Source organism: Macaca thibetana, chromosome 8, assembly GCF_024542745.1.
Source record: "Macaca thibetana thibetana isolate TM-01 chromosome 8, ASM2454274v1, whole genome shotgun sequence".
NCBI classification, from domain to species: domain Eukaryota; kingdom Metazoa; phylum Chordata; class Mammalia; order Primates; family Cercopithecidae; genus Macaca; species Macaca thibetana.
The window spans coordinates 16,935,569-17,223,926 of record NC_065585.1 but is presented as its reverse complement, the minus strand read 5'-3'; the positions used below and the strand labels follow the sequence as shown (position 1 = coordinate 17,223,926).

At 46.8% G+C, this 288,358-nt stretch overlaps 2 long non-coding RNA genes, 1 other non-coding gene and 1 pseudogene across 15 annotated transcripts; 3 read left to right on the top strand and 1 right to left on the bottom strand.

The window, feature by feature from the left end:
• The first annotated feature begins 54,543 nt into the window (after positions 1-54,543).
• On the top strand, positions 54,544-260,469 carry LOC126961609 (uncharacterized). 13 transcript variants are annotated; one of them, XR_007728355.1, is made up of 11 exons: positions 54,767-54,865; positions 101,748-101,917; positions 148,515-148,643; positions 190,564-192,538; positions 229,767-229,957; positions 233,390-233,826; positions 239,852-239,979; positions 255,682-255,817; positions 256,720-256,828; positions 258,545-258,746; positions 260,191-260,469. It is a non-coding gene; the product is annotated as an uncharacterized LOC126961609 (long non-coding RNA). The 13 variants fall into 13 exon arrangements; XR_007728349.1 differs by lacking the exon at positions 260,191-260,469 and having other exon boundaries at positions 190,564-190,693; positions 191,836-192,538; positions 258,545-259,019; XR_007728352.1 differs by lacking the exon at positions 260,191-260,469 and having other exon boundaries at positions 190,564-192,337; positions 192,440-192,538; positions 258,545-259,019.
• Positions 70,909-95,254, top strand: LOC126961610 (uncharacterized). Its single transcript, XR_007728361.1, has 2 exons — positions 70,909-83,127; positions 83,458-95,254. It is a non-coding gene; the product is annotated as an uncharacterized LOC126961610 (long non-coding RNA).
• LOC126961960 (U1 spliceosomal RNA) lies at positions 157,249-157,409 on the top strand. The gene has a single exon (XR_007728535.1). It is a non-coding gene; the product is annotated as a U1 spliceosomal RNA (small nuclear RNA).
• LOC126961978 (uncharacterized) lies at positions 169,297-169,369 on the bottom strand (annotated as a pseudogene).
• Positions 260,470-288,358: the final 27,889 nt, after the last annotated feature.

Below are 288,358 nucleotides of genomic sequence, written 5' to 3'. Positions count from 1 at the left end.
GTCCTTGTTGGAGCTGGCCAGAACTGGGCAGATCGGGGCCTTTGGCTTTCTTTGGAAGGAGCAGGAAGCCAGTGGAGGGTTTGAGCAGGGGCTGGGGGTAATGGCAATAACGCTGACTGCTAATAATAAAATAAGAACGTAAAAGAGTGCTTATAGTGTGTTGTAGGTGCTGCTTTATGTGCATTACATCATTTAGTTTCCACAGTTGTCTCCGTGTTACAGAGGAGAGGGCTGAGGCACAGAGTATTACAATAAGAAATTTGGCCCGCAGTCAGCAAGCAAGAAAACCTAGATTCATACCTGGGCATATGGCTTCAGAGTCCACACACTTGGCGTCTGCATTGCTCTGAGAGGGGGTGCCGGGCAGGGAGTCCCCCACCTGCTCTCCGTTTTCAAACTCCCCGTTTCACACCCATGCCAGGTGTGATGAAATCCTCTAGGTGATGGGCAGTGGAATGAGTGGTTCTGGTTACACCTGGCCTTCACTGGCCTGTCCCACACCTGAGTATATGGATTCTAGCCCATGGGACCATAAGCCAGGCCCCTTGAGGGTCTGTTATTTGTCTGGGAAATGCCAGTGCTCTTTAGAATCTTGTTAATGACTGACAAACACCCCCATGCGCCTTCAGCCGTAATTATCACCTAGTCCCCAGAGAAGGGCTATGGTGGGCTGACTGTGGAGATAGATGCTTGGGTCTCCTGCTGGGAACACCACGTGCAAGAGAAGAGGCCATGAGCTTGCCTTCCATCCTGCCCAGGTCTTTCTGGCCAAGGACTGCAGGCTTCATGCAACACCTTTCCACCTTTAAAAGGAAAAAAGTCCGGGGGTGGGCCTCAGCTGCTGCCACTGACATTGTATTGTTGAAGCTTTTTTTTGTTTGTTTTTTGTTTTTTGTTTTTGAATACTGGAAATTAGGGGGAAGTTTAGAAGCCTCATAATGGCTTCATGAACCATTGCACTTGGAAAACGTACTTTTGAAAAATTCCCTTGATTGATTGTTTTTCGGAGGCTGTAGATAACATTAGAGTATATTATTCCCATATAATGTCCTGAGTTTTCTATGTCAATTACTTTGTTTTATTAAAGAGAAAAAGGAACTAATATTGGTTGAGGCCCTCCTGTGTGCCAGGCTAAATGGTCATCCCTTTCAGTTGTTAGTTACAAAGGGACCCTGTAAAGCAGAGAAGATGAGTGTTGTTTAGAGATGGGAAACGGAGCCAGGGGAGGAACTTGCCCCAGCTCATGGCCAGGATTGGAATTCTGTCCCAGTGTTCATAACCTTTTATGTTGCCAGAGATGATCAGCCTATGTACTGCTTCCTTGACTTAGATTTTTGTGGGGTAGAGAGTATCAGTTGTAGCTCTAAAGAGGTGTGATTATGTATGATTTTTTTTTTTTTTTTTTTTTTGAGACGGAGTTTCACTCTTGTTGCCCAGGTTGGAGTGCAATGGTGCGATCTCGGCTCACCACAATCTCCACTTCCCAGGTTCAAGCGATTCTCCTGCCTCAGCCTCCTGAATAGCTGGGATTACAGGCATGCACCACCACACCCGGCTAATTTTGTAATTTTAGTAGAGATGGGGTTTCTCTATGTTGGTCAGCTGGTCTCGAACTCCCACCCTCAGGTGATCCACCCGCCTCGGCCTCCAAAAGTGTGGAATTACAGGTGTGAGCCACTGCACCTGGCCTTATTTATGAATTTTTAAAATATATATGTATTCATAATATCTGATTATATATCACATCGCAATTTGCTGTAGAGTGAGGTGGTCCTTCCTAAAGTACTTGTCTTGCAAGACTGTGGACAGATCCTGGTAATGGAACCTGTGCTCAGGATTGTTGAGAATCTATAGTTTAAAGGTTTGTCATTTGGAGGAATAGCAAGTGACTCAGCTTAAACCCTATGGGGTCAAAAACAAGGTCTAGCCGGGCACGATGGTTCATGCCTGTCATTCCAACACTTTGGGGGGTGAGGCGGGTGGATTACCTGAGGTTAGGAGTTCAAGACCAGCCTGGCCAACATGGTGAAACCCCGTCTCTTACTGAAAATACAAAACTTAGCTGGGTGTGGTGGCAGGCACCTGTAATCCTAGCTAGTCGGGAGGCTGAAGCAGGAGAATCTCTTGAACTCAGGAGGTGGAAGTTTCAGTGAGTCGAGATGGTGCCACTGGACTCCAACCTGGTCAACAGAGTGAGCCTGACTCTGACGATAGTAACAAATAATAAGGGTAGCTTCTATTTATTGTTTACTATGTGCCAGATACTATTCTAGGTGCTTTTCATCAATTAGCTCATTTCATCTTTGTTATAACCCTGTGTTCTAAGTCATGTACCACATAACAATGTGTGGATCACCAATGGACTGTATATACAACGGTGGTCCTATGAGATTATAATACAGTATTTTTACTGTACTTTTTCTATGTTGAGATATGATTAGATACACAAATGCTCACCATTGTATACAGTTGACTCCGATATTCAGTATGGTAACATGCTGCTGAGGACCGCAGCCTAGGAGCAACAGGCTGTAACATACAGTCCAGATGTGTAGTGAATAGGCTGTCATCTAGTTTTGTGCAAGCTCACTCTGTAGTGTTCGCACAACGAAATTGCCTAACGACACATTTCTCAGAATGTATCCCTACCCTTAAGCAACGTGTGACTGTCCTATTATCATCACCCCATTTTACAGATGAAGGAGCTGTGGCAAGAAATTGACTAGCTCAAGGTCACCCATATAATAAAAGGTGGGCTGGGTGTAGTGGCTCATGCCTGTAATTCCGACACTTTGGGAGGCCAAGGGGAAGAGGATCACTTGGGGAGAGGAGTTTGAGACCAGCCGGGGCAACAGAGGGAGACCCCACCTCTAATAATGTGGCTTATTAGCTCCATTTAAAAATATAAAAAATTAGCCAGGCATGGTGGCATAGACCTGTGGTCCCAGCTGCCCAGAAGGCTGAGGTGGAAGGATGGCTTGAGCTCAGGAGGTCAAGGCTGCAGTGAGCCGTGATCATGCCACTGCACTCCAGCCTGGGTGAGAGAGTGAGACCTATTTCAAAAAATAAAATAAAATAAAATAAAATAAAATTTAAAAAAGACAGAACTGGGACTTGAAGCCAGATAATAAGGCAGGCAGGGGGCACAGGAAACACCCAGATGGGTCATGAGCCTGTGCATCAGGCAGGGTCTGATGGCTTAGCTGAGAAAGGGAGGTTTAAGGAGGAGACTGTGGATAGATGTGTTAGGGAAGGTGTCAGGGAAGATTAAGGAGCCAACATGGATCATGGGGGTGGTACAGTATTGCCAGGGCTGTGGAGGATTGGCTGCAGTGTGGGGGACCCAGCCGCTGCCATGTGGAAAGGGGCCTGTCATTCCTACTGTGAACTCTCCCTTCTTCTGCCCTCTGACCTCCTGCTGGTGCCTCCCATTGGCTGAACACAACTGATGGCCAGAGCACTGGGAAGCTGTTGTTGGAGCCCATAGGCATCTGCTTCTTGGCACAGAGAAGACAATGGATTGAGTTGGGAGGGAGGGGAACTAGAGAATATCCCAGGGAATGAAGGGGTCCCGATGGCTGGAGAGGAGTGAGCAGGTAAAGGGAGTAGAAGGTGAGGTCAGAGAGGCCAGGGGTCCACACTGCACGGGGCCTTTGGCTTTCTTTGGAAGGAGCAGGAAGCCAGTGGAGGGTTTGAGCTGATGAGTGCATCACGGCCACTGCCATCAGGAGAAGCTCTTTCTCTATGCTAGGTGTGAATAGTCACCCCTTCCTCTCCCTTTCTCAGGATGAGTGCCGAGGAGGAAAAGGCCCCTTCTTCCAACGTCTTCAGAGGAGACGTCTGACCAGTCCAGACTACGTGCCTCATGCCAGCCAGCCTGTAAACGACAGGAAAGAGAAAGGAGCAGTGTGTCTCAAAAGAGGATATTCTGGAACGTTTGATAATCAGAGCCCATTGTAAAGTCATGTTTTGAGTTACAGCATTTAAATCTTTGTTCCAGTGGAAAACTTTTACAGGCCGTCCCGGGCAAGCCTTGAATCCTGTTTGGATCTCCAAAGGCCTTAAAATAGTGTGGGATGCCGGGAGACTGGCTCCAAAAGGGAGGAGACCTGTGCTGGCAGCCCTGGCCACACCTTGGTGGGACCAGCCCCTGGCCTTGGGGACCCTGCCGCTCTCCTGGCTGTGCTTCCGCAGAGCTGGACACACAAAAGCTTTCTTGTCTGGATTTGTTCCCCTAAGAGTGTGGCACCGAACTGGCCCTGCCCATGCAGGAAGCTGGTCCTGTCCAGGCCAGGGAATGAAAAGTTGCCAGTATCTTCTCAGGCCACACTACAGCCAAGTCTCTTTTAACGAGCTGGTTCTCTTAGGATGCCCAGGGGAGGGAGAACACACTAGAGTGGGATGGCAAGTGAAGAAGGAGGTGGCCGCTCAGACAGCTTCCAGTTCTGTCAGACTCTGCTGCCATGACCAAGGCACCAAGTCATCTGGAAACCGATTGCAGGCAGCAACCTCTTTTTCACCTTTGTGTGCCCCAAAACTTGCTCTGGGAATGGGTGCTTTGGGGAACAATGCTTGCTGTCTTTGAGTCCTCAGTCTTGTGAAATGGGGAAAGTATACATCAGAGGGCATTTGAGAGTAAGGGGAGAAGTGCTTGGCATGTGCCTGGCACATAGTACCTGTTCAACAGATTCCCTTTCAGCTCAGGGTTATTCCCTTTCTTTTTTCTTTTCTTTTTTTTTTTTTTTTTTGAGAGCTCTGTAGGGTTAGTGCATCTCTCATCCACTCTCTTTTTTCTCCTGGCCTCCCGAAGGAAGGGCCCGCCACCGCGCCCGGCTAGGTACTATTTTTTTAGCCCACATTTATTTTTCCTGATTTTTCCGTCCGTCTCGGCCTCCCAAAGTCTTTTTTGAGCCACCGCGCCCGGCCATCTTTTTTCTTGAGACAGAGTCTTGCTCTGTCACCCAGGCTAGAGTGCAGTAATGCTATCTTGGCTCACTGCAACCTTCACCTCCCAGGTTCAAGTGATCTTGCTGCCTCAGCCTCCCAAGTAGCTGGGATTACAGGCGTGCATCACCACGCTTGGCTAATTTTTGTATTTTTGGTGGAGAGGGGGTTTTGCCATGTTGGCCAGTCTGATCTTGAACTCCTGACCTCAGGTGATCCGCCCACCTCAGCCTCCCAAAGTGCTGGGATTGTAGGCCTGAGCCACCACATGTGGCTTATTAGCTCCGTTTTATAGGAGGTGAAATTAGACAGCAAGAGGCTAAATGCCATGGCTGAGGTAAGAACTGTGATAGCATCCAAGTCTTGACCCCAGACTTGGTGTACTTCTCATCACAGATGCAATTTTATGCCTTATCATCTGACCCAGGAGCTACACACCTGCTTTTTTTTTTTTTCTTTCCGAGACAGTATCACTCTGTCACCCAGGCTGGAGTGCAGTGGCACGATCTTGGCTCACTGCAACCTCTGCCTCCCAGGTTCAAGCGATTCTCGTGCCTCAGCCTCCTGAGTAGCTGGGACCACAGGCGTGCCCCACTACCCCCAGCTAATTTTTGTCTTTTTACTAGAGACGGGGTTTCACCATGTTGGCCAGGCTAGTCTCGAACTCCTAACCTTGTGATCCACCCTTCTCAGCCTCCCAAAGTGCTTGGATTACAGGCGTGAGCCACTGCTCCTGGCTAAAGTTGTTATTTTAAGATTATTATTTATTTATATTTGTTATTATATTTTTAATCTGTATATATATTGTTATTTTATTTTTAAAAGTTGTATGGCCCGTTTAAACTTTTGTGGAAGTAGTTTTTTAAATCCCTGGAATTTACGCTTTCCTCATCAAATTTTGTTTTAACCAATTTGGAGTTTTTAAGACAAAAACTGGAAAGCGGCTTTGCTCTTTTATGGAATTGCTCTGAATTCTTTTTTTTTAAGAGAGAATTTTGCTCCATCGCCCAGGCTGGAGTGCAGGAGTACAATCATATCTCACTGTAGGTTTCAATTCCTTTGCTCCAGTGATCCTCCTGCCTCAGCTTCCTGAATAGCCGGGGATACAAGTGTGCACTACCGTGCCAGGGTATTTTTTTTTTAATTTAAAATTTTTTTTGTAGAGATAGGGTCTCTCTTTGTTGCTCAGGCTTGTCTTGAACTCCTGGCTTCAAGAAATCCTACCACCTCAGCCTCCCAGCGAGCTGGGATTAAAGGTGTGAGCCACTGTGCATGGCCTGTGTTGAATTTTTTGTCTCCTCGTTCCCAAGCAGCAACTCTGGACTTCACAGAGAGGCGGAGTCTCTCCAAGACCGCGCCCTCTTGGAGAGTCATCTGTCCCCTCTTCCAAAGAGGGTGGGACAGGGCCAGTAATGAAGTGATCAGTGTGCACCAGCCCCTCCCTCTCGCTTCCGAAGAGACCTTTTCACCCCTGAGCCAATTAATCAATTTCAGGAGCTAGCATCTGAGTGAGATGGGTCACCAACAAGTCACAGACGCCCCCAGCTCCTGGACAGGGTCTCAAAGGGAGTTGAATGAGGTGGCCTTAAGGGATTGCCTAGTGCTCAACTTCCTAGAGTTCATATAGTAAAGAGCAGGTAGCATAGGGCTAGAAGGCCAGGTCACAACACCCCTCTGGAGTCTTCTGAACGTATGGCCAATAGGCAAGAGCCCCAGTTTCCTGGTCTACAGAAGTGACAGGTAGGACCCTACCCACCACACAGGTTGTGAGGATAAAAATAGGTGATATGGGCCAGGCACGGTGGCTCATGCCTGTAATCCCAGCACTTTGGGAGGCTGAGGTGGGTGGATCACTGGAGGTCAGTAGTTTGAGACCAGCCTGGCCAACGTGGTGAAAATCCGTCTCTACCAAAAATACAAAAATGAACCGAGTGTGATGGCGCATGCCTATAATCCCAGCTACTCAGAAGGCTGAGGCAGGGGAATGGCTTGAACTCGGGAGGTGGAGGTTGCGGTGAGTTGGGGTCATGCCACTGCACTCCAACTTAGGCAACAGAGTGAGACTCTGTCTCAAAAAACAAACAAACAAACAACAAAACAAAACAACAAAACAAAATGGTTGGAAGACATTGCCTGTTTTTAAATCAACAGCTCTTGAATGCCTGTGGGCATCCCTTGGTCTTTCTGGGCAGACTAGATGTGATGTGTTCACAGGGAGCTTTGTACAAATTGCTTGAGAGAAGCGCCTTTCTTTCCAGAGTGGCTGTTTGGACTGTGCCTTGCCTTCCAAAGCTGCTAAGTCCTGTGGCAGGGGATTGTTGACATTCTTCATGGTTTCTTTGGGGAGCCTCTTAGCCTCTGAATTATGGATGCATGTCTACATTATTAAAAGGATCTATTTGCATGAGTTAGCAGAATGTGGTGCCCTCTCGTGAATGGGAAAAGCTGCCCAGTCCTGATTGCAGGCTCATAATGGGTCTGAAATGACAAATGTGAAGCAGTGGGCAAAGCCAAGACCACCTTTATTTGTGCATCTGTGCTCTTGGGTGGGCATGTTGCACACACAGTTTGTTGTCCTTCTGTCCCTTGCCCATGAGACCTTAGAAACTCAGCTCGTCTCCACCCATTCCTCTACAACTAACACAACCTCTTGTAACCTTTTAATCTTCTTTGCTTGCTAAAGATGCAACTCATGCCACCTCCCCCAGGAAGTTCTCCCTGACTTCCAGGCTTTAGAATAGGCTGCCAGAGATCCCTGTGTTAACTGTGAACAGAGCCCTTTTCATCCTCTTGCATCAGAATGCATCCACTTGGATCCACTTGACTGAACTTCTTGGGTAGGAATGGCGGTGTGTTTTACATGCATCTCACTGCCTGGGACAGTGCCTGGAACCTAGCAGATGTTCTATGTGTGTGGGGTGTTGGTTGTAGTAGTGGGGAAAGGTTTCTTAAAGGAGATGTGTTTAGAATTTAGCCCTTTACATAGTATAAAAACTGAGAAATAAGGTGTGTGTGGTGACGGGGGATGGCACTGGGGGCCTAAAGCACTGGCTTCATTGTGGGGGCTTCATTCCTTGGAGCTAATGGTCAGAGTGAGGAGCTGGGGACTGAGCTTGGATCTAGATTATTGTTGCATGAATGGCCTAAATGAAGAGTGCTGTCTTGAGTCTTTATAGAAAAGGGAGACCCTCATGGCTTTCGAGGAGTTATGCCCAAGATACAGGAGTGCCTCTTTGGTGGACTGGCTGGGACAGAAGGGAGAGGGTGAAAGTGGGGAGGAGGAGGAGGTTTAACAGCATTTGAAGCGTTTGAAAGCCTAGACCCATCGTATGCTGAAACGGAGAGGAATGGCTGGCCAAAAATACTGTGTGAGTCTAGGAACTTAAGATTGCTAGTCCTTGACCCCAAGCATACTTATATAGCAGACTCAACATGATCATCTTCCACCTACCGGATGGGGTTATGCAAGTGATATGACCCAGAGCATTCTGGAAGCTGGCAGGGGCATAAATAATACATTAGATATGCAGATGAACTGCCCAGGGTGTCTCTGGTCTTGGGGAGAATTCTTAGTAGACCTGAGATAATTGCAGAACGGAGTGTTCTGTTGTCCCATCCACAGCCTCCAGGCCTGGCGAGGATTTCGTGTTCAAAAGAGATTTCCAAGGTGGACATCTCTCTGGCACTGGCGATTTTCTCTCTCACTTGAACAAAACTCGGCAGAAAGGTCACTCCTGTTTGTCTTGGCTTCTCTGTCACATCCCACCCACACTTTGAAAGGCCTGTTCTTAGCAGGGTCTCAGGGAGGCTGTGCTGGCCCCGTCAGCCCTGAGCTGGGTGGTAGTCCTTTATCAGAGATGCCGGCGAGAATCACTCACCCTGGAGCCTTTCCCAAGCACACATCCTGGACCCCTCCAGGGCTGCACATGTGCTTTGTAAGGGCTGTCTTCAGGTGATTGGAGCTTTAAGAGCTACTAAGTGATCATAAAAGTGAACAAAATAACCGATCTGGAAATGTCAGTAGAATGGAAAGAAAGGACAGGCAAGAGAGTTCTCCATGTTTGCACGGTAAGACCCAGTTTCTTGGCTTGTGTCGAGGCCCCGGTGGGTGTCCATGGTGTCTTTGGCCTTATCTTCCTACTAAACAAGATTACCTCTGTGGGGCGCCTTTCCTGTTCTCCTATCTCTCCAAGGAGCAGGTAGTACTTGGAGGCTGTGGTTAATCCCACTTCCTAAGTGAGCTTTTCCTTTCTAGAATGATCCTTGCTCTTACCTCGCATTCCTACTGCATGGTCCCTCAGGCTGCAGCCTTCTTTTACATGTGAGCATTCTCCTGGATCAACTCCCTGATGACTGGAGCCTGTGCTGTGTTTTCAAGTTGCACCCACCACCCACGGAGTCTAGCTCATGGCCGAGTGGCAGCTGGTGTAGCTGATAGCTGTGTGGGAAATGGGTCTGCACAATATAAAGACAGCTCACAGGAAAGGGGTCCCAAATGGTACTCTTTTTTTTGAGGTGTTGCCCAGGCTGGAGTGCAGTGGTGCAATCTCGGCTCACTGCAACCTCTGCCTTTCGGATTGAAGCGATTCTCCTGCCTCAGCCTCCCAAGTAGCTGGGATTACAGGTGCCTGCCACCACACCCAGCAAATTTTTTTTTTTTTTTTTGTATTTTTAGTAGAGACGGGGTTTTGCCATGTGGGCCAGGCTGGTCTTGAACTCCTGTCCTCAGGTGATCCACCTACCTTGGCCTCCCAAAGTGCTGGGATTACAAGTGTGAGCCATTGCACGCGGGCTTTTTTTTTTTTTTCCTTCTTGAGATGGAGTGTTGCTCTGTCTCCCAGGCTGGAGTGCAGTGGTGAGATCTCGGCTCACTGCAACCTCCACCTCCCAGGTTCAAGCAATTCTCCTGCTTCAGCCTCTGGAGTGGCTAGGATTATAGATGCCCACCACCACACCTGGCTAATTTTTGTATTTTTAGTAGAGATAGGGTTTCACCATGTTGGCCAGGCTGGTTGAACTCTTGGCCACCACACCTGGCCCCAAATGGCACTTTGATAAGTTGTTCTACCCAATAATAAAAAAAGAAATACAGATAAAAAATACCAAGGTTGTATAATACACGTTAGTGATGCATTCTGTTCATGACAAAAGCTGTGTTGCTGGATGGAATATAAGTTGGTGTGGCCTTTTGGGAGGAATTATGGCCTTTTGGCATTCTCTATCCAAACTACAAAAACATGTACCCTTTGACCTGGCCATCTCATGTTGGAACACTGGGATATTTCCCCTACAGAGATAACCTACAGATATTTGTAGGAAAAGAACAGTGCCTGAGGTTATTCATGGAGCTTTTTTTTTTTTTTGGAGACGGAGTTTCGCTCTTTTTGCCCGGGCTGGAGTGCAATGGCGCGATCTCAGCTCACCGCAACCTCCGCCTCCCGGGTTCAAGCGATTCTCCTGCCTTAGCTTCTCGAGTAGCTGGGATTACAGGCATGCGCCACCATGCCTGGCTAATTTTTGTATTTTTAGTAGAGACGGGGTTTCCGCATGTTGGTCAGGCTGGTCTTGAACTCCCGACCTCAGGTGATCCACCCGCCTCGGCCTCCCAAAGTGCTAGGATTACAGGCGTGAGCCACTGCGCCCGGCCGGAGCATTTTTATAACAGCAAAAGACTGGGAGTAACTCAACATCTGTGAATTGAAGACTGGTTCGGCAAATGATGACACATTGTACTCAGCAAGATGCGGAAAAGATGAGGATGTGCTGTGTGCACAAACATGGGCAGATCTCAGGATGTATTGTGGACACAACAAGCACAGTGTGGAGCGGGGAGTATGGCGTGCCATCCTTTCTGTAAAAAAAAAGCGTGGGTGTAGAGGGGATATAAAAGTGTGTCTTTGCACAAACTCTGTTAGGATACACAAGAAACTAACACAAGTGGTGGTGGCCCGTGTGTGGTAGGAGGAGGGAGATGTGGGGAGGGGAAACTGGGTTAGGGAGGAAGATGCGTGAAGATTTTCTTTTTTTTCTTTTCAGAGACAGGGTCTCGCTCTGTGGCCCAGGCTGGCAGGCAGTGGTGTGATCATAGCTCGCTGCAACCTCAGACTATGAAGGAGACTTTTGATTGTGTATCTTTGGGTATCAATTAAATTTTGAAGCATGAATATATTGAACAAAATCGGGAGCAGCTCAAACGTTGAGTATATTATCCATCGTACATTTAATTAAAAAAATTTATAACCTTGTCATGATTCAACTGGGGTTATGCGTTTTTGGGAGGGACACCCCAGAGGTAAAATGTCAGTACTTATCACATGTCAAGGTTATGTTCTATCCACACGACTGATATAAATCCCAGTTGCATATCCCTATAATACACCCGACCAAAGACTGAAGCCAGGTGTGGTGGCATGTGTCTGTGGTCCCAGCTGCTGGGGAGGCTGAGGCAGGGGGATTACTTGAGCCCAGGAGTTCGAGGCCAGGTTGGGCAACGTAACATAGCAAGATCTCATCTCTCTCAAAAACCACAAAATTGGCTGGGCGCGGTGACTCATGCCTGTAATCCCAGCACTTTGGGAGGCTGAGGCAGGCGGATCACCTGAGGTCAGGAGTTCAAGACCAGCCTGACCAACATGGAGAAACCCCATCCCTACTAAAAATACAAAATTAGCCGGGCGTGGAGGCACATACCTGTAATCCCAGCTACTTGGGAGGCTGAGGCAGGAGAATTGCTTGAACCTGGGAGGCGGAGGTTGCGGTGAGCCAAGATCATGCCATTGCACTCCAGCCTGGGCAACAAGAGTGAAACTCTGTCTCAGAAAACAAACAAACAAAAAGAAATTTGACCAATACCCCTCAAAACTGGAAAAACTGGTGACCACCACCCCTAGTGCTCCAATAAAGGGCTGTGGGAACAGCTGTGCTCAGGGTGGTACTGGTACAGCCTGGCAGAGGACATGATGCCTGCACAGTGTGGAAAGGCCCTCTGGGATGTTGCTGGGCCTTAGGGGAGCACCATAGGGGAGGAGGTCCAGGCCTAGAGAGGACTGAAGCCCTCCCCAGGGCATGGTGTGGACCACGCTGAAGGGAGATGGGGTTGGAGACACAGCTGGGAGTCAGATCCCAGGGGCTCTCCTGTGTAACACTGAATTGCTGGGAAGGGGATGCAAGCAGGAGCACAGCCTCTTTCCCTGTGCACCCATGTACAGGCTGTGCACCCGTGCATATGCACACAGGAGCACACATACACATACGTACAGGCTGTTCACCCATGCACATGCACACAGGAGCGCACACACATATGTACAGGCTGTGCACCCATGCACATGCACACAGGAGCACACATACACATACGTACAGGCTGTTCACCCATGCACATGCACACAGGAGCGCACACACATATGTACAGGCTGTGCACACATGCATATGCACACAGGAGCACACATACACATACGTACAGGCTGTTCACCCATGCACATGCACACAGGAGCGCACACACATACGTACAGGCTGTTCACCCATGCACATGCACACAGGAGCGCACACACATATGTACAGGCTGTACACCCATGCACATGCACACAGGAGCACAGTCTCTTTCCCTGTGCCAACTCTGATTGGTTGGGTGGCTGCTGAGAGTCTTACAGTGCCCTGGCTCAGTAGGAAGAGCGTGTGTTCATTTAGTGAGTTTGCCAAAGACGAGGGAAGGGGGTTAGAGAGTAGGCGGCAGATAATGCCGGTCTGGGGAGCCTGGAGGTTTTAGGCCGGCAGACCCTGGCCGAGGCTACAGCCAGGCTGTTTTCTGTTCTTTTCCTTAGGTTTTGGGAGACCTTTACCTTTTCAGTGCCTCTAAGACAGGGTCAGAGTAGTTTGGTGACAAAGTGGAAGTAAACCACGGGTGAAAAACAGCTCTGGGGATCCTCCTAGGCTTGCACTTATTGAGGATTAGGCAGAACTTGCAGCTTGGCCCAGCTTTCAAAACAAGGTGTTCTGAGGAGGTGGAAAGACTGGTTTTCAATCAGATAAAGGTAGGATCCTATGAAAAACTTCTAGGGCCTTGCCGTTCCTATGAAGTGGTAGCTATCATCACACTCCTGGTTATGCCATCAAGGTAAAAGGAGGTGGAATAAGAATCAGGGACACTTGAAAATAAGAAAAGAGAAAGACTGTGTGCGTGTGCATGTGTGCACAGCCTGTACATATGTGTGTGCGCTCCTGTGTGCATGTGCATGGGTGCACAGCCTGTACATATGTGTGTGCGCTCCTGTGTGCATGTGCATGGGTGAACAGCCTGTACGTATGTGTATTTGTGCTCCTGCGTTCATATGCATGGGTGAACAGCCTGTATGTATGTGTATGTGTGCTCCTGCGTGCATATGCATGGGTGCACAGCCTGTTGCTGCATGTGTATGTGCGCTCCTGCGTGCATATGCATGGGTGCACAGCCTGTACATATGTGTGTGTGCGCTCCTGCGTGCGCATGCATGGGTGAACAGCCTGTACATATGTGTGTGTGTGCTCCTGCGTGCGCATGCATGGGTGCACAGCCTGTACATATGTGTGTGTGCGCTCCTGCGTGCGCATGCATGGGTGCACAGCCTGTACATATGTGTGTGTGCGCTCCTGCGTGCGCATGCATGGGTGCACAGCCTGTACATATGTGTGTGTGTGCTCCTGCGTGCGCATGCATGGGTGCACAGCCTGTACATATGTGTGTGTGTGCCATCCTGCGTGCGCATGCATGGGTGCACAGCCTGTACATATGTGTGTGTGTGCTCCTGCGTGCGCATGCATGGGTGCACAGCCTGTACATATGTGTGTGTGTGCTCCTGCGTGCGCATGCGTGGGTGCACAGCCTGTACATATGTGTGTGTGTGCTCCTGCGTGCGCATGCGTGGGTGCACAGCCTGTACATATGTGTGTGTGTGCTCCTGCGTGCGCGTGCGTGGGTGCACAGCCTGTACATATGTGTGTGTGTGCTCCTGCGTGCGCGTGCGTGGGTGCACAGCCTGTACATATGTGTGTTGTGCTCCTGCGTGCGCGTGCGTGGGTGCACAGCCTGTATGTATGTGTGTGTGTGCTCCTGCGTGCGCGTGCGTGGGTGCACAGCCTGTACATATGTGTGTGTGTGCTCCTGCGTGCGCGTGCGTGGGTGCACAGCCTGTACATATGTGTGTGTGTGCTCCTGCGTGCGCGTGCGTGGGTGCACAGCCTGTACATATGTGTGTGTGTGCTCCTGCGTGCGCATGCATGGGTGCACAGCCTGTACATATGTGTGTGTGTGCTCCTGCGTGCGCATGCGTGGGTGCACAGCCTGTACATATGTGTGTGTGTGCTCCTGCGTGCGCGTGCGTGGGTGCACAGCCTGTACATATGTGTGTGTGTGTGCTCCTGCGTGCGCATGCGTGGGTGCACAGCCTGTACATATGTGTGTGTGTGCTCCTGCGTGCGCATGCGTGGGTGCACAGCCTGTACATATGTGTGTGTGTGCTCCTGTGTGCGCATGCATGGGTGAATAGCCTGTACATATGTGTATGTGTGCTCCTGTGTGCATATGCATGGGTGCACAGCCTGTCACTACATGTGTATGAGCCTGTGGGTATGTGAGGGGCGTGAGGGGCCCTGAGGGACTGGAAACTTCCTTAAAGGCCATTTGGGAGAGTGCTGCTCTCTGTACCACCCACTCTAGGGCAGTTAGGCAAAGGTGTGCCTCCCTTTAAGAGAACCTAGCGGTCAGTCTGTTTTACAACATAGGTTATCAGGGAGTAGTACTTTGGCCTGGAAAAGGAACCTTTATTTTGGAAAAGATTTGTAATCTCTGCGGCTTCTTTGATACACATTGGAAACCTGACTGGAAACTCAGGCCACCAGCATCTGTTGGGGGCACATGTTTGCACTTTTGGTTATGATGCCACAGCTCTGGTTCAGGTATCCTAAAAAAGATAACTAATGGTGAAAATGATTGGTGTAGATTTCATACCACAGAGCACTGCGGTTTGTATAGTATGACACAGTGATGGTGTGGACCCATGGAGAGCCAGCTTCGCAGATGTTAAGAATAGTGACTTTGCCTGACATAATTGGTGTCTGCACATGAGATTATACAAGTAAGATTGATGTGAATTTTGTTCTTTCATTTTTTATGTAGACTCATTGGTTGGGTAACTGTGGAAATAATGTCGCAGTGCCTTTTTAAGTTAAGAAAATGTAGTTATGATCAGGAGCGGTGGCTCATGCCTGTAATCCCAGCACTTAGGGAGGCTGAGGTGGGTGGATCACCTGAGGTCAGGAGTTCAAGACCAGCCTGGCCAACAAGGCAAAACCCCGCCTCTACTAAAAATACAAAAATTAGCCAGTCGCCTGTAATCCCAGCTACTCGGAAGGCTGAGGCAGGAGAATCACTTGAACCCAGGAGTTGGAGGTTGCAGTGAGTCAAGATCACGCCATAGCACTCTAACGTGGGTGATAGAGGGAGACTCCATCTGGAAAAAAAAAAAAAAAATAAAATGTAGTTATGAAAAGGCTTCTAAGCATTTTTAAGCATTTGATATTAAAACAGGAATTCAGAACAAATCAAAACAAAACAAAACAAAAAAAACCGGGGATGGAAGAAACTCAATTTTAAATATAAACTTTGACAGGTGGGTGGTGAATCCGGGTGTTATGAGTCATTTGCTGGCTTGTTTGCCACGTGGCCTCCTCTGTAAGTGTCACCCTAATTGATGTATTCGTTTGGGGTGGGTGCTTTTCTGAGGTTTTTGTTTCTCCCTTTCTTTGGGGTGCACTGGGTGTGTGTGGTAGGAACTAGGGCCATGGAATTAGAGAATCTTGAGTTTCTAATGCAAATTCAGTCCCAAGCAGTGTGACCCGGTTGCTTAACTCCTTTGGGCCACCCCCGCCCATGGCCCTCATCTGTACCCTGGGGATAATATAATAGTATGGACTTTGCAGGCTTTTGGCAAGCAAATGAGACGGTGTAGCAAAACACCCAGCCGAGAGCCTAGCACCAATTGGCCTGTAATCCGTGGTGCACCGACACAGCCATTCTCTGGATGTGGCCTCTTCTGCCTCCACTGTGAGGTCAGAGACTTAGTCACTGCAGGGGTAACCTCTCCTTGGCAAGCAGCGGGAGTCATTTCATCCCAGCCTTTCAGGAGGGTGAATCTGCACCTGGGGTCCAGAGTCTCAGAGATGAGACTTGAGCCAGGTGCTCATTCATCATGGCTCAGGCTGTCGAGGCTCTAACCATGGTTTCTCCATGCAGGAGTGAGGTTGGGACAAGGGGTCTTTCTGGGGGCTCTGTGCTCTGTGGCCCCTGCTGCTCTGGACTGGTTCATTGGAGAAACCTGTCACATTCTCTAGACCGGTTGCCACGCCATGCTCACAGTCTCTGTTCTTGCCATCCTAGGTGGGAAGTGAGTGATGACCCTGAAGTGAGGGCTCCTCTCGATCTCCAAGGGCTGCAGCTCAGCCAGCACTTTTCAAAGGTGATCTGGAGCTAGCCTGGCCTGTTGGCTGACCATAGGTGACTCTAAGTAGCCCATTCCCAGGCTCAGTGGCAGTCAGTGAGCTGCCTGGATTTCTGGTGACAGAATTCCTGGGACTGAGTCACTGCAGTAAGTGCTGTGATGAATTGTGTTTACTTTGTGTGGGATTCCGAACTGTAGCAGCAGTGACTGCAGCTGGAAGACAGCGTGATCAGCAGCTTCCAAGGCAGAGTCTGGCGTCAGAAAGCTGCATGGCGCTAATGCTGAAGCCCGTGGGAGCCCATTGGAGAGACACTTGGATGTTTAGCGGGCTGGTGACTCTCCTTGTCATGAGTAATCTTAGGACCTTGGGCAAGTCATCCAGACTCCTCTGGGCATGTCATTCTCCTGCTTGGAGGCCTTGAGGCAGAGAGGCAGTGAGGTGAAGTGGTCAGTGCATGGACTCTGCCTCTAGCCTGCTGGGGTTTGAATCCACCTGTGTGATCTTGTATGATATTAACCTCTCTGGCTCTCAGCTCTCTCATGTGTGAAATAGGAGATTTTAACAGTATCTATTTCATAGGGTTGGTGTTTGAACGAGTTAACATATGTCAAGTGAGTGGTACAGTGCCTGGTGTCCTGGCAAGTTTGCTATCAGGATTAAGGCGGGAGCCCTTGGCACGCACTAAGAGCTCAATAAATATGAGCTGATGTTGTTGGTCCTTTATTACTATTCAAGAAGCCTGCCCAGCCCTCCTCCCTCCCCATCCGCATAGCAGCCTGGTACCCGCTGTTCTCTAGGTTCTGGCCATATGTCATGACATGTTCTGATGATCTGGCTTCTCCCCTTAGACAGTGGGGCCCTCGAGGCAGGCCCACAGGACTTGGTCCTCACTGCCTCTGTGGCGCCTGGCACCGGGTCCAGCTGACGTGGAGAGGGACTCAGGAAACAGTGGCTGAGTGTGACTTTGGCTGACATAGTGGTTGCTGGGAGAACAGACAAGGTTCTTTCTCATGATGTGCAGATTTCAGATCAGGGAAAGTCCCGGCTGGCATAAGTTTATCGAGCATCTCCCATGGGCAAGATAGGCTGTGGCTGGAGCCTTGAAGTACACGGTAGAAGGAGAACGAGTCTTCCCAGGCCAGGGCTTCAAGTGAGGAGACAAGACGTAGCCTCCCAGAGAATTCCCAGAATGCAATCGTGAAAGAACCATGCCCAGCAGGAGGCAGGGGAAAGTGACTCCTGCAAGTCTAGGAAGGCTTCCTGGAAGAGGTGGAATGTGAGCAGCATAGGATTTTGAGAGAAGAAATGGAATGGGCTGAAGGAGATTCTGCTGGTGGAGGCTCAGGTTGACCTAAGGGCTCGCAGCAGTGGAGGCCCCCCACGAGTGAGTTTGAGGGGGCTCTTTAGCTCAGTCTAGTTGAGGTAGAGGCTTTCCGCAGGGGTGTGGTGTGACCTGAATGTTGGGCACATGGTCATAACTGAGCTTTAACGTGATAACTCGAGCCTGTAATCCCAGCACTTTGGGAGATCAAAGCTGGGGGATCACCTGAGGTCAGGAGTTCGAGACCAACCTGGGCAACATGGTGAAATCCTGTCTGTACTAAAAATACAAAAATCAGTTGGGCATGGTGGTGGGCACCTGTAATCCTAGCTACTCAGGAGGCTGAGGCAGGAGAATCACTCCAACCTGGGAAGCGGAGACTGCAATGAGCCAATATCGTGCTGCTGCACTGTAGCCTGTCTCAAAACAAAAAACAAAAAACAAAACAAAACAAAACACTGTCTCAAAAAAAAAGTCAATAAAGAGAGAGGGAAGAAAGGCCAGGCAAGATGCTATTTAAGTCTCTGAGCATCTTATAGCATTGTTTACATCCCAGCTTTCCACTGACCCTTTCTTTACCCCGTTCCCCACCCTGTGGCCCTTGCTCTGTCCTGCCCTTTTCTGTCCTGCGTTTTCTCTTCCTGGCTCCTCTGTCCCCAGCCTCACGTGCCAGCTTGTTTCAGCCTGGCAAGGAGGCCTGCTGGTATCCCAGCCATTTCCTGCCCCAAGGTGCCCACCCTCCTCCGATCAGCACGGCCTTGCCCTACGTAGGCATGACCTCGCCCCTGTGGCAGCCGGGAAGCAGAGCTCCTGTTTCTTGCCTGTTTACCCTGGCGCAGGGACAGGTAGATCATGTGGCACTGCTGGGATGCCAGCTGCATGAGTCTCCGGCAGTGGGCACAGGCGGAGGGCAGGGGGCATTCCTCCGGACTGACTCGAGCCCGGCCTGCCTGGCACGAGACCCCCCTGCTCCTGGAGGCAGCTCAGGGGCTTGCTCATGGCTGCCCTGGCTCTGCACTGGGCCGCTGAGTCATCGCTCAGTAGTGAGGCCTCTGAGTCACGGTGCAGCGGACTGGACAGTGAGTGCTTTGTGAGACCCTCCTGGGCTTTCCTGTCCCTCAGAGCATTTAAAGGGGTCCCAAATTATCATGTGACCCTCTCTGATGCTAAAGAGACACTCTAGGTCTTTCGTGCCCTGGTCATTTTACAGAGCTGTGGCCGGATGCCAGGCATTCAGGGACATATTCCTCAATGTCGGTCCGCCTCACAGGATCCAGCATCGGAGAGTTCAATTCAAGTCAGCAGCTGAGTGCCAGGAAAGCAGCCAGGGTGATGATTCAGCAAGTCCAGACAGGAGTGAACCAGGCAAGGTTTCGGGAGGAGAGGGCTGGGTCGCGTGTCCCGGCAGGGCCACCGGAAGAGCATACACATCTCCTGTGTCTTGCGTACTTTGTGAGTGTCTTGAAATGACCTTGAGAATCTCCCCGATACCATGAAGAAGCAGGTGCAGGAATGCCACTTATCCATTGGCACAGGCCAGCATGCTCAGTGTGCACTGAGGTTGTGAATTCTTGTCCTGACCCAAAGATGCTGATGCTGTGCTTGTACCCATTTCACGGCTGAAGAAACCGAAGGTGTAGTAGGAGAAGACACTGACTCAGAATCACAGAGCTAGAAAGCAGCATGTCTGGGATTTGACCCAGACCTGTCTAACTCAGTTTACTATTCTAAACTACCTGATTCGTTAGGTTTCTCTCCTCACTCTCTGTCTCTCTTTCTCCCGTGTGACTGCTGGAATCTTCCCTAAGGACCAAAGCTGTCTGCAGTGCAGGAAGCCAACTATTAAGGGGAAACAAAAGTGTTCTTAGGAGTCCTGCTGTCATTGTGAATTGAGCCGGTAAAGCCCCGAGGGGTTTCATCGTGGAGGTGGATGGAGAAGCAGCTGGGGGCCTTGACTTTAGTAAGGACCCCTAAGGGTTAGTGTCTGGAGCTTGGGGGATGGGAATGGGTCGTTGTGTGCGGAACTTGGCTAGCTCGTTGACTCCAAGGGGAAACGCTTGTTGAGGCTGTAAGGTGTCTCTGGCCTTCGAGAAACCCTCTAGGGTTCAGGTTCCAGCTTCGCCCTCCTTTAGTCAGCTGGCTTTGTGGGGGCTCTTTCTGCTGGACCTGGCAGACGCCGGACTACAGCGGTGTTTCTAAAGTGTAGCCCTTCCCTCTCCCAGGAAGGGGGCATCTGCAAGCGGGTGAGGGATTGGAATCTGCCTTCATAACACACTCCCCAGGAGAGGCCGGAGAGCACCTTTCTCGGTGAACTCCCGTCATCTCAGGCCTGGGCGGACTGAGCGGGAACCCCCAGCAGCCAGGTTGCTCAGCACAGCATTTTTCTTGGGCCTGTGTCTGAAACAATTGTCCTTTAAACTAATCATTCACCTGTAGAAATGGATAGACCTCATGTGAAATGAAAATTTCTGGCTTCCCTTGTGGGGAGCGGAGGCATGAAAGGTATGGCCGGTGGTGGGGGGCCCACACCTGTGTAGCCGCCCTGGCTGGAGCCCACAAGCAGCGTCCCCTGGTCATGCCCCACTCCTTTCTCCATAATCTCGCCCCTCCCTGACCAGGCCATCTGACGTTGCCATTTATATTCAAGTTCATTCCGTTGTTATTCTTTTAGAAATGAGAGATGAGAAGTATTTCTTGTGCCTACATCTTTATCAAAAGTAGAGCGAGAAACTTGAGGACCCTATGTTTCTAGAAAAACGAGAGTGGGCACCCCTCTTCCCTGAAAGGAAGAATTTCCATATCTGCCCTCCACCCAAGGTGTAGGATGAGTGTCCTTTTGGTGTGTGGAGGGCTTTGATGGGTCATGTGATGTGTAGGGCTTAGCGGGTATGCTGGGGTGGCTGGGAAAGGTGGCTGGGTGTCCTGGGAAGGCTTTTATAGACACTACGTGGCAGGCCTAGGACCCTAAGTGCTTCCAGCCAACTGTACACACACACACACACATATATATTTTTGAGACGGAGTCTCGCTCTGGAGTGCAATGGCATGATCTTGGCTCACTGCAACCTCCACCTCCCAGGTTCAAGTGATTCTCCTGCCTCACCTGCCTCAGCCTCCCGAGTAGCTGGGATTACAGGCGCCTGCCACCATGCCCAGCTACTTTTGTATTTTTGATAGAGACGAAGTTGCTCCATATTGGTCAGGCTGGTCTCGAACTCCTGACCTCAAGTGATCCGCCTGCCTCAGCCTCCCAAAGTGCTGGGATTACTGGCATGAGCCACTGCGCCTGGCCCCAGTGGAGTTTTTGTTGAGTACTAAAATGGAGTTTTTGTTGAAGACTAAATAAGTCAATGACAGTGGAGTATTGTCATTATCCCCATTCAATAGTTAAGGAAATTAAGGTTTAGAGAGTCACAGTAACTGGTCCTGGCTACACAGCCAGTCAGGAGCAAGGCTAACATTTAGGCCTAGAGTGTTCTCCTAACCGCTATGCCTGGGGTGGGAGGGAAACCTTCCATCCTTGTGTCATCCCATTTGATAGATTAGCTACTGAAGCTGAGGCTAAAATAATCTGAGGGCTGGGCATGGTGGCTCATGCCTGTAATTCCAGCACTTTGGGAGGCCGAGGCAGGTGGATTGCTTGAGGTCAGGAGTTTGAGACCAGCCTGGCCAACATGGCGAAACCCTGTCTGCCAAAAATTAGCTGAGCATGGTGGCAGGCACCTGTAATCCCAGCTACTCGAGAGACTGAGGCAGGAGACTTGCTTGAATACAGGAGGAAGAAGTTGCAGTGAGCCAATATTATGCCACTGCACTTCACCCCGGGAGACGGAGCAGGACCCTGCCTAAAAAATAGTAATAATAGTTATATAATAATAATCCGAGAGTCCTTCCCATGTGCCTACATTGTACTGGGATACCGAGATGAATAAGACTTCTTTTGGGCTCTTGATGACGTTGGTTACAAGAAGAGGCAGCTTGGTTCCCCCAGGGACTCTCAACAGTTAGGGACAGGCTGGGGCATGGTGGCTCATGCCTGTAATCCCAACACTTTTAGAGGCTGAGGCAGGAGGATGGAGTATGTCTAGGAGTTTGAGACCAACCTGGACAACATAGTGAGGCCCCATCTCTACAAAAAATAAAAAATTAGCTGGGCATGGTGGTGTGTGCCTATAGTCCCAGCTACTCAGTAGGTGAAAGAGGAGGGGATGGGAGAATCAGTTGAGCTCGGGATTTGGAAGCTGCAGTGTGCAGTGATCATGCCACTGCACTCAATCTAGGTGACAGAGTGAGACTCCCTCCAAAAAAAAAAAAAGGCAATTAGGGACAAATAGGGAGGAACATCCTATTTGTTTTTTTACCCTCATGTTCTTCCCTCTCCTGGCATTGCCTGGCACATAGAAGAAGTTTCATAAATATTGGTCGAATGAGTAAATTAAACACAAAGGATATTAAATCATTTGTGTTTTCTTTTGTGAGTTGAAACCATCTTCAAATGAATCTTCAAAGTGCTCTGATTCGTATGGTGGACTGGGATGAAGTTAAACTCTGGATTGAGAAGAGAGGAAATGAGAATTAAGGAAATAAAGAGAATGGAGTTGAATGTTCAGAATCTTTGGAGTGCTGTCAGGGATCCATGATTCTGAATTCAGTTATCATCTTCGGTGTGAGAAATCTCCAAAGATTCAAAGTTGTCACCAGAAAGGTGGTCTTAGGCTAGGTGCGGTGGCTCACACCTACAATCACAACACTTTGGGAGGCTGAGGCGGCTGGATCATTTGAGGTCAGGAGTTTAAGACCAGCCAGTCCAACATGGTGAAATACAGCATGGTGTATTTCATGTCTCTACTAGAAATACAAAAATTAGCCGGGCGTGGTGGCGGGCGCCTGTAATCCCAGCTACTAGGAAGGCTGAGGCAGGAGAATCAACTTGAACCTGGGAGGCGGAGGTTGCGGTGAGCGGATATTGTGCCACTGCACTCCAGCCTGGGTGACAGAGTGAGACTCTGTCTCAAATAAATAAATAAAAATAAAAGTTGGTCTTGAGGTTTCAGTTTGGGCGTAGGTTACCTTCTGCAGAATGCGTGTGAGTGATATGGAGACAAGTTTTAACACGGGTACTTTTTGAAAACAGGCATCTTAAACATTGGCCAAAAGGCTGGATGTCAAAGTGGACTTTCTATTTTTGATGGAAAATTTCAAGCCTGTATTCTCTAAAGGAACGATTATTGTACAAGGATTTCCGGAACTGCAACTGCCCAATAGATGGTGGTCATTATGGTAGTTTTCTATGAAATCTACTAATGTACAGTAAGCAGTACTGTGACTTTGAGTCACAACTTGGTTTCTTTTTTATTGTTTTTCTCTTGTGACTACACTTGAAGGTTTTTTATTTTTTTATTTTTGAGACAGGGTCTTGCTTAGGCTGGAGAATAGTGGTGCTATCATAGCTCCTTGTAACCTTGAGCTCCTGGGCTCAAATGATTCTCCTCTCTCAGCCTCCTGAATAGCTGGGACTTTAAGTGTGTGCTACCACGCTTGACTAATTTGTTTACTTTTTGTAGAGACAGGGTCTTTTTTTTTTCTCTTTTTTCTTTTTTGAGATGGAGTCTCCCACTGTCTACTGGGCTGGAGTGCAGTGGCACGATCATGGTTCACTGCAACCTCTGCCTCCCGGCTTCAAGCGATTCTCCTGCCCCAGCCTCCCAAGTAGCTGGGTTTACAGGCACCCACCACCACGCCCAGCTAACTTTTTGTATTTTTAGTAGAGACAGGGTTCCACTATGTTGGCCAGGCTGGTCTCAAACTCCTGACCTCGTGATCTGCCTGACTCGGCCTCCCAAAGTGCTGGGATTACAGGCATGAACCACCATGCCCAGCTGAGACAGGGTCTTGCTATGTTGCCCATGCTGGTCTTCAACTCCAGAGCTCGAGTGATTCTCCCACCTTCGCTTCCTCAAGTACTGGGATGACCAGCATAAGCCACCACACCCGGCCTGAAGGCTCGTTTGTAATGGCACTCTCAAGTGAGATAAATTGAGTATTTTCTTCCTCACAACCTTCTTATGCTTGTCTGTAGTTGGCTTTCTGATTTTGGACAATTTTGATTGTTGGCTTGGCTATTCAACTGCCTGCGTTCTTGTATTCTTGTATACAGAACAACCAGTTGTGGGCTTCTTATATTGTGAGGCAGGTGAAGAAAGACTAGGAACAGTGTATTTGGGTGCCCACCTCATGCCGGGCATGACCTTTTATTGAGGAACAACTGGTAGATGAAGCAACTTGCTCATGCCATGCTGTGGCCAAGTCCAAACTTGAACTCTGGTCTCTGTTTTTAGAGCTCGCTTCGTTCCTACCACCCTAGATTGCTCCTCCTAAATCATTAAGTGGCAAACATGGCACAGACAGTAACCTCACATAAGAAGCTGTGAGGTTGGGACAGAAATATCCACTGCTGGCCTGCGAACTATTCACACAGGCCTGACTCCCCGCCAGGGTCCTGGCTGCCCTGGTCCTGTGGAGTGCTATCATGGCTTCTGTCTAAACTGAGCAGGGCCGGGGCCGTGCTGAATTTGGAGAAATCTGTGCAGGAGTCAGATTTGGGCTTTAGAGTCACCTGGGGTTGAACCTCGGGCCTGCTATTTATTGAATCTGTCCTGGCCTCAATCGTCTTGTCTGTGAAATAGGGATGATACCATCTAGGTCAAAGGTAGCTGCACCAGATTCTCATGCAGGGAGGCCCTTGGCCTCGTTTGTTTCTTTGTCTCTACAAGCAGAGAGGCTGAGTCACACAGATCCTGAGGGGAGATCACTTTCTCTTCCCTCCTTTCGTGTGTCATCTCCGCCTCCTCAAGCTTGTATTATCTGGGTGTGGTGAGCCTCAGGAATAACGCTGTGACATCAAGCCTCTTGAACACCTCCTTTCACACGGGCCCCGTGACTGGCTGCGGCTGCCAGTGGTGACGAGAACTGATGACGCTCCAGGGCTACCGGGAACGGTGTGTGTGCTTCTGGGCAGGGCCACTTCCTAGAACCACCAGGCTGCTCTGTGAAGAGAACCGGCTCCCAGTGAGCTCCAGGAGGCAAGGAGCAGGTTCTGGAGGTGGAGGTGCTGGCACAGGAGGCTGGGCTCCTGGCAGAATAGGCTTCTCGCTCTGGGCGCTGGGGTGCGGTGTGGGACCAGCCACAGGCTGCTCCTCTGCCAGGAACCACCAGAACCAAAGTCTTCTTGAAGACTTCAAGACTTGAAGACTTCAGAAGGCAAGGTCAGAGCTGAGAATTCCAGAGAGGAGCATTTGGAGGAGAAGAATTTCTCGGAGCTTCGGAACTCAGGGAGTACCATGGGAGAGATTCACCAGGTTGATGCTTGCTGACAGACAGTCCTATAGAGAAGACAAGGCAGCCAGGCACACGCCTGTAATCCCGACACTTTGGGAGGCTGAGGTGGGCGGATCATGAGGTCAGGAGTTCAAGACCAGCCAGGTCAACATGGTGGAATCCCGTCTCTACTAAAAATACAAAAAAATTAGCTGGGCGTGGTGGTGTGTGCCAGTAATCCCAGCTACTCGGGAGACTGAGGTAGAAGAATCGCTTGAACCCAGGAGGTGGAGATTGTAGTAAACCGAGATCACCCCACTGCACTCCAGCCTGGGTGACAGAGCAAGACTCAATCTCAAAAAAAGAAGACAAGGCAACAACTGTGAGCTTTCTGTCTCCTGGCCAGGTGGCCATTTCTCTCCCTCCTACCTGGTGACCTTCTCAAGGGCAAGGGGCTCCTTGAAGAGTGTCTTTCACATTGAAACATGCCCAGAATGGTGGTTTATGATCCACGGTAGAGGTGTGACCTTGGGATGCCACTGCGGACGTGTCCCCAGCCTCCCTCCTCCTTGGTGTACTGATACTGTGTTGCCTGGGACCCTATTACCTCACCTCTTCCTGATGATTTCACCTCAATATCCCCTTTCTCCTGTGCTTCTGTTTTTCCTTCTACCCTTCCATGTTTTTTTCTTCCAACCATTCTTCTATATTTTATTCTACCCAGCCACCCTTTCATCTAATTAGCCTTCTACCTAGTCAGGCTTCCAACTAACTATCCTTTTTTTTTTCCTTTGAGACAGAGTTTCAAGTGGCACCATTGGGCCACTTGTTTCTGATGGGAGCCACTTCCCAAACAGGTCAATGACTAGGACTTTGGACAAAAGCATGGGTGCAGGCCAGGTGCGGTGGCTTACACCTGTAATCCCAGCACTTTAGGAGGCCGAGGCAGGTGGATCACCTGAGGTCACGAGTTCGAGACCAGCCTGGCCAACATGGCATAACTCTGCCTCTACTAAAAATTGAGCAAATATAGATTACCCATAATTATCACCAATCATTCTGACACTTAGCAGTAGTCACCCTTAGCATCCTGTTGTCTTGCTTCTAGATGGTTTTGTTCTCGATTTTTTTTTTTAACTTAACATTATATTATGAGCATCTCTCTTATGTCTTTTAAAGTTTTAAAAACTTGTTTTGAGTATCTTTTCCATATTTCATTATGTACCTGTACAGGAAAGGTACTCCATAACTAGGTTTTTCTTCTCTGTAAAATGGGGAAAATAAGAACCCCTTCTACATGGGGTTGTTGTGAGGATGAGGTGAGTTGTCAAAGTCCCTCACCTAGTACCAGGCACAGAGCAGGTACTGGGCACATGCTGCCTGCTACTGGTATTATTATCACTGTCATTGATAATCATCAGCCAAGTCAGTCCTGAGGGGCTTTCAGATTTCCTCTGCTTTTACCTGTTGCAAGGTATAAACCTTTTCATGTGTCTCTGATTGTTTTCTTGGCAGAGCCACCCACACCCCAGGAATTTAATAGGGTCTTGATGCATTCCCAGCTTGCTGTTGAGGAATGTTTAACCAGTCACCACTCCACAGGCAATGTTAGGGGTTGCTGAGGCAGCCTCCAATAGTGTGAGCTTTCTAATTACCGCAGCAAAGTCTTTTAAAAAATTATTAACTTTTCTGGCTGGGCCCGGTGGCTCACACCTGTAATCCCAGCACTTTGGGAGGCTGAGATGGGTGGATCACTTCAGGTCAGGAGTTCAAGACCAGCCTGACCAACATGGGGAAACTCCATCTTTATTAAAAATACAAAGATTAGCCAGGCATGGTGGCAGGCGCCTGTAATCCCAGCTACTCAGGAGGCTGAGGCAGGAGAATTGCTTGAACCCAGGAGACAGAGGTTGCAGTGAGCAAAGATCACACCACTGCACTCCAGCCTGAAAGACACAGCCAGACTCCATCTCAAAAAAAAAAAAAAAAAAAAAAAAAAAAATTAACTTTAAATTTTTATTTTTTAGAGACAGGGTCTCGCTTTTTCAGCCAGGCTGGATTGCAGTGGTATGTTCATAGTTCATAGCTTAGACCTCCTGGTCTAAGCTCAAGAGATTCTCCCACCTCAGCCTCCCACAGGTGCACACCACTGTGCCCAGCTAATTTTAAAATATTTTTTGTACACACGAAGTCTCACTATGTTACCAGACTGGTCTCAAACTCCTGGCCTCAGGCAGTCCCTGCTGTCCCAGACTCCCTAAATGCTGGAATTATGGATTGAGCCACTGTGCCCGGCCTGCAGCAAACTCTTAAAACATGAGGGGAACTATCTTGTTATAAAGTTGCTTTTCTTTTGACTACTGGTGTGGTTGGCCAGCTTTTCATGTTTATGTCTTATTTGTGTTTGTTAACTGGTCATTTCCTTTGGGGTGTTAGCAATTTTTTTCTCATTGATTTGTAAGATCTGTCTTGATTAACTTGTGAATTTTGCAGATGGTGGAACTGGGGTGCCCCACAGTAAGTCCCCTTTGTTAGGCATCCGGTCCTTGGAATCGAGGCCTCCATTTCTATGGGGGACATTTCTTTACAAATCTGCATCTGATTGTGATACCAAACCATGCTTTGCAAGAGAATACAAGGGTCTGCCCCATTAATCTGGGCAGTTGCCAGTTTTATTTATTTATTTATTTATTTATTTATTTTTTTGAGACAGTGTCTCGCTCTGTCACCCAGGCTGGAGTGCAGTGGCAGGGTCTTGGCTCACTGCAACCTCCACCTCTTGGCTTAAAGCAATTATCCTGCTTCAGCCTCCCGAGTTGCGGGGATTATAGGTGTCCGCCACTGTGCCGGCTAATTTTTTGCATTTTTAGTAGAGATGAGGTTTCACTATGTTGGCCAGGCTGGTCTCGAACGCCTAACCTCATGATCTTTCTGCCTTGGCCTCCCAAAGTGCTGGGATTACAGGCATGAGCCACCGTGCCCGGCCAGTTGCCTGTTTTAAACGTTCTCAGATGAGTGGCATTTGCCAAGGAACTTCTGTCTTCCCCTCTGTCTTCATAAACAAAAATTCCTACAAACATCAGGTGTCAGTGTAAAAGTCATCTCTTCTGGGAGCCCCACCTTAAACCCCTAAATTAGCTGTTGGGGTTGGGGGTGGACTTCTCCTTTGTCGCACCAATTGCAATTTCTTACTTAGGTGTGTGCTTGTGTGAATATTTGTGTAATGTCAGCTTCTCTACTAAGGACAGTGATCATGTCTCTTTTATCATTTGGTATGTGTTGTCGCAGCCCTTAGCACAGTGCTGGCTTGGAAGCCAAAGCCCAGAGGAGTAGAATGACTTGCCTGAGGCCCCCCAGCTTGGACCTGGTAGATCTGGGACCTGGTATCTGGTCCCACCTTCAAGCTGGATCCCCCAGGACCCTGTGTACCTGTGGCCAGGGCTTTGCTTTGGTGCCTGAGTGAGAGCTGTAAGAGTTGCTGAGGTGCCAGGCCTTTGCCCCTGTGCCCGCTGGCGTCACTGATTCCAGGTTATTTTGGCTCAGCGCGGATGGAGTGAGATGTAGGGGAAAGGTTGGGACTGGCTTCCAGGTGATTGGCACATTCTTGCCCTAAACTCTGAATAGCTTTCCTGGGCCTGCCATCCTAGGGGAAAGAAGCCTCTTTCCTCACAGGCTGAAGCTTGAAACCAACCAAGCTCCAGGTTGGAGAAGCTGCAGGTGGGGTGTGGTTTGCAGTGGGGGTGGGGCAGGAAAGAAAGGTTACATTAGGGGAGGGGGTCAGGTCAATTCAGTGTGGGTTGGAATGCTGGGTTCCTGGGTGGGCAGGGATGAAGGAGACCTGGGGGAGGGGAGAGAGCCTGCTAGCTGGAAGTGGGGCCCCGCCAGTCCCCCACTGCATGAGTTTAGGCATGCTTCCAATCTCTGGGAGCCTCAGCCTCCTGTCTGTAAAATGGAGCTAATGAGGCCTGCTGTCAGGGTTTGTGGGCAAGATTCAGTAACTGGATGCCTGCCCTTGGCAAGCATTCAATAAATTTTGATTTCTCTCCTCCCCCCACCCCCACTCCTTCTTTTATTCTTTTCCTGTTGCTTTTCACACGGACATGTGTTGAATGTGGCAGGATATTTCTTTTTCTTTTCTTTTCTTTTTTTTTTTTTGAGACAGAGCCTCGCCACCCAGGCTGGAGTGCGGTGGTGCGATCTCGGCTCACTGCAAGCTCCGCCTCCCAGGTTCACACCATTCTCCTGCCTCAGCCTCCGGAGTAGCTGGGACTCAGGCACCTGCCACCATGCCAGGACAATTTTTTTGTATTTTTAGTAGGGACGGAGTTTCACCGTGTTAGCTGGCATGGTCTCGATCTCCTGACTTCGTGATCCGCCTACCTTGGCTTCCCAAAGTGCTGGGATTACAGGTGTGAGCCACCGCACCCAGCCAGGGTATTTCTAACCTAGAGAAATTCTCATTGGAGGCAGTGGGAACTAGAGATAGAGGTCCTCTTGCCCACCAAAGCACCAGATGGAGGTGGCAGAGGCCATCTTGTCTTGTCCCAGAGGGACCTGGCTAAGAGGATCTAAGCCCAGAAATAGTCTGAGTGCTTGAGATTCATATGGGGCTGTAGACGGCAGGCCTGCTTGAACACCAGTGTTCCAATCCCTTATCTCATTCTTAGAGCTGTGTGGCCCTGGGTGAGTCTCTTGTCACTATTTCTTCATCCTGAAGTGGGCACCAGATTACGGCACCTCAATTTGGAAGAGGATTCTCAGGATGGTGAGGTGGTTGAAGTCATCCAGGGGTCACTGGAATCAGGATGGTCCTGCCTTTTTCATAAGCACAAGGTGGTAGGCGCCAATCTAGGGGCTTTGCAGATATTGAACAGCAGACTGAGGATGAGGTAAACCTGGGTGTGGCAGACAGAATTAAGCTTCCCCCAAAGAGGTTCATACCCTGATCTCTGGAACATGTGGATGTCATATGCCATACAGAGAAGGGAAATTAAAGTCACAGGTGGAATTAAAGCTGACCTCAAAAGAGGGAGATTCTTTTAGATTATCCAGAGGGCCCAGTGTCTCACAGGGGGTCTTACAAGTGGGTGAGAGAGGCAGTAGAAGGGGTTAGAAAGATGCAAGGTAACAAGTAACATTGCTGGCTTTGAGGATAGGGGAAGGAGCCATGAGACAAGGGATAAAAACAGTCGGCCAGGCGCAGTGGCTCACGCCTGTAATCCCAGCACTTTGGGAAGCCGAGACGGGCGGATCACGAGGTCAGGAGATCGAGACCATCCTGGCTAACACGGTGAAACCCCGTCTCTACTAAAAATACAAAAATTAGCTGGGTGCGGTGGCGGGCGCCTGTAGTCCCAGCTACATGGGACACTGAGGCAGGAGAATGGCGTGAACCCGGGAGGCAGAGCTTGCAGTGAGTGGAGATCACGCCACTGCACTCCAGCCTGGGCGACAGAGCGAGACTCCGTCTCAAAAAAAAAAAACAAAAACAAAAACAAAAAAACAATCCCTAGAAGTTGGAAAAGGCAAGGAAATAGGAACTCCCCCAGAGCCTCCGGGAAGGAACACAGTCCTGCTAACACTCGGTGAGATCCATTTTGAACTTTGTATGTTCAGAACTGTATCATAATAAATGTGGGTGGATTTCAGCCGCTGAGTTTGTAGTAGTTTGTTCTGGCAGCCCTAGGAAGTGAATGGGATGGACGCGGCATCTGATGGCCAGCCTGGCGTCCGGCCTGTGGGGAGTGGGAGCTGAGGGCAGTCCAAGGGAAATGTCCTCTTGAGTGTGGCACTGGCAGGCAAACCCTTATTTGGGTGTGATCATCAGTGATTTGGGCCACTGAAGCTGCCTGGTGACCTGGCAGGAATGGTTTAAGTAGGCAGAGTTTGCAGATCAGCGAGATAAAGGGGCTTGCATAAATGTCACACGCCCATGGCCTCTCCCTCTGAGAGCCCAGCCCTGCCTCAGGCTGCCTGGCCAGGATGGCGTGATGGTGCGTTAGGGATCCCTTCCCCCTCCTGCCCTGCTGTTGGAATTGTTGGTCTCTTGGCGTTCTCAGGAGCCCTTTACAAGTACCCGTAGGCCCCAGACAACCTACTCTTCCAGCTCATCATACCTGCGGGCTATGCCCCTGCTCTGGGCCCAGCACCTTTGTGGCTTTTCGTGACACGTATCCCAACTCCTGCTGATGGGACCCTCGTGAGCTGTCTGTGTAGGGAGCATGGCTCCCCCTGGGTCTTCTTTCCTGCCCCTGACCCACAGGAATAGGATGTGGCAGAGGGGAGCTGGATGACAGAGATGCTGGTACTCTCTGAGCTGAGGCCTACTGCTGACCTGCTGGGGGCTTGTGCCGCTCTTGGATCATAGGCACTGGGACGTCCTGCCTTCTCTCAGCGTCCCCTCCCACTCCCTCTCCTTCAGCATCAGAGGAATGAAGGAGGCCTGGAGGAGTAGCTCCTATCTAATAGAGACAGGAGTGGGCTGGGTGAGCATGGGGTGGTCGCAGGGGGAAGGGGATAGGGGATGGAGAGAGGAACCTGCTCTCTGGTGGGTTCCAGGATGGTGGCAGAGCAGTGGCAGAAGCAGTGCAGAGACCTTAGTTTGTGTTGGAGGCTCAGTTAATCACTGGTGAAGGCAGGCATCACTGCAGGAGACCAGACTGTTATGTATTGTCTGTGCATTCATATTAGTACACAGGGAAGATCTTGGGCTCCAAGACCTAGGCAGATCTGCCTCCCGTCCACCGACCCTCTGCAGATGCTACATATTATGCCGGGTAAACACGCCATCAGGGAGCCTTGGGCCGTGTTAGAGGAAGGCTCCTTGTGCCTGTGAGGAGTTTGCACTAATGCTATGTGTGTTTGTGTGTAAGGCTTGCATTCACTGATTCACTGTAGAGGATGACTTGAAACCCAAGTCATCAGCTGAGCAGTGCATGGGCTGCTCGCCTGAATGGTGAAGCTCTATGAAGTGGTTTCCAGCTAGGGCCTGGCTTAGCTGGCCTCAGATGCCCTTCTCAGTTCTGCTCAAGACCTGCCTGCGGCCTTCCTCGGGCTTGCTTGCCCAGAATGCTAGGAATGGCCGGGGATGCTGCCCGGGCATGTGCTTGGCCTCAGTCAAGGTCAGTTTATCAGGGAGGAAGAAGGGGGAGGGGCACACTTGCCTGGGAGGATGGAGGAGGAGGGGTCCAAGCCACCGCAGCCTGGCAGTCCTTTTTTGTGCAAACGAGACCCATCAGCTCCTCTGCCTGGAACACCCCCATTTACTCCTCCGCAGTTAGAGGGGTGGGAGGTGAGGAATTTTGTCGGGGGAATTATCCCTGATCTTGATGTGCACATTCCTTGGCAGTATCCCGGGCTTGGCCAGTTTGCTGACACCTGGCTGGAATAACAATGAGGGATGCTTCTGGAGGATGCTCTGCTGAACCAGCACTTACTCCCTGCTTTTCCATCCTCACTCTGCCTTCCTCTCTGACAAAGGCCAGGCTATTGGGATGGTAATGCCCTCTGGGCTGGCCTTGGTTGAAGGTGAAAAATGAACTTCAAGGACAGCCCCTGTGGCTGTGCAGTCTCATTTTTTATGCAGATATGTTGGGGGATGCAGAGACATGGTGGCGGGTGGGGTGGGGAGAAGGGGACTGGGAAATCTGAGACCTGAAGCTAAGATCCGAGATGTCATCCTTTATGGAGCATCTCCGGATGAAAATGTCCCAGAGGCCCTAGGTCACTCACCCTCTGCCCCCTAATGAAATCACTGTTGTTGCTTCCTGCTGAATCTGAAGTATGCCTTCACGGAAGGCAGGACGTCCATCTCAACTATTATCAAAGGAAAACATAACAAGAGGCAACAGCACAGCCCCCGGGGCGTGAGGTTCCTTCCTCCGTGATCCCTCTGTCCTTGTCTGCCAGTGTTTTTTTCCTTGACTTTTAAAATAATCTTTTTCTTATTATGAAATAGATATTTATTTTGCTTAACAAAGAATTGTAGAGCTCTTCTAGAAACTAGTTAACCCTTCTAAGTCCTTTGCAAATATTAACCCATTTAATACAATCCTAGAGCAGTTCTGCGAGGTGGTGGGAAGACAGAGAGGTTAGGGTCCACCTTAGCGTTAGCTCTCTGAGCTATAAGGCCTCAGGGTCTGTGGCATTCCCTACTCCCTGAAAAGAAGGGAATGTATGTATGTATGTATGTATGTATGTATGTAGAGACAGAGTCACCCAGGCTGGAGTGCAATGGTGTAATCTCGGCTCACTGCAGCCTCCGCCTCCCAGGTTCAAGCGATTCTCCTGCCTCAGCCTCCTGAGTAGCTGGGATTACAGGCATGCAACACCATGCCCGGCTAATTTTTGTATTTTTAGTAGAGACGGAGTTTCATCATGTTGCCCAGGCTGGTCTTGAACTCCTGACCTCAGGTGATCCACCCACCTCCTACTCCCAAAGTGCTGGGATTACAGGTGTGAGCCACCACACTCGGCCTATCCTTTATTACTATTATTATTATTATTGTTATTTTTTTTGAGACAGAGTCTTGCTCTGTCACCCAGGCTGGAGTCCAGTGGCTGGATCTCAGCTCACTGCAAGCTCCGCCTGCCGGGTTCATGCCATTCTCCTGCCTCAGCCTCCCGAGTAGCTGGGACTACAGGCACCCGCCACCTCGCCCGGCTAGTTTTTTTGTATTTTTTTTTTAGTAGAGATGAGGTTTCACCATATTAGCCAGGATGGTCTCGATCTCCTGACCTCGTGATCCGCCCGTCTCGGCCTCCCAAAGTGCTGGGATTACAGGCTTGAGCCACCGCGCCCGGCCAATTATTAAAAAACAAAATGATGCTAATGCTTTCAAGTATGCATTGCAGTCTTATTACTTAGTATGAAGCTTTGCAGTGCTGGACTAATATCACAAGTCGAAGGGACAAAGAAGATGGTAGACAATACCACCATTTCCCATTAGGCTCTTCCCCTCCTCTTGTTTTTCTGAGACCTTAAGGGCCTGGTTGTTTCTTCTGTTCCCTGCTACTTCATGACCTCCAAGCTTGAGAATGTTTGTCATTTACAAATTTTACCTTATAGTAGAAGAACATAGTAAACAATTGTACTGGATTGAGTAGTATCTCCCCAAAATTCATGCCTGTATGAACCTCAGAACATGGCATTATTTGGACGTAGGGTTTTTGTTTTTGTTTTGAGATGGAGTCTCACTCTGTCACTCAGGAAGGAGTGCAGTGGCGTGATCTCGGCTCACTGCAACCTCTGCCTCCTGGGTTCAAGCTTTTCTGCTGCGTCAGCCGTCTGAGTAGTTGAGATTACCGGCACCCACCACCACATTTCGCTAATTTTTGTACGTTTAGTAGAGACGGGGATTTCACCATGTTGGCCAGGCTGACCTCGAACTCCTGACCTTCAGTGATCCTCCTGTCTCAGCCTCCCAAAGTGTTGGGGTTACAGGCACGAGCCACCGCGCTTGGCAGACATAGGGTTTTTTTTTAGATGTCATTACTTAAGATGATATCGTATTGGATTAGGGTGGGGGCTAAAGCCAGTGACCAGTGTCCATAGAGGAGAAGAGAGGAACATAGGGAAGAAGGATTTGTAGAGATACAGGGAAAAGGCCATGTGACCACAGAGGCAGAGATTAGAGTGACGCAGCTACAAGCCAAGGAGCTCCAGGGATTGCGGGAAGCCACCAGATGCCAGAAAGAGGCAAGGACAGATTCTTTCACGGAGCCTTCAGAGGGAGCACAGTCCCGCTGACACCTTGATCTTGGACATCTAGTCCCCAGAACTGTGAGGGAATGCATTTCTGCTGATGTAAGCTACCCAGTTTCTAGCAATTTGTTATGGCTGCCCTTGGAAACTAAGACAGTGGCCAACACAGAACCAAATGCCCTTTGGGGATTGAGGGAAGTGGAGCGGGAGAATGAGTGGCACTCCCTCCCTTTACATAGGACTACTTGGTAAATATTTACTGAATGAGGGAAAGATGAAGTATCTGTAGAACTGGCCATTTCATTCTGCATTCAGAGCTCTGGGAGCTCTTGAAATGTCTAGACAAACATCCTCTTCAGCTAGAGGAAGCTCCTTCTCCCACTTACTAGCTATGAGATCTTGGGCAGATGGCTTAACATTTCTGGGCCTCAGTGACCTTACTTGCAAAGTTGTCTGGGTCAAGGCAATGATTAAATGCGATGATGCATGTAAAACCCCAGCATGCATCCTGAAAATGTGAGCCCTTATTCATATTGTTTGCCTAAGTGATGAGTAGTGTTGCTGAATATGCCCTGTGTCCTGTTAACTCTGTGATGGCCACAGCAATGGCTCCCTTCTGCCTCCTCCTCCTCCTCTCTGTCCAGTGACGAGGGAGGGCAGGAAGTTCAGAGGGTGAAATGCTGAATTAATTCCTGTCCTCCTGGACTATATTCTGGATCACCTTGTGGGTGGGTTGAAAACCATGCCCCGTCTGCCTCCTCTGCAAGGAAAAAATAAGGACAGAGAGCAAATCTAAAACACGCAATGCGGAAGAATGGTTACTGCCGGCTGTGTACCTCTCCAGGGAGCACCAGGAGGGGCTGCGTGGGACAGGGGCACTGCGTATAAGTGACGCTCCTCCATGTTTTGGCCTGGAGTTAGCACATGTAACTGCCTTTTTGCTGACGCGATACCCAGGAGCCCTCTCAGGGGATGGCAAATCTCAGAATATGTGTGTTTTATTCGTGGGAATGCAGGGGAGTGGATATGAAAACTTTCATATCAAATAGACATTAGCAAGGAGAGGGATGCTTCACATTTGAGATTTGTGTGATGTCGGCACAGCTGACTAGGTCTTTGCAAGTTCTGCTGCTAGGGAAGGGATGCGCTGGACTCCTGGCGTCCAGGGGCCCTCTGCTTGTCTGTCCTTAGGCAGTGTCCACCAGAATCGGGTAAAGTGTGTGACTGCCTGTCAATGTAGGGCATGACATCAACTGTGAGGAGAAGAAATCAAGATACAGCTCTTTGGTGGTATTTTTTGACCCATATCCAGGAACTGTTCCCACACCCAGAGAGGAATATCTACAAGTTCTAGTGCCAGATGCTGATTCAAAAACAAAACCCAGCAAAGCATCTGTACTTTCTTTTCTGATTGTATTAGAAGTACAGCCAACAATAATATATTGTACATTTAAAAATAACTGGTTGAGTGCAGTGGCTCACGCCTGTAATCTCAGCACTTTGGGAAGCCAAGGCAGGCAGATCACCTGAGGTCAGGAGTTGGAGACCAACCTGGCCAACATGGTGAAACCCCGTCTCTACTAAAAATACAAAAGAAATTAGCCAGACGTGGTGGTGGGTGCCTGTAATCCCATCTATTCTGGAGGCTGAGGCAGGAGAATCGCTTGAAGCCGGGAGGTGGAGGTTGCAGTGAGCCGAGATCGCGCCATTGCACTCCAGCCTGGGCGACAAGAGTGAGACTCCGTCTCACAAAAAACAAACAAACCCCCCCCTCCAAAAAAAAAACTAAAAAAGGCTGGGTGCAGTGGCTCATGCCTGTAATCCCAGCACTTTGAGAGCCCGAGGCAGGAAGATCACTGAGGTCAGGAGTTCGAGACCAGCCTCGCCAACATGGTGAAACCTTATCTCTACTAAAAATACAAAAATAGCTGGGCTTGGTGGTGGGTGCCTGTGACCCAAGCTACTCCGGAGATTGAGTCGGGAGAATCACTTGAACCCAGGAGTTGGAGGTTGCAGTGAGCTGAGATTGTGCCACTGCACTCCAGCCTGGGTGATAGAGAGAGTATCTGTCTCAAATAAATAAATAAGTAAATAAGAGTTTAATCGGATTGTTCGTAACACAAAGAAAGGGTAAATGTTTGAGGTGATGGATGCCCCATTTACCCTGAAGGAATTATTATGCATTGCGTACCTGTATCAAAATATCTCATGTACCCTATAAATATATATGCCTGTGTACCCACAAAAATTAAAAATTATATACAAAGTTCATTAAAAATAACTTCAAACACTACAGAAATGTTAAAAGTAGAAGTGACCTTTCCGTAGAATGTCATGCCTGTACTTTGGCAGAGAATTTCAATGGAAGCAGCCGGAAAACCCTGGCTTGGAATCTGAGCTTGATTATTTGAGTATTTCAGGTCTCACACGGGGGATAGTCCTGCCACTGTCAAAGGCCATCATGAGAGTTAACAGCAGACTTTTGATGAAATTATGTCCACAGTGGCCCCTGGTCCTTTGTGGGTTCGAGATATAGTCTTTGTCCCCGCACCTGCCCCTTGCTTCAGATCTTGTAGGAATCCGGACACATTAAAGCAAAGCGACGGGACTGCCCTGTCCATTTCCTGATCTGTCGCTGACTGCACCACTGAGCTGCTCTCTCCTCCCCAGTCCCGCGTGGTTCTTCCTGTTTTCCTGCCCTGTCACTTGCTGGTGTTGGCCTGTTCTGGCTGTTCTGCTTGGGGTTAGGTGAGGACATGGGGCAGAAGGCTTCCAGCCTGGAGCGCCTATGGTGTCCCAAGACAAGGGCCTGCCTCTGGCCTCTGGGTGTGTCCTCCTGAGGGTTTTAGAGAAATCCGGGCAGGCTCAGACTGAATGCCTGCTTCTCCCTGAAGCCTTCTGAAGATTCCCATGACATACACCTGATTTACCTTCAGCTCTTTTACCTGCTGGGTAAGCACAGCCCTAGATTACTTGGCATCTAGAATTAACTGAAGGGTAACACTTTCTTAACCTTATTTGGAAAACGAATAGGAAGGAGACCCTTTCTAACTTCTGGAAGCACAAAAGTATGTTTATCCTTCAGGGGAATTCTTGGCTGCTGAAAAATCATCGTGGCTAGCTTTCACTTTCATGTATTGAGCTACTAGGTAGTAGCAATAGTAGCTAATATCTATCGCATTTGTGTGTGTGTGCATGGGAGGGACCTGGCGTGCACTTTACGTGGATTGTCTCATTTTATCCTTCCAGCAGCCCTATGAAGTAAAGGGAGTTGTTAATTTCTGAGGAGGAAGGTGAAACTTAGAAATGTTAAATACCCCTCTTGGTGTACACAGTACGCAATGGAGACAGGGTGCAAATGTGCTATGGAGATTTCAGAGCCTGGGCTTCCCAGAGGAGGCCTTTGCCCCACATAATCTTTGCTCCATTTCTCCACTTTGCTGCCTCGATGAATCAGTGATTCTGTGTTGTCCATTTTTCCTTTGAAATCTTTTGCCATCTCTTCATTAGAAACCATCTCCATCATTCTGGCCAAGCACAGTGACTAACATACAATAGGTGTGCAGCAAATGTCTAGTGGATGCATACCCAGCATGAACATTAATTGAGCACCACTAGCTGCCAAGCAGCCAAACACCCTATATCTGGGAGACATAGAATTTAAGGCTGTGTATTTACTGTCCTCAAGCTGCTCACAGCTTTGTGTAAGACAGTCAAGGGAACGTGCAAAGCTTAGGGCAGCTCAATTTGGGGCTAGGGTTATGGAGAAAATACAGCGTGCATGCTTTTAGGACATGCATTTCTGCATCTGGGTTGCAGTGCTAGAGTGAATGACACAGTAGAGGTGACAGGCTTAGGATTTAAATTTGAAAATGTCATGATGCCATGGGAGCACGGGGGAAGGAGCAGCAGTGGATTTAGCTGGGAGTCGCAAGGGGGTCATGAGAAGATTGGGAAAGGCTGCACAAGAGGAGGAGAAGGGCTTTGTAGGATGAGTAGAAGTTCACTAAGGCGGGTAACAGTTAGAGGAACAGCAGGTACAGAAGCCCAGAGGAGAATCAGTGAATGACACATCAGTCATGTCCAGAGATCAGGGATGGTTGCAGCTGAAGCTAAAACTTTAAGAGCTTGGGCTGTGGATCCTCAATCTCAGTTCATCTTATTCCCACCCATACGACTGGTGCTATGGTTTTGTCACCTGTAACACAAGTATGGGACTGATAACTTCCTAGTAGGGGTGTTGAGAGTCTGAGCCACACTAAAATTCTTGGTGTGCAGTGTCTCTGATCTGAAATGTGCACCGTGAAAGTTAGCGGTGGGTATTACATTTGGCCTGATTGTGAAGCAGGTTTGAGACAGAAGTGAGGCAGTTCAATTCGTTGTGGGATCCTCTTCTTCCCCCAAAGGAGGTTTTCATCGTCTTTATGGCTTTTGCCCATCCTTCCCTTCCTTCACATCCCTTCCCACCTGCAAGAAGCCTACTGATCTTTTACCTTTGACCTGCCACCTGGCCCTTCCCTCGCCCTGCAGTCTTGGTTGGCCTCCAGGTGTGTGTGTGTGTGAGACCCTGGGCTGCACTGTGCCTGCTGGAGCAGGTGCTGTTGCTCTGTCACCATGCATACTTCTTTGGATGTGACCCCTTGGGTGCCTGTATATTTATAGTAGAGGAATGTCCTCCACTATCATGGTGAGAAGCGTCGTTGCTAGTTGCACTCAGTTTTCTACGGTGTTTGGGGGAGAAATTGGGGTGCTGGATTTTGGTCTTAACTCTTTCCCACCTTAGCCAGTGACTGTGGAAAGTTGCACATCATCCCTTCCCTCACAGCTGAGGTCTGTTCTTCCTCTCAGTGTTACGGTGTGTGAGAGCCAGGAGGGTGCTCAGAGGTGGCCTGCTTTCTGGAGCCATAGCAAGAGGGGATGTGTGTCCTCTGTCTCTGTGTCTCTCTCTCTGTCTCTCTCTCTCTCTTCTTTCTCCCTCTCCCTTTTTCACATGTTGTTTTCTAATTATAAGAGGAATACTTCATCACTAGACATATTTTGAGCCTCCGTTCCTCGTCTATGAAATAGCATAGTAAAGGACTGAAGGATTTAAAGGGATGTGGCCAAGTGTGCAAAGTCATATGTGCTCAATAATTTATTTTCCTTGTTTTCTTTTCCATTTCCTTCTTCTCCTCTAAGCTGTTCCACATCTCCACGATATAGAGTATGCTCCTTTTCTTATTTTCTTTTCTCTGAGACAAAGGGAAGTTCCTAGTTCTGCTATTTCCTAGTTCAGTGACCTTGGACAAGGCACCCTGAGGAGACTTAGCTGCTCATATGCACAGGCTTCTAGCAACTGCTTCCAAGGGGAGGATGGGGAGGAAGGGAGACCCTGGGTGTTTGGATCCGGCCTGTGCTCAGCACAGAATGGAGCTCAGTAAGGGCAGGTCGTGGGCTCCTGCTACTCCCTTTTAGCAACCATCACTCATATTCTCATTTTTATCTCCAAGGCCTCATGCTGGAAAGAGAGATTGATTTGCTCTCTGAGCAGTAAGTCCTCTGAAACAGGGTTTCTCTGGGGAGTTCTGGGGCATCCCTGCCTCACCTGGGGGACCTGGCAAATAGGCGGCCTCCCCGCTGCCCCCAGCCAGGTTTACTGAGCAAAGTTACAGGGGTGGATCTGCACTGTAGCAAGCCCGCAGGTGGTGCTTAGGCACACTCAGGTTTGAGAGCCACTGGCCTAGAGGGGAGGACTGGGGCCAGTACTGTGACTTGCACCATGGAGACACTTGGAAAACATACAGTGATTCCCACACATGCCCCAAACGGCAGTGTCTGTGTATGTGTGTGTGGTTTCACACTTGGCTTGCTATGAATGCTGTAATGCCACCCAGTTACCACAGAGCTCTGGGGACTCAGGTTCCCCAAGTCGGGGTTCTTTTCTGGAGTGCTCTTCTGACAGGTTTTCAATACAGTGAATTTGAATGTCTCCTGCGTATTTATTGTAGCTGCTCCCTTCTTTCCCCTTCTCTCCCTTTCCTTTCTTCTCCTCCTGTCTTGGCCCTTTCCCCTTCCCTGGATGATAGTAGCATTGCCCGTGCATTCTTCCCATCTCCTGGCCCCTCCACTTCTGATGGGAGGGGGCCTAAGTGGAATCTGTCCTCTAAGCAGGTGTAGGAGGGAACCATGGCAGCTCCGAGGCGCCCCCAGAGCACCTGCTGCTGGTTTTCCACAATTCTTGTCCTCCGTGGCGCTTGCTTGGGTGACAGCAGAGCAGAGCCGATGTGCCTGCTCCCCGTCGCAAGCTATTCATGTTGTCATCCCTTTCCTCTGCCCCATCCCCCCAATTTGGACTTACCCAGAGTCCTTGGGCAAGCTAGATGGCTGCCAAAGTTTACTTAGCAAGATGTGCCTGCGTGACTTGAGTAGAGACCTGCTTCTGAGAAAGTCAGAAGTGCATTCCAAAGTCAGGAGCGTGACCTCCCCGGAAGCCCAGCTAATCCAGGTTTTAAAGAGGAGTCAGAACAAAGGTGGTGATTATGGGATGTATGGAGCTGTGGGATGTGGGAGAGGACAGGTTAGCAGAGTGGCATGGTGGAACTTTCCTCTCTCCGAGGAGGCCAACTCCCCAGCCCCCGAGAGAGCGGGGAGCTCAGAGCACCTAGAACGTGCCCAGATCCTAAAGTGAGACAGGCTGTGGTGTGATGATGACCCCCGAGGGGACGTGCAGTCGGATGGACCTGGGTTCAAGTCCACCCTCTTCAGCCACACAAACTGGGCAAGGTGCCTGCCCTCTTCACGCTGCTGTTTCTGTGACTTTCGGATATGAGACCTGTCTGTGGGGTTGTGAGGATACGTGGGGATTAAGTGGGAAATTAAAAGGGTTTTCTTTGTGACTGGTGACGGATAAATGCCATTTCCTTTCATCCTCCTTATTTTGACATTAGCCCCAACCCCTACCCCAAGGGTCTCTCTCCCTCTTTCCAACTTAGATACCTCTCAGGGGACACATGGACCTCCCAGAAAAGCAGCTCTGATCTCTTGTGGAGCTTCCCTGAACTCCATATGGCACATCTACTACTGTTTAGGATAATATTTTGACTTAGTCCTTAAATGGACTATTTCTCATAGTCCTGCTTTGTAAATGAGATTTTAAGCTCTTTGCAGACAGGGACCAGTATAAACCCTTGAGTCTCTGTCAGACTTAGTGAACTTGCTTTCCAGCCTGGGCAACATGATGAAACCCTCTCTCTACAAAAAATCCAAAAATTAGCAGGGCACGGTGGCTTGCACCTGTACTCCCAGCTACTCTGGAGGCTGAGGTGGAAGAATCGCTTGAGCCCGGGAGTTTGAGGCTGCATTGAACCATGATCACGCCACTGCACTCCAGCCTGAGTAACAAAACCAGACCCTGTCTCAAAACAACAACTCCCTTCCCCCACAAAAAAAAAAAACCTTACTGAACTTTCTCGGAGAACATGCTCACTGTAAAACTTCTGTATTTGGAATCTTCAAGAGCAGGTCCTGCTGTTCTGTAAAGAACTGTCACCTTGAGTCATTGTTTGACTGCTCAAGTCCTTGGCACTTTGCCCCTTTGTTCATGATTGATTGACATTTGGACCTTTGCTGACCTTTCCCTGAGGGATTCTGTGGGCACAGTCAAACAAAAGGAACTTGGAGGGGAAAAATACACACAAAAAACAAATTTTGAAGGTATGTCACTTGGAGAAGAACAGTGTTCACGACTCTTCTTTGTCATTTCAGCATCTCAATCATCTTTGAGCCTAAAGAGGAAGGAGAGTGGAGGTGAGCCTGATTAAATGGGAGCTTTTCCTATATTGAGGATCTGCTAGGTGCAAGGACCTCACATGGGTTATCTCTAGCCTTCCCCCAACTCTGCAAGGCATTTCACAGACAGGGATGCAGGTTCAAAGAACCGAAGCTTAAAGCTTCGCAGATTTGGAAGACTCAGAGCTAGAATTCTCCTGCTACCCTGTTTGTCTCTGAAGCATTTGTCATTGCTTGACATCACATCCCTCCCTCGTGTTTCCCTCTCTTCCTCTTTCCCTTCCCCTGCCACTGTCTGCCTGTCTTCCTGCCTGCCTCTCTTTCTGTCTTAAAATTACTATTGCTATTCCTTACTGGTCTGGTCTGGTCTAGTTAATTAAAAAGGAGACTATCTTGAAGTAACCCTGGGATCCTTATTAGCACAGTCATATTCCCATAACCTTTAGGTGCCTGAGTCCTAATGGATCTGTAAGACAATGCCATCAGCGATAAACGTCCACAGCCTTCCTGGATGCTGCCCACAGGCATCTTGCAGATGAGGGCGTTTGCCTTCTCACCTGCAAATGAGTGGGGAGAAGTGGCCAGGGGTGGGCTGTTCTAGGGAGGCCTGCCTCCCCACTCCCTGAGCCTAGCGGGAATGATATTATGGCTTCAGGCCACAACTAGACACACCGTCCACTCTGACAGGCAGCCAGTCTGGAGAAGGATGTCATGGAGACCTGACGAAATTACTGAGGGAAAAAGAGCAAGACTTGAGCCCTGCTAGGGCTGTTTTGGTCAACTCCTGGCAGTAGATGTTATTGATGCCTTGGACATCTCTATTTCCTTGCGTTTTTCAGCAACCTGCCATTTCCACCTCTTTCTTTTAGAAGCTTCTCATCCTATGGCTCTGCTTCCAGTCTTTCTCATCACATCATTCTTCAAAGGCAAGGCAGACTAGTGGTTAAAAACAAAGGCCCAGGGCTGGGTGTGGTGGCTCATGCCTGTAATCCCAGCACTTTGAGAGGCCAAGGCCGGGGTATCAGTTGAGGTCAGGAGTTGGAGACCAGCTTTACCAACATGCTGAAACCCTGTCTCTACTAAAAATACAAAAATTAGCCGGGCGTGGTGGCAGTTGCCCGTAATCCTAGCTACTTGGGAGACTGAGGCAGGAGAATCACTTGAACCTAGGAGGTGGAGGTTGTAGTGAACCGAGATCACGCCACTGCACTCCAGCCTGGGTGACAGAGCAAGACTCTATCTCAATTAAAACAAAACAAAACAAAACAAAACAAACAAACAAACAAACATAAAAGAACAAAGGCTCCGGAGGCAGTGCCTGGGCTCCTATCCCAGCTCTGTCTCTTGCTGACTCCTGCATGGCTTGGGCGTACTTGGGCTTTGCTGTGTACTTGTTTCTAGGTGAGTTCGTATCTCACAGCGTTGTTGGAGATTACAGGAACACAACCAATTCTCTCAGAACCAGCACTCAGGAGGTGTGGTAATTACATGCTCTTCTGGGCTTCCAGTCATGCCACCTTCGACGGACAATGCTCCAGCACCTACCAGTTTAAGAATCAGTTCCTCCTCTAGGCATTATGCCCAGCGCACCCTTCTCATGGAGATTTGCTTCTCACTCTGCATCTGCAGGTCTTGGCTGAGTGATCTTGGGCAAGTCACTTTACTTCTCTAGGCCTTACTTCTCAGCTCTTCAGTGAAGACATTGACCGAGATTATTTCCAGGGTTTCTTGTGTGCTGTCGTGCTGGGACCTCTCACATCCCATGTGGTCCAACCTTTCCTATTGTTCCTCAGATTCTGCCAGCCCGCCAAGGCAACCGGGACATCACCAAATGTCCTCGCTTATGGACATGTCCTATGTGTGTGCTTGCTTCTCTGGAAATCTTGGTATAGCCTGAAAGCTCCATGAAGGCAGGGATTGTGTCTTTCATATTTGATATGATTTCTGGCTTCTAGCACTGTGCTAGGAGCTAGCACGTGAGCACTGTCTATGTAGCTAGAATTAATCGCATCAACATTTCCTTTTTTTTTTTTCTTTTTTTTTGAGACGGAGTCTTGCTCTGTCCCCCAGGCTGGAGTGCAGTGGCGCTATCTTGGCTCACTGCAACCTCTGCTCCTGGGTCACGGCATTCTCCTGCCTCAGCCTCCCAAGTAGCTGGTACTACAGGCGCCCGCCACCATGCCCAGCTAAGTTTTTTTGTATGTTTAGTAGAGACGGGGTTTCACTGTGTTAGCTAGGGTGGTCTCCATCTCCTGACCTCGTGATATGCCCGCCTCAGCCTCCCAAAGTGCTGGGATTACAGGCGTGAGCCACCGTGCCCGGCCTTTTTTTTTGAGACGGAGTCTTGCTCTGTCTCCCAGGCTGGAGTGCAGTGGCATGATCTCTGCTCATTGCAACTTCTGCCTGCTGGGTTCAAGCAATTATCCTGCCTCAGCCTCCCGAGGAGCTGTGACTATAGGCGTGCACCACCATGCCTGGCTAATTTTTTGTACTTGTAGTAGAGAAGGAATTTTGCTATGCTGGCCAGGCTGGTCTTGAACTCCTGACCTGGTGATCCGCCCGCCTCAGCCTCCCAAAGAGCTGGGATTACAGGTGTGAGTCACTACACCCAACTTTCCAGTCAACATTTCCTAAGCACCTGTTGAGTTCCCAAGCACTGTGCAGGACATGCATGGGTTTCTGGAGGCTGGCAGAACCCAAATGTCAGTATTCCTGAAGAATGGCTCTAAGCAATGTACCTTGCAGAGCTCAAGCAGGGCTCTGCTGCATCATGCAGATGAAGGTGCCTGCTGGTAGAAGGCTGGTTCTATACTGGCTGCTTGCCTCCTCCTTGTGGAGACCCACATTGTGTCTGGCAAAGTGCAGAGGAAATCAAGCCCTTAATCACATTAGGGAACAAGACTGGCTTCGGTTTGCATCTCTCGAGCCTGACTCGTAGGAGTAGCCACAGTAATAGCAGCACTGTGCTGTTGAGGCTGACTTTGACTATCTGCTTGTGTTGTGAGCACACTGTGCACTGAGCAGTCTCTATACATTCAGTGTCTTGTCCACAGATGAACTCCAGTGGACCCATGTTTCATTTTCCTTATTTTTATTATTATGTTTATTTTTTGCTTTTTTGAGATGGAGTTTCACTCTTGTTGCCCAGGCTGGAGTGTAGTGGTGCAATCACAATCTCAGCTCACTGCAACCTCCGCCTCCTGGGTTCAAGTGATTCTCCTGCCTCAGCCTCCTGAGTAGCTGAGATTATAGGTGCCCGCCACCACACTCAGCTAATTTTTGTATTTTTGGTAGAGATGGAGTTTCATCATGTTGGTTAGGCTGGTCTCGAACTTCTGACCTCAGGTGATCCACCTGCGTTGGCCTCCCAAAGTGCTGGGATTACAGGTGTGAGCCACCACATCCAGTCTATTGTTATTATTTTTTGAGACAGGGTCTTACTTTGTCACCTAGGCTGTGGCATGATCTCGGCTCACTGCAACCTCCACTGACATCCTGGACTCAAGCAATCCTCTCACCTCAGTCTCCTGAGTAGCTGGGACTACAGGTGCACCACCACTCCCAGCTAATTTTTGTATTTTTTGTAGAGATGTGGTTTCACCATGTTGCCCAGGCTGGTCTCAAACTCCTAGGTTCAAGTGATCTGCCTGCCTCCACCTTCCAAAGTGCTAGGATTACAGGCATGAGCCACTGTGCCCGGCTTATTCCTTGTTTTTATTGAACAGATTAGGAAACACTTTCAAGGAGCTTAAGGGATGTGCCCAAGGCCACAGGGTTGTGGCCACAGCATGAAGATTCACACCTTGGTTCATGTGGCTCCCATCCCCCTCTCCTGTATGAGGAATCCGGTGAGTGCGAGGGGAGCAAGTGGGTACTCGAAGGCTTGGGAATTCCAAAGCAGCTGATCCTTGTCATCCCAGCACACGTTAGGCAGGAAGTGAAATGAAGCAAAAACAGAGCCTGTCAGCAGGGGGACAGCTGCCGCTTTCTCTGGGAACAGATCTCCCTGATTTATCTTCCAGGTTAGGGAAGCCCCAGCTCCTGGGGCACCACAGAGAAATAATGTGAGCACAGCCAGAGAAATTGCCACCTCTCCCTTCCTCGGAAGAAGATAAAGGAGACATCGTCTTTGTGGTATCAGTTTTGAAGAAATCTTACTTCACAATCCTGCGAGAAAGAGAGATTGAGGCACACTCAGACTGAGACTGATTTCTCACTTCTGCCGCTACCACTGCTGCCCCATTGACTGGATCTCAGAGTTGTTTTAATCAACATCCACTGACTCTTGCTGGTACTAAAATTAACAACATGACTGGTCCCTTCTGCAAAAGAGGGAAAGAGAAACACACACATGCGCACACACACACGTGTGCACACATGCACTTGCACATACACGTGCATGCACACATGCATGCACAGACATCTGCGCGCGCGCGCGCGCGCACACACACACACACACACACACACACACACACACACACACACACACACAGAGTCCAGGAGGCTCAGAGGCAGAGAGAGAGAGGGGAAGGCACAGCCACACATGCCCTGGGAGACACTTACTGTGGCTCCCTCTGCAAATGGTGCTCCCCTCAAAGCTTTGGTACCAGGGACGCCTTCCCTTGGTTTCTGTGTGCTGTACGTCATACCCCATTTACCAGCCTGTGCCAACCCTGGATACTTCAGTCACCAAAGCATCCGTCTGTCCGTCCCGTACTTAGGGGGAGTGGATATGCAGAGGTGGTCTCTTGGTGTTGGGTAGGGAATAGACTCAGCCCGTTTTTCGTTTTTCTTCCAAATGTCCACTGCAGTGCCTCAGCTGGTGGAAATACTCAGTGGGGAGGGTCAAGAAGGAAATGACGGAGTTGGTCCTGACAGCCTGGGAGGCAGAGAGGAGAGAGACGGAGCCAAGAGAATGGGGCTGGGGCCACGTTTTTTTGTGGGGCAATTCTGTGTCACTGGGCCAGGGCATGCTTATTGTGAAGACTTCCCCTCAGTGTCCTCTAGGGAAGGGTCAGCTGTGAGGCAGTGGGGCGTGAGAATACGATGAAACAGGGAAACCTGGAAGCTGCTGATTCCCAAGCCTTGAGGGGGTGTTCTGGTATCTTTGACATTCCAGCAAACATATTTTCACAGCAAAACTAAAAAAATATGAACTCCCTTTTTATAGAAATAATGCGCATGGAGAAAAGTGCACGTGTCATATGTGTATCGATAGCTTGACGAATGTTCTCAAACTGAACCTGAGTGTGGAGCCAGCACCAGGATCAATAGAACATTTCCAGCATTTTGGAAGCCCCCTCCCAGTCAGTCACTTAGGAGCCACATAGATTAGTTTAACCTATTTATGTACTTAATGTAAATAACATCATCACACACTCCCCTGTGTCTGGCTTCTTCCACCCAAAATTATGTTTGTGGGATGTATTTATGTGGTATGTGCATTTTCAGATCATTCTCATTGGTCACTAGGTTGTGTGCATATTTTTAAAAAATCCTTTCTACTGTTGATGGGCATTTGAGTAGTTTCCAGTGTTTGGCTTTATGAATAGTGCTGCTGTGATATCGTTAGACGTGTCTTTTGGTGAACATATGCACACATATCTGTGTATTGATACCACGGAGTGGAGCTGCAGGGTCATAGGGTTTGGGTATATTCAGCATTAGTGAATAGTGCAAAACAGTTTCCCAAAGTGGTGGTTTGTCCTTTTTCAGAGTGTCTGTTCACCAGCACGTATGAATTCCAGTTCCACATCAGAGCCAATTATTGGCATTGTGTGGTTTTTAAATTTTAGCCAACCCATTACAGAAAGAGCAAATGAAAGGAATCTAACAGTAAGTAAGCAGGAGAGAAAAAGAAAATGCTCCCTGAGAAAGCATTATGGGCCGGGCGCGGTGGCTCAAGCCTGTAATCCCAGCACTTTGGGAGGCCGAGACGGGCGGATCACGAGTTCAGGAGATCGAGACCATCCTGGCTAACACGGTGAAACCCCGTCTCTACTAAAATACAAAAAAAAAAATAGCCGGGCGAGGTGGCGGGGCGCCTGTATCCCAGCTACTCGGGAGGCTGAGGGGAGAATGGCGTGAACCCGGGAGGCGGGGCTTGCAGTGAGCTGAGATCCGGCCATTGCACTCCAGCCTGGGCAACACAGCTAGACTCAAAAAAAAAAAAAAAAAAAAAAAAAAAAAAAAAAAGAAAAGCATTGACTTGATGATAGGGGAAGTCCTGGTGTACAATGCCACACATTGTGTATTTCTGCAGGCGGAGGGTGAGGTGCAGCCACCTTCTTGTGAGCATCAGGTCAGCCCTTGCCATTGGTCAGGGACCACCACTTGACTGCAGTAATACCCAACAGACCATGTCATAATTCTTCCTCAGGTGACAGAGCTTTAATGGACCCGACCCCAACAAAACAAACTTGGCTTCAGACTTGCCTATGGGCCTCAGTAAATATTTAACAGACTGTGTCCCCTGTTCACTCCTCTTTCATTAACTGAGGCTGGTACCATAAATCACAGCTCTCCTTCCTGTTGTAAGTGGCCCCTCTCAGCTGACGGTATTCCAGTCCTGACATTCAGGAGCAGTGCCTCTTCTGGGCTGCTTCCCAGGGCTGGCAGGTCTTGGTGGTCACTTGTAGGAGCTGAGGAGTGAGTGTGTGCAGTCTAGTCACTGCTCTGGGATGACTTGCAGGAGCCTCTTCCATTTGATGCGAGAATGACAGATCCATCAAGCTCTTAATGTGTGACCAGCAACATGCTAAGTCCTTTATGTTGTTTATGTCAGCCTGTCGCAGTCCATTCAGGCTGGTATAACAAACCACCTTAGACTGGTAGCTTGTAAACAACAGAACTTTATTTCTCGTGGTTCTGGAGGTTGGGAAGTCCAAGATCAAGGCTCAGACATATTTGGTGTCTGGTGAGGGCCCATTTCCTGGTTCAGCAATGATGCCTTCTTGTTGGGTCTTTATATGGTGAAAGGATTAAATAAGGTGCTTTATACCTCTTTTATAAGGGCACTAGGCCCTCTAGCCTCATGACCCAATCACTTTTCAAAGGCCTTTCTTTTTGAGATCATCACCTTGGCAGTTAAGATTTCGACGTATGAATTTAGGGGTTAGGAGTGTGGGTAACAAACAGTCAAAACATAATACAACTTCACAGTAGTTCTATGAAATGAGTAGATGTTGTTTACCACCATTTTCAGATGAGGAAATTAAGGATTAAAAACATTTCCCCAGAGTAAGAAAAGTAGTAAATTTGAGAGTCTAACTTCAAACTGTAATTTTTAACTACTGTCCTGTACTTCCTATTTTCTCTTAGGGGCTATTTAGATACTTGAGCTTCCTTTCGCAGCCATCTTCCTCTTGGGTCTAAAGCTGTCAGGTAGATTTAAATGGGACAAGAGGGCCAGGTGCAGTGGCTCACACCTCTAATCTCAGCTATTTGGGAGGCTGAGGCAGGAGAATCACTTGAACCCAGGAGGTGGAGGTTGCAGTAAGCTGAGATGGCAGCGTTGCACTCCAGCCTGGGCAACAGAGCAAGACTCTGTCTCAAGGAAAAAATAAATAAAATAAATAAATAAATAAATGGGACAAGAGGAAGTCATCTGAAGAGCACTTACTGAATTCAGATGTAATTATCTGCTTTTTCAATGATTTTAAGAAATTAGAACCACTGTTTTTATCTGTCTCTTTTCATGACTTTTTTCAAACATTGGTTTTCAGCAGTTCAACTATTATATACTTAAGTGTGATTAAAAAAAAAAAATATATATATCTATATATATCTCCTGCATGGATTTGCTGATATCCTCATATCTATAAGTTAATGTCTTTCACTGAATTTAGAACACTTTCATCCTTTTTTCCCCCCCAGATATTGATCTTGCTCCATTCTCTTCTCTCCTTTTGGGACTAAAATTACTTGTCTGTTAGGCTTTTTGATATTGTCCAACAGGTCTCTGAGGCCGTCTTCAATTTTTCAAACATTTTTTCTGTTATTCAGATTAAATAATCTCTATTGGTCTCTCCTCAAATTGTACTGACTCTTCGTTCCTCTTCAGTCTGCTGTTAAATGGATCCAATAGATTGTTTCAGATTTTTTTTTTTTTAATTCTAGAATTTCCATTTGACTCTTTGTTTGCTAAGCTTTCTTATTTTTATTTACTAAGAATACATTTTCCTTTGAGTCTTTGAGCATAGTTATAATAGCTGCTTAAAAATCCCTTGTCTGCTAATTCCAGAAACTGGGTCACCTCAGGGTCATGGGGACGGTCCCCATAACTATCTTTTTTCTTAAGAATGGATTACGTTTCCTGCTTTCTTTTTCTTTTAGTTGTTTATTATATTGAGCTATTTTAAATTATATCACAGACATTGTGAGGGACTGATTCTGTTTTGTTCCTCCAAAGAGTAGTGCTTTTTTGTGTCAGTAGGTAGTTAACTCAGTAAACTAAGACCTCAAACTCTGACTCCCCAGTATTGGGAAGCAATCTAAATTGCTGTTTAGTTCTTTTAGCTTTAACTGGGCTATTGCGTGCAAACTTGACTCAGGAGTCACTTAGTGACTTAGGGAACATTTGTACACAGAATTTGAACTCTCCTTTTTGGAACCTCTCTTTTTACCAGATTTCTTCTTTTACTTTCACCTATTGTGTTGCCTTGATCTCTGTCCTGATGTTTCAGTGCAGAAACATCATCTGAGTGTTAGCCACTCGTGTTACGGAACCGGGCCTACTCTCAGGCTAAAATTGACCAAAAGCAAGAACTCACTGGATTGCTGGGTTTCCAATTCTTGATCACACTCCAGAATGTCCTACTTTTGATCATCTGGTGACTAGATTTTTGATTTTTTAAAAATATTTGTTCAGAATTTATAGTTGCTATCTACCAGGGAACTGCTTCAATAGGAACTACTCAACCAATGCCAGAACCTTCTTGAACTTTCTAGAAACAGTGTCTTATTTATTTTATTTTATTTTTTTAGACAAAGTCTCACTCTGTGCTCTTCCACTCAGACTGGGGTGCAATGGTGCAACCTCGGTTTACTGCAACGTCCACCTCCTGAGTTTGAGTGCTTCTCGTTCCTCAGCCTCCCAGGTAGTTGGGATTACAGGCACGTGCCACCACACCTGGCTAATTGTTTGTATTTTTAGTGGAGACGGGGTTTCACCATGTTGGCCAGGCTGGTCTCAAACTCCTGACCTCAGGAGACCCACCCGTCTTAGCCTCCCAAAGTGCTGGGATTTACAGGCACGAGCCACCACGCTTGGCCTAGAAACACTGTCTTATTTAAATAAGAAAGAGTGTGTTTCAGAATGGAAAGAAAACAGCTTTGGAATCAAACCCAACTTGGATGCAGAATCTCACTCTATCTCTCTCTCTTTTTTTTTTTTTTGACTGAATCTCACTCTATCACCCAGGCTGGAGGGCAGTAGCACGATCTTGGCTCACTGCAACCTCTGCTTCCTGTGTTCAAGCCATTCTTCTGCCTCAGCCTCCTAAGTAGCTGTGATAACAGGTGCGCGCCACCATACTGGGCTAATTTTTTGTATTTTTAGCAGAGTTGGGGTTTCACTATGTTAGCCAGGATGGTCTCCATCTCCTGACCTTGTGATCCCCCCGCCTCAGCCTCCCAAAGTGCTGGGATTACAGGCGTGAGCCATGGCACCCGGCCGGATATGTTTTTAAGAAGAAAACATACCTTACTGTTTTCTTCGTGATTTCTTCATTGGCCGCTGCAAGTGTGTGTGGCTGTGTGCATTGTGGGCAGGGTGAGGTAGCTAGCTTGATTTCCATTTTGAGAATGGGTGGTGCCTCCTCACGGAAGAATGCTTAAAACAGGAGATGGGTGCCCTCTGTTATTGTTGTATGGCAGGCAGAATAACATCCTCCTAAATGTCCACATCCGAATCCCTAGAACCTGTGAATATGTTGCATGTCAACAGGGACTTTGCAGATGCTAGTGAGGCTAAGGACCTTGAGATGGATTATTTTGGATCATCTGGGTGAGCCCAATATAATCACATGCATCCTTAGGAGTGGAAGAGGGAGACAGAGAGTTATTCAGAGACAGAGATATGGCCACAGAAGCAGAGTCAAAGAGTTGCTTTGGTGTTGTATTTGAAGATGGAGGAAGAAGCCACAGCCAAGGCCTATGAGGCAGCCTTTAGAAGGTCGGAAAAGCAAGGAAACGCATTCCCTCTCAGCCACCAGAAAGAAACGCAGCCCTCTCAACAGCCTGATTTTAGCCCAGTGAGACCCGTGTCAGACTTCCAGAAATGTAAGATCATAAATGTGTGCTGTTTTATTTTTTATTTCTTTTTCTGTTTGAAACCACTACATTTGTAAACATTTCTTTGGCAGTTATCATTGCTTTTGATGGAAGTTGGAGTAGTGGTCAAGCTCATGGGCTTTGGAGTCAGTCTGCCAGTCCGCCTTGTTTCAAACCCCTTTTCCTTTCTTTCTTTCTTTCTTTCTTTTTTTTTTTTTGAGATAGAGTCTCATTCTGTGACCCAGGCTGGAGTGCAGTGGTGTGATCTTGGCTCACTGCAACCTCTGTCTCCTTGGTTTAAGCGATTCTCATTCCTTGGCCTCCCAAATAGCTGGAATTACAGGCATGCGCCACCACAGCCAGCTTATTTTTGTATTATTAGTAGAGACAGGGTTTCACTATGTTGGCCAGGCTGGTCTTGAACTCCTGGCCTCAGGGGATCCACCAGCCTCGGCATCACAAAGTGCTAGCATTATAGGCGTGAGCCATTGCGCCCAGCCTCAAACCCTTTTCCTGTGAATTTTTTTTTTTTTTTAAGCAGTGTGACCTTGTAGAAGTTGCTTCACTTCTCTGGGCCTCACATTTCTCATCTCTAAAGTTGGTTAACAATAATCTACAACTCATAGTTTTTTTGTGAGGGTGAAATGAGGGTCTCATACACGCAGAAAGCCGGGAAGTAACTTTTAGCTGCAGCCATTATGGGCAAGAATCCCTCACTAGGTAACTTAAAGCGATGGATCAGGGAACAGAGTTGGGAGACAGACTGTCTAGCCTTAGATTTAGGCTCCTCTCTTACTAGTCTGAAACAGAATGGTTGTCTGTTCCTCCATTTCTTCATCTGGAAAACAGGGGCAGGAGTCCCAGGGTGTTGGAGAGATCATACCAGATGGAGAAGCCAGAGGTTTTAGCAGGTACCTCATAGACATTCCCCAAAGGGCAGTTATTGTTATCATTGGATGGGCTGGGGAATATTAAGCCTCCAGCTCTACGCATTATGGATCAATTTGTTCTTCAGTTATCTTTGGAGTAATTTAAATACACTGGATTGGGAAGACAAAGCTATTGCCCTGCTGAGGGAAGAGTGCTGTGCACTTGGCAGGTACTCGGTAATTACTGAAGGAATGAGTAGGAACAGAACAGGTCCCAGACCCTGCCCTGAAGAGGCTCACAGTGCCGGACAACGCCTGGAGCCAGGCCAGGGTTTTGTGGTTGTCTTTAAAAAGAAACAAAACAAAGAACTACTTCCTACCAGCTGACCCTAAACCTCTCGGCTCCCTGCAGGGACCTCTCAGCCCTGCAGGGGAGCCCAGGCTGTGTGCCTGGCCTGGCCTTGCTGTCAGCTTTCTAAGCCAGTCACAAATATTCTCCCCTCAACTTCATAATGGATGCCCCACAGCCTCCTCTCCCCTCCCAGGGTGGTCCCGAGGCTCTGAGCAGCTGGCAGTTCCCTGTCTGAGAGGTCCTTGGTGCCGCAGGGGAGGCAGCTCTCACCTGAAGTCCTCCCTGGACGCTGGTCTCAATTTTGTGTGTTACTAGTTATGGAGAATTATTTTTAGTGAATTACATTCTGTTAGGGTCAAACACAAGGAGGAAAGAGTGACTGAATACTGCTCTGGGTCAGTGACTATGACAAGACTGTTTTTTTCTTCTTCCCTGTTGCAGGCCTGATCTTTTGGCCAGAAGGAGATTAAAAAGATGCCCCTTAAGATGGCTGTGCCTGTCAGCTGCATGGAGCTTCGTTCGAGTATTTTCTGAGCCTGATGGATTTACAGTGATCTTCGGTCGTCTGAGGAATAACTCTGGTGGAACAATGCACTGGAATGACACACGCCCTGCACATTTCAGGATACTAAAAGTGGTTTTGAAGGAGGCCCTGGCTGAATGCCTCATGGATTCTTACAGCTTGGATGTCCATGTGGGATGAAGGACCGCAGCTGGCTGCGAGGACTGAGATCTCTGTTTACTTGGGTCTCTGCCAACTTCCTTTGGGTCTCCCTATGGAATGTAAGACCCCGACTCCTCCTGGTGAAGCGTCTGATGCATGTTCCGTCCGGCGCTCAGCTGGGCTTGAGGTGAGGCTGTCCTGGCTGGTGGCGGAGGGTTCACTGGGATGTGGCTGGTTGTCTCAATGAGCTGGCATTTAATGAGCACCCTCTGTGTGGCTGGTGTGATGCTGGGTGCCTAGGGGAGACAGATGGAACCAAAGAGGTCCTTCCTGGAAGCCGTTACTGTTCCCTGCGCTGACGTGTGTTATTGTACCTGTCACCATTTTCTGATTTTCTCAGTTTACCTATCTGTCACCATCTACCTCCCTATAAAGTGCCTCTGCTGTTGGTTCTGTGCCCTTAAGACATTGTGTGTCACTTGGCACAGTCTCTCACACTGCAGAAAGGGAAAATTAAGACAGGGTTGTTAATGAATTAAGACATGGGAGATTCAATGGAAAGATATGCATGGGGGGATAATTTCTTGGCTCTGTGCTCAAAGCCAGGAACAACATAAGGCCATATGGCTGGTACTGTGAGGGTTGTATGTGGGCAGATGCATGTGGAGGCAGGCAGGCCCGGGTGTGATTCTTTAACACATACACACTGCGTGCCTCCATGCAGACTGATGGATTCCTCTCCCTGCAGTGAAGGGTTAAGTAAGTATTATCACACGCCACAGGACTGGAGTTGAAGATCGCCAAGAAGTCATTGAAATGCTGATCACATGACAGACACTCAGCACGTGGTGGGTGATGTTGGCTGGGGGTAGCTTCTGGGGATGGTGGACGTTTCTTGGCCCTGATGATCTTTCCGAGCAGAGCCAGGGAGGCAGTGCTGGACTGTGACCTGGGCACAGCTGGTTGGCGTGGACAGTTGATTAAAGGTCAGTTTCCCTGCAGCCCACGGGAAGGCAGAGTGACAAGTCAGTGGCAGATGAGGAAATGGAGTCTCGTGCCAACTGGAGGGAGGGAGCAGCCGGCTTGGCCACAAAGGCCTGTTGCAGTTCTGCAGCTGACAAGTGGAAGGACTGGCCTCTCAGATCCGGGCCTGGTGGCCTGGGAGGCTGCTAGCTGTGAGCGATGAGTGGTGCCAAGCTGCCTGAAGGAGAGTTGCAGCTCAAACAGCAAGTGGTCCAGCTCTCAGGCCACTTGAGGCCACCTGGCATGTGGTGGCCGACACCACGGTTGGGGTGGGGCCTTGAGTCTGATTTTGATTGGATTCCTAGTTCTGCTCACGCCTGACAGCACTTTCTCAGACAGGCTTTCCTGACCTCCTAAAGTAAATAATGTCCCCCTGGGTGTTCCATGCTGTTCTCACCCATAGCTCCTGGATGTGTTATCATCGTATATTCATTTGTGCGAGTTACTGGGTTTCATGTCTTTCTCTCACACTAGAAAGTAATCTTTCTGAGTGCAGGAAATGCATTTGCCATGCTCACAGGCTAGACACGTAGTAGGCATTTTCTTTGTGGCATCACAGTTGCCTTGATCAAATATGGTGGCTCTCAGTGGTTTTCTCTTGGTGTCTTTGAAAAGGTCAGACAGAAGGGAAACGCTCTTTTTTTCGAGTATATCTGTGACTTAACCCGGCAATCCCACTAGGAGAGCAATGGTGTATTCATTGCACAGTTGAGCGCCTTGAGGCTCTGAGGGGCCATGTACCTTGCCCAAGGTTATTTATCCAGGAGAAGGCAGAGCCAGAAGCTGAGAACTGCCTCGTGTTTTACACGGAACCAGGCCGCTTCAGCTGAAGACTTTTCCTTGCGGTGTTGGGAAGGGTGTGTGTGACGGTGAGCTGCAGCACGTGCTGGGCTGTGCTTGCTATACTGTGGTCACGTAGGGGCAGGCAGAGGAGTCATTTCAAGGGGGCTGCTGAGGGTCTGGAGAGAGGCCCACAGTGGTGAGCAGAGAGGTTCCGGGATGGGAGGGGGTCAGCTGGGAACGACAGAGGCAGCACACTCCCTGCTCCCTTGTGCCTTCCCGGCCCTCCCTCACCCCTTCCTGCCCTCTCCCCACACCCTATCGTGGTGGCAGCTGTGCTTCACTTATCACATGGTCCATAGCTCTGTTTTTTCCCCTTTTATCAGTTACTGCCTAGAACAACCCAATTGTGGTGGTCTGGGTTATCTCCCGCTCTTCACAGTAGGACCAGAGTGGGCTCAGGCACCAAAGGACACAGAATGGTTGTGACAATGAATAAGATTCCTTCTCTGTGTCAGCAAGGACACTGATGTAGTAATAATGTCCATTTATTAAGCCATGATCTCTACAGGGCACATGGCACCTGTTTTTCCATTCAAACCTCAAAACAGACCTATGAGATGCGCACCATCATGGTGATGATCAGTTTTACTGTTTTTTTGTTTTGTTTTGTTTTGTTTTTGTTGTTGTTGTCGTTTTTGAGACTGAGTCTTGTTCTGTCACGTAGGCTGGAGTGCAGTGGCACAATCTCGGCTCACTGCAACCTCCACTTCCCTGGTTCAAGTGATTCTCGTGCCTCAGCCTCCCGAGCAGCTGGGATTACAGGCATGCGCCACCATGCCTGGCTAATTTTTGTTGGCCAGGCTGGTGTTGAACTCCTGACTTCAAATGATCTGCCTGCCTCAGCCTCCTAAAGTGCTGGGATTACAAGCGTGACCCACTTTGCCCAGCCTGTTTTATCATTGAAGTAACTGGAGCACCCAGAGGGAAATCAAGTGTCCCCAGGGAATACAGGCAGCATTTGGACAGCCCTGTCTAACTCCAAAGCCACCGCACAACATTTCCTGGAGCTGAGAGACGCACATTCTCCCTTCTTGGCCACCGGTGACTGTGACCTTGGGCAAACTACCTCTCCTTTTTGGGCCTTAGTACATTCATTCATAGGGAAACTGGCTAACTTCTCTTCTCAGCTGGGAGACTTGAGAGTGAAAGGGGCGCTATATTACTTACTCTGGGACGACAGGTGTACACGAGGACGTGGTTGGGCAAACCAGGCCTAGAAGCTCCCAGACTCATCAATTAGTTGGTGGGTGCTGGTGCTGCTGGTGCATTATGCGTCCAAGGCAGCTCTCCCAGTTTTCCCTGGACTTTTGCCTGAACAGTTTGCATTTCTGCTCATGGTGCAGGAGCTTGCTGTCCTGATGTCATGTCATAAGCCTGCGTTCAGCCACTTAGAAGAGCCCTGTTACCCCTGACTACTGCTAGAGCAGTCCCAACCTGTGTCGTTTTCACTTGATGGGCTCCTGGAATGATTGACAGCACACTCTCCACACTCTGTAGTCGTAGAGGCTGCCCTGCCACCCACACTGACATCCTGGCCAGGTTCCTGGAGATGGCCTGGCGTCTTGGACCTATTCCCCATAGGGTGCCTAGAGCCCCTGACAGTCTGCCTAGGGTGTCCATGAGAGAAGGGCTATGACTTAGTCATCTCCAGGGGTTCTCAGTGAACAGCCCAAGGTTGCTTAAGAGCTGGTGTGTATGAATACCTGGAATGTGCCCAGTTGACCTTCTAATCTGGTGAGGGGGATGTGTCTCCCTCTTATACATATGGACAAACTGAGGTTCAGTGAGATCCAGAAAGCTGCCACGGTTATTGATGGAGAGAGCAGAGAAGCTGGTGTTTGCACTCCCATCTGTCAGCCTCGACACCCCTACTCCTGTCCAACCAGTGTTTCTCAAAGCGTGCTGATAAGCAATGCAAGATGATTTCAGGTTATAGATAAGAATAAAAATTTTTTTGTGTTTAACTCAAATTAGAAAAAACAACAATTGGTACGTGAGACCTGTGATTTTGCAGATAATACTGCTTAGGATGTTGGTATTTAAGTTAAGAAAAGGTCAGCTTTTCAAAAGTACTGTTAGCGACATGTGGACCTAGTCCTCCTGAAGAGGACTGCATTGGGGCACCGGTAATTCTTTCTATTTGTGGTGCTCTGGCTGTGTGGCTCTGGCTACGTCACTGGAGGCAGTGTCTGAGCCTGTGACTTGAGCAGTAGCTCTGTGTCATGTCTGCTGATTCTCCCCAAATCCTGAAGATTCATGATGAAGTGACTGCACAGCTTAGTCTGAAGCTAGATTGAAAATAATAAGGATCCTAGAATGACAGCACTTTACAATCCTATAATTTGGCTCACATTGCCTGCAGTTACTATCTCAGCCCTGCCTGTTATATTCGTTCAGCACCCAAAGTTTTTCAGTCAATTCCTGAGTTAATTATTCTCTGGGATTAAATTATGAAATAGTAAATATATTTCCACTATGCAATCAATTGGTGACTTTATTCATTTATTCTTTTCATTCATTTATTCTCAACAAATTGAAGATAAGGGCTGGGCACGGTGGCTCACGCCTGTAATCCCAGCACTTTGGGAGGCCGAGGTGGGCAGATCACCTGAGGTCAGGAGTTCAAGACCAGCCTGGCCAACATAGCGAAACCCCATCACTACTAAAAATAGAAAAATTAGATGGGTGTGGCGGCATGTGCCTGTAATCCCAGCTACTCAGGAGGCTGAGGCAGGGGGATCGCTTGAACCTGGGAGGCAGAGGTTGCAGTGAGCCAAGATTGCACCACTGCACTCCAGCCTGGGTGAGAGAGTGAGACTCCATCTCCCAAATAAATAAATAAAAAGATAATATTACCTACCCCATGAGTCTATTGTGAGAATTAAATAAGAGAACATATTAAAAGGTTTCATTCAGTGCCAGGCATATAATATATACTCAGGGAATACTAGTTTTTTTAAATAAAATTTTAAAATGGGATTAGAAGACCAAAGCATATAGACATAAAGGTTTAAAAAATATTGAAGATGAGTGAGTTACTAAAATTTTACATTACGTTTAGCTCTGAGCTTCCTAGTTAGTACAACATGCTAAGTAGGTTATACTTGTGTCTAAAGTAAGGCTTGGCAAACTTTTATATCAAGGACTAGGTGGTAAATGTTTTCAGCTTTGCAGGCCACGCAGCTCTGTACTGCTTGTCAGTTCTGCCTTTGTATCTTGAAAGTAGCCATAGATAATATGTAAATGAGTGGGTGTGGCTGTGTGCCAATAAAACTTTATTTACAAGAACTGACAACGGGCTTATAGGCTGTAGTTCGTCCTTGGCCTAAATAAAGGAAACATGTTTGTCTTTGAAAGGCAGAAACTTCTCCAGGTTCATAAACACTGAAAAACAATTGTTCCAAGATGTAATATTTCTGTGAGACTTGTTAAGCAGCATATGCACAATGCTTTCATTAGGCTTTTACAGAAAACTTAGAAGACGGCCTTCACATGGCTAGTTCTCTTACTGTTCTTTTAGCAGACATTTATTGAGGGTTTACTATGTCCTAGGCTCCGATACCGATACATAGTAAAATGTAAAGTCGTGTGCATTTTGGCAGGGGATGCTGCATTGACTAGGAGGGGTCTTGGTGACAGTTTTGGGAGGTCAGTTTACAGAGTTTTGGGAGGTCAGTTTAGAACAGTATTGGACACACTTCTTCCGTCCCTGAATTACACACAGGCCTCAATGGTAACTTGAGTGGGGTTTTGGTCCGGCACGCCTGGGCTGTAGGGACAGTCACTTAGCGTCCTGCCTCAAGAGTGGTTGTGTCATGAGATCTTGGCCCGCTTTGACTGATAGCTACAATTATTTGAAGAGTGTGGTTTTTAGAACAAAATTAAATCAGGTTTTGAAGCTTTGCTATTTTATACCTGCTGTGTGATCTTGCTCAAGTTTTTAATTTTTTTCTGTCTACAGGATTTTATTTTATTTTTATTTATTATGTATGTATTTTATTTTAAGTTCTGGGGTACATGTGCAGGATGTGCAGGTTTGTTACATGGTAGACGTGTGCCATGTGATTTGCTGCACCTATCAACCCATCACCTAGGTATTAAACCCAGCAGGCATTAGCTATTTTTCCTGATGCCTTTCCTCCCCCGTCGCCCTCCCCACAGGCCCCAATGTGCTCAAGTGTTTTAATCTTTCTTCATCTGCAAACGGTAACAGCCCTGAATCTCTATTTCTTACTCTAATGCTGGCTATTTGCTCTCTATGTTAGTTCCTCCGCCTGGGGGCTGGGCGGGAGGCGACTGACCTCACCCCTTGAAGCTGTCTCCTGGCTTTCCCAGCTACAGCCTGTGGGTGTGAAGATTGCAGCGCCCTTCTCCTGGGTGAGTAGTCTGTGTAACAAACCTTGAGAAAACACTGGCCTGTGGAATTTCAAAGTTAATGAAGGGAACAGATTCCAAGAGGGTCTCTGTTTGACCTTCCACCCCTTCCCCAACCCCCTGTTATCCCCGAGCGACTTTGGGGGCAAGCATAGGTTTGTAGGCACTGGAAAGAAGAACTCTCATGCTGTAATGCAGGACTGTGACCTTGGCCTCTGGATGTCTGGGCCAGGTGGGTGCATTTGTGCCTCTTCCTACAGCACCTGATTAGCCTGCGAGAGACCATAGGGAGCAGCCAGGGCAGGCTATCTTAAGAGAAGGGAGCATATTTGATAAGGTTGGAAAATGATTCTCAGCTGCCCATAGGAAGAGCAGAGTAAGGGGCTATGTGAGAAGTTTGGAAGAAGGCCCAGTTCCAAAAATGAAGATAGAAAGAAAGAGGAAATAAAGAGGAAAGAAGGAAAGAGAGAGAGAGAAGACGGAAGAAAGGAAGGAAGGGAGGGAGGGAGGAAAGGAAAGAAAGAAAGAAAGAAAGAAGAAAGAAAGAAAGAAAGAAGAAAGAAGAAAGAAAGGGAGGGAAGGGGGGAGGAAAGAAAAGAAAGAAAGGAAGGAAGGAAGACAGGAAGGAAGGAGGGAGAAAGGAAGGAAAGGAAGGAAGGAGGGAGAAAGGAAGGAAAGGAAGGAAGGAAGGAAGGTTGATTCATTATTCTGTCCTTTGTACCTGAGTGAAGAAAGAAAGGAAAGAAAGAGAGCGAGAAAGAAAGAAAAAGAAAAGAAAAGAAAAAGAGAAAAGAAAGAAAGAGAAAGAAAGGAAAAAGAAAGGAAGGAAAGAAAGATTCATTATTCTGTCCTTTGGACCAGAGTGCTGTTTTCAGTTAAAATGAGTGGAGTAGGGTCCAGAGATCAGGCTTTTGAGGACAGGTAAAGCCTCAGGATACATTCTGTTTCTGGCTCAGGGAACCTTCAGGGAAAAGGCTTTGGAGACCAGGCTAGGCAGGGAAGTCACCATAATTGATGGGCCACACTAGACTGGAGCCAAGCATGGCCCATTCCTGAGACTCTGGGCCTCAGGGTGGCCTTGGCTGGAACCTGTGTTCCAGTGGCTCTGGTGGCTCTCTTCCCTCTCACCTTCCCAGGAGGCAGCTTGTTTCCTGGTGGTGGGGTGAGGCGGTGGTGTGGGGGGCTGCTTCCTCTCTGTCTTGCAGCCTTGTTAAAATGTGGGCCACATGCTCATAGCTGGGTCTCCAGTGCCATTGCTGGGGATGGGGGTCTTTCCCTCTCATCTATCTGTCACCATTTATCACTCCACAAAGGGTGGGGGTACTGCGAAGAAAGAGTGTGTCCCACCTGATTACTGGGAAGTGCAATGGACGCCCCCACCCCCTGTTGGCTTATCTTGTGACAACCAAAGAACAGCTGTTGGTGGTCAGGCCTCTGAGTCACTCAGAAGCTTGGGACCGGGTTCAGTGGGAGATGATGGCATAAACAAATAAACACTGGCCGGCCCCCAGCTCTCAGCTTTCTGCTCACTGGGGGGCCTCGGAAGCTTCTTGTTGCCTTTGCAGGGAAAATAAAGATACCTATAATAAAAAGAGTTTTCCTGATGGAGAAATGCTCTGGGGAGGTTGTTGAGGCATGTTAGAACATCCCTGAGGCTTTCTGGCTCTGTGAGCTTAGGGAGGACACTTGGCTTCTCTGGGCCTTCGCTTGCTCCCTTGGGAAGCCTATGATTGTGAACCTGAGATGATCTGGGAGGTAAAACTGGCCAGTTGTCCATCTCCCCTCTCTGAACATGACGCATAGTAAGCCCTGAATCTCATTCAAATTTGGAAGTCAGATTGGTTTTGTGACTGTCCTAGTTTCCGGCTGTTGAGTCAGCTCAGGCAGTTCTTGGGACTTCTCTGAGGCTCTGGCTCCACATCTCTCAATGGGGTGACAGTCCTCATCTTGTGGCCCTCACGCGCTTGTTGAGAGGACGATGAGTCACCTCTGGGAAATTGCCTGAGAGCTGGATGACACCACTCTGTGGGATTGCATTTCATCCACAGAGACATTTGGAAGAGAAGGAAGAGAAGGAAGCAGAGCAGAGCCTGACTCTTGATTCTTTGGGGAGGGAGCCTGGAGCTGGTGGACGTGAGGGCACAGAGGACATTGGTTTCAGGCCAGGCAGTGCGTGGCTGCTGAGGCACTGGTGGAGACCTCATGATCCGGTGGTCCACCTCCCTCTTGTGCTGTGAGTGCCTGGAGCTCTCTGGCTTCCTCGGCTTTCCACTGTCTTTCCCAAAGTCTCCATGGGTTCTAGAAACTGCTGTGGAGTTTCAGGGTGATCTCTGCATAATGTGAATGTCTAGCTCTGAAACACAAAACAGAGAGCCACAAAGGGTTATTTAACCAAAGCTGTATTCCCACCCATGGATTAGCACGTGCTCATGAGGTGGTATGCTTTGCTTTGGATCTTCGTCTTTATTTTATTTATTTATTTATTTATTTATTAATTTATTTATTTATTATTATTTTTTTTGAGACAGAGTTTCGCTGTGTTGCCCAGGCTGGACTGCAGTGGTACAATCTTGGCTCAATGTAGCCTCTGCCTCCTAGGTTCAAGCGATTCTCCTGTCTCAGCCTCTTGAGTAGCTGGGACTGCAGGCGCGTGCCACCACACCTGGCTAATTTTTTGTATATTTAATAGAGACGGGGTTTCACTGTGTTAGCCAGCATGGTCTCAATCTCCTGACCTCGTGATCCGCCCACTTCGGCCTCCCAAAGTGCTGGGATTACAGGCATGAGCCACCATACCCAGCCTGGATCATTGTCTTTACAGAAATTTAAAAAAAAAAAGAAAAAAAGAGATAAACGGGAAGTCTATGAGCCTTGTCTCTCATTCCCTATCCTTCTCTTCATATAAGTACCTCTCCTGAACTTGGGGTATAACAGGTCATGTTCTTACAATTTCATTACAAATCTATTTGAAGATCACTGGTAGCACCATTTTGTGTTTTTAAATTCTTAGGCAGGTGACATAATGTATAAGATGTCTGAACTTTCCTCTTTTCTCCCGGCATTATGCTGGGCAGATGATGCTACTATGCTTGTTCATTCATTCCCTGCGCCACAGAGGCTTGGGTTGTTTCCTGGATTTTGCTGTTGTAAACAATGCTGTCATGAGCATCCTGGCACACGGCTGCAGGTGTATGTCTGAGTGTGTCCCAGGAATACAGGGCACAGAGCATGCACACTTGCAGCCTGACCGGAGGTTGCCACATCACTCTCCAGTTGGCACTGTTTCCTGGGTTCCTTCCCTGAAAGCCTGGGAACTTCTGGAGGGCAGGGGTGGGTGGTGCTCACCACTATATCCCTCTGCCAGTCAGCATGCCCGACACCAGGTACCCGCTCATGACACGCCTGAATGGAGTGAATTCTGGAAGGGGACAAGGCAAGTGCCAGGGCAGGTCCAGAGTCTGGGTGTAGAAGGAGCAACATAAAGGAGGCCCCCTGCAGAAGCAGCAGAAAGAAAAAAGAAATAGGGGCCTGGAGTGGGGGTGTGAGTGAAGACCTTGCTGTTGAGAAGACACTTGTGAAGAGGCCAACAGCGGTGTCTTGGCCTGGCTGGATATCATTTAAGACTGGGCATAGAGGTCCCAGGCACCATTGCTGTGGGCTTTTGGGGAGTTGGATGCGTGGTGGAGAGCTGAGGAGGAAGTTGGGCTTGCTGCAGAGGGCTGCTGGAGGGGCTGGCTGGAGTCTGGTTCTTTCCTTCACTCACTGAGGGTTACCCGAGTGACCCATCGCAGGAAGACGGGTGGGGGACCCAGAGTTACTATAACCAACCACTTTATGAGCCTGTCTCAGTCAGAATCTCGGGCTTCTAGCAAGGCCCACAGCACAGACATGTTTTAGGAAAGATGAGATTGAGATGCCCGCAGTGCCCATTTTATGTCAGCAGGGCTGTAAAGTTCAGGAGGGGGAAACTGCTGGGAGGAAGTTGAACGCTGTGGGAAAAAGCTGACAGAAATGAACAAGGGAAGATTTTTTTTTCTTTTCTTTTCTTTTTTTTTTGAGAGAGACAGTCTTGAAATGTTGCCTAGGCTGGTCTCAAACTTTTGAACTCAAGTGATCCTCCCACCTTGGCCTCCCAAAGTGTTGGAATTATAGGCATGAAGCACCATGTCCAACCACAAGGGAAGATTAAACATAGAAAGTTTGAAAAGAGTTTTTTTTTTTCTTTTACTTTCTAATTTTATATTTAATAGAGATGGAGTCTCACTATGTTGCTCAGGCTAGTCTTAAACTCCTGGGCTCAAGAGATCCTCCTGCCTTGTTCTCCCAAAGTGCTGGGATTACAGGCTTGAGCCACTGCACCTCACCAAGGGTACCTTTTTTTTTTTTTTTTTAAGAAAAATATGATTAGAAATAGAAAATTTGGATTTGGTAATGGATAGTGCATACTATGAAATAACCTTTTTACTTCTTAAACACTTCCCATAATGATAAAACTAATACAAAGTCTTTGGCGAAAACTTAGAATGTGTAGAAATGTGTTGATGGTTGAAGAAGAGCCCCATAACCCTCCACTGAGGAGCAACCTCTGTTCATATTTGGCCTTAGAAATAATACCTGTGAGCAGAATGGCCAACTTGTCCTGGTTGCCAAAGACTTTCCTGGTTTTAGCACTGAAAGTCCCGCATTCTGGGAACCTCCTCAGTCCTGTGCAAACTGGGATGGTCGTTCACCCTATCTATGAATTGAATGATACCACTGAGCGTCAAGCACTTTGACAGTTCACAAGTCATTTCTAGTGCCGTCATTGTGTATGCTTGGTTCCGGCTGTGTGCAAGGCATTGTGCGAGGTTGCATGTTCTGGAGCTACACCAGAGCTCCAGAGCTGAAGCTCTATTTTCTTGTTTTCACTTTTTATTTTAGAATCAAGAGGTGCATGTGCAGGTTTGTTACAAAGGTATATGGGATGCTGTTGAGGTTTGGAGTATGATTGAACTCATCACCCAGGTACTGAGCATAGTACCCAATAGTTAGTTTTTCAGTCCTTGTCTCCCTCTTTTCCTCTCCTCTCTAGTAGTCTTCAGCATCTATTGTTCCCATCTTTATGCCCATGTGTACCCAATGTTTAACTCCCACTTATAAGTGAGAGCACGCAGTATTTTGTTTTCTGTTTCAGCATTAGTTTGCTTATGATAATGGCCTCCAGCTGCATCCATGTTACTGCAGAGAGCATGATTCCGTTCTTTTATATGGTTTCATAGTATTTCTTGGTGTATATGTGCCACATTTTCTTTTTCCAGTCCACCACTGACGGGCATTTAGGTTGATTCCATGTCTTTGCTATTGTGAATAGTGCTGCCATGAACACATGGGTGCATGTGTACTTTTGGTAGAACAATTTATTTTCCTTTGAGTATACACCCAGGTATGAGATTGATGGGTCAAATGGTAGCTAAACTTGTAGTTCTCTGAGAAATCTCTAAACTGCTCCTCACAGTGGCTGGACTAATTTACATTCCCACCAACAGTGTGTCAGTGTCTCCTTTTCTACACAGGCCCACCAACATCTGTTATTTTTTGGCTTTTTAATGAAAACCATTCTGATTGGTATGAAATGTATCTCATTGTGGTTTTGATTTGAATTTTTCCAATGACTAGTGATATTGTGCATTTTTTCATGTTTGGTGGCTGCATGAATGTCTTCTTTTGAGCAGTGTCCGTCCATGTGCTTTGCTCACTTTTTAATGGGATTATTTGCTGCTTTGCTTGTTGATTTAAGTTCCTTATCGATTCTGGATATTGGAACTTTGTCAAATGCATAGTTTGTGAATATTTTCTCCCATTCTGTAGCTTGTCTGTTTATTGCCTTGATAGTTTCTTTTGCTCTGCAGAAGTTCTTTAGTTTAATTAGGCCTCACTTGTCAATTTTTGTTTTTGTTGCAATTGTTTTTGAGGACTTAGCCATAAATTCCTTGTCAAGGCCTATATTGAGAAGGGTATTTCCTCGGTTTTCTTCTAGGATTTTTATAGTTTAAAGTCTTAATTTAAGCCTTTAATCCATGATGAGTTATTTTTTTGTGTGGTGATAAGTAGGGGTTCTGTTTCATTTTCTTCTGCCCCATTGCCTCTTTTTGTCAAGTTTGTTGAAGATCAGATGGTTGTAGATAAGTGGCTTTATTTCTGGGTTCTCTATTCTGTTCCATTGGTCTGTGTATTTCTTTTTGCACCAGTACCATGCTGTTTTGGTTACTGTAGCCTTGTAGTATAATTTGAAGTCAGGTAATGTGAGGTCTCTAGCTTTGTTCTTATTTCTTAGAATTGCTTGGTTATTCAGGCTCTTGGGTTCCATGTGAATTTTAGAATAGTTTTTTCTACTTCTGTGAAAAATGATGTTGGTAGTTTGAAAGAAATAGCATTGAATCTATAAATTGCTTTGGGCAGTATGGCCATTTTAATGATTTTGATTCTTCCAATCAATGAGCATGAAATGTTTTTCCATTTATTTGTGTCATCTCCAATTTCTTTCAGCAATGTTTTGTAGTTTTCCTTGTAGAGATCTTTCACCTCCTTGGTTAGAAGCATTGCTAGATATTTCATTTATGTGTGTGTGTGAAGCCCTGTTTTCTATCCTTAAGGAGCTTACAACTTGTTTTTGGTATGCAGTAGGGGCATTTCACTTGTGAGAGGGGGGTCTTACTGGAGCCTGGGCAATACCTTCTTTTATTATTGGGTACTAGGGATTTAAGGATATTTTTGTTCTGGCGGGTTATCCAGTTTTGCAGGTTGCTACCAGGAGAGAGGATGCATGTTGGTACCAGTGAATTTGACTGCCCCCGGCCCTGCTGTGCAGCACTCTCAGACCCCTAAATGATGTGACCCATTCTGGGGCTAGCTCAGTGTTTTACAGTAATGAAGATGATGATGATGACGACGACGATGATGATGATGATGTCAACACCCATCATTCTGAGGTGTGTGTCTATCTCTGGCCTCATTATACCTGCAAAACATCCATGTTGTAGCCAGTACCTTGGAAAATTATCCCATTTGCCAGGCAGCAAACCATGGCGCTCAGTTAGGGGGATGGCAGCTCACACTCATGAAGTGTTCAGTGCATGGATCCCTGGCCAGCTTTGGCAACTGTGAGGCAGGCACTATGCTTCCATTTTACCACTGACAGACTGAGGCCAGTGATGGGGAGCAACTGGGCCTATTGGCTTGTCTGTGGTAGGCCAGGCTGGCTACATAATATGTGGGGCTCAGTGCAAAATGAAATATGGGCTCTCTTGTGGAAAATTTGTGAAGAATTTCTAGATGCTGACAGCAGAGCATTAAACCAAGCTTGGGCCGCTCTGAGCCAGGAGCCCTGTGTGCCTGCACAGACGGTATGTCCAAGGAGCTGGTCCTAGGGCAGGACTAAGGTTCAGGCCTCGTATTGACTTCCATGGGCAAGCATCCTGGGTCCAGGCTGTGTTGTGTGTGTCTGCAGAGCTCTGGTCTATCTGCTGATAAGTCCTTGTGGTGCTCGAAGGTGCCTGGCTTCCTTGGGGAAAAGTTTCTCTCTCGCCTACCCTTCCCTAGCCTCAAAACACACAAACACTCAGATGAATATTTAGGAATCCAACTGAACCAGCTTCTGTCTGTGACTTGATGACTTCATGTGATTTTGGGGGATGGAACATTGGGGGTGATGCTTTAGCATGCCTTCTCTCTGTCACTGAGGAACATGGGCAAATGCCATGGGCTGGGAGCCCATGCTTTTTTGTGCTGAGCTTAACTGTCTCTTCTGGGCCCTGATCGGTTACAGGGATATAGACCACCTGCACAGTGCCCTGGGGGTTACGTACAGGGGAGCCTCACATGGAGAAGAGAATTTCCTTTGGGGTGTGTATTTCTTGTGGTCTTAGCATGCTGGCAATTCTTATTTTCGGCATCATTTAATCCTTACAACAACTCTGTAAGGTTTTCACATCAATTGGTCATTTCTGAGTTGAGCGCCTACTATGAATGTTTGTTGAGCACCTACTATGTGCAGGGCAGTGTGCTGAAAAATTGAGGACCTGTGGGTTTTGTTGAGTATGTATAACATGTGATCTTTTTACATGACATTTTACATGACTTTCACCTCATTTCATTGCTGTAGCAACAATGTGAGGTTGTTGCTGTTACCCCCATTTCTCAGGTGAGGAAATCAAGGTTGAGTCAATCTCCTATCTCGGATTTGCCTGACATCACAGTCTGAGTCTTTTGTGTCAAGTGCAAGAGTGCAGTGGCTTCAGGGGGCCTATGCTGGCTGGCCTGGATTGAATCCTGACTTTGCCATTTGCAGATGTGGTCTGAGGGAAGTTATTTAACTTCTCTTAACCTTGGTTTCCCCATCTGTGAAATGGGGATATACTAGCTGCTCTGTGTGGGAAGGGTCTGAGGTTTCAATAAGATACATTCTGCACAGCACCCCACACATACCAAGTATCCATGAAGCCTGATCATCCTTATAACTTCAGAGCGGTTGGAGAGGGTTAGGAACTTGAAGATGGGCACATAATCGGTATATGGCAGATTTCAGGCAGAGCTGGACTGGTCTTCTTCCAAATGAGAGCTCCTTTCCCCACTCTGCTTTCATGGACAGACCCTAATGACCACCTGGGTTATGTTCTTGTCCCTGTCAATTCCTTTGTCCTTGTTAATAACCTAAGGGAACCTTGACAGCCAGAACAAGACAGGAAGAAAATGCCTGGCTGCTGCTTGCGGGGTTAATTAAGCCATTCCTGGGGTTTCATTTGCTCTCTAGTTAGCACCAAAATAAATCCTCCAAATGGCTTTGAGGTTTCCAGTTGACATTGCATTTTGAATTCAGACAGCACCAGCATTTTATATCTTCCTGAGGATGATAAATGTTTAGATAGCACCGAAGATAGTGGTAAAAGGAGAAATTGGGGGAAGTTCAGGCTGTGGCTGAGCAGATTGTAACTCTTTGGTGTGACGAATGGGTGAGAAATGGCTTAAAGGACACATCTGATGTCCCCTGCTCCTAGGAGTTGAGAGGGGGATAGGGTGTGGACTCTGTTTTGCCACCTGGAGAATCCAGTGCCTTCCCGACGCTTCTGGGGTCACGTGCTTGAGTCTTGTTTGCATGCATTCTGTCAGATGTTAAGGTCTTGTGCATAATGGTTGAGGTGTCAATGTTCAGGCATTGATGTCACCATTCTTATGTAATTGTTACCCTTTATTGAGTGCCTACTATGTGCCAGGATTTAAGTATTTCTCCCAGCGACCCCAAGATGCAAATGTCATATCACTTTCATTTTACAGATGTGAAAACAGGCTCAGAGAGGCTGAGACGCCCAGCCATTAAGGACTCAGCTGAGATTCCCAGCCTTCCCTGGCACTCTTGAGCATGTTTCCAGACTGTCTGCTTCCTACCCCAGACATGCCAAAATGCAGTACTGTCAATGACAGGGCTCTGGTCCCAGATGGACAGCCCGGGCCCTTTGAAGGCACTCTAGCCTGCAGGAGACTGGATCTTTATGCCTGATGGAAGTGACACGGGCCTGCTATGTTTACAGTGCCTGTTCTCCTGCAGGGTCTCCGGAAGTCATCAGCCGTGGCGGCCAGCACTCCGGAGGATGACAGGAAATTCTGCTGCAGCTCTGTGGGCTGGCTAGGGTGCATGCTGGACAGGGGGCGGGCGGACAGGGCTGGTAGGGAGGAAAACACCACTGGAACAGTTCAGACCGTATTGTCAGTGAATTCCCGGATTGGTACGCAGTGCCGCCAATGAGCAGATTTGGGTCAGGAAGCCCAGACGGCAGAAGGATTGTGTGAAATCTTTATATTTTTCCATGAAATCCTCACCATTTCGGACCCTGTTTTCTAAGCTATCACCCTAATAATTGTGGATTTTGGATTTCCAAGGCAAGACTTGATAGTGGTTGTAAGGAGGGGATGGTTGGGGTGGGGATTGGGAGGGGCGGGGGGGAGCTGAAGGAATGAAACAGCACTGCAGAAAGGAGCACATTCCACACCCAGCTTCTTCCTGATTGCTTTTCCCTCGGAGCAGCGAACAAGAGGCTGATTCAAGTGGCTCAGTGGCCTCCCTGCCTGGAGTTGGGTTCCTATGCCTTCCAGTGACTAAGGAGGAAATTCCATTTCAGTTAATCTGTGGCCATGCATCACCCATGGCATTCTCTATCTTAATTTTATGGCTGCCTCATCTTTTTGGAATTCGCCTTCTTTTTGTGTGTTGGGTGATAAGTCAAGGAGACGTATGGCACAACTCCACAAAATACAACCACGTTTTAGTATTCTGTACACAGTCCTTTCCGGGCATCCCAGCTTTGTATTTTCACGTTGGTTGGCCGTGAGGAGGGTCGATCTTCATTATCTGTGCATGCTTGTGCATCCCTTCATCCCTTCCTCTTCAGTTTCTTTTCTTTTCTTTTCTTTCTTTTTGAGCCAGAATCTTGCTTTGTCACCCAGGCTGGAGTGCAGTGGCGTGATATTGGCTTACTGCAACCTCCGCCTCCTGGGTTCAAGCGATTCTCCTGCCTCAGCCTCCTGAGTAGCTGGGATTACAGGGGTGCGCCACCACACCTGGCTAATTTTTGTATTTTTAGTAAAGACGGGGTTTCACCATATTGGCCAGGCTGGTCTCAAACTCCTGACCTTGTGATCTGCCCACCTCGGCCTCCCAAAGTGCTGGGATTACAGGCATGCGCCACCGCGTCCAGCCTCCTGTTCAGTTTCTTAACCCTTGGTGGGACTCCTGGCTAAACACCCCCATTGTCTGGGACCTTGAGATTAGATGCAATAGCACTGCTAGTTTCCTAGTGGACTTTGAGTCGGATGGAGAAACTCCTTGGCGTGTAGGTGGAAGGGCTGCGGGAGGTGTCTGAACCATCGTAGCAGTAGGGTCCCTGCCACAGGGAGGTGAGGCAGCCACCATCACCAGTGCTAAGAGGGGCTGTCACCCTCTGCCTCTGTCTCCCTTTCCAGTCCCCATCCAGTTTTAGCTTTGAACCCAGCGGCTGGGTCTTCAAAACCCGTTCTGACTTACCCAGCAGAGTTGGTTGCTCTGTCCTCTTAGCTCATAGATGCTGCCCTTTTCTTCCCCACGTGGCCCCTGGCATTGTAGGTCCATGTCTCTCGTGATCCTGTGCGTATTTCTGGTGGAAGGACAAGGTTTGGCCCACTGTATATTTGAAAGCCCTCAATATGGTGTTAGTTCGTATTTGCTGATGGATGAAGACCTCTGAAGAGACCTGGTTGAAAGAGACTTTTAAAAATTAAAGGGAAATGGGTCATGCAGGCTGCATTTTTGTCCTTGCCTATTGGCTACTTTGACTATTCAGATCATTCAAGAATGTAAGTGGCTGTCTGCTGTGTTCTCAGGGTGGTTCCTGGAAAAACAGGGCTCTCTCTCCCCACATCAGGTGAAACTGCAGGAAAACAGTATGAAAGAGTCTTCAAAGTGATGCATCTCAAGAGAGTGAGGGCCTGGGTCTGAGTCATGGCTTACCAGCATGTGATTCTAGTCACTTCACCTTCTGAACCTTGGTTTTCCCAGCTGCAAAATGAGTGTGATCATAGTGCTCGCTTCAGGGCATTGTTTCAAGGATCAGTTGAAATAGTGCACACCGAATGTTTGGCATATGTGTGGAGCTCTTTGGAGGTGACTCACGGGCAACTGTTTTTCATTTAAGAACCGAGTGGATTGAACCTTTAAGAACTGCTTTGGTCCCACCGGTCATGGGAGGTTAGTGCTGTCCGGAGCAGGCACGGGGATGTGGTGGCACAGCGTACGGTGTAGGGGACCCCAGAATTGGGGGCCTCCATGTTGGGAAGGGACAGTGGGCAGAGTCCATGCAGGGGCTCTGGGACTGAGAGAGACCCGGGACTTCTTTCTGACAGGCAATGAGCAGCCAACTGGAGTGGAGGGGTGTGGGGAAAACGTTTGGCCAAAGGATTTAGGAACCAGAGAGAAGCAGGGCACTTGATGATCTTTTTCTTGTCGGGGTGTTTATCAGGCCTGTAGGTGCCACAGTCGTCACTGCGGCTGAGATTCACACCTGCAGCACCAGAGTGGGAGGAAGTTTTTCCCATGTGGGGCAGAGGCTGGGTGTGATTGGCCGCAAGGTGCTGGGTGCGGGGAAGGGTCTCTGCACACCATGTCTGTCCTCACCCTGCTGTGAGGTCAGCTCTGTACATGGGCTGGAAGAGCAATTAGTGGGGTGCCTAAGCAGTGTCCACCATGGACTCGGGTCTCTGCTGGCCACGCAAAGGGGAGATGGGACCAGTGGGAGGATTGGGGAGATGGAGGCGTGGGAAGTTGTGTGTGAAAGGTATGGGGTCATGGAAACATGCACAAGAAGATGACATTTTAGAAGCTGGTTTTTGTTCCATAGTAAATTTATTAGCTTTGGAATCTAACTGTATTGCCTTGGCTTCTCCAAACTTTGGTGTCCTCATCTGTAAACTGGGGATCACAACCTCAGTTTTGTAGGGCAATGTGAAATCCTGAACTGAAATGATCACATGTATAGGAAGCTGACAAAGAATGCTAATTTTCTGCCTTCTTTTCTTTATGGCCTTTCCTTGGTAAATCTCTGTGTGATTGACAACTCATGAAGAACCTACCAGTCAAATCAGTTAAATTAAATGACTTCCTAGTGATAATAATTAGATTAGTAACTAATAATCATAGCTGACATTTATCTAGTGCTTATTAACTTCTGGGCAGTGCGAATTAGGTCTTATCTGTTAAATAATTTAATTCCTGTAAAAATCCTAGGAGGATGGTGCTATAATTAGCCCCATTTTACAAATGAGAAAACTGGAGGATCAGAGAGGCAAAGTATAATGTCTAATGTCACACTGCTGAAAGTGGCTTGCTGGTGTTCCAGCCCCAGCAGTCTGGCTCCAGAGTTTGTGCTATTAACCATTGTATCAGTCTGCTGTGTGTGTGTGTGTGTGTGTGTGTGTGTGAGAGAGAGAGAGAGAGAGAGAGAGAGAGAGAGGCAGAGAGAGAGATTGTGCATTGTACGGTGAAGAGCAATAGAAATTATTGTAAGGCATTCCTGTGCTACAGTCTTGATGGGTCAGGCTTACTTATAGAAGCTTTAACTCAGTTCTGACATGTCAATCCCAGAACCTGGGGCAGGCTGGACCTGTAGACTTCCATCTCCTCTTCCTCCTGCCCCGAACCATCCAGGGGCCCAGAGGAGGTCAGACAGGCGGGACTCCCAGAATAGTGACCTCCTCTGCCGTTTGCAGCCTGTGTCTGGCTCCTCTTAGTAGAGCCACCCCCTTGCTTGTGCTATATGTGTTCGTTTGTTCTGGCCATTGTTTTCCTGGGCCTGTGTCAGTTGAATGCGTCCAGACGCAGCTGGGTTGAGACTCAAAGCCCTGAAGATACTGCAAGGGGAGCGATCCTGTGTGCAGTTGCTCTGACCTGCACAGCAGAGCTGAGTGGCCGCTGGTCCCCAGCTCCCAGCTGTTCACCTGGCCGGCCTTACGAATGCTCTGCAGGGCCAGTCCCGGGCCTGTGAATCTCTGAAACGGATCCCTGCGGCCACTGTGCAGTGCAGGGCTGGAGGTCTCCGGAGGAGAGGACAGCTCTGATAAAAACAGGCTGCCAAACCGCAGGCACTGAATAAGCCTCTGTTTCTCATCCTCGCTACCACCCCTGCATAGTCCCTGTTTTACAGATGAGGAAACTGGCCCAGGGCAGGTCAGGAACTTGTCCAAAGGCACAGTCATAGAACTAGGGCTTACACCAGCTGTGTCTAATAGCATGCGTGCCCCATCTGCTGTGCTATTCTTTGCTGCTTGGAGTGCTGTTTAGAGAAATTGATGGTTCTTTTTTTTTTTTTTTTTTTTTTTTTTTTGAGACGGAGTCTCCCTCTGTCGCCCAGGCTGGAGTGCAGTGGTGCGATCTCGGCTCACTGCAAGCTCCGCCTCCCGGGTTCACACCATTCTCCTGCCTCAGCCTCCCGAGTAGCTGGGACTACAGGCGCCCGGCACATCGCCAGGCTAGTTTTTTGTATTTTTTAGTAGAGACGGGGTTTCACCGTGTTAGCCAGGATGGTCTCGATCTCTTGACCTCGTGATCTGCCCGCCTCGGCCTCCCAAAGTGCTGGGATTACAGGCTTGAGCCACCGTGCCCGGCGAAATTGATGGTTCTTTTGTTGTGACTCGGGGTCCGCACTATAGGTGACCTCCCTGCTCCCTTTGGCCTCAGGCCCTTATCTTAGGCGATGGCAAAAAGAACAGCTTTACATTCAGTAAACTGTTTTAACTGAACCTCACCACAGGTTTATGGGTGGCGCTTGTTTCATAATGGATAAAAAATGGGTGCGGCTCAGTGTGGGGAATTTGGTGGATGGGGAGAGGGCAGCGGAGTAAGCAGCTTTTAGTGGAGACCTGGATTTGAGTGCCCTGAGTTAGGTGAGCCTTCGTACTTGTCTCTTCACTTCTTGGAGCAGAACATTAGTTTCTCCAGATCCCACATGTTTTAAAGTTCTGTGATCCTGCAGTTTGAACATCCTGGCATTCAGCTCAGCCCACTGTGCAGAAATCTATACTAAACGTGTAGAGAGTTTAGGAAGAAGGATTGTTTATTTTATTGAAAGTTATGGAATAATAGCTACTTAAAGTTTTGAGCACTTCCCATTCATCTTCCAAGTGATTTCTACATGTTAACTCATGTAACACACACAACCACCCTATAATAAGTACTATTATTACACACCCACTCTACAGATGAGGAAACGGAGGCTCAGAAGAATTAAGTAATCTGCCAAAGATCCCTTGGCAAGTAAGTGGCCAAGGAGGGATTGGAACCCAGGGAGAGGCTGCAGAGCACATTCAGGAGAGCATCTGCTGAGGTACAGCCCTCCACGAGGGGAGGTCAGCAGCCTCCTGTGAGCTGACTCACTCGTGTTATTCCACTCCATCCCAGGGAGAATTGGATTATCCCTATTGTGATAGAGGAGGAAAGGTGAAGGAATTTGCCAGAAATTATAAATGGTGACATTAGCATTGAACACATGTCCACTGACCCCAAATACTGGGTCATTTTATATCTTTCCCTCGCTTCTTCCCTTTTTTTTAAACAGAATCTCACTCTGTTGCCCAGGCTGGAGTGCAATGGCACGATCTCAGCTCACTGCAGCCTACACCTCCCGGGTTCAAGCAATTCTCCTGCCTCAGCCTCCCAAGTAGCTGGGATTACAGACACCTGCCACCCCGCCAGACTAATTTTTTGTGTTTTTAGCAGAGATGGGGTTTCACCATGTTGGCCAGGCTGGTCTTGAACTCCTGACCTCAGGTAATCCACCTGCCTTCACCTCCCAAAGTGTTTGGCTTACAGGCGTGAGCCACCAAGCCCGCCCACCCACCTCACACCCCACCTTGTTTTTTTCTTTTTAGTAGAGATGGGGGTTTCACCATGTTGGCCAGGCTGGTCCTGAACTCCTGACCTCAAGTGATCCACTTGCCTCGGCCTCCCAAAGTGCTGGGATTACTGGTGTGAGCCACCAGCTTGGCCTCTTCCCTTTCTTCTTGCTAACTTTGAAGTTCAGCTTCTTGTCCAAGAGCCTTTCTTTCCAGGTGTTTTCATGGTGCCTGTGGCTTCTGCTGGTTTGGAGTGAGCGGTTTCCCCATCCTCCCATCAGCCATGCATTCCTCAGAGTCAGGCACAACATGCTCTTCATGTCTGCTCCCTGGCACTTAGCCTTCAAACCAAGATTTCACTGGACCTAGCCTGATCCATTGACCTGAGCCCAGTATGGGCCCTCCCATGTTGGGAGGCCATGTGGTGTTCAGGTTAATGCTGGACCACACATAACTGTGATGAGTCCCTCTCTCTCTGCTGAAGAAGGTGTTTCCATTGGGGACAGGGGCAGTTAAGCCTGGTTTCTGTTGGGCGCTGCTGCTTGGGTGGGTCTGGTCTTCCCCGTGGGTGGTCTGCATTCTATGCCAAGTGTTGGCAGATTCTGCCAGGTAGAACTCTTCAGTATGGAAGCACTTTCTTGTGCTCAGCCTAACCCTTTCCCTGACAGGGCACATTTCCTTCTATTCTGCTGGGGAAATGGAAAACAGCTGGCCACTGATTCCTTGAAATCACCTACTCAGACACTCAGACACTCCAGGGTCTATGTGGGATTAAGTCGTCCACAGTCTTTCCCTCCCTTAATCTCTTCTAACCTTCCTCGAAGGTCCCACTTCCCACCCATTTTAATCATGTCCTTTGCCCTCACCTGGACATCTCCAGGGGCTCCAGCAGCCTCTCTAAGTGAAGGGTTTGGGGCCACACGCATGGCTCTCTGTTCTCTCCAGACCCGCATGCAGAATCCAGCAGCTCCCTGGCCTCACACCAACCCTGCTTTTCAGTAGTGTCTGGGACTGCCAGATGAATAGGCTTGAGGCAGCATATGAGTTGGCTACACACTTGCTCAAAACATTAGTGGCCTCAAAAACAAAAAGACAACCCAGTTTCAGAATGGGCAGAAGACTTGAATACACATTTCTCCAGAGAAGTTATATAAATGGCTAATAAACACATGAAAAGATATCTGCTCAATAGCATTGGTTGTTAGGGAGATGCAAATTAAAACCATGAGATACCCCTTCATACCTACTAGGATAGCTATAATTAAAAAAAAGACACACACACACACACAACAGAAAATAGCAAGTGTTGGCAAGGATGTGGAGAAATTGGAACCCTTGTACATTGCTGGTAGGAATGTAAGGTGATACAGTCTCTGTGGAAGACAGTTTGGTGGTTCCTCAAAGAGTCAAATATAGAATTACATATGACCCAGCAATTCCACTCCTGGGTGTATATCCAAGAGAGTTGAAAGCGTATGTCCGCAAAAAGCTTGTACACGCATGTGCACTATTCACAATAGCCAGAAGGTGGGAACAACCTAGATGTCCAATGTCTTTTGAATAGCAAAAGTTGAATAGTTGTACAGTTGAATAGCAAACAGTATTCAACTGTAAAATGGAATGAGACATTGACACATGTTACAACATGGATGAACCTCAAAAATGCTGTTCTAGGTGATGGAAGCTAGGCACAAAAAGTCACAGATTGTCTGATTCCATTTTTATGAATTTTCAAGAATAAGAAAAATTATAGAGACAGAAAACAGATTGGGACAATGGGGAGTAGCTGCTTAATGGGTACAAAGTGTTGTTGGTTTTTTCTTTTTTTTTTGAGACCAAGTTTCACTCTTGTTTCCCAGGCTGGAGTGCTGGAGTGCAGTGGCACAATCTCAGCTCGCTGCAACCTCCACCTCCTGTGTTCACGTGATTCTCTTGCCTCAGCCTCCTGAGTAGCTAGGATTACAGTCACGCGCCACCACACCCAGCTAATTTTGTATTTTTGGTAGAGATGGGGTTTTACCATGTTGGCCAGGCTGGTCTCGAACTCCCAACCTCAGGTGATCCACCCACCTCAGCCTCCCAAAGTGTTGGGATTACAAGTGTGAGCCACCACGCCTGGCCAATGAGTACAAAGTTTTATTTGGGGTGATGAAAATGTTTTGGAACTAGATAGACATGGTGATTATACCACGTTGTGAATGTACTAAACAAATGTCACCGATTTTATACACTTTAAAATGGTTAATATTATGTTATGTAGATTTTACCTCAATTAAAATAGTTGTGACAGCATAGATCCCATCAGGTTAAAAGAGGATATGTGGGCCAAACTCAGTGGCTTATGTCTGTAATCCCAGCACTTTGGGAGGCTGAGGCTGGCAGCGGATCACCTGAAGTTGAGAGTTTGAGACCAACCTGACCAATATGGAGAAATCACGTCTCTACTAAAAATACAAAATTAGCCGGGTGTGGTGGTGCACGCCTGTAATCCCAGCTACTTGGGAGGCTGAGGCAGGAGAATCACTTGAATCTGGGAGGTGGAGGCTGCAGTGAGCCAAGATTGCATCATTGTACTCCAGTCTGGGCAACAAGAGTGAAACTCCCTCTCAAAAAAAAAAAAAAAAAAAAAAAAAAAGAGGATATGTGGACACTGTGCCTGGCACTTAAACCTGGTGGATTCTATAGAGATGGGATGGGTTCACTAGCCCCATTCTACAGATGAGAAAGTAGAGGCTTTGTTAGAGCACACAGTGTAGAAGTGGAACCGGGATTGGTCTGACTCTAGAATGCTGCTTTTGATCACTTTTCTATGTTCATCCTCCTCCGCAGCGGACAACTTTTGTTTTGTTTGCTTTGCTTCAGATTCTTGGCTCCTGCCAAGTGCTGTGTGCCATGGGCACATCACCTGACCCTGGAGAGCCTAGCTCTATGTCTTTTCATGCAACCTTGCCCTGTGCTTTCCACATATTCACGTCCTTCACAGTCCAGCCCACCCTGGCCGCTAGGCCAACACGGACTCCCCACATCCCACTTATAGGGGTGCAAAGATCTATAGACAAAAGAAAACAGAAGATGTGGGTTTGAGCCACAGTTCCACTATGTGGTCATGGATGAATACCTCAGTTTCCCTAAATGTGCAGTGGGAGAGCATGAGAACACTTATATGATGTCTTCCCTGGGGTTTTGTAAGGATTAAACACACCATGTAGGGGCAAGTGCTTTGAGAATGGAAAAGCACTGTGCAGACATGAGTGATGTGCAAGATGGTTATTGTTACATGTTCTCTCCTGGAATCAAGTTCAAGCTTCTTGCATACTCAGCAGAGAACAGACCCAAACTCCCCAATCTAGTGCTGTGGCATGTGGTTGGTGCTCAATAATGATTTGTTGTGTGAACAAGTGCATGAATGAGTGAGTAGTAGGTCAATGACCTCAATGTGGGCCTGGTCAGGATTTAGACTTCTTGTCCTTTGTGTGTGCTCAGCCCAGGACTGAATGCACAGCTGGCTGTCAGGAAGTAGTCATGGATTGATGTGCCTGTGTTCGCCATAACTAAGCAGGAGATGGATGATTTCATTCTGGTCTCTGGATTTTGGCTGCATTTTCTCTCATAGTAGGAATTATTCCCGCAAGATCCAAATGCTCAGCTTTGTCCTCCTCTCATCCTGGTGAGGTGTGTGATCCAGGTGAGAAGCAGAGAGGACTGGCCTTCCTGGTGGGAAGTTGTGGGCCATCACCTTAAGCTTGGCTTGTAGTGGTGGAGACCTGTGTTCCTTCCTTCCTGAGCCCCACTTCCTCTTGATTTTATTGTATTTTTAGCAGCACTGAGGTGAAGCTTTCTGGGTTGCAGGTTAGAGGCAGCACTTCTCCTTGCACAAGCTAGAGGAGTGTGAGTATCGTTTTGGTTCTGATAGCAGGATGGATTGCTGTTTATCCTTTCTGATGGAGGCTGCCAAAAGCTTGAGGTGCTAGGATGGATTATCTCACCTTGCACAAGACAGTGAGTGCTAGAGTTTAAGTTTTCTCCTCTGCACAATAAGGAGTGGCAGTGAGACTTAGAGCATCTGTCAAGCCCACTTTGGCCCAAAAGTTCCGTGATTGTGGCAGTCTAGAGTAGATGTGGTTGATGCCCCTAGTTACAACTCTCTTCTCTCTCTTCCCTTTTCTGCTTCCACTACCATCTACTAATCCATCCATGCACCCACTCATCCACCCACCCACATTTACTAAGCAGCTCTCTGGACCAGGCCTTGTGTTAAGTCCTGAAGACACAGAGAAGACTAAAATGGCCCCTGGTCTTAAGGGCTCACAGATCATGAGTAGGCGATAGATATTGGACTAAAAGGCAAAAGTCAAATGTCATGAGTGCTGGGATTCAGAAAGGTGCAGGCTGCTCTGGTAGCAATAAAGGAAACCAGCGCTCTCTTGAGATCCTTTCATGAGGATTATAGCCTGGCTCCTGTGATGACCCAGGACAGACTGCTCTTGATCCAGGGCAACCGTATCAGTGACCTCAAGAGGCCCCTTTTAGCCACAGTAATCTATGATGTGGAGTTCTCAATTGCTGGCTTTGCTGGAGAAAGAGAGAAGGAAGAAATAGAGGGGCCGGTCAGCCCTCCCGTACATTTAGTTTGTGGTCTCAAACCTCTGTTTCCTGGAGCTGCAGGCTGTATGTGTGGGAGGTGCACAGCAGTGGTTTGGCCGGTCCGACGCTCCTGCAGCCCGCTCTGGGGACAGCCGTCTTTTGGCAGAGTCCGCCTCTGCAGTGGTGGCAGCTGGCCCAGGCAGACCTCCTCTCTGTCCGGTTAGTCAGCGTCTGGTGACCAAGGGCAGAGTGGAGCCTGTGTTTCCGACAGGCCAGCCGCCCCTCAGAGTGAGGCAGCGCCGTGATTCTGAGGGTGACGCTGGCGTTTGCCCCTCAACCCTGTCCCCCACAAGGAGATTACGGACAAGGCAGCATTTCTAATAAGCAGCCTCTGCTTGCCCTGTAGCAGATGAAAGACTGCGTGTAAGAGTGGGTAATTTTGGGTTTTCCTGATGAAAGCAGTTGACATTTGTACTGAGACCTCATGTGCTCTGCAGCGCTGCCTTTCATCTCTGCTCTCAAAACCCTGCTCGTCTCTGCCATGCCTCGGGGGAGGCCTGCGCCACCGGAATTGAATTGAGCCAATGGTGAAATATAGAGGAAACGGTGGAATGACCCCTGAAGGCAGTGGATGGGAGAGTGGAGACAAGTCCTGACTTTCCTGGTGGAGGGGGCATTCCTGGGGGTGTGGGACTGTGTATCGCCCCATCCAGCACAGCCAGGGAAAGAGTGTGGATCTTAGAGCTGGGTATGGCTGGCTACATTGGAAAGCCAGCTCCTCCACAGACTTGCTCAGTGAACGGAGGGCGTCCTTTCTCTTCCCTGATCTGTGTCCTCATGTGTCAGGGGGAATAATAGAATAACAGTACCACCAACGACGGTGGCTTTCACAACTGGAGCCACTAGGCCCTCAGGAATGTTTATTGGCTTCTAGTTTCATTGATAAACTGGAGCCATTGTGCCATATCGCTAGAGAACTGGCACTAGGGGCTTGCACGATTCGTCTGAGTTCCCCAGACAGTGCCGGCACATAGTAGGCCCTCCATAAAGGAAGAAAGGACACTTGGCTCCTGACATCCACACAGCTCCTCTAGCTTTGCAGAGAAAGCCCTAGAGAGAAAGAATGTGAAGGAACAAAGGGCCGGGTTAGATTGTGCAACCTTTCTGATATGCATTTGTCATGCAGTGAGCAAATGCACAAGCTTTGAATCTCTGCATTCTCTTCTAACCACCCAAGAGATAAGGTGAACCCCTGCTCACAGCAACCTGGCTACTTGTCTGTTTAGTCAGCCCTGGAATACCTCCACTGACGGGGCACTCACTACCACTGAAAGATGGTGTGCAGAGTTCGAATGTTCTTCCTCTCGTTGGGTCGTGGGTGCTTTCTCCCAGCTCTCTGGGTTCTGATCTTTGGGGCTGTCCTGACGCCCTTCCTCAGGTGACAGCTGTCAGGTTGGTGAAGGCAGTGTGTGTTGGGCCTTCCCTCCCTTGAGATGTGATTGCACGTCGGGTACCAGGAGCTTGGCCGGCCCTCAGCTTCTGCTAGCCAGGGAGCAGTGAAGCCTAGTTCACTTTTGTTGGCTTGTTTAGTTTCTAATGCCACCTGCCTCTGCACTTTAAGTAGTATTTGGGCTGCTATGGAGTGTGCACGTTCTAACACAACACCTTGTTAGCTGGCTGAGGAGCTGAAAATTCCCTGCATTCCTCCTTGATGTCAATTACTTCAAGGAGCAGGAAGGTGACTTCTTTTAACAAGTGAAAAGGATTCAGGTAACAAAGCCATTTCCTCTTCTTAACCCTCTACCCTGGGAAGTTATTGACTTAGCGACACAGTCTGTTTGTCTGGGCTTCAGGAGGGGGGCTTTGGAGACTGAGGGCTTCTCTCCACTTTTGTGCAATGGTATATATTTTTTCTCACTCTTCATCCAGTCTGAGTGGGGTTTGCCCCCTCCCCTGAGCAGTCACCTTCCTGCTACCCACTCTGGCTCTGTTGGCGACTGTGGCATAGGGCGGTGGAAAGGACGCTGGACCGAGAGCTCAGAGATCAGATGTCTGACCTTCCCTCTGCCTGGAAGAGCTGCCTGGCCTCTGGTCAGGGTCCCTACCTTCGTTTCTTGGCCTCACTCACTGTGGCCCACCATCCAGCAGTGCAGGTGTTCCGGGGACTCAGGGAAGGTCAGAAGTGGAAGGAAAGGCTCCAAGCCCTCGCATGCAGGCCCGCCATTCCACTTTCAGGTTTTCGTTTTTTTTTTTTTTTTTTTTTTTTTTTTTTTTGAGACGGAGTCTCGCTGTGTCTCCCAGGCTGGAGTGCAGTGGCATGATCTCGGCTCACTGCAAGCTCCGCCTCCTGGGTTCACGCCATTCTCCTGCCTCAGCCTCCCAAGTAGCTGAGACTACAGGCGCCCGCCACCACGCCCGGCTAGTTTTTTGTATTTTTAGTAGAGACGGGGTTTCACCATGTTAGCCAGGATAGTCTCGATCTCCTGACCTCGTGATCCACCCGCCTCGGCCTCCCAAAGTGCTGGGATTACAGGCTTGAGCCACCACGCCCGGCCGCACTTTCAGGTTTTCTTCTCTTTCTTTCTGCTCTACCTTTTGTGCCAGCAGTTTGGGGGTCTCCTGAATCTTATCCCTTTGCAGCAGTAGGCAGGTGCAATTTCTGGCCAGTCACTGAACATGAAGAAGTATCTATAGGCAAAGTTAAATCTAAAACCCTTGGCCTGACACATCTGGCCTTGAAGTCTCCCCTGGCCTCTCCTCTTGTCCTGTCCCCAGCAGTGGTTCATGTTCTAGCCACACAGAATTTGAGGGAGTCCTGTGTTATCTGTGTTCCTGCAGACAGAGCTTGCCTAGGACGGCAAAAGTCATCTTAGCATAAAAATATGCATGAATAAACTCACTGCCAATATTCAGCCCACCCACATCCAATGATAATCAGTCATTTACTGATGGCCAGACGTTGTAAACATCTGTCAGTCCGCTGCAAGAACAGCAGAAACTCTTAGCTGACCTCCATTTGGCCTACTCACTGAATTAAGTGATGTTACTCATTCCCTTTGTAAAAGCAAACTCAGTGAGGCCCCAGGCTCATTAAAGGCTCTGCGGGGCTACCCAGAAGCCCAACTTTCCAGATTCAAAATTTTTTCTATTTCTTAGCTGTGTGACCTTGGGCAAGTTAATTAACCTCTCTTTGCCTATATGCTGCATCTGTAAAATGAGACTAATACTAGTACCCACCTTCTAAAGTGATTATGAGCATTAAATGAATTAGTAGGTTTAAAGGCTTAGAACAGTGTTTTATGATACGGTACACACTCAATAAATGTTAGCTATTGATATTGGTGTGCCCAGAAGGCTTGTTACTACTAGTTGATGTATGTGCTTGCCAAAAGTTGTTGTGTTGGTAATTAAATACTACATAAACTAATGAAAATTGAGTTTATAAAGAGTTGTTTTATGAAAAGTTTAGTACGTTGGATAGAATGGATAATATTGCTTTGCTAAAACAAAATTGTCACCAAATAACTTAAAGGCAAAACAGCTGTAAAAAGTTGTAAAACCATAAAGAGTTTGTATTCCATATGCTTTACAGGTGATTAATTTTGGCACTGCTTTAAAGAAATTGAAACCAGGAATTGTAGATGTTGACTTGTGAGTGTGTATTTTGCATGAAAGACAATTTGCATCTCTAGTCAGCGCACCAAAGAAAGGTCCTACCCTTTGATTGGTTAACAAATATGCAACTGCAATAAAATATTTAAGTGTTGGTCATTATGATTGCCTACATTTTCAATGAAATGACAGTGGCGGAATTGGGGAACAGGGGTTTTTCTCTCTAAGGCAAATCAGCTGCCAGAAATTACACGTTTTGCACCAGCTGCAGGGTTTCCCGGAATCAGCAAAGGCCTGTGAGAGGCTTCATGAACCACACATGCTTACTAACACCGCCTGTGTGCTGAGCGCTGAGTAATGCTGAGGGTACAGCAAATGGGGAGCACTGGGACCACTAGCAGGATCAGAGCAGTTAACCGTGGAGAAGAGAAAGGAGAGATGATGGCTCTCTATGCAAATCAAGGGAAAGTGATTTAAAAATGTTAAAAAAAAAAATTAAGAGAGGTCTTTGAAAGGTCTTTTGCAAAATGATTCCTTGGACCAATGATGAAGGAGTGGCGTGAAGGAAGTTTATATTTTGTGAGAAAATGTGTGCTAAGGAAGGCCTCGACATTAGATTCATTCTGTACACAACTCAGCAAATTAGATCATAGTTTAAAATGATAATTTCAGGGGTCGGGCACAGTGACTCATGCTTGTAATCCCAGCACTTTGGGAGGCCAAGGCGGGAGGATCACTTGAGGTCAGGAGTTTGAGACCAGCCTGGCTGACATATGAAAACCCCATGTCTATTAAAAAATACAGAAAATTAGCTGGGCATTGTGGTGCATGCCTGTAATCCTGTCCACTTGGGAGGCTGTGCATGAGAATCACTTGAACTCAGGAGGCGGAGGTTGCAGTGAGCCAAGATTGCGTCACCGCACTGCAGTCTGGGTGAGAGAGCGAGACTCTGTCTCGAAAAATAAATAAACAAATAAATAGAATTATAATGTAGAATTATAATTTCTGGTTCAAGTTTTTTTTTTTTTTTTTTTTTTTAATGAGACAGAGTCTTGCTCTCTCGCCCAGACTGGAGTGCAGTGGCACGATCTCGGCTCACTGCAACCTCTGCCTCTCGAGTTGCTAGGACTACAAGCATGTGCCACCATGCCCGGCTAATTTTTGTATTTTTAGTAGAGACGGTGTTTTACCATATTGGTCAGACTGGTCTTGAACTCCTGACCTCGTGATCTGCCCGCCTTGGCCTCCCAAAGTGCTGGGATTACAGGCTTGAGCCACCGCACCTGGCCAGTTTCAAAGTATAAGATAAATCTTATTTTATGTATAGTTTATGTGTAATTATAAATTGTATACTAATAAATATAAAGTCATTTTTATAATTCTTTATTTTTCCAAGATAATCCCTCCTCCCCCCACTAAGGAGGGCTAGGACAAGTGACAAAAGTCACCCAGGATCACAGCCAAATGGTTAGAGCTAGGAATCAGAAGCAGGTGATGAAGCTTGATTTTTCAAAATATCTGGACCTATTTTAAGTGGGTTCTTTCCTGGGGTAATGAGGTTCTCTTCTGCCTCAGTTTCCCATGTCTGCAGAGCTCTTGCTGTTCCTTCTGCCTAGTTCACTCTTCTTTGCCTTGACTGCACCTCTCTGAACTACCTTCCTACCATATCGTTGCATTCATTAGGGGTTTCGTTATGTGTCCAGCTAACTGTGGGACCCAGGACTCCTTGAGGAGGGAGATCTTGCTTATCCATCTGTGTCCCCCACTCTACTGCCAACACAGTGGTAGGGAGGGAAGGCGGCAGGCTTAGGAGAGGTCCTGCAGGCTGGACAGGGTCTCTCACCATTACTTAGCCCAGGCCCATCTCTTTACTTCCGGACCAACTGGTGGCACCATAATGGGGAAGGCAATTTGGAGATTCTGGGAACCTCTTACCGGATGCAGCTGGCAGTATAATCCCTGAGCATTAGCCACTTTCAGAGGAATCTGGGCCCCCAAAAGAGAAAGGACTCTCCCAAAAGAGTCCCAGGAGTCCCAGACATGAAGGAGCATTAGCGGCCATCTCCCCACCTTGCACTCTATCAGCAACACCAGTAAGCCCTGACCCATATTTTGGGCAGCGCTCACCCTATCTCATTTTATCTTACTGTATATCGCATTTTAATAATTTTATTAGGTATCTCATTTTATTTCATTATATAGTAATTTCATTTGCTGGGTAGGCCAGTGAGGAGGACTGGGACAAGTGACTGGAATTGCCCAAAGTCACAGACAAGTGAGGTTTAGAGTTAGGACTCTGAAGCAGGTGGCAGGGTCACCGTTGAGTTTGTCATAGCACTGCTGGCTGCCTCAAAGTACTGTTTTAGTTAATGCTCACAAGCAACTCTGCAAAGCAGACGGGCCATTCATTTGTGTGGGAAACTGAGTCAGAGCAGGTTAATGTCATGCAGCTGATAAATGACAAAGCCAGATGTGAAGCCTGTGAGTTGGATTCCAACATTCATCTTCGATGAAGCATTCAGGTTGGGGCCTGGTGCGGGACATGCTCAGAGGAGGACGAGGAGGATGATTTGGGGGGAGGCCTCAGAAGGCGTTCCTGGTCTGAGTGTGCGGCTCTCACTGCCTTGGTTTGGGTCCCCACTTCTGAGCAGTATCTTCTATTGGCAGAGGGTTCAATGCGGTGGGTTCCATGAAGGAAGATTCTCCCCGATAGCATCCCAGTCATGGGGACTGTTCACGTCACATTAAAAGCAAGGAGACTGTGGCTTTTGGTGAAAAGGGCTATTTTGTCTTGTTTCACGGGAGCTAGGAAGAGGAGACTAAACACAGGAGCCTCCCACTAACCCAGGGGCACATGGAGAAGGAGGAAGGCAGCCCATGCTGGGGAGCAAAAGGGAGAGAAGGTGAGGGCCAGAGCCCTGGGAAGTGTCAGATCCTGGTGCACCACGCTTCTCCCGGGTTGTATAATCAGCTGTCACTTCAGCGTTTCCCTGCATCAGCCTTCCCAAGTACAGATTGAACATTAAACAAACAGTGACGGCTTTATAAATATTTAACTCCCACTGTTTAGGAATTGCTCGGGGCACGAGACAAAATAAGAGTTCCTGGCTGTCTGCTCCGTGCCCCCTCTGGTATGGTGTTGGAGGCCGGGGGTCAGAGATTTGGGGAGTGGTGGGCAACAACTATTCTCTTCCTCCTTTCCAGGGGGATGTGTCTGGGGACACATGTATGTGTGTTCATGGAGCTGTTCAGACCTCTTCTAGAAGCCACCAGTTTGTGTTTCTATACAGTTTCTATACAGGGATCCATCATTGCTGGTGTTATTCCTTCACATCACAGCAAACTTCTTCCTTTCTTTTTTATATATAGCAGCTTTATTGAGATATAATTCACATATAATTCACCTGCAACTCACCCATTTAAGGTACACAATACAATTTTTTTTGTTTTGTTTCTTTGAGACAGAGTCTCGCTCTGTCACCCAGGCTGGAGTGCAGTGGTGCCATCTTGGCTCACTGCAACCTCTGCCTCCCAGGTTCAGGCTGTTCTCCTGCTTCAGCTTCCCAAGTCGCTGAGACCACAGGCACACACCACCATGTCTGACTAACTTTTGGATTTTTAATAGAGACAGGATTTTGTCATGTTTTCCAGGCTGGTCTTGAACTCCTGGCCTTAACTGATCCAGCCACCTCGGCCTCCCGTAGTGCTGGGATTATAGGCATGAGCCACTGTGCTCGGCCAACATAATTGTTTGTAATATATTCATGGAGTTGTGCAACCATCACCACAATCAATTTGAGAGCATTTTCATCACCCCAAAAAGAAATCTTGTTTTTATCAGCAGTCACCTCTTTCTTCCCACAATTCTCTGAGTGCTAAGAAATTGCTGAGCTACTCGTACTACAAATACACTTATCCTGGAGTGGTCTTTTGTGCCTGGCTTCTTTCACTAGGTGTAATGTTTTCAAGGTTTATCTGCGTTGTAGCGTAGATCAGCACGTCATTTCTCTTTAGGGCTGAATAATGTTCCCTAGCACAGGTGTATTGCATTTAAAAAAAAATCTATTCATCTATTGATGAACATTTGGGGACAGCAAAGCTCTAGTTGAAAAATCAAGATGAAGAATTAAAAAAAAATAATAATTGAAAAATCAGAAGAATCTAGTTAAAAAGCCAGCATCATGTGATTAAGGCCAAACTCAGCTTCGCAAAGGAGAGCCTCTACTATTTTGGGAAAGACCTAGGAGGTTGCCTGTAAGCATGTGGTGGATGTTACAGTGTGTTCAGTGGTCACGCCATTCAGCTTTTATTCAGCAGTAACCATATGGTGGGCACTGTGATAGGATCCATCAATTAATTTATTGAAAGTAATTATTGAGATTATACAATCTTATGAAAAGATTTATCAGAGGCTATTCTGTGAGTTTTAGAGGTTTTTTGTTTTTGTGTGTTTTGAAATGGAGTTTTACTCTTGTTGCCCAGGCTGGAGTGCAGTGGTGCCATCTCGGCTCACCGCAACCTTTGACTCCTGGGTTCAACTGATTCTCCTGCCTCAGCCTCCCGAGTAGCTGGGACTACAGGCACACACCACCATGCCTGGCTAATTTTGTATTTTTAGTGGAGATGGGGTTTCACCATGTTGGCCAGGCTAGTCTCGAACTCCTGACCTCAGGCGATCCACCCACCTTGGTCTCCCAAAGTGCTGGGATTACAGGCATGAGCCACCACTTCCAGTTGAGTTTTAGACTTTTTTGGGGTGTAAGAATGGGAGCATAAGTTTGTATTCTCAGCTCGTTGCATTTGATTCCAGATGTCAGCTCTTTTCAGGAGAAAGGTGTGGAGAAAAGCTGGGACTCTCTGCAGTGCTGGTCTTGTTCTGCCCGCTTCCCTCCAGTCATGGTCTCTTCCCGGCTCTTTTCTCCCCAGAGTGGTTCTTTTCCTGCCCCTGGTGTCCCCTCAGACCCAGATGTTTCCAGCACCCATTTGAGAGGCTGATTCAGCCCAGGCAGTATCTGGCCTAGGGAAGCTGACTGCAGGAAATGTTAAAAAATGGGGGCTGTTATCATTCCTGAGCATCGCACAGTCACTCAGTTGTGACTAATCGTAGTGGATGTTGTTGAAGGGCTGCCCCAGGTCCCGCTCCCTGGACCGGCACACTCACCCCAGCTGCCGAGACGGCGCCTGCTAATGTCCACAGCACCCCTTCTCTGGAGATTAGCCTTCCTCCAACTGAAGCTGCTTCATCCGGGAAGTTGCTCACCCTGAACCAGCCATGGCTGACTCAGGGGTGCAAAGGGCTGCTCCTCCTTGCTTCCATGTGGGGCAAACCCCCTGGTGCGCTTCATGTTCCAGAGCATCCTGTGGATGGCCTGAGTTGGTCCCCAGCCGAGACCACCTCCTTTCCTTGCCTGGCTCTGCTGCCTTCCCTTCCTTTCTCCTGAGGCTGCTCCCTGCTAAATCACACAGACAGACATTCTCTCCCCAGGATCTGTCCCCGGGTGCCCACCCTCAGACACTATCCGGCAACACGTTCCCTTTCCTGAGTCCCTCTGATGATGTATCTGACTTGGAGATCCTTGGCCTGCTCACTCTCTTTTCAGTTCTGTTCCGGAGAATAGAAGCTTCCTGGGCTGGCCTGTTGAGTGTTTTGTTTGGTTGGTTTTGATTTCCAAGTCTTTTCAGGCTAATCGGACACGAGGAAAGGTCTGCATTGAATCACAGCCTTGGCACTGTTCCCCCCTTCCTTCCCTCCTCCGTTCATTCCCCCTGAACATCCTTTTCTGTGCCGACAATGACCTCAGCAGAAAGGGGAAAAGGACGTGGGAAGGCTGCATGGGAAACTCACGGACCTTGGTACCAAACAGCCCTGGGTTCAAGTCCGGGCCTGTTGCTCAGGAACCAGGTACTCAGTAGTGGTGGCTTCTCTAACCAGGGACTTCTCTTTTGAAAATGGGACTAGTTGTCTCTACTCCTTGCTCTGTTGTGGGGATTGGAAATAATCTGGGTCAATGATATGGTGCAGTGACGAGCATCGAGGGGACACCCACTCCACACAGGCTGGAAAGACATCCAGAAGGAGTCCTGGGCTCCCTCGCCATGCAGGGGCTCAGCCTCACCAGCCAGTTGTCATCACCCATCCAGGCCCATTTCTCATCTTATTGCTTTTGTTCATGTACTTTCCTCTTGGGTTGCTCTTCCTTTTCTCTCTGACCTGTCAAAAAGTCCCATTGTGGGCAACTTTTAAATGCCTCCTCTTCCATGAAACCCTTTTGGATGCCTCTCGGGGGGATGAGTTCTTTCCGTCCTAGCACTGCTGGCTGCATGGTCCAGGATCTGTGGGGCCTGTCTTCTTTACAATATTGCCGACTTCATGAATATGGGGGTGTATGAAGAGTGCGATGAAATTAGAGGGTATGTTCCGGAGTCAGACCGATCAGCATTGGGATGCTGGCCATGCTGCCTCCTTAGCTGGGTGACTTTAGGCAACTGACTGTACCATCCTGGAAGTCATCTGTAAGCTGCGCTGACCCCCCAACCACAGAATCCTTGTGTCCGCTGCAGGTGCTCTGTCAGCAGTGACATCTCACTACCTGGCATCCTCTGAAATCACGAGCAGTTTGAAGAGTGAGCAAATACTGAGCAAAGCTCATAGAATTAAATACACACAGACCTGTGTAAGTTAACACCAAGCTAAGGGTTAAATACTTTCCCAAGATTCTCAGAGTGGTTGGTGGGTGAGGCGGGCTGTCGTGCCCTCTGGCTGCCTTGTCAAACTGGTACAGGGGCCATCTCCCACTACCTACTGACAAAGATTCTTTGCTTGACCCAATTACCCAATTTAATCGGACACCTAGGTCTTTTCCTAGGCCCATCTGTGCACTTTCTTGTAAAATCTAGTTTTAGCAAAAAACTCTGCTGAGTCAGTTTGGTAAGGACCACCCGCCCTCAATATCTTCCATATCTGATAGATAGGGTTCCTCATCTTCTACCACCTTCCGGAAGATGTCTGGTCACCCTGGCCTGCCTTTAACAAGAATCTTGATAGGTTGGTTTAACCAGAATCCCCCTTACTCCTAATGTTGCCTGTCAGTAATTTTCTATCCTCCTACCCCCACCCTGCTCCTTCGCTGTGAATTTCCACTTGCTCAGGCTCTATCGAGTTGAGCCCTATCTTTCTCCTACACTGCAAAATCCCACTGCCGCGGTCCCTACACCTATCACCATGGTCCTGAATTGTCTTCTTTACCATCTGCTCTGCTCTGCCAGAGCTTAGACCCAGGCAGCTGAGTTAAAAGTGTCATCAAATGGACCATCTTGTCCCTGAAAATTGGGACCTAAGCTGGGTTCCGAGATTTAATCATGGCGGAGGAGTTTACTCTGGTAGCCGCCATCACTCCACTCTATCCCCCAGAGGGGTGCGGTGGGGAAGGGGGCGGCAACTGGTTGTTTCCAGTCTCCCATCTCTCTCTGGCCCTCCTCTGTCTGTGGCCTCCCTTCTCCCTTTGAAAGGGACACAGTGCTGCTCACAGCCTGGCCTGCTGCGGTGGCTGCAGAGAGGGGCCGAGAATAAGCCTGTGTCCGAGGCAGCCCTCCAAATACAGCAGGGCTGGGTTGACCTTTAAATAGACGGGCTCTGGGCCACTCAGTTCCTGGAAGTTTGAAGAAAGTCAGCCTTTCAAGTGATGCGACTTCCAACCTCAGGAAAGATCCCTGTGTTTGTAAAGGGTATAATTTACTGTTGCTTTTGCACTTCATGATATGTGGCTGCACAGCCAGTGGGAGCCAGCATGCCAGAATTAGGAGGGGAAAATCCTCAAGTATTTTAATATACCCCTACTTAGAAGCAAGATAAACATATGTATTGTACTTTGGGACAGAAACAAGGGGGGTTTGGGGGTGGGAAAGGGAGAGTCCTGGCATTGCATGAAAGGTCTTTTTAAGCTGAGCTCTGAGGGTTTTCAGTTTTTTATTTTTCATTTTTCTTTTTTTTTTTTTTTTTATTTGTAAGCAAAGCTGGCATGAGCAAATGATGCCAGGATCTACTCGGCTGTGTAAAAGCTGTAGTCCTTCCCCAGACAGGCAGACTGCTGGAACCCTCCCTAAGCCATAAACTACTACACCGTTTTGCCTCGCCCAATTAAAAATGATTGGGTGCGGGTTGTCATCACAGTTGACTTAGATGATTTACTTTCTTCCAGGAAATCTTCCTCCCAACTCTTGCTGTGCAATTAGGCAAAAGAAAAATAAATGTTAATACGTTCTATGCTCCCAGGGAAAATTTTTTAAAAGAAAAAAATATTAATAAAGATACATAATGTGAATGTGATCATGAGAAAGTATCAGACCAACTCAAATTAAAGGATGTGCTTCAGAGTAACTGCCTTATAATCTTCAGAAGTGTGGAGGTCTGCCGGGCGCAGTGGCTCACGCCTGTAATCCCAGCACTTTGAGAGGTCGAGGTGGGCAGATCACGAGGTCAGGAGATCAAGACCATCCTGGCTAACATGGTGAAACCCCGTCTCTACTAAAAATACAAAAAAAATTTAGCAGGGCGTGGTGGCAGGCGCCTGTAGTCCCAGCTACTTGGGAGGCTGAGGCAGGTGAATGGTGTGAACCCCGGTGGTGGAGGTTGCAGTGAGCCGAGATCACACCACTGCGCTCCAGCCTGGGGGACAGAGCAAGACTCCGTCTCAAAAACAAAACAAAACAAAACAAAAAAAGTGTCCAGGTCATGAGTGTCAGGGAAAGACTGAGGAATGGTTCCAACTGAAAGAGACTAAAGAGATATGACAATTAAATGCAAAACTTGATTCTGGACAATTGTTAAACCTTGGATGGCTGGGAGCATTAGATGTTAGTTACATATCTGTGTCAGCTTCCTGATGTTCCTATAGAATGTGGTCCTAAGGGAGAATGTCCTTGCTTCAGAAAAATACACATGGAAGTACTCTGTAGTGACAGGACATCAGGAGGTCCACCACTCCCTCTCACATGCTGTAGGGGAAAAGGATTTGCTCTGTGTTCCCAACACGTTTGTGATTGTTTCACAAATAATAATAATTAAAAAAAAACAACCTACGGTGAGGGGGGAATTATTATTATTATTTTTTGAGACAGAGTCTCACTCTGTTGCTCAGGCTGGAGTGCAGTGGCATGGTCTCAGCTCATTACAACCTTTGCCTCCTGGGTTCAAGCGATTCTTGAGCCTCAGCCTCCCAGTTAGCTGGGATTACAGGCGTGCGCCACTACGTCCAGCTAATTTTTTGTATTTTTAGTAGAGACGAAGTTTCACCATGTTGGCCAGGCTGGTCTCGAACCCCTGACCTCAAGTGATCCACCTCGGCCTCCCAAAGTGCTGGGATTACAGGCGTGAGTCATCATACCTGGCAGAAACCTTTTCAGTGGAGAATGCAGGCCCCACCCCTGTATTTTACTTATTTTGTTTCCTGTCTTCAAGGTGGGGGCACTATGTTTATCTCCAGGACCCTGACTGCCTCATCATTGAAAGCTTATTTTTGTGCAAACTATTGTTCTGAGCACTGTATGTGTATGATTCTGCTTCATCCTCTGTAACCCTAGGAGTCAGGTCAAATAGTATCATTTTAAAGACAAGGCAACTGAGGCACAGAGCAGCTGAACAGCCTGCTCAGTTCCCACAGCTGGAAAGTGGTGGAGCTGGAATCTGGATGGGTGCTGGCAGCCTGGCCTCAGAGTCGGGGCTAACCACTGAGCAGCACTGCCGCCCAACGGATGGGAGCCTGCAGGATGAGGCCATGGGAATTGATTTCACTCAGCGCGAGCCCAGCAGAACTCCCGTCCAGACCTCTCTCCACCACCCTAATAAAGCCAGTGTTTACACAGGCTGGAGGTGCTCATCAGATGTTTTTGCCAATCCCCAAATACGGCCAGGGCCAGAAAGTGAGAGGGGTGCCTATTATGTAAGGTCCCGCGGCTGGTCCCCAGACAATGCCACTTCCTCGCTTGGCGCTGTGTGACTGCATAACAACGGGTTACTCATTTCCTCTGGAAAACTTGGCAGGGCCTCTTTGCCCCATTTCCTCCTCCCACCCCATCCTCAGGCTTCCTCTATTGAATTTTCTCCAGATTCCTGGGAACACCACAACGGAGGGCCTGGCCTTTGGCGGTGGACAGTCTGTGGCTGGGAGGGAATGTCAGGAGTGGGGCCTGCCTCTTTGCACTTGCCTGGTGCCAGCACTCAAGGCAGGTGAGGCCCAGCCATGGGTATAAGGTGCTCCCGGGGCGGGGTTGGCCTTAAGGAGACAGGGGGTCCATGTTTCTGCTCCTCTTCCATTACTAACAGGTGTCTGCTTTAGGTATGATCTCCTTCCCTTCTGCCCTTCTCCTGGTAAAGGGATGAATAATGACGGCTTTCCCTGGGAAGTCTGAGATGGATTATCCCAAGGAGGCTTGAACATTGGAGGGCATGCGAGAACTATTGTCGCATGAGTTTTCTTTCTATCCTGTCTGCAGGACTTCGCAGGTGAGTAGTAAGGGAAATCAGCCTCGTTTACTCCTCCCAGCACCTGCTTTATCCAACTCCCCGCTCTGTGGCTGAGTCCCAGCCTGCTATGGGTGCGTCACTGGACTCCCAGTGAACTCGGTGTGGATTCGCTGTTCGTAGACATGGTACCTGATGGACACTAAGCTACATAAAACTTCACCTTCCACATCCAAGGCCCCTTCTTTCTTTGCTAATTAAAAATAAAAAATAAAAACATAATACACATTATGTTTCTATCTTATAATACACATTTTTTATTTTTATCTCAATAAGTTGATAGATATATTGCTAGATATACACATCTGTGACTATACATACACACACACACACCCCTACACTCATGTATATGCGTATCTATCTCCAATGCATGTGGAGTGTTGTGCCAGGTTATCTTCACATTCAATTTTTCTGTTCTATGTATCAGTCTTAAGGATTGTCAGGGATTAGGGATTTATCTACAGCAATTTGGATCTTAGCAGTTCTTTTCATGGGTTATCTTATTTTTTCCTTCCAACAAACTTGGAGGCTATAAAAGGGCATATTATTGCTCTTTTATAGATGGGAATTAATTTATTAGCTAACTCAGTTTCATGAATTTTTTGTTGTTGTTTTGAGATGGAGTTTTGCTCTTGTTGCCCAGGCTGGAGTGCAATGGCATGATCTCGGCTCCCCGCAACCTCTGCCTCCGGGGTTGCAGTGATTCTCCTGCCTCAGCCTCCCGAGTAGCTGGGATTACAGGCGTGAGCCACCATGTCTGGCTAATTTTGTATTTTTAGTAGAGACGGGGTTTCTCCATGTTGGTCAGGGTGGTCTCGAACTCCTAATCTCAGGTGACTCACCCGCCTCAGCCTCCCAAAGTGCTGGGATTACAGGCGTGAGCCACTGCGCCTGGCCAGTTTCATGAATATTTTTAAAGTGCCTGTTGTGTGTTGGGTACTACTATGTCCTGCATTTAGGAAGAGAACTCTTTCCTGTTCTCTGCTTTCCTGTGGAGAGAAGCACAAATCTGTAGGTATAGTTTCTTGCTGGGCACACCATTGTAAAGCGGAGACCCTGGGCATGAGATGTGTGCTGTGTACAGGGTGGGCGGGAGAGAGACTGGTGAGGGGATGATGCCCTTATGCTGGAAGGGGCAAGATGAAGCCTCTGTGGGTTTGGTGGGACCCTGGAGACAGCTGCCAGAGGCCAAGGATGTGCTGTTTCTACCTACTTGCTATTTTCTCTGGGGCTGGCCATTGCTTCCACGACAGTGTAAGAGCCTGGGCATAGGAGCCAGGCAGAACTGGGTGGGGACGTTGCCTCCATAGCTTTCTAGATGAGCAACCTTAGGAAAGTTTGAACAGCTTCTCTACGTCCTGGGTTCTTCATCCATGAAATGGGAATTATTGTTTGAGCCTCTAAAGCGAGACAGTCAAATGAGATGGGCATGTGAAGCCTTCAGCAGGGTTCCAGCCTCACAGCTAACTCTCAGCTAGCTGTGACAGTTACAGAGCTGCAGGTTGCTCACAAGTCAACATTGTAGGTGCTGGAGCCATCAGCTCAGCTACAGGATACAACACTGAGCCCTTTTCACTGCCCTTTGATGGGTCTCCTTTTCCCTAGTATGGGCCATCGGCTAAGGTGACTGAAAAAGGGCCTTTCATATTTTCACAGGGGCAAAGAAACTTCAGTCGCTGGTTGGGCATTTTATTGAGCAGAGGTGACTCCATGCAGTTCTTTTTGGGGGAAGGATGCTGCACGTTCCATCGTGTAACAAAAATTTATTGAACACTTACTTTGTCTCGGGTACCTGTCTTAGTAAAGGCGATAAATAAGACAGCCTCATCCTCATCTTCATCAAGGCACCAGTGTGGTGGTGGGGACTGGGGTGGGGACTGCTGAGGCACTGGGCCCTGGAAGCCTTCCCTCTGGGTGTCTTCCTCCCGAGGATGGTCTGGGCTCTCTCTGAATGGAAAGAAATTGGTCTGAAAGTGCCTCAGTGATCGTTGAAATAGGTTTGCCACAGATAGAGGCAAAAGAGATGACCAGCCTTTGTTTAGGGTCTCCTGGAATGGTCTTAGGTCAGGAAGGAGTGAATAGAAACATTTCTCCCAATTTCTGGGCTGGAGATTCCAAACTGACTCCTTCATGGCAGGCTTCCTTATCTCTGCAACCTTTGTTTACATGTTCCTTTCAGAGATTTCTAACAGGATGAAGACTTTGTTCCCTGGGATAAGGGTCTACCTCCAGGTGTGTGGGGAAGAGTTGAGAAGCTGCTAAATTCTTGGCTTTGACTTGTCAATGGTTTTTTGGAGAGCCTGGAGCTGGGGTGGAACTGATAAAATTTGGTAATTGCTTAGGCACTCTCCACTTTGGTTGCTCCTGGGGCCAGATGCGGTTGGGCTAGAAACAAGTTCCGAGAGTTCTGTTCGGTTTTCACTGCTGTTCCTGGGTGCTGTGTTATCCAACCAGGCCCTTTCCTAAGTTTTCTTCTTTTAAGCCTCTTCCTTCAGAGGGAAGAAAACAAAATGTATATGCTGGCTGGCTGTACACAGCAACAGGTATCACAAGAGGTTTTTGTCTGCTTTTGTTTCTGAAGGTTAACCCACTACCTATTTAGAGAGGCCAGGTCGGGGTGTGTGCGTGTGTGTGTGTGTGTGTGTGTGTGTGTATCTTTTTCCCTGGGGTGGGCATTTTCATTCAGGCAGGTGTTGTTATGATCCCCTGTTGGAGAGGAAGCAGTGAAGTTTTAGAGAGATGAAGTGCTTTGTCTGATGTCACACAACTGATAGATGACAGAGTCACATATGTATTCAGGGATCTGGTCCAAAGCCCAGAAGAAGGTGAGCCATGCATGGCCCGATGGCACAGAGCAGGAGCTCTGGTTGCACAATCGTGGGAGGTTACTTAATCTTGAGAAACCTCAGTTTTCTTATCTGTAAAATGGGACAGTATGTATCCCAGAGGGTCATCGTGACCATTTATCAAAGTCAGGTCCTCCTCCGTATGGAGCGGAGAACGGTGTCCAGCATGCAGTACATGTTCTGATGATCTTGGCTGTAATGATCATCCTGGTAGGGGTGGATTTGACCAGAAGCTGGAGTAACTGGTAGCTTCATGGTCTGAGAGGTGTCAGTGGGAGGTGTGGGCCAAGATTGAGAATCTTGTCAGGGATGGCCAGGTGAGGGTGGAAGGGGTTTGAGTGAGGAACGGTCTTGAGGGAAGAGTTGGACAGACAGTGTCTTCTGTCTCTCTCTCTCTTTTTTTTTTTTTTCCGTTTTTTTGAGATAGAGTTTTGCTCTTTTTGCCCAGGCCGGAGAGCAATGGTGCGGTCTCGGCTCACCGCAACCTCCACCTCCCAGATTCAAGTGATTCTCCTGCCTCAGCCTCCCGAGTAGCTGGGATTACAGGCGCGCACCACCCACACCTGGCTAATTTTGCACTTTTAGTAGAGACGGGGTTTCTCTTAATTGGTCAGGCTGATCTCAAACTCCCAACCTCAGGTGATCTGCCCGCCTCGGCCTCCCAAAGTGCTGGAATTACAGGCGTGAGCCACCCCGCCCGGCCGGCAGTGTTTTCTCTAAGCAGAACTGTAGCCCTGAAGTACCCAGGCTAGAACTCTCCTGTATCGAATGAGGATCGCGCCCTCGTGCCAGCTGCTCTCATATTGCTTTGATGGTCTTTCTCAGAAAGGAGGAAGGTGGTGCCGGGTGTGGTTTTGGCTTCCTGCGGCCGCCCCAGTGCCGGCCTGACACTCTCTGAATCTGGTTCGTGGTTGGATCCGTGCGTCCTACAGCTCCATGTCTTGGCCTCAGAGAAATCATTTCCCTCCCGCCATAACTGTCCACCTTCAAAGGTCAGCAAAGGCAGTAGGCACTGCTGAGCTCTTGCAGCCTTCAGGGCTGAGCTGCTTCCTCTCCTGCTTCCAGTGAGCAGTTGCTTGAGGGTGCCTTCGAGAAGGAACCTCACCCCTAGTGTAACTTGAGCAGGTCTAAACTCTAAACTCCTCGCTGGGAACGTACCCTCCCATGGGACCTGGCATGGCACCCACCTCTGCAGAGCCACCCGTGCCACAGAATAACCTCTTTTCCCTAAACAGCCTGTGTGCCGTTGGTTGGAGTCTCTGAATGGGAGGGACCAGCTGAAGCATAACTGTGTATGTTCACATATGTGCCTTGGAAGAGTTTTATGCAGGAAAGGATTTGTAAATCAGAAAAAGGAATGCTGGTATCTAATTCCCTGTCCCCATTTTAAGTCCAGACCAAGTCACCTAACCCCTCGGGCTTGCAGCCCGCATCATCCACTGGGTGATTACCTTGAGTTATCTGGTTCAGTCCCTTTGCTCTGGGCACCCTCTTTACCTCTACGAGTAAACTGCAATTAATTTGACAGCAGGGGCAAGGGAACTGATGAGTCTTGGGTGCAAATCTTGAGATGCTTTGGCTCATTATCTAATTCATGCTTTTCTTTTTTTCTTTTTTCTTTTTTTTTTTAGACAGGCTGGAGTGCAGTGGCACAATCTTGGCTCACTGCAACCTCTGCCTCCTGGGTTCAAGTGATTTTCGTGCCTCCAGCCTCCTGAGTAGCTGGGATTCCAGGTGTGTGCTATCACGCCCAGCATATTTTTGTGTTTTTAGTAGAGACAGGGTTTCGCCATGTAGGTCAGGCTAGTCTCGAAGTCTGGCCTTAAGTGATTCATGCTCCTTGGGCAGGGTGCCACCTGCCTGAATGAAAATGCCCACCCCTGGGAAAAAGACACACACACACACACACACACACACACACACACACACACACACACACAGAGACAGAGACAGAGAGAGAGAGAGAGAGACCGACCTGTCCTCTCTCAATAGGTAGTGGGATAACCTTCAGAAGCAAAGGCAGACAAAAACCCCCTGTGATGCCTGCTGCTGCGTAGAGCCAGCCAGCATATAGATTATGCTTTCTTCCTTCTGAAGGAAGATGCTGGGATTACAGGAGTGAGCCTGGCCCCAATTCAATTCAATCTTTATGGGCATCGAACAAGGGCATTATTTATCACCCGTGGTTTACAGATGTCAAACCCAAGGCTCAGAGACATTTTTTAGTCTCACTGCGAAAGCGACAGAGCTAGAATTTAGTCCCTGTCACGCTAAATCATGCTACATGCTCCGTCTAGTTCAGAGCCTGTTGGAAGTCGACACTGGAGTCCCTCGGTTTTCCTCATCAGGCTCCTGGTCTGATTCTTCCAAGATCAGTCTCTTTGCCTCAGCAGAAGCCAGCTGGGAATCACTGGCCTTGTAACCTCTTCAAGTGACCTCCTTGGGGTGTTGCAGAAGGAGCATAGGCATCTGGAGAACGATATTGTTTCTTCCTAGGGCTGGGATGGGGGCAGTATTCCTCACATCAATTCCAGAAACAGCGCCAGCCCTGCTTTCATCAGCGGGGACCATGAAGAGGCAACAAGCCCTGATCAAATGTGAGCGAGATTGACAATCTCAGCGCTTTCCAGGGAAAGGATGCCGTCCCGCGTGGCTTCAGGCCTCCGAGGAAGCCCCATCCTGAGACAGAAAGACCCCAAATCACAGTGTGTTTCATTTTGGCCAGAGATGAGGCTTACTCATCTCAGACAGCTGTGTCCACGGCATGTTCCTCAAGGACAGCTGCTCCAGATGAAAAGAAGAGATGCTCCCAGAGCCTTGAGGGGCTGCTGATAGGAACCCAAGGCCTCACCCTGGGGCTGTATCCTGTGGCTTCAAAAATATATATATTTGAAAGCTTCTAGCAAAACAGATTACACAAGAACGCAAATGTAAGATCCCTTTGGGATTCTAACATTTTTTCTTAAGGTGTTTAAAGAAAAATGACACCTTAAAAAGAAATGCCATTTGTTTTCAAAGCTGCAGCACCGGGGCACACGGAAGAGAAAGACTGAAGTGTCCCTGAAAATGAATGAAGATTTCAGTCTGTTTTTACTAATGTCCAAAATCTTAGGTTTATTGCCCTTGCGTTCTTCTGTCCCAGAGTCTGTGTGTGGCAAGTGAGTGGGTCTTGTTCGATGGTGCGGTCATCCTGTGGCAGAATGTATGCTCACACAGGGAGGTTTGTTGAGCGTCTCCTTGGAGCAGTCCTTCCTCTGGTGAGGTGCACAGGAGGGCAGCATGCCCATTTCATAGATAGGGAAACTGAGGCTGAGAGGGATGCAGCAATTTAAGACTCCTGGGTGATATCACAGAAGCCCCTTCCCTTTTGTGGTGTGTACTTTCTCTATCTGGGAAGTTCAATTGGACTATGAGGGTTGGACCAAGGGGTCTTCTTGCTTCTGCTTTCTCTTCTTGCTTCTGCTTTCTCTAGGCCAAGGCTTTGCGGTTATGGAGGAAGAAAGAGCTGGGGTCTGTCTTGGCAACCCAGTGGCTCTTCTCCCCTATCCTCACCTGCCTTCTCATTTGACCAACATTTTTTAAGGGTTCCATGTACAAAGGTGGGGCTGCGGCCCTTTCCCAACCAGCACCGTAGCCCTGCACCCTGATATGGGATGGTTAAAGCACACAGACTTCATGGATGGGGGCCTAGGACCTCAGGTGGAGCAGAGGTGGACAGGGTATGGTCCGGCAGGTGGAGGTGCTGGAGAAAAGCCATGTCAGACAGCACGGGAACCGGGTGCGGGTCTCTGGAAGCCTCGAGTCCCTGGCAGTGCTGTGCTCTGTGAGGCCTGCCTTTCACTCCAGGGCACTGACACTCATACCTTTTGCTTCTGCAGCTGACCACGCTCCCTGGAGCCTTCTCCCGAGGTGGCGCAGGTGTCCTTGGCACATACAGCCGTGGTGATGGTACTTTAAGTGGAGGCTGAATCATTTCCCCTTTGAGCTGCATGGCACATGGCTCCCTTGGTGTTCCCATTTTACAGCCAGGACACTGAGATTTGGAGAGGTAAGTGGCTTACCAGAGGCCATGTGCTAACAGAGAAGATGAAGAGATGATTGAAGCAGGCCTGAGGGTCTATACATTTTCCACATACTTTCCATATCTTTAGAGGCCTGACCAAAGCAGAGCTTTTCCTTTCTTCTAGGTAAGTCCAAAGGCACCTGCCTGCTGGGCCCACTGTTTTCTAACTTTCTGATCCCTTGGGGGTGATGGTCAAATATTCGAGTCTGAGGCATTGGGATACATGATGCCGGGTTCTGAGGCTCTGTGTCAGGCCTAAACCCTGCATTTTGTGGAGGTGTGTGAGAGAATATTCCCCCAGGGAACATGCCTAGACACAGGGGGGTAACAGTTGCCCTCATGGGGAGGCATCCGTTTACTCGCTGCTATGGGACCATTTCAGCCTTTTACAAAACCACTGCAGGTGAGTGAGTTCCTGCTGAATACCAGGCCTGGTCTCTTTAGACTTATTATTCCCCAACCCCCCCCTCCCCGCCCCACAACCCCTATGCTAGTTCATCTTTAGCCACATTTTTATTGCCATCATCCAGGCCTGGGCAGGCCAAGATCTTTTAACAATTTTAATCACTGAAAATAATAACTGCATTTTTTTAAAGCCTAACTTTTGGTAGAGTCAGCCCAAAATACAGTCTTTGTGTTGCTATGTGGGAACTGGATTTGGAATTGTTCTTCCATGAGACTGTAGAGCAGAACAGCAGGGCCAGAGGTCCCAGGAGCTGGTCAGACCTGGCTCTGCTCCTTCATGGCTGAGCGACCTTGGGCATTGTGATTCATATTCTCATCTGCCTCCAAGTGTGGCTACGAATGCTTTTTATCCCACTTATTAATTTCTATGATTGCCATAAAATATTAACACAAATTTAGCATTTATACACCATAATATATTAATGCATAGTTTTTTTTTGGGAGCGGGGACGGCGTTGAGACAGAGTCTTGCTCTGTCACCCAGGCTGGAGTGCAATGGTTTGATCCTGGCCCACTGCAGCCTTGACCTCCAGGGCTCAAGGGATCCTCCCACCTCAGTCTCCAGAGTAGCTGGGACTACAGGCGTGAGCTACCACGCCTGGCTAATTTTTTGTATTTTTTGTAGAGACGAGGTCTCACTATCTTGCCCAGGCTAGCCTGAAACTCCTGGACTCAAGCGATCCTCCCACCTCGGCTTCCTAAAGTGCTGGGATTACAGGTGTGAACCACTGTGCCTGGCTCATGTCCAGTTATCTAGGGCAGAGGTCAGACAGATCTCTCCAGGCTCACATCAAGGAGCCTGTAGGCTGCCTTCCTTTCTGGAGACTGCGGGGGAGAGTCTGTTTCCTTGCTCATCCTGGGTGTTGGCAGAATTCGTTGCCTTGAGGTTGTAGGACTGAGATCCTGTTTTGTTGCTGGCTGTCCAGTTGCACTGAGCTTCTGGGAGCCTCCCCTCTAGGCTTATGGCCTCCTCTCTCCATTTTCAAGTCCAGCAATGGTGGGTCCAGTTCCTTTTAGGATTTAAATCTCTTCTCCCTCTTTCTTTTCACTTCTGTGATCTCAGCTAGAAAAGATTGTCTAATTTTAAGGATTCATGTGATTGAACTGGGGCCACGCTGATAATCCAGAATAATCCCTACTTCAAGGTCCTTAGCTTTAATCACATCTAGGAAGTTCCATTGCCATGGGAGGCAACATATTCACAGGTTCCAGGAAATTCCGACATGGACATCTCTTTGATTGGCATGGAGTGTGGCAGGTATTCTGACACGGTACCTCAGAACGGTTGCTGTGATGATTAAGTGAATGGATACATGTAAAGCCCTTAAAATATTATGTTGAGCCATATGAATTTGGCAGCATTGAATTGTTGACCTATAAAAGGTCAACTTAATAGTATCTGGTCTATAGTAAATCCTCAGTAAATGTTTGCTGTCATTACTCTAGTGGTAGAAATGTCATGATTTATTTAGCCAGCTTGCTATTTTTGGGCATTACTTTTTATAGATTTATTATTATTTTGGTGTTTTGGTATATATGTGAATACTGTGATCATCATGCCTTTTTCAAATTTTATTCTGATTTAGGGCAATGCATGTCTTTCCAGGCCACACTCAGTCTCCTGCTCTGGTACCAGTGTCTCTCTGGCCTGAGGGGCCCCTCTTTCTTCCACAGCCCCTCGTCCAGCACCAGCTCAGCTCTGGGCCATGGATGTGGGGTAGGAATTTTCTCTTTTGGGAAGTGGGCCATGCCTCTCCTTCCGGAGACCATCCCCTTTGACTTCCTTAGGGCCCTTGGCTCTTTGAACCAGCCTGCAGGGCACCAGCCCTGTGGGCCCATTTTTGTCAGGGGACGACTCCCTTCCCAAGGGCACCCTGAGTCCCAGGTCCCCAGGCCCACAGATGTTGGGCCCTCAGAGTGTGATCCCATGTCCCCAGCTCTGTAACTCCCTGCATGTGGCTCTTAAGACTCACAAGGCCATGTTTGCCTTGGCCGGACACTTTCGCCTGTCAGTTCTGCCCGTTGGGAAGTGTCATCCTCGTTGTGTGAATGTGGAAGGGATCATGGAGAATTTCCATGCCTTGCCTAAGGTTATAGAGCTGGCATCTCAACCTAGGTTCATCTGCCTGTGATGCCAGGAAAGAAATCAGGTGTCGTTCTGTTCTTGTTGACCCACAACCACCTCTCATTAACGCTTCTCCTGCAGGCAACTACACAGCCAGTGGTGGGAAAGCACCTAATTTACATCTTCATACATTGAAACTGATGTCACTCACCTCTCCCCCTTGACCTGGAAGAGCCCCCAAGGTTGCCACAGGGGACATGATTAACCATTCTACAGCTGCTGAAACTGAGGCCCAGGGAGTGTCCAGAGCTTTCTGAGGTCCACCATGTACTGTTGACCAGGATGAGTGATAGCCACCTGGTGTCAGTGTTGAAGGTTCTCATTCAGTAGAGCTGGGTTGAAATTCTGACTTGCCTGACCAGCTGGTGCCTCATTTTGCTTTAAGTATTGGAGCCCCCAGCTTTATTGTCTTTCAGTGGGAAAGACTGTGAGATTCAGTCCCTCCTTGAAGCTGGGCATCGGCTCTCCTGTCCTGAGTGCTGTTTAGGTAGTGGCTGTTCTGAAGTGGCTTTGGAAAACCTGTAATGAAACTCATCTCCAATGCTGAGATTTGTATAAACTGTCATTTTAACTGTGGTTATTATTCCTTAGGATTTGAGAAATAAAATCTGAGGAGGGAGCAGGGCCTGCCTCAGGGCCTCCTCTCTGAGTTGAGTGACCCATCTTCCCAGGTCTCCTTTTGTTCTGTCTTGAGCCTCTCTCTTGAGGTCCTGAAAGAAGAGAATGTGCTGTTGTGGGGGGCCTGGAAATGTCCCATGGACCACCTGGTGACTCAGTAAGATGATGTGTGTCCTCTGGGGACAGAAGGAGGTCCTGCACAGAGCTTTCCTGCCCACTGACGCCATCCCCAGATCCTAGTGCGGGGTCTGGCACATAGCAGCCTCCTGGTAATCTTAAGTGGAAGAACACATTTCTCAAGTGATCTTAGCACCATTTCAGGCAATGAATTCCAGCCCAGTCCTTTATTCTGGCCAGCCCTGGTGGGTCCGTTAGCTGCAAAAATTAGTCGTGCTCAGTTTTAATGCAAATGAGTAAGTATTACTTTATTGTATTGATTGATAAAGAAACACTCTTTGTATGATATCAAGACCATGAAGAAATTGCAAAGACATAGGTGGGGTCTACAGCAGGGTTTCTCAGCCTTGGCGCTGCTCATATTTTGGGTCAGATGATTTGTTGTGGGGGCTGTCCTGCGTATTGTATTGTAGGATATAGCTCAGCATCTCTGGCCTCTACCCACGGGATGCTAGTAGCACGGTCCATCGCAATCCCAGCTTCCAGTTGGGACAGCCCAAAGTGTTTGCAGACATTGCCACATGTTCTTTTGTGGTGGTGGTGGTGGTGGTGGTGGTGTGTGCATATGTGTGTGCAAAAGGCTCCCTTTGTTGGGAACCACTAATCTAGAGACCACCTAATAGGGTTGGCGTGGGCTCTTCCACAGACCCTTCTGCTTGAAGACAGACAGGTTGATGGACAGTTGGGTTTAGGGAAAAGAATACTGAGTTGAGGGTTCACAGTGAATTTCATCCCCGATGTGGAAGATGAGTGTTCTGTTCCTGGCTGTAGGACGTGGAGCATATTACTCCACATGTGCGAGAAAAAATCATCCTATCTACTTCAGGACTTTTGTGTGATTAAAGAGGCAAGATAGTCTGGCGGTTTTCATTCCATGGGCACCCTCTAAAAAGTAGGGGTTATATTTATGATTAGTAACGAAGAGCCTCTTAAGGAAAATTATTTTTGGCTCTTGTTCAAGGTTCGGTTGACCATTTATTTTTAAAGAGATGGGGGTGGCCCACGCTGGAGTACCGTGGTGCCATCCTAGTTTACTGCATCCTCGAACTCCTGGGCTCAATCGATCCTCCTGCTTCAACATCCCAAAGTGCTAGTATGATAGGCATGAGCCATTACACCTGGCCCATTTGACTATTTTTTATGCTTGATTGTAGAGAAGGGAATGTCAGTCATGAAGATCTAAACTATAAAACCTGCGTGGCTTAGAGGCTGAGCATGGATTGTGGTTTAAGGAAGCCGCAGGTTCAGTTTCTGGTTATGCCACTTGCTAGCCATGGTGAGACCTTGCCCAGCTTTCATCCTCTCAGTTTCTTTGTCTGTAAAATGGGGGCAATAAGAGTACTGACCTCACCGGGCTGTTGTGTTAGTGACTGCGCTGCCTGTATGGGCCCTCCTTTATTTGAATCCCTCTGCCACAGTTGTCTCATTTTTTTTTTTTTTTAATGGTGACCCAAGTTCCATTATGGACGATCAGGCATTCAGGGGAAGGAGGGATCCAAAGCAGAGACAAAGGCAGCCAGCCAGCTCATCTCCTCTGCAGCTGATGCCGAGGAGGAGCATGCCAGTGGGAAGAAGCGCGGCCATATGGCCGGCAGGGTGCCTCACTGGTAACAGTCAGCCTGGCCCCTTTGAAGTGGTTTTAAGACCAATTTGGTAACTTGATTTGGAAAGTGGTATCGATGACTCCGAGGGCGCAGGCTGCTCATTAGCTGCTGTCTGGGCCCAGCAAATTGGTTTAAGTGGAATGAAATTGGTTCCTTCCCTCCCCGTGCTCATGGCTGAGGTCCAGGCCCGATTGTAATGGGAACCTCTCCTGGGCAAAGGACATAGAAAAGCTTTGCAGGGAGTCTGACCCTCCTTTTTCACATGTGAATTCTACTTTCTCCTGGGGGTCAGGGCAATAGGCTGATAAAACATAAAAATGAACCTGAAGTGGGTGGGGTGAGTGTGTGTGTGGGAAGTCGGATCAGAGGAGAATGAACAATGAACAGTTGCCGAGTATTTTTCAAGGGCCAGTTAACCATTCCCCTGTTGAGACACCGTGCTTGAAGCATTTTTTTTCTTTTCTTTCTTTTCTTTTTTATTCTCCCATATTACAAACACTGCTGGGAGGAACATCCGCACGTGCTTTCTCGGTCACTTATGTGACAGCTCTTCCAGGATTTATACCCCGAGGCGACTTCGCTGCCTTGGAGGCTAAGGAACATTTTCTAAGATGCGATCACATTGCCCTCCAGAACAATCATGCCGATTTACACTCCCACTGGCTGTACACAAGAGCCCTGTTTTCCCCCATCTGGTCACCCACATTTGATAGGTCAGAATTTGGCTTTTTGCCAGTCTCATGGGGGAGATGCCATTTCTGGTAGTTCCCTTGATTGCCCGGGGGGATGAGCAGTCTGCCCTCACCTGCCCTATGCTGAAGGCCCTCCAAAGCCAGCATGAATCCTCACATTCCCTGGTCTGTGCCCTGACAACCTAGGAGGACACGCTGGTCTCGTCCATTGCTTATCTGCAACGATTTCCTTTCCCTGTTCCTTTTGTTGCCTTGAGTATCAGTTTTGGACCTCCCACTGAGCAGTTTTTTCTGTTACGTAGCCATGGACAGGACTGAGTCCTCTGGAAAATGATCACATCGCACTGTTGTTCCCATCTGTTCATTTTTTCCTTCAACTAACCAACATTATTTAGCACTTTACTCAGCACAGGATGTGGAACCAAAGGCCTGGCTTTTGGGACACTCACTGTCCCCGATCAACTCTGTGTCCTAGGGAGAGACCCATGGGCTCTCTGGGCCTCCTTTTGTTTCTCTGTAGGAAGAGACTAAAGCTACCAGCCTCCCTGCAGGTCGGAAAAGAGAAAGAGTTAGTAACACAGGCGAATGTGTGCGAAGGGGTTTAGAGACAGGCAAAACATTGCACCAAGGCAGGGCTCGCTGGAGTGCAGACCCAGGAAAAACCCTGCAGGCCACATTGCTTCTGGTCTGTCAGGGTACCAGCCACACATCCAACGCAGGGAACTTAGGGTGACTGGCCTTTCTGCTCTTGCTGACTCACCCGAGCTTGTTGAGTTATTATTATGCATGAGTCATTCAATCGATGGTATTGGGTGCCTAATGTATCAGACACTCCTAGGTGCTAGGGATATAAGAGCAAGCAAAACAGACATGGTTCTGCCCTTGTGGGCCGTATAGTCTAGTGGAGGAAGGGGGAAGAGGTTAAGTATTTGTAGGAAGGTGAACCCCATGTCAAGAAAGCATCTTCCATCTTTCCAATGTTTCCAGGTAGCCTGTTACTCATGATAGAGAGGAAGCGGTGGTCATCTTCATTGTTTGGTAACTAGTTTGTGTATGAGAAAATGCTGGTTCCCAAGAAAAAGAAAGAGACTACGGACGAATGATAGCAAGACTATTAAATAGGAATACAATTGAGCACCTACTATATGTGCTAGACCCTCTTGTAAGAGCTTTGTACAAATTAGGCAGACAGGCAATATTATTATCCCCATTTTATCTACAAGGAATCTGAGTACAAAGTGATAGCTTTTCTGCAGACCTTGTGCACAGGGGTCAGAGTTTGGGAACAATGCCTTTTTTAATTTGAAAGTATCTGTTGTTGGTCTCACTTGTTGGAATTCCTAGAGTCCCAGAAAAGTAAGTTTTAGTTTTCTTCTGCCAGCATCGGTCAGCCTGCCTTTGACCCAAGGTCACGACTCCCTCCCTCCTCCCTTCCCTTCCCTGCTCTGACATTCTTACCTTGTTTTTGAGTTCCTTATTCCCCAGTTTCCTCCAAGCAGCAGGCTCTGGGAACAGTCCTGTTCATTTATATAACAAATATTTATTGAAATGCAGACATCGTTTTCATAATACCTGTGTACAAGTTAAACCCATGGTCACTTGTTCAGAATATGCCTCTTGTTTATGACAAGAGATGGTCCCTTGTTGAAGGCCTGTCACATGGCATGTACTCAATCTTTTCTTTCCTTTTAATAAATAGGTGAGTATTTTCCTCAATTTGCACATGAGGAAATGGAGGCTCAGAGAGCTTAGGTAGCTTACTTAGAGCCACACAGCTGGGTTAAATGGGTTCAGCACCATGAAAAGCTGACCTTTGATGTCTGCACTCTTATTCTCTGGCTTATTGGGAAAGAATTGGACAGGGATGGTATATGAAGTTGATGGATGCAAAGAGATAATTACTGTTGCTCAAAGGTAGATCGAGAGAGTTTGGGCAAAAACAGAAACATGAACAAGCCCTTGAAAGTCCCCTCATCCTGGGCCTGTGGTCTGTCCTTTGTAACTGCTCTTTCTTTGGCATTCCCTCTGTCTCCCCTGCCCAGCCCAATGCCAGGCACACTGAGCCTATGGGGATTTACAAGGCAGGCCTCAGGTTTCTCCCCTCCCAGGTAGGCATAGGAATCACTGCTTAGCTTAGATTTGGGAGAATGGAAGAGTCAGGCAGAGTCTCACCCGGCCCTGCCTCTGAGCTGCTTTGACACCTGGGGCGGGTTTCTGGACCTCTCTGGACATGACCAGGTGTGTTGTGACTGCCCACCAGAGGCTGGGTCTGTGGATGGAAGACTGAAGAAAAGGCGATGATCACAATCCAGGGACAAGGTTTCTGAATCTTGTGAAATACTTACAAACACTTTGAAACAGGAATACAAAGAAGAGCTCACATTTATTGAGCACTTACTATGTGCTATACCCTCTTGTAAGAGCCTTGCACAAATTAGGCAGACAGACAATATTATTATCCCCATTTTACCCACAAGGAAACTGAGTGCCAAGTGACAGCGTTTCTGCAGAGCCTGTGCACAGGGGTCAGAGTTTGGGAACGCACTGCCTTTCTTTAATCTGAAAGTATCTGTTGTTAGTCTCACTTGTTGAAATTCCTAGAATCCCAGAGAAGTGAGTTTTAGCTTTCTTCTGCCAGCCCCGGTCAGCCTGCCTTTGACCCAAGGCCATAGTAAGTCCCAGAGTGACTTCCCCTCTGTTTTATTTTCCCTGACAAAGGGATACGGTATTGTGCGGTGGCTGTGGATGGCGTGTAGCAGCGTTTTCCTTCTCTTGAAAGGCAGCAGCCGAGTGGTGGAGCACAGAGGTATTCCCTGAGCCCCAGCTTGTGCCCCCGGTAGGTCCAGGGCGTTGTGGGAAGGAGACCTGCTCTAGGTGGTCCCGTCTGGTTTCTCAGGGGAGAAAATTCACAGGTCCATCTCCTAGCTGTCATCCAATTCTGTGTAGAAGGGGAAAGCCAAGGTTGCCCTCAGATTTTGATCTTGGTTCACTGAGATTTCTCCATTCCAGACCAGGGGAGCTTCAGGGAAGCTTGGTGACTATGACTGGATGAATTCTGTCCCCCTTAAACCATAGGTTGAAGTCCTACTCACCCATACCCCAGAATGCGACTGTGTTCGGAAATAGGGTCTCTAGAGAGGTACAGTTAACTGAGCTCACGTGGTGGGGCTGTAATACGGTCAGACTGGCGTCCTTATTGGGAGAAGAGATTAAGACGACACAGGAGGAGGGAAGACCACATGTAGACACAGGGGGGAGGTGACCATCTACAAGCCCAGGAGAGGCCTCAGAAGAAACAACTCTCCACATCTGGATCCTGGACTTCTGGCTTTCAGGATTGTGAGGAAATAAACCTCTGTTGTTTGAGCAACCCAGCCTGTGAAAATGTGTTATAGTAGCCCTGGCAGATCAATACAGCGACCACGAGCACATCGCTCACCCTCTCGGAACCCCCTTGGTCTCAGCTCTAAAAGGAAGCTTGAGAATGTCTACCTCACAGGCTGTGGTAAGAGGTGTCAGGAAGAGCCGCCTTTCGTCGGGGGATACTGCGAGCCAGGCCCTGTTTAAGCCTTTTCCATGCCTGAACACACTTAATCCTCATGTGTAGCCTTTGGCTGGGGAGGGGGGATACTACTGTTCCCATTTTACAGATGAGGAGAGTGGAGCACAGAGCTGTTAATTAACTTGTCCAATGTTAGTCAGCAAGGAAGGGGCCGGTCAACATGTGGAACTTCGTAGTTGGTCTCTGGCGCCCACACACCAGATCACTATGCCGTCCCAGCTGTTGTTACAATAAGACTATGTAGGTGAAGGGCTCACCTAGTAGTACCTGGCTTATGGGACACATTGAAGGCCAGCCGCCTGTGACATGAACCTCCCATTTGCTGCATTGAGTTTGGAACGTTTGAACTCTAGGAGCTGTGTGTGTGTGTGTGTGTGTGTGTGTGTGTGTGTGTATGTGTGTCTCTCTCTGTCTCCCTCTCTCTCTCCCCTCTCTCTCCCCGACCTTTCTTTTCTTCCCTCCTGTTTTCGGGAGGGAGCTCAGCCTCCCTTCACTGCCGCTGCCCATCAGCATCCACTCCCTATTCAGCCACCCCCGCCCCCCATCCCTGGTATTAATTGACTTTGGCTCCTGTCCCGGAGCTCAGCCTGGCATCCAGACCTGCTGTGCTATACTAGCACCTCTAACATGGTTAAACCAACAGGCGTGGCATTTAGCAGATGACGCTGAAACCCGTGAATCTGTCCTTTCTTACTGGGCCATCACTGCTCCAGAGTCCCCGCCTCTTTTATGAAGTGGCTGTCATGGTTGATGGGTGAGTGTCAGGCCCCACCCAGGGACAGGGAGGTCCAGTGCTGGCTGTAGAGTTACCCAGACCTTACGGTAAAAACGCATCACCCTGAACAGGGGCCAGGCCAGGCATCAGCCCAAGCCAGCCCTGCCCAGCAGCTGGATTCTGACTCGCTGAGCCTTAGTCACAGGCCAGAGACTCTTCTGCTTCCAGCTGAGGCTGTCCCCCACCTTCCCTGGCGGCCCCAGTTCCTGGAAAAGCTGCATGCCAGAGGACGGGAGTTTCCCTCCAACTGAAGCCATTAGAACGCTCATTTATTGAGCACTTACTAGTGTCAGAGACTGTGCTAAGCCCTTTACATGAATCTTCTCATTTAAACCTTTTAATAAACTTCCGGGGCACATACTCTTCTAATCTCCCTTTTACTGATGATGCGGGCTTGACAGTGGGCATGCTAACCGGAGAAAGCGGCTCACCTCACTTGGGTGCCACTTTGTGCCAAGTCCTGGGGTTAACACCCAATAGTCCCGTGGCGACGTGCTGTTATTGGTCTCCCTGCATAGGAGTGGGAGTCTGAGACCTGGGCGTTTCTGGGTGTCCCAGCTCCTGTGTGCCATCTGCCTGTCCAGCCCTTAGCCACAAAGCTGTTGTGCCATGTGGGGAGATGTGGCCAGAGTTTCCCAGGTGAGGCTGATCCTGCTTCAAGCGTGGGAGCTCCAACCACTGCTCCACGCTGCCTCCACTCCTGAACCTGAAGGTGGAGGAGTTTCCCACTGTCTCAAATAAGCACCGGGGGCCAGGGGTCACTGGGCTCAGATGGAATTTGCTTAAAGGACTCTTGGGAGAAGAGCTGATTGGGGGATGGGAAGTCACTTAGGAGACAGATGTGTCACCAGAACTAAAGACTGACCTGGAAGGACTGACTTTCACCCTAAAGTGCCTAGGCTGGGAATTCTCCTTTATGTCTCCTTCCCTCACAGTCGAGATTCAGGTGCCCACGAGGAGCACCCTCTAGTGAGGAGGTGTAGGAGGGAGGATGGCTGACAGCTCAGTCTGCTCAGTACTTTTACAGTTTATAAGCCATTTCACAGACATTATGTCACTCCACTGGGCCATCACATGGGAATGCAAGCCCCTGTCTTTTCTTTTCTTTTTTTTCCAAATGGAGTCCTGCTGTATCGCCCAGGTTGGAGTGCAGTGGTGTGATCTCGGCTCACTGCAACCTCTGCCTCCCGGATTCAAGCAATTCTCCTGCCTCAGCCTCCTGAGTAGCTGAGATTACAGGCACATGCCACCATGCCTGAGTAATTTTTGTATTCTTAGTAGAGATGGGGTTTCACCATGTTGGCCAGACCAGTGTCGAACTCTTGACCTCATGATCCACCTGCCTTGGCCTCCCAAAGTGCTGGGATTACAGGCGTGAGCCACCACACCCGGCGCCTCTGTCTTAATGAAGAAGGAACCGAGGCTTCCTTAGAGAGAGAGAGGACCCTCCTGGGAAACTTCCATCCCACCTGTTCCTACTACCCCAGTGCACTGCTGGAGCTCAATATTCCTGAGGCAAAGCTCCTTGCACAGCAGTGTCCACTGCTGTGTCGTTGTCATACCCGTGCCCCGGCAGAGAGCTCAGGGGTAGGGCCCTGGGTAGGAAGCCCAGGGCAAGGCTAGTGGGTAGAGTTGATGCAGGCCTCAGGCTGATCAAAAGGAAGAGAGCGTCACAGCATGGATCTGACATCCGAGGGACGTCAGATCACAGAAAGGTCTTGAGATTAGAGCTGAATGAATACCCCAAGGAGAAATTAAAAGCATGCAACAAAGGAAGACAATAATATCAATAGCAAGCCTCCCCCGGTCATCACATGCCTAGACTGTGGCTGAACCTCACATTTGTCATTGCACTGGTCCTTGGCACTGCCCTTCAAGGGGAGAACTGTTTGCCCTATTTTGCAGACTAGGAAACATAGCCAGAAAGCAGCTGAGCTGGGAATTAAGCCCAGGGTTGATCCCAAAACTTTCCTTCTTTCCACGCTGCTGCTCCTTAGAAAAACAAAAACAGAATTCTTTTTTTTTTTTTTTTTTTTTTTTGGTGGGGGATGGAGTCTCACTCGGTTGCCCAGGCTGGAGTGGCATGATCTCAGCTCACTGTAACCTCCGCCTCCTGGGTTCAAGTGATTCTCCTGCCTCAGCCTCCCAAGTAGCTGGGACTACAGGTGTATGCCACCACGCTCGGCTAATGTTTGTGTTTTTGATAGAGATGAGGTTTTACCACATTGGCCAGGCTGCTCTCGAACTCCTGACCTCATGATCTGCCTGCCTTGGCCTCCCAAAGTGCTGAGATTACAGATGTGAGCCACCGTGCCTGGCCAAAAAACAGAATTCTTTCAATGTTGCTCTAGGAAATTAATTTTTTTAAAATGAATTTCCTTCTGCAATGCCTGGCTCACGACAGACTGTAGATCAAGAAACAGATCTTGGGCCTTTGCCACCCAAGCAGGTTCAGAAAGACTGCCCCGGCCTCCATGTGCCCAGGGAGGCCAGAGGAGCCCACAGTTTCGTTGTCTCAGCAGAGATGGAGGAACCTGTTAACCTGTCTTAGAAGCTAATAAAAAAATCCCAGTGAGATCATGTCTGTTAAAGCCCTTTGAGCTCCCTGAACTCTGAGACTGTCTTAACACTCACTGTCTCATTGCTTACTCAGCACAAATTTCCCCAGGGCTGCAAAGCCCCTTCCCTGTTTCCAGTCTCCTGGTTTCCTTACTCATTTCATTTGATGCTTCCTTTACATCTTGAAGATCTGCCATTTTTTTTGTTGTTGTTTAAACACCCTATTCTAGAAAGAACTTGTATGTTTTGGGTACCTATTTTGTGCTAAGTCTTTTTTCTCTATTGACTTTATAGTCATACTTTGAAATAAAATGTAATATGTGCCCTCATTTTCAGATGAGGCAACAGAAGCACTGTCTGGGGAGCTCAGCAAGGTCTCATGGTTTAGAATGGCAAGCTGTGTCTGCACCTAGGTTGTGCCTGCATTTTTCAGGTCATTCTCTCCAGTAGGCAAAAGCTTCTCTATCCTTCTTCAATGGGAGAACAAGGGCCTGCCTGGAATTTGGCCCTGAACTGACGGTTATGGCATATTACTTATTCTTGCTTTGAAGGTCGGGCCGGACAATCTCTGTCCTTTTGAGTTGTTCTGGAGTATCTCGGCCCCGATCTGCTGGGAGATCACCCCACTGCAACCTCCCTGTGCAGGAATGCTTTTACTGGACTCTGTGTAAAATGAATGAACAGACAGACCTTGATATTGGAGATAGCCTGTAGATTGCCTGAGAACCTGACTCAAACCCACTCTTGTCTCCATCTGCAAAAATCAAGCTCTTTGGAATGCCTTTATCAGGGGGTGGCTGTAAAGATAGTTAGAAGAATAAATTAGAATAGCTAACATTTATTTAGTATTTAGTGTTATAGTAACATTTATTTAGTATGTAGTATCAGAAACCATTCTAATGTTTGCTCTGGTAGCAACAGCACTATCCACACCTCTCCCAAATTAACCATGAGATAAATCGAACAGGTAATTTGCTTCCATTTGACAGATAAGAAAGCTGAGGCGGAAGCTCTAACTTGCAGAGTTGGAGCTGAAACCCAGATCTCCTGAGATCAGAGAAGACGTTTCCTTCTCCCTACTCCAAGAAATCTGTTGTGAGCTCATTTCTATGTGGACTTCCTAGATGACTGGAACATTGTTTTCTTCTTTTCTTTCCTTTCCTCTTCTTTTCATTTGTTTCCTTTGCTTCTCTTTTGCTACAGTTCACGTAGGTGCCTGGTTCATAATTTCTCCTTCGCAGTAGAATCCCAACTACAGAAGATACATACATACATGCAAAGCATGGCCTAGGCAGGTTGGCTGCAGGACTTTGGAGAAAACGCTCACGAAACTTGAAATACTGATCATCTTGAATATCTCTTAATTACTAGCAGTAAGGCACAACCGTATGGAAAAAGAAACCAAAACTGTGGACATGGCTCCAAGAAAAGACTTGCCTTTCAGGGTGAAGCTGACCTCCGTTACTCTTAAGTTTCCTTGTGGGTCACAGAATGTTATTTGAGAATCATTCTCAGGGATGACAGAGGCCTACAATGCCTATATCTTAACTAGAACAGATGCCTTTTGATGAAATTGTCTTGTTGTGGTTGTGTGACTGCTGTAACTGAGAGTCAACAAGTACCTACTTCTTTTTTTTTTGAGACAGAGTCTTTGTCACCAGGCTAGAGTGCAGTGGTGCCATCTCGGCTCACTGCAACCTCCACCTCCCAGGTTCAAGCGATTCTCCTGCCTCAGCCTCCCCAGTAGCTGGGATTACAAGCACACGCCACCACGCTCAGCCAATTTTTGTATTTTTAGTACAGATAGGGTTTCACCATGTTGGCCAGGATGGCCTTGATCTCTTGACCTCATGATCCACCAGCCTCAGCCTCCCAAAGTGCTGGGATTACAGGTGTGAGACACCACGCCCAGCCAACAAGTACCCACTTCTACCTGTGGGTGTCCTTTAGCCCCCAAGTGCCTCTTCCAGGTGGGAGTTGCCTGCCTTGCACAGGTGAACAAACTGAGGCCCGGGGAGTGGCTTCCCCAAGGTCATACAGTGTAGAAGAAGAATTCGGGCCTCTGTTTGAGTTCGTGGATTCCTCCATGAAGCAATGGCTGAGCTACTGCTTTTCAACTGGCGCTTGGCTTGGTCCTGGGAGGCTGTGAGCTCTGTACCACAGGCCAGGGCTTTCCGTGTGCTGCCACGTTTATCCTTTGCACCATCCTACAAGCCTGTCCTCCAGCTCCTCCATCCTTTATTCAAAACATTTAGGATGAATTACGTTTGGGAGTTTATCCTGTTTTGAGATTTCAGAAAGGCAACGGAGTACGCATATCATACCATGTGTAATGGGCTGAACTGTGTCTCTCCAAATTCGTATGTTGAAGTCCTAGTACCAAGGACCTCAGAATGTGGCCGGATTTGAAGGTAGGGCCTTTAAGGAGGTGATTAAGTTAGAATTAGGCTGTTAGGGTGGGCCCTAAGCCAACTGAGCTAGAGTCCCTGTAAGAAGAGGACATTTGGACAGAGACACCAGGATGCGCACACACAGAGGGAAGGCCGTGTGTGGACACAGTGAGAAGACAGCCATCTGCAAGCCAAAGAGAGGCCTCAGGAGACACCAAACTGCCAACACCTTCAACTTGGTCTTTTGGCCTCCAGAATTATGTGAAAATAAATTTTTGTTGTTAAAGCCACCAGTCTGTAGTCCTATGTTATGGCAGCCATAGACCAATACACCATGTGTCTGGGGCGGTGCCTCTAGCCAAGCCCAGAATTTCTACAGGGAAATATGTTAATTTTCATACTAAATCGGATAAATAAAATCCATAAACAACCTCACGGTAGTTGAGATCAAGACACTAAGTTACCAACACACAGTGGGCCTGAGAGTTACGCCCAGAAGTCTGTAATTCCCTCCCCTCCCCTCCCCTCCCTTCCCTTCCCGAGACAGAGTTTCTCTCTGTCTCCCAGGTTGGAGTGCAGCGGCGCAATCAGCCCACTACAACTTCTACCTCCCGAGTTCAAGTGATTCTCATGTCTCAGCCTCCTGAGTAGCTGGGATTACAGGCACGTTCCACCATACCCAGCTAATTTTTTTTTGTATTTTCAGTAGGAACGGGGTTTTTCCATGTTGCCCAGGCTGGTCTCAAACTCCTGGCCTCAAGTGATCTGCCTGCCTCAGCCTCCCAAAGTGCCGGGATTACAGGCGCGAGTCACCATGCCCGGCTGTAGTATCATTTCTATTCTGCAGATAAAAAGCCAAGCTCCAAGAGGCTTATAATTTGCCCAAGATGCCCAATTAGTTTCTGCAAGGGCTAAATGTGAAGCTAGGTAGCTGGCCTCCAGGCCTTTGAATTTGCCTGTCATACTGTACCACCTCTTGACAGAGATAGCCCGGGTTAGTGCCCTCGCAGAGCTTGGGGAGGTTAAAAGGCACATCTACAACTATAGTATGTCACAGTGGAGTGTGAGAAGGGCATCTGGGACCCATGCTCAAGGGGAAGAGCCTTGGATTTGGCCCCAGCACTCAGCTGTTTCAGGTTGAGCCCTAGTGCTTGTTCCACAGAAAGGATGGCGCAGAGCCAGGCTGGCAGGGCTGGGACTGGAGCTTAGGCTGAGTGGGGCCTGCCCCTCATCCATCCAGCACCATCAAAGGCCTTTCCTTGGCTGGCAAGAAGGGAGCTCTCAACAAAGTCTGCTCTGCCTTTCCACACGGTGTAGGGAGAGATAGGGAGCTGTGGCAGGAGAAAGGACTGCCACCTCTACTCCAGGTTCCGTGGTGAAGGGAAGACACAGCTCTGCAGTTTAATTTTCTGTTGTTGTTGTTGTTTTTGTTTTTTGAGATGGAGTCTCGCTCTGTCGCCAGGCTTTAGTGTAGTGGCGCGATCTTGGCTCACTGCAACCTCTGCCTCCTGAGTTCAAGCAGTTCTCCTGCCTCAGCCTCCCGAGTAGCTGAAACTACAGGCACACACCACCACACCCAGCTAATTTTTGTATTTTTAGTAGAGATGGAATTTCGCCATGTTGGTCAGGATGCTCTGGATCTCTTGACCTCATGATCCGCCTGCCTCGGCCTCCCAAAGCGCCGGGATTACAGGCATGAGCCACTGTGCCCGGCCAGTTTAATTTTTTTATAAGTCTCATGTTTCTCTGCGAAACATGAAAACAGGGTCTGCTTCACACTTGAGCTAGAGCCCTCCTTTTAGCAGAAACTTGTTCTTATTTATTCATTTTTATTTTATTTCAAGAATGGCCTTTCATAGGCCTCACTATCTTGGTTGGCACTATTATTACTATTATTATCACCACTTATCATGATCACTTTTTATTCTTCTCTCTAGTAATTAACCAGTTATCTCTGGCCTAGCTTGCATGGTGGTTTAATGCTTTTCAAAGACTTTTACAACCACTGTTTACCTCTACTTTAGCTGCTAGTACCATCCCTATTTCGCACATGTGGAAGTGCAGGTTCAGAGATGTCAAGTCACTTGCCCCAGGTTGCACAGCTTGGGGATGGCAGAATCCACACTCTGCTCCCAAGCACTAGGAAGAGCACCATGAGAGCCTGTCATATGAAGCCCTCTTCAGACTCGTTTCAGGGATGACTTTAAACATGTCTTCTGGCCGGATGCGGTGGCTCACGCCTGTAATCCCAGCACTATGCAAGGCCAGGGCCAAGGCAGGCAGATCACGAGGTCAAGAGATCAAGACCAGCCTGGCCAACATGGTGAAACCCCGTCTCTATTAAAAATACAAAAATTAGCTGGGCGTGGTGGTGCACACCTGTACTCCCAGCTACTCAGGAGGCTGAGGCAGGAGAATCACTTGATTCCGGGAGGTGGAGGTTGCAGTGAGCCGAGATTGCGCCACCGCACTCCAGCCTGGCGACAGAGCGAGACTATGTCTCAGGAAAAAAAAAAAAAAAAAAAAAAAAAAAAAAAAAAAAAGTCTTCTGCAGGCCATGGGGGACATGGTCTTCATTTTATAGGTGAACAGACTGAGGTACAGGAGGAGTCACTTGCCTAGGGCCAAACAGCTCGTACCTCTTCAGGCCTTCCCGGTCCTGGGAGCAAGTGTTTCTCTGCCTTGGGAGGCTTTGCAGTGTGTGCTGTGCAGCTGATAGCGCTGCAGCCCTTGAACATACACATACATGAGGTGCACACAGGCAGGCGCGTGGCAGGCAGGGAGGCGTGGGGGCACTTTCCAGCTTCACTGCCATGCCTCGTTCCGCAGGGCAAGGCTGAGGAACAGCGGGCAACCTGTGTGATATGGGGATAGACGTGTTCTCAGATCTTGGCCATGGTTTCTAATTCCCTGGCACCAAAAACCCTGCTGGGTGATCAAAGCCGAGTGCCCCTAACAGAAAGCAGAGAGGCACATGGGAATGACAGGTGGTGAGGTGAAGGGAAGATGGGCGTGGCATCAAACAGAATGGACAGAGTGGTTAATTGGCTGATCTAGTGTGGAGGAGGTTGTAATCTATTCATTTAAATGAATATAATTATTTAGAACCTACCATACCAACCTTAGAAAGCTTCATGCTTTGTGTTTTTGGGGGTTTTTTGGTTTTTTTTTTTCTCCTTTTTGAGACAGAGTCTCGCTCTGTCACCCAGGCTGGAGTGCAGTGGCCTGATCTCAGCTCACTGCAGCCTCCATCTCCCGGGTTCAAATGATTCTCCTGCCTCAGCCTCCCAAGTAGGTGAGATTACAGGTACATGCCACCACGCCCAGCTAATTTTTTGTATTTTAGTGGAGCCGGGGTTTCACCATGTTGCCCAGGCTGGTCTCGAACTCCTGAGCTCAGGCATTCCGCCCGCTTCAGCCTCCCAAAGTGCTGGGATTACAGGCATAAGCCACCATGCCCGACCTATGCTTTCTGTTTTATTTGATTCCCTTTTTGGGGAAGACAGGGCAGGTTGAAAAGTCTGCTTTCCAGGGGAGGAAACTGAGGCTCAGAGAGAAGAAAGTCAGGTGCCAGAGATAGGTGACAGCCAGGATTTGACCCAGTGATTTAGGATTCCAAGTGCAAGACTCAAAGTGTGTCTTGACAGCTGCAGTCTAAGATCTGGATGTGTGCCTTCTGTGGCTCAGTGACTCCAGAATTTTTCCAACGTCTGGTTGTACTGAATAACAATAGTAGCACCAATGATCCCATAGCCAACAGCCACAGGAGCCATGTGTCAGGCCTCGTTCTAAGCACATGTCATATTTGAACTCAGAGTCCTCCTAGCTCACTGTGAAGTGAGTGCTCTCGAAGGGGGACCTTAAGGGCCTCAGTCAGTTGTCACGGTCACAGCACCAAGATGGGAACCCAGCAGGCGGTCTGGGTCCTCATGGTTTGCTGCTGTTCTGTGCTGCCCCATAGCGGGGTGGGGTGGGGTGGGGTGGGGTGGGGTGGGGTGGGGTTTAGACCTGCAGAGCATCCGTGTGGCTCTAAGGGAGAAAGAGCAGGAGGGAGATTTGGGACGTCTCCTGAGTGCTAGCCATGTGAGTGCATTTTACCAAGCGAATTGATGACTGTTTATCAGTCCCCTGATTGCTTCGTGTCTTATGTTTTCATCTTATCCATGCATTTAGTGAGCATTTATAAAGGAATTCTGGTATTCGAAATATTCTACACTCTGGGGATATAAAAGTTAAAAGTCCCAGGCCGGGCGCGGTGGCTCACGCCTACAATCCCAGCACTTTGGTAGGCCGAGGCGGGCGGATTACAAGGTCAAGAGATCGAGACCATCCTGGCCAACATGGTGAAACCCCATCTCTACTAAAAATACAAAAATTAGCTGCACATGGTGGCGCGTGCCTACAGTCCCAGCTACTCGGGAGACTGAGGCAGGAGAATCACTTCAACCCGGGAGGCGGAGGTTGCAGTGAGCCTAGATGGCGCCACTGCACTCCAGCCTGGCAACAGCGCGAGACTGTCTCAAAAAAAAAAGACCCAGTGCCTACCCTTAAAGGAGCTCTTCTCATTGCAAACTCTTTAAGGAAAGGAGGCAGGAAACAGACATCTTTAAAGGACCAGAGGTTGATTTAGGCTGTTCAGATATTGTTAAGTTGCTCAGCATCTGAAGTTCAAGGAGGCTGAGAACAAACCCGTTAGGAAATGGCAAAAGGGTCTTGGGACCCAGGTCAGCAGCCCCTCAGGAGCCCCTGGGTATTTGAGCTCCTAGCCCCAAGTGCAATATACAGGTGAGGCCCCTGCAGAAGTTTCATTAGGCTGAGTTCATTTCTGGAAGCAGGGAATTGGCGTCCACTTAACCGTCCCTAATGCCTGCCTTTTCATGTATGTCTACACTTACTTCTGGCCTTCCCTACATGCAGTATGTTATCCCTGGAAGGGGTCCCCTGTACATGGTAGTTTTGCCATCTGCAGACAACCCAGGATGACATGACTTCTGGAAATTTCCCTGATTTCTTTCTGCTTCACACTCTGCCTCTTTTGCTAGAACGAATTGGCTTAGGCATACATTGTGGTGTTCATTCAACATGTCCAGTGCAGCCTGTCACTGCAGTTCCCGGGTTAGAGGATCCGTGAGCCCACTCTGAACAGAGGGGCACATGGGGAAGCTGAGTCTCTGATGAATGGGTTGATTTGTCCCAGGTCACACAGCTTGAGGGTGGCAGAAGCCAGATCTCAGGCCTCGGAGGTGCTCTCCTCCATTTGCCTCCCTGGTCTTGCCTCCTGGAGGCTTGTAGATAGGAGACACCCTTCCTGGAAAGACAACAGCTTGGGGACATTACAGATAAGGCTGGGCGGGTGTGCCTGGCCAGCCCAGAATAAAAGGATCACCAAGAGAAGTTAGGAATCGACCTTCCTTGAGGTGGGTTCTGCAGATAAAGATGCTTTTGAAGTTCAGTTGGTGGGAGATAGGATCTTTGTGGCCTTCTGGATGGATGCACCATGATAGGGAAATCAGCAAGCTGAAGATAGGGAAAGTGAACACTTATCACTGAAGGCCTCTGCGGGTTTGCTTTGAGGTACTTCCTTCCTGTCAACCCTGTTCTGGAGTCTTTCTCCATTTTTCAGACACAAAAACTGAGGCATAGATAACTGTTTTCTGTTTTTTGTGGGGAGAGGGTATTATTGTTTCGATTTCCTGGTACGCTTCAAAACATAGGGTGTTTCTCGTTATGCAGTAGTTTAATTGAGCACATACTGCAGGCCAGGCACGGTGCTGCATACATTCTGGAAGTACAGGATGAGTTGGAAGTGCTCTTTTTCCTTATTTAGAGATTTTTTGTTCTCCTGTGTGTGTGGGGGGGTGGGGAGGGGCGAATAGGGGAGGAATTTAGATGAGAAATCAGATAATCACAGTCATGGTGCCTGCCTGGGGACACAGGGTACCATAGGCACACAGAAGGGCCCAGGGTGTAGGGTTGGGGTGCTCAGGGAAAGGAAGGAGTTTGCCCAGAGAAGAGGCAGGAGGGAGACAGGAAAGGGAAGCAGAAGCCAGATCCTAGAAAGACCATTTTGACTTTGTGCTGAAGGCAGTGGTCTCATGATGCAGATTTTACGCAGAGGTGGGAGAGGGAGAGATTAGCGCTTCAGAAAGCATGGCCTCTGCCATAGGAAGACAAGATCGGAGGGAGATTCAAGCTGGTGACCAGTGGTGACGGGGCCTGAGCTGGAGGAGACAGGGATGCACCGGAGACCCAATAGAGAAGTCCCTGAACGCGGTGCATGAAGAGCCTCAGGGGTTACAGGAAGGAAGGAGTAAAATGTTCTGCTCGGTGTCCAGCTTAGGCCACTGCATAGATTCGGTGCTGTGTGTTGTACTAGGAAATGCAGAGGTGATGGGGATTGTTTGGGCTGGAGTCTGGAGGGGCTATTCCCCACCCCAAGCTGGGTGAACAGCTAAGGTAAATGAGGGCTGTGCCCAGGGCTGCATGAGCAAGCCCAGATTCTCCTACCAGCAAGCTGCCTTGAAGACTCTGAGGCTGGAAATGTAGAACCTCGTCTGTACCGCTGAGCACCTGTTCCCCATACACATTACTATTCTCCAAACCGTGGAACAACAGGAAGGATTGTTTTGCCAAACTAAAAAGTAAAGAAAGCACTGGTTTCCTTCCATGGTGTTCCTCTTTAGACCGTGCCTTCTCAGCCTTGTTTAGGGAGTGGGGATGGCCTGCAGGAGCTCCAGAGGCCCCTCTGCCCAGCTCTGACTCCTGGTTCCTGGCTTCAACACCGACTAACCTGTAACTTCACATTTTGGTCTGTGAAAGGGTAGAAATGTAGCACCTCTGCATTTTCCAGGTTTGTGAGGACGAAGGAGGTAATGAATGTAGAATTTTTTTTTTTTTTTTTTTTTTTTTTTTTTTTTTTTTTTTTTTGAGAGGGAGTCTCGCTTCGTCGCCCAGGCTGGAGTGTAGTGGCACGATCTCTCCTCACTGCAACCTCCACCTCCCAGATTCGAGCGATTCTCCTGCCTCAGCCTCCCAAATAGCTGGGACTACAGGGGCACACCCAGCTAATTTTTGTATTTTTAATAGAGACAGGGTTTCACCATGTTGGCCAGGATGGTCTCGATCTCTTGACCTCGTGATCCACCTGCCTTGGGCTCCCAAAGTGCTGGGATTACAGGCGTCAGCCACCGCGCCTGGCCATGAATGTAGAATTCTGAGCCCAGGGCTGGCTCACTGAGAGTGGGCCAGACATTAGGGGGTTGTTGTTGTACACATGATCATCAGTGGCACTGCTTTGCAGCCTAATAGTTTTTGACACATGTGTTCCTTTTTAATCCTTAAGCCAGCACCGTGAGTTGGGTGTGATCCACTCACTGAATTTTTTAACTTCAGCTGTGACATTATAGATCATCTAGCTCTGCTGTGACCTTATTTTGTAGATGACAGGGCTAGGGGTTACCATCCCTCTTAGGGCCTAGGGTCTGGGTGTTCTCACGCCCAGGTTGGGCTTTTTGTCCTTGTCTTCTGGGGGTTCTTCTGCATTTTAATTGTTTTGAGAGAGAGTCTCGATTCGTTGCCCAGGCTGGAGTGCAGTGGTGCTATCTCAGCTTGCTGCAGCCTCTGCCTCCTGGGTGCAAGCAATTCTCCTTTCTTAGCCTCCCCAGTAGCTGGGATTACAGGGGCACACCACTGCGCCTGGCTAATTTTTGTATTTTTAGTAGAGATGGGGTTTCACCATGTTGGCCAGGATGGTCTCAAACTCCTGACCTCGGGTGATCTGCCCACCTCAGCCTCCCGAAGTGCTGGGATTACAGGCATGAGCCTCCATGCCTGGCCTCATCTGCATTTTAGTGTCCCTATTTTACAAAGGAGCAGACTGAGACTTGCAGATGGGCAGTACTGTCAGATCCCCACTGGGGTGGTCAGGGAAGAAGAGGTGATTGAAAGAGGGCCCCAGTGGACCTCTGGCCTGCGGGATTGAGGTCGGGCTGGCCAGCTCTTCTCTCTTTCCTCAACAGAGTCTGGGTCTCACCCTGCCCAACAGCTTTCTTTTCCTTCTAGAGGTGCCCAAGACAGGATCTTTCAATTTCTGGGATCTTCCATCCCTCGCACGGCAGCCTTCCTGCCCCTGCCCAAGCTGACTTCACACCATGCTCTGTTATCCCAGGTCCTAGGTTTGCATCGGCCACTTGCCACTATGTTAGTGATTGCCTGCCCTCTACCTCGGACTGTACGGTCCAAGGGGCAGGGCTGGGCTTTGCCATTTCTCTGTCCCTGGTGCTTCTCTCAGTGTCTGACACCTGGTGAGACTTGCCATCTGTTTGGTGCATGGGTGAGTGTGGTTGTCTGCACTAGCGTTGTTATTGGAAATCACTCAATTCTTGCTCTTCTCACCCACTCCTGCCTCCTCTGAGAAAAAGTGTGGCAGAAAAGTTCCCTGAACTACTAACACAGGGGGATTTAGTGCCCTTAGATATTTTTAATTTTTCCATAGAAGGCAGCGCCCCCCTCCACCTTGTTTTGAAGCAGCAGCATTTACAAATATTGAAACTAACTTTGTACATCCCCACTCTGACTTCTGGGCCTATTTAATAAACATCCACTCAAACATGTACTATGTGTTAGGCATCATTTTTGGCATTTGGGTAACATCAGGGAATGATGTTTGGGGAGGAAGCTGTTCTAGCTGGGGTCCAGGTGGAGTTAGAATGGAGGAATGGAGTCCTCCCCTAAATGCAGCGTGGCCTTTGTCCTGTGTGCCTTGGGACCCAGCCCTGGTGGTTCCCTCCACTTCTCTGATTCTTGGTTTGCATGTATATTGACTGAGGAGTTGGAATAGAAATATCTTCATATTCTGTTTTCAGTACTAGGATCGTTTATTCGTCCAGTAATGTTTGTCAAGGGAATGTCCAGTGGAGAATGGCTGAATTTGCACTCTCAGGGAACTCACAGCTGGAGGGGGAACCCCACAGAGGCTGCGAAGGCTTACTGCAGATGGAGGAGTACCATGATGACGCTGAGCCCCAGGAGCGTCCTTCCAGGACAGGCAGATGGGTTCAGGGAAGGCTGGGCAAAGAGGGGCATGTCAGCCATGTCCAGAGAGCAGCAGCATCTTCCAGGGGTCCTGTTTTGTCAGTTGTTATTCCCAGGTGTTCGGTGGAGTGTTCCCCGCAGCAGGCCTGCACCTGGATGTCAGAGTGGGAGGCCGTTAGCTCACTGGTTCACATAGTTCCTGGTTATGCCTGTCATATGGTGGCCGGTCCTCAGCTTGGCGGATACAGCAGCGACCAACCCAAGCCGCCGCTGGGAGCAGAACTGGATGATGGAGGTCATCGGAAGGGTTCCAGCCACACGGGGCTTCAGCCCCTCCTGAGTCAATGCCTGGCTTCCTTCTCAGGCTGGAGGCAAAGGCCCTTACCGTTTTTTGTGGCTGCAGTAACAAATTTCTACAGATTTGGTAGCTTCAAACAACAGAAATTTATCGTCTTACAGTTCTGGAGGCCAGAAGTCTGAAATCAAGGCGTCAGCGAGGTTGACTCCCTCTGCAGTGCTAAGGGACAGCCTTTCCTTGCCTCTTCCAGCTGCTTGTGGCACTGGATGTTGCTTGGCTTGTGACGGAATCATTCCATTTCTGCCGTTGTCCCCACATACCTTCTCTATGTCCATCTCCCCTCATCTTTTAGGACCTCCAATGATCTCATCTCAAGATTGTTATTTTTAAAAAAATTTATTTAATTTTATTATTATCTTATTGATTTATTTTAGGAATGAGGTTTTACCATGTTCCCCTTGCGGCTCTCATGCTCTTGAGTGCAAGCCATTGTCGTGCCTCAGCCTCCTAAAGCATGGGATTACAGGCGTGAGCCCCCACGCCCATCCGAGATTCTTGACTTCATTACATCAGCAAAAGCCCTTTTCCCAAATAAAGTCACAGGCACCAGATTCTAAGGGCAGTATCTTTTTTCTGGGGGGGAAGACAGCATTCAACCCACGCTAGACCCCGGCACTTCTGGGGAAAGCCAAGGCTCAGACCTCGTATCCAGAATGCTCTTTTCTGTGGCTTTGTCACTTTTTTCTTATCTTATATGAGAAATATATACATATTTTAAAAACGTAATTAAAATTTTGTTGATATAATTTCACTTTCACACTGAGTAAAAGCTGCAAGAAGAGTACAAAGAACTCCCTCATATACTTTACCCAAGTTCAGCAGTGAAAAAATGTTGCCCCCTCAGTGGGTATAATGTACACATTTTCTTACAGCCAGATTCATCAGAGCCTCGTGCTCCCCCTACCCATCACAGCGCCAGACAGAGAGTTTACTGCAGGGCTGGACAGTAGTGATTGGCCTCGGGCAGCTGCTCACTCCAGAGCTTGTGGTAGGCTCTAGCGTTACATCTGTCACCGGGAAGGTGGCATCGTCCTGACACAGTCACAGAGAGGCCAAAGACACCGTTCTGTTCACCCCCCATTTAAAGCCAAGTGGCCATCCTGGGTTCTGGGGGACCCTTCCTCATTCTCTCCGCTCTGCCCGTGGATGCATCAGTTGCAGGCACTTCAGATGCAGGTGGGGTTATTTAGAGAAGGCGGCTCCCCACACGCCTGCTGCCTTTTGGTCCATTTTGAGCTGGGTGTCCAAGCCTCTGCCCTACATCTCGGAACTGACAGAGTCAGGTGCTGGGTGTAGAACAGAGACTGGTAGGAGATGAGCAGTCTGTTTAGAGTCCGCCAGGAACTCTGTGCTTGAAGCTCTGAAGAGCTTCCATCCTACTTTCCTGATTACGCAGACTTTAGGTAATCAGGAGGAGAGGCAAGGAGGTTACAGGATTTACCTTTTGGAAAGACTACTTTGATATGAATGCAGAATCAGGGCTGGAAAACCAGTGAAAGAGAATGTCACCATAAATAGTATAATTGCAAGTCCAGTTTTAGAGGTTTTGCCAGAGGCTCATGGAGGGGGTAGCTTGCTTGGTTTGTATCAAATTAAATTGCTTTACTTAGAGTCCCTATAAATGCTGGCGGATCAATGTAGCTGATGGTTTCATAACAAAACAAGAATGATCCTAATAGCATCTAAGAGAATGCAAACCTTAGTAGTACAGTGTTGCTTTTGATCCTGCCACTGTATGGTACTGAATTTACCTGGGTTATGGAGTCTCATAATTGTCCCAAAAGCTGTGGGAAGAGGCAGGGAGAGTATTTTTGCCTCCATTCTGGGGATGAGGCAGCTGAGACACTCAGAGGTGACCTGAATTGCTGAGTGTCATGCACCTAGTAAGTAGCACACACAGCTGCACGTGGACCCTGAGTCTTAGAACTAAGACTCCACACTAGTTCTTTTGCTGACTTCTGAGCTATGCCCATTTCTCTCACTATGGATTTGTTTTCCACTATGCCTTTAGGAAGCTAAACTGGGGCATAACTGGGGCACAAGATGGGGGATGGGGTTTGCCCCTCTTCTCAGCAGCCAGAGAAGGCCTTGGGAGCAGTAAAGAGCCTTCTGTAGCCTGAACTGCCTGACATCCTTGCCCTTAGCCACATGGGGCTGTTGAACACTTGACCTGGGGCTGTAGCGGCTGAGGGACTACAATTTTTGTGTGAATTAATTTCAACAGACTTAAATTTAGATAGCCCTCCCTATGTAGCCAGTGGCTACCCCATTGGACAGCATGCATCAGCGCTGTAAAAGTCAAGTGTGCACCACAATGGGACATAGGAAGGACTTTTCAGGAAACCATTTGACTGTTGGGATTGTCGTTTCATTTTTTAGGGGTATGGTGGGGAGTACCTGCTGATGGGGATATCAGAATGGCTTTCTTTTTTGCTTCCCTTGATGTGCCGAGTCTCCATGCCCACTGTCACGGGTATCCCAGAGCTGTGACTGGTGGGTTTGCTGTCTAAGATGGGTCCTGAGCCCCAGGCCCTTTTGCCTCAGAAGAGAAAATCCCCAGGAGGCTGCTGATGCTAGCTCTGGAAGACTTTAATTCGAGGGTGGCACACCTGACAACGCCTTGGGTAATGAGTGTTTGTTTCTGGAGGCTCATGGGACACCCACCCCGGGGCTGATTGCAGGTTGGATGCTGCTTGGTGAGAATGGATGCACACCCACCCACTGATGACAAAGGGACAGGTCAGGAGGAGGACAGGGCCTTTCTTTGAATGGAAAACCTGACCGGGGGCCTCTCCTGGAAGATGAAGATTGAACTGGGCAGTAAACTGGGGAGAAGGGGAGGTTAACTTCTGGGAGGCTTACAGAAGAGGGAGGAAGGAGGAGAGCAGCCTGAGATTAGTCCCATGAAGGCTTCACTCTTGTTTGCCCAAGTGTCCTCCTGTATGGGACACAAAGTGGACTTGTAATCCAGTACTGGCTGAAAGGAAGGAAAATGGCAGAGGCTAGCACTGGGGCCACCCTGAGCAAGTGGTGTGTTCATCTGTGCATGTTCTGGACAGTACCACGAGGTCAGCAAATGCCTCTGCCTGGCATCTACCACAAAGTTCAGTCCAGAGGGTGCTCTGTGGCCCTGCCAAGAATAAGGCCTCGTCAGGAAAGGCTCACCCTGTATTTTCCCAGCCTACTTTGAGCCATCTCCTGAATAAAGGACAGCTTGCCTGGGCAGTACCTCTCCTGCCACAAAGACGGAAGGGAAAAGTATGGCAAGTGCCTCAAGACTCCTTTTAATGTCAGCTTCCTACATCCAGATAAGGAGACGAGCTCGCGATGGTTCCGTAACTTGCCAGATGTCTCACAGGAGATCCATTGCTGAGTATCTGAGCACACACAGGCTCCCTTTACAGACTGGAAAAGTCTTTCTGGTCAGTTTGCCTCCAGTGACATTTATTGATCGCCTGTAGTATGCTTGGATGCTGCCTCGAGAGGGCGCTTTGGGTTCGAAGGCTCCAGAAACTTACGGCTATGGAGCACTCATTCCTATTCGGCGCTGACCTTTGTTCACGTTTGTGCTCAGCCAACAATCCTGTGTGGGACAGTGGAGCTTGACAGATGTTTGCAGAAGGCCTGCCTCGCTGACTCCATACACAGATTGCATAGGGTTTTCCAAATGGCAGCTGGGCAGAAGTTCTGGATCTGTCAGAACTGAGTGGGAGAACCTGCAAAACATGCAGGGGTGTATACGTCTCTTTTCCCAGGTGACCCACCTGCCTGGCTTTTGGGAACAGGATCTGTCTTCGATGGTCCCTCACTAACTGCCTGGCTTACTCACTGTTGCAGATCTGGGGATGTCTGTTGTTAAGACACCATGCATCTGGATGCCTCTTGAGTGTAGAGTGCTGGCTCAGCTGTAGGGTGGGGTGGGATAGGGGTGGTTTGAAACCTCTTTCAAAAATATCGTTAGGGAGACACCAAGACAGCGCTGACGTGGATGCAGAAGCTAAGGGCGTTTGGAGATGAGGTCGGCACATGCAGCTTCTCTGATTTTACAGTTGCCACCAGGAACTCAGGATTATGTTCCCGTTAACTGAAGACACACCGAGAGGCCTGGCTTAGGCAAAAGCTGGCCAGTGGGGAGTATGAGGGAGACCCTAAAAGGGTGAGTACAGTGGGTGAATTGTGTCCCCTAAATAGATATGTTCAGGTCCTAACCCCTGACCCCTTGAATGTGACCTTAGTTGGAAGGATCTTTGAGGATGTAATAAAGTTGTGGTGAGGTCATCTTGGGGTATGGTGAGCTCTTAATTCAATGAAGGATGTTTTTGTAAGAGAAAGGACACATGCGGATACAGACACACTCTGGGAGGAAGGCCATGTGATGATGGAGGCAGAGATGAGATGGATACAGCACCAAGCTAAGGGAGGCCATGGATTCCTGCCAGTGCAGTGACTTTCTGCAAAGCAAGAAAGCTGGCCGGCTGGAGCGGCCCACCCCACGGAGGCCACTGGAAGCACCTGACCAATATGAGTGGGGCACTGGCAGTCCTGGGGTGAACGCAAGCCCCTGGGGCAGAACTTCACCCCCGCGTGCAGCTTGCAGCTCTGGCTGCTGCCGTCCCAATGCTGGAGTTCAGCAGTAGTTGCTGAGGAATCTGCAGGCTCCTCAGGAGCAGGTGTCCAGGGAGGCTGAGGCCAGATGCCTTGCCTTTCCCAGCCCCAGTGAAGGGACCAGGACAGCAGTTCTCAGACTGGCTTTTCCAAGGGCGATGTGAGTAGAGGAGAGGCTTGCTGAGCCGTCTTCACCAGTCACCTGCCTGACAGTCTCACCTGGCCAGACTGTCCAAAGACCAGCATTCTACTCTTCCTTTCTCCGTGTCTAAAGAATCCTCAGTAAACAGCCTGGAGCCTCGATAATAACAGCCCGTTTCTGTCCCGGTGGTGACAGATATGCTAAGAATGTTCCATGCACACAACTTGCAGTAGTTCCTGTAACCTCACAGTAGGCATTTGGGGTTGATGCTGTCCTTATCCCCATTTTATAGATGAGGAAAGTGAGGCCCAGAGAGGTAGTCTGCCTTGTCCAAGGTCATAGCAGACTGGAACTCGTGGCCTGGCATGGATTCCAGAGGCTAGGCTCTTCTATGCTACACTGCAGTGCCCTGGCTTGAGGGCTGCCCTCTTCATTGATTCCTCCCTTTAATCAAAAAATATTATTGGGCCCCTGCTCTATGCCAGTGTAGGGCAGGGGCCTGGAGCTATTGCATGGGAAGAGAGATAGGCCGTCTTCTCAAGAGCTCTCACCTGAAACCTAACTCTCACAAATAATCCCTAACAGATCACGTACTCTTAGAAACTTCTCTAAGCAGTGTGGGCCTGGACCGTCTCCTGCAGAGGCCCAGCAGGGAACGGAGGCAGGGGAGCAGGGGATCAGGGTGCAGGCTGCAGGATCAGGCAGACCTGGAGGTGAATGCCAGCTGCGTAGGGACTGGCTGCATGATCTGGGCAAGCTCCTGACTGGCCCTTGGCTGTCAAGGCCTGCTATGCAGAGCAAATGAGAAACTGTCTGCCCTCCACAAAAAAAAATAGCTCCGACTAGTTAGAAGTCATGAGTGCAGATTAGAGCAGGGGCTGGCAACCTTTTTCTTTAAGGGTTAGACAGAAACTATTGTAGGCTTTTTGCAGGCCACAGGGTCTCTGTCAGGACCAGACTCTGCTGTTATAATAGTACCTGAGCAGCACTGATAGCACACAGAAGAATCGACGTGGCTATGTGCCGATAAAACTTTATTTACAAAAACTGATAGCCTGTCATTTTGCTGGCCCCTGATTTAGATGACATGAGATGGGACATGTAACGGCCACGACATCAGTTAGCTGAGTGATAACCTGCTCTGTTTTTATTTTCTTTTGCCTCCTCCTAGAGCATTTGGCCTTTAAAGTAATAGTGATGCCCAGTTTTTTGAGGTTCCCTACTTTCTTTGGTGATCTTTAGTTCTTGTTTTTATTTTTCGGGGAGGTGTCTTACATAGCTTTATTTAACCCTCCAGTGCCCCTAACCAAGGTTGAGACCCCAATCGTGAGTCTTCCCCCCGGCCCCTGTGAGGCTGTGACAGAGGGTTGGAGAGTGATGGCTAGTAAAAAACAAGTCAGGGCAGATCGAGAGGAATGTGAATGCAGACAAAATGCTGTAGCTTATGCTGAAATGTGTGTCCCCTGAGGGTCTGAGGAGACAGAAAGAGGAGAAGGTAAGGTGAGCAAGCCGCACGCCTGGATGCAGAATTCCTGCAAATATGGTAAGACCTTTCCCTCATATCCAAGAGCCAAAGGGGGATTGGGCATGCGGGCTCCAGGCAGAAAGGACTGCTGGAGACCATGGGTGTCAGAGCCCTGTCTTCCTGTCTTCTTTTCTGGGAAGCCCCTTCCACTTCATCCATGCAACAAGTTCCTATCACCCCTGGGCCCACTGCAAAGAAGATCACCCAGACTGGATGGGCAGCGCCACTGCACTCCAGCTTGAGCAACAGAGCCAGACTCCGTCTAAAAAAAAAAAAAATAGAAGACATACTTTAGGAAATTCAGTATTTAAGTTATTTCTTGGCCTCTCAGCAGGGCTCTAAGTTTTCGAAGGGTGGGCACTTAAATTACACAGATTGGGTTTTTCTGTTCCTCTTTGAACACTGGGCTGAGTGAGGAGGAGGAGGAAGAGGACTGAATCTCACAAAGCTGAGATGATCAGATACTGCCGGATGTGCCATGGGGCCTGGAGAGCTGACGTTGCTAATATATCACCCCGTTGGTGCCTACAGTTTCCATTCTCTGATTAGAGGTCAGGTTTGTTTGAATTGATGCTCAAATGCCTCTGAATTTGATCGTTTCTCATATCCTGAATTCTATTTCCAGTTCCCCAGAGTTTTATCTTAATTTTATACATTATTGAAGTTTTCCCAATAAAATGTCATCATCATCGTCATCATTATTAATTTTTCTTTTGAGATGGAGTCTCACTCTCACCCAGGCTGGAGTGCAGTGGCACGATCTTGATTCACTGCAACCTCTTTCTCTTGGGTTCACGCAATTCTCCTGCTTCAGCCACCTGAGTAGCTGGGACTACAGTGCGCACTGCTACACGGGGCTAACGTTTGTATTTTTTAGTAGAGAGGGGGTTTTACTGTGTTGGCCAGGCTAGTTTCAAATTCATGACCTCAGATGATCCGCCTGCCTCGGCCTCCCAAAGTGCTGGGATTACAGGTGCGAGCCACTGGGCCCAGCCCGTCATCATTATTGATGTCGTTTATTACACACACAGCATTGTATTTCCAAAGAATAGATACGGGCGAGAAAACAAAATCAGTAACTCTTCCTTGACTAATCAGATCGTTTTCAGATATCTGATATGTTTTGTCTTTACATTAATTAATGATTTTATATAGTCGTAGGTGTAGGGAATAGTTTATAGTCAGTTTTTTTAATCCTAAAGCGAAAACATTTTTATTATAATATATCCTAAACATTTGATGTATCCTAAACATTTTTTCATTTTATTAAAGCACCTTACAAATGATCATTTTTAAAGAATGTATAATGGTTCACCAAGTGGACAAGTCATATTCTAAATCAGTTCTCTGATGTTAAAAATTGAAGTACCTAGTAGTTTGCCGTTACACTTCTAAGGGTGCCATGAGCATTTTCGTGCATATAACTTTTTCTTCCTGGAAAATCTTTTGGACAGATTCTCAGCAGAAGGATTATTGAGTCAAAGGGCACAGTTTTATGACTCTTGACCCACATTGCCAAATTACTTTCAAATAAGGTTGTTTATGCTTTCTCCATTAACATGTCAACATGCCAGTTTCACCACAACCTCATCAACACGGGGTATTATTAGCTTAAAAAAATTATCATTCAATGGGTGCAAAATGGTCTCTTGTTAGATTTATATATTTTTTTATCCTTAGTGAGGCCAATTTTCTTTTTTCCATCTGTGTGTTTACCAACTCTCTTTGGGAATGCTGACATTGGCTGCTCCCCCAGCCAAGTTCGTTACTTTCCATGCGGACGCCTTCAAGTTGAGCCAGTTGCAACGCAGCCTTGACTTAAAATGAGTGAGCTTCAACATTGAGCCTTTGTGTGAAATTCAGCTTAGCACACTGGCCCCTGAGTTTGAAGACTGGGATTACAACACCCTGCATTTCACGTCGTGGGGTCCTGCATGAAATCACTGAACTGGCCTTGTGGTCTTTATGACTTCCAACTTAACAGCTGTCCCCCTAGATTTGTCTTATGAGCTAGGCAGGGTTTTTCTTCAGAAAGCTTTGAGATACAGCTCCTTCAACTATTTTTGGGTTTCCTAGCTTGAAAAACGAAGAGAAGAAAAGTCCCTGTGTGTTCATGTTGTCTCTTTATTTGTGAGGTTGTTGTGTTTCTGGATAGTTTTTTCTGGTTTTCTCTTGCTGCTTCACTCACCACATCCTGTGGAGTTTGAGGCTTCTCTAGCCCTGTTTGTCGCTGCCTGTCTGACGTTGAGTGCCTGGAGCCCTCCCTAGCTCTCCAGCTGGGACCTTGGTCTGTAGGAAGGCCGAGGCTGGCAGGGAGAAGCCGGGATGGATTTTAAAGGGCCTTGTTGTTTCTAAGGAAGAGTGGAACTTACATCCTTGGGTTTGCAGAAATGCCCACATTCAACTCAGGGGGAATAAAAGGATGGGAGTTAGAATTTCAACTTACAGTTGCAGAATCTCAGAGTTAAAAGAAATCTCAGAGGTCATCTCTTCCAACCCTTCTCCAAAGCAGCTTTAATTGCCTGTGTGGGAGATTCAGGGCCAGCAGCTGCAGCTTCCCTTTCCCTGCCTCTGACTTGCCAGGTGAGTTTAGATGAGTTCCGTGCTTTCTTGAGTGTTTATTATTATTACTGATAAACAAGAGGATGAATATTTGAAGTTCTTCTGCTGTCTTAAAGCCCTCAAACTCCACTGGGTACTGAAATTTTGTATGCAAGCTTTATACCTGTAACTGGTTAAAGGAGAGCTGCTTTGATAAAAATAGGGTTGAAGTCCTCCTGCTGAACCTCCCATCTCCATCTGGCCCCCAGAAGTCACTCAGGAGGCTCTTTTGAACCCCTAGGGATTTGTGGAGTACAGTTGGAAAGGGCGGCACCATGACCTATGGTTATAATAACACCAGCACCTACTTATTGAACACTAACCAGGCATCAGGGGCTTGGCACAGGTCATGTTCAGTTCCTACAGACACTTTGGGGGCTCTGTATCCTTATCCCCCTATCACGGATCAGGTGTGAGCCTCAGAGAGGTGCTTGTTGCTCTGCCACACAGAGGTCACACAGGAAGGAAGTGGTGGAGACTCAGTTCCAGCCCAGGTAGCTCAGCAGCAAAGCCTGTCTGCTTCAGCTCTGAGCCTTACTGCCTCTTTGTGACTTGTGACCTTCAGCCTGACACACAGCATCCCAGCCTGCCCTGGAGTTTGGTTTTTTGAGTTGTCATCCCACCTGCCATCTCGGACAGCCCCAGTATTTAGTGTTTTAGGTGATCCCAGATCCACGATATGTAGTAATAGGCTAAAAGCATCAGTGTTCTCTAGAGTACATCGTACCACTTAGCAAATAGCCTCTGTGACGCCACTGGTTTTGTAATTTTCCCAACCAAACTGTACTATCCCTTTCTTACTGTCCTCATCACTTACTCTTGTTTGCACAAAGCCCAGGCTCTGATTTATTCCCCTTGTCCTTAATTCTCTCATCTATTTCTCCAGGGATCACCCTCAGAAATAAGGATGCCCATTAGGTCTGGTGGGGATCTGAATGAGGATGGCCCTCAGGTGCTGTACATTTTCTGGGGGGAAACTGAAGCTGGAGTCTGGGCTTCTCAAGTGTGGGTTCTGCCCCTGAAGCTGTTTTCTCAGAAAGGAGGCTCCAGGTACTTCCTAAGCCCCCATCTATTGCAGGAGATACCTGAAGAAACTATGGACAGTCCAAAGGTTGGATTATTTGAGAAATCTTGACTGGGCACGGTGGTTCACTCCTGTAATCCCAGCACTTTGGGAGGCTGAGGTGGGCAGATCACTTAAGGTCAGGAGTTCGAGACCAGCCTGGCCAACATGGTAAAACCCCGTCTCTATTAAAAATACAAACAAGTTAGCCTGGCATGGTGGCACAGTCCTGTAACCCCAGCTACTCGGGAGGCTGAGGCAGGAGAATTTCTTGGACCCAGTAGGCGGAGGTTGCAGTGAGCCAAGATCATGTCACCGCACGTCAGCCTTGGCAACAAAGCCAGACTCTGTCTGAAAAAAAGACATCTTGTATCCGTTCTGATACTTGCAGTACTAGCTGTCACCCAACACCTTGGTTCCATAAGCTTGAAGGCTTCTTATCACTATAGGATTAAGTCTGTAAACCGCAGTTGTAAGTTCGGTGCCTTCTGTCAGCTGTTCATCTCCCCTGGTTGCAGGCATGTTCTCATCCACATCCGTAGTGATGGGTATTAGGTGACAGCATGCTTTCCCATGCATTGCTGGGCTATCCTAGTGACAGTGTTATATTTACCGCAGCATCTGATGAGCAGAGCAGAGTCAGGGCTTATGTGCTAATGTCTTGTTGCTCTTCTCTTCTCTTGCATGCCTACTGCACAATGTCCCTTCTTTCAAGCTGCTGATCACAAGTTACCTCTTACAGGAAGTTCTCCATGAGTAGCTTACTTCTCTCTCTCTTTTTTTAAGAGACAGGGTCTTGCTCTGTCACCCAGGCTGGAGTGCAGTGGTGCAATCATAGTTTACTGCAGCCTCAAATTCCTGGGCTCAAGCAATCCTTCTGCCTCAGTCTCCCTGAGTAGCTGGGATTATAGGTGTGTACCACCATACCTGGCTAATTAAAAAAAGAATTTTTTTTTTTTTTTTCTGTGGAGACAAGGTCTCACTATGTTGCCCAGGCTGGTCTCAAATTTCTGGCTTCAAGTGATCTTCCTGCTTTGGCCTCTCAATGCACAGTCCTGAGCCACCACATCCAGGCTTAGTTGTCATCTTTTTGTTTATCATTATTATTATTATTTTTAAACGGAGTCTCGCTCTGTTGCCCAGGCTAGAGTGCAGAGTCTTGGCTTACTACAACTTCTGCCTCCTGGGTTCCAGTGATTTTCCTGCCTCAGCCTCTTGAGTAGTTGGGATTACAGGCACGTGCCACCACGCCTGGCTAATTTTTTGTGGTTTTAGTAGAGATGGGGTTTCACCATGTTGTCCAGGCTGGTCTAGAACTCGTGAAAATAGGTGATCTACCCTCCTTAGCCTCCCAAAGTGCTGGGATTACAGGTGTGAGTAACCGCACCCAGACCATTATTATTATTATTATTTTAGAGACAAGGTTTACTTTGTTGCCCAGGCTGGAGTGCAGTGGCTCAAACATAACTCAGTGTATTCTTGAACTCCTAGACTCAAGCTGCCTTGCTATTTTTTTATGTGCGTGTGTGTGTGTGTGTGTGTGTGTGTGTGTGTGTGTGTGTAGGTCTCACTATGTTGCCCAGGGTGATCTCAAACTCCTGGCCCCAAGTGACCCTCCTGCCTTGGCAGTTGCCATTTTTAGCATTATTGTTATTTGGACATTGTGATTAATACTTTACACAAATGACACAGTTTAACCTGTACCAAATAATCATCTTTCATTTATTGTCTAACAATAAACTCAACCAAATGTGTAAGTTCATCTATCTATTTGTCCATCTAGTCATCATCTAATCACCCAACAGAAGTTTTACCAAACTTCTTTTTTATATTAGGTGCTGAGTGAATAAAGTTGAAGAAAATGGGTCTCTAACTCAATGAGCTGGGATTCATCCACGCGTTCAAACAATCACGAGTGTTTGCACACTGCTCACTACCCTTGCTCGTTGATCCCAACCTTGAGCCCAGGCTTTGCATCCTTGTCAGCAAGGTGTTCCCACAAAGTAGCTCCCATTCGCTATGATATGTTTGCCCTCCTGGTCCTGGAGCCTTCATCTTGGTGGCACAAGGCCTGAACATCTGTCATATGAACCTTCTCGATGCAGGCTGGGTTCTCCAGGAAACAGATGCTAAGATGTAGATTAACAAGTAGAATGTTTATTATGGGATTCCTTTGGGATCAACAGCTGTGAAACTGAAGGGGAAGAAACCATAGTTGGGCAGAGGGAGAAGTGGAATTGTAACTATGTCTCAACAAAGGCCAATGCCAGGGGAGCCTGGGAGCTAGACTGATCCTTCAGAATTGTCCTGAATTGAGGTGAGGGCTGATCAGTCATTTCATGTGTCCCCCACCCCAACCCAAAGGATGCCTAATCTTGAACAAGGTGATTGTATTCGGCCAAGGCAGTTCCCAGAGAGGGCTGAGAGCAGATGGTCATCTGCCAGCACTTTAGCAACTGCTTTAGAAGAAGCCTGGATGGAGAAACATCCGCTTTGTTTTTTTGTTGTGGTGGTGGTTGTTTTTAGTGAAAGGGTCTTGCTCTGTCACCCAGGTTGGAGTGCATCCTCGTGATCATAGCCCACTACAGCCTCGACCTCCTGGGCTCAAGCCATCCTTCCACCTCAGCCTCCCAAGTGGTTAGACCTACAGGTCCATACCACAGCATCCGGCTAATTTTTAAAATATTTTTGTAGAGATGGGATCTCACTGTTCTCCCTAGGCTGGTCTTGAACTCCTGGCATCAAGTGATCCTCCTGCCTCAGCCTCCTGAAGTGCTGGGATTATAGGTGTGAACCACTGTGCCTGGCCAAATATCTGCTTTGTTTGCCATTTTATCCCCAGTATCTAGCACATAAAAGCACCCAGTATTTTGGGGAATGGAATTACCTTTAAGCTTTATGGAAGCACTGTGAGTAAGTCATTTAGCAAATATTTATGATGTATTATGCTCCTATGACATGCCAGGCACGATTGCTACCCTTATAGAGGTTACAGTCTAGGGGTTTGGGCTGAGCGGTGGCTCAACATTGACTTCCTGGAAGAGGCAACCTTCATACTGGGGGCGTGACTTCCTGGACGATGGGCTCTGGGCCAGCGTTGGGCTCAGTGTTTCCTGGGCTCCCTAGAAGGTGGCTTATTGATCTGGAGAGTTGAACGGATATGGGATGTTTTCTCAGGGAGGGGGACTCTCTGTTGCAACCCACCTCTGGGTGCACCTGTCCACCGTGGGAAATTCCCTGCTTCACTTACCTTCATTGATGTTTGAACTCCCAGGAGCCTGGAACTTCCCCAGGTGCCCCATTGGCTTGGTGACTTTACATCGTTACATCATTTGAGTAATTGAAGAATGGAGGAACCATTCTTTTGAGCTAAGTGGAAAAAATATATTTTCTCCTCTGTGAGTCACCAAAAACTACAGCTTCTTTTTTTTTTTGTTTGAGACGGAGTCTCGCTCTGTCACCCAGGGTATAGTGCAGTGGTGCAATCTCGGTTCACTACAGTTTTCACCCCCTGGGTTCAAGTGATTCCTTGCCTCAGCCTCTTGAGTAGGTGGGATTATAGGCATCCACCACAACACCCAGCTAATTTTTGTATTTTTAGTAGAGACGGGGTTTCACCATGTTGGCCAGGCTGGTCTCGAACTTCAGACCTCAAGAGATCCATTAACTTGTCCTCTCAAAGTGCTGGGATTACAGACGTGAGCTACCGCGCCCAGGCTTAGAGCCCAGCTTGTACGCAGTTACTTAGCTTCTCTCTGTGTGTGTGTGTGTATAAATGAACTGTCATGTTTCAGGAAGTTCTGAGCAGGGAGGATGAGATGGAATCAGTGAATTTTAGATCTCAAAGAGAACTAGAGATTGCTTGGTCCAACCTCCTTCCTTAGCAAGAGGTCCCTGGTGGGGAAGGGACTGGCCAAGGCTACCCAAAGAACTTGGAGAGAGGTGCAGGGCATGTGACCATGTGCAAAGCATTTGCCAGTAGAGTTTGGCATTTTTTCCCGGCCCATTGACCTCCTGACAGGGCACCAGGAAGGTGCTGCACAGCCTGGCATGTGGTGGGTGGTGTTTATCTGCACAAGTCACCCAAGTGATCAGAACGCTTTTACGGAAAACAATGGCTTTGATGTTCTGGGTGACAAGACCAAAGCATGCTGGCGGGAAGGGAGGTTTTTGGGGTTAGAGAAATGAAAACTATTTACATTTAGGGCTGACTTAATAACTTAACACCTCTGAAGTGGGAGGATGTTTTTGAGGGAAAGTTGAATGTAAGTAGTACAAAAAGGAAAGTTTGAGGTAGAAGACTAGGAGGGGAAATACTCCTAATAGCTCAGGGAAAACCTCCCGGTAAGGTTGAACTTCCAGATGCCTCCTTCCTCCCCACACCCCCGCTGCATCTTCTGTTTCTACGGTGAGATTTGCATGGCACTTTACAGTTTCCAAAGCATTTCCTCACATATTATCTTCCTCAGTCCTCACACAAGGTGGTGCCACCAAAGGCTGTCTGACCACACCTGCGGCTTTTGGAAGGAGCTTGGCTTGGAACCCAGGGTTCTCTGAGTCAAATCCTTTTTTCCTGGGACAGTGGTGGTCCTCACACTCCCTTCAAGGTGGATGTATAGACTTTAGGAGCCCAGTCTCTGGCGCTAGACTTCCTTCCCTCACCTACCAGGCTTCTCCCTCTGCAGAGGTCTTGGGTGCCTTTTGTGACCATTCTGTGACCTGGTTTCTTGAGATGTAAGATGGGGATAATATGGGCACCTACCCACCTTCTTGGGTTGTTGTAGGGATGAAAACATCTTCACAGTTCCTGGCACCTATTGGAGTTGGATAACGATGTTAGGATTACTTGAGGCTGGCTTTCTGACCTTGTTTTAACAGCAGCTCTAGCGTTTCAGAAACATAAGGACTGGACTTTTGGTGATCAAATGTAAACACTCTCCAGTAAAATCAGTGATGCTGCTGACTCTGAGTCTTTCATCATTCTAGTCTCTTCACCCTCTGAAAACAGGAGGATGTGTAGCGTAGCGAGGAACTGCCGTGTTCCAGGGACTCAGCATTAAGTAGCATGGGATTACTCACGGCTTCACACACATGGCAGCCTCACAGGTAACTTTGACACAGGTAACTTTGTCAATTTCTTTTCTTTCCTTTTGTATTAAAAAAACAAAATGGCTGGGTGCGGTGGCTCATGCCTGGGATCTCAGCACTTTGGGAGGCAGGAGAGGAAGGATGGCTTGAGCTCAAGAGTTCCAGACCAGCCTGGGCAACACAGTGAGACTCTGCCTCTACAAAAATAAACAAACAAACAATAATAAATAAATAAAATAAATGAATCAATTAAAATAATTAAGGAAAACAACACAAAACTTTTTGAATAAGTAAAGCATTTACAAGACACAAAATCCAAAAGGCATACAAAGTTTTCCATTGAAGACTGCCAACCCTCATGTCCCCAGACCCCTGTTTCTCCTCCCTGGGACACACACAGTTGTTGCAGGTTTCTTGGTCCTTCTTCCTGAAAGAGTCTGTACATTATTGAAAAGAAGATGTGTGTCCATGAGTCCATCTACAGACGAGTGTTGAGCACCGGTTGTGCACAGCGCTGGGGGCAGTGTGGTGGGAGTACAGAGGGCAGGGAGACACGGGTCTGGGCTCCCGTGCAGTTTGCAGCCATATTAAGGGCTCAGCATTACAGTGTGTGGGGCCTCGGCTTCAGAGGAAGGGCTGATCTTGAGGCTGGCTGCTGCTTGACTTGGAGTACCTGCCCTCCTCTGGCTTCATGTTGAGGCAGCCTGGGGTCAAATCCCAGTTCACCTATGCGCCAGGCTGCTGGATGGCTAGGGATGTGGTCTAATTGTTTCCTGATGGCCCTGTCAGCCTGGCCCTGGACTGTAGGAACAGTAGTAGCCATCCATTTTTCTTTCTTCTTGGACAGAGGTGGTGGTTCAAATGAAATTTCAGCCTTGCCCTTTGTAGTTTTCTACATAGTAAATCCTAACATTTGTAATTCAGGTGACACAGGTTTTTTGAGGAAGGCTTTGATTTCTTGCTTGCATGGGCAGTTAATACTCCAGGCTCTTCAGGTGGTTCTCGCCCTCTTGTTCTGTAGCTTGTGGTCCTTATTTATTTTAATATAATTTCAAACTTGCAGAAAAAAATTATGAAGATATGAAGAACTACTGCACACCCAGATCATCAGTTGTTAACTCACACTCCACCCCACCACCAAATACACTATTTTTTCCTGACCCATTCGAGTAAGTTGTAGACATGCCCTTTCATCCCTAAATATTCAGTGTGTGTTTCCTAAGGATAACAACATTCTTTTACGTAACGACTGTGTAATCATCAAACTCAGGAAATTTAGCATTGCCGCAATTGTATTATTTAATCCTCAGGCCACACACAATTTGATCAGTAGTCCCAGTAACGTCCTTTTTGACTATTTTTTTTCCCAATTATGGGTCATTATTGCATTTAGTGGCTGTGTCTCATGTTCCCCAGTCATACTTGGCTTTGATTTTTTTGTTTTGTTTTGTTTGATACAGAGTCTCACTCTGTGGCCCAGGCTGGAGTACAGTGGCTTGATCCCAGGTCACTACAACCTCCGCCTCCCGGATTCAAGTGATTCTCCCGCCTCAGGCTCCCGAGTAGCTGGTATTACAGGTGTGCACCACAAAGCCTGGCTAAGTTTTGTAATTTTAGTAGAGACAAGGTTTCACCACGTTGGCCAGATTGGTCTCGAACTCCTGACCTCAAGTGATCCACCCGCTTTGGCCTTTCAATGTGCTGGGATTACAGGCGTGACTCACCGCACCCAGCCGACTTTGATATTTTTAAAGAGTCCAGGTAGGTCGTTTTGTAGAAATGGTCCTCAATTTGGGTTGAGACTGCTATTTTTGAAAGCTCATACCACACCACTTGCTTTAATTCTGTAATCCTCAGTGGCCCCCTGTGGCTGGTGGTCACATCCACATTTCTGTAGATAAGAAAACCCAGGCATCGGGAAGTAAAATGGTTTGTCTATGGTCACATTCTCAGCAAGTGGCAGAGCTAGGATTCAAATCCAGACTATCTGTTCTGAAACCTAATTTGCTTACCAGGCAACAGGAATAAGGACAGCAATTAGAATCTGAGAATAACAAAGTGTTTATCAAGCACCCACTCTGAGCCAGAGATTGTATTAAGCATTCTGCAGCTGGGATTACAGCTGGGATTACAGGCAGCTGGGATTACAGGCATGCGCCACCATTCCCAGCTAATTTTTGTATTTTTAGTAGAGACGGGGGTCTTGCCATGTTGGCCAGGCTGGTTTCTTTTCTTTTCCTTTTCTTTCTTTCCTTCTTTCCTTCCTTCCTTCCTTCTTTCCTTCCTTCCTTTTCTTTCTCTTTCTTTCTTTCTTTCTTTCTTTCTTTCTTTCTTTCTTTCTTTCTTTCTTTTCTTTCTTTTTTCTTTCTTTTCTTTCTTTCTTTTTCTTTTCTTTTCCTTTTCTTTCTTTCCTTCTTTCCTTCCTTCCTTCTTTCCTTCCTTCCTTTTCTTTCTCTCTTTCTTTTCTTTCTTTCTTTCTTTCTTTCTCTCTCTCTCTTTCTTTTCTTTTCTTTTCCTTTTCTTTCTTTCCTTCTTTCCTTCCTTCCTTCCTTCTTTCCTTCCTTCCTTTTCTTTCTCTCTCTTTCTTTTCTTTCTTTCTTTCTCTCTCTTCTTTCTTTTCTTTTCCTTTTCTTTCTTTCCTTCTTTCCTTCCTTCTTTTTCCTTCCTTCTTTTCTTTCTTCTTTTCTTTCTTTCTTTCTTTCTTTCTCTCTTCTCTTTTTTCTTTCTTTTCTTTCTTTCTTCTTTCCTTCCCTTCTTTCTTTCTTCCTTTTCTTTCTCTCTCTTTCTTTTTTCTTTCTTTCTCTTTTCTTTTCTTTTCTTTTTCTTTCCTTTCCTTCCTTCCTTCCTTCCTTCCTTCCTTCCTTCTTCCTTCCTTCCTTTTCTTCCTTCCTTCCTTCTTTCTTCTTTTTTTTTTTTCTTTCTTTTCTTTCTTTCTTTCTCTTTCTTTCTTTCTTTCTCTCTTTCTTTCTCTCTCTCTCTCTCTCTTTCTTTTCTTTTCTTTTCTTTTCCTTTCTTTTTGACAGATTCTCACTCTGTCACCCAGGCAAGAGTACAGTGGTGCAATCTCAGCTCACTGCAACCTCTGCCACCCAGCTTCCAGTGACTCTCGTGCTTCAGCCTCCCGAGTAGCTGGGATTACAGGTGTCTGCCACCACCCCTGGCTAATTTTTGTAGTTTTAGCAGAGACAGGGTTTCACCATCTTGGCCTGGCTGGTTTTGAACTCCTGACTTCATGATCCTCCCCTCTCGGCCTCCCAAAGTGTTGGGATTACAGGTGTAAGCCACTGTGCCCAGCCTTCCAGGCTGGTTTCGATCTTCTGTCCTCAAACAATCCTCCTGCCTAAGTCTCCCAAAGTGCTGGGATTACGGATGTGAGCCACTGTGCCTGACTGAGTAGCTGCTTTTTTTTTTTTTTTTAAATCCTTGATTTACAGATGAAGACCAGAGAGGCTCGGCTGACTTGCCATGTTGACACAGTTTCTAACTGGCGGGGACTGGCTCAGAGCTGGGCAGACTATGCACTTCCCACCCTGCCCCGCACCCCATGCTCAGCCTGCTGGATTTGAATCTAGCAAGCGTTGGGGCCAGGCTCTGCTGACTCCCTGTGAGAAGGAGTATCTGTTTCTATGTCCTTTTATGCGGCCTTCTCCAGAGGGAAAGAACATATCCCAAAATTGGAGCTTGCACTCAGGAGCTTCCCAGGGAAAACAGTTCCGCTGTGTGCCATCTGTAGCTCCTGCAGGTACCATAGTCTACCTCCGTGGTCTATTTTCAGTGGGCGATGGTGTTTTGATGATTTTTACATCATGAACCCAAGTGCCGCTGCTCATTTTGAAGCTAGTTCACTGTCTCCTGCCAAGTGGCCAAGGGCTCCTACCCTAGCCCTTGGTGACTAGTCCTCGCTGCCATCTGCCCACCCAGTTGGCCCCACTGCCTGAGCCACGTTCTGGTGGCATCCAAGGCCAGCAGCTGTGCAGGATGAGTCACCTTGCTGGTAACAGAGCTGGTGATCAGTCAATGTTGTGTGTTATACCCTGGGTCTCTCCGTCTTTCCAACAGAGACCTGCCTAACATGTGGGACTGCCTGTCCTTGTTCAGGTTACCTAGCCCCTGTGCAATTCACCTTCCGGTTGGAGAAGGAAGATAATATGGCCCTGCCTCTTGGCCTGTGGAGAGGAATGGATGATCTGAAACTGTGGCTTGCTTGATATTGTGCTGGCAGAGAGGAGAACAGATGTTAACACAGAGCACACCTCTGCCCCGAACCTCCTGGGAGCCTCGGAGATCCTGAGTCTGCCTGGCCTTGGCATTCAAGCTCCTCAGACATCAGAGCACAGCATTGGGCCCAGCATGACCTTCTGCGGTCCCAGGCGACATCAGGGATGTGTTGTCAGTGTCCTTAGAAAGCCCATGGCTTGCTTGGCCACATCAGGTGCAGGTACCTCAGTCAGTGACACAGCAGGTGGATATCCCATCCTTGAGAACTGTGTCAGGTGGGAGGATAGCCAGAGGATCTGGGGGCAGCCACCTGCCCCTTCAGTCCCAGGCTCCAGCACCTCCCATCAGACCTTCCTCTTCACTCCCTGCTTCTCCCACCGATTATTGGCATTGGCATATTTCTGAGCGAGTTCTCTCCTAGTGGCCTGTCACTCTGTGGGTGGGCAGTGACCCCCGCTGAGCAGGTTCAGCGTTTTCAGGTGGGGCTATGACCTTCTGTTTTGCACTGGGCTGCAAACACCCCGGTCTGCCCAGGATTCTTGGCAGCTCCTGGGAGAAGCTTAGAAATTTTAATTTCTTTAATTTCCATGGAACATTGTTTTGTGTGTGTGGCTAAAAACATTAATTAAAAACGTTAATCAGTTTGGCTGCCTTGGAAAAAGGGTCTTTTTTCTGCAGGAGCCATCATGCTGGGTTATTGCAATCCCCTCTTCCCAGCCCCTTACAAGGAGGAGAGGACATCAGCTTGCAAACCGACACTTCAGCCCTGCATTTGCGGATTTGTCTCTTGGTGTCAGGCAGCCTCCTTAGCTCCTCTGAACTTTAGTTTCCACATCTGTAAAATGGGAAGAAAGGGTATGTCTGTCTCCTGACTTCTTGGGGATTCTGTGTGTGTGTGTATGTGTGTGTGTGTGTGTGTGTGTGTGTGTGTGTGTGTGTGTTCAGTGAGGTCCCAGGAGAATAGTCCTTAGTGAAATGTCTTCTACAGCATTTGCCAGTAACGGCGCTGTTGTTGTAATTCGCTGGATTTCCTTGGTAGTTTACAGAGTGCCTCTTTTACGCACTGTCTCATTTAATCCTGTCAGCGCACCTGGCAGACGAGTAGTGTTTGAATCCACTCTTTTTCACACATGAGTACACTGGGAAGGGAGGGTTGCAGCCAGGCCTGGAGCTAAGAACCTTTGACTGAAGCCCCAGGCTTTGGCCCAGTCTCACTGCCTTCATTTGTTCCCTTGGCCCCATGTGCTGAGCCCCTACACTAAGTCACTGTGGCGAGATAGAGAGAGGGGAGGCCTTTTCATTTCCTCTTGGGAGGAGAGGAAGAAGTTAAGTCTCTAGCATTTGCCTAAGTGGTACTAATAAAAGCTGACGTGTCTATGGGCTTATAATATCCAGAGACAAGTGCTAAACTCTGCAAAGATTCTCACCGAACACCAGGAACAAGCCTCTAAGATGAGAAACTGAGGCTCAGAGAGCTCACGTTTGAGTACTTGTTCAGGGTCCTGAAAAGTCTCTTTAGGTAGTAGAACTGGGACGCCATCCCAGGAAGCCTGAGAAGAGCCCACCGTCCACCAGGAGGCTGTGCCTCTGCTCTTTTTGGGTAATGAAGCAAATGCATTTTGACAATAAGGCTAAAAGTGCTTTCCCAGTCACAATGCCTGAGGCGTGTGGGAGGCTGCTCACTGGGGAGCCCGGAGGCGCTGAGGACAGCATCTTTCCGCGGGCCTAGCTAGTCAAGGGGACTTTTCAGGGTAAGGGGGAATTCACTCTGTGCTGCTGGGAACTGGACTCTGAGTGCAGGATGCGTTAAGCCAGCACCGAATGGGAGGAGGTGAGGACTCTGAGGCTTGCAGAACCATTGCAGGCCTATCCGTGATACCAACACATCTAAGGAAGGAAGACGGCAGACAACCAGAGGGCCTCAGAGAAGAAACTTATGGCCAAGTTGTTCCTCGGGGAGAGATGAGGAAATCCAAGTGGGGAATACAAGCCCCCCGCCCTCCGTTCTTGCCTGTGGGGCAAGGATGTTTCATCAGCTATTCCAGAGTTAAGAGCAAATTCCCCTTCAGAATTTGCAGGGTTCTTTATTCTGAGTTTGTGCTGACTAAGCTTCATCTCATTCATGATTTGGCTGCCAAAGAATAGGGGGTGGGGGGCCTGAAAAGGGAAAAGGGTACCCTATTGTAAATGTACAAATGGGGTGTTCTGTGGGGGCCACACCGGAGCATCACGGTTCTTGGAAGGACAGAGAAGGTCAGTGCCTGAACCCCCAGGCTAAGTACGAGACGCTGCTTCAGGGTAGCGTAGAAGGGTGGCTCCTGGACCTCATTCTCCACACTGTCCCACCCCTTTTGACCACCTCATCTAGCCATCCTGATGATCAGTTAAGAATCTCTGGTGGGGCTACATTTTTTTGTTTCCTGAATAATGCATGAGGTCCACAGAACACATGTTACCAGATGACAGTGTTGGGCTCAGATAAAACTTACAACAAAGTTAATCTGATGCAGCCTCCATGGCTCACAGGATCCCCACTGTGTATGAAATGGGCTGGGCACCCAGGGACCGGCCATTCTCAGAATGAAGTTATTGGGTATGTTTCTTATTCATCTCTACCTAGTTTTCTTGGAAGAAGGTGAATGAAAATGCTGTAGTAGGGGAGGGAAACATGATTAATGGGTAGGGGCTTATGAGTCAGAAAGATCCAACCATCACTTCTGGCCTGGCTGCCTGTGTGACTTCAGAAATGGGGGATATCAAAACCGATCTCATAGGATTAAATGGTTTAATGTATATAAAATGCCTAACACAGTGCTTGGCACATAAACATTGCTCATTAAATGTCTTCTCTTCTTGTGCTCCTCATTCAGCGTATAGTAAATATGCAGTCTTTATCTTTTAAATGAATGAAACATCTCATTACCAAATCTATTCAAGGTAAACATTAGTATTAATATGTATCCTTTTTTTATGTGTTCCTAGAATCCTGTTACACTTGGGATTTAGGCACTTTCAATCTGAAAAAAACATATCCCTTCAGCACTCTGGATGGACTTGAGAATTGTCCTTACCTGAACTAAAGCTGGAGTATTTTGAGATTGGAGAATTAAGGTAAGGGACTTCATCCTCCTGATCCTTGTGAAACCAAACATAGCTTTTGGAGTTGATGATCTCCTGCAGCACAACCTGGGTTGTGGTTCTTGACCTCTCGGCGTGTCTTCCTGTGCCACTCCAATGTGCTTGGGAAGCTGGCTCCCCATAACCTCACCTTGACCTGGTTCTCAGAGTCTAGTCCACTTATTCATTGTGCCTACGAAGCTCTCCCTCTATCCCTAGTGGAGGGAGGAGCCCACCATCTCCTAGTGAATGCCCCACTTGTAGCAGAAGCTGCAGGATGCTCCAGCTGTCTTGCGAAAACATGTGGAGACAGCCTTGGGGAAAAGAGGAAAAGGTGGGGTGAGGGTTGTATAGTCAGATTGAAACACCTTCGGGACATCCAGAACATGAGCTCTTCCTCCTTTCCCAGCCAATCTGTGCTTCCTCCTTTCACCTCCTTGAATTCCATGCTCCTTCCACACTAAGGCGGAGGGTGCAGGGGGTAAAGGGTTAGAGGTTAAGACTGAACGCTTCAGTAGACTTGGGTTTTCTTGGTTTTGCTACTTGCCTCCCTTTGGACAAGTCACTCAGCCTCTCAAAGCCTTGATCTCCTCATTAGTAAAATAGGAGATATTGTATGTGTTGAATGAGATATTGGAGAAAAACAGCTTATAGCATGCTGCCTTGCACTGAGGAAGAAATGCTCCAAAATGCAAGAGAGTTTTTGCAAATTATTCATCAATTATACCATTTAGAATTCCTTCCATGTACCAGGTTATTTTGAAGTCTTTCATTTGCTGTCCCCCCAGTCTTTCACCTATCACCAAGTCAGCCTGGGAAACAGCTGAGAATCACCTTCCCAGTTGTGCGCAGCCCCTCACCCAAAGCAGAGTCGATTACTTCCTCCACTGGACAGCAGCGGGCAAGTGAAGACATGGCTCCATTATACCATGCCTACTGCACTGGATTGAAATGTCCCTTGCCCCTTCCCCTGCCCATTCCCCTGCCCATTCCCCCTATTGCTGGTGAAATTGCTTAGAGCAAGGACTGTTTTACACATCCCAAGATCTGGCATAATGCCTGACCCAGGGGGAAAGAACAAATGAATAAGTAATTAAAAGGAGAGGGAAAAAGAGACAGAGAAATAACCAAAAGAAGAAAGTTTTTTAAAGGTTCAGAGGAAAGAATGAGGTCAGTTGCAATTTTTTTTAAAGTAAGATGTTGGAAAGAATAAACGACATGATGAAAAGGAAACTGACGTGATTCCTATCATGAATTTGAAAGTTATGCAAGGGTGGAAAGGTGGGTGAGAAGGTGTGGACTGGTGAGAAGACAGAGAAGTCAGAACTGAGAACACAGCAGATAACTGTACTCCTGTTGTGCTACATATATCATCTTTTGTATTGTGCCTTAAATTTTCAAAAGCGCATTTGCATTTCAAATCTGCTGTGATAGTCAGTATTCCTGTGGCAGGCAGAGGTGAAGAGCATGAGGCCTTGCCCTTCAGTCAAGGTGGGGAGACTGGCACACATACGATACTCCATACTCCCTAGGTGTATGTAAGGATGGTGGAGGGGACTTTCTCCATGCAGGGAGACTTCCTGGAGCAGGTGCTGCCTCTTGTGGCTCTTGAAAGATGCTTGTCAATAAAGCACACTGGGAGCCAAGGTGCTGTTTAGCAATTAAAAATGCTTTCCGTTGTTTAGAGCTCAGCACCTTTGTGCATTCATATTATGCATTCATTTTCATTTCATTGTTGAATTTCTCACTTCTGCTACTACAATGTCTACAGCTGACAAACCTTCCTTGGGAGCCCTACGCAGCCTTTTTTTTTTTTTTTTTTTTTTTTTTTTGAGATGGAATCTTGCTCTGTCGCCCAGGCTGGAGTGCAGTGGCGCAATCTCAGCTCACTGCAAGCTCCACCTTCCGGGTTCAAGCCATTCTCTTGCCTTAGCCTCCCGAGTAACTGGGACTTCAGGCACCCGCCACCACGCCCGGCTAATTTTTTTGTATTTTTATTAGAGACGGGGTTTCACCGTGTTAGGCAGGATGGTCTCGATCTTCTGACCTCGTGATCCACCCACCTCAGCCTTGTAGCTCTTTTTGACCCTCAGGGACAGTCATTGAATTATGTCTTGGGAGCCGATGCTCCTGATGCAGGCTTAGGGAGCAGGAGAGCGTACAGGGGCAGCAGCCTTTCCAGCTGATCCCCATGCCCTGTTGCACCTGGAGGGCTGGAATAAGCTATTCACATATTAGGGAAAAAGGCTGATGGGACCTCAGTCATGTGGCAGAGAATCTGAAAGCCAAAAACTTGGCAGGTCTGTGTCGGGGTGGGGTGACAGAGAGACATTTCCCTAGAATTCAGCTGCTGGGAGCAGAAAGACAGAACAGGGGCAAGTGCTGGGTTTCTGAGGCCCGCAGTGTTGAGCACAGCCTCAGGCAGTCTGTTCCATGACAGAACCTGAAGAAAGGCCCAGGCATTTGCGTCTGTGCCCGCAGTTCTACTTGACCTAAAGGCACTTCTCGCACTGGGAGCCTGCCTGTCTGTACCTGCCTAGAAATCAGCCTGGCTGGGACACACGCCGATTGGAGGGCATCCTCACCTTTCCCACCCATGAGTCAGGACTGTTGCCTGCCATGCAGCAAAGGCACCAGGAACAGAGCCAGACACTTAGGGTCTACCCCAGGCTCCACCTACCACTGCCTATGTGACTCTAGGCGAGTCTTTTACAGCTTGTCAAACTTCTCTCTTTCTTAAAAAAAAAAAAATTCTTGCCAGGCACAGTGGCTCACACCTGTAATTCCAGCATGTTGGGAGGCTGAGGTGGGTGGATCACTTGAGGCCAGGAGTTCGAGACCAGCCTGGCCAGCATAGTGAAACCCTGTTGCTATTAAAAATACAAAAATTAGCTGAGCTTGGTGGCACACACCTGTAATCCCAGCTACTTGGGAGGCTTAGGCACAAGAGTCACTTGAAACCAGGAGGCAGAGGTTGCAGTTAGCCAAGATCGTGCCACTACGCTCCAGCCTGGGCGACAGAGCAAGACTGTCTCAAAACACACATAAAAATTAAAAAAAAAATTTTTTTTAAAGTCAGGGACTTAGCTATGTGGCCCAGGCTAGCCTCCAATTTCTGGGCTTAAGCGATCCTCCCACCTCAGCCTCCTGAGTAGCTAGTACTACAGGCACACACCACACACCCAACCAGACTTCAATTTTCCCAGCCACATCATGGACCAGAAGCCACTTGGTCTGCTTGTGAGGATGACGGAACCTTGCCCGAGGAAATGGGCAATGAATGGGAGCCTGTTTGTTTCTCCTTCCAGCTCCTGACCCGCCTAGCTCCTGACCCTCTCAGTGTCATTCTTGCTCACCCCTGGCCCCACTCCCTGGATATGCAGACAGGATGGGCTTCTTCCCTTTAGACCCTCACTTGCCCTTTTGGACTCCTCTCCTGGCCTTGCCTCCCCCTGGTGTCATCTGCTGGCTCCCTGCCTGATACTGCCACACTGGCCATGCTGGCCCCCTGGCCTTTGTTGACACCGCATCAGCAGGCTCCCGCTTCCCTGTCAAGGGATACAAGCCGGCACCAGTCTTTCGCCACAAGGTGTGTGTGTAAAGATTGCTTCCTGTACTTGACGTCCACAGGATTTTAAAGAACTCTCGGCCCACTCGGAACTCTACACTTGAAACAGAAACATCTTCTCAAAACACCTTTGGTATTGGCCCATTTCTCTATTACTGTTTCTTGTGGTTTCATATTGAGGTTTTTGGTGCATTGCAATTGCCCTGGAGTTTATTTTTAGTAGTAAAGACAGAGTTCAATTAATGTCAAAACATGAGGGTAATTGCAGAGGAAGGATTAGTAAGTCTAGGGGAAAATGTGCCTAATTTTTTTTTTCTTCTGATAACATCTTTCACTGATCATACACCGTCACACCCACAGATACGGAGCTTCCTCTGTGATGCCTGTAATGAGCTAGGCCCAAGCGGGGAGCAGGGGCTGTGGCTGTGCCAACCCCTGAAAATGAAAGCATTTCTGAGTGTCTTTCAGTCCAGCTCACATAGCAGCCAGCCACACAGGTGACCACCCTCTGCAGCTGTCACTATGGGTGTTGATTATCATTATGGTTTTCAGGAAAGGCTGGGCTTTGGCATAGTCAAGTCTGATCCTCTCCCTGAGGGCATTTCTTCTGTCTCCAGAAGCAGCATTTCACTTTCCTGAACATCATCTCTCCTCCCCTGGATTGCAGGGTCTGGGGCTTGTTCTCTGTCTGCTTCCAGCTTTTGGCATTTTGACAGCACATAGGACATGCTTGGCGAACGTTTTCTTGGGTTGAGTGAATTCAGGACACTGACTTGGGGCTGGAAAGGCAAAGTGAGGAAGAAAGTATTCCCCCTTCAGAAGCTCCCCAGTCTGTCTTGAGAAACAAAGGCAGCCCTGCCATCTGCCCAGGACTTTACAGTTTATAAAGTGATTGCTCATCTTTTCTCCTTTCTTGTAATGCACAAATATCAAACGAGAACCTGCAGTGTGCGACTGTGCAGGGTGCCTGTGCCTGGAATAAAGGAGAAAAGCCGCTGTGCTCTCTCTGAAGGAAATCGCAGAGAGTGAAGCCAGCTTCATGATCCCAGAATTTCACAGATGAAGGGACTGGAGGCTTGGAGCAATTGCATTGCTTGAGATCCCCCCTGCTCATGGATGGTGGCTCTCAAATCAGTGCATGAGTCTTCTGAATCCCTTAAATCTTCCCTGTGCCCGCCTGTTCTCCTGGCACATTCTTTGTACTCTCTCATGCTGCTCCTCACCCCCTCTCCATACGTCTCTACTTCACCACCATTGTTCTCTGCCCACTCCTAGCCCCTTCTTTCAGCTCTGTTTCTTCTGAAGATGAAACAGAAAGGCACTTTCTCTCTACAGTGCCTTTTGTGGGAAGGGATCTGCTGATAGGGGGATGTGTTTGGGAACATGGTCTGTCCAACCTTCCCTGGGAGCAGAGCCTCGGGTCTCACCGAACCCACCTCCCCAGCACTTTGTGTGGTGACTGGAAGGCGGTAGCCATTCCCTCCTGTCCTCTCTGCCCTTGTCCACTTCCCTGCTATGAGTCAGGTGCTGAGATAGACTGTGAGGAGTAAACAGAGTAGATAAAAAAAGAGCTTTATCCTTCTTTAAAGTCTTTAAAATACACAGGTGTATTAGTCAGAGTTTTCCAGAGAAACAGGACCAATGGAAGATGCAGATCGATGCATATCCATGTCTATATCGATATCTACTTTGATATTTAAATCTGTATCTAGGAGATTTATTTATTATAAGGTATTGGCTCATGCAATTATGGAGCCTGAGGGGTTCTGTGATTTGCCACCTGCAAGCTGGAGACCTAGGAAAGCAGCTGTTGTATCAGAAAGGGCAGAGGGCTGGAGAGCCTGTGGTGTAGATTCCAGTCTGGGTTCGAAGGCCTGAGAACCAGGAATGCCAAGGGCAGGAGAAGATCGGTGTCCCAGCACAAGCAATCAGGCAGAGATGAAATTCAACCTTCTTGTGCCTTTCTGTTCTATTCAGGTCCTCAGTGGGCTGAGCGAGGCCCACCCCGCATTGGAGAGGACCATCTGCTTTACTCAGTCTCCTGGTTGAAATGATAACCTCATCTGGACATACTCAGAAATGCTGTTTAACCAGCTCTCTGGAAATCCTGTGGACCAGTGAAGTTGACACACAAAATTAACTATCACACTGCAGAGGCACAGTCTATTTACCTGTATTTACTGGGTAACGTGCATCTCAGCTCACCAGGCTGGTTTCACTGCCTTGGCCCAAAGCTGCCCTTTGAGTGTTGATCCCTAGCTGACCCCTTTGATCCTTCATAGCCCCATCTTTAAAACAAGAACCCTGAATCAAGTGACTGTAAGAGCCTCTCTTGTCCTGTTCTGATTGTATCCTGGCTTTGAGTGTTTGCCTAAGCTGAGCCCAATGGACCGTTGTCATTCTTTGTCTCTTTCTTGCTCAGACATCAGTTAGGTATTTATTGAACACCCTGTGTTCACAGCATCCGGCTCCTGAGACTAGAGACAGCTCTTGACTCCTGGTTTTGCTCTTTGCAACCTATTGGACCACTTTCCTTTTAAGATACACCCCTCACATTATAGGAATGTATCTAATTGTTTGTTCATTTTCTTAATTGTGCATCATATCAGTCCATCAGTCAGTTTTCCTCCTGAAATATGCTAAGTATTGAGAATTATAATAGATACTATTAAGCGCCACTAATAAAGTGCTATCCTTATAGTAGTAGTAGTGTTTGAGGCGATGGTCGTGTTAGTACTAGTAGTCATCAAGATGGCTATGAAGAGACTACTTCTAATCTACCAGTAATCATGGTAAAAATAGTAATAGCTCAAATGCATTATTCATGGTGTTTCAAGCACTTTACATTATATTATCTCATTTACTCTTCACAACCTGTGAGGAAATGGAGATGATTATGTAATATGCTCAAGTTTGCAAATGAAGGAATCTTCCTGCGGAATGTTCTGGGCTTTTGCATAATTTCAAAATTTCTTTTCTTTTTTTTTTTTTTAACTTAAGGTTAATGTTTAGAAGCTTTTACTAATGCGCGGACCATTTGCTAAATCTGTATAAGTGCTACACATTTGGGTATCTCCATCCCAACATACCTCTTATTGCCATTGCCTGAAAGCAGACACCTTCTCCTCCCTCCCTCAAGGACCTCTGAGCTTGCACTCCAATTCCTCCCCCACACTCACCTTTCTCCTTTCTGTTCCTCTTGGGATCCAGGTTTATTTGAGGAGTTAGGAAAAGCTCCTCAAATATTTCCTTCAACTTTTGCTCCCCATGGGGACTATCTTACCCTGCTCCCATTAAACTCTGAACAATGTTATCAGCCTGAAAAATGGATTGGCATAAGTGTGTAATGTCGAAGCTGGGAGGGACTGTGGCGGCCATCCAGCCCCCTGCTTTCAATGATACTTGAGGAAAATCGAATCCAAAGACCAAAAGCAGCCGGGATCGGTGGCTCACTCCTATAATCCCAGCACTTTGGGAGGTTTTATTCTTAAATTTGTAACAGTAAATAACAGAACCTCCACCCAGCATCCAGGCCTCTTGTTCTCTCCCGCATTCCCAGGTATAGGCCGGGTTTCAGAAACCCTGCACCACATAGACCCTGGGCCTGAGTTGCTGTGATTAATAATGACTCTGCTGGTAATTTGTGTCCTTTTGCTTGTAACTGTTTCCTTTTTAGTTTGGTCACCCTCCCAGAGCTGGATGCAACGGAGGCATACTCACTGTGGGATGCAGGGCATCCTGCATCCTGCGGAATTTTTTTTCCTCCAAAAATGAAACCTCGAAGTTAGGACATTGTCCTGTCCATGGACTGTACAACAACACTGAGCCTCAAGGACTCATATTGGCATTTTTCTTCTTTCACAGAGCGTGAGCACCTTGGCTTCAAGCTCACGAGAAATCAGATCAGGACTTAACGCTGGGTTAAACAAAAGTTTCATAAAGATAGAATCAAGGAAAAAAAAAAAAAAGAGAAACCAATGTAAGTGCCATCCTCCCTGAATTGCATCTTACCTGAGTCTTCAGCCACCGCCCCCTGATGCTGTGGGAGGAAACGGGAAAGTGACTGGCCATGGGGACATGGGTGGGGGAGTGTGAGGGTTAGTGGTAGTAGGGAGGTAGTGCTTCTGTGAAGCCAGACAGGAGACCTGAGCCTGGCTCTCTGCTTTGCTGCTTGCCAGCCCTCTGGCTGGGAAGAAGGCTCTTGGCCGTTGTGAGCCTCGGTTTCCTCTGCAGAGTGGGCTGTTCTGAGGACTGGCTGACATTGCTGTCCGTCACTCTTCCAGGACCCTGAGGATTTCAGCTCTACCCATGGGCACTGAACTCAACATTCACTGGTCATTTGGTTCTAGTTTTTTTTTTTTTTAAAGGAGTTTTACTCTTGTTGCCCAGCCTGCAGTGCAATGGCGTGATCTCAGCTCACCACAATGTCTGCCTCCCAGGGTCAAGTAATTCTCCCCAGTAGCTGGGATTACAGGCATGAGCCACCACATCTGGCTAATTTTGTATTTTTAGTAGAAACAGGGTTTCTCCATGTTGGTCAGGCTAGTCTCAAACTCCCGACCTCAGGTGATCCACCTGCCTCAGCCTCCCAAAGTGCTGGGATTATAGGAGTGAGCCACCGAGCCTGGCCGCTTCCGGTCTTTGGATTCGATTTTCCTCAAGTGTCATTGAAAGCAGGGGGCTGGATGGCCGGCCGGCCTGCCTTCCTTCCTTCCTTCCTTCCTTCCTTCCTTCCTTCCTTCCTTCCTTTCTTCCTTCCTTCTTTCTCTCTCTCTCTCTTTTGGAACATCCATACTTTCTGGCACTATAAGATGCTTAGGGCTTATCTTGTATATTTCCAGCCCCAGTTATAGAATCAGCCATTTCTTCAAGGATCCCCTGTCATTTTATTGGAGAAAGGACTTAGAATCCAAGATCTGGGTGCTGGATGTGCTTGAGGTGTTATTTCCTCCAGATCTTCTCAACCGACAGAGCAGTGAAATATATGTGTGTAGGGAGGATGGGGAGAACAATTTTTTAATATATATATGAATACTTATCTGGCAGGGGACATACCATGATCACGAAGGTGGTTTCCCAGGGTGAGGCTTATCCATTGCACTCCAGCTGTGCTGACCTCTGTGATTCCCCCAAATGTGGGAGACTTGACTGCATAATTTGTGGTAATGGGAGACTGCTTTTGCACTCTCCCCTGTAAAAAATTTTAAAAATAAATACATAAATAAATAAATGTATATATATGAATCCATGTGGATGCATGTATGTGTAAATATTTCTCCAGGTATCCATCTTATCTATGTAAAACTAACTATGAGTTCATACTGCTGTCTCCAACTCTAATTCATTACTACATTCACCCATTTTTTTTTTGTTTGTTTTTTTGAAATGGAGTCTCACACTTGCCCAAGCTGGAGTGTAGTGGTGTGATCTCAGCTCACTGCAACCTCCCTCTCCCAGGTTCAAGCGATTCTCTTGCCTCAGCCTCCGGAGTAGCTGGGATTACAGGTGTCCACCATCACGCCTGGCTAATTTGTGTACTTGTAGTAGAAACGGGGTTTCACCATATTGGCCAGGATGGTTTCGACCTCCTGACCTCAGGAGATCCAACCACTTCAGCTTCCCAAAGTGCTGGGATTACAGGCATGAGTCACCACGCCTGGCCTCCATCCACTTTTAACAAACTTGGTTTTTTTGCCCACATTGATTGATAAAAGAAGGTAATGAACGGAGACGTTGGAAAGTTCACGTGGGGCAAGAACAGTGGGCTAAGAACATTGGACTTTTCCCTATGGTCAGTGTGGCCTCATACAACAAAAATCAAGATGAGTCAGATGCATGTAGAAAGAGACTCCGAAATGTGTACTGCCCAGATGTTTGCAAACCGGGACACTGTGTTATGTTCACAGGCCTTTGAATGTGTCTCTCCCTGGGCTCCATGTGCCCTTTCTGCTTTCTGGACTATCCTGTTCAGCTTCTGTCCTCCTACTGACAGCCTTTCCTGCTTCCCTTTCCCTCCCATGCCACTCCCACTCCATACAACCTCTTCCCCTGCACACTGCTCCTAGAACCCCTGGGCTAGCCCCGTCGGGGTTGTCCTTGCCTTCCTGGGACCTGAGGCACACAGAATGAGGATGAAAGTGTTGACGTATCATGTAGAATCCCCCACCTGAGTTCTTTCTCAGCCAGGCATCCCAAACTCAATTGTCTACAGAGGCCAGACAGCCAATAAAAATAAGTGACGTGGGCCTCCTGGGCAGTCAGGAGGGCTTGGTGCAGAACTGGAAGCACCAGAAGTAACGAAGAGCCAGGAGGTCAGGCCAGCACCTGCTCTGAGTGGTCAGGTACCTCCCTGGTTGCTTAGCAAGTCAGTTGTTGAGAAATGTTTTGACTATGGTCCTTGTGTATGCCCAGTATAAAGGGGGCAATGACCAGTCTGTGGCCACTGCTTATGGCCCTGAAAGTCTGCAGGCCCAGAGTGGCCAGACCTGGTTTTTCAAAGGAAAACTGGCAGGTGGGAAGGACAGAGGGCCTTGCCCCTTCCCATTTGCCTCCTGTGCCTGATAGTGTCACCGTAGCAATACTTTCCTGGAGGCAGCACTTTGTCCCATAGCAATAGTTGATTTAGTGTATAGGGCTTTTGTTGTTCTTGTTTATTCCCATACCTGGAACCAGCTGCGTTGTGCTACTAACAGAGATGACAGCCCAACCTGGAGCTCTACAAGGTCCTCCAGGCTTCTCAGTTCTGATCATCCCACCCGCAGATCCCATCACCAAAGGGGTGTACTTGCTTTATGCAGCTGCTGCTTCTCCCAGACCTCATTGTCCCCCTTGTGCCTTTTCCGTGTTCAATACATGGTTTGTTTTTTATCTGAAATTCTACCCGTTAAAACATCTGGTATGTTTCCTCTTCTCTTGCGAGGTGTATTTCTGTATTTCCTACCTTTGTATCCTCTGCTCGATTCAACTTGAAGCAGGTTTCCAAGCTCATCACTTGGAGGCCCAGGGCATTGCCACTGCCCCCCACCCCACCGCCCACCGCCCACCTGCAGGCCTGTGCCAGGAAGCCCTGTGTGCTGTCTGCACTCCATTTTGCTGCTTGTCCACAACCGTCAACCATGACTGCTCCTGAGGGGCTCGCCAGCGGCCCTGTTTCCCAGCCTGCTGTGTGTAAGGTGATGCTTCGGGTTTTCCACAGTGAACAATGGTTCCCAGAGGGCAGGACTCCCTGGTGTCTGCAAGGGTGTGTGACTGTGCAGGGTGGAAACAACCTTGTCAAAATAAACCAGGGCAGTGCTGAGGGGGGAAGTGAGGCTGGCTGGGGGGAAATGTGGGCTGAGTGCTTCTTGGGGGGTTTCCTCTGCACCAGTGCCGGGCCGCTCAAGGGTCCCAGAAGGCAGAGGCTGACACACTTCCTGTAACCCTTTCAGACTCGCCATTGGCCCCCACCAGATCAGGAATCTGTTTTCCCTTGTTCACCTTGAGCCACTCACAGAGTGGGAAAGGTTTGCTTATAGAAGGAAAACAATCCTCCTTCCATCATTCCCCTTTTGCTCCTGTGTTCGTCCATTTGGGCTGCTGTAAGAAAATACCGTAAACTGGGTGGTTTACAAACAACAACAATTTATTTCTCACAGTTCTTAAGGCTAAAAGTCCAAGATCAATGCGCTGGGAGATTTGGTGTGTGGTGAGAACCTGCTTCCTGGTTCAGTGTCTTCTTACTGCGTCCTCATATGGAGGAAGGGGCGAGAAAGCTTTCTGGAGCCTCTTTTGTCAATGCACTAACCCCATTCATGAGGACTCCACGCTCATGATCGGATTGCCTCCCAAAGGCCCTACCTCCAAATCCCATCACCTTAAGGGTTAGAATTTCAAATGTGAATTTTGGGGACATAGCTACATTCAGACCGTGGCAGCTCCCCAGCACAATCCTGCTCGACCGAACTCAGCTTCTTGACCAGGCACGTCAACAATCTTTCTGTCCCTCTGATGCCAGAACTTTATGTTTCTGAGGGTGAAACTTGAGTGATTAATTCACAGTATTCCTCGGGATTCCTCTCTGATTGTTGACTGCATAAATGAGCGAAAGACCTGGATAATCCCTAACAGGTGCCTGAGACTCACATCAGCCCTGGGTGATTCCCCATGGCCAGGGGCCCACCTCAGTTCCCAGGGACCCGTGGGCATGATCATTATGATGAGCCACTACTCTCCAACCTGGCCTCTGCACCTGTGTGACATTTTCCTCCCATTGCTTTACATGTTACTCTTTCTTATTCAGTAGAATGTGCAGATTGGTCAGGGTGTGTATTAGTTTCCTACAGCTGCTGTAACAAAGTACCACAAACTAGGCTGCTCAAAACAACAGAAATGTATTCTCTCATAGTTGTGAAAGCCAGAAGTCTGAAATCAAAAAGTTGTGAGGGCTGTGTTCTTCCTGCAGACGCCCAGAAAAATCCTCTCTTCCTCTCTCCTGTCCTCTGCTGGTGGCTGGCCATCCTTGGTGCTCTTTGGCTTCTCATTGCATCATCCAAGTCTCTGCCTCCATCCTCCCGTGTCCTCTCCTGTGTGTTTGTGTCCAAATTTCCCTCTTCTTAGAATTGCATCTTCTCTAATCCAGCATGACCTCATCATAAGTCGATTACATCTGCAAAGACCCAATTTCCAAATAAGGCACATTCACAGGTACTGGGAGTTAGGACTTCAACATATCAGTTTTGGGGACACAGTTAAAACCACAACAGAGTATAAGGAGAAAATATTACAACTTCCTTTCTTTTCTTTTCTTTTCTTTCTTGTCTTTCTTTTCCCTTCCTTCCTTTCTTCCTCCTTCCCTCCCTCCCTCCCTCTCTCTCCTCCGCTCCCTCCCTCCCTCCCTCCCTCCTTCCTTCCTTCCTTCCTCCTTTCTTTTATCTTTCTTTCTTTCTTTTTTTTTGATGGAGTCCTGCTCTTCTGCCCAGGCTGGAGTGCAGTGGTGTGATCTCAGCTCGCTGCAACCTCCATCTCCCAGGTTCAAGCAATTCTCCTGCCTCAGCTTCCCAAGTAGCTGGGACTACAGGTGCCTGCCACCACAGCTATTTTTTTTTTTTTTTTTGTATTTTCAGTAGAGACGGGATTTCACCATGTTAGCCAGGATGATCTCAATCTCATGACTTTGTGATCTGCTTGCTTTCTTTCTTTTCTTTCTCTCTCTCTTTCTTTCTTTCTTTCTTTCTTTCTTTCTTTCTTTCTTTCTCTCTTTTTTCTTTCTCTCCCTCTTTCTTTCTTCTCTCTTTTTCTCTCATTTCCTTCCTTCCTTCCTTCCTTCCTTCCTTCCTTCCTTCCTTCCCTCCCTCTCTTCCTTCCTTCTTTCCCTCCTTCTTCCTCTTCTCTCCTCTCCTCTCTTACCCTTCCCTCCCCTTTCCTTCTCTCTCCTCCCCTCCCCTCCCCTCCTCTTCTGTCTCCTCTGCTCCCCTGCCCTCCCCCTCCTCTCCTTTCTTCTTCTTCTTTTTCTTCCTCTTCTCCCCTTCCCCTTCCCCTTCCTCTCCTTCTCCTTCTCCTTCTTCTTCTTCTTCCTCCTCTTCCTCTTCTCTCTGTTGCCCAGTCTGGAGTACAGTGGTAGGATCATGGCCCACTGTAGCCTAGACGTCCAAGGATGAAAAGATCCTCTCTCCTCAGCCTGCCAAGTACCTGGAACTACAGGTGTGTGTTCCCATGCCTGACTAGTTTTTATATTTTTTGTAGAGACAGGATTTCATCATGTTGCTCAGGCTAGTCTTGAAGAGATCCACTTGCCTCTGCCTCCCAAGGTACTGGGATTACAGGCGTACACAATTGTGCCTGGCCTGTTTATTTCTCTTTTATAAAATGTCTTTGTTTTCATCTCTGTTATAATAATAATATAGGCATTCATATGTGTAAATTATAAGTGAGTTCTTATATAGATTTGGGGGACTATTCTCCAACATGACTGATGAGGGCATAGTCAAAAGACAAATTAATCAGGCCACCAGTCTGATTTATGAAGGGTCCCTGTCTTAGTCTATTTGGGCTGCTATAACAAAATATCGTAGACTGAAGAGCTTAAACAGTAGACGTTTATATTCTCACAATGCTAGAGGTTGGGAAGTCCAAGGTCAAAGTTTGAACTGACTCGGTTTCTGGTGGGGGCTCTCCTCGTGGCTTGCAGATGGCTGCCTTCTTCAGTGTCCTTACATGGTTGTGGGAGCAGAGAGGGTTCTCTGGTGTTTCTTCTTATAAGGACACATATCCTTTCAGATTAGGGCTTCACCCTTAGGACCTTGTTTAACCTTACTTCCATCAAGTTTCTGTCTCCAATACAGTCACCTTGGGGGGTAGGACTTCAACATATGAATGCAGCATGGATGGTGACACCTTTCAGTCCACAGCAGGCCCCGACTACTGGATTTCATTGTACAATAAGATCCCCTTGTCTCTTGTGAATTATAATGAATATTAGTCTGTAAAGTGGGTCTGTGTAATCCAGCTAGTTTGTATACCGTAGGCAATCAAGAACTATGGATTTACTGGGTTTATTGGGTCAGGGAGAAGGGAGGGCTTTATCCAGGTGCCAGCACTTCTTCACCTTTCTCTACATTTGCTCATCCCGGAGGTGGGGTTTAACTGGGTCTGCCTTGTCCCCTCACTTCCCTCTCTGCTGAGAGAGTCCTGAGCCCACCCATTATTGGTAGCAAAGCCCTGGGCACAATCTCCGTTTTCCTATTTGTAAAATGGAGCTAACAATAGTACCCATCTCATCCGATGGCTCTAGAGATGAAATGAGATAATGTATTTGTGGCCTTAGGACAACAGTGTTCCTGCTACAGGGAGAAGCCTGGGCCAGGAGATAGATTAGTTTCCAGATACCACTGAAGTAGCCTTTCAAATACAAATTACCTGCCTCACTTTCCAGCTGTGCAGTCCTGAACAAGTTACTTTCCCTCTCTGATTTTCCACTCTTTGTTACCTGTAAATGTAACAACGCCTTTCTTTATGTTGTTGGGAAGTCCACATAAAGTGACGTGAAATTGATTGTAAAATACAAAACGGGCTGGGCACAGTGGCTCACGCCTGTAATCTCAACACTTTGGGAGGCTGAGGAGGGTGGATCACCTGAGGTCAGGAGTTCAAGACCAGCCTGACCAACATGGAGAAAGCCTGTCTCTACTAAAAATACAAAATTAGCCAGGCGTGGTGGCGCATGCCTGTAATCCCAGCTACTACTCCAGAGGCTGAGGCAGGAGAATCCCACGAATCTGGCAGGCGGAGGTTACGGTGAGCAGAGATCACACCATTGCACTCCAGCCCGGACAACAAGAACAAAACTCCGTCTCAAAAAAAAAAAAAAAAAAAAAAGAAAGAGAAAAGGTTACAACACAAATGTTGGCAACTATCACTAATAAGTTTGACTATGAAACCTCACTACTACATTTGTATTGTCTTAGACCAAGCTTGTGAGAATTTTTTGTGATTTGTTTTTAAAGCTCATCAGCTATCGTTAGTGTTAGTGTATTTTATGTGTGGCCCAAGACAATTTCTCTTCTTCCAATGTGGCCCAGGGAAGCCAAAAGATTGGACACCCCTGTCTTAGACTTTGAAGGAGCTGTGATTGAAGGATGGAGACTAGGCCAGGTGGGGCTTGGTGCAAGTTTAAGCTCTTAGGTCATTTCTAAACAGCAAACCTCTCAAATAGCATCCAACAGATATGTTAGTCTCGTCGTCTTTCCCCTGGTATCTTTTGTACATGTACATGTACCTGCTGCTGTCCACAGCCTGTCCTGGAGCCCTGACTTAGTTAAACCTCAGAACATCCCTCTGCATCCGGATGCATCCAATACTCTCAGTTTGTCTGACTCCTGCTGTACTCCCTGCGTCTGCCCAGCTGTTGACACAGCCACATATGGCTTCCTTTGCCGCAGCTTTCAGCATTCTGGTGGCTTGTAGTGCTGAGTGTTAGCGAAGAAAGTGGCTACTCTCATACACTGCTGCTGAAGGGTAGAGGGTGATGAACAGGACCAACCTCTCTAAAGGAAGGGATTGTGGTGGCTCACACCTGCAATCCCAGCACTTTGGGAGGCCAAGGCAGGCAGATCACTTGAGGTCGGGAGTTTGAGACCAAGCTGCCAACAAGGTGAAATCCCGTCTCTACCAAAAAATACAAAAATTAGCCAGATGTGGTAGTGTGTGCCTGTAGGCCCAGCTACTCAGGGAGCCGGCTCAGGGAGGAGAATCACTTGAACCTGGGAGGCAGAGGTTGCAGTGAGCTGAGATCGCGCCCCTGCACTCCAGCCTGGGTGACAGAGTGAGACCTTTTTATTTTTAAATAAAAAAATCAAAATAAATAAGAAAATAAGGGAAGGTTGGGCAGGACTTCTCAAAGTTTAGAGTATATTCACCCTTTGGCCCAGCAATCCCACTTCTCGGAGTCTGTCCCCTAGAAATAGTGAGGGAAGTTTCAAAAACTTTATTCAACAGCATTAATAGTGTATCAGAACCCTGAAGACAGCCTAGCTGGCCAACAGTACAATGCTCAGCTGCCACTAAAAAGAATGAGATGCTGTGTCCTTCTCAGTGCCTCAGATCAGGAGGCACCTGCTATTGGTTTGTCATATTACTAATGATGTTTACTTCCATCACTTGATTAGGGTGATGTCTGCCAGATTTCTCTACTGTAAAGTTTCTATTTTTCTCTCTGTAATGAATAAGTATTTTGTCAGGAGATACTTTGGAACTATGTGAGTATCTTGTTTCTCGTCATACTTCCACCAAACTAATTTTAGCATTCATGGATAATTCTTGTCTGAAACCGTTATTACTACAGTGTGTGTCAAACAATGGTTTTCTACTTCCATCATTACTTATACATTTGTCAAGTAAAATTTTACTATAAGGCAGATATTTTCTTTTATATTACAAAAATCATTTTTTTTGGTATCAGTATGGACTCATGGAGTCTCATTATATTGGTTATAACCCATGAATATAATACATTTTGTGCTCAGATTTTTCTAGATTTTACATTGGGATGCGCTTCAAGTTGGGTTCTATGTATTTTTGCCATTTTACTGTTGTTTTTTGAGCACTGCCTTACCTTTTGGCGTCACAAGATATTCTAGGCTCAGTATATACTTTGTCTGCTCCAGCCCTGGAATCAGCCATTGCTGCTGTGCTGTCCTTGCCAGAAGTATAACCTGAATTTAACAAGGAGGAAATACCAGACAAACACAAATGGAGTGACATTCTACTGAACAACTGAGCAGCACTCTTTAAAAATGAAAGACAAAGAATGACTGAGGAATGAGTTCAGATTAAAAGAGGCGAAGAGGTCCGGGCGTGGTGGCTCACGCCTGTAATCCCAGCACTTTGGGAGGCCGAGGTGGGCGGATCACAAGGTCAGGAGATCGAGACCATGGTGAAACCCCGTCTCTACTAAAAATAGAAAAAATTAGCCGGGCGCAGGGGCGGGCGCCTGTAGTCCCAGCTACTCGGGAGGCTGAGGCAGGAGAATGGCGTGAACCCGGGAGGCGGAGCTTGCAGTGAGCCGAGATTGCGCCACTGCACTCCAGCCTGGGCGACGGAGCGAGACTCCGTCTCAAAAAAAAAAAAAAAAAAAAAAAAAAAGAGGCGAAGGGACACGCTGCAGCCGTAACTGCAACACGTGACTGCGGGGCTGCGTTCTGCACTGGAAAAAAGTGTTACTGATGAAATTTGAGTATTGTCTCTAGATTAAGCAACTAAGCAATGGTATTGTACTAAATTGCTAGATTAGGCAATAGTATTGTGCTAAAATTAATTTCCTGACACAATTAAATAATTGTACTCTGTATATAAGATGTCAAAATTGAGAAGTTGCAAGGCTAAATGGAATTTCTTTGTTTTTAAAACTCTTTATATATCTTCATATATCTGAAATTATTTTAAAAGAAAAACTAAAAAAAAAACCCCAAAACCTAAATACAAACCAGGAGATAGATATATCTGTACTAATATGGGATGATGTCCACAATCAATTGGAAAAGATCAGTTGTAGTGCTGTTTGTATAGAATTGGCCCTTTTTGTAGAAGCAAGACAGAACAATATAGTGCATATGCATATTTATCTACACATGGGAGAAATTCTGAGAAGGGCACATACTTCCTGTTAACAGACATTTCTGGGAAATGTGTTTGGAAGGTGTGAGACACCTTTTACTTTTTGATGTCTTAAAAAGAAAAGCATGTTTTAATATGATAATGAGAAAACAGTAAGAATGTGGGTTGTATGCATGAGCGTACTTCTACATGTGTAGGTTTAGGTTTGATGTCTTCCCATCCAGCTTATTCTCTTTTGCATTTTCCTGCACAGGCAGTGCTGTGCAATGTCTTGCCCAGTGGACACCCACCTAGTTTTCACTCCACAAACCACTGTCCTACATCTGATCCTTAACAAAGTATGTTAGTTGTAGACACAAAGGTGGCCTACATTTCATACTGGTTGACAGTAATGCCAGTTGACTCATCTTATTTTTGTCTGAGGAGGCTGGAAATTTTTCATCCTCAGAAACTTTAGGGATAAATTTATTACTAAGATTGTATCATTTTGGTCTCCCCAGAGGAATGAAAAATTAGAAATTTTCCACGTGACAATCATTGCATTTACCTCTTTAAGGAGCAATGATTCTTTAAGTGGTGCTTGATTTATCTAAACCCGATTAATTAGTGAAAGGTCATCTGTTTCTCCCAGGAGTTTTTAATGATCATTAGGCTTTCGTAGTTACTGTGAAATTTTGTTTAAGTGGATTTATTTTGTGCAGGATTGTATTCAAGGCAGATGCTCCTTAATTTAAGAAGGAATATGTGAAAACACAAGTGTCTTCTCTTGAGTGAGGGCCTACTATGTGCCCTGACTTTTTACAAATATTGACTAATGTAACCTTCCTTACCATGTACCTTTCTTCCAATTTATCAGTGAGGAAACTGATGCAAAAAGGTATGCTCTCACAGGCTCTGGCGTGTTCACTGAGTTAGCTCCAGAAAGAACTGTCCCCTTCTCATGCCTGTTCCCTACTTCTTTTGCGGCTCATTCTCTGAAATGGTTTCTGCCATTGTCTTCAGCTTTCTGGGCTGCCCCATCACCTGTGTTGCTTCTGAATGTCAGTTTCATTGCTGCCTTCTGGCTTCCTCTGCTTTTCTCTGACATGATGTCTCTGTGGATGCATCTCCCAGTAGTGATTATAAAGGCGGTGATAATAATAAAAATAGAATACACAGGTGTCTTTATCAACCCCTGACCATGCTGGGCACAATGCTGAGCATGTGCAGGCATGATGTTTTTATTCTGCCCACTTAGCTGATGAGATTGTAGGGGCTCCCTGCAGGTTGGGGCCTGAAGACCACAGCCGGGTCCATCTAGGAACCAGAAGCTATGGTCAGGCTTACATGCTTTTTTCACATCAGTGTTCATGTAGATGTTTAAGTTCTTACAATAGGTTTTTGCAAGCTTGTGAACACTGCCAAATTACGCTCGCCACACGATTGCAGCCACCTATTCCCAGACAGTATAAATATATGGTTGAACTAACATTAATACACATCACTATTTTATCAAGTGACATAATCAAGCTAATGATGAAGTATCCAAATATTAATTTGCACAGACTAAAAGCAGATGAAGTATTAGAAATCTGCATATATCATTAGCAGAAACATTTTTTGGGGCCAAATGGTAAGGGAAAAAGGGGAAAATATTGTCCTTCAACAAAAATAATCATATTCCAGTAAGTATAATAAAAGAAATGACAAGCTTTTCAGAATTTCCATGACTAAAAATTGTTTTAGCTACAGTTAAAAAAGCATCACACAACAAAATATCTCTTGTTTAAAATATTTGCTACAAAAAGGCCTATTCTATATGTCCTGCATAAGAACAAGTATCTTTATATAAGAAATGTGTTTAATAGCCCTCTTTCATTCTTTTTCTCAAGCCCTCTCTGTTAAATTGCACCCAAAGGGGAAACATTAATTGAACTTTTAAAGCTTTTCTCTTTTTTTCTGTCTAAAGACATTAAAGACATATAGGTGGTATTAAATGAACCTTTAGCTAGAGCTCTGTGAGTTTTCAAAACAGATTTTATTTTTCTTTACCATAGGCCAACAGAGATTTTGAGAAACACATTGAAGGATCTGTTAACACTTGGTAAACCCAATAAAAGCAATGGTTGTGCCAGTCCTGATCTGTCTTGATGTGAATGTGAACAATGGGAACCTGAGCTAAGCAAGTAAAGAATCATGCAGTGCAGTCACCGTCTTCAGCATTTGAGATGACTAGCAGGGTAAACCACACTGTGTCTAAGATGCAATGCTAATTCTGTTTGAATTAAAAATATGCAAGCGTGGTACTGGATATTTTGACACGCAATCTTGCGAAATTTCTCATTGATAAGATTCTGACATAGGAACTACATTTGAGTAAGAATCATAGCTCAATACGGCATGATTTCAGGAAAGCCAACTGATAAGATAAAAGTGTTTCTGAGGCTGAACAGCAAGAATCTTTTGCTAAGAGTTAGAATAGATTGACAAGAACCTAAAATCAGAGTTGCAATTCTGCTGAGCTACTGCTTTTCAGTTCTCTGGTGGAAGCTTCACTGGACATATTGTGCATCAAGCCTCTATGTGACTGATTTGTGCCTCTTAAACTATGTCTTGTCTTAGATTCTCCATGGCAGTAGCTTTAGGCAACCCAGTTTTACTGAATGCAGCAATGGTTTCAGTGACCATTAGAATCCAATTTTAGGATGATACTTCTCCAAATTGTTAAAACTCCCTGGTGCTTTTCTCTTATAAACTGCAAAATGTCTTCATATTTCATCCCACTTTTCAGTTAATGCTAGGGTGACAGAAACTAGACTTCTCGCAAGACACATGACAGAGTAATATGGCAGCCAACTTCTTTGCCAAATTAAAGTTTTACAAGATTTAACCTGTCATCGAGACCTGGGATTTTGGTGGAGAGTCATCATCAAAAGCCAAGTTCAGTCCCTGGTTTGCCTTCTTTTCTGCACAAGAACAAGGGTTTTGATGGCTCTGGTCTCCGGGACCATCCATGGCTTTCTGTTAGCAATAATCGTGCCTTGGATAAACCTCATTGGGTACAATACTGCCACTGCGCAAAGCTCATGGCTTTCTTTCATAGCAAATGGCCTCTGACTTTTAGGAAGCCGTGTGGCCACCCCTCAGCAGACTTAGGAGAGGTCTTGGTGGTTATTTGTTGTTTTATAAGGTGTCATCATTGAGCAGCTACTCTGGATCAAGCTCTGTGCTGGGCTTGAGGGGTACAGGGAAGTTTCTCATGACCTTGAATCACACACACTTGGTCTCACTCCAATAGCAGAAAACAAGTTAAAGTTCCCCATGGCTTGATACGTTTGCCTGCCATGTTAATTGCTGCTGTGATCTCTGCAGCATGGTCCAGAGACGGCAATCAGTCAACAGTGAATGGGTTGAGATTTTTGTGATTTTGGTTCAGGAGTCTCAATCTCTAGAATAAAATCTAATCAAAGGGTAGGGCTATGTTTTTCTCTTGCCTTGGCTTCTTTGACTCTATCTGTGAATTCCCTGACCTAGGCCTCTGGCTCATTCTGTCTTAAGGTGCAAGAACCTCTAAAATGTAGATGGTAACAATCTCTAGACTACATGTATCTTGATGGTAGGGCCATCAAATGGATTTCCTCAGTATATGCAAGTCATGTTTTGTAGGCATGGTGGGGACTTAGTCAATGTCTCAATCAGATTTGCTTCTGTTTAGCAAGATAATCTTTTGTAGGGGAGTGTTATGGACTGAATTGTTTTCTTCTTCCCAAATGTATATGATGAAACCCACCCCCATGTATTCAGTATTAAGAGGTGGACCTTTGGGAGATAATTAAGGTTAAATGAGATTATGAGGGTGGGGCCCTCATGATGAAATTAGTGCCCTCAAAATAAGAGACCCCAGAGAGCTTACTGTCTCTCTTCTCTCTCTGCTATGTGAGGACACAATGAGAAGGGAGCCATCCACAATGCAAGGAGAGGGCCCTCATCAGAACAGACCATACTGGCACCTTGATCTTGCACTTACAGTCTTCAGAACTGTAAGAAAATGAATTTTCTATTATTTAAGCCACCCAGTCTGGGGCAGTCTATTATGGCCTTCCAAACTGAGAAATACAAGGAAACTAGGGCCATGTTAGCTTTGCAGAGAGAAGATGTGGTGAGGAGTTAGGAGGTAGAGGCTGAACTTTCATGATGGTGATATTCAACTAGTGAAAGGCTGAGAAGAGGTCAAATATACTTCTTGTGGCCCCAAGGATCGGAACCAAAATGGAAAGGTAGAAACAGCAGGCAAACAGAAAGCAACCTTATACAAGGAAAAGGAACCTGAGAGAATGTTCTGTCTCTGACAGTGATTGGTATCTCATCACTGGAGAGATCCACACCGGGACCATATTACTACTGAGAGGGGGTAGGGCTGAAAGGATCCAAGCATTGCACTGTGATGTGACCCCATAAGGTCCCTATAGACTTTGGGACTTGTGAGCTCACAGTGAATCATTACAAACAGAAACAATTCCTTCTTATTTGTGGAGCACATTAAAATTTCCAGAGCATTTTTATAAGTATATTATCTCCCATGATTTATATGAAAACATTAGAGTTGACATTCAATACACATTTGCTGAATGAGGGAATGGATGAAGGAGCTATTGTGGTACCTTGGTTGGCAGAAGAGGAATACATGGGCAGAGTGATTTCTGGACTTGCTAGGAAAGGCCAAGCCAGGTTTGGACCTGGGTCTCTACTGTACTCTTCACTCTACTCAGCCTTTTCCAAGGTGGAAATAATAACATTTTCTCTGAGGCTGATGCTTTTCTGTTTGTTTGTTTTGCATTTTTGTAAATTCATCAACATCAAGATCCCCTTTAATACTCACAAATGCCCTTTGAATCAGCTTTTATTGTTCACATTTTGCAAATGAGAAAATGGAGACTTCAAGAGTTGAGTGAGTTTAGCAAGGTCTTCAGCTCCTCTTGGGCAAAGCATTAGGGTTGCAGACAGTTGGGCACTCTCTTCAAATGAATGTGAGCCAATGTTGGCCCTGTTGGGTGTGCAAGGAGTTCTTGGAGAGTTGATGGACACCCTGTTTTGAGTCACATGAATAATTAGTCTAAGGAAACAGTAGTCAAACAGTTGACTCATTCTTTCTTGCACTCTTGCTGATCCTTAGCAATTTCTCGGCCGCTCCTCCTGCCAGAGTCCTGTTTTGTACCTTGTAAACAAATCACTCTAGGAGTTCCTAGTCCTAGCTGTATACCATAGTCACCTAGGGGCTTGCAAAATCTACTAGTATCCACCCCACTCCCACCGTACTCCAGACGTTAAGATTTAATTGATCTAGAGAGGCATCTGGGCTTTCGTTGTTTTAAAATTCTCTTTAGATGGTTGAGAATCACCAAATTTTTGTTGGTGTGGGGCAGGTTTGCACATTCAGGTTCATGGGTTATTGGAATGAGATATGAAGGGGCCTGCTATGTTCCCAGGGCCTGCTAGCTCTGTGCTGACTGCTTCTGGTTTTGTAGAAATGATTTCATTCCTCCTTTCCTGAAACCGTCCTGATTTGCGGTCATGGTCTAGTGGGATGCCATGTGGATTTATACTGCAACTCTTGTTTTCACTAGCTCTGTGACCTCAGAAAGGCCACCCCCTACTTCCCTGTGCCTCTGTTTCCATCTACTCTGTAACATGGGGATAATAATGCTAGTTTCCTTGTAAGTCTGTTGTGACCATTAACTCTTGGGACTATGCCTGGTGAATAGTTAGGGTTCCACAAATAAGTCTTGCTTAATGGTATTGTTATCATTGCAATAGCTGCATGTGTGTGAGTGTAGAAATGTATACAAGATATTGTTCCTGGTTTTTTTATTTTTCTTTTTCTTCCCCCTGGCAGAGTTAGCCATTTCTTCCTGTGTGTAAGCATATCATCACTTTCTGTTTCTATTATGGACTTGTGTTTTTGTGGCCCTAACCTTATATATTAATTCCACAAATGTTTATTGAACACTTGCTGAATGCTGAGGAATGGACAAGAGAGATACAACCTCTGCCTCTTGAGCCATTTGAACTTTGAAGAGGACAGATGATGAACAAGAGGAAGTGGATCCTAGAGGGAAACAGGCTAGGATGCTACGGAGACTAGAACAAATGGTCCTTATTCGTACCTTGCTGTGGGGGAGACTCTCCTGACAGTGTTAGTTGTGTCACCTGCATTCTTTCTTTACCTTCCACATGTAGTGTCCTGGGACTTACTGTGATTACTTACTTCTCTATCCCTCAACAGTAAGTCCTAATCATCGGGGCTAGGAAATGTGCTTTGTCAAACGAATTAGTGAATGAATCGCACTGGAACAAAATAACTTTTTGTTCATTTTGTTCCAGTGCGATTCATTCATTAATTCATTTGACTCAATTTAGCTTAAACAGCACATCCCGAGATGCTGTGTTAAATCATGGAGTCACAAAAGACCTTTACAGAAATCTTTACAGTCTTCTGGGAACTCTAGACACGAATATGAGGATAGGTTTGGACCATTGTAACTGCTGTAATAGCTGTTGTTCTGGTGAGCAGTGGGGACCCAAGCATGAGTGGGCCTTGCAATACACATGTATGGGCCTGAGATAAATGAGTCAGTGTCTCTTGTGAAGCTCTGTTTTGTCAAGGGGAGGGAGTGTGTCTTTTTTGCATTTATTCCCTCCCAGGGTTTAGGTCACTGCCTGACACATGGCAGGTGCACAGTGGATACAGAGAGAGTGGTCGGACAGACGACACAGCTTTTCTCTGGGAATTTATCCTCATCTCTACAAGGGGGGTTAGCCAGTATTTTGAGGGTCTCCCTCAATGATCACATTCTAGAATGCTGTGATAGGTGCTGAAACAAGGCTTCCTCATTGGAGCTGCTTGAGAAGGTCATTCATTATTTTGTGACATCTTCAGACTCTCACCATTGCTAGAAGCTGACTAATTATGAGAAGTGAGGGCCTTGAAATGCCTCTCTCTGCACATCTTGTCTCACTGTCAAATAAAGTACTTATTTTTGATAAGCTCTTTGGCTTCTGTGAAGCCGCCTGGCCGTGTCTGGCCGTGGGCGGTGCTGATAATGAACCGAACAGAGAACACAGACTTGGCAGGGAAGGTGGGGACCCAGTGGGTAGAAAGAATGGGCTTTTTAGACCATTTCAAAGTAACAAGAAGGCTTACCACATTCACTTCCTCTGTTTCTATTGAAATTGAAGTTCTAGATGGACTGAACCTGACTAAGCAAAGGGAACGTGGACAGGAAAGCTAATGACAAATGCAAGTGGGTTATTTCTGGAGTGCTTTATACTCTCAGTGTCTTTGTGCCCTGAACTTTCTTCATCTGGACTCTAGGAGCACTTAAGCAATTAGCATGCCACCAGCTGGGTGCTGTGGAAAGATCATAGACTTTAGAAACTGTCCAAGAAACTAGTGGGAATCAACACCTTATGAGCAGTGTATCCTTGTCAAGTTTAATTTACCACGTTGAGCCTCAGTTTCCTCCCTAAGAGAAAGAAAAGGGACATAGATTTCTTTTTTTTTTTTTTTTTGAAATAGGATTTCACTCTGTTGCCCAGGCTGGAATGCAGTGGTGCGATCTCAGCTAATGGCAACCTCTGCTATCTGGGTTCAAGCGATTCTCATGCCTCAGCCTCCTGAGTAGATGGGATTGCAGGTGTGCACCAACATACCCAGCTAATTTTTGTATTTTTAGTAGAGACTGATTTTTCACTATGTTGACCAGGCTGGTCTCAAACGCTTGGCCTCATGTGATCTGCCCATCTCAGCCTCCCAAAATGCTGGGATTATAAGTGCGAGCCACTGTGCCTGTCGGAGAAGTGATTGTTTAGTTAGAGTAACTCTAGGTGACATAACAAATAAACCTCAATATTTTAGTAGCTCAAAAGATGACTCTTTCTAACTCAGATAATAGTTTGAGGCCGGGCATGGTGGCTCACGTCTATAATCCCAGCACTTTGGGAGGCCAAGGGGGTGGATCACAAGGTCGAGAAATCGAGACCATCCTGGCCAACATGGTGAAACCCTGTCTCTATTAAAAATACAAAAATTAGCTGGGCATGGTGGCGTGCACCTGTAGATCCAGCTATTCGAGAGGCTGAGGCAGGAGAATCACTTGAAATCACTTGAACCTGGGAGGTGGAAGTTGCAGTGAGCCAAGATCGTGCCACTGCATTCCAGCCTGGTGAATGAGCAACACTTTGTCTCAAAAAACAAAAAAACAAAAGCAAACAAACAAACAAACAAAAAACCATATATATATACACACACACACACACACACACACTCACATATATATTCAGAAGGGTTTTCCTGGTCATTAGGTGGCTTTTCTTGATTCTGTGATCTGGAGACCCAGAAGAGATCTGGAAGATCTCTAACAACATGGAAGAGTCCATGTTGTTATTCTGCCATCCCTGGGACCTCGAAGTCCCTCCACTTGGCAGCGGGGATGAAGGATAGGAAAGAAGGCACACCACTTCTTAAACATGTCTTCCTGGAAGTAGTATACAATCATTTCACTTGCCAGGGATAAGTTCTAGACAAGCTTTAGAAGGGGTATGGTCTTTGGGAAGCCAAGGTGGGAGGATTGCTTAATCTCAGGGGTTGGAGATCAGCCTGGGCAACGTAGTGAAACCCCGTCTCTACGAAAAATACAAAAATTAGCCAGGTGTGGTGGCACAAGCCTGTGGTCTCAGCTACTTAAGAGGCTGAGTGGGAAGATCACCTGAATCTGGGAGGTGGAGATTGCATTGAACCAAGATCACACCATTGCACTTCAGCCTGGGCAACAGACCAAGACCCTGTCTTAAAAAAAGGTGGGGGATGGTAACCATTCTCTGCCATAAATACCTTAGTGTTGCTTAAGAATAAATGAGGTTGGGTTTGTGAACCTACCCTTGCATAACATGTCACCAACTATGGCCTTACTTATTTGTGGATTGTTTGTAGGTACCCATGGCCTCGCAGGACCATTCGTGTGGTCCTGAAATTAATGTATCCCTTTGGAAATATGTGAGGGACATCTCTCTGTGTTATTAAGGATAGATCTCCACCATGAATGTAATGGCTAGCACTTACAGCTGGATCATGATTTACATTAACTCCTCCCTCGCTGGTATCTTATAGATTGTCTTTGGTTTTGTTTTCACTACAAAGGAGACAGCACGAATTCTCCTACATGTTCACCACACAACTGGTGCTGTGAGAGAGACGAAGATGAGTCACGCCTGTACTGCTCTTTAAACATTCACAATTGAATGGTTATCCTGGCCAGAAAGCCTTAGCTTTTCCTCATCAGAGCTTCAGTGCTATGGAAACTTGAAGTTTGGAGGGTCTGATGTCTCAGTCTGGATGAGGATGAGTTCCCTGCCATTCCTGGGTCAGCAGCTCCCATCCTCTTAGATTCCAGGATGGTGGCTGGACATGGTGGCTCATACCTGTAATCCCAGCACTTTGGGAGACCAAGGCAGGAGTATGGCTTGAGCCCAGGCATTCAAGACAAGACTGGGCAACACAGCAAGACCCTGTCTCAAAAGAAAAAAAAAGATTCCAAGATGGTGTAGAACATCAGAGAGGAGCCCTTAGAGATTATTTGGCCATTGTCACCCCACCTGCTTATAGATGGAAATGCATAGACTCAGAGAGGTCGGGGGACATATAGACAGCTGTACAAATCCAGTGGACCTCAAATCCAGGCATTTCTAACCTGAATTAAATTATCTCGCCCTTGGGCGATGGAGAATGGAGCAGAAGTGACCACAGCAGAATAAGTGGGAAGGTTCCTGCGACAGCAAAGATTCTGCTGCCCGGTTCCTGAGATATTAAGAATGTGTTGTCTACACAACTACATGGCCAGCTGCCTCCTCCTTAATTTTTTTTTTTTTGTTTGTTTTGTTTGTTTGTTTCTGAGACAGAGTCTTGCTCTGTATCCCAGGCTGGAGTGCAGTGGCATGACCACAGCTCACTGCAGCCTCAATCTCCTTGGTTCAAGTGATCCTCCCACCTCAGCCTCCCAAGCAGCTGGGACTACAAGTGCATGCCACCAAGTGCTATTTTTTTTCTTTTTTAAATTTTTTTTAGAGGCAGGGGTCTTGCTACGTTGCCAGGGCTGGTCTCGAACTCCTGGGCTCAAGTTATCCTCCTGCCTCGGCCTCCCAAAGTGCTGGGATTATAGGCGTGAGCCATCATACCCAGCCCTCCTTAATTTTTTAACATGAATTAATAGGACTTGGACACACATAGCCTCATTTATATGGGCAGCCATCACAGCCTGCCACGTGTCAGATGAGGTCTCTGGGGCTCTCACTCCTTGCATCGGGGCTGATGCCACATGTGGCCCAGCGGTAGGTCACATTCATCTCCTGCGTTCTCCGGGATCAGATGGAATACCAGCACATCTACCCTCGTGTGCCCTGGGAGTTTGTAATAATGTATGAATATGTAGATTTATTTCAGAGAACATTTTCAGAATCCTGTTGCGCATGTGCACAAAAATATTGGCTGCAGTGTGTTTATAACCATGAAAACTCCAAAATAGCTTCAATCTCCTGTGAAAGGGGAGTGGTTGAAGGCCCTCCAGCACGTGCACAGAATTCTTTCTTCAGCCATTGAAACATGAAAATGACGGTTAAAAATGACTCCATTATGGGGAAAAGGATGCAAATGGCATGATGATATGATGGCACGATATATGATAAGGAAAGAAAAAGATGTTGTAAAAGGTCACATAAAGTCACCCGCAGATCAGCAGTCATGCCATGATTAGCTGCTCTGTGCCAGACACACAGGCTGCAAATTGTAGCTGCTCACCCCAGGAAGTGGGCAGCTGCCCCTCTGTGCCTCCGTTGCCTCTGTTAGGCTCCTGGAAGCCCCCTTCATTGCTGTGTAATGACATCTTCATCACCACATGTAACAGCTTCTTTACCACTATGTGCAATGTCATTCTGTGTGCCTCTTGGGCTAAACCATCACAGAGGAAAAGAGTGCTGGAGAAATGCCAGGGATATCGGTACGGAAATGTTCCAGATGGAAAGTCTCGGCTTCAGGTGACCGTAGCAGTGAATGTCAGGGTCAAACAGGGGGTGTATTCTTGGGAGAGCGTCAGCTCGTCTGTGACCTAGTGTTCAGCCGGCTTCCTGGAAAGGAGGCTGCATCCTGACATTGAAGCCCTGTGTGCTAGGATGAGTGTGTTACGCAGAGCCTTACACATGAGAAAATCTTGCATCCTCAGGACAGGCGGTTAGTGTTGCTGTCTGGAATCCACCGGCTACGTCCCTCCTCCCTCCACCACTTAAAATTCCCTGAATCTGACAATGGTAGGGAAAGGGCTGATCCTGGAGAAGATTGTTCCTTGATAATCCTAGTATGATTCATAATGGTTGCAGCAGATGAGCCCTGAGGTCCGTGGCTCAGTCTGCAGCTGAGGAAGGCTCTTCCCTGGGGAGGTGTGTCCAGCTTCTCGGGAAGACCTCAGCTGTCTGGCTGGCCTGGGCTGCCCAGTTCTTAGCAGTGCGTCAGTGATCAGCAGCCCCTGACCATCAGACAGCGTTTCCCGCCTGCCAGAGAACGTCAGAGCCACTGCGTCTGGACCAGCTGAAGGCAGCCACGGTGCCCAGGATGCTGCTGCTGCCTCCAAGGAAAAGAATTCTGAAAATGAGGAATTACAGCCTGGTGGTTTTGTTTTATGTTTATTAATTTTTTTACATCTGGAAGATAATGGAAAAATTAAAAATTGCTATAATTGCACCAATTTTAAAAGTTAATAATATAAAGAAGGGAGAGTCACCAACACCAGCTTGAAACCCATCCCGCCCCTTCTTGAGATAATACCTGTTATCAATTTGGTGATTTATGCAAACGTAGTGGTGTACTGTTAAACTTCTCAAGAGGAGAAACAAAAACCCTGAATTGTAGGTTTGTCGATTTCAATGGTGAAATCCCACTGCAGCCGGTTTCAGGCAACCAAAGCTTTAAAAGCCAGTTCGCAAAATTCTTGAATATTTAATAATCAGCTTTTGCAAGTGCATACATGCTCACAGCGTTTGCTTTTTGTACTTCATTTTGAGGGAGGCAGGATATGGAAACTTGCAATGGTATTGGTAAGCATGCCATTTTTATTTACGGTATCACCACGTCTTCCCAGACTAGCATGTGCAGATTCACTTAGCTCCTCTCACTTGTGGGATGGAGTTTCCATGAAGGCGCACTGTGTTGCTTCTGGAAGGGCAGAATCGGCCCCCCAGGAGAGGGGAGTGGCAGCAGCTTAGCACTTGGAGGTTAGCTCCTGCAATGCTATCCACATTTGGCGTTTACTTGGAGTTCACTCTAGCTTCTGGTTTCTTCTAAATATGTTCTTCCAATAACCTGTGGCCTAATCAACGTTGCTGGTGATACATCCCTTTGCTCTGTTCAATTCCAGTTTCCATCAGAGAACCTCATTTTTCTTTTGGGAAATGTTTCCTGATTTTCTTCTTTTCCACCACCCCTCCCTGAGGCTGGGTAAAGTGCTTCTTCTGCAATGATGCTTAGAACCCAGGCCTCCTTCTGTGACAGGGCTCTCTGCACCTTATGGTTTATTGTGTGATGTCTCAGCCTGTTTCCTGCAGAGAAGCAGAGAAGTTCTGGTAAACAGAATGGCCCTCTAAAGATGCCCACGCCCTAATCTCTGATGTTATGCCTATGAATGAATATGTTACTTTATATGGCAAAGGGAACTTTGCAGATGTAATTAAGGTTACGAATCAATTGACTTCTAATAGGGAGATTATCCTTGGTTATCCAGGTGGGCCCAATCCAATCACATGGGCCCTTAAAAAGCAGAGATTTTCTCTGACTGTGCTGAGGAAGATGCCGTGAACGATTCTAAGTGTGAGAAGGATTTGATGTGCCACTGCTGGCTCTGAAATGTGGGGCCCACTTGTAGGAACTGGAGGGAGAGACTGGTTGCTAAGGGTGGCCCCTAGCTAACAGCCAACAGAGAAATGGGGACCCCCCCAATCCTACAGCTGCAGGGAACTGATTTCAGAACATGAATAAGTTTGGAAGAGGATCCTTCCAGAACCTCCTGATAGGAGTCCAGTCCGCTGTCACCTTGAATTCAGCTTCGTGAACCAGGAGCAGGGAAGCCAGCTGAGCCAACCCACTCTCTGACCTAAGGAGCACTGAGGTAATTATATGTATTGTTTTAAGCCACTGAGTTTGTAGTAATTTGTTATAGTGGCTGTAGAAAATTAATACAGAATCCTAGTGTTTGGGAATGCAGGCTCCAGGCCCCTGTTTTCTCACTTCCAAAGCATGTTTGCACCTTCGCAGGGGACTCTCAAGTCCCGGTAGCTCACTTACACGTGTCTCAGCCCACTTGCCTTGCTGCTTCTGAATGAGCAGGTTCTACCATCTTCCAAACACTTCATCTCCCCCACCTGCCCATAATCACTGCTTGTTGGATTTTTACCACTGCAATGTAGGCCTTGGCTTCCTATTTCAGACCCCTGGGATGTTTTGGTAGCTTCCTTAGGGGTCTTCTCAACTCCCGGCCCTCCCTCTGCCCAACCATCCTTCACACTGCCTCCAGATGCATCTTCCTGGAGTGTGGCTTTGCTTCCATCGCTCCCTAGCTACTGACATCCTGTGGGCTTCCCGTTCCAACTGAATCCGGGGCACATCCCCCAGCCTAGGTTTCACAGTCTCTACTGGGGACAGGGGCATTGCCTTTCCAGTCCGATTCCGCAGGACTCCCTCTTGTGCTTTTGTTCTACTCTTGTCCCCTTGTATGCCCAAGCTTCCCCAGCCCCAGGTCTCTCCATTCCTCCAGTCCTGTAGTGCCCTGCTCTTGTGCCATCTCATCCCTGCAGCCTCATGGGATCCCCAGAGGTACCACTGGTACCATGCCCAAGGCTCATCTGTCTGTCTGACTCTAAGTGCCCTCAGTCACAGAGCCAGTCTGAGATCCAGCCCTGTATTTGAACTTCTGCCCTGTCTAATCTGGAGCCCAACCTCTCGCCCCCCTCTCCAGTGTGATTCATAGGCTTGTGTCAAAGCTCTCGGGGATTTAAAGAAAATGTCGACACCCAGGCTTAAAAAAAATGTGATGACCATCTTTACCGGAGGGAAAAGAACTTCCTGTGTAACTATTGAAAGTAATGAAGATGGAGGAAGGGACAGGATTGGGAATGGGAAATACTCATCTTCCCAGCAGTGGGGACAGAGTTGAGAACCAAAGAAACTGTGTATTTTCTAAGACACACTCCAGGCCAGGCCTGCCTGCGTCCTTCAGTGCCCAGGTCTACCACAGAGAGCCCTGGGCTGACCACTGGCTCACCCTGCAGAATGCTCACTACAGACGTGGCTTCTGAGGCTGGGGATGGGCCTCCAGCCAGCAGCTGTCAGGACGGACTCCTTGGCAAACTTTCCTAGGATGTAAGATGGAAAGATTTTTTCCATCTCCCTACCCCGTGTTTCCCAGGTTGGGGAAAATAGGAAAAAAAAAAAAAAAAAGGAAGAAAATGGGCCTACCTATCAAAACAGAGGCTAAACACCCACAAATAGGAAACTCACAGACCAAAAATGAAACACTAAAGCAAATACCATAATTTCCAATTCAGGCCTGTGTGAGTATCTCCAGGTGGGAACAGCAGCATTTGGAGTTGAGGTGGGAGGGGGCTCGGATGGGGGCAGTCCTTGTGGAAGGAGGGCATACCAGCCTGGGGAGAAGGAGATTTGGGGCCAGAAGGTTCTGTGGGATTGTGACTTTGGACTTTGTCATTTCACTGGGGACCGTCCATGAGACAGAATCATCCTTGCCTCATTCACCGACCTCACATCCATGCAGCTATCCAGTGTGAGAATTAAGAGAAAAGCCTTTAAAATTTTAAAGCCCTGTACACATGTGAAGTGTTAAAAATAGTCACAAACAATAAACTGTAGCAATAACGTCAATGATAATGACGTTGACCCAGTGACAAAGGGATTTTGTCTCTCTCATGAGTGGACCAAAATGGAAGCAGTAGAGGAAGGCATTATAGCTCAGAGGCCATAAGGCTGCAGGATTTACAGCCAAACTGCCTGGATTTAAAATTGGGTTCTAGTACTCACTAGCTTCGCAACCTTGGGCAACTCACTTAACTTCTCTATGCCCCCGTTTCCTCATCGGTAAAATATATACACTAGTAATCCCAAACTCATAGCATTATTGTATGGATTAAATGAGCTAATCCACGATAATAACATGTTTAATATGTGTTAGCTATAATCACAAAATTGTGATAGCAATTCTCTAATAGAAAAAAATATTGTGTGCCAATGTCTCGGCCATCTTTATACTCAGTGTAAGCAGCCCCCACAAACAGAAATGCTGTTGCAGGGCGAGTGTGCTAAAAATACTCCTGGGATTTTTCAAGTCCTTGGAGACATTCATCTTAAAATAGTGCAAAAAGAACCAAATAAATACTCATTTATGTGCTATTTTAATGAGCAACTGCAGGCAATATGCCTAATATGGCAGAGAGGTCTTCAGTGTCCTTTCTCCTTCCTTCTTGATTAGCATCTGAGCTCAGATGGCATGCATCATTATGTTTGTGGCATTACAAAAGGTTCTGGGAGTGCGGGAGAGTGCAAGGGTGGGGAAGCATTACGTGCCTGTAATCCCAGCTCTTTGGGATGCTGAGGCATGAGAATCGCTTGAACTCGGGAGACAGAGGTTGCAGTGAGCCGAGATCATGCCACTGCACCCCAGCCTGGGCCACAGAGCAAGACTCTGTTTCAAAAAAAAAAAAAAAAAAAAAAAAAAAGTAAGCTTCTGTGCTTCTGCCCAGAACCACTGAATCAGATGCTGGGTGTCAGCTCTGGACCTTGTTTGGCCTTTTCTTTCCTATGTCAACCCAGCAGAGCTGCAGGCCCTGTGTGGAGGTGGGTTACAATGTGCTCTCCTTACCCCCAGTAAAACCAGGACATTTTAAGGTGGGGAGGGGGTGGGAGTGGATCAATTAACTTGGAGTCTAAGCTTGGCCTTTACCCTGGATTTATGGGGCTTAGAAATAAAGGGAAAGTTGCATTCTTCTCTGAGGAACTGCTTAATTCATATCCACTCTCCCAAATAAAGCTGCTGGTTGATTGCAGCTATTTAATTCAATGCTATTTGCTTTCATTCTGTGTAGGGTGAGGATAGCTTTTGTTGACCAGAGCTTGTGCTAGATCTCCACCCGGGCCAGGAAGGCATTTCCCTGCACTCACAGAGGCCTTCCACACATAAGATGCACTGGAGAATTCCTGGCAAGGCCAAATCTGGTGTCAGGTTCACTCTTGTCCTTCCAAGTTTTTGCTGCCTCTCCTTTGTGCCCATGATATCTGATGGCAGCAGCATGGGACTTGGTACAGTTGAAATAGCCCAAGTTCAAATCCTGACTCAGACACTGAGCTCAGTAACTTTATATAAGTACCATAATTATAAGGACTTTCCCTTCTTCATCTATAAAATGACGTGGTGAATTGATTACAGGAATGGCCCTAACTCTTCACTCATTCCCTGTATTCATTTTGGACTGACTGTGTCTCATGAGCTGTTAGCAGACATGATGCAAGCTGAGCTTCTTTTTTTTTTTTTGAGACAGAGTCCCGCACTGTGGCCCAGGCTGGAGTACAGTGGCATGGTCTTGGCTCACCGCAAACTCCACCTCCTGGGTTCAAGCAATTCTCATGCCTCAGCCTCCCATGTAGCTGGAATTATAGGAGTGCGCCACCACACCTGGCTAATTTTTTGTTATTTTTAGTAGAGACAGAGTTTCACCATGTTGGCTAGGCTGATCTTGAACTCCTGACCTCAGGTGATCTGCCCACATTGGCTTCCCAAAGTGCTGGGATTACAGGCATGAGCCACTGTGTCCGGCTGCAAGCGGAGCTTTGAAAAACTGTTTCCATGTCCACTGTTGATTCTCTTTAATCACCATGAAAAGGGGTTTCAGGGCTAGTCACTGGTTCCAGGAGAAAAAAGAGTGACACATAGGACATACATAACTCAGGTTTTCTAATGGTCCTAGTTGACACCAACCTAGATCAGTTGACAGCCAGCCAACTCCTAGACCTCCATGTGAGCCCAGCCAAGATCACCAAAGCTACCTGCTTGACCACACAGATATGTGGACACTCAGAGCTTATGCCACCAAGCTTGTTGTGAAGCATTGTTTTGGTGATAGACACAGTGGGAGCATCAGTGATAACTATTGGATGGCTTATTACAATAGTAATAAGTATTGGATTCAAATCGGACCAGGACATGGGTTGGTTAGTGCCACATGCATCGCTTGGTGCATCAACTACTTTTGGAATGACTGAATGGTCTTATAAGGATAAATTATGTAACCCCTTTGCACCTGATTTCTCTATTCAGAACATCTCTAACAGGCTGCGATCACTGCCATTCCTTGATATTCTTTAAGAGTGGAAATGCCATTTACTGTACGTTCAGAGAGAGTGATGTGAAGTAGCCAGGTCCCTAGTTTTATGTGAGATGTCGATTGATCCATGGAGTAATTTGGGTCTCTGGCTTCAAGTCAAGCCTGTTACATTCTTCAAGGAGAAAATAGCTTGACATCGGTATCAGTTTGAGAACATAGCACGAGTGAACAAAAGAAATAGCAGTCCCCCTATTTTGGGCATTTGCTCCACACCAGGCACTTCTTATCTATTCTGCATGGAGGAATTGCTCTCCTGGTTTTTAAAGGGGACACAACAGCTCAGAGACATCAAATAGATGATCAGAAAGCACACAGCTAAGGGGGTAACAGCACAAACTTCTAGATCCAGAGCTACCTGACAGCAAAGGACAGCCTCTTACACCGCATCACAGTCTGCAGAGCCCATAGCAGGCATCCAGGCGAAGCTCCTCAGTTTATCAATGAAGGAATTGCATCTGTGAATGGAAGTGGCCTGCCCACGGCTACACGGCAGTCAGTGTAACCAGATTACCTGATACCCCTTCCAGGGCCCGTGGTGTGACTTGCTGAGATCCCATGGGCCATTGGGTGTCACTGAAATTCCTGGATACAAGTTGCTTATGGACGGCTGGCACAGTGGCTCATGCCTGTAATCCCGGCACCTTGGGGAGCAATTTGGGAGGCCAAGGCAGGTGGATGGTTTGAGCCCAGGAATTCCAGATCAGCCTGGGCAACATGGCGAGACCCCGTTTCTACAAAAAATAACAGAAAGTAGCCTGGTGTGCTGGTGCGTGCCTGTAGTCCCAGCTGCTCAGGAGGTTAAGGTAGGAGGATCACCTGGGCCCAGGAAAGTCCAGGCTGCAGCGAGCTGTGATTGTGTCACTGCACTCCTTCCTGGGTGACAGAGTAAGACCCTGTCTCAAATAAAAACAAAAGTTTCCCGTGGAGGCATTATCAGTTTCTAGGTCTCCAGGTGAGCACCTTAAAAGAAGCACTATAGTTTAACAACAAAAGACGCACTGTGGAACACTGAGCTGCTCCTACGCTCTTGTGCTCTCTTCAGGGAAGCAAGTTAGCATCATGAGGAGGGTGCCTTTTGGGAGGAGGCCTGAGGGCTGGCTAGCTGCAGGTGTTCCATTTCTCATTCATTCATTCATTCATTCATTCATTCATTCATTTTTATGGAGGTGGGGTCTCGCTGTGTTGACCAGGCTGGTCTCAAACTCCTGGCCTCAAGCAATCCCATCTTGGCCTCTCAAAGTGTTGGGATGACAGGGGTCACCCACTGTGCCCCACCCCAGATGTGCCATTTCCAGACGACACCTCCAAGGAACTGAGGAGAGAAGCCCCTCTTGCTGGCTGCCCCAGCATCTACCTATCCTTTGTTCTGCCTGCCAGATCAGAGAGTGGGAGCAGTGCCAGGGAGCTGGTTGGACTGGTGCTGGCCAAGCAGGAGCCCTACTTGGCTGGCAGCCCTGGGCACCTGCCACACTTGTGTGTTTGCTCAGTGGTTTGGGGTACAGAAGCAGGATGCCTTCCGTCGTTGCACCCTGGGTGTTCCGGGCCTCGGGGGCCAGCTGCTGGGCTGGCAGCTTCTCTGAGGAGCTGTTTCTTGCCCTGTTTGTACCCCTCTCTCTCAACTACCTGTCAGGCAGGTAATAATCCCATTGTCACCTAATGTACCCAGAGGAGAAGACAGGAGGTCCCTGCAGTGTGCGCAGAACAAACACTGGCAAAATGCCTGAGAGCCCTGCACCAGGCACCTTCAGCCCTCAGAGGAGAGTCTCTCCTATCCAGCTCACCGCAGGCACCCTTCTCCAAATGCCCAGTCTTGCACCATTCCCAGACCATTTGGGCCACATCAGAAAGAATTTGCCATACTGCCTGCCTTTGATTAGATGTTAAGGAAGATTTAAATTCATGCAGAATCTCAATACAGCTCCCTTCCTTTTGGAACCATGTGAGAGACTGTTTCCAAGGCTGTGTCTTACAAGAGGACCTGCCTTACTAAGACAGCACTGCAATAATTAACGAGTTGAAAGCTTCCTGATTTGCAAAGCATTTTCACATACGTTAGCTCACTTAATGTCTCCCAAACCCTGTGAATGGAGCTTTCTTTTTAGCCCCATTTTACAGGTAAGGCAACTGAGGCCAAGAGAGCTTGAGTAGCTTCCCCAGTGCCTTAATGTAGAATAAGTATCAAAGCAGAGACTGGAGCCCAGATCTTCCTTATGAAAATCCAGCCGCCTTGTTTTTTGCTTTTGAGACAGAGTCTTGCTTTGTTGTCCAGGCTGGGGTGCAATGTCGTGATCTCAGCTCACTGCAACCTCTGCCTCCAGGGTTCAAGCGATTCTCCTGCCAGAGTAGCTGGGATTACAGGTGTGCACCACCACACCCAGCTAATTTTTGCAATTTTAGTAGAGATGAGGTTTCACCATGTTGGCCAAGCTGGTCTCATACTCCTGACCTCAAGTGATCCACCTGCCTCAGCCTCCCAAAGTGCTGGGATTACAGGCGTGAGCCACTGTACCCAGCCCCAGCCTTCTTTCTGATTCACTCTTGTTTTGTAGTAGTGGACATTTAAGAAGACTTATTTATTTATTTATTTTTATTCAAAGGGCTTGTGCTCAAATAAAGTGAAAGTCGGGAGAGAGGAATTCATGTTTCTCTGAGCTGCTTTTTGCTTGGGCTCTCATTTAATCTCTCTGACAGCCTTTTGCAGCAAGTGTTATTCTAGTCCATATTTACACCCTAGGAAGCTGAGGATCACAGAGGACAAATATCTTTCCCCAAGCCCCACATCGAGCAGTGGATAGAAAACGAGCCCAGATCCCTCTGTCTCCGTCTCTGCAACCTGGCTCTCTGCATGCCACATTGGCTTCCTACCGAGATCGGCTGCGCCAGGGCAGGCTGGAGGGTGAGGAGGCTGACTGGACCCCTGGGAAGGCAGGCAGCACCCAAAGCTGTTCCAGCTCTGCTGGTCCTGTTCAAGAGGCCAGAAATGTTCAAATATTGGCCTTCTCCTTATAGTCTCCCACCTACCCTTCCTCTGGAAGCACAGAACTATAGTGTGCAAAGAAAGACCTTGTGGATCCTCTGCTCTTGCCCTCTCATTTACCAAATGAGAAGACGCTCTGTGGGGAACATGACTGTTCTCATTCCATAGAAGAGTTGGCAGAGTCTGAAGCAGATTCTGGGACCCCTGACTCCCAGGCTTGTGCACTGAGACGTTCTTGTCTGCCATCTCCCAGCCCCTCTCTTTGCCTTCCTTGATCTTCTTGAGTTCTCTAATGGGTCATCTGTCATGACCGTTGATTACAAGACACCATGCACAGTCCCCCCACTTCCATTTATGTGTGGATCTCTCTCTGTTCTTACGTAAGAATCTCAGAGACAGAGGCCAGGTTGTGACCTTCTCTTTGGTGCTGGCTTGAAGTTGAGGAAGGAACCAGGCTCTGAGTCCCTTGGATCTGGGTTCCAACCTGCCTGTGTGGCTCTGAAGTCAAGTGACTCCTTCTCCCCTTGTTGCGTTCCCCGGCAGCACTAACAGTGGCTCCCGTTGGCTGGATACCTAGAGTGTCAGGCCCTGTGCTCAGGACTTCACTGTTCGAGGTCCCTGGAGAGTGGAATCTCTCATCCACAAGGTGGTGATTCCCTTGGGAATGGGCAGGATGCAGTCAGAAGAGAACTTGGGTGGGGACAAGCATCCTATATCCTGGGTTTACCTGCTCTTACCCATGCACTGATGTGCTTGACTGCCTGGCCAACACTTACTGAGCATATAGTATATGATGGGCACTGAGGCTCAGGGGATGAAGTCATAGGCTTTGAGTCCCAGAGTCAGTGATGGAATCACCAGGGAGCCCAGGCATTGTGTCTGTGCTCTGTGCCACGTGACAAGTCTCTGCCCTCTCTTCATCCTGGAGAGACCCTGGGTTCTCACCTCCCTGGGCTGTTGGCACCATGCAAGGTGGGCAAGGTAGGGGCCCTGGTGTTCCGGCCCCCAGCTAGGTTCTCAGCACTACTGAGTGCTGGCTCATGGTGAGTGTTCAGCCACTGTTGGATGAATGGAGAAATGACTGAATGAATTTCCCAGAATGCACAGATGCTGCACCTAATCCCTTGGAGTTTAACCAGGACAAGAGTTTGCACTTTGCTGGCCATCCCCTGCCAAGGCACAGCCTTCCCTGAGCCTGTTTCCGTTGTATGTGGGCCCTACCTGAGGCCCCCGGTTAGTGTTCAGTCCCCTCCTGCAGGCGTAGGCTGCCCAGTGCCAAGTGCACCTTGTCTCTCTGCCCAGCCCTCCCACTGCTGTCTCCTGCTTCCTGCCCTCCGTCCCACCACGGGATCCCGCCAAATCAGCCCACACGGCCTCCTTTTGTTCAGCCACCTCAGTTTCAGGGAAACCAGTCCAGCCAGGTCCCCCAGCCTGCTTTGCACACTCCTTTGAAGCCTTGACAGGCAGCCAACCAAGCTAGCCCGAGCGCGCAAGGCAGGGTGCTGGTGCCGGCGCGCTGGCAGCTGCTTCCCGCCTTTCTGGCTCCTGGGACCTGGCTGCTCCCAGGCCCATTCACTTGGGGACAGAAATGCCTGGACGTTCTCCTCGGCTGGCATGGGCATTGCATCCAGAGCCGCCGGCTGGGGCTGTTCCCACAGCCCAGAGTCCTTTCCCAGGCTCCCTGTTCTCCATAGTGAAACCCTCTGGTTTGTCTCAGGCAGTACCTCCCACAGCCTGTGTCTCCATAAAGGAGAACTGGCAGCAGGAATAGCCTGGCTGGGTTCTCAGCTCTCTGAGAAGAGGCAGGACTGGGCAGAGGGTAGGAGCACTGGCTTTGGCTTCAGATGAGTGTCAAGCACCTCACTCTGCCATCTCTAGCTAGGGGCCTATCTGCTTCGTGCCTCAGTTTTCTCTTCTGTAAGTGGGGAGCATAGAGCACCCAGTTCACCGGCACAGTGAAGGGTGATGAATACCCTAGGTTAGCACGTTGCAAGCTAAGCCTTCAACAGGAATTGGAAGCACTGTTAACATGTGGGTATCATCGTTCTAGTAGCTGAGGAGCATCAGAGCCTAAAAGACTCATGTGTGAAAGAGGGGTCTCCTGTTCCTATTTTTAAATTTTTAAATGTTATTTATTATTATTATTTTGGGGACAGGGACTTGCTCTGTCACCCAGGCTGGATTGCAGTGATGTGACCTCAACTCACTGCAGCCTTGACCTCCTGGACTCAAGCAATCCTCCCACCTCAGCCTCCCAAGCAGTTGGGACTACAGGCACACAACACTGCACCTGGCTAATTTTTTATTTTTTATAGAGATGGAGTCTTACTATGTTGCCCAGGCTGGTCTCAAACTCCTGGACTCAGGTAATCCTCCCACCTCAGCCTCCCAAGCAGCTCTTGGGAATATAGCACCACCACCATGGCTGGTTAATTTTTTATTTTATTTTATTTTATTTTTTGTAGAGTACAGTGGGTCTATCGCTGCTTACTGCAGCCTTGACTTCCCAAACTCAAGCAATCCTCCCACCTCAGCCTCCCAAATAGCTGGGACCACAGGTGCCCAGCACCACCCTCAGTTAATTTTTTGACTTTTTTTTTTTTTTGCTGGAAATGAGGTCTCACTATGTTGCCCAGGCTGGTCTCGAACGCCTGGGCTCAAGCAACCTGCCTACCTCATCCTCCCAAAGTGCTGGGATTACAGGTGTGAGTCATTGTGCCTGGCCTCCTGTTTTCTAAATTTCAAAAGTAGTACATGCTTACTGCACAATTTAAGAAATTCAGATAAGTGAAAGAAAACTTAAAAAATACTCATTGTGATCAGGTGCGGTGGCTCACGTCTGTAATCCCAGCACTTTGGGAGGCCAAGGTGGGTGCTTCACGAGGTCAGAAGTTCGAGACCAGCCTGACCAACACGGTGAAACCCCGTCTCTACTAAAAATACAAAAATTAACTGAGCGTGGTGGCGCTCACCTGTAGTCCCAGCTACTCAGGAGGCTGAGGCAGGAGAATCACTTGAACCTGGGAGGCAGAGGTTGCAGTGAGCTGAGATCACACCACTGCACGACAGCCTGGTCAACAGAGCGAGACAAACAAACAAACAAACAAACAAACAAACAAACACTCGTTGCTGGGTGCTGTGGCTTGCGCCTGTAATCTCAGCACTTTGGGAGGCTGAGATAGGAGGATGGCTTGAGCCCAGCAGCTTGAGACCAGCCTGAGCAACAGAGTGACATCCTGTCTCTACAAAAAATTTTTTAAAAAATTAGCTGGACATGGTGGTGGGCCTGCAGTTTCAGCTACTTGGTGGCTGAAGAGGAAGGATCACTTGAGCCTGGGAGTTAGAGGCTGCAGTGAGTTGTGACCGTGCCAGTGCACTCCAGCTTGGGTGACAGAATAAGATGCCATCTTAAGAAAAAGAAAAATTAAAAAAACCTTTTTATCCTACCAGTGTATATACTCATGTGTGCACATGTACACACACGTATGCATACCCCTACACACACTAGAATTGCTAGTTTATAACCATATGTAATAGTAGTTTATATGGACATAACAGTGCATACCTATTATATTAGGTACATATGTAATGCATTTCATATACTTTTCATACATATTTCATTTCATATTAAATACAGATTCTTGCATGTACATATATTTGAAAAACTAAAGAATAGGCTCCTCTGGTTTTGTGACCAGTTTTTGTCATTTAATGTAAGCTGAATTTTTTTTTTCTGTTAGGGAATTTTTCTGCAGGAAAATATTTCAAGGCCACCTGGTATGTTATAATACAAACATGTTACATCCATTTTACAGTTGAGGACGTGGAAGTGCTGAGATGCAACATAAGTTCCCCCAAATTACTCAGCTACTTGAGGCACAGCTGACATCCAGAAGCTTCTCCGGAAAGGCTTTTGGAGTTCCCCAAGGCAGAGTCAACAAGAACGTAAGTTCCTTGAGAAGAGGGACTGTGTGCCTCACTCACTGTCATCTCCCCACCACCTGCCTCAAAATGGACATTCTGTTAATAGTTACTAAGTGAATAGACGCAGGAAGTTCAGCCTTTTTTGATCTAATTTCTTGCTCAAAGCTCATCACAGCATTCAACATGTGGCTTCCTCACTAACCTGTGCACCCCTCAAGTCCAGGACCATGTCAGATTGTCTTTGAATCCCTCAGCCCCAGTCTCAGACCTGCATCAGAGCAGGTGTTCTGTTCAGCAAATGAGTATCAAATTGTGGAAACAGGGATCTCTCCATTCTGGATTCAAGACAGCGCCCTCCCTGTGAAGCTTTTCTGAGCCCTTTCACACTGAAGTTCTCCAAACCTTCATGTTGACACCTATCTGCCTGCTGCCCTCAGTCCAGGAGCAACTTGGACATCAGCCCTACCTGTCACACTGGGGTTGGTGCACCTGGCCTGTTCCGGGACAGATCGCAAGGCTGAGGGTTAAGCAACACCTGGAGTGGTTAGGAGGCTGGGCACCTCCTTGTGAATCTCCCGGGCTGCGTGGCGGGTGGCGGGTGGCTGGCAGGGGAGGACCCTTGGCACTGCTGTGGCTTTGCTTTTGCTGCCAGCGGGGCCTTTGATGCCCCAGGGGCTGCTTGCCCAGCCAAAAGCATTGTAGAACACAAAAGCTGCAGAAAGCAGCACAAATAAAGTAAAAACGACCCAGGAACTGCCAGGAAGCTTATCAACCTGTTTCCTGGTCACAGGTATGGGGTGTAGGGAGGCACGGGGAGCATTTCTGGGCCCTTGTGATCACCTGCACGTTGCCAGGGCCCCTGGTATTGTGTACAAAGCATTAACCTGGAAGCTAAGCAAGGCTCTTCACCTTGCAAAACTGACTGAATGAGTCCAAACTCTTAGAGTTTTTGTGAGGGTTAGATAGGTTGATAAGTTAAAGTGCCTACTCTGTGTGTGTGCATCTAATAATGATAACAGCCACAGTAGTAATAACGATAGCAGCTAATACTTTCTGAGCTTTTCATATATGCCAAACACTATTTTAACTGATTTTTATATCAATTCATTTAATCTTCATAATAACACTAAGAGGTAGGTGGTACTGTTGTCTTCATTTTATAGATGAGAAATTTCACCAAAGCTCAGAGATGTTAAGTAATTTCCTTAAGATGGCACAGCACATGAAAAGACAATCCGGCATTTGAACCTGGCACTCTGGTTGTGAAACACTGGTCTATAGCCACCTTGCTACCCATTTCTTCCCCCTAGCCTTTGGAATATTGTGTTCCCCTAATTATTATGGTAGTGAGGACAACCACGTGATGATGATGATGATGATGAGGATGACGACGATGACAGTGATGGCGGTGGTGAAGGAGGAAGACATGCCCTCATTTTGTATAGCAATCTGCTTCTTGCTGGGATTTCAAATCCATTTTCATTGTTGATCCTGAGAGCAAGCCTTGGAGGGGGAGTCACTTTGAAATCCCAGGAAACTGGGCCTTAAGAGGCGGCTGAAGACCCATGAATTCATGCGGTAGAGTCTGCGAGGCCCAGAGCGGAAGAGGAGGACATGGGTGTAGCAGCCCACACTGCTGTGCCTACAGCTCTGGATCCTGACTGTGTGAGTGGGCCCAAGGCTGCTGGAACCTCTGGGGCTATAGCAAGAAGGGTGAGGAGGTTGCCCCACTCCTGCTGCCTTCATGAACATTGGTTGTTCCCTCAGGACAGGAAATTGAGGCTGTTCCCTTGACCTCTCCAGACAACTTCGTGGTGACTTCAAGCCCTCTTATGAGGTGGTGGATCATAGCTACCGTTGATTGAGGTAAGACCTTCATTTATTTCATTTAAACTCATCAGTAGCCCTGGGAGATGCATATCATATTTCCATCACGGTGTACCATAATTGCATCAATTAATTTTTGCCACAGCAATGCGGAGTAACAACTACAGAATCTGAGTGGCTTTCAGTTTTAAGCATTTATTATCTGCACATCTGGGGAGACTGGCCAAGCAGCTCTGCTGAGCTTGGCTGGACTGCCTCCACATCTGGGGTGTGACTGCCTGGTGGCTGATGTCATTTTGCTGGAGTCGCTGGGGTGTCTCCACTCTGCCCTCTGGGTCTTTCGTCTCCTTCTGAAACCAGCAGACTAGCTGGAGGAGTATCCTTCTTATGGTGAAAAGCATAGAGCAAGAGCAAGACCATTCCTAGGTGAACAAGCCCTTTCCAAGCTTCTGCTGGCCTCTGTTTTGCTAGCACCCCATTGGCTGAGGCGCGTGACCTCACCACGCTAAGTGTCAGAGTGGGAAGGCACTGCAGAGGTGCCTGGTGGAGGGTGAGGGTGCAGGTAGGGTGAAGAGTCAAGACCTGTTTGCACTTAATCACAGGTGATGTCATCTCAACTGTCCCTCAGGCTTCTCTGAGCTTTGCTGTCATCCTTACTTAAAACTATTTGCATTGTTAGAAAGAAGAAGAGACTAACAGGCACCTAGCAGTGACTGAACACCTAAAAATCCACTTAAGGAGATCAATGCTATGGCTCTCCGAGGCTCTGTGGGACCAGGGGGCTTTATCAAGGTTGCCTCACAGAGCAGTGGCTCAGCCAGCATTGGAATGTCAGTTGCCTGGTTCCCATTTATGTGTGCATGTGTGTGTGTGAACCCAAACCTGTGCCCAGGTCAGACTTACGTGACGCTTGCAGTCAGTTCTCCCTCACAGTGTTGCTTGGGTCCTGGAGGCTGGAAGGAAAGGAAGCTTTAGGAGAGAGCAGTTGTGACCTCCTTTCCACAGGTTGCTATCACCACAGGTTTTCCACAAGCTTCTCCCTGGGTGGCCACCCCAGGGGCTAGAACATAGCAGAGGACTTTTCATAAAATCTTTGGAGTCTTCAGAAGAAGGTCTTTTGAGATAGGTCATGAAGAAATGAGGCCTTTGAGCCATAAATTAGCCATTGTGTGCAGGCTGGGGCCTCACCAGTTCAGCGAAATCTCCAGCCTTAAGAACTGAAACTGACTTGGGGCTCTGATTTTGACAATGGCCTTGAAGTAAGGGATTCCTCCTTGTGTAGTTAGAGCTGCTTCCCCTTCTCTTTTGTCCCTCTTCACCATGGCATAGCCCCAGGGAGTCCAGATGCCAGATGAAGTCTTTCACCTGTATCCTGAAATCCATGTCCGTAGGAATACTTTTCTTCACTTTCCTGCCTGAGGCCCCTTTCCACACTTTTGCTTGCTTTCCCATGTTAAGAAGACATATTTGAAAGTGATTCCTGGGTGGCCAAAGTCAGAAGGCTGGGTAGCCATCTGCCTTGCCGGCCACCTCCCCAACCCTACCGAGCTGTGAGCTTACAGGTGGTACCATCTGCACTTCTGTACTTTTTTTTTTTTAAGCCCTGACCTTTGGCCTAATAAAAGCAAAGTGCAGAGCTTTGAATGAAGGAGATACAAACAAGATGTTCTCTTCCTCCCCCAGCCCCTCTTTTCTCTCCTCCTTCTCCTCCTCCTCTTCTTCCTCTTTCCCTCTCTACACTTATTGTGTGCCAGACATCAACCCAGGGATGTATTTATTTTTCCCAGTGAACTAAAGGTTTATAAGGAGGATGCCCTTTTCTCTGCAAGGACTAGTATTCTCTTCCTCTTGGAAAACTCCTGTTCATCCTTCTGGACCTGGCGGGGAAGAAACCCATTTCCCACAAGACTGTTCTCACCACCTGGGTGGAGTTGCTGATTCTCCATTTTGGAACATCACACTTTGAAGGCTTTGCTCTGGTCCAGAGCACACTTACTATGCTGTTCTGGCTCATCTCTTGGTGTGTGTGTCAACTGAACCGTTTGAAGGGGATGACTGTGGCTCCTTTATTTATCTCTGTGTCCTCTGTGCCCACTACAGTGTCAAACACAACATGGAAGCTAAACATACATGTGCAAAATGGGCAAATGTAGGTACAAGCAGGGACACCCTTAGTTCAGCAGGGACCTTGGGCTCCAGATCACTCAGCTCTAACTTGGAAGCTGGAACACCTGGCTGTGTTACACAGGCAAGACCTGTGTCTCCATATGCACCATTTATTCCTCACACTTGGCAAATGTGTGCCAAAGCTGAAAGAGTTCAACCTTATAGAGTTTGACAGGTTCAGGTTGGCATCCTTGCTCTACCTTTTCCCAAGCAGGGAACTTTGAGTAAGTTACTTTACTGCTGCCTTTGCCACAGTTTCCCCATCTGTAAAATACACATAGAAACACTTGCTTTGCCTGATCTGTTGAAAAGAATAGAGATGATGTTTGCAAAGTCCTGGCATGTGCAGTATCTATTATGGCTCTTTTATTTATCCTGCAAAGCAACTGTTCATAGTATCACATGGCGGGCAGGGGTAGGGGGCAATAAAAGCGTTTGTGGCAAGGATCCAGTTATTTGCAGGCTTCTCTTCTGTCTGGCTTTGTTTACTGTCATGCAGGAAAAGTGCCTTCACCAGGGCACAGCAGTAAACCTGTTGGCTACTCTAGCCCTGCCTGGGTTCCCAGGAAATTGGCAGGAGAGGAGCTGCCTGCTGCTTGTGGGCCTGCTGTTTAGGCTGCAATCGCTGTGGGAACACACAGGGTTAGGAAAACAAACACATGACTCATTGGGGACTTCCGACCTCAAGCCAATGAGGTGCTGACACCTTGCAATTTCTGAAGGTTCCCAGTAGATATGCATGTGTCTGCTCAGCCTTCCTTGGACCTGAGCCCATCTCTCTCTGCTCTCACACTCTGTGGGGGGCTAGGGGATGGAATGCTTGTGTTCCTACCCTTCTGTCCTCCTTCTGCATTTATTGAGCCTTGCTAGGTGCTGGGAATGTGATGACAAGTAAGACAGTGCAGGCAGGCTACAGACAAGTCAACACATGCGGTCTGCTGGAAAGCAGCCCCCGAAAGATGACCATAATCCCTGGGACCTTTGACTGTTACCTCACGTAGCAAAAAGGACTTTGCAGATGTGATTAAGTTAAGGATCTTGAGATGGGAAGAGTATGCTGAATTACTCAGGTGGACCCAAAGCAATCACAAATAGTTACTTATTAGTGGTTCCTTATTAGAGGGAGGCAGAGGGAGATTGACTACCCTAGATGAGAAGGTGATGTGACCATGGAAACAGAGATTGTAGTGATGCAGCCAGAAGCCAAGAAATGCTGGCCGCCTCTAGAAGTGGAAGACAAGAAACTGATTTTCCTTTGGAGCTCCAGAGGGACCCAGCCCTGTTGATGCCTTGCTTTTAGTTCCTTATGACTTAGTTCAGCCTCTAACCTCCAGAAGGGTAAGAGAATAAATTTGTGTTGTTATTAGCTGCCAAGTTTGCGATGATTTGTTAACAGCAGCAAAAGGAACTAATACAATGTGTCCTTGCAATGTTATAAGTGTTAACACCACTTCCCTAGTGATGAAGGAGACTGAATAGCCCAGTGGTTCCAAGGTAGATCCCTGAAGTCCCAGTGCTTTGGTTCAAGTTCACATCTGTCTTTTGTTGGTTAAGGGGCCTTTTGCCATGTTACTTCTCAAAGCCCCAGGTTTGTCTGTCATGTGCTGTAACATCATGTTGTAAAATAAGGGTAATAGTCATTTCCATCTCATGCATGGTGGTGAGGATTGAGCTGTGAAATGCACATAAAGTTGGCTGTCTGGAGCGCAGTATGTACCCCAGCACCTTCCTCCTGTGCCTTGACTCTTACACCTCCTCATCGACAAGAAGGCACTGGATGCTGGAGAATCTCTCTGCAGGGATGTCGCAATGCAGGGCAATATCTGGAGAGGTGTTCTGGGCTAAGGCTTGTGGATAGGATTGATAGGACATTTAGTAGTTAGCAGTGGGAGGAGGCGGGGGTCCCCGAGACCCAGCGCTTCTGCAGGGCTGGGCACTGTGTGGGGGCCTCAGTAGTTTAGTGGCTATTCTGAAACAGTCACTCACTCCTGATCCTCCCAGGCACTGCCGTTCACAGGCAGCCCTAGTTTTACCTCTGTAAGCTACTCATGAACATACATCATTCTTTTATTTAGTAAACAGGAATGTCACCCCTGCCATGTACCTGCCAGGCATTGTAGGAGTGAATGGAAGCTGCTGCAGGGTTACCGCACCTGGGCTTTGCCAGAAGGGTACCAGAAGGCCGTCAAAGCAGCTCCTGGAGGACAGTTGAGCAAGTGACTGTTAGAGAAACCTGAGGCTTCATTAGGGCCAGGACTTGGCCACAGGGTGCTCTTCCGTTCCTGCCTGTCTCTGCTGCATTGAGGATGCAGCCTTCAGGCCCACCATGGGTTCGGGCTCCTTCCCTGGGACATTTGGGATGGTTTTGATGCATACTTGCTATTGAGATTCTCACCAAATAGCTGCCTGGGCCGCTCTCCTCCTGACCAGTCAGCCACCACCACTGCCACTGCCAGAGGTCCACAGATGGAGGCTCCCACAGGCAGTGGGAGGAGGCAGGGGTGCCCGAGATCCAGCGCTTCTGGGGGGGTTGGACACTATGCTGGGGCCTTAGGCCCTGCAGTCACCACACCTCTGAGGGGCAGGAGCCACTGGGTCCGTTTTACAGTCTCCTCACCTATCTTTCAGCTGGTGATGGGACATAAGCCCATTTGTTTTCATTTTGCGGATACGTTCAGAGGGGAGTAATCATTATCACTGCTTCCCACTGAGGAAACTGAGGAACAGAGAGGCTGGCTGACTCATGGTCACACAATGAGTAAGAGGTGATCCCAGATGAGATTCTATAATTTATACTTTTAATGGATTTTCCAGCTGTGGGTTTGGGGGAGCTTGCTTTGATTCGCTATAGAGAATGTTCTTTTCCCTACCTGGAAATGCAATTGTCATTGTTATTGTGTTGTTGCAGTTTGTTTGCATTCCTGAGACCATGTCAGCAAAATGCTCGGAAAGGGAAGTGGGGGACAGCCTTGAAGCATCTGGCCTGTAAGAAGAGTCCATTTGGAGGGAGGATCTCAATGCATTTTTTAACATAAATACACGCTAGGCTAGCTGTGCCCACAGACAGAGGGGGTACCCAACCCTCCCAGGTTCTCTGCCCTTGCTGAGAAGCCTGGGTTCTGAACCCCATGCCTCAGTGGGACACAGAGCTGCTCAGGAGCACACAAAGCTCAGCCTCTGCCCCTGCCTTCCAGGTCAACACAAATGCTGCTCGCATTGGTGGCTTAGAGCCCAGCAGCGCATTTAGCTCAGTACCATTCCTGGGGTTGGTGGGCAGGTGAGGGTGCAAAATCACCCTTGATGAAGAACCACTGGTGTAGACTAGTGGTTCCCAACATTTGCAATACCACAAATCCCTTTTACTGGTTCTCCTTCTCTGTGAGGGAGTTTATCAACCAAGCAAACTTCATAGTTAAGTATTTATTCCTCCACTTTCTTATCTAAAAATATCTGCCAGTGGGAGTTCCTGATCTGGGTCACCAGGCTGAGTTGATATAATTCTGGCCAGTATCGAGCAAAGAAGCTTGATATTTTAGGTGACAACTGTGGCCTTATTGGAAAGGAAGGTGCAATTTCCAGTAGACTTCTTGACCCTTCGAAAAATAGACTGAGGACCCCCATGGTGGAGTCCTGAGATTGGAGTCACTGGTATAAACTTTTATTTTGCTGTTCGGAATTAAGAATTTCGATCAAATGTTGATAGAAGGTTCCTTTGAACTCCACATTTCCCCGGGAGCCTTCATCCTGTCTCTTGTCTCCTTTTGGCATGAGCAGTGTCATTCTTCAGCATGTATTTATTCAGTGATCACCACATGCCTGGCACGTCCCTGGGTGTGAGGTTGCCGCGGTGAACAGCAGATGCAGCCATGGTACTAATGGGGTCTGTAGCCAAGTGAGGGAGGCTAAGAAAGAAAGAATGTCATTTCCAGCAGTGATAAGTCCTAAGAGGGAGGTGCGGCACGTGAATGGGCTTGAGGGTGCTGGTCTCTGGAGTAACAAGCCTCTGTAAATAATCAAGTCACCCATTTCCCAGTCCTGCCTTGATGCACAGTCTTCACTTGGCCTGTTTAGGATCATTTCACAGATTCATTGACAGGGCCCAGTTTGTTAGTTGACTCCTTGGGGACGGAATCCTTTATTGCTTGCAAAAATATGCTCTGCAGTAGGCTGCATCTTGCTAATTGAGAGGCATTCTGAGAAGTGGAGCACCCCTGCCTCATTAGATTCAGTAAGAGGAGGCCTTAGAGGTACGTTGAACCTGGCCTGGTGGACAAAGCACCCTGCTGAGAGCTGGGCAGGTCTTCGGAAGGAGATTTAACGTGCTTCAGTAGGAAAGATGGTAGTTCCTCTCTCCATCTCCAGAAGTCTGCAACCAAGTCATCAGAACACACAAGGGACCTTGCAGCCATTGCGTCTTTGTGCTCAGGTCCCGTCTGAGGGAGGGAAGGGAGGCAGAAGGGAGGGGAGAGATGGATCAGCTCCGTTTGTCAAGCCAACCTGCTCAGCACAGGGTGCCCCTCCTCTTGGCCACTGGAAGGCTTTCTTTCTTCTGGCCACAATCAAACACCATTTCTTCTTTCTGCGTTTGTTCCCTGTAAGTCAACGACTATTGCTGTGCGAAATAGTAGCCGCTTGGCAGGGGAGTTCATGAAGGTTGCAGAGCACCTGTTTGGGTTCCTGCCTCTCTTCCTTTCCCCCTTCCTCCCTCCTCCCACTTTTCCTTACCTGGCAGCTACCTAATTCTTCTCTTTTAAAATACAGTTCAGTGAACAGTCCACACCAGCTGCCTTGGGGAATCCTCCAAAGAGACAAATTCTACCCTGTGCCCACCTCTCCTCTAGTTAACACCTTTCAGTGTTCCCTCCCCTCCTGTTGTCCTTGAGTTAATGCCTTAAAGTCACGGCCCTTGCTCAGCCTCTAAGGCCCTGGTGGGTGCTCCTTCCCCTTGTAGCTGGGTGGGTTTCAGGAAATGCCCCATCTGGTCATGAGAGATAGGCAGCCATACTCAGGGGAGATGGTGGCAGGGGAGACAGTCTAGCCACAAAGAGCAAAAAAGACAGAGATGAGATGGCTCAGAGGGAGCCTTGGTAAAGGCTTTGGCTCTTTCTCTGTTGAGATGGTACCGTTGGAAACTTTTTAGCAGGTTCTGATTTGCATTTTAATGAGATCCTTCTGGCTGCTGTGTTGAAAGTGGACTGGAAGTGGCAAAGGTGCAAAGACAGGCCGGGCACAGTGGCTCATGCATGTAATCCCAGCACTTTGGGAGGCCAAGGCGGGCAGATCATGAGGTCAGGAGATCGAGACCATCCTGGCAAACACAGTGAAACCCCGTCTCTATTAAAAATACAAGAAAATTAGCCAAGCGTGGTGGTGAGCGCCTGTAGTCCCAGCTACTTGGGAGGCTGAGGCAGGAGAATGGCGTGAACCCGGGAGGCGGAGCTTGCAGTGAGCTGAGATCGCGCCACTGCACTCTAGCCTGGGTGACAGAGCGAGACTCTGTCTCAAAAAAAAAAAAAAAGAAGAAAAAAAAGGTGGAAAGACCAATCAGGAGGCTATTGTGGTAATCCAGGGTATTACAGTAATCCTGGCCTGGTGGAAGCAGAGGAGACTGTGAGACATGATCAGATTCAGAATATATCTCAAAGGTAGGATTTGCTGCTGGATTGGCTATGGGGTGCCATAAGAAATCTGATCCCGATTGTTCTTTATTTTGTGCAGCTACAGAATGAAGTTTCCATTTATTGAAACGGGCGAATCCTCAGGGTGAGAAGGAGTGCCTATTTGGTTTTTTGCGGATAGAGGTGGAATTGTTGCGTTAGAGATGTTGGTCAGACATCCAAGTGGAGACAGTAAGGAGGCAGCTGCATGTACAGATCCAGAGTGTTCACTTGGCAGTCCATGGTACTCAGACATGTGATCAAATACCAGTTTAGATGTCACATGGAGTATGTTTTGAATGAGGTTAACATTTAAATCAGTAGACTTTGAGGAAAGGACATTACCCTCAAAGTCTTACAATGTGAATGGGCCTCATCCAATAGTTGAAGGCTTTAAGAGCAAAAAGACTGAGGAAATGGAAAGTGGGAATTCTGACTCCACACTGCCTTTGGACTCAAGCTGCAGTTATCAGCTCTTCCTGGGGGCTCCAGCTTGCTGGCCTGCCCTGCAGAGTTTGGACTTGCCAGCCCCCATAATCACATGAACCAATTCCTTAAAATCTCTTTCTCTTCAACATACACACATCCTACTGATTCTGTTTTTCTGGAAAATCCTAATACATGGAACAAAGGGATAAATTTGGATATCCAAAATTTATGCAAAAATGGATATTTGGATTTGTATTTGAGACTTATGTTATTTACGACTTAAATATGAGTGTGATCATCAAGAGACAATTGTGGGCAGAGAGGAACCAGTCCACGGGGCCGCACAGCACAGGTTGAGATTCAGAAATTATGTGTGTATGTTTGTGTGTGTTATATGTGTTTGTGTGTGAGTGCTTGTGTGTTTGTATGTGTTTTTGTGCTTTTGTGTGTGTGTGCTTGTGTGTGAGTTCTTGTGTGTGTGTTGTTTGTGCTTGTGTTTGTGTATGTACGTTTGTGCTTGTGTATATGTATGTGTATTGTTTGTGTGCATATGTTGTGTGTGTTTTGTGCTTGTGTTTGTGTGTATGTGTTTGTGCATGTGTGTGTGCATATGTGTGTGTTTGTGCTTGCATATGTGTGTGTTTCGTGCTTGGGTGTGTTTGTGTGCATATGTTTGTGTGTGCTTGTATGTGTGTGTTTATGCTTTGTGTTTGTGTGTGCTTTGTGTTTGTGTGTGTTGTTTGTGCACATGTGTGTTTGTGTGTTTTGTGCTTGTGTGTGTGCATACGTTTGTGTGCTTGTATGTGATTGTGTGTATATGTTTGTGCATGTGTGTGCATGTGTGTTTCTGCTTGTATGTGTGTGTTTCTGCTTGTGTTTGTGTGTTTCATGCTTATGCTTGTGTGTGTTGTTTGCATGTGTGTTTATCTGTGTGTTTGTGTGCATGTGTGTGTTTGTGTGCATGTGTTTGTGCATGTGTGTGCGTGTGTTTATTTATGCTTGTGTGTTGTGCTCGTGTGTTGTTTGTGTGTGTGCATACATGTGTGTTGTTTGTATGCATGTGTGTGTGTGTTTGTGCTGGTATGTTTGTATGCATGTGTGTGTGTTTGGTGTGTGTTTGGCATGTGTGTGTGTTTGGTGTGTGTGTCTGGTGTGTATGTGTTTGGTGTGTTGTGTTTGTGTTTGTATGCCTGTGTGTTGTGTGTGTGTGTTTGGTGAATGTGTGTGTTTGTGTGTGTGTACGTATGTTTGGTGTGTGTGTGCATATGTGTTATGTGCATGTGTGGTGAATGTGTGTGCATTTTGTGTGTGTATTTGTATGTGTGTTGTTTGTGTGTGCGTGTGTTTAGTGTGTGTGTGTTTGTATCGGTTGCTAAGCACTTGGTATGTGTCAGGCATCCCCTATTACTAGATGCAGCCTCTTCTTAAAACAGTTTGGATGTCATCATGAAGAGCCATGTATCTCCTTACTTTTTCTGGAAGTTTGGGAAGGGATTCTCATTGGGCCACTTACGTATTTGACTGAGGTTTGCAGTTCCTGTGTCACAGTCCCTCCAGTGTTCTGGGCAGCAGACTGGCATCCAGCCTTTCCTTCTCCTGTCAGAAATGGATTATTCTGGCATCTTCCTTCCATGCCATTTTCAGTTCCCCTAACCTCCAGTCTCTTGAAGCCATTTAGCGTCTCTTGGTACTGAGTAATCCCGTTTATTAAAGCATGTGAAGCTTCCTTAATGGCAAGTGTTGGCACAAATAGTTTTGCAGCCCCAAGGGACAGGGTCATTTGAACTTGGTGACTGGAAAAACGGTCGGTGTGAATAATGCGAAGTGCAGGACCATGGTGATGAATTTCCCTCACCCTCTTTGTTCCTTGTTTTCTTTGTCAGGCAGAATGTTTAACCCATATTTTCCAAGAACTGTGTAGGTGGGTTGCTGGGGACAATTGATTTTTAGAGAAGTGTTGTTTCTTTGGATGTGGAAACCAAGAAGCAAAGAATAATATTGAGCAACAGTCCTCCTGATGACCAGGCCTGGGCTAATTATGGCAATAGTGTTGCAATGTGTTTGGGCCATTATGCAGTATAAGAACACCACTTCCCCTCAAGATGCCCTGGACACAGGGTAATCCTCAGGGCCTTGCTCTAGCCCCATGTCACTCAATGTCAAGTGGATCATCTACTTTCTAAGGCTGTAATTGGTCCTAAAGAAGAAGGAGTGGAGCCTGGCAGGAGGAAGGGACACAGGTATTTGTGTGAGGAATACTGAGTGGTGATGGTAGTTCTGGTACTGCCCTGGCTTGCTGTGTGAGTCTTCTCACCTGTCTGAGCAGTGGGATCACCATCTTTGAGGAGATTGGACTAGGTGGTTTATTTTATTTTATTTTGAGAGAAGATCTTGCTCTGTTGCCCAGGCTGGAGTGCAGTGGTGCAATCTTGGCTCACTGCAACCTCTGTCTCCCGGGTTCAAGCAACTCTCATGCCTCAGCCTCTCAAGTAGCTGGAATTACAGACTTGCACCACCACGCCTGGCTAATTTTTGTATTTTCAGAAGAGATGGGGTTTCACCATGTTGGCCAGGCTGGTCTCGAACTCCTGGCCTCAGGGGATCTGCCTGCCTCAGCCTCCCAAAGTGCTGGGATCACAGGATGAACCACTGTACTCAGCCTTGGACTAGGTGCTTTCTAAGGAGTGGGGATGGGTCAATGGGAGGGTGCCTTCCCTAAATAAAGGGGCCAGCCCTCCCTTAGCATCCACTTGTTGTATTGTGGGAGGGTGGGTTCAGTGCTGCCAAATTAATTTTTGGACTTTGAATATAATAAAAATTTATGAATTTTGGATGTAGGCAATAACTTCCAAAATATTTGAAACACCCTGTGGGTGAAATCTGTAGTTGGATAAAGGCCCTAGGACTTTGCTTTGCAACTCAGCATTCATGCATTGCTCTCCGTGGCTTCTTATAGGCTGGGGGCCAGGAGGTGAGGGAAGCTCTTGTGATTTGTTTTGTTTTGAAATTGGTGTAAGTATCTTCAAGGAACTAAGAGAGCAAAACCAGACTGGAAGCTGGGTCACAAGATGCTGTTGCCTAGAGACTTAGACAGAGGGCATGGCATTCGCTCCCTCATAGAGGGAGACGGCCGACGGCAGGAGCCTCAGCAGCCCAGCCCCTTAAGATTGATTCCTGGGTCCTCCACCCACTGTCTCTGGCTCTGTGGACTCCATGGCATTCAGAGCTAGGGGAAATCAATTATTTCATCATCTTATTCTTTTCAGTTAATAATTACATTTTGGAGATCTTTGTGTGTGCACATGTGTGTGTACACGTACATTATTCTTTTTTAACTGCTGTATAGTATTACTTAAGTATTTTCCCAAACTATTTCTTATACACACACACACACATATACACACACACACACGGAGGCCAAACATCTTGTCTTTTTTTGTTTTTTAAAGACAGAGTCTTGCTCTGTCATCCAGGCTGGAGGGCAGTGGGGCAATCATGTTTCACTGCAGGCGTGACCTCCTGGGCTCAAATGATCCTCCTGCCTCAGCCTCACCAAGTAGCTGGGACTACAGACATTCTCCATCACACCCGGTTAATTATTTGACTTTTTTTTTGTAGAGAAGGGGTCTCACTACGTTGCTCGGGCTGGTGTCAACCTCCTGGGCTCGAGTGATCCTGCTAACCAGCCTCCCAAAGTGCTGAGACTACAGGCATGAGTCACTGCACCTAGCCCCAAACATCTTACTGGACAAGCCTTTCTTGGCCACTCTATGCAGACAGGACCCATCTCGCACCTCCATCTTCCCTTTTTTTTTTCTGTCTTAATTGATCACCATAGCACTTATCATCATCTGACCCACCATATAGTTATTTGCTTATTTGTTTGTTGACAGTCTGACACCCCCAACCCCTCATGAACCCCAGGAATGCAGAGACTTCTGTTAATTTTATTAAGTGCTTTATTCCCTGGAAAATGGTAGGTGCCTACTAAATGTTTGTTAAATGCATAAGTCTCTGTTTTGGAGATGACCTCCAGGCCCAGCCTCAGGCACAGAAAGGTAAAGTAACTTAATCAAAATCACCCAGCTCCTGACAGGCAAATCTGGGCCCAGAGCCCATGCTCTAATCTAAATCATTACTACCTGCCTACTGGTAACAAACAAAACCTCAGCGCAGTGCCTGCAACACAATAAGGACTCAGTAAATGTTAAATAAAGGTAATAATGCTTACAACAACAATCTTTGCCCCCAGAAAGATCCTTACCTTGAGGAGATAGCAAGGATTTGAGATGTTCAATATAAAATACCAAGTATGGTGCCTGTGCATAGCTGGCCATCAATGAGTGGTGGCTATCTATTATTATGCTTGTTATTTTATTATACTTTAGCACATTGTGTTGTACTTAAATGCCACTTGTTTGCCCTACTTATCTTTGTCCCTCCTGAGGGTGCAGAGTGAGCCTTATTCATTCCAGCATTCCGACAATCTTGTACATCCATACAATTCTTGGTATGTGGTTGACATACACTACTGTAAGGTCCATGAATGAGTAAGTAGATAAAGGAACGAACAAATGGGCCAGTGGTTTGTTGGGGCCACTCTGGCCAGTGGTTTGGGGACATGCTTCCTGGAGTCTTATCCCCTCTTGTCAGATTCAGGTTTAGGACAACGGTACAGTTGTTCCATTGTTCCCAGATAACATATCCTATCTTAACGTCTTTGCTGGGGCAGCCCTTGGACACACCCTGAGCTCCTGCCCTATCACTGGCCCCACTTGGACCCCTTGTGGGCAGGCACCACTGCAGCCTGCTCTGAAGGGAGCTTTCATGTGGCCGGCCGACCCTACTCCTTGACTCCTCCCTTCTCTCATTGAAAAAAAATGTTTAAGGGGACATTTCTCTCTCCTAAACTTTTTATGTTCCATTGAAGACCTAGAAAACATGTTAAATAAAAATGCTTTGCAACAGCTGACCTGTGTCTTCTGGCTTGTACCCCACAAACACCTTATCTAATGGGTAAGTCAGTTTTTATCTTTATTTTACTACTGAAGAAACTGATGCTTAAGTGTTGCATGCTTTTTAAGTCACATAGTATTAATGAAACAGCCTAAGGCCAGAACCAGCTGTCTGCACGCAACCCCAATGCTTTTTCCACAAGAGTTACCCACATGGCTGTATTTGTTTGTATTTTCCACCCTTACCTGCTTCCAGAAGACTTTGGAAGGGTGTGTTACATATTTAATGATCCAGGGCAACTTTCAAGTCTGTTAGCTCTGTGTGACACCGAGTTGCCCTGTAAGGTGTAATGAGGAGAGGCTTCATAATGAGCTGAAGTGGTTTCTGCAGATGACACCACTCAAGGGTGAGGATGCTTTCCCCTCTGCCATGTTTTCCTTTCCTGTTGGATTTGACTCTTAGATCAGTTGTTCTAAGACTGGGTTGAAGGTTGGAATTGCCTAGAGGATTTTTTAAATCCTGCTGCTAGTACCCCAGCTGCAAAGATTCTGATTTTGTCTGAAATGGGAGCAGGGCATTGGGATTGATAACATCTCCCCAGATGATTCGATTATGCAGTGGAGTTTGAGGACCACGGTCTTAGGGCATCCCTGTTATAGGGATTCTGGGGACTAACAAGAAGCTGCAGACCCCAAACTATTTCAGATGTAGTTCCAGCCCTCCTAAGCAAGTCTTGGCTCAAACCTGCTCACTCGTGCTCAGATTCGTAGCTGCTCACCTTTCAGAAGAAATGACGATGCTGGAAGAGGAAACCAAGGGGACAAGAGAGACGGCAGTCATCCCAACAGCTGTCTTGTGTTGTGCCCCTACTGTGTGCCAGACACTGTCCTAAGCACTTTACTTATATTAACTCATCCAGCTCACAACCAACAAAATGGCCCTAAGAGGCCTCTGTTGATATCATCCCCATTTTCCAAATGAGAAAACTGTCCATGGGGTCAGTCAGTAACTTGTTCAACCTGGGAGTGGCAGAGCTGGGATCTGAAAACCGGGAGCCTGGCTCTGTAGGCTTCTGTTCAAGTGACTGCATCTGTTGCCTTGTGGGATGTTCTTAGAACTGTAGGATACTGGTTGCCACATGGCCGAGAATCTTCTCTCGCTAGTTCATGCTCCATGGTGATGCAGAAGCATAGTTCTAATCTGTCATTCTGTTGCTCGGGAGCCTACACAGCCCCCCACAACACAGTTGCATCTGGAGGGAGAAGCCAAGCTCCTTAGCACAGCACCTGAGAAATACCCTTTACAACCTGGCCACTGGCTGAACATTCTTTCACTCTCCATGCCACACTGCTCTGTGAGTACCATCGAAGGTCTCCCTTTTCTCTGTCCTCTAAATGCTCACTCTTCAATGTCTAACTCAAATATCCTCTTCTCTCACTTGTTCAGGAAGAGTGAGTGAGGCCCTTTTCTTTGTTCCCCAGGCTCTTAGTTTCTCCATCTCTGATCACATAGATCACAGCCCTTTCTTTGGTTTTCTCCAGGGGACCAAGGAGTGGGGCTCTGCCTTTCTCATGTCTGCTCTCCCTTCACGACCCCCCACAGTGTCTTCAGTGGATGGCCAACCTCTCATGAACAGGATGTCCTCTTGTCTGAGGTTCTACCTTGTTCCAGCCATGGGGTCATACTCTCTTTATCTTTTGACTACCCAAAGGTGTTCTGATTGGGACTGATGCCTTCCTCCAAGGTACTTTGGGCTCCAAAGTGGGCAGTTGACATCTACTGTGCTTTCTGAGGCCAGGCTTTGGTTTTCGATGAATCCTGAGCTTCAGTGGCGATGTGTTGGCCTTGGGCTTTCTGTGTTCTTGAATTCCTCAGAGTCCAGAAGAAAAGGAAAGCTGACCCTTCCTAGGAAGGACCTGTGAGAAGAGAGGTTGGTGTCTTGCTACTAAGTTCAGCTTGGTTCCGGACTAAGTCACCATGGGCCAGAGGAGGCAGGGACAAGAGAGATGAGATGGTTTCTTGGCCGCTAGAAGGGAAATATTTTTGTTTGCTTGTGTACTTTTGTGGAAATGGTGGCAGTTGCTCACCAAAGAGAACTAAAACTCTTTTACTAGAGCCCCACCAGGGTCTGAAGAGGATGGGCGCATGGGAGCCATTATCTTGTAAAGGACACTGTTGAGATCTTGCTACTGCTGCAGTGAAGAGCACAGGAAAAGCCAAGCTTTTGGATGAATTCTAAGAATTTTTCATGCAGAAACCCATGCATGATGAGAATACAATCTTCATTACAACATTGTTTGACATAGAAAAATGAGACTCAGCTTAAATGCTCATTAGTTAGTGATTGGTTGATTAAATTGTGATCAAATGGAACAGCAATACAGCTGTTTAAAAAATTAGTAAAAAAAATCAGTATGTGAGATGATGCATCTGTTAATTAACTCAACTTAGCCATTCCACAATGTATACATAATTTAAAACTTCATGTCGTACATTATAAATATATACAATTTTTATTTGTGAATTAAAAATTAATCTAAAAACATTAGTGGCTATATGAAGTAATTGGTAACCATCTTGAAGCTGTATTAACTACCAAAGAGCAATGTCAACCTTAACAACACTGACTTTTTAAAGAATAGGGCCTAGAACAGTGTGTGGAATATGCTAACAGCTACACACTAATGCACAGCCACCAACCCCAGATCAGTTACGTGAACTTCCGCATTCACAAACACATTTAACACACTCTGTGGCTATTGCCTCTTTACTGACCTGAAAGTCAATTCTAGAAGACAGATGCTCCATGAAGGCAGGTCCTAGCCTGCCCATTTGCATTGGTATCTCCAAGGCCAACCTTAGAGAAGGCACACAATAGGCTTTCCACTAATATCTGTGAATGAATGAATGAACAGAAAGAGGAGTTTTCTTTCCACAATGTCCTTCTACCTGCTACTGCTTGAGCATATGAGGCTGGAATCTAAGCCCTGAGGTCACTCACTGCTCTCCTGGGTACTGTCCCCGGCCTCCTGGCCTTTTCCTTGAACTTCTATGCTCTGCAAGGCTTTCTCATTATCCTCTAGGCTACAGAGAAACAAGGAGACAGAGGAGAGCCTTGAAATGGACCTTCAAGATTACAACGTGTAGCTGACATTGTCAGTGAAGTCAGGCAGATCTGACTTTGCTGATTAAGTTAATGTATGAGCCGATCCTCCCCGGAAGCTGGGATCAGCCTACCCGTCTGATGGTGGGCTGGTGAGTCAGACCTCCTGGGGTTTGGGTCCTCGCTCCAGCATGGCTGCCTGTGTGACCTTGGCCACTTTACTTAATACTTAACCTTGCTGAATCTCAATTTCCTGATCTGTAAAAGGAAGCTAAAAATGCTTCTCTTGAGGTTGTAGTGAGGATTAAATGTGATAACATAAGTGAAAGTGCCCTTTGAAGCAAGAGGAAGGTGAAAGTGCTTATTGTGTCAGGAGAAATGTGTGGAGGGCCCCCTGTTGTTCTCAGGTGTCTCATCCTTCTCAGGGAAAAATCCCCACGCCAAGTCAGGAGAGGTTATAATTTGACTCTTTTTTATTCAGGCACTTCTCTTGGCTGCCCAGGGTGTTCAGCTTAAGCAAATAAATTACCCTTCTCCACTGGGCTCTGTGTTCTGTAGCCAGCCATATGTTTAAGCTTGATAGAGATTTTTATCTGGCTGGGTAATATTACCCAGCAAGGGATGACATTTCTTATCAGAGGCCCTGAGGAATCAGAGATAGGAGCCCTTTCTTTCTCCTGGCCGCCAGGCCTCCATGTGCAGGGCTGGTGGGGAGGCTGGGAGGGGCTGGCTGGGCCTGCAGTGGGCATCAGCTGGTCCTCTTTTCTTAAGACAGCACTCCTGTTAGCTGACCTACACAGAAGTAGGTCATTTCGAGATGTTTGCATCTTGGAGCCGCTGATAGAGGCAGGGCAAGGGAGAGTGAATGGGGAAGGAAGGCGGGAGTGTGATGATGCATGCCCAGCTTTGGGCGGAGGCAGAGCACTTGCCTGCGTGGGGCCCTGCCCTTCTCTTGAGAGGCAGGCAGCCCTTTGCTGCAGAGTCAAGGCCTGGGGATTCTGTGTCTCTATAGAGTGAAGGGCACTGGAGACCTACCAGGGGCTGGGCCATTGGAGTGGCGGGTCCTGGGGAGCTTCCATGGGCCCCTCCAGGTCCACTGCTTGCTCTTCGCTGCCTTGCTTTGTGCCCAGAAAGCTGACCTGTGTGGATGCATTATCAGGGGATATTAGGCAAGTGGCTGAACCTCTCTGTGCGTCTGACTCCTTATCTATGGTAACGCTTTTGCATTCCATTGATCTCTTTGCCTCTCATTTGCCCTGAATGTTGAAGGAAAGGACACTGTTGTATCCCCTGAGGGCCTGTCTGAGCCCAAAGTACACGGGGAACAAGGGCTCCAGGGTGGGCAAGAAGATGACTGATGATCATGTGATTTGGAGCTATAGCCTTCATTGGGGACACATGCTCTGGGCTCTTTCTCTCCTGAGTTTTGGGAAGTCCTGGCCTGTGCAGCCTAATTCTCAAGTACTAATCTCGCAATCATAAGAAAGGGAAGGAGAAGTGGTTTTCCTTCTCCCTGGACCCATTCCAGACAGAAGTTCCCGACTTTGCTTCCTTCCTGTTGGTGCCCACTCTGTTTCCTTCCATCCCTCCCTCAACCTCTCCCATCCCAGACCCCATGTTGGGCAACTTAAATATAACTGTCTCTTCTTCCAGTGGCCAAGTCCAAATTCTGAAAACACAGTTCTGAACATGTCCCTGTCCAACTGAAAAATAGTAGCTCCATGTCACCCATAGGCTTGAGGTCAGACCTCTCAGGGGGCATTTAAATCCACCGCAACATCACTCCAGCCTGGGAATAAAGCCTGAATGCCTCTGAGCCTCTTATGTGGGGAATCAGTTCTAGTAAACAGGTCTCGCTTCTTGTCTTTTAAACACTACTTTCTTTCCTTGACGTCTGTGCTTTGATCCCATCATTTCTTCTCCCTTGGATGCCTGAGAGATCCGTGGGCTCTGGCTTCAGAGAGTGCTGGGTTCAGACCTCAGCTCCAACAGTTGCTGGCTCTGTGACCCTAGGAATGTCACCTCACTACTCCAAGCCTTTGTATCCTTGATAGTAACCTGGGCTGATAGTTCCTGCCTGCAGAGTTCCTCTCACAAGAAGGCTAAAGGCTCCTACTGGGGCTTGATTTGTCAGATAAATGAGTGGGGCTTTCCCTAACCTTCGAATTGACTACCCCACTGATTATTCAAACTCCACCTGTCCTCAAGTTCCATTCCATCATTCACTTCCTCTGTGGGTTTTTCTGCCACAAAGTCATCTTCCTCTGTTTGAAAGACTTTTAGTTCCTCAAGTCTGACAGCAAGAGTGGACCTCATCTCTTTCTTTTTGTGTCTGACTTCCCAGCACAGTCTCAATTTCTTCAGGGCATTGGCTGTGGTGTAAGATTCTCAGCTTGAGCACTGGAACCATTGATGGGACGATTGAGTATTCAACTCCAAGATAATGAAAGAGAGTTACTTGTTCTTTAATTGAACAAAATCTGATTGAGTGCACATGGTATGTTATGTCTGTGCTTTGCACTGGAGTTGTAAGGATACATAAAATGAAAGCTCTGTCTTCACATAGCCTATCGTCCAGTGAGGAGGTTGTGTTATTGGGAATTTGTGCCAAGCCTGGGTTGCATAAGACATAGGTAGCTGAGAACCTGGCGCTGACTGGGGACTGGGGGAAGTTCCGTGCCCAAGGAGAAGAGTATTCTTCCCTTCAGATGGATGCCCGTAATTTTATCTTTAACTTTTAAGAATTTGATTTTAATGTGTCTCAATGAAGATCTCCTTATGTTTAATCAATTACAAATTATTTGGGCTTCATGGATCTGGATGTTTATTTTCCTCTCCAGATTTGGAAAGTTCTAGGTATTTTTTTCTTTAAATAAACTTTCTATCACCTTCTCCTCTGCTTTTATTCCTCCTCTTGAGTTCCCATAATGTGTATTTTGGTTCACTTGATGGTGTCCCATAAGTCCCATAGGTTTTCTTTTTCATTCTTTTCTTCTTTTTATTCCTCTGACTCATTTCAAATGGCCTGTCTTTGACCCCATTGATTCCATCTTCTGATTGATCAAGTCTGCTGCTGAAGTTCCTTATGGAATTTTTCAGTTCAGTCATTTTGCTTTACCACCAGAATTTCTATTTGAGTCTTTTTTTATAGTTTATATCTCTTTGTTGAACTTCTACTTTGTTCATGTATTCTTTTTCTGATTTTGTTATTTGTGTTCTTTTTTAGTTGAGTTTCTTTAAGACAATTATTTTGAATTCTTTGTCAGACAATGCATAGGTCTCAATGTCTTTAGGATTGGTAACTGGTGCTTTAGTTTGTTTTTTATTCATGTTTACTTGTCTATTTGTAACCCTTGTGGTCTTGTATTGATGTCTACATATTTTAAGAAGTAGAGATCTCTTTTATCCTTTACAAATTAGTTTAGGCCAAGAAAGCTGTTCACCAGTCAAGATATTTTGGGTGGACTGACTGGCAGGGTCTGAGGGCAAGTTTACTGTGGGAATTCTTAAGCAGGCTGGCCTGGTGCCTGAGTCCATGGGTACAGGCCTAGATTCTGGGTCCCTGGGGGTGAGACTGGCACTGAGATACGCTGGGATGGCTTTGTTGACTGTGTTCATGCCTGTAGTATGGGTCTGTGAAGGCCAACCTGGTACTAGGATCTACACTGATGTTGAATGCTTACTTCACTCTCCTTCCTCCACATGAAGGGTATCTCTCTTCATGCTGCACTGTGCTGCCTTGGGGGAAGGGTGATGTGAGTGATGTGAAACTGTTATCCCTACCCTTTTCAATGCATCTTTTATTATTTCTATGCTCCACCCAGGTGCTGTAACTGCTCATATGGATTTCTTAGCTATTGTGAAGGTATATTTTTCATGGATGGTTGTTCAAATTGCTGTTTCTGTGAAGGGATGAACACTGGAAACTACTGTTCTGCCATCTTGCTCACATTACTTTTCTCTTCACAGTGTTATTTAAAATGATACATTTAGTTTTGTTTATTTCACATCTGTGTTCCTTCACTAGATTAGGATCCTGTAAGGGGAAGGATGAGGTCAATTGTGTTTACAACAGTCATAACAATAAAAACCAGTGCTGTTGTCACACTATGTGTAGGGCACTCTTTTAAGTTCTTGATGTTTACCAAATTTTTTTATCCTCGTAAGACCCAACTGAGGTAGAGATACTGTCACTAACTAACTTCATTTTACAGATGAAGAAACCAAGGCACACAAAGGCTAAGTAATATAGTCTAGCTCTCCCATGAAGACAGTAGATGGTAAAACCAGGATTTTAAACCTCACAGTGGCTCCAGGATTTGTTTATCTAACCACTCTGCCAGACCCTTCTAGTGCTTTCTTCTAGTAACCACCCCAGCAAAGATGCTCAGCAAATGGGTGGTGCGTGAAACAAAGGGTCATTATCCTATTTCTTGGGTAAGTTCTCGCCGCAGTTTATGCACTGGACACAGAGTTAACAGCATACTAAAGAGGAAAGGACCTGGATCTAGGAATTTAGCACAGTTAGATTGAGATCTGCGCTCACCCATTCATTAAGTGACTATGAGCAAACTATTTAACTTCATTAAGTCTTGGTTTTCTTAGATCAATGTGGAAGCAATGCATTAATAATTTCCTATTAATCTTACTTTAATAGTAGAAAAAAAAAACAGATGATCGAATAGATTATAGTGAGTGCTCAGTCAACTGCCATCTTGGAGGGGTCTATATATATGTGTTTGTGTGTCTGTGTGTGTGTGTGTGTATATATATATAAAATACCTATATATAGGTACATATATGTAATACCTATATATAAAGGTGTATATATAAAATACCCATATATACCTATATGTGTATATAGACCCATATATATGCACACCTATATATATAAAATACCTATATATTTTGTATATATGGGTATTTTTTATATATATGTGTGTGTGTGTGTATATATATATATGTATTATCAGCTTTAGCTTTTTTCATCCATGAGCTGAGAATGTGATGCAGTCCTGCCTGATGCCCACACAGGCTCCTCGGAATGGCTTTGTTTTACTAGAGAGGCTACCCCTAGGAAACGAGTTCAATCCCTTGCCCCTAAATAGACTAGAGGCAGCATGTTTATGAGACAGGAAAGGATGTGAGTGATGTGAGTTTCTTAGCTGGTTTTGGAACAGAACAGAGGCTCTTTACGATGATGCCAGTGCTCCTAATTAATGATCATAACAAGTCTCCTGTTCTCAGCATCTGTCAGTAAGTGCAGCTGCACTAGCGCAGTGGACTGGCTGAGCAACCAGGAGTCTGGGGCAAGGCCAGGCCAGGGCAGCCAGCCTGTATCTCCAAGTGCCCAGCTGGTTCCGTCCTTGTATCTGACAGGGCCCTCTGATCTTCCTGCATACAATGGATTGCAGGGAAAAAGAAACTTCCTGGCCTGATTGACACAAATTTGTAGGAAACAGCTGCCTTTAGTGGGGACAAAAAAGCAAAATTCAGTGTGAGTGATAACCTCTTGCCAGTCTGGGTTCTGGGTTTCATATCTGCTGGTGACTGTAGGAGGTGGTGGGAGGATGTGAATTCCTACAAATGCTAAGTTAGCATCCATTGTGTGACAACAGGGTGAGAACCTCCTATTGGTGCTCCCAACAAATAGGAAGAGAAGAGCCTGGGTTTTGGGGGTTCCCAAGTTTTTGAGGTTTCACCAGTGACTTACTTTATTGCTACCAGGAAATGCATGATGTACTCTGTACCCCACTTTCTTTGTAGTGGCAAAATGGTATTTGTTAGACTTCTTCCACAGTTGAAAGTAGGTTGCTATGGCAATGACCTGTGCCTAAGATGAAGTTGAAGAGAAGTATGGAAAGAACTTGACAGTTCTTGACAATGAATGTAATGCACTTAATACACTGCCTGGCCCAGTGCTCAACACATAATGCTGGTTATTCTAAAATTTGTACTTTACTGCAGGCCATGTAGGTGCATGAATCAGTTCTCTATTTGCTGCACATCAAACCATAACAAAATGTAGTAGCTTAAAACAACAACTTATTTTTCTCACAGTTCTATTGGTTGGCTGAGCTCTGCTGGTGGTTTTTCTGTTCCACATGGGAGCATTTGGAATCAGTGTGTGGCTGCATTAAATTAGGAGTCTGGTGCTTCAGCTGGGGTGAATGGAGTGGCTGGCGGCCTCTCTCTTGCCGTGAGGTCTCTCATCATTAGCAGTCTAGCTCAACCTTCTTTATGGTAGGTTGGGTAGCTGAATCCCAAGTGGGTAGATGTGAAAGTTTCCTGAGGGCTAGATGTAGAACTAGGACAGCATCATTTCCATCACCTTCCCCTGATAAAGCAGCCACAGACCAGCCCAGACTCAAGGCAGGGAAACCGACTCCAACTCTTGATGGGAGAAACAATACGCACATGCATGTACAGAAATGGGAGGACTCATATCACTCATTACTGGGCACAGCCCACCCCGGGCACAAGTTGCTTTTCAAGTTTATGACTCTCAGCTTCTACTCTGCTTAACCTCTTGGGTTGGTTTATAATAATGTAGTGACCTCTGAACAGAAACTCTGGAGCCAGCCTGTCCTTTTCAAATCCTGCCTCTGCCACTGACTAGCCTTGGGACCTTAGGTGAGTTTCTTACTTCTTTCATGCCTCAGGTTCCTTGTAAAGGAAATGGGGATAATGTTGGTACTAAAGTGGAACTTGTGTGAGGATTAATTGAAATAGGAGTGTGTGTGTATTCATGCCTACACGCATATGCATGCCTGTATACATGCGTTCATGTATTTACATTTGAATGTGCGTGTATGTGTACTCATATATGCATACATATGTGTCTGTGTACACACCTGCATATGTATATATATTTATATGTACAATATATATTCATTGCGTGTATACATAAAATTGCATGCATAGCTCGCAAAGATGTTTCCCTGTTTATACATATGTTTGCAGCCTGTACACAAGTCCCAGGCTGCTTTGCCCCGGGCCCTGCCCCACTGTATTTGAGAAAATTTTACCACTGGGCTTGAGAGCTGGTCTTCAGCTGGGTGTTGAACTGGGACCTCCCGAAGCCAATGCCTAGTGCCTTCTCCACCACACGAATGGTTCTCAAGATTGCCTTTGGGATGCATCAGATGTGTGTCAGTGGGTCTTGGTAAAATACAGAATCCTGGGCCCCACCCCAGGCCTGCTGACTCTAAGAGATTGACCTAGAATCACCCCAGTTACTCTGTAACTGTAAGCATCACAGGTGCTTCTGATCATGGCGGGTCCCTGGCAGCCCATGCTTGCCCCAGCAGTACCTTCTTTACTCTCTGGTTAATTCATTTTCCTTTCCCTCCCCAGAAAAATTGAATGCATTCTATTCATGCACAGCCATGATCTCAGAGGAGTGCAGAACACAGGGCCAGTTTCACATTTGGAGTTTTAGTTTAGTTTAGCTTCCCGCATCATTGAGAGAGACAGGGTATTCTCACCTCACCGCTTCCAGGCTGAGCTGACGTCAAGTTTAGCTGTGAGATGACCAGACCACCCTGGGCCTCCCTCCCATTCAGAATGAGCTGATTTACCCCACGTCCAGCTTCTGGGTGATATGACCTCATTGCTTTGTAAGTTCCCTGAGGCCTTCCCACTAAGAAAATTACAACTGCTCTTTATTGAGCATCAATACTGTATAAAAGTGTTGCTTTTCTTATTACTTACCATGTAGAAAAGGTATTATTGCCCCGAAGCTAGAGGATAATAGCTTACAAAAGGGCACAGAACAAGGATTCAAATCCTTATGACCTAACTGGAAAAACCTTTCTCTTTCTACTATACCAGCAGTGAGATGTGTTAAGATTTGTTTTCATGGCCCTAGGTACTAAATGCTTCCTAAATACTTCTCTTTAATATATGTGAACAAAAACCTGCAGGGAAATTTTATCCAATTTCAAATGTACAGATTGTCTTTGGGGTTACAAACAAACACCAAAAAGTCAGGAGCCACCCTGGCGCTGGCTGAGGTGGGAGGCACAGAATGAGGTGTCCGTCCCTCCAAGGCGTGGTGACCTAGAATCCCACTGCTCACTGCCTCTCTGTTCAGCCTTTCAGTTCATAAACATGCTTTCCTCCCTGCATTTTGGCATCCATCGTCATTTAAATTCCAGGTCGTCATCCTTGTAGAATGAGGTTGGGATCTCGGCATTAAGTCTCCCCCACAGTGTGTGTAGGGCCTTGCCATTTGCAGAACACTTCCAGAGCCTTTGCTTATCCTGACAGCTGCGAGAGGTTACCCTGTTTGTGAGTGAGGAAAAGAAAGACTCACATGGTGGTATCATTGGCCTAACTTTCAATCCAAACACTAGTCTCATCGTGGATACCAGAAGGTCTTCCGTTAAATTGATCCAAAGCTGATTGTGTGGGGTGTCAACCAATCCTGAGATCAAATTAGCGGAAGAGGCTGGACCCTTCATCAGGAGCTGGGGCTCTTGTCTGAAGATGCTATAGAACATCAGCGCCACTGAATGAACGGACGTGGTTACCTGACCAGCTTTCCTACTCAACATGGAGCTCTGTCTGTCTCATCTCTCTCGATTCTTCAGTGCATAACCCAGTTCCTAGCTTGTGATGGATCCTTCCTAAGGCTATATTGGATAAATTAATGAATAGTGATTCTACCTAACCAATTAAATCACTGGGAGTTTTGAACTCTTGTCCAACATCAGTTTTATTTCTCATCTTGCTGTAAAGCAGTACATACCTCTTCTAGAAAAAGTGAAAAATCCTTATATCACTTAGATGTAACTAATTAAACAAACTGATTCATGTATATGTGTGTGTGTGTGTCTGTGTATGTGTGTAGTTGTATGGTGGTATACACATTAGTTTGTAAATAGCTCTTCTACTAAATACATTGACAAATATACTTTGACATCAACATGTGCACTTCTACTACATCACCATTTGATTGCTTGGACACCAGCTGTCACCATTGTTCAGACCCAAGTGGCAAAACCCTTTGAATTTTTCTAAGTGTCTAGGGCAGACACTGAGAAAATGAATTCAACTTTGACACTATTATAAACAGTGTTGCCATGAATATTCCTAAAGCGAAATCTTTGTGAATATGTTTTCCTACTTTATTAGGACATATTCCCATAAACTAGAATGGCTGAAACAAGGGCTGGTTAGGCTATTGAGGTTGCGGAGTTCCCTTTCAAAAAGTGGGGACCAGTGTCTCCTTCCACCCCCAGCATAAGAGACAAGCATGTCCCCGAGCTCTCCAGGGTGGATTTACCTTTCCAGCCTCATCTGTTTGGCACTCGGTATTGCACCAGACACATGGCTGTTCTCAGGCCATCATCCCTTCTTTAGGGAGTCTCCCTCACTACTTACTGTGTAGTGAGTGCCCTTTTATTCCTCCTTCTAGCCCTTGCTTTGTGCAACACACATCTCAGATTAATTAAATCATGATTTGTATTGTTTGGAGCTGAGCCCAAGTGAGTCAGTTCCCTGTTGTGTCCTGGTGGCCAGGACATATTTTATCGTGGATAGAAGCAATGGCTCACGTCAGAAAGACCTGGATTTACAATGACTCTGCCTCTTTTCTTGCCTGAGTCCTGGCTTTCTCATGTGAGAGCCCCCTTTGTACAATTATGATAAGGTTTGAATGAGACACGGCAGGGAAAGGCTCAGTACGCAGCTCAACACAGGTGAACTCTCAGCCGTTGTTGCCCAGGCTCAATGGCTAAGCAGGGCAGTTGACTATGTGCTGGACACTGTTTATGTGTTTTACGTCAGGGATGGGCAAACTATGCCTCATGGGCCAAATCTGTCCCCATCACTATTTGTACAATCCAAGTGTGAAGAACGGTTTTTACATTTTTTAATGGTAGTGAAGAAAATCGAGAGAAGAAGGATATTTTGTGGTACATGAAAATTACGTGAAATGAAAATGGAAATTTCAGCCGGGCACGGTGGCTCAAGCCTGTAATCCCAGCACTTTGGGAGGCTGAGACGGGCGGATCACAAGGTCAGGAGATCGAGACCATCCTGGCTAACACGGTGAAACCCCGTCTCTACTAAAAAATACAAAAAACTAGCCGGGCGAGGTGGCGGGCGCCTGTGGTCCCAGCTACTCCGGAGGCTGAGGCAGGAGAATGGCGTAAACCCGGGAGGCGGAGCTTGCAGTGAGCTGAGATCTGGCCACTGCACTCCAGCCTGGGCGACAGAGCCAGACTCAGTCTCAAAAAAAAAAAAAGAAAATGGAAATTTCAGTGTCCATAAATAACATTTTATTAAACATAGCAGACCCTTTTTCTTAACATATCGCCTATGGCTGCATTATGCTACAATAGCAGAGATGAGGAGGGGCAGTAAGGCCAGCTGCCCCACAATGCCCAAGATATTGAATGTCTGGCACTTTACAAGAAGAGTTTGCTGACCCCTGGGTTACATGTGTAAGCTCATCCAGTCCTGCATAGTGTCAGCAGTTATCATACCATCCCCATTTTACACATGGGGAAGTGAGTTGCAAACAGGTTCAGCAACTACCTGAAGCCACATGCAGCATGGAAGTGGTAGAGTTGGGGTCTGGTTCCCAGAGCTGGGACTCTTCATCGCTTACCCATAGGGTAAGTCATTGCTCTTTGCAGGTGAGGAATTGTGAGGCAGGAAAAGAGAAAATCATGCACTAATGTATGGTAGAATAAGAATTTAGAGGCCGGGCGCGGTGGCTCACGCCTGTAATCCCAGCACTTTGGGAGGCTGAGGCGGGAGGATCACAAGGTCAGGAGGTCAAGACCATCCTGGCTAACATGGTGAAACCCTGTCTCTACTAAAAATACAAAAAATTAGCCAGATGTGGCAGTATGCGCCTGTAGTCCCAGCTGCTGGGGAGGCTGAGGCAGGAGAATGGCGTGAACCCAGGAGGCGGAGCTTGCAGTGAGCCGAAATCGCGCCACTGTACTCCAGCCTGGGCGACAGAGAGAGACTCCGTCAAAAAAAAAAAAAAAAAAAAAAAAGGAATTTAGAACCAGGTTCATTGCTCTCAAAGTTCTTGGTCTCGCTCTCATGATGAGCTCCTTCCACCACTCTAGTCTCCTAGGATCATCCTAGGATCACCTGCTAAACACAGGGCCAGACACACAGAGGCATTCAAGATATCCCTATAAATGCAGCCACTTGATAGCAATGTCAGGACTAAATGTGGTTATGTACTTCCTACTAAACATAAGCTTAATAAATGTTCGTGGAATAAACAAATGAATGTGATGAATAGTTTCTGGACTCTCAGAGTTTAACCTCTGGGAGCAGGGCAGGGATTCCTGAGGAAAGCAGCCAACTCCTCAACCTTCTCGTGGGAGGGAAGGAGACCTTCCTTCCTGAACACCAATTATGCTTCCCAGGTGGCATGGGGTCCTTGGGCCACAGTGCCAAACACTTTTGCAGTTAAACTTCTGATAAAGGAAAACTGGTCTGTCTTATCCGTCCGTTACAATTGTCTTTACTTTTTTTGATTCTGATTTTTTTTTTTCTTTAAACAGCTTTGTTAAGATATAATGTACATATCATACAATTTACCAATTTTAGAATATTTTCCTCATCTCAAAAGGAAGTCTGTACCCTTTACATATCACCTCCCAATCTCCCTTCTATCTCCAGTCCTAGGCAACCACTGAATTTTTTTTTTTTTTTTTTTTTTTTTTTGAGATGGAGTCTCTCTCTGTCACCCAGGCTGGAGTGCAGTGGCATGATCTTGGCTCAGTTTAACCTCCACCTCCCAGGTTCAAGTGATTCTCCTGCCTCAGCCTTCCAAGTAGCTGGGAGTACAGGCGTAAGTCACCACACCCGGCTAATTTTTGTATTTTTAGTAGAGACGGGGTTTCACCATGTTGGCTAGGCTGGTCTCAAACTCCTGACCTCAAGTGATCTGCCTACCTCGGCCTCCAAAATGCTGGGATTACAGGTGTGAGCCACCACGCCTGGCCATGGATTCCCCTATTATAGACGTTTCATGTAAACGGAATCACAGAATATATGGTCACAGAAAGAAAGAAAGAGAATATTCTTTCACTTAGCATAATGTTTTCAAGGTTCATCTAAGTTACTTCATTCTTTTTTATGGCCAAATATATTCCATTGTATGAATATATGCCCCATTTTATTTACTCATTCATTAGTTGATGGACACTGGGTTGTTTCTTTGGTGGTGGGGCTGTTATGGTTAATTCTGCTCTGAAGGTTCATACAAGACTTCGTATGGGTGTATGTTTTCGTTTGTCTTGGGCATGTATATACCTAGGAGTGGAATTGCTGGGTCATATGGTACTCTATGTATTACCTTTTGAGCACCTATTAAACTCTTTTCCAAAGTGTCTACCCTGTTTTACATTCCTGCTAGAAGCTGCTTGTTCTTGCTCATTATTCATGTTTATCTTTAAACACAGAACGTGACTCCATTCATATGACTGTGCTAGAAGTCAGTACAGTGGTTTTCTCTGGGATGATGGCAGAGGCAACTGTGAAAGACACAGGAACACCTGGGAGAAGGAAACGTTCTGTGTGTTGCTGATTTGGTGCATTTGAATACTTGCATTTGTCAAACCCATCAAACTGTTTACCAATTGAGCATTTCACTGCCTGTGACTTATGCCCGATTTAAAAAAAAAAAAAAAATGTACAAATGAAAAAACATAAAAAGAGAGGAAAAAGCAGAATATCTGTATTTTAATTATCACATGACCTGACTGGCTGCTTATCTTTCCCACCTTTCCATGGACACAGGGCCAGTGCCTAGCGGGCAAGGACACGTGCAAGAAAAGCTCTTAATTGATGTGATTAACTACATCTCAATAGGGAGCCTCGTTAACAACAGGGGAGTGAAAAGGAGGCTATTTTTCACTCTCCCAACTAGTGGATGCCTGGAAGGGGTGATGGGGGCACTGGGAGGGCTGCTCCCTGCGGTGCAGGGGCAGGCAGGACAGCTGGTTTTTCCTTTGGCGTTAAGATAATTAAAAAAAAATTATTTTCTCTCAATTGCTACAAAACCTATTCTTCATTTTCATCTATGAGGAGGAGGAAACCAACTTAATTTTTGTTTAGTGCGTTTCTGAAGGCCGCATTATCTACCAGAACACAACATTTAGTAGGATACTCTTTAACCCTTCCTAAACGCATCTGTTCGGAGGAGCAGACAACAGGAAACAAACAAATAAAAAATACGTGAAGGATTTCCTCTTTCCCCCTTAGAATGTGGAAAGAAATGTATGGACTGACATAAATTCACAGAAGGTGAGAACTGGGCAAGCAAACGCATTATCCATGTTCTTAAAAAGGCAAAATTCTATACGTTTTGATAAAATTTCAAAAATAGTATGTCATTTGTAGGCTAGAAAAAATATGTATTTGCTAGTAAACATATAGACGTATGAAAACACTATTACTTGAGGGAGGATGTGGTTATACGTGTATTTTTTTTTCTTATTGCTAATCTGTGATTTATTTTTTTCCAATAACCACTGGTTGCTTGTGAATTAAATCGTTGAGAAATTACTTGGGTTGTTCTCTCTGATTCGAGAGATCAGTTTACTCAGGTTCCCTCTTTCTAGAACAGGCTTCCTTCTCCCAACCCTCCTACGTTTAAAGCTAGGGAACTTTCAGGCAGCACTGCATGGGGCACTGAACATGAACTTTGTGGTTAGCTGGGTCAGGGTTTGATCTTGCAGTATCTGGGGCAAGTCACAGATCTTTTCTGTGTCTTGGTTTCCTCACTGGAAGAAAGGGACAGATAAGGCTCTCCCCACTGGACTGATGTGAGACATACGTAGGAATCCCTAGCACAGTACTTGGCCTTTTGAATTAGTTTACCCTTTCTTTCCAACCTACCCCTTTATCCTGGACTTTCCTGGCACCATGAAAACCAGCACTCAGCAGTATAGTTTGATGACTTCTTATTGCTAGGTTTCATCTCTAATTGTTGCAGATGCTTAAATACACACGCAGGCCAGGCACAGTGGCTCAAGCCTGTAATCCCAGCACTTTGGGAGTCTGAGGTGGGAGGATCACTTGAGGTCAGAAGTGACCAACATGTTAAAACTCCATCTCTACCAAAAACTACAAAAATTAGCCAGGTGTGGTGGAGGACTCCTATAATCCTAGCTATTCTGAGACACAAGAATCGCTTGAACTCAGGAAGTGGAGTTTGCAGTGAGCTGAGATTGCACCACTACACTGCAGCCTGGGCAACAGAGTGAGACTCTGTGTCAAAAAATAAATAAATAAAATTTGAGATTCTGTTTCAAAAAATAAAGTAAATACATATGGGTATAACATTTGGTATGTGTGTGCATTTGCGTGCATATGTGTGTGTGTACCAGATGTACACATATAGGTACATATATGTACAATGCAACTTGTGTGTGTGTGGCTCAAGCCAGGCAGAGACAGACAGATAGTAGATGATCTCGCTCATGTGTGAAATCTAAAACAGCTGATCTCAAAGAAGTAGAAAGGAGCATGGTGGTTATCAGGGTCTGGGGAGGGGGTTGGGGAGATATTGGCCAAAGGATATAAAATTTCAGTTAGACAGGAGGAATGAGTTCAAGAAGTCGATTTTGACTATAGTTAATAATGTGTTGTATTCATGAACAATGCTAAGAGAGTGGATGTAAAGTGTTCTTACCACAAAAAGGACGACCACATGTGGTAATGTATATGTTAATTAGCTAGATTTAGTAATTCCATAATGTATACACCGTGTCTTTCAAAACATCATGTTGTAAATAGTAAATACATACAATTTTATCTGTGAATTTAAAAAAAAAACAAAACATTAAACAAAACCTCCACCCCCGCGGATGATTTAAGACCGCTCACTGATGGAGCTAGTATGTATTACTAACTAAAGCTAGAACTCATTGCCGCAAACATCTGGGTGACAGCGCTATTGATAGTCCTTCCTGTAGTACCCGTCCCTGGCAGAAACACCTTCAGCCTTCAGGCTGGGTGCCCAATGATATGCTAGAAATATTAACTCCTGCAAATCACCAGAGGGGATGCAATCCCAGAGTGTTTGAGTACTGTTTTCCGGGTCTGGAGGAGGGGCTCAACAGAGTGATTCATGGTTTTGCAAAATGTGTTTACTCTGGTGGAACATGTGGGCTCACGTGGGCAGAAGCACATTTGCACACATGCAAAATGTAAGCCATGCACTGTCATCTTTTCACCCTTGTTTGGTCACCTTTGTAACCTTCCTTCCTCCTCCCTAGTTGCCTCCCCCAGCCCATTTCCTCGGCATCTTTTTATGGCAGTGGTTTTCAAACCTCAGTTTGCAAATGATCATCTGGGAAACATGCTATAATGGAGATTCCTGGGTTCCCCCAACAGATTTTCTAATTCAGTGGGTCTAGGGTGGGGCCCTGCCTGCAAATGACATTTTTACCGAACATTTGAGATAGTCCCATTTGACCGGTTAAGTGCTATAAACAGAGTGTCTGGGACTTATCGATACTTCAAAGACCCACAAACAACCTTGAGAACAAACATGTAAAATTCTTAGCTTAAAAATATGAAAACAAACTGCAAACTAGAAATAGTTATAGTGTATGTTTTATAGAACTTTATGTCAATTTGTCAAGTTTGCCTCAACTTTCACAGTTACATAGGAATTATTTTTTAATGAAGGATATGAGTGCAATTAATGTATTTGATACAATGTGTGTGAGGCCTACAAAAGCCTTATAAAAGCTGTAACTCCATCCACCCTGCTCTGAGAAATATGCCCCTAGATGATTTCTTGCTTGTAGCATTTTAGATCTGGAAGGCCCCTTAGAAATGTCCTTCTTCAATACCCAGATTTTACTATCAGAGAAACAGAGGCCTACAGGGGAAATGACTTGCCCAAGTTTGCACAGAAAGTCCCTGAAGAGGCCAGACTAGAGTGAAGCATTCGCAATTTACGTGCATGTGCATGCGTGTGCAAGGGCTGGTTACATCCCCCTCAGAAGTATCTTCTTTTTTATTTTTATTTTTTCGAGACACAATTTCACTCTATCTCCCAGGCTGGAGTGCAGTGGTGCGATCTCAGCTCACTGCAATCTGCTCCTCCCGGATTCAAGTGATTCTCATGCCTCAGCCTCCAGAGTAGCTGGGATTACAGGCACAAGCCACCACGCCTGGCTAATTTTTGTGTTATTAGTAGAGACAGGGTTTTACCATGTTGGCCAGGCTGGTCTCGAACTCCTGACCGCAAGCTATCCACCCACCTCAATCTCCCAAAGTGCTGGGGTTGCAGGTGTGAACCACCACGCCCAGCCGGAAGTCTCTTCTTCGTTTCTCTTTCACTTTGGCTGTGTTTTCCCTTTGGTCCCTATGTTCTCAGGCCAGTCTGAAACCTGGCCGTGATCCCTGAGGGTAAGGAGAAAGGTTAGTTGGGAGGTCTCAGGGTTGAAATTAATAGGCATAGTATCTGTCAAGACCAGTCTTCAGCTTAAGTCCCTATAGGGGGAAAGGGAGAGGAAATGCACCTAGAGGGGAAGAAGTGCTGAGTCATGTCACTTCAAGTAGACACATGAAAAGCTGGCTAACTTCTCAGCAGCCCACTGAGTTCCGACTATGTGCTGGACATTGTGCACACTAAATTAAGCTGACAGAGTCCCTTCCCTGTGGAACCTCTTCATTCACCTACTCATTTCACAAATATTTGCTGAGCATCCTACTGTGTGCCCCACACTGCCAACGAAGCAGATATGGAGCTTAGAACCTGGTCTGTGAGACAGGCAACAATAGATGACAGATCCCTAAACAATTAAGGCATTTCAGTTAAGATATTTCAGATAGTGACAATTACTATGAAGAAAATAGAACAAGATAATGAGAAGGAAAGTGGCTGGATGCAGAGCATGCCATTTTAAAATAAGTTCTTGCTATTTGAATGGATGAATAGTAAATTCCATGTGACCTGAAAGGGGATATACTTAGGCCATTTATTGTTTCTGACTCTGCCTTCCGCAGAGTAAGACTGAACTTTCTTGCCCATGGTGAGCAATTCTGGCCAAGGAGTAGTGAGCAGAATTGACATGTCATTTCTGTCCTTCATGTTGGAATTCTAGTGAGAAACCCTCCAGAGGTCACTCTCTCTTCTGGCCTGCTGCTGAGCAGTGCTGTGTGTAGAGGCTGCCACACTGGCCTGGTCTGGATGATGCTGAGATTGAGCATGATCTCAGGTTGACCTGTGATGAACATGCAGCTGAAAAAAGAAATTCATCTTTGTTGCTTTAAACCACTAAAATTTGGAAAGACATGTTAGTGCAGTGTAACAGCGTCACTTCTGACTAATACTGATACAACCTGCAAGGCAAAATAAGTTTGAACTGTCACTCTGGATCCACTGGTAGGAGTTTTCTTGGTCCTGAATGGGAAACAACTCTGAGGTTCCAACTGGGCCCTGTAGGAAATTGGGCTGTAATGAATTGGTGTTGACCACCATGCCTGTAGGTGGGAGGTGGCAGCTCTGGTACCACATGCCTGTCTTCCTGCTTTCACTTTCATAGGAGGTTCTCAACTGGATCTTTTTCTAGTCTGTTCTGAGCATCTATCCTCACAAATGATTCTCATCAGCTGCACTGCTTTATGGGGTCTTCACTCATCTCTTTCTAGGGCAGATTCTTCTGCTTGGGTTTTAAGGGTCTCAAAATTCTGACCCTAACACACCCTTCCTCAGGGGACTTCTTGCTGGCCACTGAGCATGCAGTACCCCTTCCCTGCTCTAGGCCTTGATCACTGAATGCTATCCTCTCACCCCACCCCCTGCACACCTACCTGTCCTGTGGGTATCCTTTAAATCTGGCTCTCAGAGGACTTTCCTTTGCAGCCACAGTGACCCTGCTCTCCTGAACCCAGACCACACAGTGCCCACACTCAATTAATCTTTGACAATCTTGTTTTATCTTACACTTCATTGCTGCATGGTTATCTAACAATCCTCATGTTGAAGTCTCAACTCCCTAACTAGGTTATACACTCAAGGAATGGCCTGGGTTTTGCAATTACTCATCACAATGTCTTGGTGATAACAGGCACTTGAGAAATAAGTTTTTGAAGAGTTGAGTGGATTGGCTGTGTGGGGCTAGAGAATAGAAGGGGAAAACTGACATGGAGTTGTCCAATGGTCATTGTCCAGATCATTCTTCCTGTCCTGTCTCCCAGGCCCGTCCTTCCTTCCATGGCTGGCACAGTCCCCATGTGATGTCCCTTTCCTGAAATGGTTAGACTTCTAATCAAAAGGTCTGGAGCAGCTCAGTACAAGCCATTGCAGTGGGAAACTCAGAAAAGGAACACACAGGGTATCTCGGCAGGATGAGACTAGGCAGCGATTCAACTTTAGGGGAAAGGGGAGGCTTCCCAGGGGAACGGATGTTTAGGCTCTTCCCAGAAGGAGGTGTGGGGATTAACCCAACAGAGGGGCCAGAGGAATGCTCTGTGGAGATCCCAACCTAGGCCTGGGCTGGAGAACTGGAGTTAGGGGCGAGCTGGAGCAACCTGTGACCAGTGACCAGGGATGGGGCTGGAAGAGTGATGTGGGACCTCCCTGCTTGCAGGAAGGAACTCGACCTTATCCTTAGCCCTGAGGGATGCCCCAGAGGGATTTTAAGGATGGAAGAGACTGATCTTGCTGTCTTCATGCCCTTATTTCATTTCATTTACTGCCTTTCCTCTCCTGACTCTGCTCTTATTTTTCTATTCTTGGACTAACATACTTTGTGTTTTTTTTGGTTATCTTATTTGAAAATCAATATAACCACATCTATAAAAACACTTTTAAAGAATGCCCAAACCCCAGAACCATCATCTCACCCAATTACAACTCTTGCCTTCGTGTCTGCTTGGCCTCTTGCCCCCTCTTCCTGCTGTGCGTGCATACATTTTATAGAGATGTGTCCTCAGTGGACATGGGATTTTTTTTTTCTCTTTTGCAGTTTTTTACACAAACGTTTTCATTTGTTGTTCCTGTTTTTCCTCCTTTCCCAGGAGGCTTTAGGTTCCCACTCTCCTCTCCCTGACTTTCTCACTGTCCCATCCACCGCTCCACCCCTCAGGCCTGCCTATGTGAAAGAGGTCTCTTTCTATGCAGAAAATCCACTTTAGCAAGATGTGGGTGCCCTTACACAGACCTCATAAGAGGAAAATAGCACATCAGTGAACTTGGGGTCCCTGAGAGTCACAGTGATGTTCACCAGAACCAGACAATGGTAATGTACCTCCCCCATCAGGTTGCCAAAAATTAGAATAGGTTTTGTGTTTTTGTTGTTGTCGTTGTTTTGAGACGGAGTCTTGCTCTGTCACTAGGCTGGAGTGCAGTGGCATGATTTCTCGGCTCACTGAAACCTCCACCTCCTGGGTTCCAGCAATTCTCCTGCCTCAGCCTCCTAAGTAGCTGGGATTACAGTTGTACACCATCATGCCTAGCTAATTTTTGTATTTTTAGTAGAGACGGGGTTTCACCATGTTGGCCAGGATGGTCTCGATCTCCTGACCTCATGATTCGCCCATCTTGGCATCTCAAAGCGTTGGGATTACAGGAGTGAGCCACCGCGCCTAGCCGGTTTTGGGGTTTATTTTAAGAATGTGTCAGAGCCTGGCATATGCCTCCATTGCCAGTGGCAGCATAATTTGTTCTTTTGGAGTACCAATTTGTCAAGAGGCATCAAAGCCTTACTTTGACCTTCTAACCCTATTTGGGAAGTTTATTTAGAAGAGAGTGTCCAGAAAATGAGAAAGCTGTGTGCCAAAGGGGATTCTTGCAGCCTATTGCACTTAAGGGCAAAATTAGAAACAAAGCGGACTCCAGGGACACACGGTCCTTCTGTTTCACGGAATCTTTCCCAGACATCTGAAGGGTCCTGGTGGAGAAGAGGTAGCACCTTAAGGAGAGCGGTGACAACCTGTGATGTGATAATTACATAAGGCATTGCGTCTTTCCTGAGATTACGGAAAACCTGTCTAGGGAGAGGCTAGCTGTTCACTGGAAAAATGAAGGTTTTACCTGCTTGGAATAATAAGAGTGTGACAGCTTCTTTTTTCTCTTCTTTCTTCTCATCTCTTCTCTTTTTCATAACTTGTCTTATTCAGTTAAACTCCAGTCATTTCCATAGAATAAAGTAAAAGGGAATATATATATTGAATGTGTAAGGCCCATATTCCCCCAGGAATGACATCACGGAAGGACAGCCTGACCCCCGCTGCTGTATCAGGCATGAGCACAGCGCAGACCACTGCACGCAGAGGTCAGGACAGGAGGTGCTCCTGGGTGTCATGATCTTGCTTTTTGTCCCTCATTGTCATGTTTCATTTCAACTGCACCATAATCACGCTGGGTGGGTAATGTAATAATCCCCATTTTATAGAGGAGAGAGCTGAGTCCTTAGGGCTCCTCACGGTTGCCATCCAGGAAGCCCCTGCTACATTCCAAGCTCAGAAGCTCCCCACACTATCTCCTTGGATGCTCACATAATAGCTCTGCAGAGTCACTCCTCAAACCTGCTCTTCATGATGGGGAAACTGAGGCGCTGTGATTTGCCAAAGAGTCGTAGCCAGGAAGGATCAAGGCAGCATTCATACCTGGATTCTCTGACTCTAAATCTGGCTGTGTTTTTTTCTTTTGAATTTTATTATAAATGCCTTCTTTGTTCATTGTCATTATCATCATCATGGATCTCTACCAGGCCCTTTACCCCCGGCCACTTGCCTCCTCTGTTACAAGAGGAAATGAGGAGACCAGTGTGGAATTTTTATTCCCATTCCCTTCCCTCCTCCATAGGCAGCCACTCCGGTGTGCTTGCTACAGGCCCTGCGTGAGGATCCTCCCTGTCTTGTTCTGATTGGGTATCTGTTTTTAATGTAGACAAATGGGATTCTGCTGTAGACCTCAATCTGGTTTTTTTGCTTACTCAACCCTCTTTTTCAGAGCCAGTCTTGGTGCTCTGTGTTCACCTGATTCATCTGAGGGACTGCATCTACCCTGCCCTTGCCATAGTTCCTGCCCTGTTTGCTTCTCCTGTTGCTGCTAGTGGACATTGCCTAGTTCTGTGATGAGCTCTTCACACCTGTGCCCATATGGACTGTGGGAGAGTTTGTCTGATATGGACCGTGATGCGGGTGAGTCATAGCGCACGCTCACACTTAATTTCGCAAGTACTGCCAGATTGTGTTCCAGAATGACTGTACTAATTTACACTTCCACAGGCAGTGCTCAGGGGTTTCTGTTTCCCTCTCTCCTCGCCAGCACCTGGTATTGGCAGATGCATCAAAAAGGACGCATTTGACAGCTCAACCGCATCAGCGCACTTGATTAGCATCCCTGTGACGGCCCTTTCTGCTGCAGACATCACTTTGTCATAACAGCATTTTGAGCAGGCAAAAGCATCAGGCAGGGAAAAAGGGGCCTTTTTACTGTGACTCCCTGTCTTCTATCAGGGAAGAAAATTTTCCCCAGAAATCCCCAGTAGACTTCCCCTATGTCTCACTGACCAAACTGGGCCAGGTAAGCTCCCAGACAGCCCCTGACAGAGATAACAAGATTGTCATGGCTGTTTCAAGCCAGGGCCAGTTCTTCCCCCTGCCATGGTCTTCGTTTGAGCACATTGCCATCGGCCTTATCCCCAAACAGAACTGGGAATGTTTTAACAAAGAAGAAGAGAGCAGTGGCCGATCAGTAGCTTGGCAGCCAACAGAGTCTTCTATATCAGAGTTCTACATTTGCCGATTTTTTGCATGCACGCTGCCTCTTCTATACCGGGGATCTTCCCCCACATCTGTTGGATTTGCAGAGAATTTCAGAAGCAGTGAGTCACTCATACATGTCCATTGCTTTGGGGATTCGATCCGGCCAGCTCGTTTTGGAAACGGCAATTCTTTTTGCCAGGCACACATGAGACCCATTTCCGCGCCAGCTGCTCCAGCTGAGGTTCCCATGCAGGTTCTGCGTGAGAGAAATCAATAGAAAGATTCAAAGGGCAGAGCACCGAAGTCCCTGCCCTGCACCATGATGTCAAAGCAGAATGCCTGCTGAGGACAGGTGGGGATGAAACCTGTCAGAGAGAACCACTTCTGCAAGCAGCAACTTCCCCTTCTTATCAGCCACGTGGATGCCATAGTAACCTTGTCTTTCTGGCTAGCTCAAGAAATTAATTTTTAGGATGGGTGCAACAGGTCATGCCTGTAATCCAGAAATTTTGGAGGCTGAAGCGGGAGGATCACTTGAGGCCAGAAGATTAATACCACCCTGGGCAACTAAGGCAACTCCCATCTCTATAAAAGTCAAAATAATAATAATAATTAAAAAAACAGGTTTGGTGGCACATGCCTGTGGTCCCAGCTAGTTAGGAGGCTGAGGTGGGAAGATCGCTTGAGCCCAGGAGGTCAAGGCTATAGTGAGCTATGATCATGCCATTGCTCTCCGGCCTGACAGACAGATTTGAGACTCTGTCTAATAAATAAATAAATAAATAAATAAATAAATAAAAACAAAAGAAATGGAAACCTTGTAGTTATAATTTGTTGAGCACTTATCTTTGCCAGGTGGCCTGGGAAGCGTTTTATTTCCACAATCTCATAGACATCTCTTGGCAGCCCTCTGAGAGCACTGATGTTGCTCCATCACAGGCTCCTATAGAATCCTGGTTCTGACGATTAGCAGCCATGTGGCCTTGGGACAGTCACTTGATTTTTTGTAGCTTGGCTTTCTCATTTCTACATGAAGAATGATAATAGTATATTGCACCTGCTCACATAGTTAATACACATAAAGTGCCTAGAATGGCACTTGATACTTATTAGCTATTATTGTTGCCATTTTTTAAAATGAAGAAACTGAGAGGTTCAGAGGGTTCCATTTACCAAAAGTTAGTTATAAGTAGCAGGGCCATGATTTGAATCCAAAAGTTTCTGGCTCCGAAGCTGGACTTTTTTATCCGAGGGAACATTACCGTTACTCCCCTCATCAGTAGAATCAATTTTCAGGTGAAGACTCAGTGACAAAGACCACAAAGACATAGTGTAATTCTTCTAACACGTGACTGGATCATTTCTGGGAGGTGGCTGGGGACATGGATACTGGGCCATAGAACAGGCGTGCATGGGATGGAAAACACAGCGCTCAATTCCTAATTTGGCCACTCAACCTTGCAAAGCCTCCACCTCCCTGTTTTTAAAATCAAGTTTTCATTATAGTTCCTCCCAGTAAGGATTTTAAAAGTGCCTTATAAGCTGAGCATCGCCAGGGCTCCTTATTCCAAAATTAGGATTTTATATGTCACTTTATATTTTGTGTCTCATTCTCAATTTCCACTTACACTGACAGAAAGTCTAAGAGTCATTTCCCCCCAACTCCATTTTAGTCACCGCGAGGCTCAGGAAACTAGAATTTCAGAATCTTCTGGAAGAGATGTTTCCTTTCTTAACCAAGGGAAATGGGCTGGAGGCAGGCACCACTGGGGTTTTTAGAAGGTTGGTTAACCACAGTGCCTAGCGGTTTGGGGAAAAATAAATCAGGTAGCTTTCTGTAGCATGAGACATTCCCTTACCACATTTGTCCACTTGAGCACTTTTATTTTATTTTTATTTTTATTATTTTTATTTTTTTGACAGACTCTCACTGTTGCCCAGGTTGGAGTACAGTGGTGCGATCTCGACTCACTGAAACCTCCACCTCCTGGGTTCCAGCAATTCTCCTGCCTCAGCCTCCTAAGTAGCTGGGATTACAGTTGTACACCATCATGCCTAGCTAATTTTTGTATTTTTAGTACAGACGGGGTTTCAGCATGTTGGCCAGGCTGGTCTCGAATTCCTGACCTCAAGTGATCCACCCACCTCGGCCTCCCAAACTGCTGGATTACAGGTGTGAACCACCGCACCCGGCCCACCTGAGCATTTTTAGATGTAGACTTGGTGATGAGTCTGAGGGGCCACATGTTCGGTCTGAATGGGGATCGCAAGCTCAATGATGTGGCTTTAAGCAAAAAGGGTAGCTTCAAGGTCTAGATTTCCTTGAGAGGACGTTTTAACCTAAACCCACATAACTAGTAACTTGGAGATCTTTTAATTTTGTTGTTTTTAAATTTAATTGACCCCATTCTCCCTCCTTTTCTCCCTCCATCCCTTCATTCCTCCCTCCCTTCCTTTGGACACAGGTCACCTGGTATAGAATCTCACACCTGGGAGATGGAGCCAGCCAGTGAGGCTCAAATTTGAACCACACACAAATCTCCAGGGGTACTTGTTAAATACAGATTTTTGACCAATTTTTCGGTGTGGGTCTACTCTAGTAATGAGCTCTCAGGCAGTACTGATGCCGCTGGTCCACGCATCAACCCATTTCAACTCGTGAGGAAGGGTCTAGTACCCTCCCTAGTCCTTCTCATGCACCAACCCATTTCAACTGGTGAGGAAGGGTCCCTAGCCCTCCGCACACAGGCAGTTGCAGATACTGTCTAGAATACCAGATTGTTTGTGCACACATTTGACCTTCCTGACCATCCTGGGGGGTGTGAGAATACCAATTTTTTTTTTCTTTTTCTTTTTCTTTTTAAGATGAGAAAACTGCTACTCAGAGATGCTGAACATAACGTGGCACAGCTGATAAGTAGCAAAGATGAAAGTCCAGGTGCAGAGAAGTTCCGAGAATGTGGCCCTCCTGGGATGGAAGGTGTCCTTGTGCTAGTCATGAGCGAGACAGAAAGCAAGTGCCATTTTCTCTTCTCTTCCCCTGTTTATCTCTGAGATCTTCACTTGGCTGCTTCTTTTCAGAAAACAGTGACGCACCGGACTCAGGTGATAGCCCCAGCAGTAACATTGATGCAGAGAAAATTGAATACTTTTCCAAGAGACCAGAAGACACATGAAGCTAGAAAAAGGAGCCCAGAAAACTGCCACATTGTACCCATATAGAAAAGCATATCCTGGCCGGGCGCAGTGGCTCACACCTGTAATCCCAGCACTTTGGGAGGCCAAAGTGGGCGGATCACAAGGTCAGGAATTCGAGACCAGCCTGGCCAATCTGGTGAAACCCCGTCTCTACTAAAAATAAAAAAATTTAAAAAAGAATTAGCTGGATGTGGTGGTGGCATGCCTGTAATCCCAGCTACTCGGGAGGCTGAGAGAGGAGAATTGCTTGAACCCGGAAGGCGGAGGTTGCAGTGAGCCGAGATCGTGCCACGGCACTCTAGCCTGGGTGATAGAGCGAGACTGTCTCCAAAAAAAAAAAAAGCCTATCCCCCTCTTCCTTTCCTGCTCATTTCTCCCATAACACATAATGCTTTTTCTAGTGATTTGGTCACTGCTTAACTATCTTCACTTAATGTGGTTTTGACAGAATAGTTGGTTGGGAAATTTTATTTTCAATTAAAATAACTTGTTGAACTGCCTTGGTTTTGAAAGGATTGCATTAGGATGGCTAATTATATAGCAGTTGCTACATGGAGATATTTGCACTCAATTTCAGCTCTTAGGTAATTCAAATCAAATGCTTGAGATTTTCCTCGCTGGAGCTGTGTGCAACCATCTTCCTCTCACACTGCAGGCTTCCCATGAGTTATTTTTAGAAACCCAAATTTAAGCAGCAATTTTGGCAGAGCCATTTCTAGTCTAGTGGAGTAAACCATATGCACTGATAAATGCAGCCAAAGAGTCAGTTTCTTTAAAAAGCAACAAAACCATCTCTCTCCGTTCATGGGGGTTAAATGTTTACAAACTGCAAACTATCCACTGTACTATTATATTCATTTGTGAACTCTAGCTGAAATGAGGGATCATGGATATTACTTTAAAATTACAAAAGATGTGTCCTTCTGCAAACTGTTGTCCTAATACTCATTTTTTTCCAAGATGGCAGGTCTTGGCAGAATTGACTGGGGACTCTGTTTTTGGCCTTTGAATTTCCTGTGAAACATGGAGATCCCTTTCTTTATTTTCCTACTCTGCTCTGACTTCTTCATTCACCAGAGCACTTGTAATACATCTCATCATGCTTATAAGCAGGAAACCTCCTCCTTCTATGTTAGAACATATTCTTGTGGGCAGGGGCTGGATTTTTTTTACCTTCTTTCATGCCTGGCACATAATAGATGCTCAAATAGTGAGGGAATACATAGATGAATCATTAAAATTATATTTCTATTTTCTCCTTTTTTAAAACAAATTAAACTTTTATTACATAAATATTAAATGATTGCATTCATTTCGTAAAAATTAAAAACTTTCCACGTAAGGCCAAAGTCCTTTTAGCTCACCCGTCCTCAATCCTTGTCTCCTCATTAGTTCTGTGTAGGTCACATTTCTTGTCTTTTATAGCACATTCTTGCAGACTGCTCTAATTCATTTAAGTGTACACGCATGCACATATACACACTGAGTACTGTTGTGTACACCTCTAGTAGAGTATTTTGCAGTTTACCCCTTTTCACTCAGCAATATATTGAGGAGTGCTATCCATGGTAGCCACTCTGTTCTTTTTAACTGCTACATTGTTTTATTGCATCATGTGGATGTAACCACCTTTTATTTGGACCAAATACACAAATTATTTATCTGTTTTCCCATTCATTATACTTCCAGATCCCTTCTCACGTGTAAGTTGACAGACCCAGCCAGGTTCACTGCTATCTTTTCATAGCTACAACTCATTTTATCAAAATGAGCCATTTGCCTTAGAAATTATATCAAACCAGTAGAGAGATTGTGTAAAATTCGAAGGGTTGCCAGAGGGACCAGAGTTTCCTTTGTCCTCACAGTCTAGAGAAGTGCCCTGTGCTCTGGGAACCCCACAGGGTTGGATGATGAGGGATGTTGACCACCGCTTACTCTGTGTTGTGACACAGTGATCTGGTGTCTGCTCTGCCCAAAGCCAGCTGGGTTTCCTTGAGCAGATCATTTCTTCTCCCAGGATGTTACTTCTCTTATCTGCACAATGGACTCAGTGCGCAGCCTGAAGCTCTTAGACTGAATAACTGGGTCTACACACTGCCACCAGGATTGACATAAAGAATGTCCTGTTAGCTCACCCTTCACTACATGTTGGGGTGGGGAAAGGTAATTCCTGATAAAGCTCCAAGCTCTAGCCCAGAGCTCTGAGCTGAGAATGTCTCAAAGAATCCATTAGTGGCAAGGAATGTATTGTCTTTAGATTTTCCTCCTCTTTCCTACTATTTTGCCATCCAGTTAAAATGAATATATATATTTTTCTTTTGCTTAGGTGTGTCTCTGTTCTAAGCAAGGTGGTATGATGATGGGAAAAAAGGTTGTGGTTCCCTGAATTCTACTTCCAAACTTGTTTAATTCTACCTGTGTGTTCTTAGGCAAGTCACTTACCTTCTCTGGGCTTCCGTCTATTGACACCACAATTCCAAAGGAGCCAGGTATTCACTAAAATGACACTGAAAAGTTGAAAACCACACTCACTTATGAGTGTTTCATTTGGCATTTGTGAGCCTTGTCACCTGCAAATAGGCCATCTCATGAATTGATGAGACATCCTCAGAGACCAACAGAGCCCATGAAATCTTGTTTCACAGGAGAATTTGCAGCTGTCCTGGCCCTTGGTGACACATGCTAAGCCCTTCAGGGGCTTCTGAGAGAGGCCCAGAGAAGGTGCTGAGCTACCATGATTCACAGGTGAAATTTTCTCACCTAGGCCCTGAGGCTTTGCGGTGGATCCACGGCAAAGGGTATTCCCCTGCTTTGAGGCTCAGGACCACAGAGGTCACAGGATCTGATTCAGATGCCAGCGGGTTTCCCTAGGGGGCCCAATCAGGCTTTCCATGTAGTGCAAGAGTTATGGTTCCCTGCTGGGTGTTTCACACGGGTCAGCCGACTCAATGCGGTTCTGAAGGTGAAAGGTCAGTGTAAGTGGGTGTGAAGCCACGTGGGAGGCATAGCCCAGCTAAGTGTCTGGGGTTTTGGTTCCCCTAGTCCCAGAACTTTGTTTTTTGCCCCTACTGTGAGTTTCTGTTCCTGAACACCCCTTTAGTTAAGTGTTCCCTGGTTGAGCAGGTTTCTACCAAAGGAGACCAAAGCCTGTGGTGCTTTTCTGCTGCTGAGCTTGCTGGGGTAGGTGACTAACCCTCTCCTAGCCTCTGCTTTCTAACCTGCTCGGGCTTCAGGGGGTGAAATGAGACTCTACAATAGGTGCTCAATCCACATTTCTTTTATTTCCCTTTTCCTGTTTCATATGGAAAAAATAACCCATAATTTTATAAGCACTGAATCTGTAACGGAGCTTCCAAAAACCCACGCTGGGCATTTTTTCACATTAACTAAGATAAACCAAAAAGGCAGTACCACGAATAGAGAAAATCATTAGGAAGGTGTACATGATACATGAGTTTTTTACATAAAAGGAATGGTGATCGTTTCCATGTATCAAACCTCTCTGACTGCAAAGTTTTCAGCAGCTGCCTTCCTCATTTTAATAAAATGCTGGTAGATCTGGTTTGCATTTTGGTAGATAAATGCAGAACAAGTCGCATTGACATTCCCTGCGTTTATCATCCTCCCAGCCACCAATACCGTTTTCATTCTCAAAGCCCGGAAACTTTAAGAAATGAATCAGCCTGGCCTATGATTCACAGATACTTGATCTGAAATGCTTGGTGGTGTGGGGTTGGTGGATGGGGTAGAGACAAAAATAAATTTCCTGACCCCAAAAGTCAGTTCAAGTGAACTAGAATGAGCAGAGAGGGGTCGTGGGGATGGTTCCCGCCCTCCAGGAGCTGCACTTCCAAGTCTGACTTAGGGTGATCACACGTCCAGGGTTGCTGGTGGAGCTTCAGTTTACGCCTGTGGTCCTAGTCTCTTAAACGGTTAGCGTGCCTGTCCACGATTAGGAATGTCCCAGGTTGGGAAGAGGTAGGATTCTGAGGAGAGTAGAGTGGTAATTCTTAAAGGCCAGAGATAACATTTAATCATGTGTATCTTCAGTGCCTAGCCTCTTGTAAGGAATTAATAAATAAATGCTTGCTGAGTAGGCGAGTGAGTAAGTAGTTTCTTAACCTCCCATCCTTGTTCTCTAAATGTCTATTTCTCATTTTTCTTTGCATGTTTGAAGCACCTAGTGACTCTACTGGGTTCTCAATAAGTATATTTTGAATAAGCCAGTGGTTCAGAGGTCAGTTTCTTACTTGCTTGTAAGCAACCCCATGCTATCTAGCTCTGGGCTTTGAGTGGGTTAGCCCAGGTTAGTTAGAACTTAGTACTAAGAACAATGGCTTCCACGTAGTGAGTTCCTAAGAAATGGTCACGGAGGAGGTGGACGTGCTGCTATTGTTATTAGCCATCTGGCTTTACTACCGGTTTTTGTCTTTTTTCCCCTAACTGTAGGATTCGTAGACTATATATATATATTTGAGACCTCATATGTATTTTTAGAAGATAAATCAAACATATTATAAGAAATTGAAAAAATGAATAAAATAGTTATCCTAATTTCATGACCCTGGTAACATACTATCAATTGTCATTACCAATGTGCTATACCCCATTTGTGTCCATTTATACAAGTGTTGACAGGGTCTCACTTTGTTGCGTAGGCTGCAGTGCAGCGGCGCAAACATGGCTCACTGCAGCCTCGTCGACGTCCTGGGCTCAAGCAATTCTCCCACTTCAGCACCCCCCGAGTAGTTGGGACTAGAGGCACCGGTCACCAAGCTTGGCTAATTAGGGTTTTTTGTTTCGTTTTGTTTTTGGGATATTTTATTTTCTTCTTTTCTTTTTTTTTACATGTTATCTTAAGGTGATTTCCAATTTTTTTTTCTATTTGCATTTTTCCACAAGCATTGTCCACGTTATTCCATAACCTTTTCAACTACCATTTTGAAATTTGCTTTTATCCATGTGGTTGTTTGTGATGAACTACAGGTTGCTGACTTTCTTCCCCTTCTGTAAATAAAGTTTTCCTCCTACTATGTCCTGTATTTCAAGAAGATCTCAGCAGTGGAATCATTCGATCAAAGGATATGACTGTTGCTCAGCTCTCTGTGTGCATGTAAATTAATAGGCTGTTTATTTGAGCAGTTGTAGGCTTACAAAAATATTGAGTCAAAAGTATAGAGTTCTCATATATTCTCCTCTTCTCCCTCCATATCCCCTATTGTTCGAATCTTGAATTAATATGGTACATTTGTTACAATTTATGAACCAATATTGATACACTAAGAGTTACTGGAGTCCATAGTTTACATTGGGCTTCACTCTTCATGTTGTATAGTTCTGTGGGTTTTGATAAATGCATAGTGTTATGTACCTACCATTATAATATCATACAAAGTAGTTTCACTGTCCTAAAATTCCCCTGTGCTTCCCCTATCTCTCCTCATTACTCTCTGTCTCCCCCTAACCCCTGTCAACCCACTAATCTCCACAGTTTTGTCTTTTTCAGAATCACACAGTTGGAATCACATAGGATGCAGCCTTTTCTTTTTCTTTTTCTTTTTTTTTTTGTTGAGGCAGAGTCTCGCTCTGTCGCCCAGACTGGAGTGCAATGGTGTGATCTTGGCTCACTGCAAGCTCCGCCTCCTGGGTTCAAACAATTCTCCTGCCTCAGCCTCCAAGTAGCTGGGACTACAGGCGCCCGCCACCATGCCTGGCTAATTTTTTGTATTTTTAGTAGAGACAGGGTTTCACCATGGTAGCCAGGATGGTCTCGATCTCCTGACCTCACGATCCGCCCGCCTTGGCCTCCCAAGGACGTGGCCTTTTCAGACTGATTCTTTCAGTTAGTAATATGCATTTAAGGTCCCTCCATGTCTTTTCATAGCTTAACACCTAATTCTTTTTTAGTGCTGAATAATATTTCTTTGTCTGGATGTACCACAGTTTCTTTACCCTGTCACCTACTGAAAGGCCTCTTGGTTGCTCCCAGGTTTTTGGCAATTATGCATAAAGCTGCTATAAACATTTGTGTGTAGGTTTCTGTGTGGATGTAAGTGTTCAACTTATTTGGGTAAATATCAAGGCATTCTGTTGCTAGATCTTACGGTAAGAATATGTTTTGTTTTGTAGGAAACTGCCAAATTGTCTTCCAAAGTGGCTACATCATTTTGCAATCCCACCAACAATGAGAGTCCCTGTTGCTGCAAATCCTCCACCAGAATTTGGTATTCATGTTTTGGATTTCAGCATTCTAATAGGTGTGTAGCCATATCTAATTGTTGTTTCAATTTGCATTTCCCTGATGACATATGTTTATTTGCCATCTGTACGCCTTCTTTGATGAGATGCCTGCTCAGGTCTTTTGCTTATGTTTTAATTGAGTTGCTCATTTCCCTATTCTTGAGTTTTAAGAGTTCTTTGTACACTTCGTATAACATTCCTTTAAGTGACATGTCTTGTGCAAATATTTTCTCCCAGGCAATGGCTTGTCTTTTCATTCTCTTTTAGTGTCTTTGCATATCAGAAATTTTTAATTTTAATGGAGTCCAACTCATCAATTAGTTTTTTCATAGATTGTGCCTTTGGTGTTGTATCTAAAAAGTTATTGCCATACTCAAGGTTATCTAGGATGCTCTCCTTTGTTATCTTCTGAGAGTTTTATCATTTTTAATTTACTTTTAGTTCTATGATGCATGTTGAGGTAATTTTTGTGAAGGGTTTAAGATCTATGTTTAGATTCGTTTTTTGCAAATGAACGTCCATGTTTCAGCACCATTTGTTGAAAAAAAATATCTTTCCTCCATTGTAGTCTCTTTGCTCCTTTGTCAAAGGTCAATTGACTATATGTATGTGGGTCTGTTTCCAGGTTCTATGTTCTGTTCCATTGATCTGCTTGTTTATTCTTTTGCCAATACCACGCCATCTTGATGACCGTAGCTTTATAGGAAGTACTGGAGTTGAGTAGTGTCAGTCCTCCAGCTTGTGTGTTCTTTTCCTGCAGTATTGTGTCAGCTATTCTGGGTCTTCTGCCTCGCTATAAAAGAATCAGCTTGTAGATATCTACAAAATAACTTGCTGGGATTTTGACATACCACAGATTGTTTATCTATTCACTTACTGAAGGACATCTTAGTTGCTTCCAATTTTTGTCAACTACAAATAAAGGTGCTGCAGACATTGGTACATAGGTTTTTGTGGGAACAGGAACCCTACTCATTTGGGTAGACACCAAAGAGCACAATTATTGGATCACACGGTAAGACTATGTTTAGCTCCTTAGGAAACTGCCATAGCTATGTTTTTTGTATTTATTCAGAGATTTTTTTATTACAATGTCACTAACATGATTAACCCGCAGAATAGCAGAATAAATCTTTGGGTCGGGGGTTATTAGCCTTGCCTTCTGGCTAATGTTATTAAATGTTATTGCTGAAAGAAACACTGAAGGTTCCTAAGCCTCTAAACTTTCTGAGTGTGAGATCCACATCCCCTATCACTGCTCCTCTGTGGCTTCCATGGCACTGTGAGTATAATAGTTGCTCAATTAGTGTCCACTACACACTGAATACCAATAATGGAAAAACCACTTCACCATACAGATGAAAACACAAAGGTCGCAAAACGAAAAATGAGATACTTCTGACCAAACAGCATTTTACTAGTAACAGAACCAAGACTAAAACTAAACTATTGTGCCTTGTAGATCTGCAGACCTGTATTTTGAAGCATCAATCCTTGATTCATGACATTCAAGCAAGACAAGCTGGAGGATTCTTAAATCTGTAGTTAGTATTGTATGGAACACCTCCCCTCACTTTCAGGCCTACCCACTACTGACTGCCATTACCAGATTGCCCAAAGACGCCCAAAATGGTATTCTAATCTGAGTACAAGGCCACTGTAGCTACAAAGTCTAGTAGGGTAACGAGTAATAATAGCAGTGACAACAATAATAAAAATAGCCAAGAATTATTCATTGCTTAGTATTGTCAGGGTCTTTGCATATATTATTTCATTTTACATTCACAGCTGCCCCTTGGTTCACATCATTACTAGCCACAATTTAGAGATAAGTAGATTGAGCTTTAGGGAGGTTAAGTAACTTGTTCGGGGTGCTACAACTTTCACTTAAAGCCAAATGTGTGTCCATCCGTTCTCGACTCCACTTAGCAATGTACTACTTTACATTTAAAATAATGAGATTTAGAGCTAGATGGGCCTGCATTAGTATTCTGGAGCTGCCACATTGTAAGTCATGCGATCTTAACCTTGTGCCTTCTAGTTGCAATGTTCCCATCATGGGGTACTAACACCCATGGCAAATGCTGTCTCTTGTTACCTCAAAACCATTGCCTCCCACTGTACAGAACGTCAATATGTTCAAAGGGTTGGCAGGAGGCCTCAGGTCTCAGGGAAGTCAGACTCTTATCCCAACCTGGTGAGATGAATCATGACTGGTTTAAACTAGATATGGTAATGGCAGGCAAGTTACCCAGTCTTGTTAGGAACAGTATGCTGAGGAGGGAGTCTCTTTCTAAAGAAAAAGGCAAAGCCCATTGCAAAGGAAGCTTATTACTCTTTTCCTTTCTTCCTCCCTGGATCTTGTATGTGATACCTGGATGTGCAGCAGCCATCTTGTAATTATGAGGTGACAAGTCAATAGACTGAGATAATGGAGCAGCAAAGATAGAAAAGGTCTGGATTTTTTATAGCATTGTTGAACCGTTCCATCAGCTTAAGACAGATGGCTATCTTCAGACTTCTTGTTATGTACAACATGTCCTATTGTTTAAGTCACTCTAATTCGGATTGTCTCTTATTTACAGCTGAAATTATTTCTAATAGATAGATTTCCAACAAAGCACAGTGTAGAGCAGCTTAACATGTTACCTATGTGCCAAAGTTCCAGAGCAAGAATTCCTGGGTTCTAATCTTGACTCTGTGACGTGACTTTAGACAAGTCACTTAGCTTCTCTGTGACTCACTTTTCTCATGTATAAAATGCTCAGTAACTGTGTATTGACTGTTAAATAAAGGATAATAGTAATACTGAATTCATATGATTGTTAGGATCATTAAATGCCCAAACATTTTATAAAATGATTAGAACATTGCTTGACACATTGTAATTGGCTGCAGATGTGCTTGTCAAAGTAAAATTAAAAGAAAAGTAGTCACTATTATAAGGCTTGGGTTTGCATCTTGATCCCATCATTGGGCCACTTGTGGTATTTAAGCACCACCTTGACCCTTTTACTACTGAGGCTCATGGAGCATGAAACTCCCCCTAAAATCTGTCTCAAAGCAGACACAATGGTGGTTTCTTTTTGACAAAAAAAGGCTCCTTAGAGAACGCTGGCTTGCAAAGGAGGGGCTGTGACCACCAAGTCGTGTCAACAACTGAATGGCCGAAATACCCAAACTTGCCCATGCAAATGGGCTCGCGTGTCTCCTGGCAGCCCCCTTTGAAGGCTCTAGACTTATCTGTGAACTCCTTTTTTGAGAGGGTCTTTCCAACTAGTGGTTTGTTCTTTGACTCCGCTCATACCTTTCTTGCCAGAGAGTGAGAGTGAGAAGGAAGGGCTATTGCCTGAGCTTCTGCCCCTTCTGTGCAGTGAGGGTCAAGATCCTCAGCTAGTGTTTGAGGGGAACCGGTGTAGCCTGGGTCTCTCATTTTCTACCACCCAAGTTGCCACCTCTGTCGAGGTCCCACTCTAATTTGGGCAGCCACTAAGCAATATATTGAAATATACCTTGTTCATGGGTTTAAAGGATCAACTGGTAGGTGTGTCCATTAGCAAATCCCATGGAACCTTCCTTCAAAATATCTGCTCTTTTTACTCCCTACTTACCTTCACCACCAAGGACAGTTCAAACAAAGTTCTGATTTACTTTAGCCTGATTTACTGTAGGAGACTCCTAATCTATCTTCCTGTTTCTACTCTATCCTTCATCCCCCCATTGGCGGCCAGGGAATCCTTTAAAAATGTGAACCAAAGCATGGGACTAAACCACTCAAAATCTTCCCATGGCTCTCATCTCAGATTAAAATCCTAAGTGCCTTCTGTGTCCTCAGTGAACCCCAGGTGCACCCTTCCTCTGCCACTTTCCCCCCTTATTTATCCTACTTTCCACACTGTCCTCCTTGCTGTGGGCCAGACATATCTGAGACCAGTGTGGCTTCAGGGCTTTTGGACATACCATTTTCCTTTTCTGGAACACTCTCTCTTCCTTGCACATCTGCCTGGCTCTCTGCTTAGATGTCAACTCTCAGAGAGGCCTTTTCTGACCACTCCCTTTAAAAGAGTTTCCCCCGCCCCTCATTGCCTATCATTATCTGTAGTACTGATGACTTGTGGATGTTATTACAAATTTGGTTATTTTTTGCATCCTCCAGCAAAATGTAAGCCAAGTGAAGAATGAGGTATTGTTTTGTTCCTCAAGGAATCCACAGAAACCAGAACATTCTGTAGCAGATGATCACTAAATATTTGCTACACTACAAAAAGCCATTTTAGGTTAGAAATAAGGTATAGCTGACACAATTCTAAGCCTGATGTTTCTTGTGAACCTGCTAAATTGGCCCTGAAATCACTTCCCAGAAAGCTCTAGATATGTTATGAACAATGGGAGCAATGCTGGACCAGTGTTTGAGGTTCCAAAGCGAATACATTGAAAATGAAGCTACATGTGACCTGATGAACCTTCTTGCATTTGTTTAAAAATCCTCTTCATCATAATTAGTTCACACTCTGTTTTTCTTGCTTTGTTCCTAGGCACCAGACAAGTCATTCCAAATATGGGGTCTTGGTACCAGTCAGAATGAGGTTCCCATCTGTTCCCATTTGTTTAAAAACAAAATGGTCTTGTTCCTTGATATTCTTTCCAATGAAAGATGGGATATATGACTTTTCCTTGAGTCTGTGCAGGCTTGTGACTGCTTTATGCAGCTCCTGCCTGGTTTTCTGAGCATACTTATTCCAAGGAAAGCACAGAGACTGTCAAGCCAAAGAAGTCCCTGGTGGATGCTCTTGTCTGTAGCCTCAGCTGAGCTCCCGGCATCAGCCAAAAACCCTGAGAGCCACCATCTTGGATGCACATGTAGGCCCTGTGCACTTTCAAAAGTCCATGACCCAGCTGACATCTGACCACAAGGGCATGAGAAACTCCAAGTGAGAACCACCCAGCCAAGCCCATCCCAAATTCTTGACCAAAAAAAAATCATGCAACATAAAACAATTATTGTTTTACAACACTGTTTTGCAGTAAATATGTAATCTGCAATAGTAATGAGAACCCCACCCTAACTCTTCCTCCTACGTACTAGGTAATCATGAGCAAAACCTTTTCTTAACACTCTGGGCATCAGATTTCTCATCTATAAGTTAAGAGTGATAACATATATTGATGTGGTTGTTGTTTTTAGCAAAAGCAAGTTTTGTCCAAAACCTAGCATGCTTCTCCACACAAACGATATTTTCTCAAATTTAAGATGCCTTCTTTTGTATGACTCACACTTAATTCATGTGCACTGAGAAAGAAATGCTTCCAATTAAACTACTGCGTTACTGTATGCCACTGGTGGTAGGACACATACCTATTTTGGAGATGTTGAAATTTGAAAAAATATATGTCTTAGCATCTTTGATTTAAAGACTGGTTAACATAAGCACCTAGCTAAGCCCGGGCAAAATACAAGATCCCCAAGATTAGAGTTTGTGACGTGTAAGAGGGGACGTTAAAGCAAAGGTACCTTTGTATGAACGTCTCCAATCTGCCATTCCGTTTCATACAATAAAACACAAAGATTAGTACAGACATCCTTGTGGTCCAGACAGAAAGTGCCTTCCTTGTCAGCTGTCAAATGGTTAGAATTCAAATGACATCATGTCACAGTTATTTAGCCAAAATGTATTTTGCAAAAGGGATGAAGTCAGATCCCTAAATCTGGCTATGAGTCGATAAGTTGTTTTCAGCAGTAACTCATCCCTAGTAATAGTCCAAGCCCCGTTTCTCTTTGATTCTTGAGAATTTCCTTTTTTTAGGACATGAACTAGTAGTTCCTTGAGTATTCCAGCCAATGGGCAGAAGGGGTCTAGGCAGTGGGCAAAAGGATGACACAGGGAGACCCAGGGCCACATCCAGTGGGACAGAAACATAAGCATCAGCTTCCTAGCAGGCTTGATGCTAAGTGTTCACATGGAGGTCTGCAGTTAGTACAGCTGCCCAGAGTGCTGCTATGCTAATGCTCATGTGAAAGGAAAACCCACTTCAGGACCAGAGAGGTTAAGTCTCTTCCCCAAAGTCACACAGCTGATTATGTCAACTAAGACCATCAGACACCAGAGCCTGTACTTATACCCATAGCACTATACTAACCAGAATGTTTGCAAAGACACAGAAATAGTTCATAAGAGGCTCCAACAAGCCCAAAGCTCAACCACAACAGCTGTCTTGTCAGCTTTACGTAAACAGAATTTCTTTTAATCCATACCATCTTACTTTGTTCAGTATGGGTTTTCCGATAAGGCCGTTCTGACCTCCTCCTCTTTCTGGTGAAAACCAAAACATCCTTCAAGACCCAGCTCAAATGGGATAGCTTAACTCCTTGTTCCTACAGGGTGGCCCCTGGCTGCATTTGGCTCCAGCATATTGTCCCTGCGGCGGCAAGGCTGGCTGCCCTGGAATTGTTGGGAGTGGTTTCTGTTGATTACTCCTATTGGACTGGAAGTTCCTTGAGGTTCTAGAGTTAGACTGAGTTTGAATTCCATCTCTATGACTTACAGCTGTGTCCTTGGACAAATGTCTTAGCTTTCCTGAGCTTTAAGTTTCCTATCTACTTCTCAGAAATGTCATAATGCAGCGTCTTTGCTTAGATTGCACGGTCACTGCTCAGTATTGTTTACTGTTGTGATTGGCACTTGTGGAGCACCTTTGTGCATGATCTCAGTCTTCAACAGCCCTCTGAGGTAGGGGTTTCACTGCCACCCTCTTTTCACAGATGAGGAAACTGAGGTGAAACCTCTTGCCCATGGTTCCACAGCTCAGATGTGACAAAACTGGGCTGTAACTGTACCTTTTTAAACTCCCTTCCCTCGATGGAATCCCAGTGAAAGCCTCCATGAACTGATTTCCAAGGATGTTTTGTCATGTATCAGTCTCTTTAGATGTGTGTTAATTCAGTTCTTAATTTTCCACTCATTTGTGTCTAGGTGACATTATCCTAGTTTGTAGGAAAACGATGCTGCAACCAGCTTTGTCTCTGTAAACTGTAGTTGTTTACACATTTCTAGCGTCTGGCAATAATGTGTCCCTCCACCTGGCTCTTATGGGTGGCAGATTATTAACACCGCAACTGCCCGTTTAGTTAATGAATCAAAAACATGGGTCACTCTCATTATTGGCCTTGAAAAGCTCAAGCAAACTCCTAAGTAAAACTAAGGGCCCAGCTCATTCTCCAACCCAAAGAATGCCAGGGCCACTCCTGCCATTTACTTTGAATGATTGACTCACCAAGATTTTTGCTGGTTTTCTGTGTTGCTGCACTCATTTTTTTTTTTTTTTTTTTGAGGTGGAGTCTCGCTCTGTCTCCCAGGCTAGAGAGCAGTGGAGAGATCTTGGCTCACTGCAACCTCCGCCTTCTGCCTCCCAGGTTCAAGCATTCTCCTGCCTCAACCTCCCGAGTAACTGGGATGACAGACATGTGCCACCACGCCCGGCTAATTTTTGTATTTTTAGTAGAGACAGAGTTTCACCATGTTGTCCAGGGTGGTCTCGAACTCCTGACCTCAAGTGATCTGCCCACCTCGGCCTACTAAAGTACTGGGATTACGGGTGTAAGCCACCGTGCCCAGCAGCTACTTGGTTTTTTCCCTCAAGACGTAACAGTTAAATTCTGCAAACAAAACAAAACAAGTTTGATTTTATTTGCCCGAGAATATTCTGAGTAAGCCGAACAAGATCCATTACTAAATCAAGCAGCCCCCTCAGCAAGGTAAGTGCCCTGTTTGGCAGAATGGTGGAAATCTTCCTGTCTAAGTGTGGATCTGGTGAAAGCGCATGGGCTTAGCCAGGGGCCAAGGTTCATTCACGGTCCCAGCTGCCAGTGCAGACTGCCAGTGACAGACACACTCAGGGCTTCAGCAACGTCCTTGCTGGTTTACCTTCACCTTCAGCAGCACCAGAGGAGTTGGTCTTACCCGACGTGGAGAAAGATGTCGGTGCAGGGGTTGGGGGATGGAGCTAATATTATTGAAAGGCTACTTTGTGCCAAGCACTGAGCGAGGTTCCCCATTTGCAGGTATTCGGGGATTGTCTACCCACTTACTATTGTCAACTTCTAGTTTCTTTCCATTGTCTGCAGAGAAGATGCTGTGCATGACTTCAGTCCTTTGAAAATTATTGAGGTTATTTTATGGCTCAGTGTCCTGTGACGAATGTTGCACAGGCACCTGAAAAGAATGTGTCCTCTGCAGTTTGGGGATGGAGTGTTCCATAAATATTAACTGTGAAAGGTCCAGTACTCAGCCTGGTATAGACTCACTGTTCAAGAAAAGCTTGTTCTTTCATTTATTGCCGTGATTACCAGATAAACCCACAAGCAAGAGGCTATTTTGCTAGTTGTGTAGGCCAGTGGTTTCTGGAGAGAATGTAGTCTTCACTCTGCGGTGAGTTCAGAGGAGGAGAGAAGGAAAAAGTCCGCGTGGGTGAGAAGGCACTGCCAGGCCCTGACCCCAGGAGGCAGGTGCTGTGCCAGCTTGTCCTCCATGTGGCCCAAATAAGAAGAAAAGGCCAAGAACTCTAAACATATCGTCAAGGGAAAATAGCTTCAGGTTTGCTGGAGGGAGGGAAATTTACCCTTGGAAACGAGAGAAGCTATACGCGATAAGACCCCTCCTCTTCAAGCACTCAGGCAAAACTGATCTGATCAGAGACCTACTGTCTTAGTCCATTTTGGCTGCTACAACAGAACACTGTAAGACTAAGTCAACTTCTCTCAGTTCTGGAGGCTTGGAAGTCCAAGATCAAGGTACTGACAGATTCTGTGTTTGGTGAAGGACCATTTCCTCGTTCATAAATGATTGCTTTTTTGCAGTGTCCTCATGTGAAGGAAAGGGCAGGAGAGCTCTCTGAGGTCGCTTTTACAATGGTACTAATCTCAATCATGAGGAGGGCTCCACTGTTGTGACCATCACCCCCCAATAATGGTACCAATCCCAATCATGAGGAGGACTCCACTGTCGTGACCATCACCCCCCAAAGGCCCCACCTCCCAACCATTACCCTGGAGGTTAGAAGTTCAGCGTATGAATTTTGGGAGGACACACATGTTTGGTCTATAACTGGGACGCAAGGATTCAACATTGCCGCTGCCCTTCTGGACTTTGCAGACCATGAGGGTGTACAGATGATTAAACACACAGTTATGCAGAGCAGGGTGGGGAGGTCATAATTGGAAAAGTATGTCGAGATTAGAAGAAAATCGTTCTTTCTTTGTTTCTCCCTCTCTCTTTCTCTGTTACACACATTTGCAGACAAACCAGGAGGATTTCCACAGGGAAGCTGAAAGGGGAAAACAACAGGATCCTATCTATAAGCCTATTAGAAACCGTTAGAGAGTGATTTCATGAAGAGTAAGGAACTTGTGAGTTCGCTAGGGCCTCAACCACTAGGATCAGAAATGCTTGGAACATTTTTTTGTACCATAAACCCTTTCGGCAGACTAGAGAAGCTATGGACACCTTTTCAGAATAATGCTTTTAAAATGCATATAACAAAGTCCTCGGATTTTATTTCAAAAGATTGCAGAGAAAACCAATTATGTTGAATTCAGTTCTATGCGTGGGCCTTCCCCTCCACCTCACTCCGTCTATGGGACAGGGACCTGGATGCTTATGGAGTAGTAGGGAGATATTTTGCAGATAAAGAAAAAAGTCTTTCCCAGGGCCAGCAGTTTTCTATATTGATGGAATTCGTTACCTCCAAGGAGGGCCTGACGGGAGGTTTTACTTTCAAATACGTTTGGGTAACTCCACAGAAGACTGTCTTTACCCGCCTTTGGTGAACTTACGGTTTCTGTTTCTTTTCTCAAAAGACTATGTGTCCAGACTTCCAGAGAGCAGACATATTGATGCAGTCGAATTGCCCACCTTTCACATTTCCCTTATTGTTCCATGGATGGAGTATAATAAATTGGCAATTAATGGAAGAGAAAAGGTAAAGCCTGACTTTGATGGGGGGCTGAGTCATCAGAGAATGTGTTTCTTACGGAGCCATCGGTCTCTTGTTAGGCTTTGGAATCCTCTTTGGGAGTTCACCAAACAGAGAGTGCAGCCCAGGAGGATAGGGGGCTGAGGAGAAGTCAGAGGTTCAGGGAGGACCCGTGTCATATTCTGGGAGATAGCAGGGTCTGTGGCTCCCGTGAGATCAGACACCAGTTATGAAGGAACTACTGGCAGACACTTTGCTCATTAATGTCACCCTCCATGCTCATTACCACCCTAGGACCTGGGGTCCCCACCATACCACTGAGACAACAGTTGCTAAGCATAGTTAATCCAAGATCATCCAGCGAGCAGCAGTGGAGCTAAGATCTGATTCCACTTAATCTAGGCTCCTAAATATATATATATATATATATATATATATATATATATATATATATATATATATATATATATATATATGTTTTTTTCTATTGCCACATGCCCAGCGGCCTCCCTGTGTCATGGAGGTCGTGGGTGCAGCTTGTGGGGTCAGGTTGCCGGGTTTCTATTCCAGCTCCTCTATTTAAATAGCTCGGTGATCCCAGGTCAGTTCCTGATCCTCCTCTGTAAAATGGGAATAATTTTTTCACCTTTCCCATGGACTTTCCTGGAGGATTAAAGGGAGAATGTGTCTAAAGCTCTGAGCACACGTGCCTGGCATGTGAGTGCTCCTTAAATGTTAGTTACTGTGATGATTATTAGCCCAGCAGGACAGGGAGGAGTGTTAGGTCCCTGGGGCGCGATCACTCCTCTGTTTACTCCTCAGATTGTCCCGGCCTGGCAGGCATTCATGAGTTTGTTTTTCCTGTCCCAAGGTTGCCCCGGTGCTCTGCAGTGACCGGCAGGGCTGAGATGATTACACAACCTGCACTCTTGGCCAAGTCCGGCACTGGTCCTGGCTGTTGGCTAAGCCTGTGCTGCTGTGGGTGAGGGAATCACTCCTCTCCAGCTGGCTTTCTCACGCTGGAGAAGCCTGACCTTTATTCAGAATCATCCTCCAGTGCCTGCATCACACAGCACCCTGGCTCACCTGCCCCTCCCCCAACATGTCCTTTACATTCTCATCTGGGGACATAATGGGGCTCCGGTGTCCCCAAGACAGCTGCTTCTCCCTTCTTCTTCATTCTTGATAACTCTCTGTTCTCCAGAGGTGCTGCTTAGACTCTAGAGGGATACATGAAAGGGCGGTAAGGTGACAAAGAAAACAGCTGGGTTCAATCCTGGCTGCATACTCAGTGTGGGACAGAACAACTGCTCTACCTTTAAAGTTATATATCAGGATAATATACAGTATTTCATTTATATATACATACATTTATAATAAGTAATACATTTTTGTAAAGTTGTGAGGATGGTAAAAGCTTAGCCCAGTGCCTGGCACCCACAGGTGCCAGCTGGCATCATTAGCAGTCATAGGAAAACTCAGGGTATGTCTCCATTCCAGGCTTTGTGGCCTGTGGGTCTCAGTGTCCCCGTTGTCCTGTGGGGTTGCTGAAAGCTGTCCTCATAAGGTTGTGAGGGTGGGAATATGAGAGGAGTTTGAGAAAGCCGAAGCCCACCAGGTCAACAACTGGACTGAGCTCTCCCCTTGTCCCCTGGGCCGTATGCAATCTTTGGGCCTGGTGGTGACACCTACCCCTCCATCCCACCGGGCGGACCCAGCTGACCCTCCCAGTGCAGGGGCTGGGAAGCTGCAAAGAACCCTTAAGCTCAGAATTTCCAGCTGTCAGCAAGTCCCCCTGCCGTGTCTCATTTATTTTTCTCTGTCTCCTTTTCCATCTCCCCTTCCAGCACCTTCTGAAACTCTCTAGTCTTGTACTACCAACACACCAACCTTTGCTTAATTGTCATATCAGACAGATGGCCCAGGTGTCTCCAGCTCCCTGAAGCTCTTCCCTTCCCCTTCCCTGGGCAGGGGCCTCAGGCCTTCCTCTGACTGATCCAGCCCACCTCCCAGTGTCCATACTATTAGGTTGCAGATCGCAATTACTTTTGCAGCAACCTAATAACTTTTGCACAGCCAAGAGATCTGCCATCTACTCAGTCTTCCCTCCTGCTCTCTGGGGCTTTATTTTTTCTGTTCTTTCTGTTTCTTGCTGCCCGTGGTGCCCCCACCTCCTGTGGCTGAAATTCTGCCCTCTCCTATCCTGCCCAGATGCCTCTTCCACCAAGCTTTTTCAACTGCCACATCTGGAATAATACTTGTATGCAACTTTAAGATCTCTCTTTCTTTTTTGATCTTTTCTTTTCTTTTCTTTTCTTTTTTTCTATTTTGGTTATTTGCTGCCATGTTCCTTAAAGAAAAGAGTCTACCCTCACAATGACTAAGCAGCTTGGATCATGGAAAGAGCTTGGGCTTCTCTCCACACTTCTGTTCTCCCATCAGTAAAATGGGGATAAGCATTGTAAATAACCAGCCCTCTTAAGAGTTTCTGTAAGGCTTGGCCGGGCACAGTGGCTCACGCCTGTAATCCCAGACCTTTAGGAGGCCAAGGCGGGTGGATCACCTGAGGTCAGGAGTTCAAGACCAGCCTGGCCAACATGATGAAACCCCATCTCTACTAAAAATACAAAAATTAGCCAGATATGGTGGCAGGTGCCTGTAGTCTCAGCTACTCCAGAGGCTGAGACAGGAGAATCGCTTGAATCCAGCAGGCGGAGGTTGCAGTGAGCTGAGATCGCGCCATTGAACTCCAGCCTGTGGGACAAGAGCGAGACTTCAACTCAAAAAAAAAGAGTTGTTGTAAGGCTTGAAGGAGGCCTTTGGCATGAATATCACCTGCCTCAGGGCTCTGCACATTTTTTTCTTTTTTTGAGACAGAGTCTAGCCCTGTCACCCAGGCTGGAGTGCCACGGCGTCATCTCGGCTCACTGCAACCTCTGCCTCCCAGGTTCAAGCGATTCTCCTGCCTCAGCCTCCTAAGTAACTGGGATTACAGTCGCACACCACCATGCCCAGTTAATTTTTGTATTTTTAGTAGGCACGGGATTTCACCATGTTGGCCAAGGTGGTCTCAAACTTCTGACCTCAGGTGATCTGCCCGCCTTGGCCTCCCAAAGTGCTGGGATTACAGGTGTGAGCCACTGCGCCCTGCCAGCTCTGCACATTTTGAGGAACCAATGAATAAATGATTGAATGATTGAATGGATAAAGGCCTTTACTGTTCTACTTGAAGTTGTCAAAATGGATAGGTTTTTGCTATAGCCCTCACCACCCCTCCTAATGCCACATCAGCAGCATGGCATATGCACCTGCAAACCCAGACTCTGCATCAGGTTGCCAGGTCACCTAAATGACAGCTGTGAATTCTTCTAGAACAGGAGTCAGCAAACTATGATCCACAAGTTAAATGCAGTCTACTGCCTGTTTTTGTACAGTTTGCACACTAACCATCCTTAGATGGTTGCTACATTTTAAAATGATTTTTACATAGAAAATGTTACATTTTTCAATGTAAATGTAAATTAAATGCAAATAGAAACATTTACATTTTTACATGTTTAAATTAAAAAATCACAGGAAGTATAATTTTATAGCATGAAAATTATAGGAAAATCTAACATTAGCATTTATAAATAAAGTTTTATTGGCACACAACTATGCTCATTCATTTATGTATTATCTACACAAGCTATAGTTGGTGTGTGCAGAGCTTTCACTCAATGATGGCACAGTTGAGTAGTTTCAACAGAGATAGGATGGCCCACAAAACCAAAATATTTACTACTTGGCCCATTACAAAAACATTTTGTGCTGATCCTTGGTCTATGAAACAGGAGCAATGACGAATACCTGCCCATCGTGTGTGGGTAAAATGTTAACATGCTTGATATCTAGTGGGCACTCAAGAAAGGTTTTTTCTTCTACTCTGTGTTCCTCCTTGTCTTCATTCCCTTTCACAGAGCGTTCTTTTATTTTGGGGTCCAAGCCATGTAAAACCATAAGAAAAAGGATAGCAGGGAGACTCTGAACCACTGCCATGCCCATACCCAGCCTCAAAACAGCAGAGCTGTGTTTGTCAGCTCCACCTTCCTGCTCCAGAGCCTCCCCCAGACCTCTCAGTCTATGGGACTGTTGGTGGACAGGCAGAGTTTAAATCCATTGCGTCTTTTGCATCTCTTGGTTCCAGACGTGGATGGGGCGAGCCCTGCATGGCCTGCCCCCGAGAGCGCTTTTATTAGTTTTATCTGTGGCTTGACAGCTTCCACTGCATCTTTTCTTGCTTTGGGCATTAAAACTTGGGTTGCTGTTGCGTAAAAGATTGCAGCTGCAGTTTAGCTTGGCTGAAAATGAGATGCAGCCTCTGGGCTGAAATTGAGGGTCCTGATTCTGCTTTGAGAGATGGTATGGCACCCTGAAAAGAACCGAGATTTGGAATCTGGGCTGGAATCCCAGCTGTGCCCCTCACAAGTTCTAGGATTCGTACCTTTTTCTTTTTCTGAAAAGTGGAGGTGATGCTTTTTCCTGGGGTGGGGGTGGGGTGTTGGCAGGGTTCTCCACCATGTAAGCTTGAGGGAGCAGGGTTTTGTCTTTTTCTGTACTGAAGCCCAGCTTCTAGAACAGTGCCTGGCCTGGAGTGAGCACTCAGCAAATACCTGCCTTAGAAAGGAGATTAAAAGATGTAGAGTTCCTGGCACACGATAGAATCTCATTAAGTGGTCACATTGCCATTGTCTGTACTCGACCAGGAATTGGCACACTATGGCCCACAGCCTGTTTTTGTAAATAAAGTTGTATTGGAACATAGCAATGTCCATTTCTTTACATATTGTCTGTGGCTGCTTTCCTGCTGTAGTGGGGGAGTGGAATCGTGAGGCAGACCTGTGCCCTGCCGAGCCTAAAATATATACTGTCTGGCTCTTTACAGCAAAACTTTGTGGTTTCTGCTCTGAATGTCAGGGTGACCCTGTTTGAGGATGATCACGGATTTCATTTTCCCTTGTTTGTTAGTGTTGCGGTCAGTCACAGGTGAAAACAAGGAACCAGCTTGAGGTACGCATTCTTGATGCTCTTTCTAAGATATTTATGGAGGCTTTTCTTTTCCATTCCAATTCCACCACACTCTTTCGGCATGGTCAGAACTGGCTTCTTTGTGCCCTCCAGATCTCATATGTAAGATGGTGTTACTTTCATTTCTATGTAAAAAGAAACTCAACCCACCTGTCAATTGCTGGTATATGCATTAGGGATTAACCATGAGTCCTGCAACAAGTAGGCTCAGGGCACAGAGGACATGAGTTAAGATAAAAAAGAAAACCAACCAGGTGCAACTGTGCTTTGTAATATTATAGAATAGAATGCTGGTGGGGTACAGGAAGGAGTCCACTGTGTTTGTGGGGCACAGGGTACATAAGATTCTGATTTACTTTTCCATCATGGTGAATGGCATGATCTTAGACACCTTAGTTAGCTTTATTCAAACTCAGTTTTCCAATCTGTAAAATGGCAACATTCACTATATGTTGTCAATCTCTTTGATGGACAGGGCCCACAGTTAGGAGCCTCTCGAGACCCTGGTGTCTAGAGCGGTGAAGGAGAGCTTTCTGGAATGAGTGAACATGTGTCAGATGCTCTAAGGTCCTCATTAGAAGGGTGCCCTGTCCCCTGTACCAGCTGAGCAAGGTGGGTGGGCCACCATCCTGCTGCCATTTTATAGTCAGTGGATCTTTTTTTCTTTTTCTCTTTCTCTCCAGAAGGACAGAATAATGGGCTCCAGATTCGCAAGCCCCACCAAGAGGATCACCCCAGGAACCCTTGGAGGCTGAGGAATTCACTGAGGCTAGTGCATCTCGAGACTCAGGATGAAGACCCAACTTGGGGCTGTCAAAGGTGCAACCTGCCAGCTGAGACCTCCAAGGGTCGAGCCCGGGCCCCTTTGCCTTGTTCATGGCTTAGGCCAGTGCTTAGCATATAGTAAACAACTTGTAAATGTTTATGAGAGGATGTGTGGGGGGTCATCCCTTCGGAATGGCACACTGTCCATTATCATTGTCCTCAGAGGCTCCAGCCTCAGGTGCTTCTTAAACTTCGATGGGAATGATGGCAGCAGGTGGGTCCAGGGCTCAGCACGAGAGCTCACAGCAGGCTGTGCTCCACCCCACGCAGGCCCCCAGTCTTGCCATGTTTCCTCTGCCTCACCAGGCTGGCCTAGAAACTGCTTCCAACTGAAGCCAGCCAACATGCCTGCCCCTAACCACACCTGCAACTCTAGGGTCACCGTTAGTCTAGATTAGGGGCCCTTAAACTGTAGCCTTTGCCAGGCATGGTGGCTCATGCCTGTAATCCCAGAACTTTAGGAGGCCGAGGCGGGTGGATCACTTGAGGTAGGAAGTTCGAGACCAGCCTGGCCAACATGGCGAAACCCCGTCTGTACTAAAAATACAAAAATTCGCCAGACATGGTAGCGCACACCTGTAATCCCACCTACTTGGAAGACTGAGGCAAGAGAATCGCTTGAACCTAGGAGGTGGAGGCTGCAGGGAGCTGAGATCACACCACTGAACTCCAGCCTGGGCAACAGAGTGAGACTCCCTCTTAAAACAAACAAACAAACAAACAAAGAAACACTACAGCCTTTGGGCTAAATCTGGTCAGTGTTCTGTGCTTGTAAGAACTCTGAGTTAAGAACAATTTTTACGTCTCTCTAAAGGGTTGAAGAATACAAAAAGAATATTTAACAGAGACCATCTGGCTAGCAAAGCCTAAAATATTGACCCTCTGGTCCTTTACAGAAAATGTGTGCCGGTCACTGGACTGGGCAGTGCCGACCGCACCCCGGGCTCCCTGTGAAAATTTCAACCATACACACTCATCTCCTTTCTCTTATCAACACTGAGGCAGGTGAGATTATCATTCCTTGTAAACATGGAGAAACTAAGGCACAGAGAGGCTTAACTCATTTACCTGAGAATCTATTAAGTAACAGAGCCAGGGTTCCAACCCAGGCAGTCTAGCTTCAGAGTCCATACCTCCTAGCTGCACTCTGGGCCATCAGCGTAGGGACGAGCTTCAGACAAGAACTCCCCTCTTAGTTTCCGCCCTATCCTGCCCCACAGCCAGTGGACAGGCATTTTGCACCCCAGCCTCCCCCAGCCAGCTCCTCCTCAGAGATTTCCTGCAGGGACTTAGACGGGGCTCTGGGACCACCCTCCTTTTCTGCCCCACCCGGCACCTGGAACTCTGCTTGATCCTGCTCCCTCTAAGGCTGGACACGTCTCCATGAGCCAGGCCTGAAGTTGTTCCCCTCTCTGGACCTCAGGACCTCCCTTCCTAGGAGCAATTCCTGTATCCCCTATCCTCTCTGCCTTCCCCTCTTCCCACCATGTCCTTCCAATAAGGGGCTGGATTTGTAGTGTGCAGCCTTGGGAACAGGGTTGGGCTCAGGGATTGGGAGCAGAGGCCCAGGGCTCTGACTGACCCTCTGTCATCCCCAGGAGGAGAAGCTGCTGTATTTAGAGTGTCACAAAGAATAGTGTTGGAGGCTTCAGAAACCACGGGAGATTCTGAACTTCTAGGCTAAGCAGATGGGATGGTGCCTCTGTGATCAACAGGCCTGGTAGAGGGAGGCATGAGGGGGTGAGAATGGAAAGACAGCTGCCAAGGGGAACAGAGAGCTTTTCAAGTCACCGTTGTCCCCTCCCCACCTCACCATCAGGGCTAAGACTAAACCTAACCATCCGGTTGCAGCCCCTCGGCCCTGGGGATGGAGATTAGTGTGCATAGAATGAAGGTACAGAGGCCATGTTCTGGCTGTGTGACCTTGCACAGGTTGCATAACACTCTGTGCCTCACTTTACTCATTTTTAAAATGATGAAGATGATAACTACCTGGCAGGGTCTTATATTAGAGATAATACGGTTCCCAGCACTTTGTAAGCACTCGGTGTGAAATTGTCTTCTGCTGCTTCCCTTCATCAGTCCACCCCTCCTCTGCAGAGGTTTCCTCCATGCTGAGCAAGCTGGCAGTAACTAAGGCCCTGCTGGGCGCATCCCTAGTGCCTTCTGCCCAGGCCTCGGGACCCCCAGGGATCCTGGCCCCTGTGGACAGGGACTTTTGTGCTCTCCTTCACTGTTACCAGCAAGAGTGAGTCCTGCACTGAATTTCCATGGATCATTGTTTGCTAACATTTGTGTGTGAGTTACCGTCTAGAAAGCAGCTTTTCTGGCCTTTTCCCATTAATTTCACGAAAGTTATCTTCCTTTGCCGTTACTGCAGTCCTGTGAGAGGTTCATTACCCCATTTTACAAACAACTAATGCTCCCAGATGAAGTGACTCCCCTGGGGTCGCCTAGCTAAGCAGTGGAGAGTGGGTCTCCCACCCGGCCCTCTCACTGTGACTCCTGTTCTCCGCGTCATTGCATATGGCGACATGCGGGTCACGTTTTCACACATCCCTGGCTGATATGGAATGGTGAGCTTCTCCTGGGTCTTCCGAGGAGGGATGCTTTCAGGGGTGTTTTGGAATGAAGGCAGTGGAGGCCAAGAGACCTCTAGGTCAAAGCCAGGCAGGAGGGTCCTCTCAGGGACCCAGCCAACAAGTTGCATTTCTCCCTCAGAGGCTTGAAGAGGCAGAACACCCGAGAGGAGTCTGGGGCCACCACCCAGCGTCACTGGGAAAACGGCAGCAGGAAATGTCCTCTCACCTGCGTGCTCCGCCTCTGTCCACGCCTTCCCTCCTTCTGGAAGCCTTGCCTGACCACTGGCCTGCCCCTTCTATGGGAATCGCTGCTGACCTTGCAGCTCACTGTAGACTTATATGTATGCAGAAATATAATTTTAATTACTTTTGTATTGCTCCAAGAGTGATACCGAATCACAACAGAAAATTTAAATAAACAAACTAGCCAAATTAATACAAGCAATCACCCCAGTCAAATACACCCAGCTCACATTTTGATGTAAAATCTTCCAGTACATTTCCTATGTACATATATATTTTTAGGAAGGAGATTATATTTTACATGCTGTTTTCTAAAACGTTCTTTTAAAACTGTGTCATAAACATTTTTCCTTATAATCAAATCGTCTTCTACAACGAAATTTGCTAATGAATTTTTTTTTTTTTATCATGGTCACTGTTGTGTTATGTATATCTTAGTTTAGCATCCTCAGTTACATTGTAAGCATTTTAAGGACTCAGTTTCCCCAGCCAGCCTCAGGGTGGGTTTGTTCATTGATTGATGGCTGTGTGGGGTGCAGGAGGGAAGTAGAAAGTGAGTGAGATTTGGGTAAGCAAAACTGGGTTTAAATGCTGAGTTTGCAAATTCCATAAATTTCTGCTTCCCTCCCTCCCTCCCTCCCTCTCTCCCTCCCTCCCTTCCTTCCTTCCTTCTTCCAGCCTTCCTTCCTCGCTCCCTCCATTCCTCCCTCCCTTCCTTCCCTCCTTGCTGAAACAAATGCCTTGTTAGATATTTTATATACTCATGTAAATATGCACTCATTTAAATATCATGTGGGCACCTCCTCTGAGTGGCCCTGAGCTTGGTTCTGGGGATGTGGCACTGCACAAGAGAAACCAGGTCTCTGCTCTCATGGAGCTTGATGCATCCAGTTGGGGGCACAGACCCAAATCAAGCCAACAGACAAAACCTAAGCAGGCCACTAACTTGTGTTTAAGTACAACATCCACATGGACGGGAATGAGAATTACAGGGGACCACACTTGAACTGGGGTCCAGCAAAGCCCTCTCTGGGGAGGTGACAGTCAAGCCCAGACCTAAAGAAGCCTGCTGCAGGGAGGATGGAAAAGACGTTCTGACGAAGCCCTTGAGATCGGGAAGGCTTTGGCTTAGATGAGGAACTTCAGTTGGTCATCCCCTCTCTCATCCATCCTATTGAAACCACCTTTGCAAAAAGTATATCAGTGAGAAAATTATTTGCAAAAAATTTTCAAAAGGTATATCAGTGAGAAAATTATAACAGCAAGCTGAGCTAACCCAACCTCCATCTTGCCTTTCCCTTAATTATTCCTGGGCTATTGGGTCAAGCTAACTTTAGAAGATATTTAGGCTACGGTTTAAATGATAATAGGCCTTGCCCAAAACTCAACCACTTTTGTAAAGCTAATAGGGGACCATCAGGGTGTGGGGAGAAGAGCCTGAATCCTACTAAGGTGCAGACATTATTCCGGTGGTTATAAGATATGCAACTTTCCCAATACAACACTACTATTATAGATTGGCCTTTTGCGATATCTTTCCAGGTTTTTTGCATATTTGACACCCGTGGCTCCACCTGGACCTGATGGCTCCACCCAGAAGCAATTCATCCCCACAGGAGGACAGCTTCAACCCATTACCATTTCCTCTCTGCCCCAACCAATCAGCAGCAAGCACCTGTTACCTGTCCACCCCCACCCCTTCCCCCAAACTGCCTTTGAAAAATCCCTAACCTATGAGCTTTGAACAAGATGATATGAGTACGAACTCCATCTCCCATGTGGCGTGGCTGGCCTCGTGTCTATTAAATTCTTTCTCTACTATAATGCTATGGTCTTTCTTTATGCAGTGGGCAGGAATAACCCCTTGGGTGGTAACAAATCTGGGGTCTCATGTGGGATTGTACTCTTGGCTACCTGTGCATGGTTCGGTAGCCCCTCGCTGGCAACGGACCTGGAGGCCAGCCCAAGCGGCTGCCTAGTTCTCCTGGCAGAGAGATGGGGGCTGACTCTGGCACCATCTCTAGCGGCGGGACACTGCTGACCACGGTGCATGGATGCAGTGGGCAGGAAGAATCCCTTGGGCAGTCACGCTACCTATCCAGTCCATCTGTCAAATGTATCCAGACTATGACCTCCTCTCATTTCTTGGTCAAAGCCACCATCATTCCTGCCTGGAATTTTTGCAACAGCCCCTGGGTTGGTCTCCCAGCTTCTGCCTTTGCCTCTCAATCTGTCCTCAAAACAGCAGCCTGGGCGATCCTTTGAAATGGCAGCCAGAGCACATAAGCCCATTTACTTCAAAACCCTCAAAGGGTTCCATCTAATTTGGAGTAAAAGCCACAGGCCTCACCATGGCCTGCGAGGCCCATGGGATGCAGCCCTGTGACGTCTCTGATCACATCCTCTTTCTTTCCATCTCATTTCACCCTGGCATCCTGGCCCCTTTGTCATAACTCAGACCCTCCAGCCATAATTCTGCCTCAAGTTCTCTGCACCTGCTGTTTCCTCTGTAGCCTGTCTGTCCACTCCCTCATCCCTTCTCAGTCTTTGCTCAGGTATCTTCATTTCCATGAGGCCTTCCCTGGCCACCAAATTTAACACTCAAACTTCCCCACATCCCATGAAGCTCGCTATGCTCTTTGCTGGTTCTCTTTTCCTCCATTGTTCTTGGTGTCTCCTACTGGGTCCTACAATTAATTGTTTGAGTTGATTTATTAGTTTCTCCTACTCCCCTGGAATAGAAACTTCAGGAAGGCAGGGAGTTTTGTCTTATCTCTTTCCAAGGAAAATATTTGTGACATGGTAGGCACTCCGTAAGTATTTGTAAAACAAATGACTGGACTCCCTTATACCAAAGACATACCAAAGGCGGACTGCACAGAAAACAAATCTTGACTTTAAGCACAAACCTTTTGATATACATATATATGTCCAAGGTTTCCTTTTTTTTTTTTTTTTTTTTTTTTTTTTTGCAGAGAAGTGCCCTTTCTGGTTTCCCCTGCTGCCCATCGGGATGCACTCAGGCAGCAACTGTGCAGTAAATGGGACACCTTTAGCCTCTGGTTTCCCAGAGCAGAGAGCTGTCAACACCAGAAGCTATTTTTGCCTCACCTCTGGTGCTCTGGAGTGGCAGGCCAGTCACAGGTGTGGTGCATCAGACTATGAAGAGGCGGCGTGGCCACAACTCTGTGCCAGGATGCTGACCTCTTTGAGGCAAACAGCATGAGCTGGAAAAAGTGTGTCTATCTCAGAGTTCAAAACTGGTGAATTCCCCCGTTGCTCTTCAGCATCTCCTGGGTCCGTATGATCTGACTGCCACCCACTATCCCTTTTCCTCACTGGGCTCCAGACACACTGGCTTCCTTCCTTCCTGAAGCCTCCATCTGCTGCCGAGCTCAGGGCTTCGTCAGATGCTCACCCTGCCCGCGCTGCTTCCTGCAGCGTGCTGAATTGTGTCTCGCGAAAGATAGGCTGAAGTTTGAACTTCCAGAACCTGTGAATGAGACCTTATGTGTAACAGAAATAGGGTCTTCGCAGACGCAGTCAAGTTCAGATAAGGTCACTCTGGATGAGGGTGGCCCCTAATCCACTGGCTGGTGTCCTGAGGACAGAGACACACAGTGGGGAGGCCTTGGGAAGATGGAGGTAAAGGTGGGAATGATGCATCTCCAAGCCAAGGAGCACCAAGGATCGCTGGCAACCACCAGACTCCAGGAGGAGGCAAAGGAAGGCTCTTCCCCACAGCCTTCAGAGGCAACACGGCCCTGCTGACACCTTGATTTCAGACTGCTAGTCTTCAGAGCTGTGGAAAAACACTTTTCTGTTATTTTAAGCCCCCCAATGTATAATATTCTGTCATGGCAGCCCCAGGAGACGAATACATTCCTTTCTCCTCCTTCAATTCACACCTCTAGTGCCATCTCCTTGAAGAGATATTCTTTAACTCCCAGTCATTACTAGGTTCCCAAGTTCTACACCTTTTGCCCTGTAACCTATTCCCATGGGAGATTCTCTTTTGGTAGCCTCCCCCGACAGGGTGTAAGCCCCTTTGTGTTCAGGTTGCTCACTATGGGTCCTTAGTCTCTGAGGGCATCTTCAGCACACATTGTGTGAGCAATCAATTTTTGTTGAATGAATGCATTGCAATCTGGAGTGAGCCTTCTGGGCCTCAGAAGCATCTTGCTTTGATTCTGTCTGTGCGTTATAAGATCCCAGTCAGAAGGTTGCCCTGGGTGCTTCCCCTAGAAATCCTCAAAGTACAATTATTCAAATTGAGTCACTCAGCCCATGGTACCCTACGGTTACAGATGACACAAGAAACATGAGAACCTCTGAGGACTTTCCAAGCTGGGGTCTGTTCTTACTGTTTAGCATGAAATGTGTTTTCCTGCTAAGAACATGAACCAGAAATGAGTTTTACCAAGTGGTTAGCAAGACCTTAAATAGAAAGGAAACTCCAAAAAATGTAACTTCTCTCACACTTAAGCCTCCTTTTCAACTTCCCTTTCCTGCTTCCCATCACTAGAACCTCCAGATCTTATTTCCTTGGTTATGATGAATGGTGGCCCCTATTTCAGACCTCCCCGAATTCTGCTGAACTTCCCCTCTTTGGGTTTCAGACAGAGATGTGTGGTAAGTGCCTCTAGAACTGACATCTCCTGTGAGGCCCTTCTCTTACATGCTAGGTACGTTTGGCCTCTGATGGATTCAGAATGGTCTTTATTGAGCACCTACTAAGTGCTAACTTTTACACTAGGCAGTTTGACACTCTGTAACTTCTTTTTCATTTACTCTGCTCCAGAAACTTATGTTCACTATGATGTGATCTCGCTTTGGATCCATTTTACTGATGAGGAAATTGAAGCTCAGAGAGGTCAAGTAATTTGCCTAAGGTCACACAGTTAATAAATGGTAAAGCCGTTTTCAATTCTACATCTGCTTGACTCTAAAGTTGGAGGTTTTTCTCCCCTAACTTTTACAAGTAAAAACCCACCCTAGCTAGAAATGGCAAGGGGCTTTATTGTAAGGATTTGGGCTGTGCCTGGGACTGCCTGGTGGTTATCCAGCAGCCTCATACGAGGAGTTTAACTGTTGGATTTATGGACTTGGGACCATTGGTATGTGCTCAGCACATGCCACAGACCTGGCAAGCATGCTGGCCTGGGGGTCATCGGCTCTTGGGGCTGTGTTTTCTGATTAAGGGACATTAGGCTAGCCACTTCCCACATCCAGCTTCAGTTTCCCCAACTATAAAATTAAGACATAGATATGCTTTCCACGCTGCCATCCTGCCCTGATAATCGAGGATTTTAGCATCTCAGGGCTATAGTGACCCATACTTCTATACCCCTCAAACTCCTGCCTTTGGAATCTGGAGCCATGGCTTACATAAAAACTCCCAAGGCTTCCATGCAGGTCCGTTCTGTCAGAGGCCCCAGCTTCTCTATCCCTTTTCCTCCCCTCAGTCGACATCCCCTCCTGTCCTGGAGTTAGTCCTGCTGGAGGACCTTGGGCAAGTTCCTTCACCTCTCTGAGCTTCCGTATCCTTCTGTTTAATGATCTCAAATGAATGTAACAACCCCACCTCATGGGCTCATTATGAGGGGGAAATGAAATGAAACAATAATCACTGTTTACCTTTCAGGCCCTGGCAGAAGTGCAGGCTCTGGGGCTGAGTGGATGGGTGCAAATCTTGGCCTTGCTGCTCCTCCCCGCCCAGGCTGTTTGGGCCTGGACCAGTTGCGTGTTGCTCCACACCTCCACATGCTCTCTTGTCAGGCAGAAACAGTACCGACATCCCCCTACGCCTGTTATGAGAGTTCAGTGAGTTGATATTTCTAAAACACATCAAACAGTGTGGGGCATTAGGTAGCCCCTAATGCCATTCATGCCAACAAGTGCTGCAGGAGAGTTAGCCATTATTCTTAGGTCAACTAATTATTCAATCAGCCTGCCAAAGGAGGTACTGTTATTAGCCCCATTTTATAAACAGGAAAGATCAGTAACTTGGCCAAAGGCAGAGGGGCAGGCCTTGAGCCCAGATTGACAAGGCATTCTAGGGGGAGGCACCTCACCTTCAGTTACGCTGACTGCTAGACATACTTGGGGCTTAAAGGTTTGCAATAGTCACCTTGAAATTCTTGAAAATCTTAATCACTTTATCTTTGAGTTTGTGTTTTGTAAGTGAAGTTCTGCTTCTGCCATCTTCCCGTCTGCCCAGATGTGCCCAAGACTGAAGAGGGTCAGAATCAATCCCATAATTGTGCCATGGGGCAGGGCTGTGGAGATCTTCAAGGGGCCATATTCACCCTGCAAGTATTCCTGTGCGAAAGAGAGTATGACATTAAATAGATAAAAGCAAAACAAAACAAAACACGCCAGGATGGAGATCTCAGAATAAAGAAAAAAGCTTTTTTTTTCTTCCTGTTTGAACAAGCATTTTCATTCTGCACCAGGTCTTGCTAATAAGGTAGCCAGATCTGGGTGCATAGCATGTCATGGGTGGGAATGAAACGATAGCACTCTTTCGCTTCAGTGAAAACCCTCAAAATACTTGTTGCAAGTTTAGTAATTCAGAGCAGTTTGTTCTGACTTTTGATTCACAGGTAGAGACGAAGTCTTAAGCTGAAAGGTAAGAGTTTTGCCACTTCCTACAAATATAAATATATTTTTTCCCTAAAACCTCCTAAGGCCTTTGTAAGATTTGCATCCAAAATATGGGCCCTTTGCCACTGACATTCCTGTTTGGTAGTGGATGAGAGGGAAATCTTATTTTTTTTCTTCTTCTGTTGTTATAATCCTCGGATGCAGAGTGTTCTCTTTAAAAGACGCATTTAAAGGGCAATTACTTTATGCAAATGTCGGTATCTCTGGATGGCTGGCAAGGCTGGAGTCAGGCCACGGAAGCCTGGAAAGTGGACTGTGCAGGCTGTGCAGGGGACCAGGAGGGAGGCCCTGCTTGCCGGTATCAGCAACTTTCTTCGGCTGCCTCCTGGACCTCTGGGAGAAGACTCAGCAGCCACAGCCAGAGTAATGGGAAGATCACAGCCGCCCAGGGCAGAACCAGGGGACACCTCATCTGGTTTATCTCATGTGAAATAGATGAGGCTCCTTGAGATCTGAGCCAGTAGCCACTCGAAGCCAATCCTGGGAGCCACTGCAGACCTGTGTCCAATGAGAGATCTCAGTTAAGGTAGAATAGACCGCACGAGGCTGGGAGCGACTTCTCCTGCTTCCGTGTAGGCCACAACACAGCAGAGGGTGAACAATCCAGGAAAGAGTGAAGGATGCAGGAGGAGCCCCCTAGGGGGCTAGGGGAGGCCAGTATGGGAAAAGGTGGCCTGGGATTGTATGGTGGGGGAGAGGCAGCTAGGCTCCAGCCCCTTTTCTTACCCTCGGAGCCTATCCAGTCTTCAAGAGATCATTGCCGGCCGGGCGCGGCGGCTCGCACCTGTAATCCCAGCACTTTGGGAGGCCGAGGCGAGCGGATCACGAGGTCAAGAGTTGGAGACCATCCTGGCCAACATGGTGAAATCCCATCTCTACTAAAAATACAAAAACTAGCTGGGCACGGTGGTGCGTGCCTGTAGTCCCAGGTACTTGGGAGGCTGAGGCAGGAGAATCGATTGAAGCAGGATAATCGCTTGAACCCAGGAGGCGGAGGTTGCAATGAGCCAAGATCGCACCACTGCACTCCAGCCTGGGCAACAGAGAGAGACTCCGTCTCAAAAAAAAAAAAAAAAAAAAAAAAAAAAAAAAAAAAAAAAAAAAGAAAAAGAAAAAGAAAAAGAGAGAGAGACCACTGTCCCAGTGGCTAGGCCCAATCTCATTTCCACAGCTGCTTCAGGCATCTCTGAAACCCGCAGATGGAGCAGCCCGGGCTGTGGACACTCTGCGACATCCATGCCTGCTTGTTGCTTAGTGAGCCTGTTCTCATCACTCCCCCAGCACCACCCTCGGCATTTGCTCCACTCCTCCTAGAGCTGCATCTTTCATGTTTGCATCACTAAATGCACCTTTACTGTTTCTCTGTTTATGGGAGAAAAATTAGGAAGCATGGGAGGCAGGCCACAACAGTCTTTGCCTCGGGTTCCCTTGGGTGAGTTTTGCCCCTTCTCCAAGAGGGGACCTGACTAGAGAGGCTCATGGTTCAGATCGGTGCTTTAAATTCCCAGCATACAATTGAGTCGTTTTTACTTGTTTCTCCAATTTGTTAATAGTAGCTGGCCTTTACTGAGTTCCATCTATGAGCTTGGCCCCCTTGCTAATCTCTCTACTATATACAATATCCCTTTTAAATATTTTTTATCGCTATATAGTTTACAGATGACAAAATGCAAAGATCTTAAGTTAGAATTTGGTGTGTTTTGCAAATGTATACATCCTACTACCCCTCACCCCCAAACAAGAACACAGGACATTTCTATCACCCCTGGGAGTTTCCTTGTGTCTCTCTTTTCCATCCTGCTCACCCCACATGAAGGTGACCACTGTTCTAATTTCTGTCCTACCCATGCATTTTCTCTGTTCTAGAACTTCTTAGAATCATCTTTACTTTCCTCATGTCTAGCTTCTTTTCTTCAGCACCCTGTTGATGAGATTCATCCAGGTTGTTGCACAGATAAAAAACACTTCCTTTTTATCGCTATTTACTATTCCATTGTCTGGATACTCCACACTGTTAATTATTTCATCTATCTGATGGACATTTGGGATGTTTTAAGTGTGCATTGATGATGAATAAGGCTGCTGTGAGATTTCATGGACAAGGATTTTTATGGACATACGTCTTGGGGAAATACCTAGAAGAGGAATTGTTGGATCATATGCTAAGTATATTTTTAGCTTTCTAAGCAACTGCCAAACTGTTTTTCCAAGTGGTGGTATTTTTTTTTTCCTTTTTTATTTTGAGACAAAGTCTTGCCCTGTCACCCAGGCTGGAGTGCAATGGCATGTTCTCAGCTCACTGCAGCCTATGCCTCCCAGGCTTAAACGATTCTCCTGCCTCAGCCTCCCGAGTAGCTGGGATTGCAGGCACCCACCACCACACCTGCCTAATTTTTGTATTTTTAGTAGAGGCAGGGTTTCACCATGTCAGCCAGGCTGGTCTCAAACTCCTGACTGCCTTGGCCTCCCAAAATGCTGAAATTACAGGCGTGAGCCACCGCACCCGGCCAGTATTATTTTTTAACTCTTGCCAGGAGCAGAGGAGAACTCCAATTGTTCCACATCCTCACCAACATTTGGTATTGACAGTCTTTTTGATTTTGGCCATCTTAGTGGGTGTGGAGTGCTGACTCGCCGTGGTTGTTATTTACATTTTCCTAATTACTAATGGCATTGGGCATTGTTTCATGCACTTACTGCATATATCTTCTTTGTGAAGTGTCTAGGTCTCTTCTGTATTTGGGAAGATGGGTTGTCTGTCTTTTTATTATCGAGTCACGAGGGTGATTTATATATCCTTGATACAAATCCCTGGTCAGATCCAGGTGCTGCAAATATTTTCTTCCAGTCTCTACTCAGCTGTCTCTTTTAATCCTCCCAGCAACTCAGTGAAGTAGATGTTACTATCCTCTACTTTATTTCCTAGAAGTCAAAGCTGAAGCACAGAAAGTTTAAGTGAAATTTTCAGAATCACACAGCTACTCAGTACGGCAGTGAGAATGTGGGCCCACTGCAGTGTGACTCAGAGCATCAACGTTCAGAAAATCCCAGGAAGCTTCTTTTTACACATGAAGCCTTGTATCTCCCTGGCAGTCTGGAGGTATGTGGCCCTCGAGCCAGTGCTGGGCTGGGTTATTTCGGTTCACACTCTCTCCCTCTGCCTTGCACATACCAGACCATCCTGGGAAGTAGGCGGCTCCCACAACCGGGTTGGGAGCGTGGTCTTCTGGGGAGGATGCCACACAGCTTTGAGTTGCTCTGATGAAAGACAAACTGCGGGGATTCTTATGGGCCTCCGAGGACACGGGCAGTATTACCTCATGCCAGGAATAACATTGAGGGGCCCAGGGGAGCTCACCGCCAGCCCTTCTCTGAGAGGCATTGCTGGAGGAAACCAGCCAGGAGATGGGAAGGCAGGGCTGGGATATTTTGTCCACAGCTGTCTCAAAAGAGAAGTGTTGGGTGCCTCAGGGACTTCCCTCTTCCTTTCTCCTTTCTCAGCAGGCAAAACGGTCGCTGTGGCAGTCAGAGCAAAAGGCTAAGAGGTTTTGTGAGAGGAAGAACAGCAACTCTAATCCTCAAAATTCTAGTTGGAATAGCGAGCCTTTCTGAGCACTTGTTGTGTAGCAGGCACCATGTTCACACTTTGCAGCCCTGCTTGATGCAAGACGCTGTGTAGTGGCTTTGCATTTACTACCTCAATCCTCATCACACCCCCATGAGATATGCATTATTAAAATGCCCACAGGAGGAAACTGAGGTCCAGAGAGGTGAAGTAATTTGCCTAACGTCACTTATTTGTAAGTGGTTGAAGTTTGAATAGGGGTTTAGCTAATTCTAAAGTCCAATAGCTTTACTGTTATGCATTTCTGCCATTCTGTTAAAAATGTTGTCAAATTTCAAGTTTGTGTCATGCATTACAAATGAGGTGTCTTGGTCAGTGGAATATAAGATTGAACAAGACCTGACTCTTCTTTGGGCACTGTAGTGGGTTGGATGGTGGACCCCCAAAAGAAATGTCTACGTCTTAGGACCTGTGAATATCATCTCACTTGGAAAAAAATGTATTTTGCATATAAGGAACCTGAGATGGGATCATCCTGGATTCTTTGGGTGACCCTAAATCTAGTGACAAGTATTTTTGTAAGAGACAGAAGAGGAGAAGGCCATCCGAAAAAGGAAGCAGAGATTGGAGTGATGTAGCCACAAGCCAAGGAACACCTGGGCCTCTAGAAGCTGGGAGAGGCAAATAATCCTCCCCTCGGACATTTAAAAGGAGCTTAGCTTAATATATTACATTCATTAGAAGTGAGTCTCTAGGTCCAGCCCACCTGCAAGTGGAGTGCGTTACACAAGGGCTTGAATACTGGGAAGTAGGAATCACTGGGGGCTCACAAGCTGTCCAGCACAGTGCCAAGAGGCAGGAATCACACCTTCTATTGTTTTTTTTAAAAAAATTTTAAATTTTTTTGAGAAGGTGTCTTGCTCTGTCACCCAGTCTGGAGTGCAGTAGCGTGATCTCGGCTCACTGCAACTTCTGCCTCCTGGATTCAAGTGATTCTCTGGCCTCAGCCTCCCGAGCAGCTGAGATTTCAGGCACCCACCACCACGCCCAGCTAATTTTTGTATTTTTTAGTACAGATCCGGTTTTACCATGCTGGCCGGGCTGGTCTTGAACTCCCAACCTCAAATCATCCTCCTACTTTGGCTTCCCAAAGTGCTCAGATTAGAGGTATGAGTCTGACCCCACCTCCTATGTCTCCGGCAATCCCCATCCCCACCTTCTATTTTTCTGGCAGTCCCTGGCCCCTAGCTGAAAGAAAAAGAACTAACATTTAACATTTTTGTTTATTAAGAAATAACATTTATTGTGCATTGACTGTGTATCAACTACCATGCCAGGCTCCTTAAACACATCATTTCATGCAGTATCACTTGACCCTCTTATGAACTCTGAGAGGGGCGTGTTCTTATCTCCATTTGACAGAGGAGGAAACCAAGGCTCAAAAAGATGAAGGCCACACAGTAACCTCTCAGAGGAAGCCAGTGGTTCTCAAACTGTAGCTGCATCAGAATCACTTGAAAATAATTTCTAAGCCCTGAGCACAGAGTTTCTGTCTGATTTTGCAGCTTTAGGGTGGGACTTGAGAATCTGTGTTTCTTTTTCCTTTTGCTTTTTTTGAGACAGAGTCTCTCTCTGTCTCCCAGGCTGGAGTGAAGTGGCACGATCTTGGCTCACTCTGCCCTCCAGGTTCAAGTGATTCTCTTGCCTCCTCCCAAGTAGCTGGGATTACAGGTGCCCACCACTACACCCGGCTAATTTTTGTATTTTTAGTAGAGACGGGGTTTCACCATGTTGGCCAGGCTGGTCTCAAACTCCTGACCTTAGGTGACCCACCCGCCTTGGCCTCCCAAAGTGTTGGGATTATAGGCGTAAGTCACCGCACCTGGACAGAGAATATGTATTTCGGATAAATTCCAAGTTGAGGCTGAGGCTGTAGGTTTGTGGATCAAGCTTTTAGAACCACTGGAGAATCACTATCTTTTACAGCAACAAACCTAAAGTTTCAATGGATTAACATATTGAATGCATTTCTTGCTTAAGTTGCAGTCTTATTGGGGTAGGGCAGCCTTCCTTCATGCTATAGCCCCTATCATTTGGAGCATATGGTCCCCAAAGTCACCATGGAAGGAAAAAGAGAGGGCAGAGGGTCACTTAGGATGTTCAAAAAGGCTAGACCTGGAAGTGGAGGCTTTTGTGCCTTTTGCTCAGTCTCCATGGGCCAAGACTCAGCCTCATGGCCTCAAACTAACTGCAAAAGAGGCTGGGAAATGTAGTCTTCCCCAGGAGGAGCAAATGGTTGAGATGAACACACAGCTGGCCAGGGCAGGGCTGGGATTGGTGCTCAGGTGCTTTCCCTCCTTCTTCTCTTGCCTTTTTCCTGGTCCGGGTGTTTTTGGTGGGCTTTCTCAGTGGTAAGGAACTTCTGTACATATGTGTGTGAAATTGAAAAAAGAGAAGAGGAAAGGGACATTTCTGGGGTCCTTCAGCCCGCTCTCTTGCCAGCAGCCTTCACCCTCTTAGAGGTGCAGGTGACAGGTGATAAGTACCTTGAAAGCCCCCCATGTGTGTACAGGGCATTCTTGCATAAGTTTCATCTGTACCATGTTAAGTGATTCAGGGCCACCATCTCTGAATTTGAAGAACCCTCAAGCTACTGGTTCTCCGGGACCTAAACCCTGGACTCCAGGCCACAGACAAGCTCTGAGTAAAAAATGAGTCCTTCTTGCTGCTCCTCCCGTATGCTTCAGATTGCTCCAAACCTACCTGCCTCCAACACATGGTGCAGTTTCTCGCTCCCTTCCTTTGCATATACTGTGACATCTGCCTGATATCTTTCTCTACCCTCCAGACTTGACTCAGATGATACCAGCTCTACGAAGCCTTCATCAATGTGTCAAAGAAATATTCAACTTACCCTCATTCTGGGTCAGAGGCACAGGCATGTCTCTTTGTCCAACCTGTGGTCTAGCACTTTTCAAGGCCTGTGTAGACTTTGCCCTTGCCTGCCTCTCCTTAGAGAAAGTGAGATGTTCATGAGCCAAAACTGTGTAGCATCTTTTCTTGGCCTCTTAATTTCTGACAAGACTGAGTCTAGAAGCCTTCCTGTGACCAGCAAATCCCTCCTCAAGATCCACAGGTGAAGAAGGAAGTCTCTGGCATTAGTCTGAATCCCAGCTGAGCCACTTGTAGGCTGTGTGACCAAGGGGAAATTCTCATTAGTCTCATGAATGCCTCAGTTTTCTCATCTGTAAAATGGAGCTAGTAATGTTGTGTATATTCAATGAAATAATGTACCTAAAGCCCTTTGAACAGTGCATGGAAAAAACTCAGGAAATGCCAGCCATCATTTGTGTTCTTATCATTGCTTTTGTTAGTACCTTGCCACTTTAGCACATACCAGCTGCACCAGATCACTTACTCGCTGACAATTTAGATATTCTTGCATGCTCCTTTGCTTTTGCACTTAATCTCTTCCACACAGAGGTCCCTGTTTCTCACCTATTAATTAATTAATTCATATTTATTCATTCATTTATTTAACAAACTTTTTGCTTAACTCATTCCTGCTCATCCTATAGACTCGTCTTGGCCCTTCCTGTCCATTCCTGTTGGATTTACCACTCCTGTTTTGACTTCTGTTTACTTTTCCGTATCTCCGTGAACAACTTGAAAGCAGAAAAAATGATGCTCATTTCCTACTGGATTTACTGCTCTGAACCCAGTTCCTAATATCATGATTGTCGCATAGTGGGAACTTAATGAACGTTTGCTGAATGAATATATGAACGTTTCTCACCTCTGAGTCTGTTCCCAATGCTTAGTGCATTGTAGATGTTTACCCAGGACTCTTTCTCTTGCAGGAAAGCAGATGACTCTGGATGCTTATCATCTAAAGGCTCTAGTTGTGGGAGGGCTACTTTTAATCAGCGTTATAGGCTGGGTGCAGTGGCTCATGCCTGTAACCCCAGCACTTTGGGAGGCCGAGGCGGGTGGATCCTGAGGTCAGGAGATAGAGACCATCCTGGCTAACATGGTGAAATCCTGTCTCTACTAAAAATACAAAAAATTAGCCCGGCTTGGTGCCGGGCGCCTGTAGTACCAGCTATTTGGGAGGCTGAGGCAGGAGAATGGCGTGAACCTGGGAGGCAGAGCTTGTGGTGAGTTGAGATCACACCAGTGCACTCCAGCCTGGGTGACAGAGAGAGACTCTGTCTCAAAAAAAATACAATAAAATACATAAATAAATAAATAGCTAACATATCTAGATTTTGCCACCTTCAGAACCAGAAGACTCTCCATGGTCTAGCCTGACCAAGTCTAAAATGTCTGGGGGCTGGGGGGCTCTCTGAACAGTGCAAGAGGCACCATTTTATCTGTGTTTCTTAGACAATCCCTAACGTTATCCAAGACTTCTCAATAGTTGCCACATTTGAAGACACACTGCAGAGTATGTGTCTGATCATCTTCTGATACCACGGTACCTAGATTAGTGCCTAGTAACCAAGGCAAAAGGGAAGAAGGAGCCTTTCCCCCACTGGCCAATGTCTTAGATATGTGGATTTGGAGTCAAAATGTTTGCCCTACTAGCCTAATGGTGTGGATGATAACATCGGGCTAAAACAGACCCTCAGGCTCTTATTTCATGAATTTGTCTGATTTCTTTGGTAACTGAGGTCTGGTTTTGATGTGCAAACTGGCTCTAGAAATTTATCTGTCCCCTTTCTCTCTCACCCTTTTTGATTGCCTGATTTGTTTGTGTCTTGGGGGTGGCAAGGTGGGAAGTTTGCTCTCCCCAAGGCTGGCCAGGATAGAACCTTCTGTGCTGGTGCTGGTCTGACTGTGGGAAGATGTGCAGATGTTGAGATTTGGAAAGTCATTGTCTGGGTTCCATGTCATATGGCCTCCTGAGAGGGACCCTCTTGGTTATTGCCTGCTCGTGTCATGGAGGAACTGCGCGTGGTTTTTATGGACATTTTCGTTTTGTTTCTATTTATAGGAGGTTGTTCCGAGGTTGTCCCAGTTTTTACTCCTTCTTATTAATTGTCATGCTTAAAGCCATGCATATTTTCTGACTATCCACTTGTCTTTTCCCTGTGAAGCAAAAATAATATTAATTGAAACTGTAATGTGTGGCAGAGACTTTGCTTGATATTTTCACACTTGTTATTTCATGTGTTTTTCATGATCATTCTGCAAGGAAGGTATTAATATTATTAGTTCCATGGTACAAGTGAAGAGATTGCAGCTTAGGGATTTTAATTTCACAAAGCTAGTAAATATCTTTTTTTCATGACAGGTATAATCTGTCTGGCTTTTTAATCATCCTGCCTTGAAGCTAACTTCGAGGTTCTTTTTCAGGCGATTTTGGTGTTTGACTCTTCCCGTGTTGCGCAATGGGAACTTGTATTTCACGGTCTCTTGTAATAAATGCTTCTAAACATGGGCTCACAGGTTAATTTGTTTGTAGTAATTATTTCCCTGAAGGAAAAAAAGTCCATTTATTTTTTTCTCCTTTTATCTTTCAGACCCTTGGGGCCTGATTCTCTGTGGCTCTTTTGGAGCAGATGTAACCAAGAAATCAATATAACCATTAGATTCATCCATGGCAACCATAATGGCATGGCATCTCCTGCCTTGTAATGTTGACAGAGGTGTCAGAGCCAGGAGGATGGGAAATACTTAAAAGATGGGATGGGAGCCTTTAAACTGAAGGGGAGAATTAAAACCCCACAGAACCTCACTTAGCAGATGAGAAATTGTAGGTTGTTGCCTACGGCATAATCAGGTCTTCTTTCAAAGAATGTAATGGCTTGATGTCAGGCATGGCAGAAGGATCTCCAGCATTCGAGTATTGTGAGGTCCTTTAGCAGTGGTGGGGAGCAGCTGATGGACCGAAATTTTGTATTTGTCCTTTAGGTACCAATGCTCATCGCCTCCAGGGGTGGGGTTGGCAGATCTCATGTGATTTCCTTCTTCCAGTGGATCTGGGCTTTTATTATTATTGTTATTATTAATTATTACCTGTGGTGAGGAGAGAGGGCATCTTTTATAAGCACAGTGCTCGGTTTATGGAAAGCACCCCGGGTATGTTTGACTAGTACATGCTGGTCTAGTCTAACGCATTCAGTTAGTTAACAACTATTTATTGAGCACCTTTTTGGAGTCAGGTGGTACTGCAAGCATGGAGGTGGAGATTCTGCAGAAAACAAAGAATACAAAACCCATGAATTCAGGGAGTTCACATTCTAGTAGGGACTAGGAATTCAGCTGAGCTAGTAGCTTGAATTTTCTCTCTCCAAAAGAGGTTGTCAGGTGCCTCGCAGTATCTCTTCTCCCCTTCTTTAGTGTAAAGCAGTATTTCTTAACCAGGAGCAATTTTTCTCCCCAAAAGACATGTCTAGAGACATTTTTGGTTGTCACAGCTTGGTAGGAGTTGTATCCTCTGTGTGTGTGTGTGTGTGTGTGTGTACTGGTGCCTGTGCTCACACTACTAGTATCTAGTAAGTGGAGGCCAGGGATGCTACCAAACATCCTACCATGTGCACAGGACAGCCTGACAACAAAGAATTATCCACCCTGCAATGCCAGTAGTGCTGAGGTTGGGAAGCCCTGGTGGAGACAGAAGTGGCTGCTTGGTCAGTGACTACATTTCCCAGCTTCCCTTGCATCTAGCTGTGGCCACGTGACTGGTTTTCACCAAGGGACCATGAGTGGGAATACTGTGCCCACATCCAGGAGGAGGGCTTTTAAGATGTGGATGTACAAGGCCGGGCGCGGTGGCTCACACCTGTAATCCCAGCACTTTGGGAGGCCAAGGCGGCTGGATCACAAGGTGAGGAGATCGAGGCCATCCTGGCTGACACCGTGAAACCCCGTCTCTACTGAAAATACAAAAAATTAGCCGGGCATGGTAATGGGCATCTGTAGTCCCAGGTACTCGGGAGGCTGAGGCAGGAGAATGGTGTGAACCCGGGAGGTGGAGCTGGCAGTGAGCCGAGATCACGCCACTGCATTCCAGCCTGGGCAACAGAGCGAGACTCCTTCAAAAAAAAAAAAAAAAAGGAGATGTACCTTTTTCCTTTCCTCAGGCTGAATGAAGAGAACAACAAAGTTCCACGTGACCCTGGAGCTGCCAGGGGCTCTGAGTCACCACGTGGAGGACACTATCTGTAAATCTGAGACTCTCACCTTGGACTCCCTTGTATATGAGAAAATAGAATCCTGTTGTGTTTTAACCATTACGAATTTAAGGGTTTCAGCTACAGCGCTTTGGTCTACCCTGACTACTGTTGTTCCTAAGTGTTCTTAACAGTTCTTCAACAGTAACAATAGTTAACACACTGTGAGCACACACCATGAACCAGGCATCACACTTTTCAAATGTGAGATTTTATTTTATCTTCACACAAACTCTATGGAATCAGTACCAGTATTACCCTCATTTTACAGATAAAGAAACAAATACTCCAGGAGGTTAATAGGGCAAGTAAATGCCATGAGCCAGTTAGTTCTCTTCCAGGTTCTAGTCTCAACCACTGAAGCAGGTTCCTTTTTCCAGCCTTAGTATCTCTTCATTTGGGCATTAGCATCTTTCTTCAGGGTCACTGTAACTGTTCCCCCTTTGGTTCCTCTGCCACCACTGTGGATACTCCAGATTGAATGACTTTTTGAAAATCAGTCTGAACATGCTTCTTTCCTGCCCAACTTCCTTCAGTGACTTTTTATTGCTTCCAGGATAAAGCACACACTTCTTAGCAGGGCAGAATGGTCCTTCTGCATCTACCCAGCCTACCCAGCTGCCTTCATCCTTTGTTCCTTTTTCCTTTTGCCACACGTTCCAGTGGTGAGTGCAGGCTTCAGCAGCACAGCAAAAAAGAGGACTATTTTTCCCCCAAAATTATTCTTGCTCTGCAGAGGGATCACGGTTAAAGTATCAGGCTTCCCATGTGGATTTCCAAGAGTTCAAGAAAGGATTGTTTGGCCATCCCCTGGGAATGCTGTTGAAAGAATTCTTACATTGGGTGGGTGGCTCATTCCAACCAGATATTGCTATAGTTCTTCAAAACAGATAATTGCATAATGTAAGGGGAACCTGGTTTTCCAGCTTTGTTCAGCTCTCAAATTCTATTTGTTTTATTAAAGACTATATTGACTTTGGAAAGTAATTTGGCAGTATTACGCTACAGCAACTTTACTCCTAATTATACTCCCTAGAGAATGCTCATGTGCAAAGCAGAAATGTAGTATTTGCAACACCAAAACATACAAAAAATAAAAAAAAACCCGTTAAATTAAATGTCCATTCAACAGGGAATGGACAAATAAACTCATACAAAGAATATCACAGAGAAGTGAAAATCAAAGAACTAGAGCTACATGTAGTAAATATAGGTGAATCTCAAACACGTGATGTAAAGCATAAAAAGCAATCTGAAGAATCGGTGTATGGCCAGGCGTGGTGTCTCATGCCTGTAATCCCAGCACTTTGGGAAGCTGAGGCAGGTGGATCACTTGAGGTCAGGAGTTTGAGACCAGCCTGGGCAACATGGTGAAACCCATGGGAATAAATAATGGGCTTATTTATTCTCTTGGTATAAGGAGTAGCAAATTCCTATTTGCTGTGGCTGCCATTCCAAATTCCTATTTGCTGTGGCTCTCATTCCATTATTTATTCCCTATTTGCTACTCCTTATACCTAGAGAAGGGGCAAGTATAGGAGGCAGTGTTATAGGAACCCAGTGGGGGCCTGAGGGTCAGAGGAGAGGCTGTCAGGCAGGCCCCAGGATCACACCATAGCAAGGATGAAGTGCGGTAAGAAATACCCCAGTCTCTCCCTCCTCCTGCCCAGCTGCAATCTCTTGCCAGGCTCTTTGGCTGAACCCAATAAAAACCAGAAAACAAGGGCATCTGGGAGATGCCCTCTACTGGGAGCAGTCTCTGGGGCACAGAGATGGATCTGGGTAGGACAGCGGTAAACAGAGAATAACCAGGATGTATGTTGTTCAATAACAGCACACTATACACACATTTAAGGGAATGAGAAACCTCAAAGTTACTTTTGGGAAAGAAGGATGTTTACCTTAAATAAAATAGCAGGCATTATGTTCCCATATATACTTTTTTTTTTTTTTTGGTATGTCTGAAATCAGTCACATTTAAGGGGAAATTAAGCCACCGTTGAGTCACAGCCTTGGAAACGTCACCTGACCTCTGCAAGCCTCATTTTCTCTGTGAATGAGGGTAACAACACTTCCCACATGGAATCCACCTGGGGTCAAACTTGTGAATGTACCAGCGCAGTGGCTGCCAGTCAGGTAATTTTTAAGCAGTTAGCTCTGTCACACATAAGAAGAAATCACATACAAGGATATGTGTGTGTGTGTGTATGTGTGTGTGTGTGTGTGAGAGAGAGAGAGAAAGAGAGAGAGAGAGAGAAAGAAAGAAAGGCAGACAAATAGAAAGAGAGAGAGAGAATACTCCACTTTGGTGAAAATCATTATCTGCATGTAAAATAAGGGAACTCTTAATGCCTTTCCAGCTACCCTGTCATGCCCAATTCTCCTCCCCATCAAGCATATACACCTACTACACACACACATACTACACATACACGTGCACATTTATGTTCTCTCACACACACATGCACACACACTCACATTTGCACTTATACACATGCACAAACATGCAGGTACACAGAGAGGCACATAAATACACATTCATGCTCGCACATGTACGCATTTAAACACGTACACATAAACACATACACACGCACAGACACACATGCAGGCACACATGCACAGCGATCTCATAGCGCCCACCAAAGTGCCTGTTAAGACAAGCAGGAGTCAACCTCCTTCCTTCAGCTTGTCATTTTTCCTGCAGGCCTGGCTTCCTCCAACCCAGTGCTATGACATTTGCTGACATGGAATTAGGACATACGAATAGGAAAGTAGGCTCATGCCTGGAATCTCAGCACTTTGGGAGGCCGAGGTAGGTGGATCACTTGAGGTCAGGAGTTTGAGACCAGCCAATATGGTGGAACCCTGTTTCTACTAAAAATACAAAAAATAGTCAGGCGTGGTGGCACACACTTGTAATCCCCGTTAATCGGGAGGCTGAGGCATGGGAATTGCTTGAACTGGGGAGGCAGGGGTTGCAATGAGCTGAGATCACGCCACTGCCCTCCAGCCTGAGTGACAGAGCCAGACTCTGTCTCCAGTGAAAAAGGGAAAGCACCATTTTATGGGGGTTTAGAATAAGCACCTTTTATTTCAGTCTGTTGAAGTCCTGCCACCTGCCTCCTGATAGTGCTGTGACTTGGACCACTTGTGTGACATCTCTTGAAAACCAGCTTCTTCTTCAGAAAAATGGGAGTAGTGAGAATAGGAGAATGTGGGTGACTCGGCACTAGGCCTGGCACACAGTAAGCGCTCAATAAATGGCACAAGGGCTGCTGAGTTTCAGACTTAAGTCTCTCCACCTCCAGCACCTGTGTCTGGATGAAAGATCCGTCTTGGTGTGGTGGGCAGGTAAATACGTTTGTTCCTCCCTGCCTCCCTCTTTCCCTCCCTTGCTCTCTTTGCAGTTGAGGATGGGGGAAGAGAATAATAATTCCTGCATAATATTTGTCTAAAAGGAATGTGTAAGATAAAATAGTGTGTGTGAGACCTGTCTTTTTTTTTTTTTTTTTTAATAGCCCCCATAGCACCTGGCATAGGTGGGCGCCACAGGATCTATGATGATTGATAGGAGTGTTTTTCAAATTCAACTGTCAAAGACAGGGCAATCATCCTGCCTCCTGCCTGGAAAGTGATTTACAATTTTCCTCCTTGGTGGCATCCTAAGGCAAACAGGCACTTTTGTTTCCATGGAGAACCCACTCTTCCCTCTAAAGTAGATGGTCCTCCCCGCCTCGCTCCTTCTCTCCCTCTCCCCTTTCCTTCCTCCTCCCTCTCTCCCTTCCTCTTCCCCCTCTCCTTTCTCTCTCTCTCCTGCTTTACTCCTCAGTCTTTCCAGCCTTTTCCTCCTCCCATGGAGGCTTCCGCCCCAGGAGGGCCAAATACTACCCTTCAGCTTTGTCCCCAGGAAGAGCCATGCCCGTCCCTCCTTCCTGCCCCTATGGAGAGGTGAGACCCTCTGGGGGCTTAGAATTTTCACCCTAACTCTTTGGACTGTTTTCTTCTTAAGAACTTGTTTTCTCAACGAGCTCAGAGCTCTTTGAGAACCATCTACACAGGACCCAGGAACCATCTACCTGGGTCCCCAGGCCAGGCCCCCAGAGGCTGCATGGTGGTCTTGGCTCCAGTCCAGGGGCCAAGTGCAGGTGTATGTGCCACCTCATCTCTCAGTTTCTTCACCGGCCAAGTGAGAACAACTCTCCCATCGGCTGCCATGAGACAGAGCTGGGGGCCAGCGGCTGGAGAGTTTCCTTTCCGTAGGTCCTCTGGCTCACTCAGCTGATACCTCTGCCTTTTGGCCTTGAAGTTAACAGCCCAAAAAGGAGAACCCAGGACACTCCTCAGGCCCAATGGCAAGGGATCCTCTGGAGACTGATTGTTGAGTGGGATCCTAGGAGTGCCGTCTTCATCCAGAGCTGAGGTCCTGCGGGGGACCTGGGCACGCCGAGCAGCTGGGGACTCTGGGGCTATCTTCATGCTTGGCATCTGTGGAGATTCAGAAATGCCCGTAACCACCGAGAGCAGAGTCTGGGTATTTGGAACACGTAAGAAGATAAAGCTGATCTCAGAGTGTGTGTCTGTTGGATGTAAGCAGCTCCATGTGTGGCCCCTTAGTGTGTATGTGTGTGCGTGCCCTCCCCACCAGTGCGTGAACAGAAAGTTTGAACAGCAGCCATTTATTTTGCATCAGATGCAAGACTCCAGTGACAGAATGTGAATCTTGGACATCTGGACAGAACATTGGGATGTTCAACTCTGAGTGGATGAGCCTGGCCTGGGAAACCCCGAGCCCTAACCAGAAGCTCTACTGTCCCCATGTGCCCACTTCAGGGCACCATCTCTGTGTTAGAGAAGATCCGTGTCCATGTGGCCTCTTTCTGCTCAAGGTGGGGCTTGGTGTCAGGCACCCAAGCTCAGATTTTCATGCGTTTCCAGAATATAAGTATCACTTTTGTCTGTGTTTTGTTATGAATAATTATGCAGATTTTTATGTGGCCCCTGCTAAATATATGGTGATGCTTCTTTCCTTTTATCCTCCCCCATCTCTCTAACTCCCACATATACCCAGCACCTTTTCAGTGCCGGGATGTCTTCCTTGTGTGCTCAGCACACGCAGATGACTCAGAACTAGTTCCTGCCTGTAAGAAACTTCCAATCTGTTTGGGGGGAAGATAAACCAGGCTATGGCAACAGTGTACAGTCCTGAGGAGGCCACGGAGCAGGTGTTCTGGGAGTGCAGAGGAGAGCCCCTAACCTCCCAGGGAACCCGAGAAAGGTGTTAGGGTTGGGAGGATGATAGAAGAGGCTTTGCAAGAATAGCTGCTGTGTTACAGAGGTGGGCTGTTGGGAGCAGGACAGAGTCATTGTCTCGTTTCTGGAAGATGTAAGAGGTCTTACAGTTTCTTGCAAAAAATGACTGGGCCTGTGTGTTACTGTCACAGCTTTGTACTAGAAAGACACATTTAAACACATTTAATGGAATGGCAAGCAATACGGGGAAAACAAGGAAGGGGAGATGAGCACCCTTCGGTCTCCATGAATTACCAACTTAGCTCCTCAAAGCGGGAAGGAATAGGAGAGGAGGAGATGAACACTTACTGCTCACCCATTGTATTTCAGCCTACTTTAAACATGATCTCATTTAGTCCTTGTCAGCAACTCTGTAGTAGATTGATTAACCCCATGTTACAGTTGAGGAGACTGAGGCTCAGACTAAGTAACTGTCCAAGCAAAGAGCAGGATTTTAAACTATGATCTCTGTGGCTCAGTTCCTGAGTCTGTGCTCTCTTTCCATCAAACCCTATTGCCCACAAGAACCTTCTGTAGAGAACATAGCATTGTGGTCAATGAACTTCTTGTCAAGGATCATAAACTTGGAATTCAATATAAAGTCACTATTATTCCAGGAAAAAAAAAAAAAAAAAAAAAACCCTGATGGCTGCCTCCTTTGAAAAAATAGCATGCCTTAGTGAGATGGGCTATTAATACACTTTGTCACTGACATCAGTATTGCAGACTGGTTCTTTGGGAGAGCCAGGATGATGCTAATTTGCATGCTGCTTTGCATTTATTTGCATTCTCTCTCCATATGCAAAATCCAACACAGCTAATTAGTGCAACCTTGTTACAATGAGAAGCAGGCCCAGCGTTCAGTGCCAGGGCAGATGGAACCCAGAACAGGGACTGAACCAACCCAAAGCCAGTCACGTACTGGGTTGGACACACCGGGAGACTTGAAGGGGAGGCACACACCCTGAATGAAAACTAGGGTAACTGAGTACCATTATTCTTCAAATATTGTTCCTTTGAAGTAGCTATTGCAGAGAGGGAGGGTGAGAGAGAGAAAATGACGGTGGGGAGTGGGTGGGGAGGAGAATGGAGAGATCACAGAAGGTGGCCAGAACTTTGCTGCAGGCAGGATTTGGTTGGAGAAAGAGCACAGGATTTGGATCCCAAAGGCCTCAGGTAAAGTCCGGCTTGGAGTTTGGCTTTGCCATTTACAAACTGTGGGACCTTGCACTTCGTGGGCTTGCAGGGATTATATGGGAAAAAGTGGATGGACATGTGCTTTGCAAATGGTAATGTACAATATAGATGTGAGGGCTCCAAGACATGCCATATGACCATGGAAGGCAGCACCAGAGCCAGGTGGGGTCTGCAGACTCAGCCTCCTCTCAAGGTCCAGACCCTGGATGTGATCCACAATATGTGGATATATTATAACATACGGATGATATAGCATGTGTGTATGTGCATATGTGTATATATGTATATCTGTGTAAACACACACACATGTTAGCATTTAATGATCATCTCATATGGACCACATACTGTGCTGTGCTTGTGCACATATCAATCATTTCGTTTAGTGATTCCCATGACCACTGTAAGATCTGTTTATTATTATGACCCCATCTTACAGATGTTACTAAGGCAAAAAATGCTTGCACCAGGGCACTCTTGCCAAATGATTGGGAATTCATATTTTATGTCACCGTCTCCCTTTTCCAGCTCCTATGGACACTATGGCCTTTCCGTTAATCTGCTTCTTTTTTACACATTGCCTAGTTGTGACAATTTTGATTTGGCCTTGGGTTTTGTTCTGTGTCATCTGAGGACTCCTTTCTCTGAATTGGTCATTTTGGTTGGGCTCAAATACTTCAGCTCTGTGTTTCATTACTTAAAGTGGTCCATTCTACAAGGGTAGCTCTAATCAAGCAAGGTAGATTGAATTATTGTTCACAGATATTCGCTGGGCTTCATAGAGGGAGGAAAATATTGTCCTGCCCCATGGTATACAGCATGGTTATGAAGCTTGCTCTGGCCACTGAAAGGTGTGTGGAAGTGAGACGTGCCATTACCAGGCAGAAGGCAGCATGCGGTTTATCATTGTTGTCTTACTCTTCTACTCTGATGATGGGCGATTTTGCAGCCAGAGTCTGCTTCCCAGCGGGTCCAGGGGTTTCAAAGGCAACTGGTGATGAACAAGTTATGTGAATAAGACATAAACATTTGTTGTAATTGTAAGCCTTCATGATTTGTTACAGGAGCACGAACTAGCATATTCCAACTAAAACGTTCACTGTCTATTGAATATCAGGAGATTAGCTCTCACAGGATGGCCTTTCTCCTAAATTGCAGAGACACATTATTCGAGCCCCCTGTGAATTGGCTGTACTTGTTTCTGTGGGTAGCTGGACAGTTCTCCCAATGATATTGTCATTACTCAAAATATTTTCCACTTCTATTCCAAAAACTGATTTACATTATAAAAGTACTAAACTCCTGATAACATTACTACTCCTGCTAACAGTCAATGCTTTTTAAGATTTTCTTATTTAATCTTCACAAAAGCTATGTGAGATAGGTGTTCTTAATTTTCATTTTCCAAACAAGAAAACCAGAATCTCGGAAATATTCTGCAACGCATTCAAGATCACACAGCTAAGTAGAGAGTCAAGATTGAAATCAGCATTCCTCTCAGGCACAAGCCCTAATCTCATTACTTTCTACTCATATTTTCCCCCTCCAAAATGGACATTAACTAGTGGAGTCACACACCTCATTTGCCAGAGATGGCTGCAAAGATTTTGTCTGCTATGAAAAGCAAATTAATTATAATGAAAATAACATTAGACTTGATATTAGGAGATGTGGAGTTGGTTCACAGCTGTTTCTAGTAAGTCCAGTGACCTTGAGTTAGATGATTTTCCTCTCTGGATCCTGGTATTTTCCTCTGTAAAGTGAAGAACTTTGCCTCAGAAAACATAGTGTATGGATCTGGCCAACAGAGTCCTTCAATATCCTAAAAGTGTATGCAAAACATTGTTTTGCATTGTTTTCAAAATCCTTCCATTGGAGGATCTATACTATTCATCCGGTCTTGGAAGGGGCCTGTTACTTGGAGAAGATGAGGAACTCTAATTCTCTGATTTGTTGAATTGATTTATCACTTTCCTCAGAATTGGATGTGCAGGCAAAAAGAATTTAGTCTGAAAAAAATCGCAGTTAAATTTTGTAGGGTGAATGTCAGAGTCATCAAAGAATAACTGGAAGGCAAGCTGTATCATTTCATTTAAAAATCATTAACAAATGTTTCTGCCTCACATTCCTGTGGTTCCTTATTGCTTACTCTGCATAGAAGTTGTTCATTCATCTCCTCAGCCAGGGACTGTGTCATTAGTTGTGGCTATTGGTCATTTCCTGTCTCATTCAGCAAATAATCATATTATTTTGACTGGGATGAGAATGAGTCCTGAGCTGTGAACTTAGTCTCACAATAACTTGCGGATGTATTTCTTTGAATGGGGGAGGAAAGGAAAACAGAGCAGGAAAATAACATTCACTGAGGCCCTACACTATCCCAAGCTCTTCAATGGCATTTTATTCATTTATTTAGTCATGTAGGTCTATTTTCAACCAAAATTTTGTGGTAACTGTCATCCATTGGCCACTGTTTTAGGTGCTGGGGATATAGAAATGAACAATCAGACAAAAAAAAAAATCACATTCTGTAAGCTTATGTTCTGGTGGGGGAGAAAAATTGTGCTGGTAAAATTTAGTACAAAATGTATTAGTAAAATACATATGCTTACATATGCTACTGCGGTATATGTGATATCCTCACATTACAGGATCAGAGACATGAAATACCATTTATTATTGTTATTTCTATATCTATGTCTATATCTATATCTATATCTATCTATATCTGATCAATTATTGACCTCTGTATTATTATAGTGTCTCTCAATATCTTTAGTAATCTTGCAGTTTATTTTGTCTGGCATTAATATAGCCACTCGAGCTTTCTTATGCTTATTGTTTGCATGGTATCTTTTTAATTATTTTACCTTTAATCTGTTTGGGTCTTAATTTTAAAATATGTCCCTTGTTGGCAGCATATAGTTGGTTCTTAATTTTTTATTCAGTTTGAGACTGTCTCTTTTTTTTTTTTGAGACAGAGTCTCACTCTGTTGCCCAGGCTGGAGTGCAGTGACATGGTCTTAGCTCACTGGAACCTCTGCCTCCTGGGCTCAAGCTATTCTTGTGGACTTTCTCCCTTTTATTTGAGGTTATTATAATTATTGGTAAATTTGTATGGAGGTCATCTATTTTTATCTTTATTATTTATCTCATTTGTTTTTTATTTTTCTCTCTTTTCCTGCCTTCTTATCAATTTTTAAAATATTTTGTTTTAATTCCTTGTTTTCTATCTATATCACTCTGAATTTTTTTGGTGTGATTTCTGTATGGATCTTTGAGTTAATATTAAACTAATTCTGATTTATCTGAAAATATATCTTCCACCTTCATTTTTTAAGCAAAATAATTGGAAACACAATTCTTGATGGATAATTTGTTTGTTTGTTTTGTTTTGTTTTTAATTTTTTTTTTTTTTTTTTTTTTTTTTTTTTGAGATGGAGTCTGGCTGTGTCGCCCAGGCTGGAGTGCAGTGGCCCAATCTCCACTCACTGCAAGCTCCGCCTCCCAGGTTCACGCCATTCTCCTGCCTCAGCCTCCCGAGTAGTTGGAACTACCGGCACCTGCCACCACACCGGGCTAATTTTTTTGTATTTTTAGTAGAGACGGGGTTTCACCGTGTTAGCCAGGATGGTCTCGATCTCCTGACCTCGTGATCTGCCCACCTCGGCTTCCCAAAGTGCAGGGATTACAGGCATGAGCCACCGCACCCGGCCAATAATTTGTTTTGTTTTAACTGCTCTTTGCTCTTTCAATACCTTCCAATCTACAGAGTTTCTGATGAGACGTGTGCCATAGATTTTATTGTTAGTTCCTATTGGGATGTATTATTTCTTCTGGTTGCTTCCAAGGTTGCTTTATGCTTGGCTTCTGGCCAAAGACAGTCATAGTTTTACTGTGATGTGTTCAGGAATATAGGTCTTTGTGCTTATTATGCTATGGGTTTGTTAAGCTTTGGGGGCCTTTAAATTAATCATTCACACCCACTTTGGGGACATTTGGACCACTGTATATTCAAACAACATTTATATTCCTTTCTACCACTTTACTTCTTCAATTCTTATTAAACACATGTTGGATCATGCTTGATATTGTCTCACAGGTCTCTGAACTTCTGTCTATTTTCCTTGAATATTTTAAATTTCTGTTATTTGAATTGAATCATTTCTATTGCTCTATCTTCATATTCACTGATTTTTTTCTTCTGATAGCTCTAAAAATTGAACTTTTCTTTCAGAGCTATAATTTCTATTTTAATAGTTTCTAACTCCCCATTTGAATTCCTTATTAGATAATTCATTCATGTCACATTTTGAAACACTTTTCTGCTAACTACAGTATCTTTGCCATGCCATGTTATTTTTTATTGCCTTTTTTTCCTGAGTATGGGTCACTCTTTTCTGTTGCTTTGCATGTGCAGGAATTTATGGTTGAAAAGTAGACATTGTAGATAACACATTATAGTGACTCTGGATTATGTTGTGTACTTTTGAAGAGTATTGCATTTTTGTTATAGTGAGTAGTTAACTTAATAGGATTCAAAGCTCAAACATTCTCTCTCTTATACTGTGTAGCACCTAATAGCCTTACTCTCTTCTTATGGCTTCCAGTGTTGCATTTTTAGCCTGACTCTCTGGGGATCTCCTAGGTGCCTACAAAACTTGGTTATTTGCCAAGATTTTGGGCGGTGTGAGGTTCACCCTCTTAGTTTTGTTTTCTTCTAGGTTTTTCCCCTAATTTCTAGTTTGCCTACCCACCTCAGGTTTTCTATCCTGACATTTCAGGCCTGTAAGACTTCCTTTTTCTGCTGCCCAAGCTGTGCAAAATGGGAAAGACATGTAATTTAAAAAATATATATCTCTCACAGATCTTACCCTTCGTAGTTCTATCTTTAAAGAGTAAACGTCCAGCTGGTCTACTTATGCCCTTTACTGGTCCCTTTGGGATGCTCCTGTGCATGTACAGTTTAGCTGTCAGCTGAAGAATTTGGCAGAATTTATAACTGGTGTTTATATCTCACTACTTTTGTGATTCTCATTGCCAGGAATCATCCTTTAAAATGTTACCTCCTCTTCCATCCCTATATTCTGGCATCTTAGGCCAGTAAGATTGTGGGTTTTCACAGTTGCAGCCATGGGGATCACAGAGCACCCTCAGTTCAGAAAGCTGCAAATTACCAATGCTTCTCACAGTTGTGGTTTTTCAGGATTAAACTTTCCTCTGGCTACTGTCTGGTTTGGGATGCTTTCCAGTGTTTTTAAACTGTTTAAAGTTTTTTAAATCCAGTTTTTATAATAGTTATCTGCAGGAGGACTCATGTAAGTACTCTACTCCTGTGCCATTGCTCCTAATTACATTTGACCCTGTGAAAATACTCTATTTAAGACACACAGGGTGGGGTGAAAGGTTTTTCTACTTCAGAGACCTTATTAAACTGAGTCCATTTTTTGGCATTTGGTCTCCTTTCATTCTTCTTTGTCTCCTGTGAAATTCCTAGAGGCTATGTCTTCAAATAAAATGTAAGCTCTTGAGACTAGAGCTCTTCATGAAATGGAACTGGGTATGCTGAAAATCTTCAGTAAATTATGCAGCTCATCAATAACAATAACTATGGTGAAAATAAAAGCAATTGGTCCTCTTAATGCATTCCTACTAGAGGAATAAGCACTTACTATGGATTCTACACTGTATTTGCTTTGCACTACATTGATTTAGAGATGGAAGATTGAATGTAATGGCAGTCACCTGGATGCTTTCTTCTGAACACCCAAGGTTTATTCAACTTTGTCATTCACCTCTTTTGAATCTAAGGCTGGTA